The sequence below is a fragment of the Leptosomus discolor genome, chromosome 2, assembly GCF_034619465.1.
Source record: "Leptosomus discolor isolate bLepDis1 chromosome 2, bLepDis1.hap2, whole genome shotgun sequence".
NCBI classification, from domain to species: domain Eukaryota; kingdom Metazoa; phylum Chordata; class Aves; order Leptosomiformes; family Leptosomidae; genus Leptosomus; species Leptosomus discolor.
The window spans coordinates 86214480-86502837 of record NC_141392.1 but is presented as its reverse complement, the minus strand read 5'-3'; the positions used below and the strand labels follow the sequence as shown (position 1 = coordinate 86502837).

At 41.7% G+C, this 288358-nt stretch overlaps 6 protein-coding genes across 15 annotated transcripts in view; 3 read left to right on the top strand and 3 right to left on the bottom strand.

Annotated features, from left to right (window-relative positions):
* The window catches only part of RRAGD (Ras related GTP binding D), a 19865-nt gene extending 1182 nt beyond the window's left edge, over window positions 1-18683 (bottom strand). Inside the window, exons 1-6 of the mRNA XM_086461382.1 lie at window positions 18536-18683; window positions 11453-11748; window positions 10837-11036; window positions 9741-9855; window positions 3104-3246; window positions 981-1129 (exon numbers count right to left, since the gene is read on the bottom strand). Coding sequence (XP_086317508.1) covers window positions 981-1129; window positions 3104-3246; window positions 9741-9855; window positions 10837-11036; window positions 11453-11748; window positions 18536-18683 — 1051 coding nt within the window. The remainder of the gene's footprint in view (window positions 1-980; window positions 1130-3103; window positions 3247-9740; window positions 9856-10836; window positions 11037-11452; window positions 11749-18535) is intronic.
* A 79696-nt stretch (window positions 18684-98379) lies between these two features.
* Window positions 98380-133257, top strand: ANKRD6 (ankyrin repeat domain 6). 8 transcript variants are annotated; one of them, XM_086461378.1, is made up of 16 exons: window positions 98380-98520; window positions 101732-101799; window positions 108437-108536; window positions 116974-117072; window positions 117629-117727; window positions 121290-121388; window positions 122466-122564; window positions 124315-124413; window positions 124643-124720; window positions 125540-125644; window positions 125894-126034; window positions 126403-126579; window positions 128560-128712; window positions 129288-129401; window positions 131120-131462; window positions 132683-133257. In XM_086461378.1, the coding sequence occupies exons 1-16, from the start codon at window positions 98380-98382 to the stop codon at window positions 133255-133257; spliced, it is 2490 nt and encodes an 829-aa protein (XP_086317504.1). The 8 variants fall into 8 exon arrangements, with proteins under 8 accessions (XP_086317504.1, XP_009948838.1, XP_009948837.1 ...); XM_009950536.2 differs by lacking the exon at window positions 101732-101799 and having other exon boundaries at window positions 98380-98499; window positions 108438-108536; window positions 125897-126034; window positions 131120-131231; XM_009950535.2 differs by lacking the exon at window positions 101732-101799 and having other exon boundaries at window positions 98380-98499; window positions 108438-108536; window positions 125897-126034; window positions 131120-131238; window positions 132675-133257.
* Window positions 133258-136290: 3033 nt separating this feature from the next.
* Window positions 136291-138337, bottom strand: LYRM2 (LYR motif containing 2). Its single transcript, XM_086461377.1, has 3 exons — window positions 138275-138337; window positions 137624-137764; window positions 136291-136688 (listed from the first exon to the last, which is right to left on the bottom strand). The coding sequence occupies exons 1-3, from the start codon at window positions 138335-138337 to the stop codon at window positions 136608-136610; spliced, it is 285 nt and encodes a 94-aa protein (XP_086317503.1). The 3' UTR covers window positions 136291-136607.
* A 1691-nt stretch (window positions 138338-140028) lies between these two features.
* MDN1 (midasin AAA ATPase 1) lies at window positions 140029-241668 on the bottom strand. The gene is made up of 102 exons (XM_086460460.1): window positions 241570-241668; window positions 235083-235309; window positions 234236-234460; window positions 232377-232484; window positions 232105-232297; window positions 229965-230177; window positions 228534-228665; window positions 226939-227042; window positions 225163-225277; window positions 223436-223629; window positions 222329-222410; window positions 221514-221609; window positions 220414-220526; window positions 218579-218727; window positions 218416-218476; window positions 217663-217874; window positions 216077-216180; window positions 214915-215059; window positions 213421-213517; window positions 211659-211772; window positions 210866-211013; window positions 210584-210694; window positions 209596-209747; window positions 208949-209127; window positions 208394-208602; window positions 207167-207313; window positions 206270-206411; window positions 206007-206141; window positions 205792-205930; window positions 204679-204817; window positions 204453-204583; window positions 202813-202957; window positions 201479-201608; window positions 200714-200947; window positions 199777-199974; window positions 198139-198347; window positions 197486-197608; window positions 196263-196460; window positions 196064-196171; window positions 194740-194928; window positions 193521-193610; window positions 193150-193410; window positions 192730-193000; window positions 191836-191995; window positions 191417-191533; window positions 190045-190253; window positions 189327-189472; window positions 188242-188444; window positions 186910-187130; window positions 185755-185868; window positions 184844-184976; window positions 184069-184178; window positions 183247-183380; window positions 182375-182535; window positions 181929-182049; window positions 180613-180823; window positions 180239-180470; window positions 178958-179084; window positions 177900-178070; window positions 177539-177753; window positions 177059-177440; window positions 176748-176857; window positions 174945-175641; window positions 173780-173941; window positions 172684-172957; window positions 171998-172233; window positions 171233-171328; window positions 170895-170989; window positions 170047-170171; window positions 168805-168951; window positions 168384-168493; window positions 167840-167913; window positions 167457-167652; window positions 166177-166336; window positions 165861-166007; window positions 163595-163721; window positions 162618-162723; window positions 161399-161514; window positions 159665-160144; window positions 158873-159099; window positions 158367-158513; window positions 157974-158146; window positions 157450-157611; window positions 157178-157315; window positions 156814-156955; window positions 155693-155862; window positions 155316-155459; window positions 154473-154608; window positions 153558-153874; window positions 153162-153323; window positions 152681-152782; window positions 152284-152485; window positions 151505-151678; window positions 149825-149982; window positions 147915-148004; window positions 146883-146998; window positions 146064-146238; window positions 145355-145428; window positions 145147-145261; window positions 144139-144202; window positions 142411-142553; window positions 140029-140999 (listed from the first exon to the last, which is right to left on the bottom strand). The coding sequence occupies exons 1-102, from the start codon at window positions 241666-241668 to the stop codon at window positions 140811-140813; spliced, it is 16716 nt and encodes a 5571-aa protein (XP_086316586.1). The 3' UTR covers window positions 140029-140810.
* A 2371-nt stretch (window positions 241669-244039) lies between these two features.
* On the top strand, window positions 244040-265655 carry CASP8AP2 (caspase 8 associated protein 2). 2 transcript variants are annotated; one of them, XM_086461376.1, is made up of 9 exons: window positions 244040-244088; window positions 246047-246121; window positions 247982-248082; window positions 249273-249347; window positions 250593-250708; window positions 253250-255765; window positions 258295-261253; window positions 263078-263177; window positions 264658-265655. In XM_086461376.1, exons 1-9 carry the CDS (start codon window positions 244040-244042, stop codon window positions 264712-264714), a joined length of 6048 nt encoding a protein of 2015 aa, XP_086317502.1. In that variant the 3' UTR covers window positions 264715-265655. The 2 variants fall into 2 exon arrangements, with proteins under 2 accessions (XP_086317502.1, XP_009947881.2); XM_009949579.2 differs by having other exon boundaries at window positions 246041-246121.
* A 10103-nt stretch (window positions 265656-275758) lies between these two features.
* On the top strand, window positions 275759-283089 carry GJA10 (gap junction protein alpha 10). Of its 2 annotated transcripts, XM_086461374.1 has the most exons (3): window positions 275759-276278; window positions 276378-277162; window positions 283051-283089. In XM_086461374.1, exons 1-3 carry the CDS (start codon window positions 275759-275761, stop codon window positions 283087-283089), a joined length of 1344 nt encoding a protein of 447 aa, XP_086317500.1. The 2 variants fall into 2 exon arrangements, with proteins under 2 accessions (XP_086317500.1, XP_086317499.1); XM_086461373.1 differs by having other exon boundaries at window positions 275759-277162.
* Window positions 283090-288358: the final 5269 nt, after the last annotated feature.

Genomic DNA, 288358 nt, shown 5'->3' with positions numbered 1-288358 from the left:
GGGTACAGGCTACAGCACAAAGTGTCCCAAACTATGTAGACACAAGAACCTGACACAGTTGTGGACAATCCCTAATGGGTGTTTATTCACATCGTGTCTTTTCTGAAACAGTGTTGTTAGTGGGTACACTTCTTATGCTCACAGCAAAAAAAGGAGGTGACCACATCTAACATTCCTAGATAATAAAGGCAGTATGGTTATTAAAGAGAAATTCAACCAGTCGAAGTTCTATGAAATAAAAGAACTATGTAGCCTGTCAAGCAGTCCAGCAGACATGGTATGAGTACTGCATTTGCAAACACACCAACACTGACTGGTGAATTCGTATCACAAGCCCAGATGATGGCTCATTCTTCCACTTCTTAGTTCTGGTCTCAGGGCATTTCACTGAGACCAGTAACGCAGTGAACATCACACCAGTGAGCAGAGCGATCATGAACTAAGCTTTCAGTATTGACCTTGACCGGGGTCAGAGAGATAACCAAGAAATTTTATGTACTTTAACTGCAAAATGTGAAAGACACCTCGCTCCCAAATATGTAGCTTTTCAAAAGCCTCCTTTCAGAGATGAGAAAAGCAGGAACATATTTCTATCAGCCAGTTTCAATAATTTTGCCTTCGTTATGGCATGCAAGCTGTTGCAAATGTGTATGCTGGCGCCAACAGGTACAAATCAGCATTAGCCAAGCTAAACTGACACATTCTCCTGTTGCAGATGGAAGCTTTACTGTACTGGATGTAAACTTTCATATGGTTTCATATCAGAAAGTTGTCAAATACATTTATGACTTCATCTTATCTTAATGCCAGCACAAATACCTCATGCCTTTAAACATGTTATGTAAGCTCTATCAAGCTGTACTTACCTTTAATATTTGTGATACGGCTAGTGACTGTTATCAGCTAATGACAACCACAGTTATTCGTTAACTTGCTAATCTAAGGGAAAAGTAGTGCAATAGTAGAAAAGGGAAAAATACCTTTTCTCTCAAAGCTTTCTTCTCTGACAAAACAAACAAGAGCAAGGAATTTTGTCACCTCTTTTAAATAAAGGACAGTTGTATTGTTCAGTTTTATGATTGCCATTGATTCTTTGTCATAAGGAGTTCCAGTGCCATCATCTTTAAGCCTAAGGGACGATATTCAAACAAACAAACAAGAAAAGATAAGCCACCAGATGAGCTGACAAAAGTACTCCCACATTGATTCTTTCACCAGATAATCTCAAACTTTATGAAATTCTCATTTTAACCTTTCAGGGAAACTCTTCTTCAAACTACACACTACATAAACTAAAAATAAATAGAGTTTAAATAATTTATCCAATCACACACCGAATCTTAGATCTAGGGCTAGGAATCAGATTGATTGATTGCCAAGTACCTGAGCTGAAGCCTATTTTTTCCTCTATTAGTTGCCAACCACTTACCACAAGGTTTTCTGTTTTCTTTTAATCAATGCGCTACATTATGACTTTACCTAACACGTGTGAACCAGTAAGTCTGTACTGATAATTCCAGACCTAGTAACCTTGCTTGAACAATGGCAGCTGACTGATAGTTTAAGCCATCATGAGACTTTATGCATGAGATGTTGGCTTTTGCAACACCATATAATGAAAAGGGAAGCAGTGGCTGCCTCTCCCTGGCGGTGTTCAAGGCCAGGCTGGATGGGGCTTTGAGCAGCCTGGTCTGGTGGGAAGTGTCCCTGCCCATGGCAGGGGGGTTGGAACTAGATGGTATTTAAGGTACGTTCCAACCCAAACCATTCTATGATGATTCTATGATTTCTCTTTCACAGCTGAGGTGTCATGATGATCACTGTATCAGTTTTAGTTTCATACCTTGTAACTTAACCCTCATTCCTGAATGCGCACACAGATCTTGTTAAATGGGTAGTTATCACTGACCTCCCAGAACAATTAGTATCAATAATATATTAAGCAAGTTCCACAGTTGCTCCAGGAACAGAGGACAAGAAATGAATTGTAGTATCATGTCTTTAGTCTATAGCTAAAAACATGGTAAGCACATTTCTGGTGATAAATGCTAAATGGTTACACAAAGACAGTGGCAGAGTGACATTTTGTGAATAGAGAACCCCACAAGTGGTGTTGTACAGATAATAATTAAATGCATAGTCTTTGGAACTACACAGCAGCATCTTTCTGTGTACACAAAAAATACCACAGAATCAGCATCCTTTATGATATACCTCTGTAAAACACAAGTTGGGGTACAGTTACTGAAGTGAACAACTCCAAAATCTGACACGTACAGTAGAATATACAAACAAAAATTTTAGAAAAGTATTCAACAATTTCTTGTTCTTTTGAAATTCTGATGCTTGGTGCATATCTGCACCAGGATCCTTCCTCGTACCTTCTCCAAGAGTGCAAGAAGCCTACCAACGGGTAAGAATGCAAGGCTACCAAAAAGACCACCACAGTCTAAGCATGCTGCGGTTTAGCCTCCAAGTCTATGCATCTTAATGCACTAATTCTTAATGTGCCTCTGCCTTTCCCAGGAATAGCTGGCATTGCATTTGGCCAAGGGCCAAGTCATTTAAAACATAACTTGCAAGGAGATGTACACGCTGCCCCAGGAGACCTCCAGCTGCTAATGTATGAGAAGGGGAAACTGAAAAAACACACCAAGGTCATGTGGGGAAAAGAGGACTAACAGAGAACTAAAGAAAGAGTGAAGCAGCCCTCTGAGGCCAGTAGAGGCCACTAGCTATCAAAGTAAACAAAACTAAATATGGCCCCACTTTTTTCTAATGGGAGGTATCCTTCTGTTGAATTCGTTCGTGGGGAACAAAAAGGTGATGTTTCCTTTTATTTTAGGTTGGTTACTTCCCACTCCTTCCTCCACATAATATTACTAGCACAGAAACAGGAAGGTGTTCACAAAAGCGGTTGGGCAGGGAACAGTGCTGCTTGTTGGCAAGGGATCTGTACCTCAGAGGCCTGCTGTTTCCTCCTTCTCTCCTGTCCTCACAAATTACACATTCTCATTATTGTTTATACCCACTTCATTCTAATTTTGAGGCCATTCAGATTCTAGGTACACAGTTTTATAAAAAACATTAACAATTTACTTACCCATATATACAAGAAATGTCAATCACAACATCTATCATATCACAGCAGAGCTCATAAGTTTGCATATCCACCGGAGTACTGTCCGTTGCAATATAGATCTTACTGACTACATCAAATAAAAATGCTTTTTCAATCCCAGAATTCTATTTAAGAAAAGAAGAAAGAAAAATAAAATGGAAGCCACGTCTTCCAACTAATACCAAGCTTTTTTGTTCCCCTACTTGCCTGTTACGCAAAAAGCTAGGCTGAAGAAGGGGAAGTTAAACTGAAATCAAGCTCATTTTGAAAGAACTGTACATACAGCCCTGTTGTATTTGTAGCAAACCGTGATGATCACAGACCTTCCAACAGTTTTTTGCTTCTGAGCAGACATAACCCCAAGTTACACTCCCAAACTTCCCCTCTCTGGAAAACATCTGGAGAGATTACATTTATTTTCAGTGGAAGATGCGGGGGGGGGGGGGGGGGGGGGGGGGGCAAGTGGGGGGGGGTGGGCAATCTTCCAATATCAAGCTTTTGGATTTTTGATTGTAACAACAGACATAAAAAGAGAGCTGTAATTTAAAGTTATTCTAGCTGGACATGTAAGAAGGTAGAAACAAGGAAAAGAAAAAGCTGATAGACAAAGAAGGCGGTACTGTTCGGGAACTAATTTCTCAAGGAAACTGAGAGATTGTCTCACTGGGGTCTGTAGCTGTTTTATTATCTGGTTCCTTAGAATATCTTTTAGGATTGCAGGAGAAAGACCAGTATTTTCGTGGTGCTCTTTCAGTTTTCATGTAGCACTGGCAGTTAAAGCCATGTTTATAATGCTAAGGCTTGCTAATGTGATGACAGGTATGTTCCCGTCATCCTGCCAAGCCGATTAAGACTCTCTCCATAGTGGAGATGTATCGTATTCGCAGCTCTCAGAGGCCAGCTTGCTCATACTCTTTGTGTAGATAAGGTAAACTGCCATAAACCTCTGCTTCCTAGAATAAAAAATAAATTAAAAAAAATGTGTAATGCTTAACTGAAAACACTTGCTTTGCTTGCTGAAATCAAGGGATTGCACCTGGGCAGCTGTCCCAGTATGAACACAAATGGCAATTTCCCAGTATTGCTAACACTCAAGCTATAAAATATGATTCAGAATCCACCTGTACAGGAAGAGAAGCAACTTTCTCCCATCAAACAAAATTTTCTCCATATATGGGCTTCCCTTTTTAGTATGGTTTGGAACTGCTGCCACAGCAGTTTTGTAGCTACCAAAAAAACCCCACTGAAAACCTCTAACAAGTTTTGATAGCTTTGGCTTCCTTTGTAGTGACAGAACTTTGCCTTTTTTCTTCTTCTTTCTTTTCTTAGCCAACTATTTAACACATAGTTAAGAGACTGAAGTGACTCTCCCACTTTCCAAATTTCCTGAAATAGGTAGAAAAAATTCAACACTAGGTACACTATTGAACAATGACCAGCAATAGTTTGGACATTTTCTTATTAAAAGAGGTTTAATTCTTTCACCATCACACAGGCAGCTAAGGCTGGAAACACCCATCAATAATAACAACAGAATACAGAGGTGTATTTCTTGCATTTCATTATGGAAAAGATTCCTGTTGTGGTTTAACCCCAGCCAGCAACTAAACACCACGCAGCCACTTGCTCACTTCTCCCACCTCCCAGTGGGATTGGGAGGAGAATCAGAAAAAAAGGTAAAACTCATGGATTGAGATAAGAACACTTTAATAATGAAAATGAAACAAAATATTATAATTATAATAATAATAGTAATAACAACAACAATAACAGGAATGTAGAAAAAGAGAGAGAAATAAAGCCCGAGAAAAGACAAGTACAGTTGCTCCCACCCACTGGCGATGCCTGAGCAGCGGCTGGCCCCTCCCAGCCAGCTCCCCCCAGTTTATATACTGAGCATGGTGGTCTATGCTATGGAATATCCCTTTGGCCAGTTCGGGTCAGCTGTCCTGGCCATGTTCCCTCCCAGCTTCTTGTGCACCTGCTCGCTGGCAGAGCATGGGAAACTGAAAAATCCTTAACTTGGGGTAAGCGCTACTTAGCAACAACTAAAACATCGGTGTGTTACCCACATTATTCTCATACTAAATCCAAAACACGGCACAGTGCCAGCTACTAGGAAGAAAATTAACTCTATCCCAGCCAAAACTGGGACAAGTCTGTGACTGGCACATTTCAGTAATTCCTTAATTAAAAAAAAAAAAAAAAAAAAAAATCAAACCAAAGTACACGCTGTGGATACCTTAGGTACATGGGCTGCACACAATGTGCAAGAAAAGTCACAGAGAGCTGGCTTTGTTCAGCCTGAAGAAAAGAAGGCTAGTTGTTATATTCAAATACCTAACGTAAGGTTGCACAGAAGACAGAGCCAAACTCTTCTCAGAGCGAGAGTGTTGAAGGACAAGAGGCAAAAGACACAAGCTGGAATTCTGGCCTGATACAAGAAAAAAATAAATTAGCATGACAGCGGTGAAGCACTGGTAGTAGGCTGATCTGAGAGTTTGTAGAGCTCACATCCTTGGAGATACACAAAGCTGGACTGGACCCAGCCATGAGCAACCTGCTCTAACTGGCATGACTCTGAGCAGGAGCTGACCTCCAAAGGTCCCTTTCAGCCTACATGGCTCTGTAAGTCTACATTCTTTGAGCACTAAGAACAAAAATGTATATGTATTAATTTTAGTTATTTTGGCCACATGTGATAATTCTGTAATTTTAATTTTTTAAATAGTAATTCTGACAGCACCTCACATAAAACAGATGTTGTCAAATAAGATTAATCACAAGATTCACTTGTAAATAGCATATATATGTATACAGCCGTAATTCATTGCCAATACACATATTTGAAAATACAAGTCATTTTAGACAAAAGAAGCTGGAAATCAAGCCCTGTAATGTCATTCATGAACAGTCGATTATAAACTTTTGTGTTACATAAAGGGAGATATAGTGACAATTTCAGCTGTACAGGTAAGATGTACTTTAAATTATTAAGGTGCCAGTGACAATATAATAACATTTAACAATGAGAAGTGATTTTTCCATCTTAGAACTCCAGCTGCTGCAGCCTGCCTATATTTGCAGTGACAGTTTAAGAGGTTTTCATCTTGAAATGTTTGCCATACCAGCAGTTATGCCTGCTGGTATAGGAAGAACTTGGTGTCTTAACTTAAATCATGTTCTTCTTCAGTTGAGACTAATACATCATGGTAGGACCTGCTGAGAAACTGGCAGGTATTTGCTTCTGTCAAACTTTGTATGATGACAGAAACCTCTGTGGAAGGGTAGGATGGACTGCCAGGAGTAGTAACCACTAAATTGTACCCCTATGACTTCAAAGATTTCATTTGCCAGTAGTTTTAGTACAACTTCTAACTGAAAAAGCAAAGGATTTGCCAGAATGTTTGTGAAGAAATTGCTCCAGGAAAAACATACCAGTACAAACAATAATTACAAGTCATTAAAAAAAAAGAAAAAAAAAAATCAGGAAACAGTGGATAGAAGATACTGTTCAAAGAGACATTACGTCATTAATGCTCAGTCAGGGACAATGGCAATAAGAAATCAACTGTTTCTGTCACTAGGCCAGGAGGGTTCCTTACTAGAGAAACAAAGGCCAACTGAATGAAATGCTGCCATTGATGTCAACAAGACCAGGGTCAGAATAAGCACCAGTTGTCCCTGACACAGCCCTACAGTCTGGAAAGAAGATGCAACATGCGCTAGAAGCTCTATCAAGCACTCTGAATCGGTGTAAGAGCATTCCATGGCTAATCTGAGCCAAGTCATTGTGAAAAATCTGCAATGAATACATGAGATTTTATTTTGGAGAGGTGAAAAACGTGAGGTAGTTTAAATTCAAACCATGTTTCTCAACTATACTGGGTGTGCTAAAGCAGAGGGCAGTTTCTATTCTTTAAATGGAAAGGGCTCAGTAAAACTTGTAGTATTACTCCAATTCCTAGGTTAGGTAAATGGGCCTGTCTTTTTCTTTCTTGAAAGTATGAAGAGTAAGAGAGAATTTGGCCCTAAAAAGTAATTTTTAAAAGAACTTACAGGATACCTCCAGTCACTTAAGTTAGGAATGAATTTTAGACAGTTATTTAAACAGGTCTTGCTGCAAACAGCAGATACCGTGAATGAATCTGAATTTTAAATACTACATTTGAATTTACAGATTATGAAATTTAGATCATTAAATAAACAAAACTGTACTTAACTTTATTTTTAACATAGTAACTCATTGTTTGTTTTTAACACATACTTTTTAACATTTCTCAAAAAACCCCAACAACCTTAAAATGAAAAGCCACGTTCTTGTGTCATACAACTTGATTGCCTGGGGAGGCCACGGTAATTAAAAAACAGACATCCTTTTATATGAAGCTGATAAAAGTGTTAGTCAGGTAAGACTTACAAAGGTTTTGAATGCCAAACCAACTGTTATTTTATGCTTTACAAGCAGTTACATTAAAGAATGCAGAAGCAGTATCACACTGCTTATCACACCGATGGTTCCTCAAACGTACAAGCTAACACACTGTGGCACTATAAAGTTAGGCAAAAACCTGCTGTGAACTTCAGAGTGATCACAGATCTATTTTTGTAATCATCAGCTTTTCGTGTTGGAAGTCCTTATGGCATAAATGAAAGCACATCCTCATGAACACCTGCAAAACCCAAACTAGAACACCAATACACCCACACTTTCATACCCAACACGTTGGCTTCCTGAGGTAAGGCATGACCAAAATCCATGTCAAGATTTGTTGTAACCAAGTTGCTAAAATAAAGAGGCACCCGCTAACTAATTCTATGTTGGAGCATGATGTTTAGTCTTCCTGTGGTTGCAAATAGTCATTCTGAGTCTCTCCTGTCTACAGATAGAAGGTACTTGTAAAAGCAGACAGCAAGCATGCTGAGGACACTGTGATGCAGCTACACCTTGGTCTAGGTCATTAACAAACTGGATTTTGCTCTATTTGGAGCTAAGAAACAGCCTGAGACTCTTTCCCATACTGAATGGGGGAAACAGCATACCTCTCTTGCTTTTTTGGACTTCCCATTCATTTGAAAGACTCGTTCTTCCTTACAAATTACATCTGATATTCTAGATACTGTTGGAGCTGCCTTCTGGGTGTTCCAGGCACACATGCAGCTGTCATCAGCCATTCAAGAATCAGCTCGTGCTCGATTCATCTGGTGGTTTGGTACATATTCGTCACCAATTCCAAACAGTGAGGAGACCCCCTACAGAGATCCGACTCAATATGAGTGACTGGGGTGACTCTGGCACAAGAAGGACTATCATTCAGACAGCTTTCTCTTTAAGACTGTGTAGCATATTCAATATCCAATTGCTCCAGAACTGTTGACATCATTCCTTCATTACCTTTCTGTCCTAAGCAAAGTTTGAGACTGGATGATAACTGGTATATGCGGACCAGCCATTTTGGTAGAAATGGATCTTTGTAACAAACCATTCATTATGAAATAGCATAACTTGTTCAATAGTAAGAGAATAAGTTTTGGAAAGACCTTCCTCTAATCCTAGTTCTTCCATTCAGCAATGCATCCAGCTTTTCTCTCTCCATTTTCACACCTTACACTGAGAAACTGTGAAATCTAATTTTATCTTGCAGGCTGTTGAACGATATTAAATAATTTCATCACATCAAAATCACAAAAACGCACCACAAAATACCTTGCTGGGAAACTGAAGCTTGACAAATTAATGCTAGATGCAATGTGCAGAATTAGAATACTGTGAAAGAGGGTGCAATTTCAGGAGCCACTATGACCTGACTTAACGCCCAGCAAAACAGGGAGTTCCCCCTTTTTACCACCTACTCACTGTGTTCCCCTTTGCTCATGGCCACATGTTGCCATCTCTTATCTTGTGCCAAAACAAAAGCATGTTGGATGACTCCATGACCTGCTTTTAACTAAATTAAACAGTGCATTAGTGTGTGTCATAGTAACTCTATGAGGGAACAGGTGAGTGTCAGTACCAGTACAGAGGAGAGGAAGGGATCATACATACAGGAACAGTGGAGCAAGCAATTACCACCACAGTGATAACAAGCCACTAGATACACAAAGCTCCCTAACTGGCCTTCCAAGTAACTACGGAAGTGGTGGAAGTTGTGATGGACTCTACCTCTAAAAATTTCAAGACAAGAGAAGATTTTCTTAAGCGGGGTAAACATCAATACAAAGTAGAATTAATTTTAGGAAGCACTACAGACAGCTCTACATACGAGGTCAAGATTAGATGATGTTCCTTTAAGAATTTATTTACACAGCTTTTAAGTACTACTTAAACAAATGCATGCAGCACAGACCTTTGCAACATTGAGTGTACAAGCAGAGAAGTGATGACTGCTAACCCACTTTATGTGACTTGAGAAACAGTGTATCTCAGCAGCTCAGCAAAACTGTTTAATAGACGGGGAGGTGAGCCCAAGCTGCATGTGGGTGCATTTCAAGTAAGTGCTGATAATTTCTCTGAGAGTTCACATTGCTCATAATCTCTCAGAAGGCAGTGATCAGAGCATCTGAACATGCATGTTGGACATAGCCAGATCTACAGACAAAGTATATAACAAGTACTTACTGAAATAAAGATGTTAAGCAGGTTTTCCAGTGTTGGGAGCTGTGGAATCAGTTTCTGTACCACTTTGCTAAACGCTTCAAATATAGAATGATCATATATGCTTGTCAGATAAAAGCTGGAAAAAAACGTCACCACATTTTCCTTTTAGCCACATACTGTGAACATGATGTACCTTTCATAATATGAGTGAAATGAAATATTGTCAAACAGCAAGTGCCTACACTTATGCAATTATCCCTTGTGATCAAAAGTCACGTTATGACTGAAACAAGGGCTTCATCTCTACACACACACAAAAAAAATCCTAGACACTGCAAACTAGACCTTGATGTAGAACTTCATGATGCAACTCCCACCTTGGTATTCTTACAGAAATATTTTTCAAATTGCAGGAGAGGAATATTGCTGAGTATGTCTGTTGTGATCTACTTTTTGAAAGCTGTGGACCATTTATCAATGCAATGATGCAGTCAAGTAGTTAAGAGCCCTAAAGAGCTGGCATGTTCACGAAGCAGGTCTCTCTTTTTAACATATTTGTACTTGGCTTTAAGTGCTAAGGAAGCCATGACAACTTGATGTCCCCTAGTTCCCAGACTGCAGAAGTCCCACTATTTTTCATTATTTGCTATAATAATCTGCTTTATCAGCAGACATAAGGCAAAGATACAGCACCTGTCTTCCCAAACGGCTCCAAGCAGGCTGCAGCAGTGAGGACTAGTGATTGGGAGGGGACTGTGAGGCACAGAGGTTTCAAAGAAGGCAAAAGCGATGTAGGTGGCATATACACTCTACTGGCTGGAGCTCTACGGGTTGCTGCCACTGTCCAAGCAACTTATTTCAAGACAGCAGCTACAGCAAAACCTGGTAGGACTCTGGCGTATTTGTCATCTGTTTTTAAGCACATCTCCTCTCCATCTTTCCCTTCAAAACGGCAATCAGAAATAAGATACTTTGTTTGGCTCAGGTCAAATGCAATGTCTTTTCCTTCATATATCAAAAGCTTGTTGCCTGCTACTTCAAGAGAACAGAAAATGGTAATTTGTCAAATGAGCTGCTCTCCTCTTTAGGATTCTCTCTATAGAGCAGCTTTTCTCACCTGAGGTGAATCTTCTCCAATCCAGCATCTGCAAGGTCATCATTTGCCCTTTGGTGAATATCTCTTTGCGTTTCAATCTTGTGATCATCAGATAAACCATCCACTTTATGGATAAAGATTTCAAAGTTGATATCTGGATTCACTTTATAGGCTCTGGTCACAGTAAGATGCAGCCGAGCTAATGCTTCCATATAATCATCCTAGTGAAGGAAACAGAAAAGCTACAACTGTATGAAAGTTCTTAAAAATATATATATAATTTTATGATACTTACTTTTAGATAATGCTACAGTTCAACGACAGTTTAATTTTTTTATTTCTTGTAAGTAGAAGCCTGAGCCTACATCCAGCATGTGCATCAATCTCATGCTGTCAGCACTTAGGAATCTGAGCAAGAACCTTGAGATATTAAAGCAACTTAGTTAACTTTTGAACATACTGTAGACAGATTAAAAATAACCAAGCAGCTCTTCAAGTTTTAACGACTTTGTCATAATGTGTGTTTGTGATGTAAGTTAAGTCATTTATTTGCTTTGAAAAAAGTCTGTGCTTTCCAACCCATTTGTGTACTGCTGAAGAAGAAAAGAAAAAAGCAGCTTAAAGCCCCATTTTTTACCTGAGAATCAATAACAAATATCAGTGCTCCAGTGCCTCTGAAAATCATCTCATAGTCAAATGTAGGGTCAAAGAAGTCAATTTGCCCAGGAAAATCCCATATCTGAAAGTTGACAAAGGAGCTGTTGGAAACATCCTCTCTGCAGATTTTGTTTGTGCTCTCCAAGAAGAGAGTCTCATTCGGCGACATTTTGTGAAAGACAACTTTCTGAATGGAAGACTTCCCACTTCTTCTCAATCCCATGAGCAGTATTCTTGGCTTAACTTCAGTACTGAAGGGATCATTGAAATCCAAAACTGAATAAAATCACACAAGAAGAAAAGTAATATACTATGGCAATATAATTAGTAGCTGCTAGATAACATGCACTTGACATTTATTTTCAAGACATTTTTACTTGGATTTATGCATATGTTACCAATTTTTAAGTTTCAGGAGTGGTGCTACAGGCATTTTAAGTTGAAAGTTGCCCCTTAGGCTATACTATCAGAAAACCTACTTCTCACCTGTAAGACAGAGACTGCAGAAGGCTTGATCGTTCAGTTTGTATACTTGAAAAATGGTTTATCACACAGAGACATCCTAAAATATCTAATTTTACTGTAATTAACACTATCCCACGTACATTTGAACCCAACTTTAAGAGATTATCATCCAGTAAGAAATACCCTTGTCAACGGATAGTGACATCACACTGCTGGAAGAAAGGAGTAAGTTTGTGTTAGTTACACCTGTGTGATCTTCCTAAGGCTACACAAGAGCTTCCTTCCTCTATAGTAAATAAATAAACAGATAAATAAAATCACACATCCCAGGAGCTATAGGAAGAGGGCAACTCAGCAGGCACACAGTCCCTCTGTGTTGGGACTTACAACACAGGGCTGAGCCCATGAGAAGTCCTTTTCTAAGGTGGTTAGGGTTTCACCTGCCATTGAATAATTTGTCTTATGATTTGTAAAAATTTCTTGTCCAATAAATAAGATTACAGCGTAACTCCTGCCTATCTGCAAAACAGTGATTTCATTGTGTTACCTGTCACAGTTTGAAACTGGTACCACTAAACCAGAACATTTTCTAGTGCTGATGCACTTATAGTAGCATAAAGGTAGTTATGGAGTAAACTATACTGTTACTTCTGTAAGGACATGAATGTATAGCTATCCATACCTATAAGTACATCAACTGCCGTTTCAGGTATCTCTAATCAAAACAGCTACAACAGTCTAAATTGCTGCATTTAGTTGGCCTATAGCTTTGCAATGTCCTTCGGTGCTGAGCTGAAAACGATACTGCACATAGATGTAAAAAGCTTTCAAACAGCTCTGTGATACCCCGTCTGCAGCGTCAAACACAAGCCATGCAAAAAACCTGAGCTGTCAATGCTAAATCTGGAGAGTAAGCACACAGTGGTCAGGTTTAAAATACTGATCAGACAACAGGCTAAACACACTAGCTGTCAGGCAGACCTTCTCCCACCCACTGCAGTACAGACTATTCAACATCATTCAGAGCACAACATAATTGCATTTCTTTCTCTCTTTCTGCTGGGATAAATTTTGAATTGCAGGAAACCAGCACACATTTGTTCATATGCATCCTTCCTGTATATGCTCTGCATACTGTAAGTAATCGACTTTACTCCAAAAGTAGGAAAATCCAAACCAAGAAACCTCAGCAACACAATTTGAATCTGCCAATTTATTACGCAGCCTTATGGGCCAAAAAACATGGAAAGCTTGAAGGAATCCTTTGCCCAGGAGCATGTTTTACACCCAGGGGTGCTGGTCACATCCACCATCTTATGTTCCTCAAGCCTCACTCACAACTTTCAGAAACACAAGAGCAGCCTGCTGGGAGGGCACAGAACCTTGTTCACGTCTGTTTGTGCCTCCTGAGCTTCAGTCGCCCAGAACTAGGGCTTCTCAACTGAAGGTCTTGCAGTGTTAGCAAAAAACATCCCCTTGGCACCATCTACTGGCTTGCGAGTGGTTATGCCACTCAGCGTGGGCTGGTGTCACCACAGAGACCAACAGGAATTGCAAACCATCGGTGGGATCCTATCCATTTCAAATACATCTGAAAGGCCTGACAGGTAGTATCACTTACTGCGCTCGTGAAACACTGCCAGGCCGGAGCAGTGCGCAGATGAAACTCCTTCAAGCAGAACAGCAACAGGTAACTCCATAAGAATCTCATCCTCCTAACGCAGCAACGGCCAACTTCTGATGATCCACAGACAACAGATTTAGGAAGTAATAAACTGCAGTCAACACGCTGCTCTACTCTTCCTGTCAACGTGAACACTTGATAGTACCCTCCTGTTTCTTGCAGCCACAGGTGCCTACAATACTTCATGTCTATAGAAGAGTAATAAACCTCTGCTCTAGGAAAATGTAACAATATTTTATGTTTTGGGGGTACAGTCTTGTCAATAAAGCAAGCCAAAGGCACAGGATTTTCCTGTGCGATGTTTCCTCCACCCCATTCTCTTCTCTAACGCACAAATCTGCCACAGCTGCCAAATGCATAGTCACAATTTCGCTAATGTGCATACATCACGCAATCTGCATTTTGGCCATCAGAAGGGAAAATAATTTATTCAAAGTTTTACAAGAACTAGTTCGAATAAAATACTTTATAAAGGCATATAAACAACAGTCTTCTCATTGAAGCTTTATTGCACATTTCAAAAAATTATAAAACCTCCCATTTGCTCTGTACGCAACAGAACTTAGGAAGTGTAATTTGCTATGGATTTGCACTTTGTGTTCCCTTCCTCTTCCCACCACAGTAACACCAACTTCCCCTGTATGTCTTATGACATATCCTCCAAATAACAGATATGGCATCCTGTGGCTGATCTGGAAGCTCAACACATGCCTGTTGGCTAGACCGTACACACGTCTCCACCGGTGTGCCAGCTGCTGCCACAGAGAATGCACACATCTGCTTGCCCGTCCCTCTGGGGATGCTTTCATTTGTGTCCCTCCTCTCTTCTGAACGCCAGTTTTCATCCAACTCGTGGGACCTTAATCATCTTTGAGATGTCTTTTGTTCAAATTTGGTTGAAGGTGGACAGCAGTCTCCAAAGTTCTGACCAGTGATGAGACAACCGGAAGACAGGCTACCTATGTAACTCCCCTCTCTTTAAGAAATAGGCTAAAAACTCACATGTATCTAAAAAATATTTTAAATAACTTGGGGGTTTACATTGTTGTTGTATTAAATTATTCCAGGCTGTTAGATTTTTATGGACTGTAACACTCACTAGAAAGAAATTGCTTTATATTAAAGCCACACTAAAAAAAAAATACAGTTGCAAGTGCAGAGTTACTGATGAGAAGAATGAACACTAGCTCTTCTGCTAGTAAGGCTGTCATTTAGCTTTTGAAATCCTGCCAGTTCAAAGACAGGGAAATGTAAATGAGTATCATCTAAACCTGACTAGATAGCAAGGCTGCTGTAGCACTTTCCTCTGAGAGAGAGTTAAGAGATTACCTTATATGTAAAGGAATTGGACGATGCGCTGCCGGCCCACATTCCTTTGCAGAGTACATGACAACTCCTTCTTTAATTTGCCACAGAAATGCCAGTAGATGTATCACTGCAACTTCCCAGACTAGGTTACTGAGTGAGATCATAATACGCCTAAGAGAAACACTAAACTCTTCTCTATTCTGTAATGGGGAAGATAGTTTTCCCTACTGTGAGATGCCACATATTTCCTGCCTTATTCACTTTAGCAAAGAGTAAATGCTATAAAATGCCAGTTTCTAATGCATTATCAACAGTCCTTCATATTTCAACTTTTCTAAGCAGCCATAAAGAACAGAAGTCATGCTGGTTAGAGGCTGTATCTTTGAAGCATTCACAAATAAAACTTAACAAACCCCAAAGCACTTTCCCCACAGAGCAGCACTCAATTCCTTACAAAATTTCTGTAATTGCAGCTGTATGTCCTTGCTTATGGAGTGCAATTTGCGTGCACTGCAATGTGCAGAAGAGCCCAGCTCTGAGGAGTTAACTGAGAACTGCACGTAGCAGCGCTACCTTCCTCACTGGGACGCACAGTACACAATGATACTTTAAGATCTCGATCTCCTTCACCCTATTAAAGATACTCATTGATAACTAAAATAGTTTTTGAAGCCCATCCTGAATTCCACATCAATTGCAATTAATTGTCAAAGCAGGCGACTAGCAGTGCTTCACAGGCATATGTGACAGGGATGCCACACGGGAACGTGTATTTGTGGATCTCACCAGTTTTCAAACACCCAAATAAAGCACTGTAGTTCATCTGCTCAAGTGACATCAAGCCAAAAGAAATTATTTTGCTCATGTTACTGTCTGTAAGGTAACAACCCTCTGAGTCTAGCATTAAAATCATAGAATATGATTCCCATTTTAAACTAATACAGCTAATAATGATTTTTTTTTGCCCACTAGTGCCATTATGTTATTTTTAAGTTTTAACCTGTAAAGGAGAATTAACAGTCCCAAACTTTCCACTCATGTACCTTCAAGCCCATTGATCTCGTAGCATTTCCAGTGCTACTGTGGCTGTGATATCTGCAGCACTTTCGAGTGCTGTCAAGACAATAGCCTTACAAAACACTTACAATGAACATCTTCAACGCTATCAGATAGCCTGAGCCTAGAGAGTTAACAGGAAAAGCTTATATGCAATCAAGAAAGCCGTTCAGCTACTGTGGGTTCATAAACATTGCAGAAATGCCTGGTGGAAGGAAATTCTTGTGGCTAAAGAAAAGACTCAGAACCAGAAGACCTGGTTCCACTCTGCCACAAGTGCAGTACTCTGCAATGACATGTCTTAAAGCTACTGCCTTGGACACTCTGCAGAGGGTTTCCCCGCTTCTAAATGCTTTTTAATTGCATATATCAAAAATATGACTAGGCTTTATGTAAACTAAGCGCTTTAAGGTCTCTGAATATGACCCTATGTGTAAAGTAAAAAGATTAAGAGGAGGACAAGAGCCGTGGTTGCAGCATTCAGGCTGGAGACGAGAAACCAGTATGGGGTGAGAAATGACCAATGTGAAGTTTTGAAATCTCCTGTATGCCTACAAGCACAAATTATGTTTTTACTTTTAAGCCTGACTTCTCCCTTCACTTTCAACAGTGATGCATTGAAGCTGTTCTCCTCATATTGCCCTTTCCACTCCTTCTTTGTAGAAAAGTGGAGGCTGTGATGCTGAATCTTGGACTACTTACTGTACAGACAGATCCAGCAACACAGAGGACAAAAACTGGGAGAAGCAAGCCCCTCGCCCTGCAGCCCAGCGTTAAATACACAAAACACAGCCCCAAATCCCAACCCCCTCCATTACAGATGTTCTATGCCTCTCTCCAGAGACTTGAGAATGAAACAGAAAGCCAGGGAATCTGGACTGTTAAAACGGCCCTTTGTTTTACTCTTGTGTAAAAAAAGGTGTCTGCATGGACTGTCTTCTCCTGCTATTCAGGATGTAAAGGTTTGTTTCTGCCAAGTACAATATTCTGGTGTTACTATAAAGAAGCAATTGAAATTTTTTAGCAATCTAACAAAGTTCCTACGGAAAGATATCCAAATAGATTCCTCTGGAAAGAGAATATGTACTACTCTACAGAAAATCCTAAGTTAGCGTAGTACTAAAGAAACATGCTAAAATATCTTTACATCGAAATAAAGGCCATTCTTTAGCAGTTTCACCTAAGACTTTAATTAGTCTCAGCTACAGCTCTTACATGCTAGCATTCCCACAGCCTTTAACCATGAAGGCTTATACTCAAAGCACTGACCTTCCCCTGCTCCCCTAAACTGCAGTAGTCAATGCGATACCTCCCATGGCAGCCTGTAGGACTGGGTCTGTAAGAAGAAGGGTTCTGCATGCTAAGAATCAAAGTAGCCTTAAAACATGTGGCCTTTTATTATGCTGTTATAAAAAAGCAATTCTTTCTCACCCTGAGATACTGACAGTTTTCCAAGCTCCTTTGTGAAATACATCTCAGAAGAATGAATTCAGGCTCTGAATGAAAGCAACAGGCTCTGAGCTGGCATTGCCTCCTTTTACTGAATGAGGCTGCTTTTCCTGGTAAGCTTGTCCTTGCTAGCATCACCATCCACACTGACATGGATATGCAGAGCAACGCAGGTCCTCATATGCACAGGCACAGGGACAACAGACATTTAGCAGAGCCTGCCCCTGTGGGGACTGACACTCACAGCTGCAGAGCAGCCCTGGACACAAGAGCTGCGTGTTGCCGCTGCCTTTTATAGCCTGACACCCAACATACCCCACCTCCCCGCCTCCTTGGCACACCCAAGTCACATCACACATGACCACTAAGAACTCTCACCCCAGACATGGAAAATACTGAAAGGAGATTAGCCCCTCACCACTTTGTCCGCGCTCCTTTTGCCTCCTCCCTCTCTCCCAACCCTTCCTCCTACCTGTCAGCCCTTGCCCTGCTCCCGCCTCAGAGCTCCCTGCTCTCTCTGACCCCACGGTAGCGCCAAACGAGCACCCCGTCCCCTCCCACGGTCACCTGCGCAGCATCCCCGCTCAGACTGGCCTCTACCACCCCCCCCACCCCCCCCCCCCCAACGAGGCCTGCTCTCCCTCCAGCCGCCTCGCCTTCCCCCACACCTCTACCCCTGGCTCCCTTAGTACCCTACTCACCTTCGCCGTGCCCCAAATCCCTCCTCCTGACCCACATCCGCAGGCAGCCAGGCCCGACCCCCCCGGCAGCCAAACCTCACCTCCCCGGCGGTACCCCCGTTCCGCCCGCCACCCTCCCCGCCTCACCTCGGCCCCTGCCCCGCCTCACCCACTCTCCGCGCACACGGGGCCGGCCCCGTCCCGCACCTCGCTCCCCTCCGCCTCACCCCACACCGGCACGCCTTGCCGGCCGCTGCCCCACAGCCCCCTCCGAGGCCGGTGCCTGCCCCCCACCGCCCCCCGCCGCCGCCCGGCTCTCCAGGAGCTGCCACCGCCCCCCGCAGCCCCACGGCGGCCGCGACGCCGCTCCCTGCCGTCCCCCGGTGCCGATGCCGCTGCGGCCGCCGCGGGTGGCACTCACACGCCTCATCGCCGCCGCTCTCCGCGTCCCCGTCCGAGAAGGACTCGGCCCCGTCGGCATAGCCCGCCAAGCCCACGATCTCCTCCTCCTCTTCCTCCTCCTCGTCCCCCCCCTCCTCCTCCGGCAGCTTCCTCGGCACCTGGCTCATGCCGGCCGCGCTCCCGGCGGGGCTCCGAGGGCCCCTCTGCCTCCGGGCGGCCTCGGGGCGCGCCTCGCCGCGGGCGCGGGGGGCCCAGGTGCCGCGCTGGCGCCGTGCCCCGCCGCCGCCGCCGCCGCCGCTCCCGCCGCCGCCGCTCCCGCCGCCGCCGCTCCCCTCCCCCGCACGGCGCTGGCGGAGCGCGCGGCGCAGCCTGCCGGTGGGGCGCGGAGCGAGCGGGCGGGGTGGCGGCGTGACCCGCGTCACCTGACGCGGCCGGTCACGGGCCGGCGGGGCCTCCGCGCTCGCCCAGGCCCGGTCCCAAGCCCGGTCCCAGGCCTGGCCTCGCTGCTGGCACTCGGCGCCGGCAGGCAGAGCCGGGCGCGGCGATGCGCACAGGCGGGCTCCGGGGCCTGCTGGGTGCCGCCGCCTCCCACCCAGGCCCTGCCGTCCCGCCGCGCCTACGCGAGCCTGGAGCCACCCGTGGCACCGGTGCACACGCGAGACGCTGCCTCTGGCGTGCGGGGGGCCGGGGTGGGTGAGCGGAGTGGCGGTGGCGGCAGCCAGGTGTGCCAGTCCGCGGCATCAAACTTACAGGTAGCCCCTCCCGGGGGGCATCGGGGTCAGCCCAGCCTTGCAGCCTCACCCCACACGGAGCCCAAAAGTGGGCTCAAGGGGCCCTCCTGCACCACCCCCGCATACGCCTCTGCCTTCAGCATGTGGGAGACAGGGGGACTCTGCCCGCCTCTGCCTTCAGCATGTGGGAGACCGGGGGACTCTGCCCGCCGCTGCCCGGCTCGGAGATCTGCTGTGCCGGCTCGGGGCCCAAACGGTGCCGGTGGCACTGCCTGTGGACTGCCCAGTGCTCCTTCTGTGCCGACCATGTCGTCGTATGGCCAGGCCCAAAATGTTAACCCAGGCACTAATGGTGGGTGGTAACATTTGCAGTGTGGGTGAGAGAGGTTATTTTAGAAATAATACTCTGGATGAATAAAGAAGACTAAAGAAAGCCACAGTAGTAAAACCTCCTTGGAAGAGGAGGGGATTTTGAAGACCCTGACAGACTGAGGTGCACTCAGCTGCCTGCCATGGCTTCCTACAGCCCCGCACCGTGAAGACAGACCTTCTGTCCCTCAGCTGGGCCCCTTCTCAGGAGTTTCCAGTGCTGTTCTTGTCTTGTACCAGTCAGCGTGTGTTAGCCGTTGGCTGTCATCCCACGTTGCCCGCTGTGGTGACTGGCAGCTGAGTTCCCTATTCTCCAGCAGCTCATTCCCTCGGTTTCTGTTTCTCTCTTACTGCTGCTTCCTGCCCCGTTCCCCCTCCTTGCATTCAGTGTAACCATTGGATTTACATTCAGAGTCTCCACGTGTTTCCTGCAGCTGATTATTTTCCCACCTCTACGCTGCATGACAGTCTTCTCATCACCGAGTCTTCCAGGCTGCCCTAACCCACTTGAGATAATGGAGGCACACTTTTGTCCGGGGAGGGGGAGAATCCCCCTCTCATGTTCCACATCATGACGAATCTACCAATACACAAATTTATTGAAATGCCTTTCTTCATTCTCAACTTATCAACGTGCTTGAAAGTTTTGCTTGAACTATGTACTAAAACATTATGGGAAAGATTTCAAAGTCAAATCCCTGACAAGGAATTAGGACTTCAGCTTGCAGCAGAAATTTTTACCAGTCATGTTTTCAGCATTGTGTCTTGGGACAGCCCATGAATATGCTGAAAACTCCTGATGGTAAGAAGAGGAGAGTTTCCAGGTCTGTGATGAAGGACCGTCTGTCTCACTCACTGGCTGACCACAACTGCGCAGAAAGGGCTACTAGGTTTCAAGGCTGGCCACAGGAAGGGGGTCTTGCCCAGAAATCTGACTGTATTAGGTTGCTTTTCTACAAAGAGCTATGAAACATCACCAGTGAGAGAGAGAGAATAATTTGGAGATATTAAAGTACTAAATCAGAGTGTAGAAGCTCAGGAATGACAGGACTGGTTCCAGTGCAGCTCTTCCCACAACACTGATGTCGGTGACCTCCTGCTTGACCACAGCTTCGGGTTCAAAGCCATGCAGACTCTGAGCCCATCGCCAGGCAAGGTTTTGGAGTAGGGCTGAAGCACTTCTGCCAACCCCCTGGCAATATAATCTGTCATGGACTCTGCAGAAGCTTCAGGACTTGTTCCTCCTCTGTCCCTTTGCCACCAAGTTGTTCTCTGTCCCCTCTGCACCTGGCCTTTTTTTTTTTCCTTCTTCTTTATCGGGCCGTTTAAAGGCTGGTGCAGATGATGAAACAGCGCCTGGCCTTCAGTCAGAGGTAGTAAGGGCAGGCAGACAAGGGGTCGAGTCTTTTGAGTATGTGATGTGTACGATATTGGATGTGACTGGACTTTGTCCACAGGGAGCTGAAGTTTATAGACAAGACATACTTTCTGTTTCAGGCAACTGAGGGAATCCCTCATGAATTTCTCTTCCCAACAGAAAAGAAAAAAATAAATCCAAAAGAATACAAAATGGTTGTCCGGATTAAAAAAGGCTAATGATAATTAGGCACAGGGAACAGTCCCACTGACATCCACACCTTCAAGGGAGCCCACCTGCATCTGGGTTTGCAGGATCGTGACAACATCTCATCCTGCTTCTTTAAAGGGGGGAAACTCCCGTTAAATAGGCTGGCGGCAGATCAGTGCCAAGAAAGCCTTTTTCTCGCATGTGTTAACATCTTGTTTCTTGATCATAATGATCAAACGTAGCCAAAGTAGTCCTGCAAACATTTACGTATGTGGAACTTATTTAACATAGAGCTTAACTGTTACTGCCGCAAATACGTCCACGCATCAGAATATTACACAATATCAAGTAAATAAAATTCTCATGAAGTAGGCCTATCTTGAATATGGAAACAAGCAAAAAAAACTATAGCGTGAGGAATCGCAACATGTTTTTATGTATTTTAGCAATTACATTGTAATTTCAGTAACGACACCAGACTTCAGACTGGTACTGTAGTTTTGCAAAGCTACAAAGCTTTGCTGAGATCAGAGAGGTGTCAGAACACAAAATTCAGTCAGTAACTCTTTCCTGGGGAGCACCAGGGGATTTGATGTGAACCTATGGTGTGACTATTGCCACAGAACGGTGAGTCCTGTGGTAATGATTTAGTGAAGAGTGTGCACGTAGAATCATCTGGGAAAACATTCAAAAGAGTATTTTCATCACGTAATTAAGTAGTAGTGCCTGGGATACTCAACACTTAGTTCATTTAGGGCATCATCCTGAGGACGCCTTCGAGACAGAGGAACGGCCTTCGAAAGCGATGTGTTGTGGGATCAGGCATCATACGGAAAACAGTTGCTCGCTTTCAGTTTTCTCCTTCTGATCCCGCTTTTAACATTTTACTCAGCCTACTCACACAAACTCCTTGCTCCTGTACTGGTGTCTACAGATGGTCCCGCCTAACTCGCTTCCCTACCAGCGTGATGAATTACCGACGTACACATGTAATGGCCCACACATGCAGGTGACGTTGGTGAACCAAAGGTCCCTGGGACGTTGTAACAGCTCGAGGGGTGGCTGAGGCCGTGAGCCGGCACAGTGATCTTTGAAGTCAGCCCCCTCTGGCCTTCAGCCCAGACTTCAAAGCCCGCTGGAGGGAAAAGCACCTGGCCTCCCCAAAATTGGGTTTGTAGGACTTGTGCTCCCACGCAAACAACTATGTGCACCCGCAATCACGTTGCAAAGGCACTTCGGCTCAGGAGGGCACCCTGCCCTCCAGGAGCCGCGCTCCGGCCAGACCCCAGCGTTCCCGGCCAGCGGCGGGTAACTCACCCCGCTCGAGGCCAGGCTGGCGATGAAGACCTGGCTCCACGCTGGCATTAGCCCACCCCTGCCCGCCGTTGGCTCCGCTGCCCGCCCCGGTACCAGGCAGGGAGAAGCCGTGGCCCCACACCTCCACGCGCGGCCTTCCCCGTTTCCTCGGTGGGGAATGGCTGCCAAGGGGGCCCGGGGCGTGGGCCCGGCCGGGAGGCCTGTCCCGTCACGGCCCCTCGCCGAGGCGGAGGCGGCCCGGGATGGCGGGGCGCTGTTCGCCCGCCCGCCTCAGCCGCTGGGTGTCGCCCTCGCAGCGGACAAGGCGGCGGCGGCGGCGCCACCTCCGGGGCAGCCCAGCCCGGCGGCGGAGGGGCCGGTGAAACCGAAGGGGCTGTGCCCGACCGCGCGCCCGGCGGGGAGCGTGTGCCGCGGGGGCAGCGCAGGTGAGCGGGGCGCCGCCGGCACGCCTGGGCCCCCGGGCGCAGACCCGCGTCCGCCCGCCGGGGTTGCGTGTGGCTGCGGTGAGGCGGGGGGGCGCGTCGTGGCGGGCGGCGGCGGCGGGCCGGGGCTGGGGCCGGGGCGGGGGGCGGACAGGTGGTCGCGGGGGTGACGGGGCTGCAACTGGGTACGGGCCCTGCAAAATCCGTGCTCAGTGCACGAGTAATTCAAGTGTTTCCTCATTACGGTCCCGGAGGGGGGTCCGGGGAGGGAACCCCCCTTTCGTGCGCACACGAACTCTCCGGGCTGCCGCATGCATACAGGAGCCTGTATCTACGTCGGGGTTTAATTGCAGGTTTTGGAGGTGTAAACGAGGAGCCTCGGTGCCCTGCTTCTAACTTTGAAGGCTGTGTCTGATGAGAAATGGAAATCTGGCTCAAAGTCATCCTTCCTGTTGTTGACATCACCTGAAAACTCCACTGAAAATATTTCCACTAGTTTGCTGCGAACATCAGCTTCCCTTGAGGTCTCAACACCTTGTGAGTATGCACTGGCTGCTGGTAGAGCAATCTGACTTTAGCAATCCAGAGCTACAGTGTGTAAATGTTCTGTGGTGTTCATTTTATTGCGAGCATTAATAAAGGGCTTATCATGCCCTGGGGTGTTGTGTGCATTACACGTAGGCTGTAGACAGTGCTCTGTTTTTTTAAAAGGCATAAGCAATATTTTCATATTTTTTTATAATTATGTGTAAAGTGATTCTTTGGGTTTCTATTTGGTATTTCTGCAATACCTATGACTAAAAGGAGATGTCTGCTACTGAATACCTTTCATTCACAGGGAAAACAGAACGGTGGAAAGTGTCTTACTGGCATGTGGATCAGTGAATCTTGCCCTCATGTGTTGTTTAAATGAACTTAGAATGTCCTATCAATGTTAAAGGAGCAAGATATTGTGAAGATCAGTAAATCTGTCTGTGTTCAAAGATGGGAAAATGCAAAAAAGACTAAATTCTTATGCAGCATTAGTTGGGCATGGCCCACATCCTGTAGTAGGACTGTTTGAGTGTATGGCTTATTCTGAGGAGAATGTTATTGACTTAACTTGCTTGCTTTTGACGTGATATGTCCAGGTGTGCAGCTAGTTTTGTAACACTTTATTTTGGCAGGCTCTAGTTCCAAGTATTGTGTAATCTTCATTCTCTAGATACTTGGAAAACAAAGTGTTTCTGGAGATGTATGATTACATGTGAGATCTGCAGTTGGGTTGCAGACCATGAGACCTGGCGTAATGACACTAGTTCAGAACTTCATAATAATTTCTGAGCAGAAAATACTAGTTATGCTGCATCTACCAAAACTACAGTTGGCTGGCTACATAAAGTATTTGGTATCTGCCTCTAGATCTCAGTGAGATGTTGAGGTCTATACAAATCCTTGTTTAGATGCCTAGTATGTAGATGGTGTATGCCTGCTTGTGTCAGTGAGGACCTATTAGTCTGTGAGAGGGGATGGGAATTCTGTAACAGTAGTAATCTCGTTGCTTCTTTCCCTGTTGTTTGTTTGAAAATAAACTGTAACAAAATTCCAAAATGGCGTTGTGATAGTACTCGGGAAAATTTTTCACTTTGCCCTTTATCTTGATATTTACCCAAACAGTGCCATCAGCCTCATGTAGGAGACTGGCATTGGACACTAGAAATGAAATCATCAGTAAATGGTTGGTAAAAATAAAGTGATCAACCTCCTGATCATCCAGGTGCTTTTCTTCAAGCTTTTTTCAGAGCTTTTTTCTCTTTTGGGGAACAGAAACTGTGGGAAGCTGGCTCTACAAATGGGGCTCCAATGTTTGCTGATATAATGCAGTTGCAACACCAGGCTTAGCATCCTGCCCTGTCACAGGTGGTGTTCTCTGGAGTTTGGATTGTCAAACTTATGATGTTCTTGGACTTGATGAGATGAATGATATCTTAATAAATCAGGTGCTTGTAGGGTATGGTGATGAGCAATTGAGCCTTGAGTGGCATTTCTCCATCCATCTTCAGCTTCACCTGTGCATGACTTTGCCAGTGAGTCATTTTGTGATGTAAGGAAAAAAACCTTCCTGCCCTTACTTTCTAAATCTGTGTAATAGGACAAACAATATTTATCTGTTTGGATGGGTGGTATAACCATCAATGTTTGTACAGCACTTTTAGGTTCTTAAATTAATTAAACCATCTGACAACTATGTTTTATTTACTTATTCTCATTAGTTTCAGATTTGAAATTCCTCCTTTTCACTCAACAGTTAAGACTTTGGATGAACTTCCAGAGAACTCATAGTCATATCTTTTCTTAGAGATACATCAGTGCAACATGTCACTAGTGGAAGTATTTTATTTAAAACCACAAATGTGGTACCATATTTCACTGGCAAGATTGGCCTAGGGAGATATTTGTCAAAGATGTAAATGAATTGTAATTGCTTTGGGCAAATAAAAAATTGAAATAAGTCACTTTAGCTCCTTTTGTTTATTAAGGAATGAAATATAATGGTTGGACCTGATGATCTTAAAGGTCTTTTCTAACCAAAATGATTCTATGATTCTATGTGACTTCTTCAGAAATGATCCAACTGAAAATAGAAGGTGCAGAGCTGAACTTTGGAAAGACCTGAGTGCATAACAGTATAGCAAGGGGCTAATTTTCTTCCCTGCCTCCTGTCCAGCTATTTTGACCCCAAAAATCTCCAGAATAATTTATGAGTACAATAATAGCAAATATTCTTGCATACCATCTCTAGCTTGTGCACCCTTTAGGAAGAGCTTAGTTGCTTCTGGCTTGACCACTCCCTGTTAGCAGGTGCTGGTGAAGAATCATTTGTTACAGTATATTGATAGCAGATGTGAGAGAGAAAAGTGAAATCCTGAAATCCCCTGTGTCTTGCTCTGACCTTTTACTAGATTATGTATAATGGCTTCTTTCTAAACTTTTTCTTCTCCTCTTGTCTGTATTTTCTTTATCTCGTGCTGCCATTCAAAGGACTATTGGGCTTGTGAAGGCAGGTGTTCAAAAGTGAGGACGAGCCAGAATGAACGTGTGTGAATTCCTGTTCTTGTTTGTTGTGCGGCTTTCAAATGAATGTGTGTTGGGATGTTCTCCATGTATTGCTTCCCTGGAGGATGTGGTTTTACATGACACCACCGTGTTCTGTTCCGTGATGGTGCTAGTTTGCCCATAGAAGTGTTTTTCTTGTTTTCTGGAAAACCCTTGAGGTCCGATTGCAGACGTGGCAGGCAGTGAAGCAGGGAAGGATACTGTTGGTGTACGGTGGTTAGATACTAGGGCGAAGAATGCTATTGGGAAACAGTGATTAAATGAAGAAGTGTCAATTTAGGTCACGTTTTTGAGAAATGTGTGATAAATGAAGCATTGAGGCTGCACAGGACTTTGAGACTAAAAGAAATCTAGTGCATTACTAACCTGGTATATTGAAAGAGGAAGATGTCCTGTGAAAAAAGTCCTGTTGCAACAAATGAATCTGCGTTGGGTGGCCTAACCAATACAGTGGAACAGCTTGAATTCTTGTGTTATCTGGTTGTGGAGGGGTTGTCTTGGTAGCCTCAGTGATGTACTTCTGATGCAATATTGAGTGCATAGCTAGCTCGCGATGTGGTGTAGGACTGTAGATTGCTGGCCTGTTCTTGTACCATTTTACTTTTGATCCTTTGTCAGGGATCCTGCTGTGTGTGGCATGAAAATCAAAGTCCTTACAATCAACAGGAAGACTGTCTTTCTGCCCGCACTCATGTCTTCCTGCCTACTCCTTTGTGGCTCTCTCCTTCCTGCTCCCTAGACCCTCTGCTGGTCCTCCAAAGCCTAGGTGCATCTCAGCCAAGCCACAGCCGTGGGGGAAGCTGGCTGTGGCTGGGGATGGGATTTGGGCACACCTGTGGGAAGTGGTGGATGAAAGTATCTGGTGTGGATGCCAGGCAGAGGGTACTGGGGCTACGGGGTAGCTGGGATGTGATGTGCTGAGTGTGGACACCCTAGTGGGTTTGCCTGAATCCTGAAGAAAAATTTACTTGGCTGTATGCCAAAAAAAGCCTTTTTTTAAAAAAAAAAAAAATCTTCTGTTGAGATCAAATGCTTATTTGAAGTACTCTTCAAATCATGGAATCATACCTCCTTCAAGTCCTGGTTTAAAACAAGCTTCTTCTAACAGTCTATTCCTTACTTTCCTTTTCTCTCTCATGACTTGCCTTCTTCCTCACCTAAACACCATACGTTCTTCTGAGGCGAGCCACTGAGGATAAGTTTTTTGGGTGCATGTCCTGGCATGGTGTTGGAGGAAAGTATTTTCATTTGCATTCTGGAAAATGCATTTGGATTTGATGGAAGTGAATTCTGTTAGGGTACACGTCTTCATTGTGTCCGCGTTGCAGTGGGATCATTTTCTTTTCCAGTTTGAGATGCCAATTGCTTTAAGCCAGTCAGAATATTTTCTGTTGGTTTTAACAGCATCTGCAATGTGACATCTTAGCAAGACCTGTTGCTAGTCTATTTATATTGTGCTGATACACTTCTGAGTCAAAATTCCCTGAATTGTCTCAGATGGGTCAGTCACTGAGGAAAGTGCCAGCTTTATAAAATAAAAAAGCACCATGAAGGTATGGTAATCGTGTATCAGCTCACTATTTGAGTAACTTTTCGGTAGTGATCACAGTGAATCATTTTAGGTATGTTTTACTTTTCTGAAGAGCTTGATGTCTATATGTGTGCTACAGTTGCAGAAATTGCAACTGGCTCAGAATCTTGGACAGGGTGTGATCTTTTTGCCATGTCACTAATGTCACAAATAATTGCACTAATATCTGCAAGGCATAGCCATTGCTTAAGTCAGTTCATTAGTATATTGTAAAGCTTACATATGAGTAATTTTCCTTCATTTTCTTTCTGACCACTTTTGTGATTAGAATGTGTCTGGCTGAAGTCTTTTGAGAGGATTTAGGGATGGGGGGGGATGGGGGTTGTCTTTCTTCTGGCTGTGGAATTATCTGCCTGCCATCTGCAGTCTTTCATTGACATTATTGTTCTGGTTTAAATCCAGATTTTGAAAGTACAGCACTTTCTTACCATTTTGTCTTTTCCAGACTTTACAGCAGCTTCTGAATTCTTGCAAGTACCTTTTTTTTTTTTTTCATAGCTTTTCACAGTTTCTGTGTAAAATCAGGCCATGCTCTTTCCGCGTTTCCGCGTGCTCTTTTTTTTTTTTTTTTCCCCCTCTCAGTAGAAGTGGTATTGGTCTTAAATCTTTACATTCTTCCTCTTTTGTTATACTGTGATGTAAGTTCAGCCTTTGACTAGCCCCCAAGACCTGAAATTTGCATGTATGGAAGCACAAGAAGTTCAGATAGATTTCTGATGGCAACAAAACTGCTGAAGTATCTGTCTTCAATGGCAAGTTTTTTTCATTGAAGAATGCTGGATGATGGAGCTGTAGGCAGATGTCACAGCAGATGCTGACCAGCTTGTTTTTTCGTGTCAGAGTCTGAAGGTAGGTAGAATAAGAATAAATGCATATTATCATTTTTGTATACTCTCATACAGTGCCCTACAGTTAAATATGAGGCTCTGCCCAAAAAACTTGGTAGCATGGGAGAAACTCGGAGGCAACATGTAGCTGGAAATTGGTTTTCCTTATGCCCCTGTGTTACTCTGCCTGCAATATCCACTTCTTTCATGGGTTTAGATTCTCTTAGGCATGCTGAAATCCAGTCTCTGGGCTTGTCAGAGTTATGTCAGATGCCCCCCCCGAAAAGAGATTGTGGAGGATCATGTGTTCCAGCCCTTGAACAGGTACAAATTTGCTTCAGCACAGGAGATGGTACCCCAAATTTAACGTGTGATGATTTCTTCCAGAGGTGTGCTAGTTTCCTCCAGGAACAGCTGTTCAATATGGTTGAATGCCCTGCATTAGTGCAGCTGTGGTTTAAGTCTATCGATACGAATGGGAGACTCTAGTCTGGAGTAAGCTGAAACATGAATTTAAAGTACAGTATTTTATTAATGAACAATCAGCTACCAAGTTGGATTTTATTTTTTTTTTTTTTTCCACCATGAGATTACACTTAATCACTTCGGAGAAGCCCAGGTTTAAGAAATCCTGACCTGGCATGCGCTGGTTGAGGCTGTCATCCATTTCACTTTCTCTGATGTCTTGATGGGCAAGTGGAGATGCCTTTGCAGATGGATAGCTTAGTTACCAGTATGCCTGATAAAGCAGGACTGGATTTGGGGTGAATGAGGACAGCTCAGTCAAGAGAGGGTGTTGATGTTAGCTGTCTTAGTTGCTACGTGCCTCAAAGTAAGCAAGAGCAAATCTAATTTATTTAAATCCTTGTAACATAAGGAGTTTTCAGAAACTTACCGAGTAGCATAGATGCTTTTAACATAGGTTGGAAAAACAGGGTGCCTAACGTTAGCTACTTCTCTGTGTGACCATCTTCATGAATCACATTATTTCAGTCAACTTGAAAGCAGGGAGAGATGGACATCTCTCGCTGACTGGGACAGGACTGTCTGTCTGGGGAGATTTCTTTTGGTTCTTCCTGCACGGTGGGCAGTGACTGAGTAAGTCATGGGCCTGCGGGTATGATGAGCCTGGTTTGGAGGTGTAGGTGAATGCTTTCGTGGTCAGTCTGGTTAATTCTTACTTCCGTTACGTTGGCTGCATTTCATTTGCAGGGAAAGATGTCGTATAATCCCCTTAATGTCTTTTACTCTTTCAGTGTCAGTGACTCTCTCAAGCTAAGGAGGGAATGTGAGTGGGAAACAGGCTGAGAAAACCAGAGGAGAAAGGCTAGGAAAACCACAGCTTGAAGATTGCTTTATGAGAAGAAGAGCCATTTCTTCTCACTTGTTTTGAGCCTGAGATGGGCTAGTTTAATGTGATGTCTTCTAGTATTTCTCCTACCTGATTTTCCTTTACTTAATATGTTCTGCCTTTGATTGTCTTATGTTCTCCTTCCTTGAAACTTTTCTAGTTTTGCTAAACCTTTTCTGAGAAGAGGGGGCCAGACTTCCAACTTCCAGGATGCAGATGAATAAAAGTGTTTTGGGTTGTATTCTCTGCAGTAATAATTTTTAGCACTCTGCCTGCTTTTTAACTGTGCTGATGCTTTCATGAGAGCAATCCACTATAAATCCAAGATCTCATTCCTGAATCATCCAGAGCCTACCATTATGCATATGAAGTTGAGGTGGCTTTTCCTGCCATGAATATCAGTCTGTGTTTAAAGGGTATTGAATTCTTCCAGCCATTTTACTGGCTGGTTGTTTGGTGTCATTAAGTTGTTTGCTATCTCTTTGCAGTCAGCACTTACCTTTATCCTGAATAATTTAGTATTATCAATGAGTTCTGTCATTTAACTGTTGTAATCTTTCCCTGTCCCACTGTGATTCATTAGTGGGTATATTGAACACAATATATTCTTAATGCAGGTTGCCATGGGGCTGCAGGGTTAGTGTCGCTCCACTATGAAGACTGACTGCTTTTTCCTTGTACTGTTTATTTCCTGTCTAGCTAGTTCTCTATGCAGATGAGGACTTTTCACAGTATCTCATAGCTGCCTAGTTTTTATAAACTTTATTTATTTTTTAAGCAGCCTTCCTTCCTTTGAGGGCAATCTTTGGGATTTGGACATGAGTTACTGTGGCTTGAGGAATAACTTTACATCAGTGAAGCTGTGGTAACAGGTTATGTGCAACTCGCCACAAATGTGAAGTAGCTTTATTTAAACGTCATTCTTGCGTCCAAAAAAAATCATCATTCAGCTCTAACTAGTCCACATTACAATCACATCCCAGCTTGCTTCATAAAATTCTAAGTTTCAGTATTCTGTTTGGGATTTAGTTTTGGTCAAAGAGTGCCCTGGGTGAATTTGTTTGACAGGTCTCAAATAAACTGTTTAGAGTAACTCACTTCCGCTTGTCGTTCTTCCTACTTGTCAGACCAGGTTAACTATTTCTACATTTAGGCCTCCCTTGCTTATTCAGAAAGTATCCAGTCCTTTCTCAATGAGAATTTTACACTTTGTTTATGTGGAAGCAAGGTGGGACCCAACATAAAAAGTGAACGGTAGAATTAAGAGTGGTATGAATACTTGTACCAGGTAGCATGCCACACCAAGAAGTTGAAGCCGAATTCGTAGGTGTAAGCTTTGGTCCTTGGTAGAATTTCTTAACTGAAAAAAACCTGTTTTTAAAAATGATTCCCAGATTCACTGTGTGCCTACAGGAGTAACATAAGTTGAAAAAAACAAACCCTGATTTTTTTCTTCCTCTTCTCAGTTCCTCCTTATCCCTGTCCATCAACACATGTGCTTGAGAAGTTTAAAACCAAATTTCTGGCTTCCACACTCCATTATTCTTTCAGAGAGGCCTTTCATGTCTATAATTGTGCAGACATACAAATGAGGATGTTGTCGCTTCAGTTATTGGAATCATGTCGGGTTTTTCTTCTTTTTGTTTTTGATGCTCAAAGTGAAATACTTGGCCTGGAAGCTAGAAGCATATTTTAATAAAAATCTAGCATCCAGAATTTGGGTGCACGTATTTCCAGCTTTTTAGAATAGTTATATTTGAAATGTTGTATTAATGTGAATTTGCTTATGTATTGCATGTGGTTTTGTACACCCAGCAAGTGTCTGAATGTAATTACATGGGATGAGCTGGTTTTGGTAACACATAGGCAAACCAAGAAAACAGCTAGTGGTGCATTCAGTAGATCTGAGCACAGCACTTAAAAAACAAACAAACAACAACAACAAAAAACCCAGCACCCCCAAACATTTTAAAGATTTATTTATTCTCCTAATTTGAGTTAAGAATCTCTCCTTGACTAAGATGAAGCAACTGTTGAGCAGCTCATTAAGCTGTGGTGTAAAGCCAGTTTACCTGGGACCTGGTCTCAGTGTTTCCCGGAGATGGAACAAAGAGTGTCAGTGTAATGGAGATCTTGCCTGGTCTTTCGGTCCTCTTTAGCTCTCATGACACACGCAGTTACTCTGCCTTGGTGGAAAAAAACACTAAATGCAGTTTTCAAGTAAGCTAAGCCAGGGAGGGTTAGCAGAGTAGAGTGATGCTATGATGAAATTTCTCAGCACGCTATTAAATGTGTGCTACAATGTTTCACATTAAGATGATGGATTTTCCTATCATAGGAAGCTGTACACTGTCATCCTTCCCAAAATACTAAGATTTTGAAAAGCATTAACCATACAGGCAGTGTCTCAGTCTGATTTTTATTAATAAATTCACATTTTAAATTTGAACGTAGCAGGCAAGCATCTGTTGCGTGTCTGTGCTTTTTACTTGTAAAAAACAAACAAACCCTCACTTGATGAGTTTTCATGCTTTAGATTTTGAGTATGAGTATTCACTCTGCTAACAGAGAACTTTCTTGTGGTTTGTTTATCTTAAACTTGCTAGTTCTCCAAATATGCATGGTCTTTCAAGAAAAGACAGGATAGGGCAAATGTCTTTAATGCAAACGTTAGCAGGTTTACCAAGTACCATTAAAAAATCACTTCTCTTATGCTCTGTAAATGGGATTTTCATGCCTTGCTTAATTAAAGATCAAGAATAAAACTACACTAAATAGTTACTCTTCTTTTAACAAAATTCTCTTGGTTTATGCTTGAGTAATAGTATCACCCATAGAGAGGTAATTATCAATAACTTGTGTATAGTAAAATTATAACTAGTTTACAATTATAACTAGTTTACTGTATTAAATCTCAGAAGGCTAAACGTGAAAATCAAACCTTTCAGCTAGTCTTTGCATTATTAGATAGTTTAAAGATGGATGCCTATTATCCTGGGCTTTTTTTAAAATTAGGTTTTATACTGTATTTTGTAACAATAATGCTGGATCAAAACCTCATTTCCCTGCCTATGTGACTGATATAATTTGATTCAATGACTGTTTATGTGAATAAGGCTCAAGGAATGTGGCTTTGTATGAAAAACATCCTCCCAGAGGGAGTTGTAGTAGGCTTACACTTAATATAAAAAAAAAACAAAACAAAACAAAAAGGAAACGAACGTGTCTCCTTGTCTCATTGTATAATGATTTTCAGTGATGTTTCATATTCCATGAAATTAAATCTGTAGCCAAGATGATGTGATATCGGACAGCTTTTATAATTCAGCATGCAGTTCTGTGCTGTTGAAACAATAGGCTGAGTGTTTTAAGGTGCAGATAGCCTGACTAAAATAACATATGTTGCAAAAGAAGTTGCGGTGCATTTTCGATAGAGAACATCCAGCAGAGAGATACTTGTCAACTCTGCATGGTATGTTACAGTCATGGGAGTAGTTAACGAGATAAAGAAAATCTCAGCTTGCTTTCTGTTTACAAATCTGGCCTTTCTGGAAGGACTGGAAAACAAGAATACAAATATATTATATGCTTGCCTTCTGTTTCTTCCCCTCCCTTCTGCCTCCCTGTATTGAGCCAAAAATAAACGGAAGACTAACTGTAAGAAAACAGCATTAAAGTAAGTCCTCCTCTTCCTTAGTTTTCTCTTTCTGTTTTATACACTGTTGAGAGCTGATGGTTGTGTGGTAGTGCAGCTCCCGTGATAAGGTGTGATTCAGTCCTGTAGTGCCAACAGAGCAAAACTATGCTGTAACTCTTCCTTGATTGTGTTGCAGTAGCTGCAAGTCCAGGGATGGATCGGCATAGTTCAGGAGTGAAGTTTGATCTTGTCTGCACTGAAATGCCAACACGTGTTTTAGCCATATTAGGCCACTCTTGCGGTTTTAAGATAATGAAGATGTCCTCAACCTTTTCTCCATTTAATTTGCTCGTGCAAAATTCCTCTTCATCTTCTGCCGCTTCCAAAATCTTTTCTGTGTCATTCCTTGCCTTTGTCTTCTCCCCTCTTTTGTCCTAGATGTACTCTTGCATCCTTGATCTGAGAATCATCTAGTTTTCTTTGATCTGTTCTTCATCCCTTACAAATCTCCTGTGTTTGGCTATTTTGCTCCTGACAGTGGTTAATGAGTGCTGAGTCACCACTTTCAACCCAGATGAGCTATGAATAGAGCAAAAGGTAGTTTAACAAACCTTTAAAAATGAATTTGTGAGAGAGTGAAAAAGGATCCGTGCCCCTCTCACGTGCTCTTCCAGGTGCTCTTAAGCAGGTTGGTTGTTATGACATGTCTTTTTAAAAGCTCTGTGTTTGGGGTTTTCTTCCTCATCCTCTCTTCCAGGCTTTATCTGTCTCAGTTTGCAACCTTGTTTTTTCTGCTTTCACTTCAACTTTAGTAATGTTTGGGTCTTGGGGCGTATTTTTCCATCTCTGACTTCTTGCAACTCTGTCTACTCCAACATCAGCAGCTCATGGGCTTTTCTGGATGCTTTTCCAGCTTTGTTAAGCTTCCAGTCCTTAGCAGTGCAATGTTTATTTGAGAACACTGGTCTGCTGTGTTTTTTGGTAGGAGTGATGGTGAAAGAATATCTATTCCTATCTTATCAGACAGGAATTGCCGTCTCCTTGGGATTTTTGTTGTTTTGGTTTGGTTTTTTTCTGTATGTTGTAAAAGTGAAAATGATATCTCTCTGCAAAGAGTGCTCTGGAATATGAGAGGCACAGGGGTGCTAAGCTTCATGAGGGTAGGGAAGCAGAAGGCCAGGAGGAAAATCCTGCCTGATTCTGGGAACATGGTCAGGAGCATAATGTCCCTGTAGCATGATCCTGCCCTTCTGTGTTATTCCCTCATCACTTTGGGGGTTTTTGCTTCGTATTTCCATTCAGGACCTGGGCAACCTTTGTGGGCAAAGAATGTGAATATTCTCCATGTCTTAACACTACCTTGCACAAGCTGGCCTCTTGGTAAATTATGAAAGAGACTCAGATATGCTGTAATTTCAAAATATTGATTAACTGTAAAGCAGTTACACTGAACTGCCTGATAATTTTCAGTACTCGAAATAAGGCAAAAGCATATGTTTTTGTCTGTAGACAAATTAGAAACATAAGGAAACTGAAATGGATGCAACAAATAGCGTCATCCTCCACGGTTCCTACCAGTGGCTGACCAAGGAGGTGCTTGCACTAAGGGATCCTGACCTTACCAAGGTGCAGTAGCCTGGCCTGCGTAGTAAGGCTTTTCCAGATTTTCCTTTCTTCCAAGTTGTGGGAAACCTCAGGCATTAAGAGGCTGAGTCTCTTTAAACTCCCCTTCAGTTCCCAGAGAGATGGCTTCCAGTGCAGAGTTCCTGCAGGGCCTGCGAGCTTGTGGGAAAAGGTGGAGGAACAGGGAGCAGTGAGGGGGGAGTAGGGGCATTTGTGTTGTATTTGCATTCTTAACTCTCTGTATTTGACACAAGTACAAATACTTCTGGATGATGAACCTGTGACTTCTTGTGTGTAGCCATTAGAGCAGCATCTTCACTGGGAGCTGAGATTCTGTCCTGCAAGATGAACAGCTTTGAAGAGATGCAGTCTCTGTAGCGTAGACTCTTTATAATCACCTGAAATGGTGCTAATGGTGTTAGTTTTCATCTGTGTGAAGAACCTGCTGGTATGGGAAATTTTTATTTTAACTGGCTAGGTATCGCATTTCGATGCAGCAGATGGCATGTCTGACAAGTGCCCTTTGGTAAGAGTAAACATAGCAAGAATACACCCTAACCTATCAGTATTTTCTTAGGCTTTTTGTAAGATCAAAGCACCCTTGTGCAATGCTCGTTATAGTCATCTGATGCAAAATCCAAGGTTTTTTGATACCTACTTTCTTCTGTTGTTCCTATGCTTGTACAGCTGGCAAGATTCTCAAGAGATATATGGAAAGGCAATGTGATATTCAAGGGGAATTGTGTTAATCGAGCTGTAGCCTGCACCAAGAGAGGTTACATCAGATGAACTTCAGTTACGCGGCCTGAAAGTACTTTGTGTCAATGCATACCTTTTTAAAATTAATTAATTGAGGTCCTAGTTTGCAATATAAGTAGAACAGGCCAGGAACATATGATTTTGTTTATTTTGAGCTTGGTGTGGAGGCATTCCACGAGTCAAATGCTGAGCTGAAGGTAGCGGACTGTTGCTCTGCATAGCTTTACGCTGACAGAACAAGTGAGGAGGGACATTTTGGGAACTGGGCTGTTTGATGGGTTGGAACAAAAGAGCCCTGGGGTAGGGAACCGCAAGTTAGACTTTTTTTACCTGTCTGAGATTCCCACCACTGGGCTCCTGCATGATGTGGGAAGAGTCTTCTGCAGAACTTCCAGACAAGTATTATCAAGTATTAAAAGAAATCATAGAGGGTGCCCATGACCCACTTGAGAGCTCCTTCAGCTGCGTGTCTGCTATGGCATTAGGTAGGAGGATCAGGATTTCCAAAGTATTGCCTGTCATGACCTGTTTGGAGATTACTCACAAACATCACCTCTACAGATATTGCTGTGAAGGGCAGCTTGACCGTCCATCAGCCAGAAAAGATCAGAGGAAAACAGCTCTACTGCTAAGCATCAGCTGCTGTGTAGCATTACAGCTTCACAGGGAGAATACTTTTTACAGATACTGTTTCTTATGATAGTCTTCCTTCTGGAAGAACTTGGAGCATGTCTGTATCTGTGTGGCATCTCACTCTTCCTGTCCCTGACCATTTGTTGATAATGGTGAATGCATTAAGCACTGAAGTCTTGTGTCTCTGGGGAATCAAGTCACCAGTCCAGTCCCTCAAGTCCAGAACTTGTCAACCTTGTCAATCTTTTCCCATATTTTAATTACTTCAGACATCTGCCTTCCACCGACAACTCTGTAATTACCTAGGAGTAGAGTTAAGCTGTTCCTCTCTGTTGTTCGAAGCATCCAGTGGGAAAGGCTTCACAAAACCTTCAGACTGATAACAGGACATAAAGGACGCATATGTTCCCTCTCTGTAATTTGTAAGTCTCATCCATATGTTCTGTCAGACTTTTTGAAAGGATATGTTTCTTTTGGTCCATGACAACTACGCTGATGGGTGAGTTGCTACACCAAAGCAGGTTATTCACTGAAGACTTAGTAAGTGAACTGATTTTTCAGGCAGTACTTGCCAAGTTAATCTCTCTGTATAGGATAATTCCCATGGTGGAATTGGATCATTGCAGCTTTAGCTGTTTCAGTTTTAATTCTTATTCTTCTTTGCATTAACTGTATTATCTTTTCGTTTCAGTAACAAAACCTTTGGAATTACAAATCTAAATGTAAACCTATTGTACTCGTCGTGGTCATGGCACTCACTGTTAGGTCCTTTAGGCTGATGCAGTGAAAACCTCACGGACAAAATGAATCATGGAGTTTTAGACTAGTGCCTCTGTTCTCGATTACCTGTGTTTATTTTACATCTTGTAAAGTACCAACAAGAACATTGTGCAAGACAGACCTGAGCGTCACAGCATTGCATCCATGGATATGAATAGTTGATGAGGGAAATTAACTTTGATACACCTACTAGAATTATTGATTTAGTTGTGGTTGCTCCAGAGAAATTGCCTTACTTTGGGTTGAGTCAGATATCCTCAGATGTGCGTGGAGGAGAACATTGCTACTGTACCATTTCTTCTTCAATAGTTAAAACAGCTCAGGATGAATTGAGGGAGTGGAGTGATTCAGGCTACATGCACAGAACACTCTGATCTGGTCCTCATTTATCTGGTGGTTGTGTGTTTGTTTTGTATGAGAATAAATGCTTGAATACATCATAGAATCATTAGGTTGGAACAGACCTCTTAAGATCATCAAGTCCAGCCATTGACCTGGTACTACCATGCCTGCTAAACCATGTCTACAAGTGCTACATCAACATGGTTTTTTGAACACCACCAGGGATGGCGACTCTACCATTCCCTGGGCAGCCTTTTCCAATGTTTGACTACTGTTTGGTAAAGAAATTTTTCCTAATGTCCAATCTAAACCTTCCCTTTACAAATTTATGATTTCTAACATAGCTACCCAGTTTATTCATCTTGATATCCTTAACTAAAAATTTTAAATCTGTGTTGTGTAAGTCACTGAATATATTTTAGGTGGATCACAGAATCACAGAGTGGTTGGAGTTGGGAAGGACCTCTGGAGGTTAGCTGGTCCAGCCTCCTGCTCGGGCAGGGACACCTAGAGCCAGTTGCCCAGGTTAGTTTCTTTGCAGTGTTTTGTATTGGTGTTATATATCTAAATGTTTGAACATTCTCTATCTTAAAAGCAAAACATGCACCCATATCTTATGGCTCTATAGGGCTTAAGAAGGATATTTTAACCTCTTTTTGGTTGAGAAATCATTGCAAGTTTTGCAATAGACAGTGCTCCATTAGACAAAATCGTATGTCAATTTTGGTACTATACAGTCCATAAAAACTGCAGATAATGGGTACACAGATGGTTTGATTTAACAGACTGGTTCATAAGCATGACTGAGAAGGATGGAACTTGAAGCGGGGGGGTGGGGGAGAGATTTGTCTCAAGTAATTCTACAGGCACTGTATGTTTTTTGTGGTTTAGGATGTTACTTAATACTTGGTATCTGAAGTATTTGAATGTGAAGGAGTTGGAAAGGGCTGAAACCTTGGCGAACAGTTCCAGCTTTGCTGATCCCATGCAGAAGGTGTAACAAGAGGGGGCATGGCATGAGATGGGTCAGTGCAGCTGGAGGCCTTTTGCAGATAATTGTTCAAACCTCTGTCAGCAAGGTTATTCACCCGATGCTGGGACTGTCTTCAGAAATAAGTGTTTATTGCAGAAACTACACTTATTCCTGGACTCTCAGGTTGTAACATCTGAGTCAGCAAATGTCTCCTACTGATATATTCAGCCCAGTGCATTTTGGTGAAGCAAAAGTCTTGTACCAAACCCCTGCTGCTGTCATTGTTGTGCAGTCTGTCCCCGCACATGCATTTTCTCAAGTGTAACCCCCCTTCTCCCCCCAAAATCTGCAATTGTAAAGATCCTACTGGCATGTCAGCACATGTCTTCAGACAACCCGAGGGGCATTTTTAATGAGAATAGCTTTAGAATTCCTGGCTTACTTTTTTTCCCTTTGTAAATCATCACAGAAACAGTATCCTCCTGCCTATTAAAATGTTTACCTTCTACTTAATAGTGATATCAGTTTAACTTTTGCAGATGCAAATTGAATAACCAAAGTTTTACTTGTTTTCCCCTTAGAAATATAGACTCTTTTTCTGCTTAAATGCAATACAATTCCAGAGAGAGGGAAGTGGAAAGGTAAAGGACTAGAGGTCTTTGTTCTAAATCATGGAAGAAATAAACATCCAGGACTTCAGCACTGGACGTTTCCTGCAAAATTTTCCAATAACTCATCTGTGAGAAATAAAGCTGGAAATCTCTTAGCAGTTTGCTGTACTGTTCTAAGGAGGTTTTTGTAACTTGTACAAAGTGAGACAAACAAGGCAACAGGTGTTTGCTTTAGTTCCCATTCATCAACCCAGCTGTGTTAATGTATGCATTTATTTTTTTTCTTTTGTTTTTGAGCAAGGCTTATGTTACAGCCATAGAAATAAGGCAAGTACAATCATTCTGTGTTATTTGTAGTAACACATTAATAGTCATAATTCTTATTCATAATCATGTTTATGGGTATAGAAAACCACTCCAGCCCATGCTGAGGAGACCAATTACAACAGGTGCCCTCAGTCTTATCCGCATGTACGTTGCCTTTCAGAAAGTGCCAAACCTGCTCTCATTTATGCTTCACCCAGCCAGTAAACATCATTTCACACTGTTCAGTAACACCTCCCTCTCCTTCCCCGCCTCCAAAAAGAGAAAAAAGCTTGACTCCCAACATTCCTTTCATGTCTTACAAATATTTCTGCAAGTCCTTGGCGAGAAGCTGACTGTTCCTCACCACTGGCCAGTCTGCTTCTGCTGCCTTGTATGCCTGTTTCTTCCAGCATTTATTCCTGTAGTTCAAGTACCGGAGGAGGTGTGTACTGTGGTTTTAAACACCCTGAATACAAGTCCTGTGAAGCATTAGCATAGGCAATAGTATGAGAGAACGTAGACGCATGGGGTGCTGCTGGATATTTGGTTCTCCGTGGCCTTTATTTAAAAAGGAAATTCAACAGGAAAAACCATAGGAGTGCTGCGGTGTAAGCCTTAAAGACGTCGTTGTGTATGTATTACTCTGTGGGAGATATGCCTTGTGTGGTGCACAGGAGAAGCAGTGACTGGGCAGGGCTTGGGAGAGGTAAGAGTGTGCTTTTGTGTGGAAGCTGTGATCTGGAACCCGAGAGCAGGTTCGTACCAGCAGGTTCGTACCATGGGGAAACAACGGTTGACTAATTCTGGCAGTTCCTGCACTCTCTCTGATCTGCTTTTCAGCTTTAGTGTTGCATTAACTCCTTTGGGGCAAACATGTTCCTTAGGTTTCTTGTTGCACTCCCAAACTGACACGTTCATCGAAATCGGGATCGTTTTCTGTACATCCATTTTACTGTATTCTGTTCCATGAATTTACAGTGCAAATAAATCTGGAAAAAATGTGTTTCAGGATTTTTGTTTCCTCATTTTAATACTTATCACTGTAGTAGTATACCGAGGGGTTAGATCTCTGGAGAAATTTCTTTGCACTATGCTGATGATGGTCAATTCACATCAGTTTAAATCCAGGGAATGGAGTGATAACAACAAGATTTTTGTCCCTCATCTGATCCCAAGCCGAACTGCCTGTGAAAGTGCAGAGAAAATACTCTTTGAGAGGATGCTGGCACTCTGTTGCAAAGGTTGCCTAGATGCCAGGTCTAATACTGGATTAAGAAATTTCTTGCTCCTGTTGGTTCTGCAGGCTTTGTTTCAATCTCTTAATTGGTTTTTGTAAGCTTTGAATCAGAGCAAGCAAGAGCAGTATTATTCTCATAATGATGATGGTAAAACCTCCTGAAACTTCTGAAGCGAATTCCTGTGTATCCTCATCTTAGCAGGTCTGTTAGTAAATCAACATGCAGTCTATCTAGCAAGAAGGAAACTTTTCAAGTAGAACTTTTCCTAAGCAGATGAAAATACAGATCTGTAAGTCTCAGTCTCAAAATCTGGTTAATATAAAATCTCAAATGCCTTATAAGAGAACAGCTACAAGTCTGTTGATGTAAAATTGCAAGTATTGTTCTCTTGTTTAAATAGTTTGTCAATATTACCGGAGGTACTAAAGTAGAAAAAGTTCAAAGAAAACTCGGTGCGCACCAAGGAGACAGTCCTGCTGGTTTTGGCAGAAATTGTGTTTTGTAGGACAGGAGCAGGATTGATTTCAGATTCTTCATTTCTTTAGCCTTTGCTGCTTCCTGCTGAACTACTTTTTTTTTTTTTTCTTTTTCTTTTGTTTTTTTTTTTTTATTCAGTAGCCTGAAACACATTCCAGAAACGTCTGTGTTAGGGAGAAGAGTAAGAGTGTCAAGGCTGCTGAGTAAGAGACTTTTGAATTGGAGGGGAGAGGAGACGTTAAGGGTTGTCCTGCGACACTTCCTTCTAGCCTACCTGAATTACCAGAGGGATGAATTGCTTTGGCTGGGAGATTATGGGGGAAAATGCAGAGGAAGTTGATTCACTCTGTTAAATCTGAAGATGCAGCAATGGTATTACTTCACTTCTAAAACTACATAGTTTTGGGAAATTTAAATTTACATTGGAGGTTTGATTTTTTTTTGAACCATATCAATCCAGGCTGAGATGATAATGAAAACTTTTGGCTTTAAGATCACTATTTTTTAAGCAGACATTCAGGCCTTGTTGACTCCCAGTCCTTCGGAATAAATGTCTCTTGAAGTTGAGAGTTTTTTCAGTTCTGAACTATTTTGGAACAATGTTGCTGTATTGAGATGTGTTTTGTTCATACATCAACTTGGAGCTGCCTACAAGGTGAATTTGGATTGTGTGTATATTTTATCCAGGCTATGTCAGAATCCCAAACATGCAATTTTTCCTGCAGAACATACTATATTTTTTACATTTTTCCTGGTAATATCAGCTGGAGAAAACTGTGGCAGTTTCCAACTTAACTAGGTGACATGTAGTGTGTGGTCAGGGCTGCAGCAAGTGTGTCCCAGGAGTATACCTTGGTAAAATTATCCATCACGCCTCAGATGACAGTATCTGATTAATAATAGGTAATAATTAATATGTAAACATAGACGTGTGAGCTGTCACTTCAAGAAGGGGGCACTTGATGCAATGGAGGAACTCTTTGAAGCAGCCGCCTGTAGTTTGCCAGGTTTAGGAGTCATTGCTTGTGAAAACTTGCAGTTAGCAGAACTGAGTCTTACAAACTCGTCTTTAAACCTTAGTTCTTCATTAGGTATGACAGGGTATCGTACAAATGTCTTTGGAATGAATCCATTATTTGGAACTCCTGTGGTGGTTGTTAACTTAAACACCTCAAGAGAGAAGTGCCTTTTAATAGTTCAGTACTTTTTTCCCCTTCAATTATTGCAGGAGCTGCTATTGTGTCCATTTGCAGTGTTTCCTTTTCTCCAAGTTGCAGTGTGCAGCTCTTGTTGCAGCAAATGCTGCGGCATTCGTTCAGTGTTGCCACCAAAGCCGTCAGTCTCTAGCTGCAAGGGAGCTTCCCTGTCTCCACAGGTTGCTTCCAGCTTTTTGTGTTGGATGTTGGTGCGTTGGCTTGGCAGTCACTCTTGTCTCGGAGAGGTTTTTAGAAGATTCTAATTCTTCCTTTGTATAAAAATCTTCTGGACAAAATGTCTAACTCGGGAATTAGGCTGTTGCTTCCTTGCTGCATCCAAGTTCTGTGTTTGACTTCTTTATAATGTATGAGGGGTTTGGCTGGGAAGACTGTGCTGCCTCTTCATGCTGCTTGTCCTTCTAACAGTTGCAGCAGCCGGCATCCCTTCAGATCTCACGGGGAGACCTTGTAACGCCACGGCAAACATCAAAATCTTTTTGGTGCTGGGGGAACCTGCCCTGGCAGGGCACTTGGGGAGCATAGAAAGGTATGTGGCTAGATGGGACTCTGCCCTTCCCAAGCAAGAAAGGAGAGGAACTAGAAGTGGGTGCAAAAGGATTCAAAGGCAAAGCATCCTCTTTCCCCCATACCTGTGAGGATTGCACCCCGATAGCCCATGCCACCAGCTACACCTGATGCAGAGGTGCACTGATGCCTCTTCCCTCTTCCCTGCAGACCAAAGATGTCAGATGTACTTTTTGCCCTCCCTGATGGTTTTGTTGTGGCAGGACATTCCAGGAACATAGTTCCTCTGAAGAACTACACTTGCTTCTGCCCAAGAAAAGTTACAGCTGTATATTGTGCTTCTGCAGAATGGTGTGGAGGGGAGGAATTTTCTGCCCAATCTAAAAGTTTGGGAGTTGGGGCTTTTTTTTTTTAAGGATTGGGCTGTTGCCTGGTGTTATTGCTACATATCTCCAAGACCTAGTATCCAGGACTGAACATGTTTTGCAGGCTTCTCTGCTCTCTCATAGCTGCCCTCCTCTCTCTGAGCCCAGCTTGCCACTTCCTCATCCATTGAATGAAGACAGAGGGCTCTTTGTTGTATGATACTCAAAATGTAATATGATGGTGTTGCACTAGAGCTAGTGGAGTGGTCATTACCAGGTATTTGGCATTTTCTGTTTCGGGGAGCTCTGTAGCTGTAAGAATGGCTTAAGTCTCTCTCAGTTCCTATACAGGAAGGGAAGGCAGGTTGAAAATGCCTTATTCTATGGCACCATCTGTGCAGCCACAGGCCTTCACAGAAGCTGCAAGTGGATGTGGATGGTGTTGTGAGTTATGTCCCTCTTAACCTCCTGAGAAGGAATGAAGCCCACTGCTCAAAAAGAGGTGAATATGGAGCTGGGTCTCATGATACATGGAAACCTTGGAATTGGCGAACCAAATAAATGCGAATTCCCATACAGAATCTCCAAAAGATCCATTTTTAGACCACGTTTTTTCGTGAGAGGAGTATGGGCAGATCTGTTGTCACATAAAGGCATCAGGATTGTTTTGTCTCTGGCCCCTCGGGAAGGAAGAAGCTGAGGTTTTACTATAGGATGTGCTTTTAGCTTGCTGGTCAGATCACCTGATGTAGATATTCCTGCTGTTTTGGTTTCACCTTCTGTTTTGCTTCATGTGAGGCTGCACTGATTACGGTGTTGTCTTTTCTGGCGGGCACACAAATAAAGCAGGACTGATCCAATTGTTGTTTCATAACTGCATCTTGGAAGACACATCCATCATTTTGTGGACAAGTTCAATAGCCAGAACGTGTTTTCTTCATTTTTGAAAATGTGGCTCATGAAACGTGTTGTTCTTTGGAAGTGAGTTTTAATGCACAGTAAAAGTCTCTGACAAAGAGAACACATGTAGCCTACAGGGAAAAGTAGCTTAATTCTCCTGTCTTAGTTTCATTTTGGAGCTTCTCTCCCAACAATATGATTAAAATAAGACACTCCCAGTGGTTGTCTTGCACAGTTGAGGCATTAAGGCAATCAGGATTTGGAGGGCTTTCTCAAAATGAGTTAATAGCAGTAACAGCCTACCATTCTCTCAGAGAAAGTTATCTCCGGGGTTTTTTTCTTCTATCAAATTGTATATAGATACTTTAATAAAGGCTTACTGCAAATATTCCCTTGCTGAAGGAGAATTCAGCCATCGTTGGGTGTAATTATATTCCCATATGAAACCATCCTTTGGCCCATTAGTCTCTTGTATTTCTTCTGGCAAGTAAAATACATGCAACATAAGTCTTGGAACGGAATTCTTGCTACAGTCATTGTACAAATTAATGTATTTTAAAAGTGACAGTGTCTTTTCATATTCTACCAGTATATATGCTTATTAATATTTTCTAACTTCATTCATGCTGCATAATAGTTGAGTTTGGAAGGGACCTCTGGAGATCTGTGGAAGCTGCGCACTTTCGATACTAGAACAGCACTTTAAACACCTGAAGGGAACTAAATCCTCATACACCATGCTATTCTGATTGAAGATGAAACTACTTTTGGCTCGGAAGCTTTCAGATGTATTGCTGATCTACCAACAGTAGCACACCACTATTGATTTTGTCTCTAGTAATCATTTCAGAGTTGCCCTTACATCACTGCCATGTTTTTGTCCTTCACCCTTGACTGAGTTTTTGAGCAGTGAGCATCTGGTGAAGGTGATGACAGTGATGAATATGCAACCATTAAGAAAAAGGCAGCAAGGATGTTTGTGCCAAAAGGTTTACGTTGGGGATTCAGCTTCATAGGTGAAGCAGTGAGATCTTGTCAGGAGGTCAGTAGTTCCAAGAGTGATTGGACAGAGTCACCAGGGCATTGCAAGGTTTGGTCTCACATTATGAAGAGAGGTCATGCTGGTCAAAATTTCAAGCTAGTAAGTAGTCATGCCTTGATTTTTTTGTTTTTAAAAAGGGGTCAGCATCTCCTGCTGCTACAAAGCTAGCCTCCAAAAAGTGAGCCTTTGCTCCACCTTTTCTCTCAGTACTAGATGATGAGTTGGCAGTTGACTACCTTGATGATCCTACTCTTGCTTCTCTCTTCTCCATGGCAAACCTACAGCCTGTGTGTGCTTGAAACTGTGTGTAGGTCTCGGGTCTCTGCGAGCATTCCCTCCTCTCTTACCTTGGTTGCTTTGCTGTCTGTCAACTCACTAATGGTCGGATGTTTAAGGAGTGAGTCCTTGATGGATTTTAAGCGCTTAAGGCAGCCCCACCAAGGTATGGTTCAGGGTACAGTGTCAGACACCAGACCAATACCTTATTTCTAAGTAACAGCACAGTAACAAATATAGAGCAGTAGTACAGTTACCCAGGTTGAAATGTCAGCAAATCCAGTAATTCACCAATATTGGGCTGAGCTTAATATCCAGGTGCACAAAGACTTACATGACAATGTTGACCAGGCAGGCCAGCAGGAAGCCAGGCATGGCTCTTCTCCAGGTGAGGAGCGACTTGGATCAACGCAGGGGCTCAAGGAATGCCAAATTCCCTGATCAGACGGTTTTTCTTTACTGCTGAGCTGCCTGGACTTGTTAACTGATGACCATGTCCCACTTCTGCTCCCCCTCTGTGCAGGTTCTGTCCTTGGTGTGTGCAGGTGTGAAAATACTGTATAAGGCAATACTAGCCCCATGCTTATGCCTTTGTCAATGTGGCTTGTCAGTTGGGAACGGATTATTCTGATTTTGGAAGGTATGGATGGTTGGAGGCAGATGTTTCTCTGGTGTCAGAGACAGGTTCTGCTCCCAGGCAGTTGGCAGTTGTAATGGATGACCTTTGTCTTTACTGTTAATGGGAAAGAGATTTATTTTATGTAAGAGTACTCAATTTTCTTGCTTTCTGTTCTTACATTGGAAGGAAAACAAAATTTCATTTCCTAGTATTTTTAAGGAAAAAGTAAGTGGGATAGTGATGTGGGCCATTTAGTCAGTCATGGAGATTTGGGGAGAGTAGTAGGATGGCCAAGGGGTGCCAGCCACCTCTTAGATGCCCAGACTTTTCACAGAGATGCTTTTGGCTGTGCTTATATGTTTTATTTTATGAGTTTTTAATATTAGCATCCTGAAGGCTAGGGTGTAACTGTAAAACGCGTTTCAACTTCCTCAAGCTGGAAGGGGGTCAAGTTTAGGATTTCCGTTCTTCTTACTTGCCCCTTACAGGAAATGGTTGGTGTATTTGTGGCTTTCCAAAATGCACAAGAAGAGGGTGGCACTTACTCACAGGAGTTGTTGTTACTTCATTACTGATTTTACACCCTGTCCTGTGTATCTTTTTACCTACAGTCTACCATGAGCAGAGGAGAAATAGAGAAATACTTTGAATCCGTCAGACAAGTTAGAAGGGCTGTTCAGTCCCATGGTAATCATCGCTGTGGGCATGTGCAAACTGAAATAATAATTGTAATAGTCTGGTTTCTTTTACAGCCCCTCAAGGCAAGTGCTTGTTATTATTTGCCGTTAGATACAAATCAGAAGCAGTATGTGCATTAGGATTTGGGAACAATTGTGTTAGCCTTGTGTAAGGAGAAAAAAGAGCCCTGGTAAATTCCCTTGTTCTAAGGGAATTTGTTGCGATACTCCTTATCTGCAGCATAAAATGTCACAAGCTATTTTAAAAAGATACCTCTTGAAAGTAAATTGCTGGATATTGTATTTAGTCAGTGGATCAAAAAGGCATTACCCTCTTCTAAAACTTTTGCTCCAGTATCCTGCATAGTCATTCTGCTGGGCAGTGGAAGCGCAGGAGGAAGGAGGGTCACTGTGTGCTTTGAAACCTTTCTTCCAGTCCTGCATTAGCAGGCTCTTTTTTCTGGCCTGGGTAATGCCACGAGGGGCAGCTAACGGGTATGTTTACATGAGGATCATTTGGCCACAGTTTGTGCTGCAGCTGAATTAGATCAACCCAAATGTGTATGTAAAATTTTTCCCTGGTTAGATTGACCTTGGGAGTAAACCTGTTCCCTGGGGCTATGTCAGGTTTTATGTATGTGCTAGGTCAAAATATTAACTGTTAGTCAAAGTTGCTAGCTAGTTCACAGTTTGTTAAGAATAAAGCAGACAAGCTAACACTAAATGGACTGTCTAGAGCATGCTAATGTTGTTTCCTGCCATACACAGGGATGGGACCTCTTTCCTCTTACCAATGGCTTTGTATACAAGAAGCTTAACTTGTCTTTATAATGTTGCTTGTCAATAAAAACAGCTGTGATATGAAATATGAAAGCCCATCTTCCCTGGTGAAGAATAATGCTCTTTTACCCCATTACACAGAACACAACAGGAAAATATTTAACTGCAACCCATCTGCCTAACAGAAATGAGTAGGTCAGCTCTGAAACTCTAATAGATGTCATTTACTGACCCTTAATGGCTTTTCTCATCTCCTGAGCATGTCCCCTAGACAGTTTGGGAACTGCCAGTGCATTAAAGGACAGCATCAGACCTGAGATGCTGCGTGGTCCCAGGCAGTGCAGCCAGCTTTTGTGGATGAGGTGAGAGCAGTGCTCCAGTTTTTAGGACTCCTTTTACCCACACCACGGGGGTAACAGCAGCTTCTGGCACTGGATCCTGAGTACCTACAGCTCTGAGTTACTTCCAGCTTTGCCTCTTCCCTCCTGTTTGGAAGTGGTGGTACCATCTCTCTGTGGAAGAGATGGATCGGGAGGATTCTTTATGGAGGTTGCATCTGTTCTATAACTATTTCTCTACCCAAAGCAGCACAACTTTTTGGGAATGCTGTGCTCTGCTGTTATCATAGTGGGCTTTGATGTTCCAGAAAACATCCAAATGAGACCTTCCACCCTTTTCTGGCTTCCTCAAGATAGATGAATTGAGCTTTGGAGAGTAGTAATAAATACTAGTTTGAAGCACGGGCTTTATATTGCTTTTTAACTTTTATATTCCTTCCTCAATTTTTCAATTAAGGCAAATTAAAAATCAATCACATAACAGGGTATATGATAAGGTCATGCAAGTTAGCAATATTAAGTTCATTGTATATGGTGGGACCATAAAAACAAAATGAGAGGTTTTGGGGGGTCTTACAATACTAATTCATTAGTGCTGAGCAAAATAACAGAGTGAGATTTGGTAGGTGCAGTGGTATCCTGGGATGATCAACCATCGGCAGATCTGGATGTGGCATCTGTACACTGGGATCCCAGATAAACACACAGACCTGGAGACAGTTAGATCATCTGTATTACATCGCCATTTTTTGCCAGTGCAAAAAAACCCACCACCCAAATGGGGACAAAAATGTCATGTACACTTCCATGTTTGTGACCGTATCTGCAATGAGTATCCTGCGTTTGGTTTAATTCAGGTGGTCGGTTTGCTGGATTGACATTTGTGGCTGGTTTCAGCCTCTGGAGGCTGGGATATTGGTGCCACTGAGTATCTTTTTGAACAGATAAGCTGAATGTTACTTTTTTTTTTTTTTTTTTAAAATTTGAGGCAGGCAGTCATCTTCTTAATAATAATGATAATGTATTTTTGTGAAGTATCTTATGTCATTTTCTAAAATCAAAGCACTGGGGCCTAAATAGCTGAGCTTCATTAAGGAGACGAAGTGAATGAAGAGAGGCATCTGGCAGAAGAACGAAGGACAGTGTAAAAATAGAGGCGTGTGTTAGTTTGAGTAGCATTAGTCATTTCTGATATTACGTTGCCTATGAACCTCTGCTCCGTTCAAAGCAGAAGACTGATCCAACAAATTCAATTTTCAGGACATTCACACAGTGTTCCTTTCTTCTTGAAAATAAGCAGCTGAAACTTGGGGAGACTGGAGGTGCCTTTTGGCCAGTGGAAATCTTTGCCACAAGGACAATTTGATAATGTATCCTAAATAAATCTTCAAAAAGCAAATTGGCAATTTTTGTACTGCCCTTAATTTGTTTAATTCTTTTTTCAATATGCTGTTTTCTTAGAACATGTGTCCTGATTCATTGTGGTCGGTCAATATGAGGATCCTGGAGAATATAACTTAAATAATCACACCACTTACTTTTAAATATTTATTGGTATTGCCAGTACAAAGAGGGTAGCTTGCTTTGTACTGGGTTGCAGAGTTTTTGCCTTAGGCTGTAACATGGCTGACTAAAACCCTGTATTTCAGAAACATTAGTGATTTGTCACACTTTTAATCTTGAGTTAAAGAGTCAGTTTCAAACTTCTGTCTTAAACTCCTTGGTTCAGTTTTTTTGTTGTCTTCCTCTTTGTTTTGTCCTTTTCCTCCCTTGCACTTATGTTCTCCTACTCTTTATTTTCATTTTTTATGTTCCTTCTGAGAACCAAAGTTCACAGTAGTGCATTACTTTTTTGCAGTCCCACTGTATGTTATAGTAAATCTGGAATCAGCATCTCTATAGCTTGTAAACCAGAAGTGTAGAGAAATGAAATGACTCACTGAACAGCACAGAGAGCCGCTGTCAAAACTGTGACTGGAATATAGGTGGTCTGGTCGCATCACCAGCTACCTCTGTGGCTAACTGCTGCTTTATTTGTCTGTCTAACCTTTTCATCTTTTTGTTCTTATTGTTTTCCTAATTTGAGCTCTCTTCTGGTCTAGGTTGCTTCAGGCCTGGCCACTCTTGGAACTGCTTTGGTATATACATGTTCACCTGGCTCTCCATAATGCTTTCCATCATGGTAGTAACATGGGCAGGATACTGTTTCTTCTGATAGCATAAATATGCTCAATAGAAATATGGTGGGATATGTCTATAATACTTATTAAGAAAGACTACAGAACATATATCTGTTGTTACTCATGGAGAATAGAGGTGTCAGGATTATTTCTGATTTATATAGTTGTGTGCACCATTATATTTAGAGAATGATTGTTTCCTGAAGTACAGAAAGCATTTTTGGCAGTTTGTTGAAAATTCCCTTGTGTCACTGACTGTGCTGTACAAATAATGTGGTATAGTAAGCAGGGGGTTATGTTAAATGGGAAAGACACATTTTGCTTTAATAGTCAAAGTGCAAGAGCAATGCACTGTAATAAGTGATGCAGTTGACAGTATGCTAAAGGGATTTTTTAATATTTTAATATTTTAATAGTAATAAATACAATAATTCTGTATGCTGAATGCTTCTAATTGTGAAATGAAAGATGCACCAAAACTGGTTTTCTCATGTGAAGATGGTAGAAATTTCTTTCTGAAATGAAGAAGCTGTTTAGCTCTGTAGAAAGTGGTGAGACCTGTGCTGGTTTGGAGTAGACACAGAGGAGGTTCAGCGCTTGCCTCGGACTGTTTTTCTTCACTCCATTTCTAATGAGCAGCTGCAAATGCTTAGTTTTTCAGGCACATTTTCAAAGTAATTTGGTTAGCAAAAATGGGATGATGTAGAAGTTACTTCTCTCAGAGGAAATTCTGTGCTGAGGTTTACTGTAGTTTAATACTGTCTAGTGGTCACATGCAAAATGATTTAGGTGAAAATTACACGTATCGGTGTCCATACTTCGCTTTGTCCCTTGTTGAAGTGGAGAGATCTGGAAGAACATGAGAAACTTGGGTAAGTAGCCTAAGATTTATTTTTCAAGCTATGCTAAATTAATTAAAAATGTGTTACTTTATAACAGCATCACTTTATTTTTTGCTATTATTAGTTTAATTAAGTTGGGTTTAGATTGCAGTCTAAGTCACACTGGCCTATCTTATTCACACAATGAGCCACTGCATTTTTCTTCCTTGCCCTACTAAAATCCACAGTTCTGTAGCCACTACTACTATGTCCCAGCCTGAGAGGCATCTTTTATCCTTCAGCATGATATTCTTTATTTGCATTTAGGTTTTCATTCACTATGTCTAACAAGTGGTTTCCTCCAGTTCCTGCTGCTTAGTCAGTTTGTTCCTATTTTTGCTTTTGTGGAGTTGATTATTCCTATCTAAATGTGGATCTTTACACTTTATTGATTGCATCCTCTTTATTCCAGATCATTTCTGCAATTTGGAATGACTTTGAAATGTGGATCCTGTCTCTCTTTAAAGGACTTGAAACTTTACCCATTCCGATGTCAGGCACAGATTTCACCAGTGTTGTCTCTGTTCCTTTGGTCAAAAATGGGACTACTGAACAAAACTGGACCCAGAATAGACACATATGGGACCTTGTTAGAAATTGCTGGACAGTTTGATAAGGATACAGAGTTCTTGATTTTTCTAAGCCGCTTGTGCACCTGGCTTGCACCCACAGGTTGTACTTTCTCAGTTTGTGTATCAGTGTCAAAACTTCACTGAAGCCAAGATGCATACACTTTTTTTTTTTTTGCCTGCTGGCAGGTTACCATGTCAAAGGGGAACATTCAATGAGATGTATTTGTGATGGCTTTTGTGCTCTTTGGTGTTTGTTAGTTCATTGCCATTCCTGTATTCCCCTTGTGGGTGATTAGCGATTTGTTTCTGGGTGGTAAAGGCAGGATGGCAGTTTGTAATTATTTTAGTTTCTCTTTTTTCACTTTTTCAGTGACAGTCTTAACCTTCCTTTGTAGACTTGTGTCTTCCTTCTTCTCAGCAAGTTGCTAAACATGAGCCTAAACAGGTTTAGGGCCATTGGATGTGTTTTTTATATTAGATTATTTTCCAAAATGTCCTGACCTCCCTCAAATTTTCTCATGTGTGCTCTCTTTGATACAAGACAAGGCAGGAAAATGAGTGGCTGTACTGGCTGAGCTGGACCAAAAGCTTCTCTTCCACTTTGCCTCAGACAGTGTCCCAAGGGGGATGGCTAGGGAAGAGAAAGGGAAAGAAGAAAAGCCAGTATAAGAGTTATTCCTAAATAGGAGTCAGGTGTGGTTTTGTGTATTTGTTGTCCCTCGGCAGATTTCTTTTCTATATAATTGTCTGCTCTCCATTGACCCCATATGATCTTTCAGCATTTATAGTGTCCTTTGAGAAGGAGTTGGAGGGGTCTCGCTTTCCTCTTGCTTGCTCTTAAACTGGCTTCTCTCAGCTTCCTCTAATATTTTTCTTTTTTTTCTTATTTTTCTTTTTTCTTTTTTCCTTTTTTTTCTTTTTTTCCTTTTTTTCTTTTTTTCCTTTTTTCCTTTTTTCCTTTTTTTTCTTTTTTGCTTTTTTTTCCTTTTTTCCTTTTTTTTTTTCTTTTTTCCTTTTTTTTTTTTTTTTCCTGCTGCTTTTTTGCTGCTTTTTTGCTGCTTTTGTTAGAAAGGGCAATGAACAGTTCATCCGTGTGCCATCTACATTGTGCTGCCCCATGTCACCTCCCTGCAAAGTTTCTTCTGTTCTTTCTGAGGAGTTCTGGCTCATCTCAGCAATCCTTGTATGGGAGCTGGTGTCTTCTTTTTTGGATGGGGAGGCCAGAACCTCATGCAAGATTTGAGGTAGGAACTTTGGTTTATGGATCATGTGTGTATTCAATGGCATTTTGAGGACCTCTTGTATTTTTCTCCCTAGCAGCTTCTAATGCTTGGCCAAATCAGTTACCAAGGATTTGACCATGGCGGGTTATTGAGCCGATGTTTCACTAACCTTATTGTCCTAATCCCAAGATCCCTGAATGTCAGTGATCAGCTCATTGTCGCTTCATGTGTGATATCCAGCTCCTCATTCCTGTAAGAGAGGGCGCCTCTGTCACTCCATCAGAAGAGTGTTCACATACCACTTTGGCTTGGGGCCTGCTCAGTGGGTTGAACTAGCTCACTCATGGGGTCCAGCAAGAGGAGCATCATGAGTAGGTGGCCAAGTGCATGGCAAAGAGTAGAAGCACTCTCATTTCAGCAGGAGCATGCTGTTGAGACATCTTAGCTGTGTTAGTCACCTGCACACGTGGGACCTGCTTGCTGGGATTGGTTTTTACTCCACTTCAGATTTCATGAAAGCCTTACACACCTTCTCAACAAAGTCTGAAACGAGACTTTAAACCACCCTGGGCAGGGAGGGCCTTTCCCAGCATGCTGCCTCAGTGGGCTGCCTGCAGCCTGCCCTTGGTGCATTTTGCACAGTTTTCATGAACTCTTTGGGGCCTGGAGACTGAGAAAACACACTTGGCATTTGAAATTGATGGTTGTCTGGCTGAACACATTTGCACCTCAAGGACCACCGCTGGCCAATGAGGCATTTCATTATTAGACGTAACTCTTCTGTCCTCCAGACAAAGCTGGGGAGCCATCCTTCTGCCCTCTCTGTGCACTCCTCCCTCCCCATCTGCAGCTTCTCTTTGGGCACAGCCTCGCATCACACCAGTCCTCCTAGGACACAGGACCTTCGTACCCCGCTGCCACTCCTCCAAATTTATTCCTTTTTTTTTTTTTTTCTTTTTCTGTCTACTCCCAAGACCGTACTGAAGAAGAAAATATCACCCTTCAATTTCTAAATCTCTCTCTGTATATTGACATCTCAATGTATTTAGGTTTAAGGCAGTTGCTTGTATAGATGAGCAGCCCTTGAAAGAGGGAACAAGGAAAGAGGATCTCCAGCGGCAGATGCCTTGCAAACACTTCTTGTGAGGGCTTCAGTGCATGTCTGCGAGTAGTGTTGGTGATGCTGCGTTTTGCCTGTGCAAGGTAATGTAATACTGCTGCTTCTCCTCTATCCAGCAGCTGTAGCTGCAGCATGTATATTCGGGAGGGTGAAATATTATTTTCTTTCTTTGCTTTGGGAAGAACCAGTGAAAAACTTGGAACTAAGTTTTTTTTACTGTTCAAATTGTCATCTGTAATATGTTAGTTATAGACTTTCTCTGGATAGCATGGGATTGGATAACAGCCACCTAAGCTTGATTTCCTAAATTTCATAAATGAATGTTTGTGTTAATTTCTGAAAGTGAAACAGTTGTTTTGCTGCAATGTTGTTGTTGCTGAATATTTAATCAGACTATATTCACATAATAAATGTTTAGGTAGAACTTTCAGTTCAGTAGAACTTTCTTGTAATTTTTCCTGATACTACCCTATTGCTGCTGTAGCTGCAGATAGTGGAGTTTTTTATCATAAACTGTGGCATAACTTTGGAAGGGTATCTGGCCTAGAGAGTTGAGGCAAATATTTATCTATTGGATGAGAATTGAATCACTGCAACATTATTTTGGGGATAGAAAAACGACTGATAAAAGTTTTATCTAAAGTAGTTCAGAAGTATTGTTTATATTTTAAATGAAAACAGTAGGCTGCTTTTAGGGAACAATGATGAAAGGATGACAGATCCAGGTGGAACAGCGGAAGGAGAGAAATACAAGATGCAAGATACACGTTCAGTATAGCTGGGTGAACATACTAAAGTCACGGTTTTTTGAGCTGAGGAGCTGTAAATTTGTATGGGTCTTAGAGATTAGCTTGTGAGATGTAAATGTCAGCATTGCTTTTGTGTTGTTACAAAGCTGATGATTGGGAAGGTTAGGCTCTGCGAAGTGTTTGTCAGCTCTAGGAATCACACTGCTTTATTTGCTTGTAGCTCATCTGTGAAAGAAGGAAGGAAACTATTTTTTTATTTCAGTGATGCATGCAGTGAGGCTGAAAGGATCTGGTTTTTCTCTTGACTGCTTTGCTTTTCACCATAGCAGTGTTTCAAACACCAGTCTTCTCTGACGATTGGAGGTCTCCACAGAGGACCAGCATGGTTAGGATAGTAGTTTACTCAGCTCTAGGCTGCAAACTGGGGTGGTGCAGGAAATACTTGGCAATTGTACTAAAGTAATGCATCTTCCTGAACATAATCCAAACCCAAATAAAGTAACAAGAAGTACTTTTAATTTGCTTTGGCACTTTTGCAGTGATGCTTATTACTCTGACATGGCCTTTCCAGTCATTCATGAGAGCCATCCAAGTGAGCCAAGACCCAAATTTCTGATATAAGTAAAAAACAGGAGCTTTCCCTCTCCTCACCTAAATATGTGTTTTATTATTACAGAGGCACAGGGTAGGTTTTCTGTGGCAGGTCATCTTTAAGAGTCTTCCATGCAATTTTTATGCTAAACACTTCACTGACTTCAATAATATCATTACAGAGATAATTAATAACACAGAGAGACATTAAGAAGCTCAGGCAAGAAAGGAAAGACACAATTTCTTCTGGAGTTTGAAATGAGTTGGGAAGTAGATGAGGCAGGGAGGTGCACAAAGGCTCTTCCAGATGACACGAGCAGCACAGAGAAGAGTTTTGCAGCAGCAGTGCCACCATGATTTTGGATGGGCAGAGAGGAGGCCTGTGGTGCTTGAGCCAAGAGGCAGAAACATCCTCTAGGGAAGAGATGGGAGCAGGATCCCAGCATGAGGGACACAAGGCTGAGCTGCACCATAGAGCCAGGCAGCCCTGTGTTTTACGTGCCTGGTCTCTGTCCTGCGTGGGTGCCACCAGTCACGCAGGGAGCAGTGCCGGAACAAAACGTGGCCTCATCTGGGTTGCTTACAGATGAGGAACAAGTGCCTTGGCCCGTCAGATTGTTTAGTTTGTTTAAATTTGTTAATGCATAATAATGTGAGAATTTAGCAAGAAATCCCATTCCTTCCCACTTCCCTATGCACTGAGGCTGCTGCCTGTATTGTTTCCTTTCTTGTTTTCCCTCTTTCTCTTCTAATACTCATCAGACGTCTGGGATAATGGAGTTTTTCACTTCTACAGCAAGTGCAGCACCTGCTGTTGGTGAAAGCTTTTCTTTTTGAGTGAAAGCTTTAACTGTCACTTCTCCCAGACAGAGATTAAGGCCATGGTATTGCTGTCTGGGCTGGACATTTGATTAATACAGGGTCCTTTTATTGTCACCCTGCCTTTCTGCTCTTCTTCATTAGAAATCAGTGACTCTTCTCCAATTCATTCATGACATAGAGAAAAGAATCCCTAATGATACACATAGATACAGAAAATATATAGCATGCATTCAGCTAGTAAAATGAGCTATTTTCCCACATGGAGAGGGGATTAAGTAGGGGGTGCATTTGCCTCCTGCAGCTGCTAGCAGAAGCCTCTGACAGACAGCAGCACAATATATATGCACACGTGGATGTACGTACACATGCACGTAGAAGAACTGAGCACAGTTGCTGTTCATACATAGTGTTGGTTTGTGTTCGTGTTTTGGAGAAGTGACATGGTGGCCTGGAATTGGTTTTTTGCCCTCTGAAGGCCGGAAACGGTTTTGCTCCTGCGAGCTACTAAGTGTTTCCGTTAGCACTTAACGGCACCATGTCAGCACGGAGAATATTTATTTGCTGGGGTTTGTCCAGGGAGGAACTGCAAGGAGGGGTGCGTGGGTGTATTTTGGCCAGAGCATGGTGCCCTGGGGACATAATCCTTCCCGTAATGAATTGCACAATTTACTGAGTTAGGAATGGGTACGCTGATAGTTTGCTGTAACCCTTTTAGCACTTGTATCCAGGGTTTTCTCCACTTCTTAGTGATGCAGTCCTTCCAGACACAGATGGCATGAATATGTGCAGCAGTTCACCTGGGGTTAGGGTTTGACGACTGCAGTTCTGCTTTCCCTGCTGCCTCCCAGCTGAGCTGCCAGTGACCTCGCTGGGGCTGGCATTTGGGTCTTGCTGCAGTTGCCTTCAGCATGGATGGGCACACAAGCCCAAGAAGTGTGTTGCAAAGCCCAAGCCAACAAGCTGTCTCGGACACATGCTGATCCTTTGCAGGGGCAGCGTGGGTGGATTGCTAATGAAAAAAGAAGTGAGAGTAGCTCAGAGGACAGAGAGACATCTCAGGTCTGGCTGTTGCTGAAGGGGATTTGATGGGGAGCAGAAGCTTTCTTATGCGATGGCGAGATGATTATGTGCTGTATTGGTGGTAAGACAGTGTGGCCGGGGCTTGCCTTACCCCAGGGCAGAGGGGGCAGAGCTGCTGGAGCTTGGGGCTGCAGGGGTTTGGAGCTGGCTAGAGCCTGGCGGTAGGGTTATGTGCCAAAGGAGCTGGGAGCAGAGTTATCAGGTCCAGCATGGTAAGTGGTGTTACAGAAGAGAAGAAGGGAAAGCTCACCTTAGATGTTTATAAACCATAATGTAGAGTGTAAAAAGGAGTAAACCCATATATATATAAATATACACATGTGTTTGTTTCTGAGTAAATTCAACTTTAGGAAAGATTTGAATGTTATACCGAGGTGGCAGTGAACTGGGAAAAACTTCCTAGCTCTAGGCAGCACAGGAGGCAGCAGGAAGGAGGGAGCTGTCAACAAAGGAGCGGTAAGGCTGGCAGGAAAGAGACAGAGTTTTCCTTCCCAAATTATTAAATAAACTTAAATGTCTGTGGGTCAGAAAAGAAAACTAGTTGAAAGGAGGCATGTTATGGCTAGTACTTTAATGTATTTGAAATGAAGTAGCTCAAGTTTGGATCTTAGTGCCAGTTGGGGGAACCTGTCTTGATGTTCTTAGGATGTTCCATGGGGAAAATAAACCCTGGCTTCGTGTTGTGCCGAGTGATCATATTAAGGGACTTTGTGACCATGTAGCTGTACTTTGGAAGTACAGAAGTTTTTCTTCTTTGAGTCTGTCCCTGAGAAAAGTAAACCAAATTATTCTTAGGAAACATACAGAAGTGTTTTAGACTTACATGTACCACATGCATCTGTATAGATGTGAGGGACTTAACTGTTTAGTGTAAAGTGACTGGGAGATGGCTGCTGTTTAATGTCTGTTCTGAGTGTTGGCAAAGCGCTCTGCTTACTGTCTGTCACGGTTTGAGGCTGGGCTGGCCACTAACGAATGACAGACGCTCTCTACTAACCCCTCTCCCCTCCCAAAAGGGAAAAGGAGAGAGAACAAGGAAGAGAGAGACTTTACGGTTTGGAAAAGAAAACTAAAACAGCTTTAATGGAACAATAACAATAAAAGAAAAGATAATAATAAGAATAAGGAAAAAATGAAATATATACAGTATGTACAAATATATACAAAACCAATACCGAACCCAACTCCCCCCCACCCTGATGACAATACGTCACCACCACACCGCAGGGCTGGCACTGGGGCAGTCCCAGGCTGGACTCGGCAGCAGACAGGGACGGGATGCAGGAGCTGGACTCAGGCACTGGATTCAGGGATGCACGGATCAGTCCTCCTCAGATGTCGGCCATCGAAAAAGAGCGAAGGGGCGAGACCCTCGTGATCTCTCAGCTTTATACTGAATATGACGTCTATGGGATGGAATACTCTGTTGGTCAGGTTTGGGTCACCTGTCCAGTTCGCTCCTCCCTGTAGGTGCGACTCTTTTCACTCCTGGCACCCCAACATGGAGTACAAGATTTAGCAGTGACCTTGGTCGCTACAAGAACAACTATAAGCAAGGGCCTCTCTGCATACCATTCCTTGGTACGAACTGTAAACACCAGGCCTTATCACTGCTAGAAGCAGTCACTGTCTGGAAAAACATGCTGCTGTTTCAGAAAGTGCTGGTAGTTAGAGGAGACTTAACTGAAAAGTTAAAGCACTAAAACAGAATTAGTTCTGATTTAGCCCAAACCAGGACATTGTCATTCTGTATCTCCCTCGTGCTCAACCTTGATGGTCTTACACTTTTGTGAATCAAGGATCTGAAAGAAGTAAGGATCGGAAAAAAAAAAATACTCTGGTTCAAGATCAGTTCAGGTGAAATGAAGAATGTGGGTGGGGGCAAATGCGCTTGAAGAACAGGTGCTATGTGTGTGCTTTCTGAATGAAAGATGCTTGCCTGTCCACTGCATTGCCTCCAAAATGTAGTGGATTCACCCTAAATCACAAGGTGGCAGTGACCATAAGTGCCTTCTTTTATCTTTCAGTTGGTTTTACTTCTGTTTTTAATGTTTTAGCATTGTAAAGCTTTTAGCATCCGAGCAACCTCCCTGAGAAACTTATTCTACTGCTGTATGAATTGACCTGGTTAATAACTCAATTTCAGTATTTCTTTTTAATGCATTAAGGTTTGTGGGTACTTAAAACTGGCAGCTATCTTTGGCAGTGATGCTACAGGTCAAGAAACCAAAAGTCAGACCTCATAAAGAGAGTATTTCCACAAGCATCCGTTCACTTTCTTTATGGAGGTTACTTTTCCAGCACAGGATAAGCTTCATTCTTGCAGCTCTGGCAATTGAGCTGTGATATGCTCTTACTGATGCTGCTGCTGCAAGCAATCATTTAGAGGTTACTTTCCTGGATGAAATACATTTAGATGGCAGTGAAGGAGAGGACTGTGATTTATTTTTATTGGTTTTCCCAATCATATTTGCGTACTGCAGTATGTAATATGAGCAGCTACATATAATGGTGTTTTTTTTCTCCGTATGATATCATAAATCAAGAGAAATGTTGAAAAAATAGATTGCTTTTAGTGACGTTGCCTTTTCCTTTGAAGAACCCAGGAGGAGCTTAGATCTGGATGCTTCAAATGAACATATTATTCTATTTGTGTTGAATATAACAATACATTTCTGTGTTGGGCAATGTATTCGTGAGGCAAATACCACCTGAATATAGTAAACATTTATAATCAGCCTTCTTTGTTTTCGTTCTCATTCACTGCGCCATGTTAAAGAAATAGTTATAAAACTATTGATCAGAGGTTTTGATAAACATTTTTTTACAGTTGTCAGAATGATTAAGATAGGCTTGAGAAAAAAGCATGTAATAACATAGCTCTATACTAGCTATTACAGAGCAGCTGTATTTCTTTTCTCCTTACCAAAGAGGTTATAAATTAGAGTGTTTTACTGTGCAAATTCAGTCCTTTTTCTCATGTCTGGCTTCAGTTAAGTTGACAAGAACCTGAAAATAAATATGACAAAAATAGCTGTCATAATGCAAAATTCTGTATTAAGAGGGCATAGTGTGAAATGGGGGCACAGAGGTCCATTTGGAGAAACAGAACATAAACTTAGGCTGTAATCTGTGTATAATAAGCTCAAATGAAACCAGTTTAAATAGCATGAGAGCCTTGGAAGGAAGTTAGGTGGCAATTGAAGAACTTGACTTGTTCGCTTGCTAGCTCATGCACACATGCATGCACGTCTGCTTATTTTTCAGATGATTGTGCCAGCACAATAACAGTTCTTGTTTGCCACGACAACACTTTAGTGCTCTGAGACTGTGATGCTTGTTTCATCCTAGCATCTGGTGAGATTAAGTATTAGCGCTGCTGTTGAATGAACAGTTTGCGGATGTGAATGAGTATTTGGGGTTGTTTTTGTTTCCTCTGGTTTGTAGCCAACAAAGCCGTCGGGATGAACAAAGCCTTCTGGACTGCCTACTATATAGATTAATTTACAGCTGCCAGTTTATATTAGTTGTTCTATTTATTCTGCTTGGGTGATTTTTTGAGGAAAGGAGTATTTCTTAGTCAATTGTCTTGCAAAGAGAAAGGAATTCGAAGCAAACAAATTCCCGCTAATTAGGCAAGCTTTTGGCAGCTGAGTTGTTTGCTCCCTTTTCTTATGATTTTATGTTACACAAAAGGACAGAAGTTTGAAAACAGAATTTAAGTTGGGGTCTGAACTTGGTCTTTACCCTCCTGCACTCTGTGTTGATGATGCTGGGGCTTGGTGAATAGCAGCTACAACCAAATTTCTTGTCAGCTGCCTTAAAAGCCTGGCCCTACTGGAGGTTTTGACAAGTGGAGCGGTGTGTTGTCTCTTGCCTCTGCAGCTCTTAAAATGCCGTACGTTTATCAGGAACCTCTAATGCTCCTTGTTTTTGTGATGTTTCCCTATAATTCTCCTTCTCTCTGTTGCTGTTTGCGCAGAGTCTGGGCTCCATGTGCCAATTGCCTGACGCAGCCAGGGACTGCTGGCTCTTGCTGTTGGGGTTGTCCAAACCTGCGCGCAACCCCACACCCCCTGAGAGGTGACTCTGTGCATTAACTGGTTGTCAGTGACAGTGTGAAAGAAATGAGAGTTTGTCCAAGAGTTTTATGGATATGTCTGGATATCAATAATACAGACTGGCCGACATCTTTGCCTGTTTTCTAAAATAATTGCTTTGGAGGACTCAAGTAGTTCAGAAGGGGATTAGTTGGTTTACTTATGGCAGGATCCAGCACACCAGGAGATGCACCCTTCTTCCCCACCCCCAGCAAAGTCAGAGCTCTTCGTTGCCCAAATTAATGACCATGGGATCAAACTGGGCTAAATATAATCTTCTATGATTATGAACCTTTGCACAGAGGGTTCCTGCTCCCCCTAATCTCTTCTGAGTTGCAGGGCAGGGAATAATGCATTGTGGGCCTGTTTGGAAACTGTGGAAGGTAGTAAGACGTGAAACATCCCAGATGTTAAGAAGAGACCTTGCAGGGACAGAAGCGACTGCTCTCAGGACCCTGAAGGGTCAGGGGAGCCCGCTCTCTGCCAAGACATCCCCGATGAACTGTCAGCTCTGAGGCTACGCAGGGAAGTAAAGTCTCTTTGGATTTTGGAAGTAATTTCCCTCCTCCTCATTCTAAGAAATGGTCCCTTCTGTAATTCACTTGTAAACCTTAGTGGGTAGCAATTACAATATCTTGTGTATTTTGATGCAAGTGTCTGATGAGAGGTATAGCGTGCATAGATAGATACATAGGCATCTATCTATATATATATATATACATGCTTTTTTTAACTTTTTTTTTTTTCTTTCCAGCGAGAAGGTGGTTTTGCTCCATAGTAGGTGATTAGTAGAAGGCATGATGCCTGTGCTGTGATCTCTGCTTTCATCTGTCTTGGTTGGACTTTGGCTTTGGAGCTTGCAGGTGTGTAACTGTGGTGATGGTGCAGGTGTTTGCTGTGCGATGTGCAGATTCATTTGAGAAATACTTTCTGCTCCTGTTTTGGTCTTTATTTTTTTGAATAAATGATTCTTTTAATTGATTTGGGAGTATCCACGTAGTGAATGTTGTTCTTTTAACTGTTTCAGACCGGATGTTAGAAGTATGTGTGTGCTCCATTTAAATTTGAGTGTGTCAAAAGTTGCTTGATATGTACTATGTGAAAGGTTACAAAATCTTATTAGCTAATCTTGTGTTTCTAAGATCATGTGGCAAAATGGAGCTGGTACTGGGTTTCTTCAAAGGGTACTTTGACATACAGTGGGGGTACTTACAGTTAAAAACAAAAAAATCAACCCTCCTAAGCACACCAAAACCCAAAATAGTCAGTGAACTTTCAAAAAGAAAAAAGCTTTACATGTTGGTTGTTTTTTTTTTTTTTTTTCTGTCATAGCCAGTCTCTAAGGTGATCTTGGAATAATGAATAAAACTATTTAAAACCACTTTTCATCATTTTAATTGAAATGTCAATTCCATCTAAAACCAGCTCTGCACAATATTGAGAAGTAGTAATCATGTTGCATCAAAAATATACTCAACAATTTGCAGTTTTCTAATACTTTTCTTTGTACCGAATAGACATTTATGAAACAGAATTGTCAATTTTTACTATAAAGTTTATATTTTGTTGCAAATTGTTGTGCCTTTATCATCGCCAGGGATGCTGAGCTTTCACATTTATTAAATCACATGTAAAATCAGTTCTTTAAATTAAATTGGTTCTTCCCAATGCCTCACTTCTGTACCAGTTGAATCTGCTGCTCAAAAAACTTGTAAGAAATCCTGGATCTGGATGTAAAAGACCAGGGCATGTTGGGTTGTCTTCAGAAGGTGTAAAGCTGAGCAAAATATAGTTTTTTCTATTGCAGTTGTGGGGGGATTTATTCCTGGGGCTAACTGCCCAAGCTTTAATCCAGCCATGTGGCCAGTTAGGTGGCTGGTAGTGATTAAATGTTCAGAGTGATTTACTCTGCGGTTGGAATGGGTTTACAACTGTGTTACTTCACCTTGGTCGCATCTAGTTCCTCTACCATGGGCTAGAGCTGTAGACAAAGTGGGTAGCCGAGGGCCTGCTGCCTGCTGCACCTCTCCACTGTTATTGAGATGGTAAGGCAGATACAGCATAATATTTTCTTTCTTGTTTTTAGTGCAAACAAGATGACAAATCAAATGTTTTTTGCCTTAATTTGTAAAAATATATATGGACATTTAAATCCTCTTAGTGCCCTTTTTACCTGATATTAAATCACTGATTTTGGTTTATGGAGTCACTTCCAGAAATTCCCTGTGATTATATTTTGTCAAGGAAATTTTAGTTATTATTTGATAAATTATGCATTGTTTTATGTTACAGCTGAATAAAGAATCAAATTTCTTCATTAGCTACTCCAGGCCCATGCAGCAAGTGGAAAACCTTAGGGCCTGAGTAGATGGGAAAGAACTAGAGTAATTCTCAGTACCTTGCTTCTTTATTGCAAGTAGGTTTTTTTCTGTGCTCTATTTTTGTATGCATCTAAAGTCATTGTGCTTATTTTGATTGTTATCAGTAAATTGAAAAGTCTTACAAAGAACTGCAAAGCTCCTTAATTTCCTTCTTTCTCTTTCATTCTGCAAAAACATTTATCTATCACTATCTGTTACACTGTCTAAGTCAATAGAGGCTTGATCCTTGCCTGCATGCAAAAGGGGAATCGCCCTGCTGTGCAGATGAACAGAGTACAGGAATCAGTCAGTATCTCTGTTAAGCTTCCTTAAACACTTTTTAAGAGTAAAACCTTTGACAAATTTTGTGGTTGAAGACCCTCATGTCAAATGGTGGTGTGGGTTTCCTGATTTTTCTTTCATGTGCACAAATAACTTAACAAAAATAATGACTGCTGACTGTATTATAGAAATATATGTTCAGAGCATACATAATGTAGAAACCCACAAAATAACAAAATTACATACATTTTTTTCTTTTGAATGTTTTCTTTTCAACTTCTGACTCCCCCCCCCCCCCCGCCCCCTTACCTTCTGGTGTTTTTATTGGAGCTGATGATAATATTGTTTTAAAAAGCAAACCTTTTTACTCACTAAAACACATCATCACATGTATTCTTTTTAGCAAGATCTGATGGGCTGACCTCAAAATAATGTTCTTATTGGTTACTTGCAGGAGAACAAATAAAGCAGAAAATCTTTAAGATATTTTTGGTTTTGTTTTGCAGATATCCCAGTTGTAGCTATCCAGTTGTGTTACCTGATTTTGAACCTTTTTCCCTTTTTATTCCTGCCACAGATGGGAAGCAGGCAGTGCCCTGAGCAGGGATGCACTCACAAGCACAGCAATTGTACTTTCAGACAGACCTGCCTGCCTGTCTAGATGCATCTGTGCATCTGCTCTGAGCTGGATCTCTTATGGGAAGACTGGAAATGAGTCAGTAGTGGCAGTACAGTGGGAATCACCACTGAGGCTGCATCCCGTATTTGTGTCTCAATATCCAAAAGAGAAATGGCACTAATCTAGTTCCCTTACATACATATACGAAAAAAAAGTATGCATTTTAGTTTGTTAGGTGAGGAAAAATAATTCCTGTATTTTGCTAATGTATTTTAAACATGGTGATTTAGAATGAATGTGAGAAGAATAAGCAGGTCATTTTGTGAAGTCTTTCAGGTGTTACTGAAATGTCAGGCTATACAAATTTGGACACTTGACTCTTAAGCCAACCTGTCGACTTTGGACTCTCTTCTAGTGAATGGAGAGAGAGATGTTTCCTCCAGAGGGATGTTCAAAATCTCCAAATTAAATGCCTAGTCTAGTTTGTCTTCAGTCTCCATAAGCATGCTCTGCAGTCAGCAAAGAGGATGGGGCTGGAATACCTGTGGATATGCTTCCCCTGGTCCTTGTCTGTCCCATGGGGTGGTGGTTTGGATTCCAGTATGGTGGTGAGGGAAAGAGGTGGGGCACTGTCGGCATCAGATTCTTCAGTTGTGGGGACATAGTTTAGGGGGGAAATTTGACAACTTGTTCATTTGTTTGAAGTAATTCTTATACATGGTGTTCTCAAACTCCCCATATTTTAGAGAAAGCTGAATAAGTGACATTTCATAGGCTAGCCATTCTATTGTTATCTAAAAGAGCTCTTCTGTTTTCATGTGGAGGGCACCTCATTCCCACGGTCATACTGCTCCACAGCCCTTTGTTCATCTTTGCCTCTCTTTTTGCCCCTTTTGGATGGAGGGGCATAAATCTTTCTGAAACATCTATCTAAAATGTCAGGGTACTTAATGAAACAGTGACGCAGCTAGTTACGTTCATCATGAAGAATTTAAACAGAGAAGAATAAACTAAGTCAGCAAGTTCATAAATACAAAGGTATGTTTTCCTGCAAGAACCGTAACTGTTCTCTGGTGTCTGTGCATCGTAAACCATTACAGTATCTGATTTTAATGTGTGTGCCTTACAGTGACTGTGCAGTTAGCTGAATTAACGTTCCTTTCACAGCCATACCTTTGAATTGACTAACTTTTATGTGCTTAAACTTTCCCTTTAGTATTTCTCCCTTTTCTCATTTGATTTCCTTCTGAAAAGTGGTAAAGAAACTAGCAAATGAGAGAGAAAGAAGACACGATGGAGAAATGCCATAATTCAGTTGAACGCATATTTGAACTGAGAAGGACTGTTGTTTTTAAAATTCGTGTTTTGGAGCTGTAATTGGCTGGTAATCCTGTTTGCGTCAAAGAACATGCGTGGATTTTGAACAGCAGACATTCCACCTAGCAGAATGAATTCTTCAGTGTGCTGTGTTATAGATGGAGAAGATCCACGGATTAAATGTTCTGAGATCCAAAAAAGATCCTATATTCAGAGATCTAAAAAAATATCCTAAAGATTTAAATCCATTTGCAAATATGAACAATAACGAGCCTTACAGCTCTCTGGGTATCAGGAGCTGGAGTGAAATCCAAACCCTGTCAAAGTTAACAGCAAATTCCTTGTGACTTAATAGGGTCAAGAATCGTACTTATTTTCTACTTAACGTTTTGCATGTGTAAGATTAGATATACTCAAAGTGGCATAAGGAGTGCCTTTGCTGCTTAAAGATGCTAAATGATGGATAAATGAACAGTAGTTAAAAGGTGCTGGGAATCCTGTAGCTCGCAGATGGGAGCTCAGGGCTCTATTTACAGTTCAGAAGACAGTCTACAAACAGTTTCTAGCGCTTTCTGTAAGATGAAAATCTTGACATAATAAAGTACTTTCTTTAATGGATGGGCAGTTTGTTGTTATGTATGGGTTTCACACCGTCTAAGTAGAGGTGTGTGAAAATTAGAGGTGAGCTCCCTTTGTGGTTAGAGGAGGGGACCAGAAAGAACCTGGGACACTCATCCTGTGACTGCATTACAGCCATTTCTCTGTTGACTGTAAAAGGAAATTAAGCTAGTCTAAACCACATCTTTTATAAGGTTTAAGTTAGGCGAGGTGTGTCCAGCATGGTGACTAGTGCAAGGCTTTGAGAGGGACATGTATGTCCAGTCATTAACCTCCAGTTACTGAAAGAATTTGAGGGAATGACTAATGTATTGCCTGTAAATAGGGTAAAATAGGAATATAATGAGTGGGAGAAACAGGGAACTGCAAAGAATTGGCTGAAGTCTCCAGGGTTGTGTGTTTTCCCTTCCCCCTTGCTCCTGGGTGGATCAATAGAAAGGGAGAGCAGTTGTGTAATGGCTTTTTTGCCCATCACTGTGTGATGCTAGTTTGACACATGCAATTTACTTGGAAAAGCTTAAGTAGCCTTAATAACAGAAAGTCCCAGCAGAGCTGACACTAATGGTCTCCCCCATTGTCAGTCTCAACAGAGAGATTAAGAACTGAATGAACAAAGAGACCAAATTACCATCTCCCCCCTCTGGGTGTTGCCGCATGAAAACAGGTTATGAGCCATGACAGTGGGTCTTTGGGCAGACTCTGGAGGGGATTTTGCCTGTGCTGTCAGTTTAGTGCTATTACTGAGGGCTGCTGCAACGTCACCCAGTCCAACTTTTTTACACAAGTAGTCATCCAGTCATCTTGAAAGTAATTCGGTGAATCATGCCCTAATAATGCATATTATTGAATAATCTTCAGACACTAACCATCTGCTATACTGTGTTAAACCTAGCCCAGCTAGGTCTACCATTTTTTCTACCCAGTTTTGCATGAGCAAATCATCTGTTCTTGGCCAAAACTCTCAGTGAGGTGTAACAGTGCAGTTCTGCGGTGTGTGCACCCAGAGGCAGACATGTCCTCAGTGCATTGGGTCGAACTTGGAAAAATGTCTCAAAGAAAATAGAGCATCTGTTTCTGCTTTCATCTGGAGCTTGGAGACACTTAGTTAATAATATAAGCACTGTCTATGAATGGCCAAACACTTCCCTTTGAGTGCTATTCCTTGAATATATCATAAAGTAAAGTGCCAGCTCTTTTTTGCCTCCCTTCTATGGGACACATTTGTACAATCAGTCCAACGTTCAGTTAAAAAGAATTGCTGCTGCATGTGCTATATATTTTCTATTCAGTTTTTGTGGCCACTGTGTGGAAGGCTTTAATTCCAAGTCACTTCTCAGTAAGATTATTTGGCCTTTTTTTGGGACCGTTGCTCACTTTCTGATTCTATAGCATGGCAGACCAAAAATTTCTGACTATTAGCAAGTAAAACAAATGCGTTTCAAGAGGGGTTTAGGTGGGCTTTGCCAACACAGGAGTTGATCTATGGTGATGATTGTGAAAAGTAGACCCTCCACCTTGTTCAAATTCTTGTCTTACTGTGGCATATTAAAGTTTTGTTGTTGATCTCCAGCAATGCGAATTTGCTCCGTTATGTATCACAGTTACAGTGTTGGTTTTAATTGATTAGTGTACGCATCAAAAATGTAGGAAAAAGTGTTCTTTAATGAAGACTTGCATGAGTGATACAAAATACAGGAGGATGTAAATCATCTTTTCCCTCCTAAAGAAAATTAGAAATACCTTCTCCTAAATGGACTGCCATGCATTTGGGGAAATACCTCTGTGCTTCTTAAACCGTGTGCACTAAGCAAATCTGACAGTTTATAAGGATGTAGTAATTTATTATAAATATTTACTTAAGTATGGCCTGGATTGTTTTCAGAAGGCAAATGCAATGATCATGAGACTGAGACAATTTTATGTTATGCTTCCAGGAAACATGCCACTGTATCTGGCCGATATTGCCTTGTCTAACTTTCCAAGGAAGAAAAAGCAATGTAAATATAAGCAGAACTTTGATGAAGCAGCAGAGCGATTTGGTCACTTTGTAAAGGAGGAATTTTTTCTTTCTTTCCAAGAAAAGAACATATTAGGTTTTCTTCTCTGAACTAAACTTATTCTATTCAGGTTTTGGTAATCACAGATTTAAAAACTTTCCTAGCGTATCTCTTACTAATTCATAGACATACTCTAGTATTTAAAGCCGTGCACGTGGGAAAATTCTGGAGCATCTGAACGGTACATCTAATAGGGCAGTCTGACAGGTGATTCCTGCATCTTTTAGTTGTCATTATGTTGGATAAATCTTTGTGGAGTGAAATGTTCAGGTTTCCCAGATGGCCTTAACAGGGGAGGAACTTAAAATCTGAAATTTCTTAACAGCTTGTGGGCAAGGCCATGCACATATCAAAATAACATAATCTATACAATTGACACTTTGAGGGTATGTTTGCTTCTTTATTGCTTACCAAGCATCATTCCAGTGTTCATTTGAGGATATTTAAGTGTATGTATTTTGTTCTGATGTGTCTTTTATCTTGTTGTTGGAATAACACAAGAATCTGCTCCAACATCTCTGTGAGGTGCCCCAGGGCTGGTTTTGTGCTGACGCAGAGCCCAGCACCAGGCTGGTTTCCTGTGGTTCTGGTAGGCTGGTAGCCATGCAGTCCCTTCAGCTTAACAGCAGTCCCTCTCCACAGCTCCAGTGAGGTTTTTGCCAGCTTGGGCTTGTCTGTGGGGGGTTCCCTTTTTTTCTCTATCCAATTCTCCTGTGTAGGAACTCAGCAATTGCTTTGAAGACAAGACTGGCAAAAGATGCTTTTTTCATTGCTTGTGCTCTCTTCTGCCTTCTTACAAGTCTTCCGTTCTCCAGCAAAGGCAGAAGTTCTTTGCCTGCCCTCTTTTGCTAACCCCTCCACTTGTCCTGCTGATCATGTACCATCTCAAATCATTTCACTGCTTTTTCATTTTTTTATCCGCACTTACCTCTTGTTCCTCTGGTTTTGCTAGCAATGTAAGGTCATTTGAGTCTCTTCCAGCTTGGGGGGAAAAAAAAAGGCCACGCCATCACCAGTTACATTCGCACTTCTAGGTACCCTCTGCAACTCTCTCCTCCCTCTCATTGATCAACATGCTGTCAGTAGCTGTTGGTGGAGTGCCTCTCTCTAATGCACCCGTGCCTCCTTCAGTCCAGCTTTGCACATTTCATTCTGGGCAGCATCTTTACTGACCTCTTCCTCATCAGAGTCTACAATGTGCACTGCCTCCTCAGCCTCATTTGAGCTGTCAGCTGTCTGCAGTCCCTGATGTTGTTCTTGACATCCTGCCCATGCTTTTGTTCTTTGATCTTGTCCTCTTCCGGTTCTTCTGCCACCTCAGCGATTTGCTAGGAGGATCCTCCCCTGTCCAGCTTTTGGTAATTGTTCTCTATGGTTGTGCCCTTGGTCATTTGTCTTTGTTTTCTGTGCCTTGTGGATGAGATTACCTTGAGATAAACATCAGCTCAACTTCTGCCTCTATGCTGAAGACTTCTCTTTGTTGCTGTGCACTTGACTTAGCTTCTGTATGGAGTCCTGTGGACATGGGGATGTCAGCTGATATTTTTCTATTCCATAACCTCCAAATTTTCCCCTTTTCCAAACTGTCACCAGCAATTCAGTATTTCTGATCATTTGGACAACACTGTCATCCTTCTTGCCACTCAGATTCCTAATAAGAAAATCTTTAAATCAGGGTTCCTCTACGTGATTGTGATCACACTGTACCTAAAACTTGCCAAATTCTTCTGCATCCATCTCTTTTGTAGACTTCTGTACTGTTAAAACTGTGTCCAGTATTTATGTGTCATAATTTGTGCATCTGTTACTGTAGCATGCTTCAGTGATGTTGGTAATGTGAGTACCCTGCTGCTGCTCCGGCATACCCCTGCAGAGGTTGTTTCCTTAATCTTAGGGGTTTGACCAAAGCATCTTCCTCCTTATGACCATCTCCCTTTTCTCTACTGTGGTGAACATAAGGTGGTTGCCTCTTTCTGAACGGGAGCCTGTGGTGACTTTTCGTCTTTCATTCAGTGTTAAGAGCCCAACTGCATCCCTGGCTGATTCAGAATGTCACCTTCTGTTCCCTTCTTTGCCTGTTTTGACACAAACGCTCGTGCCCAGGGAGAACTACCTGAAAACATCCGTGGTGCTTTGTGGGAAGCCTCACTCAGTGCCTCCCCCTTGCCTTAGTGTGATGTCTGCCAAGAAAAATGGTAACTGAGATGCTGCTAGCGTGACTGGGCTCTTAAACTGTTCACAGCGTTGTGGCTGAATCCCTTCTGTATTGTGTGCCTGCCTGTTCAGTTGCTGCTGCTTGGTTTTTCTCTCTTCTGTGTTTGTGTAGCCGTTTCTGGGCAGTGGTGTAATGCCGTGCAACTGCTGCTCAGTGTGGTTATAGTAAAAGTTGGGCTGGCATGGTACTAACATCAGCCTCAACAGCTGTGTGCTGGGCTGCGGGAGTAGGCATAATTAAACCTTGATTTGATTTTTTTTTTTCCCTCTATTTTTATTTTTTTGCCTTCCAGATGCCCTCCTTGCAGTTTGCTGTTACTGGTTTTGGTGATTTCTGTATAAAATCTGAGGATGTGCATTTGTTTTTGGTGGTCTGTAAACCTGCTGTACGGACTGCAGTCATGCATTCCGTGAGACTTCTGTCCTTTCCTGTTTCCCTGACATAAATGAGCTTTTAAGTCTGTCACCTAATTTCACCTGGGAGCTATCTGTATTTGTTCACAGATACACCTGCTTGGTTGCTGTTGATTTGGAGATGATGTCAAAACAGAAAACAAGGGGAAAAGCAGTGGAGCAGTGGGAAAAGGGCAGAAAGGTGAAATGTTTCAGGGGAGGATTCTGGGTATACTGTGGGAAGGCACCTGAAGACAAGACTGAATCTGTCAATACTTGGGATCTTTTTCTTTCAGGCCAGTACAATTTTCCAAGATTGAATGGCAGCCTGATTGAGACTGGTTTTCACATGAAAATAAACGTTTTGAGAACAATTATGAAAAATAATAGAGATTACTGTGATGGTACCAGGAACAGTTTTTTCAACACAGACCTAAGACTCTGGGCCTAAGTTAAAATATTTTACATTGTTTCTTTCAAATATATCCTTCTTTCAATTTTTTTCTGCCACTTTTGTGCATTTTTGTTTGTTTTTCAAACTGCCTTCTGTCGGCAGTAGGTAGAGAATGGGTGTTTTGCCCTCTGGCAGCACGCAGTTTCCGACCATGTTTGCACTAATGGATCCAAATTCAATGCTCTTACACCAGTAGTTCCCAGCAATCACTTGTAGATGCATCGTAAAATAGTTGTACATTTCAGAAGTATTTTGCCATGTGTAAATGAAGTGATAAAAAAGGAAAATGTCTTGTTTGGTCTCCTAAACTGAACTGAAGCTCCATAAAAAGTGCTGATCTGAATCTCAACAATGGAGGGGAGACTGTGAGGGGCTCAGGGGCTTCAACACAAAGGAAGGAAGGAAAGCAAGCAGACGCTTGTATTAGTAAGCAGATGCAGTACAGATGACTGACAGGAGATGGGCTTTGAGATGGAGGCGTGAAAAGATGGAAGCAGAACAGAGAGACGAACATCATCCCAGAGAGACATAAAAACAGCAAGTGAGATCCTTTCCTGTTAAGGTTTTTTTTTTAAATGTTTTTAATTATTTTTTAAATCTTTGCTTTTGTTCTTAATACCTCAGTTTGTAGTCTGAGAGAAAAACAGCATATACTATCTCTGCCTCCTCAGATGTTCTATGAAATTTATGCTGAAAATGCCTCACATATAAAGATCAAACTGTTTATTCAAATGTAAAGGAAGTACCTTACAGTAAGAAAATGAGTCTTACCGTCATTGTCCAAAACTCTGCCACAGTGGAAGATGAAGTATGAATAAAAAGCAATTCAACTCATGAGCTCCCAATTGAAATTCATAAGCCTGGAAGAGAGAAGCTGAGTCTGATTTCTTCTCTGGGGAATTCTGTTTTCTGGCAGCCTGTAAGGATGGAAACCAGCAAGCAGTTATAAAATAAATTTCCAAAGATAAATAGTTCAAATAAGTGGATTTTGAAAGGAAAAGACTGTTAAAGAAAAATAAGTTTTCTGCCAGTGCCATTCTCTTGCATTGTGAAGTACTACAGAATTACTCTACCATCCTTCAGCCATTTCATTTATACTCATAAACAGCAGGGCTGGTTTGCTCAGACTTCCAGTTTTGGATTCTTAACAGCGGGTCAGCGGATTACAGTTTTACTAGACACTGAGGAAGCTGGAAACACTGGCCTGGTCAAACGGAAGGCTGCCTGAATGTCAAAGTCCTCACTTTTAATATGATCACTTGGTGTGAGAAGCAATGGTGCTGGAACCCCAGCATGTGAATAGTGTCTGTCCTTCAGCCATCTCTTCTGGCACAAGCATCTGGAAGGTAGAGATGGTTGCCCCCCACCTCATTTCATATGTTAAGCAACAAGCGCAGTATGGAAGCTTTTCACTTTTTCAACTAGAAAAAGTTAAAAAATAATTTAAAAAAGACACAGCAAGCAAAGCTACCTGGCCATTTGTGCCTTTTCAGTCTCATTGCAGTGTCTCAGAATCACATAGGTGTTGAAGCAAACCTGGGGCCTCCAGGTGATGCCCTGTTCCAGGCTCATCTCCACAATAACCTTCCTCCAGCTGGAGGTCAGTGGTAGAGGGGGAGTTGCCAAGACTTATCAACATGATGAAATGATTTACTGAGCAAGGGCCCCACCCATCACTACTGAGTTACTGATATTTTGCTCATCGTTGGGAAAGCTGTTAACAGTCCCTTCCAATACTTCTGCCACTGTTTCTTTCATAGATGTATCTAACAAAAAAGCGCATACATCCAAATTATTGGCAGTGACTTCAGGTCCAGAACTTCTCTGATCAAACTGCTGGAGTGCTTAAAGAAACAAGATAGCTGTCCATGTAGGAGTCAGGCTCAGAGATGATCTACAAAATAGTGTGTATTCTGTGTTTGTTAAACTATCCCATAGAAAACATTAAAATATTAATTGCCAACTACGTGTTTTAATTTTCTGTGTAACAGTGTAAGCTCCCAGTATGGATTTAAAATAAGTTGAAAAATGTTTGTAGCCACTTTTCTTGGACTTCAGAGGAGAAACTGAGTTTACAGTAAATTGCTTTTTGTACCTGGGAAAAGCGAGAGTGTTAGACCGGCTTTTAAAAGCAAGGTATTTGCTAGGTTTTCAGCCCTGGCGGGGCTGAGCAGGTGGATTTGTTCAGCATTTTGGCTTTGTTTACCATGCTGAGAAAATACTCATTTTTTCGGTTGTTAGTGGTCATTGGTAAATGCTGAAATAGAAATACAGAGTTATTTTAAGACTGCCCTGAGAGCTGATAATGCTGAGGGACTGTTATCCACAATTAAGAGCTCTCATTTTATTAGTATCACGGATTATTCACTTTTAATGCTTGCATCTGTTTCCAACACTTTGTTCAGTATTTATTACCAAAGAACTGAAGAGATAAATGTTTTATTCTAAAAATAGAGTTGAATTTATTTTAACACACAGCTATGCCCTGCAAACGATACAAAAGTACCGTCCTTTTTTATCTTGCAGAGCTGATGTCTTTCTGGCACAGTCATAATTTAGTGACAGAAACTAATTAATTCCCAAGTCTTTCTAACTAAGGCAAAATACTGTAGAAACTGTGCTGTGGTATTTATCTGTAGCGTATTTGTTAGTGAAGCTTCCATTGTGAGGAAAAGCTTTGTTCGCAGCAAAGGCACTGAAAAAAACAGGGACTGTAGTGGCAGAATAGAGGGAAGAATTTTGACCTTTGCATTGCAGGTGCATGTGCTATTGAAAAAAAATACTAGAAAAACTGTAATTTTATTTCTAAATTAAGCAGGTTTAAAATAGATTCACTGTGACCTATTTCACCTTCCAGACCCTTTTCTTTGAACCAAGTTTCAGATTCTAAGTAGTCTTTAACAAATAATGTGTAAATTAGCAGCATGTTGTGGTAATTTCATAAATTGCAGTCTGCATTCTAGATACTAATCACCAGATGAATAATTTGTGTAGATGTAGTTACTTCTGTTAGTATATAGTTTTCAAGGAGTATAGATAAGAGGTAACATACCCAAGTGTCCTGGTTTGAGCTAGAACAGAACCAATGCTCTGTCCAGTGATTTTACTTTTCTGCTAAGTCTCTTCTAAGTGACTGCACTGTCTGAAGTTAACGGCATATTTTTCCAGACAGTGTCTGCTTCTAGAAGTGATAGTGCTTGATGTTTATAGTTACTACCAAGGAATGGGATGCAGAAATGCTCTTGCTTATACTTGCTCCTGTAGAAACCAAGGTCACTGCTAAATCTTGTGTGCCTTGTTGAAATGCCACAAGTGAAAGGGTCATAAGTAGAATGGTTGCACCTGCAGGGAGGAGAAGACAGGACAGGTGTCCCAAACCTGATGAGCAAAGTATTCCATTCCGTATATGACCTATTCAGTATAAAGCTGAGGGATCACAAGGGTCAAGTGCTCTACTGTGTCCATTCTGCCTTAGAATCCCGATCTGTGTGTTCCTGAATCCAGTTCTCATCTGCCACTGAGTCCAGTCTGGGACCTTCCCAGTGCCTGTCCTGCAGCATCAGTGGCGACATGATCATAATTGGGGGAGTTCTATATTGGTTTTGTATATATTTTGTATATATTTCATTATTTTCTTATTAATATTATTATATTTTCTTTTTACTGTTATTGTTTCATTAAAGCTGTTTTAGGTTTTTTTCCAACCCATAAGTCTCTCTCCCTTATTCTCTGTCTTTTCCCCTTCTGGGAAGGAAGAAGTGTTAACAGAAAGTGTCTGATTCGTTTAGTGGCAAGCCCAGCCCTAACCTGTAACACTAAGTGAAATCACACTAGCTGTGTTCCTGCTGAACCTGGTGAGGTGAACAGAATGATACGGGTAATCAAAACTAAATTTAATTAGGCTTAATTAGGTTTACAGCACTGATTTTTCTAGTTTGTTTGTGGCTGTTTTTTGTTGGTTGTTTTTGTTTTTTTTTTTTTTTACAGAAGGAACCTGCTATTTTTCTAGTTCCCTAGTGCACTTGTAACAGCACATAACCTGTGCTACTTATACACCTTCTGAGACATTTTGGGAACCTGTTTTCATGGTACACCGTTTGTTCCAAAGTAGAAGTAGTGTGTAAGTTCATCCAAGAAGTAAACACAAAAAAAGGTAATGAATTGAACAGTAGTACCTTCTGGTGGTTGGTTTTCAGAGTTAAGGGTTACCAAATGGAGAAATCCACCTCATTTGAAATATCTGGGTGGTGGCAGAGAGAGCTATAATATAAATGCATTCTGACCACTTTTACCAAAATGGCTGTTCTCAGCTTACCTTTGCATGTGGAAAAAGCAGGGTGAAAAGGGCGAATTACGTGAATTCAGTAATAGCATGAGCCTGCGAGATCACAGTTACATTCTCTGTGGTGTAACTTTTCTTAATACAGCCATGCTGACCTTGCAAAATACCAAGGCTTAGCAGAATGGTCAAAAATCGTAGGAAATGAAAGTCAAAATAAATACTGCACATAGATACAGAATCTTGATTATATTTGGTACCTTTCAAAAATGAAAATGTACTTGAATTTAAGAGGCAGAGTACTTGTGTTTGTATTTTGCAATAATGTTTCCTTCTGCATGCATAAGTCATCACTAGGTTAAGGTGGCTTAATCTACAGTAGATTTGTGTGATGCTGGTTGGAAGGGACCTTTTGAGGTCATCTAATCCAGCCTCTTCCTTGAAGCAGACCTGTCACTGCAGCAGATCAGGTCTGCCCTGACACTGTCTAACCAGGTCTTGGATATTTCCAAGGATGGAGATTCCATCACATCTCTGCCACCTGTTCCAGCACTGCACTGCCTTCCTGGTAAGGTATTTCTTCCTAAAGTCTATTGTGAATCTTCCAAACTTCAACTTGCACCTGTTGTCCCTTGTTACATCACTTTCCACTACTGCAAAACATTTGGCTCTGTTACCTTCTCAATCTTATCCAAGTTACTGGTCAAGCAGTTGTAGGCTGCTGTTACGTCAACTGTGGACTCCTCTTTGCCAGATGTGCTCACTCAGCCTCTCCTTGCAGGTCATACTCTAGGTTCGTGATCATGTAGGTAGCCCTCTCCTGGATTCCTTCTGGTTTCTCAACCCCCTTCTTGAACTCATGGGGTGCAAAGTGGGGCACTGTGTCCCAGGTGTGGCCTCAGAAGTGATGGATAAATAGCTTCCCTTGATCTGCTGGTCTAATGTAGTGCAGTATGGAGTTTGCCTTATTCACAGTGAAAGCAGGCTGTTGGTTTATATTAAGCACAGGGACCAAGGTAATGCCTGGGTTTATTAGCAGGGCTGCTGCTCATCTAGTCAGTTCCCAGCCTGTACTGGTCCAGGGGCTATTCTGCCCTAGCGCAGAACTTCATTCTTCTCCTTGCAGATTTCCGTTGGCTCAGTCCTGATCAAGTTTGTCAAGCTTGATGTTCTAGCACGTCAGCCTTTCCCCCAATTTAGTGTCATTTGCAGATATGCCAAAGGTGCATTCAGTGCTATAATTGGGGTCATTGATATTGGACAGCAGCTCATTGATTAGTCAAGCATGGATGGGCTGGCTGTTCGTTCTTTACCTTGTCATCCTGCACATGCTGGGACATGCATTCCGTGAAGATGTACTCCACGTTGTTTCCAGGGACTGAGGTAACCTAGCTGGCCTGTATTTCCCGGAGTCCTCCTTCCCACCTATCGCATCTGAAGAGGAGGGTAATGTTAGCCTTTTCCAGTTATAAGTGCCTTATTTCATTTCACCATGATTTCCTGTGATGATAGAGAAATGATCAGCTAGCTCTTTCAGTGTGGGTGATTCCCATCCAGCCCCATGGATTTGAGTAATTCAGCTTCTGTAGGTAGTACTTGCCCTGTTGCTCCCCTGCGGTTTCTTCCTGCTGTCTTTGCCAAACTGCACTGGTATGCACAGGGGTCTGACAGCAGGCTTTGCCTATGAAGACCAAAGGGAAAAAGGGGCTGAATACCTCAGGCTGTCAATATATGTCCATAGGCCGAGTTACCTGTCAGTAGGTTGTCTTCTCCATTCATTACTGAACTGCAGGTTTGAAAGGAGCAGCAGTTTAGCAAGGCATATAAGCAGGCTCTCCCAGAGTAGAAATCACAGTTTTCTAAGCTGGTTACCAAAACTCAGACACCTGAGTTTGTAATTCAGGGACTTGAGATGTTAGATTTATATTTCCAACTTGGTAAGTAACAGCATCAGCTCCTGTTGTGCTAACATATGGAGCCCTAGAGACACGTGCTGTACTACAAAACTGCTGGAATAAATTAATATAAAGACACAATTCTTTGTACGTGATTTGTCAAAATGGCCTATATTTTGCTTTCCATTGCGTAGTCCAATGACAGCAAGTTAATCTACAGACACTTACAGTGTAGTAAGGGAACTGAAACATGATTCAAGTCTTGAAGTGTCGTATAAACAGCAGCTTAACAACCAACATTTGTATTAGTTGCAAGAACTTCTTACAAGCATGGCTAATTAGTAGTGACTTAAGTTATGCAGCAAAGGATAGACGAGGTCGAACTTAGGTCTTGTTAAGTTAATCTTTTGCAGTCCATGAATTGAGTTACAGCTTAGGTTCAGTGTTACTGCATTTTGTATTGTCAACAGCTTGTGTTTCAGTGAACCACACTGTAAAAGAAAAGAGAAGAAAGCCAGCGTGGGCTATTTTTGTTAAATTTTAGTCTGAACAGGATCAGTGTGGTGATTGAGTTGAAAGCTAAAATCAAACTCTCCCATTTTGTTTAGTTCGGCTGACCTTGGTTGTCCTCAGGCGTGCTGCCCATCTGCCCTGAGCCCTCAGGCAGCACAGCTCTGCGCACCCAGCAGCCTGTCTGGGGTAACAGGAGGCCACCCAAGAGCAAACATTTGGGTTTTGCCCTGTCAAGTCTTGTACGTTGGACGTGAAGCTCACAGCTCTTGCTTCCCTTCCTGAGACTCTTCCTGGAGAGGTCATGGTGCTGCACTATCTATAGGTAGAAATACCACTAGGCAAGGTCGTGCTTGGGAGCCTTATTGCCCACGTGCAGCCCAGGGCTCAGATGCCTCTTCAGGTGCTGTGGTGTCGGGGTGTCCCTGCCATGCAGCCTCTCTCACACCAAGTACTTTCTGGTGTCAAGACTTGATACGTCAAAGCATCAAAGTAGGAGAGACTGGGGTTGGCTTGCAGCACACGTCTGGGCCCAGCGAACCCATTTGCGGCTGCTTTAGTTGGGTTAGGGCTCTCCTGTGTATCAATACAACCAGCCCTGATGTTTGCATTAGGCCTTTAGGACATGAAGGTGGTTTCATGTCTAATTGTTTTGCAGTTATCTGACTTATAATCTCTGTCAGTAGCTGGTGTTTTCTGTACTTACTTGTGTGATTGCTGGTGTGTCAGATGTCACGTTCTGACTTGCTTCCAGAAATAAAAGTTGAAGAAGAAAGTTGAACAAGGAGTTTGAAGCATAGCGTCTAAACTACCTATTGATATTTTAAGGAGCTGCTGGCTCTTCACCTTACCAAAAAAAAAAAAGAAAAAGTCATACCTGAGTTTGTTACTGCTAATAAAGGTTCTTGATAGTCACAGAGGACTTTCTTATTTACTTATAAAAAAGTAAATTCCCAACATGCATCTTGAAGCATGTTTTTCCAAGCATCTTGGGAAAAAATTTTCATTTAGGAGAGGGATGCAAGAAAGGGCAAGAGAGATGTATAGCTATTTTATTCTATTTTAAGTAATACTGGTAAAGGTTTTTTTCCCTGATTTTTCCTTTAAAAAAAAGAGCATTTGTGATTTTCAGAGGAGGCTAGTGGCAGCAGTGGAATAGAGACAAGGGGCTTAATTTCAGCAAGCTTAAGGGAAGTGGTGTTAATATGCTATGGGAATGATAAGGATTTTAAGAAAGGAAGAATGGTTTCCAAACAAGGCAGTTTCAAGTTTTGCCTTTGATGCTGTGAAAAGCAGCTGAATTATGCGGAGAGCCTAATTAGTAGGAAAGAGGGACGGTAAGGTCTTCCAAGAGCATTTTCTAATTGAAGTCACTGAACTGGCATTTTGGCAATGATTTCTGCTTCAGAGATCAAGAGAGATTATTTATTCTTAGCAGTTTTCTGTCTGCAGCTCTCAAAAATTCAAGCAGGCCAAGTGACTTCCATCATTTGTGAACACCGTTGAACAAGCAGTGACATTGCACTGAGACCAGAGGGTTGATTTCTAGCCTGTGGAGCCAAGCACTCCCAGGAAGACTATTTGGTCTCCTCTCTAACTGTAAGGGGAGGAGATGACCGCTGCTCCAGTTTTGCTTACAAAAAGGTTCATTTGAAAAGGCATCCCTTTTTCAAAAAACAGAACAAAAAAAAGACAGCCGTACACAGATATTAACTTTTATAGAAGATGCATATGAGTTTACTGAAACACGTGCTCAGCATTGGGGCTGTATTCTCTTTTGCAGCCTTTTTCTCACCTGTATATGATGATGGTAAAACTTGGCTCTTGCACAAGTCTATCTCCTGGCACTGGCCTGAAGCACATACCTAGTGAAGCATGCAAGAAGCGGGCAAGTGCGGAGTAGTGCTTTGCTAGAATACTTCCCTTGTTTGCTAGCAGTTTTCATATGAATTATTTCTTGTCTTCACTGGGTATAAGAGGTGGGGCAGGGAAGCTTGTCATCGTGTATTTCTGTAGAGTGCCAGTGGGCTTCAGAAAAAGAAGGGAGTCACCTTTTTCCCCAGTGTGGTCATTGCTGTTTAAAGGCAATAATTGAGCACATTGTTTGCTTTTATGGATTGCTCTGTTTTTCCAGCAGCCAAGTGTCTGGCAGATCGTTTGCCTCTACTGCAGGGGTTTTAGGAGGAGAGTAAAAGTCCATTTCCCCCTTTTTAAAGTGGCAGCTGCTAGCTCTGCCTCTGTGCCCTGGGGAAGTTTTTGCAACTTGCATCTCTACAGACGTACAGAGCTGCCATTTTACCTTTGGAAAGGAAACCACCATAAGGCCCCATCCCCTCCACTCCTGCGTGCCTCAAGGGTTGAATTTATTACCCGAGGATAGTAGAGACCTGCTTCTTTTGGCAATGCGGGCCTGTAAGTCTCATCTACTTATGAATACTGCTAACATGATGGTCTCTCTGGAGTTTAGAGGTGATATGGGTTCTTCAGGAAGGATATAGTGGCAGTTATGGCAACAAATAAACCTGGAAAAGCAGCAAGAAAGGGGAGCTAATATTTGTGTAAAGAGAACAAGAGAGGGATCACAGGGTGAGAATGGAAACCTTAGTAAATGGGCCTACTAAGTTCCCATAGCCAGAGAAAAATCTACTTGCTTGTGTCCACCTAGGTGCCATGGCTGAAACAGGATACCTGGGCTGGGGTGACAGCGAGATGTGATGGGGAAGATACTAAAAAGAGACGCAGAACAGCCCTTTGCCAGATTGTATTGGTTTGTCATGTGATTTCTGGGAATATATGAAAGTTTCTGTCTCATTTTCCTTATTTGTATAATTGTGCAGCTGTCACTGCTTTGCATTTTCAGAGATTAGTTAGTGGGAACCAAACTGGAGAGACAGGGTTTGAACTTGGTTTGTTTATAGTGGGAAGCAGGTGTGAAAACCTCAGGAGGAAATGGCTGAGTTTGCCCAGGTGTATTCAGGTGGCCGAATGCTGCAGAAAGCAGCAGTGTTAAATTTCTGTGCTCCTCAGTCTGCTTTGGTGCTCCATTTATGATGTATTTTTCCTCATGCAGGAGCAGTGTACTGTACTGTGGTACAGAGACTCGCTGCTGCTATCAGCACTGGAAAAGACTGAAGCTGGCATCCCCATTGTCATCAGCCAGAGGTTGCCCTGCAAGACACATCTGTAAAATATTCATCAGAAAAAACTGAACGGTAGATCCTTAAGAGTGAGTAAAAAGCAAATCTGATTGTTAAAATTTTTTTTTGTCTAAAATGTAAAAAAGTAATGCCACACAGGAATACACTTGGAAATGCATTAAAGTTCCTGGGCAAATGGGGATTGAGAAGAGCTGGAGTTTTACCCGTGGCACCAGGTTACGGTATTTATGTCACACTGCTGTGTCCTTTGGAGTATGTAGCTCCTTGCCCCCTCTGCTGTCTGTGCGCACACCTGTTGAACTTCGTTTCTAAGGACTGGTGGCTTGAGGCTAGTGAAGAAAAGTGTCAGGCATCCTACTGAAATGGGATTTCGCCTAAGCAAGAGGCTAGCTTCTAGGGAGAATTGCTTTGCTAGGGAAAAGATCACCTGGGAGGGACCAGCTCTTGGGGCTGATAGGAAGGCTGCATAGTAAAATACCTGGACAGCTGTATCAGGAAAGGAGATGTCCTGTTTTGTGGGCCATGTTCACCCACTCAAGCAGGGGAGCTGTGCAGGAATGAAGAGGACAGCATCCTGACCTGTGTTCTCCGGGACACAGGTGGGTAACAACAGTTTCCAATGGCAGAGAGAGACACAGAACATCTTCAGGATGCTTGCTGTTTTCTCAGTGATTTTCAGTTGCCTTTTACTTTTGAATAGGGAATGACTGTGTTCAGAAACCCACTGCAAAGCACATTCTTAGGTGTTTTGTAGGTTGTAGCTCTAGACTTCAAGAGATGAACTTGTAGATGCAAAGGATTGCATCAGGGGGATACTCAGAGGGATGCTACAGAGTGTGAGGCAGCAGCTGGGGAGGTTGGAGGGAGGTGACTCCAAGTGCCTAGGCCTTGCCCAGGCGTTTGAACCCAGGTACCACTCCTGCTTTTCCACAGCTGAAAGAGGTCTGCCTGTGGAGCCCATCCCTTGAGACACATAGCCTGTGCTCTCCCCAGACCCAGCTGGGGGAAAATGCTTGAGATTCAGTGACCAGTTTTCCTCAGAGCAGTCTGGGGAGTTTCCTTTCGTGGAGGGCTTGACCAGCTGGGATATTTGTCTAAGGTATATACAGTATCAGTTACTAACTTTTTATGTATGGTACAGCAATGCTGTTTTCTGAACCTTGAGTTGAAAGCAAGCTGCATGTCTTCTGAGGCTATCTTAACAGCAAATATGTTAAAATGAAATAGGCCTGCTTGACATGTCAAGGCACCTACAATTCCGATATACATGAAAGAAGAAGAAAAAAAAAACCACAAACAAATAAAGCAATGGCAGACTGAGAAATATGTTGTTAGAAACACAGATTGCAATTACTTGTTTTATTTATTCTATTTTCTACCTAAAAAAGAATCCCAGCTAAGTGAATGCTTCGGCAGGATAAATGCTCAGGTATAGGGAAGCATTGTGTGATACTGGGTTTTCAGATAGGCAGAGCCTGTAGTGCTTTCTGTGGAAGACTGTGTTTTTGACAACTTACATGGATGTGTTTACAGTGTCTACCACTTCCCTGGTATGCAAACCAGGACTGTAGTGCTGGATGGAGAGGAAGATGAAAGACCAAAATCTGGAGATGTAATTCCTTAAAATCTTTAGCCTCTGGCGTTCTCAATGTGAAAAGCCTAAACACTTTGTAAGAATGCACTTAGTTCCTTAGAACGGAGTTCTGTATTTTGCATGCTTGTATGTTTGTGTGTCCATATGTAGGTTTGTATGTGTAAAATAGTACTTTAATCCTCTCAGCTACATGTAGAAAATGTACGTAAGCAGATAGTGAAGTGGATAAGTGTTTTATTTGAGTCAGAATGACTGAAGGATGTAATTCTGTAATATTCTTTTAGTGTTAAATTGCTGAGGGATATAGAAATGAGCTGCAGGTCTGTCACATATATATACATGCTTGTGCATGTATGTAAATGTATATAAATGTATATATTCAGAGATAAGAAATAACTTTCTCCAGTTAGCCTGCTTCACATGAGAGGGAGTTGCATCTGGGGCACTCTGACAGTTTTGGATAAAGTATGTGTTTGATGTCATATAACGTATTTATTCCTTGGTTGTATACAGCATGTTGCAGTAGTACATTGTGCAACTGCTGGAATAAGGTTTGTGATGATGATTGGGTTTTTCAAGAGAAAGTCAGAGACTATACCTCTAGAAAGCCCCGTCCTCTGCACAAGGAGGGGCTTTCTGTGAGCTAAGCTGTTTTATTGTTTCTGTGAAATAAGGCAGTCTTGATGCCAGAGGATGAGCTGGGCTTGTGGGATCATTGGCAGAAGCAGCTTAGGGCTTAGAAAATAAAAACTGAGAGTGTGGCGTGATTTCTTAAGTCCATGCAGCAGACAAGTCATTACTGAGATTTGCTGATACTTTCTGCACCAGTTGATTTTTGCATTTCTTTTCCAATCTGAGTGATTTAATTCTAAATAAATCACAGTGATTTACTGTTGACAGGAGATGTCATGGTGAAGTCAGGCATATAAGAGTCCTCTAGCAAATTGCAGAAAGCAGAGTGTTTCTCACAAATACTGTGGATAGGATCCATTTAATCTAACTGGATGTTTATAGTGCAGTATCCAAGATGATGCTTAATGAGGTAAGTAATTTTAGAATGTGATTCATCTGACAGTTGAAATGTGCTTTAGGATGACATGGATCGTGCCCTTTTGTTGACCATAAAGGGAGCCTAGCTGAGTAAGTGGTAGATGTCTGCACTGCCCGGTGAACCTTTTTCTTTACATCTGGTGTCACAGTGCTGTCCAGAGAGCCCCTAAGTTTTGGAGAGCCCTGAAAATTTGCATTCAGTCATCTGTGGTCAGAGCAGACAGAGCAGAGGTGGTGCCAAACACTTCCTCGCAATCAGTTTGTTTTTATTTTTGCTCTCATGAATCTGAGATTTGGCTTCAGTCATCAGTGCCTGTCTTGGGAGGAACATCATTTAATGTATTAGAAGTGATAGTTTTTGAACTATTACTGTGAATCGTAGCTCTATGGTAAAACTTGCACATGAACTCATGTCTTAAAAGTGTAGTCCATGCTGTACAACCTCTAAAATAAGAATTTATGAAAATACGGCTCTGTTTTTTGGATGGATGACAGGGGAATCCTGATATTTCTGGCTTTTAATCCTTTTGTGAAGATGTTTCAAATTTCACTGAAGTTGGAGTGAAACTGATTGTGCCCTAGATTTATTTGGAAAAACCTTCTTGTTTAGAAGAGGTGGGGGAAGGCATGGATGAGAGTGATCCAAGCGTGCAGCACACAGGGCTGAGCACAAACTGGCCACGTGGGTGATGGGTATGGTCTGGATATTGATTTTGGAGCTCTGTCCACGTGAAAAGCAGCAGAAGACAACAAAGAAGGTAGCAAGGAGACTGTAGACAAGAATGCCAGTAGTGCTGAGAAAAAGCATGAGTGTGCTCCAAGGGGGGTGGTGTGCTGCAGGAACGTGCTTACACTAGGGATGCTGTCCTGCTGTTTGAGTCCCATTGGTGAAAATAACCTGTCTTTCCTAATCTCATTCCAAGAGAAACCATTTAGGTTGCAAGTGTAATGAATTAATCTGTTTTCTGTGAAACTATTCTATGCATAGTGCTTACCCTGCTTTTTACAGACTTTCCTGTTCTCTGGGTGAAGAAATAGTTTCCTCTTCTTGTGGTGTAAACCTTCATCCAATGAGCATGTGTGCAATTTTAAACATGTGGTTCATGTCAATGGCTTCAGGTGACTACAGCTTAATAATTTTTCCAGTGAAGAGCCATGAAGAGGCTGGAGCATCTCTTTCATGAGAAAAGGCTGTTCAGCCCAGATGAGGGAAGGCTTGGGGGATCTCATCAATGTACAGAAATACCTGAAGGGAGGGTGCAAAGAGGATGGAGCCAGGCTCTTTTCAGTGGTGCCCAGTGACAGGACCAGAGGCAATGGGCATAAACTGAAACACAGAAGGTTCCCTCTTGAACATCAGGAAGCACCTTTTCACTGTGAGGGTGACTGAGCACTGGCACATGTTGCCCAGTGAGGTTGTGGAGTCTCCATCCTTGGAGATACTCAGAAGCCATTGCGCATGGTCCTGGGCAACCATCTCTAGGTGGCCCTGCTTGAGCAGGGGGGTTGGACCAGGTGATCTCCAGAGATCCTTGCCAACGTCAGCCAGTCTGTCATTCTGTGAGTTAAGTAGAACTGGCTGTTTGTCCCTCACAAACTGTTGCCAACCCTTCTTGGGTTGTACGGAGCTCCTGGCAAGGGTACTAAACATCTGCTCAATAGCAGGCCCCCAGAAAACACTGAAAATGTGGCTGTATGCTTGGGAAATATTACCCTGGTGACTCTTCTGGTTACGATGTTGGGTCAGATGGTGAAGTCAGTTAAAACTGCCTTTGATAGATCATATATGCAGTCAGGGCACCTGATTCATAAATTTGTAATGGCCCTACTTACACTAATTATTAGTGAAGCAGAGCAGATATGTTAGATCTGTTACATTTACTGAAACAGGAATAGCACAGTACTGACTGGCATCAGCGATTTACGTGAAGGATTAATTGTGCAGTTAGGCTGTTGTTTTAAAATGTGTTTCATCTCAGTGGTGAAAGTCTTCATCTGTGTAATACTGAAATTTTTGCTACAAGACAGACCTAGAGATTCAGAAGGTGGTTCACAGTGTGGTAGTCATGGTATTTTTAAAAGATACTGATAATTAATGCAGTTTTCTGGACCCATTCAAACCAGTAAGGTCAGCCTTCTCCAGTGCAGCACCTTCAGGATGAGAAATCAAGATATCTGTAGAAACCTTCTGAATTGATTTATGATCCTCTTTAAGGAAAATGTATTTAGCCCATGGTTAAGTTAGAGAGCTTGCTTCAGATGATAAATTGGGAGAGGGTGGTACCTGACACTGAGCAGTACCTGCCCAGGGATCCAGACTGGAGGCCTTGCATCTCAGGGGGTCACTGCAATATGGGGAGCATACCTCCTAGTTACGCTCTGCTGCCTTGCGAGCTATAGAGGTGGATGGGAAGCTGTGATTCGGGAAGGCGCAGATTAAAAGGAGCTGTGGAAGACGGTCAGTACATGCTTTACCTATGCAAGATGTGCCTTTGTAAGTCACAAGAGAGCATCCCTTGAGGTTATTTTAACAGGAAAAAATTAAAAATTGTTTGTATTACAAGTTCATTTTGTGAGGAGGAGGGAGTAGTGTGAAAGCTCAGTAGGCATTGCTCCTTTTCAGCTCCTTTCCAGCTCCTTTCCTCACTGTCCTCAGCTTCCATGATGGAGACCTCTGACCAAAGGCCAGTGTGTGAGTTAACAGGGAAGAAATATTAACTGTCAGTGTTAAGGAGGGTCTTTTTCCTTGTAAAGCCAGTGCAACTTCTGGTCTTGCCAGAGACTTTCCATTGAGATAATCCCTGCGCAGCTGTCTCCTATCACCCTTGCAAGCTGACGTGGAAACAAGGTCAGCCATGCCACCAGCATTAAAAGATCTTAGGGCTAATAGCACCATACAGTAAGGCAGGCAAAAAAAAAGAGAAATGTCTGCTGTGATGCATATAACCCTTTCCAAAATGCATTATTTATTTATTTATTTTTTTTAAAAGGGTTTTTTATTACCCAGACTTGTTTTTTGCAGGGATTTGGCTTAAGTTATCTAGATATCTTGGACTGGTTAAGCAGTTGTGGGGTGCTACTAATGAAAGTAATTACTTTAGACCTGAGAGGACTGCAATGTGTTGTAAAATAAAATGTAACACTCCTTTAACACAATAAAAAAGGGTTTCCTTTTTTTTTTTCTCTGTTGCTGCTTGAAGTGTTTGTGGGTTTTGGCAAGTTATTACTGCTTCTGTCCCTCCTGCTTGTTTAACTACACAGAAATGGATGTTAAAATAGGCCTGTTGGGCTCCTCACACTTCACTTAAATGTGTTTTTCTTGGTGCCCCCTGTTTCTGAAAAATAGAAGGAGCATTTAACCCTTAGTTCACATGAGGTGGTGGGACAGAAAGGACCTGTAATCTCAGCAGGAGGGTAGAGTGGGGAGGAGGTGCAGGAACTTCAGAAGGAGAAGAAATCCATGGGGATTTGGCTCCACTGGGTCCAGAATTAAGAGGATTAAACTCTGCTGAGGTGAATGCCTAGTACTACTCTTGCTTAGCTGTAAGAATGGATCTCTGCTTCCTACAAGGCAAGGAATGACTGATTAGGCTGCAGAAACAGGTCTGAGAATTTGGAGTGAGCTGGGAAGTGAATTTGATCTGTCTGATGCAGTTGCAAGGAAAGGCAAGCCTGGTTCTGGGATGTGGAAATGGAGCTGTGAAGGAGACCAGAGGGAATTACTAACTGGGGAGTTGTCGCAATCTGAAGGGTTCCCTGGCCTGTGGGAGTAAGGAGGTTGCAACTGTGGGTTTGCAGGATTCGTAATTTGCAAGGACACAGAGGCTTCATCCTCTAAGCTTCTCTGCTTTATTAAGTTTACCAAAAATAACACAAAATTCACCACTAGCAAGTATACCTGTGATCAATACAGTGAAAATATATATATGTATGTATCAAGCTATTACAAATTACTAGTAGCAATCAATAATAGCAGCAGCAAGTGTGTGTATATATATATAATATTACAGGATACTGTAAACTTACTGATAGTATAACAGCATATGTATATACTTATGATAGATTGCTTATATGCATATATATGTACGTTCATTGTATTACTGATACCAAGTGCAGCAAACCAGCCCCAGAAGGGGGACAACCCATCCCAGAAGTGGCAGGACAGACCGAACTGACCCCAGAAGTGGGCCCGGGGCGGGGTGAGACCAATAAAGTAACAGGCAGAGTCTCCCTTCAAAGTGATCCTTGTCATGCAGTTAGGAGTCAGCTGGGCATCCCCGGTGAGGGTCCAGGAACTTGTCTGGTAGATTTTGTAGAAAGTTCATGCAGGGATCCCAGCCTGCTTAGGAAAAGAAGAAGAATGTGCAGCATGGGAAGTTCTCAGAGGGAAAAGCTCTATTTTGGGTAAAAATTAAGTCCTTTCTATCTCACAGAGACATAAGACCGAGTAGGATACCACCCCTTCAAGTAGCCAATAAGTACTGTTAATTTCTGGTTTTCACCTGGGTCAGCTGATAGATGATGGTGATGATTTCTGTTCTTGTGAAGCCAGATGGCAGGTACCGTTTCTTACTTTCTCAGGATGTTTTCCCATTTTCCCAGACTATCTTTCACCTTTTCAGATGGTAAGTTGCTGTTGCCGCCCCTTGGTTTTGTGCTTATTGATGGTATTTCAGGATGCCTCTGGTTTCTAGGCACCCAGCTGCACTTCAAGGATGCCAGCTGTACTGCTCAAGGATGCTGCTGGTTCCCAGTGTGGCAGTTCCCAGGCTCACAGGCCAGCAGGCATTCTCTCTGTCAGTATTTCAACAGACATCTGCTTCTGCTCAGTATTTCTCCCCTTACAACCAGGCCACCTTTAGAGCTGCTCACATCAAGAGTTCTCTGCAAATACTCTGTGTGGTTTTGAGTACCAAGCCTCAAAAGAAATACAGCAGAGGATGAACAAGCAGAGAGCTGGAAAAAGTGATCTAGGCGGAAGGGGCAAAAAAACTTCTGTGTGTTTTATCTAGAATAGAAAGCAATGAAGGGAATGAAAGAAGGGAATGGGACGGGGATCCCCATCCATGGGCAGTGATCTTCCATGCTTCATTATATTTGTTAATATATAAGAAAAAGATTAGGGATCATTTTGATAAAGTGGCTTATTTTGTGGGGAAAAGAAGCAAGTGTAGTAGTTGTCTGGGGTACAAGCCTGACAGTGTTGACATTTCTGTTATTGCCCTGATTTCTGTACCGTTATATGCCTCCATGTGTAAGAAATGATGTGGAAGTCCACTGTATTTGCTGAGACTGCTGACAAATGTATCCTTTCATACATGTTGCAATTTTTTTTGTCATTTGTGAACATCTTTGCACTAGAATTTCGTAAACACGAGTAAAGATGTGCAACCAGGCAGTAATCAGAAAGTGCTCTGACAGAGGAGGGAAGAACAACACATGCATTTACCAGCTTCGGAATATTTTTCAGCTGACAAAAGAGCATTGGAGATGTTCTTCCTCTTCAAGAAAAACACGAATTCAGAGCTGTTTGAATTCTGTGAGTGTCGTGTAGGATCCTGCACAGCCGTGAAAAAGCAGCTTTGGTAGCGGCTGACCTAACCTGGTGCAGAACTGAATCTGTGGTCTGAAGAGAAAAGCTTTGTCCACTTCACCTAATGCTGTGTAACCTGAAACACTGGGCAGCCTGAGAAGTGTGCAGCACGCAGGCTTCGTCTGCAACATCTAAGAGTTGTTAATACCTTTGACCCAGACTCACAGATAGGATAGGATAGGATGAAGTCCCTAAACCCACACTTCTTCAGCAGGCTTTGTAGTCACTAAAGGCTGGGCTCTCTCTTTGCTAGGATCTCCTCAGAGATGCTTTTAAGTTGTTTCCCACTATTTGGAGGCCATTTTCAGGGCTCTTCCAAAGTCTTCTGAGGCCAGAGGAAGCCCTCTGGTAGGCTCAGCATGTTTGGGACCTTCCCTAAAGCGGTTCCCTGTGTGAATTAGGTACAGCTTGTTTTACCCTATTGATAATGGCTTTTCTTGGGTGTTACAGCCAGCTTCTTGACAGCGGTGCTGAGGGATCAGTGCATGGGTTTAGGAAGTAAGATTTATCATCCCAGCTGTGCTGACTGGCAGGGTGATACCATGCCCCATAAAGTGCAATGTGACCTCTACGTTCGCTTCCCTGCTGCGCTCGGTTTCTCTCGCTTGCCCATTTTCCAGGGTGTGCCAGGTCCCTGGATATTTGTGCTTCCTCTTGCTGTTGCAGTACCCTGTGATGGGATGCAACTGGAAAAATTACCTTCTCTCGATGGTAACAGTGTGCACCATAACCGGGGCGCACACAGCTCCACGGGTTATGGTGGACATATTCAGCATTTCCACCCATGATTGTCTGAATACATCTTTCTCCCACCCTGGACACTCCATCCCTAGGATTTAATCTACTGACTTTCAGCTTGAGCCTCGTTAAGCTTTTAATTGAGAGACCGCCTGCCAGACTTACAGTCATGCCAGATGCCTAGCAATATTGAGGAATATTGTGCTAATGCCACAACATCTCGAGCACTCACAGCGTCTCTGTGATTCAATGCTGAACTAGGGGGGCACTGGTCCAGCTATCTCACCGCATATCCCAGCGCTCTCCTAAGATGTCAGCTGTGATGGTACCGGAGGGACGGTGTCGTTGCTGCGGGCAGCTCTGAAGTTGTGTTTTTCTTGAAGAGGAGGAGCATCTCCAATGCTCTTTTGTCAACTGGAAAATATTTCAAAGCTGGTAAATGTGTGTTTTCTTCTTTACTCCTCTGCCAGTCAGAGCATTTTCTGATTACTGCCTGGCTGCACATCTTTACTCATGTTTATGAAGGATAGGATCTAGCTCAAATAGAAGTTTGTGGCTTGGTGCCAGCTGGCATTACGTTATTGTAATGGTGTTTTCTGGATTTGGAAAAAATCTATAAATGTAGGAATTAATTTTTTCTTGAAATTTTCTAACATGTCTTTTGCAATATTTACCTGAGTTGCCGTTATGTGCTGGCTGGGAGCCTGTGGGGTTGCTTGTGCTGGTAGGAAGGAGGGTTCAGAGCAAACATGAGAAGAGGAGACCTCTGCACCACCACACCAACATGGGGGCAGTGGGGTCCCCAAACTGAATGGCAGATACTGCCCGTGCTATGGGTAATTTGAAAAGTGATGTCTTTAAAACCATCTTTCTGGTATGAAGGTGGAGAAGGGAGGTTAAAAGACCTTTCCTGGCAGCGGAGGATGTACAGGAGGGAAGAACAGTGGAGGGGGAAAGGAAGTTCGTTGTGGAAAGGATTTTGGCTCCCAGTGAGGTTTTACAGTCAGCTCGGGTGGGTTCTGTGTGGCCTTTTAATTGATTGGCAGGTGGCTCCTGCACAGAAGATGATGGTGAAGGACAGTTCTCTCATCCAGAAGCCCCACTGTGCATGAGCGTAACGTAAAACACCACTCTCCCACGAGCGCAGCCGCGTGCCTGCTTCGTTCCCAAGGTTGGGCTCCAGCACGTCTGTTAAACAGCAGTGAGCTGGAAAGAGCTCCTAACTGGTTTTATGCAAATGGGAGCGAGACATCTCATGCATGTGTGTTTGCATGCAGGCACTGTCCCCTATCAAACAATAGATATTGTCTTGTTATGTAAACAGTGCTCAACTGACGAGGGCTTGCTGAGAGTTGAGCTCACTTGTACTGAATTTTTTTTTTACATGCATGCAGCAGAGAGAGCGGAGAGAGTAATAAAGTTGTGAAACTTCAATGAGATAAGCCAAATTAAAAAACCAAATCAAATTATTTGGCAAGTGGTAAGTATATAACCTTCATAATGAATAAGGGGGGTCAGGGCTACATGGCAAAGAGATAAGTAGCAGGAGAAGAAAAACAGTTGTCTTCATATGAGGAGGTTAGTGATATCTAACCGATCACTTGAAACTGCTTCTTTGATCTTCATCGTTGGTCTCCATGTGTCCGTGCCTCTCTCCAAAAGCGTTCTGCTCAGCAGGTGCAACTTTGGAGGTTGGTTTTGGTGGTAACAAGGCATCGCCCGAGAGCTGCTGGGCAGCTGAGGATTTACATTCAGTGAAGCTGACAGCGGAGGTCGGGTGACCGAGCTGCGCTCGACGAAGCAGTTGGGGAAGCTGCGGTTGCTGTCTCCCCGTGTTTGTCGCCATGTGGGGCTGGCTGTTGGTCTGGCTGCAGGCAGCTACCAGCTATGGAGGAGCAGTGACATCAGTCAGTCTGATCTGGTTGTGGTGGGAAATGTGATGAGCGGCTGTCATGCAAATGCTCCCTGGGAAGCTGCTAAATAGTAATTGTTGAAGTAATTAATAACAACAAGTGGGGGGAAAAAAAAAAAAAGGAAAAAGCCCAGAAAATGTTTTCAGATGTCCCAGACTGTGCTGATACTAGTAATAAATCGCACAACTGTCCGTATGAAAATGGAATCATTTTACTTGGTATGATAAAATATGCAATGAAAATAGGGGAAAAAGCAGAGACCAACATATAAGCTACCAGACTTTTATGTAGGTTTCCAGTTCAAAATGTTGATTGGTATAAAATCTAACTCCAAAAATAGTATTGAAGTTGTTGTAGAGTATGGATCAAAAGTATATTGCTTTTGACTTGGTGGGGCTTTGCTGTTTTCCAGATACAGCTGCTGCTGGTGTGGTTTTCATAACAAAACCTTTGACGGGGTTTTAACTTTTGGGGCAGGAAGGGGTTGAGAGGCAGAGTCCTCCCTTCAGCAAAATACATACATTTCTCCTGAGTAGTTTATGCTGGATCCATGATGGAACTGGAGGAAAATCACTGAAAGGAAAGCAGTGCCGCAGGTCTTGGAAAAACCCTCTTAAAGTCACTTGAGAGAAATGGCAGATATATCTGCATCCTGCAGTAAATGATAAAATGAGTTCAAGGAAACTCACTCTTTCTAATGCAATAATCCATTCTGCTGAAAAATGCTGTTATTCTAAAGTGAGCACAGTCTTTATCTTGTATTTTAATGATGGCTTCGCAAAGAGGCTGGACAAGAAAACATTTTATAGATTTTAATATACTGTTATGTACTAATGAGCAAAGAAACCCATTTTGCTTTGAGAGCTGAGCGAGAAAGAGATGGGCAGTGTTTAGACATAGGAAGTTTTCTTAGAAAGACTTTTTTATTATTATAAAATTGTAGCTATTTTGTACCCTCTGATAACAAAATGGTCTGACTCCGTATCTTAACACTGGGCCATTCTAAAATAATTTAAATAGTTTTATTCCATTATTTATGCCACATAAAATGGAGATACCAGGTGCTGAGAGTTTTTCTTGGACTATTCAGCATCATTTCTGGTGATAAACTAGAAAAGAGAATTTGGGGTCCCTTGCAGAAAAGTGGGCTTCCTTTTTCTTTTTTTTTTTTTTTCTCCTTTCATCGTGTACCTTGGTACACACGGAAGGTTTTTGTTAGCTATGTAAGCTAACAAAGCTGTGTATTCTTTTATTTAGATACTAATTTAACTTGATGGTTGCATTGAGAGTGACCTGTGCTCTTGCGTTGCATCTTTCCCATTTAGTGCAGGGGACTTTATAAATTTGATTAGCTCATAGCTCTTAAATCTTTCACAGTTTTCAGGTTTTTCCTCTTCCCTCAAAGAGGAAGCTGGTTGTTTTAAATCCTTTCTGTGAATTTAGGAGACTATTGCCTAGCCTTTCAGTATCTGTGATGCTTGATGTGTCCTGGACTTTCCTTTGGCTTTCAAAAAATCATCATTCCTGCACTTTTTTGTTACTGGCGTGTAGGCGATACTGCCACTGAAGCAGCCTGGCAGCAGTTTGGAGGGGAGGGAGCTGGGGAAGGGGAAAGTGTATAGAGTGTTTTTCACCCGCTCTGCCAGCTGCATGGGAGAGAGGCCGGAGCTGTGAGCTTTATAACCCTGCCACCGAGCAGCTGGCTGCCCACCCGCACCGCGCCGTGCTGTGCCGTCCTGCCACAACATCTCCTGGAGCATTCGTAGGGCGGCGTGACTCATTGAGCTGTGGGCATCATCCGTGGGGATGCAGCTGGACCGCAGCACCTGAGGATGGCGTCTCGCTGCTGCCGGCCGGCAATACTAATCCACAGTCAACCTGTCCTTTCCTACACCCCGCCGATGGGGTGAGCAGGTTATCGTCAGGGGTAAGCACGTTATCCTCGGAAGGGATTGCCTCACAGCAGAGCAACGGAACCTGTGGGCATCACACCTGGAGAGGAGCAATTGAACCTGTGGGCATCACTTCTTTGGAGAGGCTCGGGAAGCAGGTGTTGCTTTCCCAGCCTGCCCCAGGTAAGTAATCTGATCTTAAACAAAGAAACACAGAGACGGCTGTTTCTTGTTTAAAAATATGTTAAAGCAAAATCCTTTTTTTGTTGTTTTGAAGGCAGAAGGTTTGAATATTCCTGTGCTTTATGCTTCCCTCCGAGCTCCCGGATTTGGGGGGTGATAATGAGGGATTTAATTCTGGGCAGCAGGTGCTGGCAGCAGGGATGCGATGTAGCACCTGTAATCGTCTTGTCGGGTTCATTTTGCACCGTCTGGGTGTGAAAGGGGCAGTCGAGCTTTTAACTGTAGTCCTTGGGCATCTGGTACCTTCCTCCTCCTGCTGTGGGTGCAGACGTGTCCAAGGAAAGATGCTCTGTGTGTCTTGAGGCATGTAGAGAGTTAAAGCTGCTGGGGAGCGATGCCACTGCCTGTTGAGCTGCTGCGCTGGAAAAAGGTTCTGTTGGGAGGGGAATGAGAAGGTTGTTTCCCCCTCCCACTCCCGCTGTTCACCCATCGACTTTTCCTACCAGCTCAGGAGAAAAGGAAAGTTAGTCTTTCAGTTGTCTAGGATTCCTATCCTAATCAGACGCGCTTTTCTGAGTTGCAAATAATCCCAGCTGAGAAGATGTAAAGCAGCCGGCGTGGGGAATGTGACCTGTTGTGCGAGTGCCTGTCTGCAAAACGGCTGGGAGCAGGAGCCAGGCTTGTGATGTGACTGCCCTTCGGGAAAGGGGACCAACGACTGCTGGAGACTTGAACAACGTGGGAGACATCTGTAAAAGACCGATAATTGAATCAGCCCCACGCTCTGCTTTTATGTGTGATCCAAGCGATGGAAGAGGCAAGGAGGCAAACTACATGATAACAGCAGTGCCATTGCATTATATCGCTCCAACGTGGCAGGGCATGGCAGGCTGGGGAGGCTCATGATCTCCAGAGGGGATGTTCTGCAGTAACAGTAAGGCAGTGAGAGAGAAAAATCAAACCAGGAAGTACAATTTTCAGCAGTTATCTTGCGTAGGTACATACCTGTTAACCAGACTTTTCCCTGGCAGCGCTAAACTTTGCACTGTTGCAAGTCATTTGAGATGTTGGTGTATGTTTCTAGTGGTGTGGGTAAGACGTAACAAGCATCCACAGTCTCTGTGAATTTGCTCAGAAATGACAGCATGTCAGGAAAATGTTTGCATTGAGCTTTTTGCAGTGAATGTGAAAATCTCTGTGTCAATGATGTTACTGCTTTCTTTTGAATTTAAGGAGTAAGAAAACCAAACAGGGTCTGACCACAGATGTTTTAAGATGCACAGAGCTCACAGTGTATTGTGCGTGACTCCGTCCAAAGTAAAGGCAGACAAGTTAGGTGTGAGGATGGGGACAAACAAGTGATGGTACAGTTCATCTGGAAACCGCCACTGCTCAGGCAAGGGCTGGCACAGAAACAAACTACCCCGCTGTCTGAAAAGCTTACGGGGAGATATCCCTGTTGCAAGGCTTGCCCTGCACTGTGAGGCAGTCACGGAGGGAAGGAGTGGGAAGTGCTCCTGGGTTACGGAGGTGCTGCTTTGGGATGTGATGGGGGGGGTCAGGGATGTGTTGGGAGCAGGGAGGGGTGGGCTTTGGGATTTCAGCTTGCTTCGGTAGCACAAGTCACTGGAAAGAAAATATTTAGAGAGGTGAGATTGAAACTTGTGTTGCTTTTCACAGATCACGTTACTACATATAGGCCATCTGTATTTCTTGGCTTTTTTACATAGTTTGTACTATACTGTGCACATCACTGTGCTGGAGGAGCAGGGTGCGATGTGTACAGTGCTGGTGAGGGACACAAGGAGTTTTTCTTCTGTCTTCCATCTTTTTTGCGTTACCAGGATGTCCAAACTGTGTCTGTCACATTGAGGTTGTGGGTGAGATCGGTCCAGCAGGACAAGATACAGCACTGCTTCTCTATTGTCCCTTGCTGCTCTGCCTTGAGGCCCGGAAAGTTTTTGTCTTGTTTCTCTGAATAAACGTGCAGCTATTTCTATGTCGCTCCAAGTGTGTTCGCACTTAGAAAACAAGAGGAAGGTGAGGAAAAGCTAACCTGAATCCTTTCCTGGAAATAGTATTAGCTAATGTTTAGATTAAGAAATCAAGAGTCAATTACCTGGAGTATTTTCTGGCTTTGACGTAACTTTTCAGTTAGAGAAACCAGTAACTTTCCTGTGCTTTCAAGGGCTTTTTTCTAAAATGCATGTAATAACCTTAAGCATATTGTTCAGCTCAAAGGATGTTATAAGAATTAATGCTCATAAAGCATTTTAAGATTCTTTAATACAAATTATCATTGGAGTGCAAGTTAAATTCTGCTAGTACCATCTACTACCACAAATTAACCAAAATGGTTTTAATATACGTGATCAAAAATGTTTAGTGTAGATCAGTGATCCTGCAGGAACTTTGGATACCACTTTGGTGACATCGAGGATCACGATACCCTCTTAACTGTTGAATTTAACAGAGCTACAGCATCTTTTTGTTGCAGAGGTGTACTGGTGGATACGATCTTGTAATGTTGGAGTGATGCTCATTAAAAGGTCTTGCCCCCAGTGTTTAGAAGACAGGGAGGTGATGTGCCACAACCATCCATGCATTTTCTCCTTGTTGCTGGGAGTGTCTTCCTGATATGAGGATGGAAATAAAATCTTTTCTGCTGTTCTGTTGATGACCTCCCTGTTGAAGCTGTTAACAAAAATGTCAGTATTCTGAGTGGTGGGATTATGATGGGGAGGGTTATGTACTATCAGCTAAACTGAGACAAACAAATCAATTTAGGGGGGCAGCAAAGCCATTAAGCAGTAATAGCTTTTAGTTATTGCTGTTTTGAGACGGATTCAAAGGGATAACATAAGGGTGAAAAACACTGTATTCCACTATCAATCTCCAAGATCATCTAGTCCCTGCACCAATTACCCTTAGACTATGCAAAGCCTGTAATACTGATAGCTGATAAGGAGCAGTGCAGTGATATTTCAAGAGAGAAAGGAAGACAAATCATCTGTATACATACTGGCTCTCTTGAAGGTGTTTTCCCTATATTTAAACAATTAAATACCACAGTGTGAAAAGCACAAGTAAAACTGAAGTCCTCCCAAACCGGGCAGGTTCTGGAACCTACAGCTCAAAGTGATCTGCGGATACATTTTCTGGAATTATGTCAGAAACCTCTTTTCAGCTCCGATGGCTCGTTGGATGGGTCAGTGGAGCCTGGGAAGAAGAACATGCTCACAAGTTTGCATGACGACTGCTAAATCTGAATTGTTTCTATGGTCAGTGGGGCGTGATGTCAGCACTGCAGGGGGAACATCATTTCTTGCTGACAGCAAAGATGAGTGTTTCCCAGTTGCAGGTTGTGATCCCTCCCAAAGGTGTCCTTGGGATGGTTCACGGGAGTCTGTGAAGCATTTTATACTCGTGAGGGAACAGTCAGCTGCTTTTAATTGCTGACTGCACTCAGTCCTTCCAGGGCAGAGGTTTGTACATTATATCAGCAGCCAGTAACTATGACCTGTTCTTGTTCCCTTGGCCAACACAGGCTGAGCTACTGTTAGCACTGGAGGTAGTTAACCTGCCCTTGGCTAATTAAAGTCTGGAAAATCTGGGGGGAAGGAGAGAATGAAAGGGGGCCACACAAATACAGGTTAGGCCAAAAGAGAGTTAAGCTCTCAGAAAGTTTAAGGATTTTTGTCCCAACCCAGGGGAATGAGGGCACATAGAAAATGTGCTATTGTCTACATCCCTCTGCATTGCAACAGAAGTGCAATGTCTTCAGGAGGCTCCGAAGGGTTTGTTTTTTTTTTTTGTGACCCCCTCCCAAAGCGATGCGAAGACGAACGCTCGGGGAGGAGCTGCTGCAGTGCTTCCGTCTCTGAAACCTTGCTGACGGCAGTGTTGTTTTCTGATCCACAGGTCCGGAGGATGGCATAGCAATAACGTCACCATCCAGGGAGCTGGGGTCCTTCCTCGCCGGCCTGCATGCTGCTTGAACCGATGCCAAGCCTTTGTTTTTGGACCGAAGAAACCTGAAAACCTTTCTCTCCTAATTCATGAGCCAGCAGGATGTGGTCGCCGTGCTTTCAGAACGCCTGCTCGTAGCTGCCTACAAAGGCCAAGTGGAGAATGTGGTGCAGCTTATCAACAAGGGTGCCAAGGTAGCGGTTACCAAGGTAACAAGAGAAAAACGCTTTGCGAAATCCCTGGGAACTAACATAACTCCTAGACCATTGTCTGTGAAAACGCCCTCCTAGCTTTACCAATCTGAATGTGACTGAGGTCAGTGTTTAGATTTCCTTAAATGTTATACTTAATAGCTCATGTGAATTTACAGTATAGTGCATGTCTTGTATTTATCCACTTCCCAGTGGATGCAGCTGTGGTGAACGCTGAGTCCTTAGAAATGCAGCGTGCCGGCAGAGGGGCAGCGACATTTTTCAAAGCGTGCATTGACTTTTGAGCACTGTGTGAACTGATGAATGGAGCGATTCATCACTGTCGAGGGAAGGCGGTTCAGAGCGCCCATCTTTCTGGGTGAGGGGATGGGGCAAAGCCACCTGTTGCGGTAGGGTAGAGGTACGCAGAAAGCGTTTCTTGCCTCTGAAGTCTCCCGGTACAGCAGCCTCACTTTATACCTGGCACCTTCATTGATTCATGCTGTGTGGTCCCCAGTCAGTTCCAGACTTGGGGGTTGCAAACTGTGTTCCCTGTACCTTCGAGATAAGGTCAACGTTGAAGGATTTCTGCTTAGATGTTGTGAGTTAGGAATAGGTAATATCAGTTTGAACTCTCTTAACATGTCATAAATAATGCTAGCGTATAAAAGGTGAGATAGAATTGGTTGTTACAGAAAAGATTTGATCAGCAAAAACCTTTTAAAAGAATTAGTTAAATTAGGTCTTTAGAGCTGTAACATAAAATTTGGGACGTCCTGTTTTGATGAACTATTGTTCTGCATTGTATGTAGTTTTATTTGTATTTCCATATTGCTTTTGAACATTATATATGTATGGGAGCTAATATTTACAGATAGAAAGAAAACGTGAGTACGTTTGATAAGTAATCTGTTTTTTCCTCTTTTTATCTGTCAGTGACAGTTGTTTTCAATCCCTTTGGAGTGTTTGAGTTGTAGATAGTATTTATTTTGAAAGCTGGAGTGATCCAAGGACAACCAATGTTTGCAAGTTTTGTTTGCAAGGTTTTTTTTGCCAAAACTGAGCGGCCTCTTGCTGGTAGATACAAAGCACAGGTGTAATAAACATAAACGGTCCCATAAAGATGCCTGTTTGTTGTCCAAGCAGCTCTGTAGCTGATGAACAGCTGTTAAAGGTAGTCAGTAATAGATCAGGAAATACTGACTTACAGATGTCTGAATGGTAGCTTGGGGTTTTGTGGTTGGTTGGTTGTTTTTTTTTCTTTGAGATCATGAGCTGTGAGACTGCTGAGGGACCTGAAAATACGCAAATGATTGAGAGGATGCTCTGCTTTGTATAAATTTGTACATTAATGTAATTTCAAATCCAGCTTCTGTGCTGTTTGAACATAAAATGTGGTGTCATTTGTAATGGTTGCCAGAATAATCATGCCACTGATTTAACTGTTTCATGGAAGTAGTTACCATAATCCACAATTCAAAATTGACACTTTCTCATTGTTAAGGTTGCTTATTATGCAATCATCAGCGCCTTCTGTTAATTACAATAAGAAGCAAATAGTGTAGATCTGACTTTCAAACACACGAAAAGATTGATAAAATGCAGATTTGCTAGAGTTGCTAAAGTTTTTCTTTCCTATATGATATACACGGCTTCCTGCTTCGCGCGCTAGCTTTGTCGTTCAACCCTTGCACGGAAAATCAAAGCAAAGGTCATTTGGTGGCAAAACTGCGCCCAGGTGCAGAGTGTTGGTGTTTCGGTTGGGAAGCTGTGCTCGCTGGTGAGCTCTGAGGCCATCCTACTGTAGCTGACCTGGTACTACGGAGCTGTAGCTATTCTTTCCTAGAGGTTTTGGGTCACCCCCATGGAACTCGGGGGTGGTGGTGGCAAAAGCTGTCCCTCTTGTCATTCTGGATGCTCCCTGGCACATCAACAGACAGCACAGAGAAGGTACTTGGGTAGCCCAGCGACAAGCCCTGCTCAGAAGGGATGAAGTCAAATCGGCGAGACTGTGGAGGAGTGCGCAGAGGGAGAGGCTCTGAGGATCAACTGTGCGTGGGGTATTTTGGAGACGCACACACACAGAGTTATTCCTCCCATGCTGTGAGCCAGATAGAGGTGAGCTCAATGTGAACCAAGAGGCGTGAGACCAAGCTGCTGCCTTCATCAAAGCCCATCAGTTCAGGATCAGTTATATCCTATCCAGGTCTACACAGCATCCAGTTTGCATCTGGCTCTCACCCAGCCAGCTAGCTGCATAAGGAGAGCATGTGCATATTTGCCTATGAAAGGCTGTATAAACATACCCTGAAAGAGCTTGGCTTGCTAATCTGGTGACACACAAAGAGTGGAAGGAGAAAGCAGCATTTAAAGTCAAGAACAAGGTTGTCACAGGAGCAGCCATGTATAAAATAGCCTTAAGTATATTTAAACTGGAAATTTGAAGGGATTTTTTAGCCATCAGAGAGCCAGGTTCTTGTGCAGTCTTTTAATAAGCAGAACAGGCCCAAAATAAGAACTGCTTTCAGGATAGGGGTTGTTAATTTTCGGATGGAAATCGGATGGCGTGCTTGTTGTAGTGGAGAGCTGTTGATCAAGCTTTCAGGTAAATCGAAACCCAGAGCCCTGTCCTCTCCTCAAGATAAAACTCATTGCAAAATGAAACATAAAAATTCATTCACATGTGTGCCTTAGTTCTCTTTTACCTGTATGTTTTCTGCTTTTATTCATAGTTTTCAGTTTGTTCTGTCAAATTAATTTTAAATTCTAGGGATTTGCTTGAAAATAATTAAAAAAAAAGGGGTGTGTGTACTTGTCAGCAAAAATTCCTGCTGAATTCTGGCAGTTTTATTGGAAGACAACATGCAGAGACAAAGCTCTTTGGAGGGAGAGAAAGAGTTCCCACATTACTGTAGGCTTTAAATGTATTTCTGATATGCATCTGTAAGCACAGTCCAATTCTTGTGAAAAACACCATGCAGAGCCACAGCTTGAAGTGACCAGGATCTACAGCTAAATGCTAGAGAGTTCGTTATTTAAACAGGATTAATTGATCCTAGCTTAAGAAAAATGAAGGATATTTTCTGTAACAAACCAAGTACTATTAAATGCTGGATAGCTGGCAAGCTCGTTTGGTTCTGTTTTTATTGTGTATATGGAAGGTCATATGTGGTTAATTGCTCGTTCAATAAACAATTCAGCTTCAAAATAGTATTTTGTTTTTGTCACCTCTAAGTAGATGATTTAGAAGACGAACATCATGAAAGAAACAAAACTCAATGGAGAATCCCTGTGTCCAGGTGCTCACTTCAGCATTTCCTCAGGGATGCACTTGTTCCGTTCTGACGGCGTTACTAGCAAGGCACCTGCGCAGGTGAAGTCCGTAAGAAAGTGGGCACCTCCCCTGACTCCAGCGAGGGACACTGGGGCTCATTCCAGATTTGGAGCCTTTTAAAATGTGTAAGGAAGAGCTGATGGCCGCTAGGTCACACCGCTGTTGAGGATCTGATGTCAGGGAGCCCAGAGTGGGCGAGGGCTGGTGACACTGCGTTGCACGCGCATCGAGCGCTTGTCCTGGTGCTGGGATCTCTGCCACCAACCATGCAGGGTCGCGGACGAGAGAAGGTCTGGTGTTCAGCGGAGCTTTGTGGCTCTGCCCTTCTCAAAGGGCACCTTCTCGACCAGGGCACTCTGTTGCTGTGCTGCCTTGGCAGGACAAAGAGATAGTTTCCATTTTTATCCCTTTTTTTGTCTGACGTTCTTCACAGGCGTGAAATTTATAGCTGTTTTCTTTATGAAAAGGGCAAAAAGTACCCCAAACAACTGATCATACAAATTGGCTGATCCAACAAGCACATGCCTTTATAAAGTGTTTTGGTGAATATGCTGCAAAAGCTGGAAGATTGAGAACTGAGCCTGGTATAATTAAGTCTTTTCTTCCAAGCAAGAAAGCTGGTCCCTTCTTTCAGTTCTTTTGAAGGAGAGCTTGCTTTCAGGAATGTTATTGACAGCTGCATCTTTGACATGAAAGTGCTGGGACTTTTGCTGAGCTGCTCTGCCTTGCTGTCCTCCCAGGATGTTGTTTTCCTTTTCCTGGGTTATTTGTCTTTTGATTTCGTGAGTTAAGATAGGTTAGGGAGGGGGCTGTGCACCACGAGGCCTGGCCCAGGAGAAGTGGTGGTAGTGACATCTCAGATCAGATCTGCTCTTCTCTCGATCTTGTCCCCCGAACAGTGCCTGGAGGATGGAGAGAAGCAGGATTTCACCTCCCAGGCATCAACCTTCTGTGATTCTGTGAACTTCTGGTGTATCACAAGGATGCCTGGCTGAAACAAGGCACTTGTGGGGGGATGGCAGCCCTTAACATGGGCTTACTGCATGCCCGGAGGTGAAATTTCCAGGTCTGAATCTCTGCATTACAGCTCACCAAAAAGTGTTACGGAGTGTTGGGTTTCACTGGCGTATTGCAGCACAGGGTGTAGCATTCAATAGTGAGAATTAATAAGGCCAGAAAAAGCTGTGTATTAGCAAGCATGCACAGAGGAGTATGCTGCTCCTCTATTAAGAGAGAGAGATTGCCAGAGGAAGTTACAAAGGTAGTTCAGGCATTTTTAATGTAATTTGTATAGCACCGTGGGGTTTATGAATATTTTTTCTAAGGGAAGCAGAATATAGCTTTTCTGCAGAGTGTAGCATTAAGATCATAGATATAAAATTGAATTCTGTGGAGGATGCAAAAGCTAGTCCTCCTGTTTTGATTCAGTAGTTTCGTTTGTTTGATTTGATTTTTGAACTAGTCGTGTTACAAATCTGCCATATGGCAACACTTTCGTAATGCTGGTGTACTTGTAGTCTTGTCATCAGGTTTTCAACTTCAGAGCACGCTGAGTTCTTTTGAAAAAAATCTTTTTTTTTTTTTCTTCCTTTTTAAGTTAAGACAGAAACAACAATAGGAATACATTTTGATGCTTTCACATTTTTGTGCTCTTTCAGTTTGAAAAACTACTTGTGTCTGTTTTAATAAATAAAAACAAATGAAAGGGGACTAGCAAACATTTAGGGACTTGCTGAATGCCTGTTGAGGTCAATGAGAAACTTTCCGCTGACTTGAGCGAGCAGGTTATTCATGGAGAACAGTCTAACAAATCATCACAGTGAATGATGTGCCAAGACTTGGGTTTTGTTTTCAAGCTTTATAATAAAATGTGGATAGGCATGTTTTTGTGTAAGCGCAGAATAGATGAATAAATAACAGTCCTTGTGCAGCACAAGAGCAGGGTGAGATGCAGAACTGAATGTAGTTATGTAAAAGTATCTACAAATACATAAACACAAGGAAGGATTGGGCAGCTTGTGGTGCTGAGACCCCCCCCCATATGGATTTGATTGCAGTGTGCATAACAGCTGCTCTAAGAAAATTCTGCTTTTAAATGGTATTTATTGACAGCTGCCTGTCAATGTGTGGAGGCTAGAATACAGATTAAGTACAAACCAAACCACCACCCTTGCATTTTACTGCTGAAATTCACGTGGCTGTTTACTTGTGCTTGGCTGCAACCTGATACGCCCCATAGCTATAGCAGCGTGTCACGGTTGTTGGAAGCTGAAGCCTTAGTGCAGTAGGTCCCATTTATTTTGTCAATAAGGCCGTGACACGAGAGGACTTGTGTGATTTGTTGCCTGATGAAGCAATTATTTACATTTGAATAGAAGTCCAAATTGCATATTTTTTTGTGTGAATGACTTCTTTATTGGCTCATTAATCCCAAGTTGTAGCAGTCTCTCATTTATATTTCTGTAATAACCCCCAAACCAGCACGGTTCATATTTGGAAATGCTCACAAGCTTTTAAGTCAGTAATCTGCATGTTAAGCAGTCTCTGGGTTTAGTGTTGTCTCCTTGCAAAGAGCATCTAGGAGACACTCTTGTTCGTATATGTTTCCTTTCCCTCTAGGACCCATGCGTGTATTCAGATAAGCCCTCTCTTTGGTGCTGCAGTGGTGAGGGCAAAATGTCTTTATGGAGGAGACACGCAGAGGGAAATTAGTCTGTCTGCCTTCATCTCTCTTCCCCCTAGATATTTTGGTTAGGATGCATTGCTGTGAGAGAAAAACTCTGTGGGCTGTTGGTTTGACTTACAGACCTGAAGGGAAGAGCAGCTCTGACTGTTGCTGTTGGGGCTTCCTGCTGTGGCGTGGACCCATTGAACGTTTCTCTCCAAAGCTTGCTGTGCTCCAAGTTTGTCATCACAGCATTAGGGGCACTCAAATCACCCTCTGTCTCTGTCACAGTTCATTCTGGATTGGTGTGTGCATGCATATGTACATACGTACCTGTGCGTATATGTATATGTTTGTGTGGGGAGGTGGCTGGGAGTGTTTTTTTCAGTGTTTGCATTGCCCACACTGGAACACTGTCCAGCTGTACTGCCTATCTCTGCTCTCATTTTGATGTTACTGGGAAGAAAAAGAAAATCTGGCATTGCCAGTTGTTGCAGGATTATGATTAATTTTGAGGTGATCAGTGCTCTTCCAAAAGGCTGAGCCTCTAATCAGTGTAATGTGCTGGAATTGATCCTCCTTCCCACTCTCCCATCCATGGTAGGGTCATAGTTTTTAGCTGTAGTGTCCCTTTATAGTGGGAAGAGCTCAAGGACTGCCTGTATGCAATAGCTGTGGTCTCTGAAGGTGTCTCTGTAGGGGTCTCCAATAGGTGGGATGCCTCTAAACCTGTATTTTTGGGTAGAGAATCTCAAAATCCACAAACCATCTGGAATAAAAATAATCCTTTAGTCTTTCATTTCAATAACTTTTTTTTTTTTTTTTATTCCTTTTAAAAAGCAAACGCCTGAGTTTTAGGGACCTGGCTGGAGTTTTGAATGCCTGGGGATGATGATAGGGGAAATTCACAATTAATGTGAATCTCTGTTCGCTGGCTGCCAGGAACAGCCAGGCAACCCTTGCTCGCAGCTCTCCCTGGCCCTGCAGTGGCCTCTTCCAGCAGGTGTCCTCTTCTCCTCCAGCACCCATCTCCTGTGGCTCACCATGAGCACGGGGAGTCTGCCCAGCTATTGAGGACAGGGGATGGGTTGGTCCCAGTGGCAGGAGACCTTGGAGCTCCCTGGGGCAAGGGCAGCCTCCTGCGGCTAAGCCCATTCCCTAGGGCAGCTTGTATTTTAATATGCCATAAGGCACTGAATGGGCAGGTGAAAGTCGTGTGATCCAGATCTTCTGGGGTTTTGCAACATTTTCTTGTGCTTGTGCCCTGCCACTGGGCACGCTTTGTGTGGCGATTGCCTAGGAAGGTGTGGTGAGTGAGGAAAACATGGTCCTTGTATTGAAATAAACTCATACTTTGCTTTCATAGTTTAAATTTAGCACAGTACCTTTGGCTGCACCTCAGCATTTTTTCAGTGGTTAGAGATGGTTATCTTACCAGAAAGTTTCCCTGCTGGGACATATCCATGTAGCTGATACTGTTTTCCTTTTAAAGTACGTGAGCTGGCTTCAAGTCGGGTTTGTTTGGGATTTTTTTCTGCTCCGTGCACAGATTGCAATAAATTGTTTTTATGATATATTAGTGACCTGCCGGGAGGTGAGATGCCCAGATTAGGTGATTTACTTATTGCTATTAAATAATGTAGAAAGTCAGAACCCATAAACCTGAACGTGCTGGGGCACATATTCATAATCCAAACATATTGTTCATAGACAGGAATGATTTGTCAGTCTGGCTTATTTTTCTTTTTTTTTTTTCCTTTCTTTTTTTCCACACACACCCTGCTCCCCCCCCCCTCCCCGCCTCATGTTGCCTGGAGACTTTATGCCTCCTGCTGTTGAGTTACCTGGAATAGCGACGTAGCCCTGGCCATCCTCCAGGCTGGTGAAGAAGGAAGTGTGCTTGGTGCAGCTCGGAGCCCTTCGCCATAGGAGCAGGCATTTAGGGACCTGCAGCCAGGTCGAGCAGTAAGTGCCCAGGCAGCAAGCTGGATGGTGCCCAGGGGCAGTGGTGACAGCCGAAAGCAAGACCTTCCCACGGCTTCAGTGGGGCAAGAATGGAAGTTTCCCACATGGGAACGAGCTGCTGCCACTAACGGGAGACCACATTTGGGTTTTAAGAGACCCGCTTGTCAGAGTAGGTGAGGACTTTTCCCTTAGATCTGGCCCTTCAGATCAATAATGCTGGACAATTAATTGACGTCTAACGTTTTCAAAGCATGGCACAGCTAGTCAGTAATGCCATGAACAGTTTGTCCCCAGCTGTTCTGTGGATTTCAACACTGGGTTTCCTTTTGCTCTGAAGAGGCTGAATTCCCGAGGCTTCACCAGCTACTTGCGTATAGGATTTGCTGTGTGAAAACAAACCTATCTTGAGCTTGTTTTTTTTATTTGCTTGAAGTAGCTTTCCCACTGGAGAAGGTGCTTAAAACCTCAGAGTGATGATGGTTGCCCTCAGCTTACCTGAGGCCACTAGTAGTCAGACAGTTCTTGAGGTGTTTCCTCCTTCTGTAGGTGATACATTAGGGCCGATACATTTATCTTCCTTTAGAGGATAAATCATCGTGTGGAAAAATATGCAATAGCAGCAGTAATGAAGAAATAGAAACCGGTGAAGAATAATGTAACTCTTCTTTATCTCATAAAAAGCCTAGTGGAGAAAACAGGATTCTTTGTGAAGGTACTCTGGGATTTTAGCAATGGCTGTGCTCCTGTTTCCTTAATTACCATGAAATAAAATTTGCTGTGAACAGTTTTGGAGTGTTGCTGTTTAACAGTTCTTAAGGTGTTTCACTCGCTTTTCATGTTGATGTTTTGAGATTTTTATGTATATATGTATATATGTACACACACGCTTCCTAGAGCAAGAGTTAATTCTTGATTCTCCCTTATGAGTTTTCTTTTTCAGGTTGTGTGGGTTAAATGTTTAGGGAACCACTTGTAGCTCTCCTTTCTTGTCCAGACTGCCTCTTACAATCTCTTTGAGCCTCTTTTCACATTGATTCTTATGCCTCTTAGAAGAAGCAGCCTATGCCCTTTTTCCTGAAATGTTTCTTTTTAAAGTCTGTCAAAGGATAATCAAGTGGGGCTCAGCTACAAGTAACTATTGTTTTCCTCTTGTCATTTCACTTAGATTTTTGGAACACATTTGTTGGGAAGAGGCTTTTTTTTTTTTTTTTAAAATTGATTTTACTGTCAAATTTCAATCTTTGGGTTTTTTTTCTCCTAAAACCATGTATCATGTATCTGTCTCCCTAATTAAAGCTCTTCTGTCCTTCTGTTTATTAGGGAACCATCCTTGATTACACTATAGATTGAATTTCTCACGACTGTTTTATACTTTTACTTTCGTGTGGGTTAGAGCTTGGTAATGTTTAAAAGTAAGTATTATCTAAAGAAACCTGACAGATCTTTGGCAAAATGAAGTTGGCTCTCATACATGTGAAGTCACTTGGAGTGACTACAAGCCTTCCATTCCTTTTAAGGGGAGCGTCTGTCATACACAACAGTCCAGTAATTCTTACTTCCGTCGCAAAGATGGTACCCATTACGACAATGTGAATTAGCCTGCTATTGCAACTTTGTCGTACAGAGTGAAGTTGGAAGCAGCTGACAATTCTGCACTCCAGAGGGACAGAAACAAAAGGGTTATGAATTCTCTTTAGGCATGGACACAAAGCTGGATCTGAATTTGTAAGGAAGTATCCTTACGTGAATGTAATATGCCTTTTGTAAAATGACATTGGGATAAACTGAAATGTTGCAGAAGGAGGAGGGGGAGTTTTCAGAATACGCAAAATCAGGGTAAAGCCTTTGGTACACTAATATATGTCGGTGGCTGCTGTTGCAGGTTTCAGAGAGCAAGGTACGAACAGAAGAATGAGGAAAAGCAGATAAAATTCTGGTCAACTACCACACATAAAAATTAATTTTAAGGTATTCTTTTCTTCTCGTTCATAGCATGGCCGGACCCCCCTGCATCTTGCTGCCCACAAGGGTCATCTCCACGTTGTCCAGGTTTTGCTGAAAGCAGGTTGTGACCTGGATATTCAGGATGATGTAAGTAGACACAACCTTCTTGCTTGGAGTGGAGGGGAAAAGGTTTGCAAATAACAGTAGACCTTCACTTCTTTGAAGCAGGATTAAATTAAAACAAAATCTGTCTCCCTCTTCTAATTTGGAGATGTAACCTCTAATTTGGACATGCAAAACTGCATGGGAGACAGTGCTAAATGTGGTGGTTTTCAACAAATAGCTTGGTCCTCTTGCTCAAGCTGCAGAGCTTTATAAGAGCTCTGGTTGCGCCAGGCGGGTGTGAGTAGCAGTGAGAGTCGTTGTCTGCCCCTCGGTGTAGAAACGCCATAAGAGTTCGTTGTACTCTGTGGGAACCCACTGGGGACATCAGGTAGGGGACACAATCTGTTGTGATGTTTGCCTGAAGTGGGAGATGCTGTTTGTGTAGACACGTGCCGCAGCGTATAGAGTACTGAGCGGCTGCCTGGAGCCCTGTGCAGCGTCACAGGGAAACCGTCCTGTTGGCAGCCGCCCTTGATGTGGGGGTGGTCGCATCTGTGAGGCTGTCATGTGGTGAAGCATCAGCACAGCGAAACCAGCTTTGAATGTAGCAAATGGTGGTTTGTTTTCATTCAGTAAAATGTGTAAATTATCGGAATTTCTTGGTTTTCCGTAAGAATAGTTCTAAGCTTGGACCAGGTTTTAAGGCACATTGGAGTGACTGGTGACATGATTTGAGTTACCTCACTCTGATGAACAGAGGTGTAGGCTGAAATGTGCAACAGCAATTGAAGAACTATGACTTCTTCAGATTTGTTACTGACTTCTGATAGCACACTGGAACAAGTTTGAGGAAGGGCTGATTTTGTTCCCCCTTAATAAATAAGGTGAAGGTTCTTCAAAGGACCTAGAGGTCCAAAGGTGGTTAGTAGAGGCACCTGTATGACTATTAAAAAGACACTGGAAATGTCTAGGTGCCTTTTGAAAATCCCCTTAGGCATTTGTTTGCACCTAGAGAGTCTTAAATATCTACAGAAATGGAAAACTGGTTTGCTTCTCTGCATGAGTAGCTGCTTCCCTGTGAGACATGAGCAGTCTGTCTGACAAGCTTAGGCCTGGGGTACTGGTGCAGCCAGCTTTCTACTGGGAAACTTGTTTTTCTAGGACGAAACTTTGCTTCCTGCGCTCTTTATTCTTTCCCTGTGCCTATCTGTGAAATGGAGTAGATTTGCAAGTGTAATGGGAGTATCAGTTTATTCAGATGTATCCTGAGTATGTTTTTTAACTGCTCCCAGCAAAAATGATTCATCAGGTATTTAAGACAAAATTGCAGGTACTTTACAAGTACAGTCAGTTTTCCTGAGAAAAGCATGTTGCTGCTCTAAGAACGCAAGAGCTTCCACTGATTTGGTCAGATTTGGTTTCTGTGAAAATTGTTTTTTGAGTAAGTCTGGGTTATTTTTAATCCTCTAGTAATAAAATCTAAGCTGTTAGTATGTAAACATGATAGCCATAATGGAAAACTGGTAAATCAGTGGTTAGCATCATTTCAGCTTAGCAATAAGTCTTGCACTGTAGAAATATGCAGCTCGTAGAAGACCTATTTCACTTGCCTTGCAAGCTTCTCAGCTTTGTTCACAATGACTGGATACCACTTCTAAATGTGATCACTAGTCTGAGCAGGATGGATGCATACTTGATTCACAGATATTGTTTCTTTAAAATGTATTTTTATTTTAGCTCTGGATTTAGTACTAGTAATTTGATGGGAGTTGAGGAGAGCCTCAGGAGTTGCTGAGTCTCAGCGGGTATGTTTGGATTTGTCTCAGAGGAAGAGGAAGGCTAAAACTCCAAGTGGAGATTTTTGCTTGTGAAAGGTATTAACTAAAATATTTCTGCTTTCCTTTTACATAGGTCTTCAAAGAAGGTTCTCTATTTCTGGTTTCTCCTTTTTACACTTTATTTAATTTTTAATTTGTTTTTACACTTTATTTATGCCCCACAGAATATGTTCATATTCTCTTTTGGTTGCAATCTATTGATTATGCCTTCTGTCGCTTTTACTGTTTACTTACTTGGCAGTGAAGGCATCTTAGTTTCAAGTGTTGATTAACATCTGTACATTTCATTGCTGTTTTTCAGAAATACAGATTTAGGTTCAGAGATGAAATCGCTCATGAGAGTGGGGAGTATCATATTTAACTGGAAAGTAATCGCTTACTTGATTTTTGTCCGTGGCATTGTTGTGATGACACAAAAAAATCTGCAGGTTCTAAAAAGATTACCTGTATTTTATTTTTCTAAATAACAAGAGAAACCTAAACGCACTTTACTTTGGAGTTGACTCTCTTTAGCTAATGAATGAATGCAAGACTAGCTTTTCATCTGCCACAGGATAAGCAGAAACTTCAAAGTTGCTAAAAATTGTGGAGAGATTAAAACACTCACTTCATGTTCTACAGATACATTCTTTAAAACATGATAAGAACCGTGAGAATTAGTTGAAGAATGACCTCCAGTGGCCTGGAGTGGGATTATTATGAATTTCAACCGGTGGAGTCCAGCTCTGTAGAGTACGGCACCCCAGGAGCTAACTCTTTCCTTCTCCCTGCCAATACTGAAAAGTCTTACTGGGATCCCAATGCCATCTCTGAGTGGTCAATGAGTATCCATACAGCACGCACCTCAGAAATAGTCAAGGAGAAAGTTGTCCCGGTGAAGGAAATCAAGGACGAAAAAGATAAGAGAAACCAGAAGAGAAAGGCTAGGAAGGAACCTAGAAGATCAGAAAGAGAGAAGGAGGTTAGAAATCTTGTGCATCAACCCTGCCTTGAGCTTGATGTCTTCCACAGCTGCATGCTGCAAAACCTTGGCCTGGCAGTCTGGCATGACCGAGCTCTTCTGCGGTGCATGGCTGCATGGTGGGCTTTGCGCTGGGTGCTCTGCATCAGGTTCCCTGCCCTGTATGTGCTCTCTGAAAATCTAACTGGGAAAACAAGTTGGTTTAAAACAAAGGCCTGAGGCCCTGAAACTTCCCTTCTGGAAGCTCCAGTTTAAGAAGCAGAAAATTAATTTCAAATGGAACAATAATCCAGTGTTCATAATAATTTCTGGCTGAATGTAAATATGTGAAGTGGCTTATTCCTGTACTCCCATTTCAGTCTCATTTAAGCTGAATTTGTTTCGTTCATGATTATTTTTTAATGCCTTGATCACTTCTGCTGGTCATGCATCATCATTTATCGTTCAGAGTGAAGTTGTTCTTATCATGATGACAGCCTTTCTTTAGCAAAGGAGGAGTAGAGCAGCACAGTGACGTTGACAAACACTGGGGCACGTTCAGTTGCCTTTGTGTACAGCTGTTTCAGGATATCCATGAATGTTTGCTGCTTCGAGTATTTAACGCTTGGTTATATTTTAACTTTAAAATATCTTGAACTTTCTACTGTGAATTTAGTGGTTTGATTTCATAGTATAAGACTTTGCAAGTGCCATCCGGCACTTTGTATCAGGGATTGAAAGCATGAGCTTTTGCTGGTTATTTTGGTGCAGTTCTCCTGTAGCAAGAAGGTTTATTTGGTGATTTCTGCAAACATGGAAAGACAGTGAGGAGGCAAAGCGTGACACTGGAGAGGGACTTTAAAGGGGATTGTACAACTGATGGACTCTCTGGAGAACAGGAGTGTGCAGAAAAAAAATATGGTGGTTATAGTTTTTTAATCAGAGAAAGGGAAAAGTAACTTGTATTACAAACTAGTGTAAACTAAATCTTGTTAAATTTGGGCAGTAGAGTCTATAATAGACACTCCAATAACCCAGGACAGTTGGCAGAATTACTAATATCTACCTGAAACCCTTTTGTAAGTTGCTAGTGGTGTTTCCTTTCACTTGGAGTAAACTTCAGATGTAAAATAGATGCCTAGTTCCTAGCTGCCTGGTCCCAGTGGTTGCATCCTCTCCTTTAAGTTAGTCAGCAAATGAGGAAACTCGAGGAGGTAACTGCAAGTGCCAGGACACTGAGCAAGCACCACCAGTCTAGCCAGCACAAAAGTGCTAAAGGAAAGGGTAATGCCAAAATTCGTGGAGAAGGTCAAGATTTAGGTATCTGCTTTTCTTCAGGACCCCCAGCTTATAACCCTCTCCTGCAAGCAGGTGTTTAAGCTCTCTGTAAAGAGCATGGTTTCACCCCTTGGAAACGTACCTGCTGGTGCTGGGCCTTGCTGTGCAATAGCCCCGTCACATGTAGAGCTCTCACGATGTGCAGTCCTGCATCCTTTGCACGAGGGGGGTGCAGGCTCCTATCCCAGTCTCCCAGCATCTTCCTCTCTCTAGCCCAGTGAATATCGAGATTTTTCTTAAAAGTGGAGCACTTTCAACATAGCAGTGCTCTCATCGCAAGACAAGCTGAGCAAGTGCTGTAACCTCTGGGCTGCTGCAGAAGAGCCAGCAGCCACCTCCTTCGCTGGCCTCGTTTCAAAGGGTGGTGGGCGTACCAACTTGCGTGGAGCTTCTTCCAGCAAGCGTGTAACAAGGGTGCTCACAGGGTGAGAGAGAGGAGGGGAGATGGCTGCGTTAGGGTCTGCAGCAGGGTGGGGTGCGTGCTGCGTGTTGACCTCCGTGGTGCCACCACGACTGCAGTGCCCTGTGGCAGTGTGCGAGCTGAGATGTCCAGAGTGTTGGAGTGGAAACGCCTGAGTTTGCGTTGCTTTCAGAGCTAGGCAGCAGCCGAGGAAGGGGATTTGAGATGCACCAGTGTAGACTTAAGTGCCTTGCTTCTACCAAGCCTCACTTAAGCACATAAGTGTCTTTTTGGCTTTGGGCCTACATCTGCACTTAGGCAGACTGTTGTTTCTGTCAAGGTCACATCTGCGTGACACAGCACAGGAGTTATCTCTCTTCATTGCTGCTGATCTGCAGTCTGTTCCTAAGGCATAAATCACTTACAAATAGGATCATAAATTGTGCCCAACATAATAGTCTGGGCAGTTAATATGCATTTACCGATGTAATTGCTCTCTGAGCCTCTGGAACAGCCCCCTAATGCCTGAACTCTGATGAGTGCTTTCAGAGACAGTTATTTTAGCAATTAATAAAAAGATGCACGCATTGGTGATTACGCTGCCTGAAAATTCACACTGTGAAAAAAAAATATAGCTCATTTGTTTTCTCTGACTCCGTAAGAGGCAAGATAGGGGTTTGCTCCTCTGCAGATGGGGAGGCGAGACAGGTTAGAAATGCAGCGGTGCAGGCAGTGTTGTTTATGGGTGGGCTACGCCGTCTGTGGCTGGGTTGCAGAGCGAGTCACGCGCATAGGCCATTGCAGTCTGGTCGTTCAGCACCTTAAGCAGTTTAAGATTAACGTGTGCTGAGGTCCAAGGGAATGGTTGACTAGGTCCTGCCCTGCTGGCTGTGGGGCCTGGGGGCGGTAGGACCTTCACCAGGACATTGATTCCTGCCATCTTTTCACTGGGAGGTGCCTCAGACCAGGTGGCAGGGTTTGAGATATCCTTTGACATTCCCTGTTACATGGATGAGGTATTTATTTACCTGGTCATGGTGCTGGTTGGACCTTACTCTTAGATGCTTGGCTCTCCCCGTGTTTGCACAGGGAAGACGTTAGCACCAGAGCCCACACCTTGGGCAGGAGGCACCTGAGCCTGCCATCTGTGGAACTTCTGTCCCTTAACCTACTCAGGCTTCCATTTCAGAGACCAGAATATAGTATGGCACAAAGCCTGGGCATGGCTGAAGCTGTACCAGTGCCGCTCTGCAGCCCCAGTGAATGGCCCTCAGCACCCCCAAGGGAGACCTGCTCCTGTAGCAGTGAGGTGTGCTTCCTGCTTTCAAATATGTGTTTGTTTTTAAATTTAACTGAGATGCCATTAGAAGTATCACAGAATTCACACAATCACGGAACGTTAGGGGTTGGAAGGGACCTCAAAAGATCATCTAGTCCAACCCCCCTGCCAGAGCAGGACCACCCAGAGCAGGTCACACAGAAACGCGTCCATGCGGGTTTTGAATGTCTCCAGGGAAGGAGACTCCACAACCTCTCTGGGCAGCCTGTTCCAGTGCTCTGTCACCCTCACAGTGAAAAAGTTTTCCCTTATGTTAATGTGGAACCTATCATAGGTCATATCGACAAACCCCAAAAACCTGAATGGCCTTTGACCTCACTGCAATTACTGTGGTGGGGTTGGGCTAGTGACAAGAACAGCCTTGGTTTAAACTAGCCCAGTGAGAAGATCCTTAATTACAAACTCAATCCAATGCAATCCATTCCTGCCCCCAGTTTGGTCTTCTCCACAATCAATTTTCCAGACTGTAAAGAAGTAGGAACCAACCATTCATCGTTCAAGCTCTGTCCATCATAATGGCAGATGTCGTCTTGTTTTAGTCTTTATTATGATGCTGCTCGTGCAGCAATACCAATTTGCAGGGACAGGTTGATGGATTACTTTCCACTTCGTGGTAGTCAGATAAAATGACCTTTGCACTGTCCACATCACCCACTGCTGCCGCAGCAGTAGCTGTGCCAGTCATCAGTAACATGTATTACCAAAAAAGGATGTTAAGCTCTTCCCTGGCTTGTTTGCGAGCAGATTTCTGTGTAGTAATCATTACTGGAAACTACCTAACACTTGTGAGGTGGTATAATTTGTATGTTTTCCATAACATTTTGTTTATCTTTAAGTTTGGAACAAATACACAAGTTCAGAGAACTTGCAGTGCTGTCAGTTTTCCAAAACTGTTTTGTATTTTTCCAAAAGTCCTAGTTCCTGGAACTGTTACTGTCTTTGTTCAAAATCTCTTAAAATACATTTCCAGTCTTAGTAGGAACAAGAACGAAATTAAGAGTGTGTAGCCTCTAGAGACAAAACATAGATACCAAATTTTTTTAAAAAGCCTTCAACACAATTTTTAAAAGTCAGTTTCATGATTACAAGCCAATGTAGTGATTTACTGGTGGTGGGAGTTGGCATTGTACAGGTTACTGAAAGGTTGTGATTGGCAGTGCTCATTTTTCCCTTATGGATTAATAACTATGTTGGTGTCATTAACACAAAAGAACCCCACCAAGAGCAATTTTAATGTCAGGTGCTAATTGCCTTTGACAACAAATTATTCAAATTATCCAGTTATCTGAAGGCTTGTAGACTGTAGGACAGAAAATTCCTTCAGTTTTAGTATTTAATACAATGCAGGATTATCTGATAAAGATTTGTAGCAGTGAAATTTTGTATCTATTTAGGACTAGCTTCCTGCAAGCTTTTTTTCCTCAGGATACACTGCATATCTCTGCCCTGCGTGTGATTTTGGTGACCGTTACCTAGATAAGCAGCAGTAGATTGGATTCCCACTCTGTTTATTCATCCCCCAAAAAGGCTGTGTGCAGCTCTGAAGCTAGTCTTTGTGCCTGGCCTCAGGCTGTGCCTCAGTGTTGCAGGTTCAAAGCAACTTCAAAGGAAAGCCAAGAGCGGTTGTTGTGGCAGCAGTGGAGCTACTGAAGCTCATTTTCCCGTCAGTCAGTGTCTTACATCCATACATGCTGCTGTGTAAATCCTCCCATTCCCCCTCTTCTATGACATTCTCACCAACATGCATATAAAAATATGTAGATAACCCCCGATGGGCAGAGCCGGTAGTTTGTGTCTCCCTAATCTTCAGTTTCTGGAAGGCTTACAGAAAATTCATCTTGGACTTTCTAGCTCAGCAAATGAGGTCAACAGTTAGAAGGGAGATGATAGACAGGCAGTCAGACTAGATGACTGCATCAGCGTAATTTCTTTTGGAAACTTGGCTATAAAGGAAATGAACTGATGTAAGAAACTTGCTTGTTGCTGCTACGTGGCAGGTCAATGAGAAATGAAAGTTGTTTGGACCTCCAGATCACTCAGTTGCTTGAACGAAATAAGTGGATGGTCTTGCAGTTGTGGTCCTCATCATAAAATTGCCTCCACTCTTAGCACTAATTTGTAAATTCATCAGAGGTGCTGTAAAGACCGATCTCATCTCATGCTCCTTATCGTAAGCAGGGCTGATGGAGCAATTAGAACCAAAAGAGGAGAGCCTCATCCACTTAGTGTAAGTACTGGAGGATCATTATGATGAATTACGACAGCCTGTAATTCCCTTTAGTTCCCTACAGATACTGTTGATTATTAGACACGTAGTGCCAAATGCATTAGATTCACTGCCTTCTAATACTACCGTATTGTTGAACGCTTCAGCGCTGTGTATGGGATTGTGATGACTTGCAAACTTCTGTAAACAGTTGGTTTGTAGCGCTCTGATACTTTTAATAACTTCATTAATCTTGGAAACTTTTATAATAGTTGTTTACGGGGATGGTTGTCAAAGGCAGCTTGGATTTAAACAGTATGTGTGTTGAAGATGAAGCCCCTGTGTGAGTTGTATGCATTCGCATTGGGTCCAAGTGAGGTGGGAGTGGTACCGATGACAAATCTGCTTCTTTTTGCAGGGTGATCAGACAGCATTGCACCGGGCTGCTGTCGTAGGGAACACCGATGTTATAGCAACTCTGATTCAAGAGGGGTGTGCTTTGGACAGACAAGACAAGGTAACAGGCAAAAGCAAGCCCTGTGGGATGGCAGCCTTGCCAGCCAGCAATGTTAAGGTATCAGAGAGAAAGTTACGGTTTATATTCCTGAGTAAGTATCTGAGGCTTTGAAAGCAATTGGAATAGTTACATTGAAAAAAATACCATCTCTTTAGTGTAAATTACTGATTTAGTTGGGTTTTTTGTATCAGGCTGATAGTTTTTGATTTAAGAGTCTGTTCTCAGCTCATTAAGGGAGGAATTAAAGAAATGTCCAACCATAGTATGCCCTATGCAAAACACTGCACAGTTTCTCTTGATTATCTCAGAAACAGAATCCCTGGCTGTAAATTTAGTTTGGGAGCAAATATAACTAATTCCAAGTCCCAAACAAAGGAAATAACAATATTTTTACCTTATTCTAAAAATAAAATATAAAATAGCCTAGTAGGAAAGGAGAATGTTTTATTTTTGAAGTGAGCAGGTGGGTCATGCAGCTGCTATGTTCTGAATGTAAGGTTACTCTGTGTGTGGACACAGCACACTAACCTGCTCCTCTTGTGTCTGTGCTCTTCAGGACGGGAACACTGCTCTTCATGAAGCTTGTTGGCATGGATTCAGTCAGTCTGCCAAAGTGCTCGTTAAAGCGGGAGCCAACGTTCTTGCCAAGAACAAGGTGAGGCCCGTGCAGGAGGAGTTTTCAGTTCTGGTGTAAGGTGGCTGATTCTCAGCACTGGAGATTTCTGGCCATGGCACTTCTCAGCAGGCGGGGGACCAGCTCCTAGTGGGATTTTTTTCTTCTTTTTTTTTGCATTGATTACGCCTGGATGGTTCCTCCACAGGCATTAGGAAATTCATATTTCTACAGCTGACGCAGGAGGAACCCAATAGCGCATTGAATGATACATTTATTACAGCTGAGGAACACTGCAATTCCTGTGGAAATCTCCACGGTGCTCTAATTTATACCAAGCAGATTCATTGTGATTGGTGTCATTTAAAATGAAAATGAATTGTACTAATAGGAAAATGACATTCCAAATCCATTTTTTCTTTAAATTAAACAGCCAAAGCAATGTAAGCCACAGAGGGGAACAAATAGCGTATCTTTTGTTAGAAAGGTCTTCCTAATATTTTAGTGTAGGCTCTTGCCAAATCTTGTAATGTAACTAAATTATGTTCCTTTTGTATTTATAAAACCTTGAGAGCAGTTTAGAGGAAAGAATAACAAAACAAGGGGTTTTAGTTCTGCTCTAATTGTAACACGTGTGGGAGGCTTCTCTTTGATTCACTAATTCAAAAGTTAATGGAATATCCTCGGAAATGGCAGTAGCAGCCTATTGTGTGAGCTGAGTCAGGGTTTGGGCTGCTGTGCCCGTGGTCAGATCGCACGGTTGGCACCATGTCCTTCATTACACGCAAGAGGGCTTTGGGTTGGCTTTACGAGACCTCTGAGCACTCTTTGGTAAAAAAACTGACAACTAAAAGGGCCGTGTGAAGAAAGGGGAGAAAGGAGACAGCTGGACACAAAGTCTAAGATCTTGAGTGAAAAGGCACATTGCCTGGGCATGGTGTTTCCGTATGCACATGAGTATATATGCAGTACATATTCATATGTTTGTACAATTGTCATCACTTTGTGGTCTGTGATTACACCATCTTTGATATCATTTTAAGTGTATTCCTTCTTTAATATCATTCCAACTTCCACTTTTTATTTTCTGTAATTATTTTTGCTGTAACATTCACCTAGATTTGTATCAAAGGTACTCAGACAGCTTCCCATGCTTGACTTCATAGTCTTGTGAACCATTATACTCCTAACTCTGGATACGCTTGTCTGTGTATATACATATACTTCTGTACAAAGGTGTGGGCTTAAGATGCAAGTCTGGTTATCCTGCATGCTTGGATGCCTCGGGTTATTAGAAGATTTAGCTTACAATACAGCCTGTGTCAACTGGAGACAGCCTCTCTTGGAAGGCTTGTGCACAGAATAGCTCAGTGGGGTTGATGTCTGAAATATGACCAGCAGACTTTAATAACTGCATGAGCAGCTTCTGCGCTGGTCTTTGATGTCTTACCCGCACAATCCTCTCCCTTTGCATTTCACTGTTTGGGTGCTTTTGAATGGACACGATCTTTTCTCAGGAGCTGCTGAAAAATGCGGGAATTGTGCGTGCTTGCACACATGCACACGCCTTTACCCCTTTTGATTTCAAGAAAAATTAAGAGCTTAAATCTACTTAATCCCAAAATGGTTTCTCTGGTCTCTCAACTTTTTTCGTTACTGACGACAAGGCATAATCTTTATGACAGCTTTTCTGGCAGCCAGGGCTGAGTGCCATGTGCAGGGGAACCCTATGGGCTGTTGACATACACACGGGCATCGTGTGATTTTTGTCCGGATGGGACAGATACAGGCTGCTGGATTTGACAGACCCTGCTATGCAGCAGAACTCGTGAGGGATTTGACTCTATATTTCCTATAACTCCTGCTTAGTATCTCCTGGGACTGCCTGGGGGACGCTTGTACGGATGCACTTCTTGCACCGCAGGACCTTGCGCACAGTATGTACAAGAGCAGTGCAATTGAAGATGGCTTCTATATTAAGTGAAATGCAGAGGCCAGACAGGACACCTGGGATTTTAAAGGCGAGTCAGGCATTTGATTAATGGCAGAACACATGGGTAAAGCACCTCGGCAGCTGTATTCCTCCTGTGCAGCAGTCACCTTGGAGGTGCAGTTTATTTTCCGTCAAGTTGGCTTAATAAAAACTCTACCGCTGTGATAGATCATCCCATGAGATCAGGTGTAGCCTTCTTTTTAGATCCTACATCAGTCTGTGCATTTCAGTGAAGATTCAGTAGACCAGTGAAGACCCCCAGATCGGTACAAGTTGGACCCACTCTCCCTCTCACAGAAGCTGGTGAGAGATTTGTCACCCCGTGGGAGACGAGCCAGATAAGCCTGCTCTGTGAGCCCTGGCCCCAGGCACCAGCACCATGACTTCTCCCAGCACTGAGGTCCTTGTCCATCACCTACTGCACAGGACCTCTCTGCCTTCCCTCCAGGGCCAACCTTCCAAACAGCAAATGACAAAGACCTTGCAGAGGCTTTTCAGAGATAAACCCAGGAGGGAAAAAATTGACACTTAAATGCCACTTAGCTGAGAAAGAAAATGTTCCTGTGCACCGCAGCTTAGAGACTACATTCAGGCCTGAAATAGCCTGTAAGGTGGAACTGAAGACCTAAGACCATGTCTAAGAGTTGGCCTTTTGTAATTCAAACTCTGTAGCTTTGATCTGTGCCTTGAGAGCACAGGGACAAATTAAAGGACATAACCAAGGTGAACAGGCAGCCTAGTAAGTGTGGGAAACGTTTTTACCTGTGCTGATTTCATTTCTAGCTCCCAAGAGCCAAAAACCCCAAATGTTTTCAGGCCAACAAAAGCCAAATGCTGCCAGAAAAACTTGTCAGACCAATAAAATCCTTCACAATGTTAGAAAGACAATACACAAGCAAACTCTTCTTTGATTTCTGTCCATAAAAAAATGCATGTTTACTTCTTCCAGGAACTTTAGCATGTGATTCTCTGGGGTTTGGGGCAGCTTTTTGTTCCCTTGTTCTTATCTTGGCTGGAGACAGGTGTACTTTCTGAACATTGAAGCTTCCTGACAACCTAAAATCTGAATCCTGCCATGTGAGAGCACCTACAGACCCAGCCAGACTTGGAGCTGGTTTGTGTTAGAATTGTAAGGAGACAGAAATCGTTGTGACCCTCAAGTGCCAAACACCCTGTGGCAGTCGTGGCCAGCTTTGCCTGAGATCAGAGGTGTGGTACCATGGCAGCATGTTTCTTTGTGTGCGTGCGTGCATGGGGGAAACCCAAACCACAAGAATTATATTTCTTTAAATAAAACACTTGATAGTGCTGTTTGATATTAATGAACCAGACAGTTTCTAGAGTCTTCGCTTCCTGCAAACAGATTTGACCAATGCAGATATCATTAGACTGTCCAATTTCTGCCTTTACTATATCCCAGATAAACCATTTCCAGGATGAAGAGGGTATTTCAGTCTCCAGGTTCATTCAGCCCGTATCTTTGGGAAAATAACAGTTACAGTTTCCCACCCCTGGGTGGATCTTCTTGAGAAAGACGTGTGAGATTTTATTTTTTAGTGCTTATGTCCAGTTTTGAAATACGGCTTTTATATTTTCCTGTATTTCTCTAAGGCAGGTAACACACCTCTTCACCTGGCTTGCCAGAATAGCCATTCCCAGAGTACTCGTGTTTTGTTACTTGGAGGATCTCGAGCAGATCTCAAAAATAATGTGAGTTTTGAAAAGGACGTTTTTGTTTTTATGTGCCTTTGTTTTAGCTATATTGCTTTAACTTGTAGAAATACTCAGAAATGCTTTAAGCTGTGATTTATTTTTTTTTAAATTTTTTTAATAAATGCTTTTGAAAAAACCCACTAATGAACCATTATATGTATATACCATGTACAGAAATGTTTTTGATAGGACTGAGCGATGCACTACTCATACCCATCTCTTGAGTAGGGATGGAGGGAGCCAAAGGGGGTTTTGCTGTTGCACAGACCGAGGTAGCTGGTCCTTTGCTGCTTTTTGGGGTCCTGATGGCCTGACCCATACACTGTTGTGCAATTCTGCAAAAGGGCTGCTCTCAAAAAGATGGAAAACTTAAAGGGGTTTTATGTCAGAGCAGCAAAAGTCTTCAGACCTACGCCCACTGAGATGGATAATATATACTCTGTGTTGGTCTGTCAAATGAGGTAGATTCAAGGTGACTTCAGTTTCAGACAGCTTTCCTCCTATTTTATAATGATTCTGGCATAACAAACAAACCAAAAAAAATCTATAAAAGGAAGCCAGCTGGTGTTGACCCTGCTCAGTAACAAGGTGGGCAGAGGCACACAGAAATGGAAACCGTGGGGCTCTGCTCCCAGCTCGCAGTCCCAGCTGGGTGTGTGCTACCCCTCATGGGGACACTGCTCTGGCCCCCACTCATCACGGGTTTTTTCATGATGTGCAACACCAGGTTGAGTTCCCAAATGACATTTGTTTGTGGTTCAGAAGAACGGATTTAATGTAAAAATGTAAATCAGCTTTTGTAGTGCAGTAAACCAGCATTTTATAATTCCGGTATTCCCCGTCAGTGGTCAAAGAGTTCGTAGCCTCACCTTGCCTGACCCCAGCTCTTGCTAAACCTTCCCACCCATGATAGTAGATTTTGGACCGCAGAGAAGACAGCATTGCTGTTCAGGGAAGGTGTGTGGCATTTCCTGCTCTTTTCGGTTTAATAGGATTATTTCATCCCTGAACACCATGACAGGTGCAAGCTTTCTTACTGCGATTACACGCTCAGAGCTTTGTTTCTGTTTGCAGGCAGGAGATACCTGTCTGCATGTGGCTGCTCGTTATAATCACTTGCCCATCGTTAGGGTGCTGCTCAGTGCTTTCTGTTCTGTCCATGAAAAGAACCAGGTCAGTGCATGAACCTCATTGCGACTCTGTGCCCTTTGCATACAACTAGATGTTGGGAAGAGGGATTCCCACCCAAGTAATCCCGCTTCACTCTGTGTTTCACTGTACCACCAAATGCCTGAGCTTTTAAGAATAGCCTTAAAGTAATGGCATATCAGTGGTTTATTATTTTGCCATCGCATTTGCATCATTTCTCTAAAGCATTGCCTATTTATGAGGATCTGCAATCGTACGTTGGTGTAGAAAGGGGGTTTGGGACAGCGGTAGTAGCGTAGAGTTAGGAGTTGGCACTCCTGGGTCCTTACCAGTTCTGTGCAGAATGGGACTGGGCAAGAGACTCAGTCATTTCATGGGGACCCATTTTCTCCTCTGTAACCGGGATTTAATGATCCTATGGCCATTACAGAGAGATTGTGAAGCAGAACTCAGTAACATTCAGATGCTACAAAAGTGCGAATTCCTCTGGAATACTTTTCTTTGACGTATTTTGCAGTAGGGGGAAATGAAAAGGACATGGAAGTGAAGAAAAAGTGTGCTTTGAATTTAAAGTAATGAGCAGTCTAACCTAGGATTAGTCATCCATAGTTGTTTTATAGAGAAGAAATTGACTGTTGTGCATAGGCTAATTGGCTGGTAGAAGGGAAATGGATTTAGTACATTAAAATGTGTTAAGTTTGCTAAATAAACAGATTATGTGGTGCTTAACCACACCGTCTCATGTTCCTGGGAAACTTTCCATGTGTAGTTGAGGATCATAAAAATGTTTTCGATCTGTACATGTAATCTTGTTTCTTAGATATGAGATACTACAACAAACAAAATGGGTTTCAGCATATTAAATTTACTGTGCAGTTTTATTTGGAAATGAGTTGTTTAACTTGCAAAATGAGCTACTGAATATTAAGATTAACTGGTGTGAACCTGGGCTAGAGAGACACCCCTTTCCTTCATTCCCCAGCACTACCTGAAATTGTTCCATATTTGCACATACAATGATTTTATTTAGGAATACACCTCATCCAAGTTAGCAACAAGCAATAGATTTCCACTAGTCTCGAGGAGAACTAATTTTCTGAAGAAAAAATGCAAGGGAAAGGAGACAGGAGGGCATTATATACATGTCAGATCTCCCTTGAACAGCTGCTGGCCTTGTTACCAGTGCCTGAATCTGATCACAGCCGTCTTCACCTCACTGCACCGGGACAGGGGCAGGGCAGTGTGTTAGTGCTGGACCCAGATTGCCTCCTGGCTTCAGTCCAAAACACTGCTTTTCTTGTGGAATTTCATGAAGAGAACACCAGCCATCTTGCTGCTGGTACTTACCTGATTTCTTTTTTTTTTTTTTTTTTTGGAGCAATGTGATACATGACCACCTGTGCACCAAATAATCAAACCTGTAAAAAAAAAAAAAAAAAAAAAAAAAAAGATAAGATTGGGGTGGGAAAACCAGTTCTGCCCTCGGATGTTGTATCTGTTTGCTGGCCATAGAGCTGGGCTGTCTTGAGTGTTGCTTGGTTTAGTTAAACCAGGTCACCAGCGCCCCAGCTGCATTTCTTAAAACCTTGCCCCCTCCTGTCCCCTTCCTCCCAACTCTGCTTTTTTTACTGACCAGGCTTTATTTAAGTTTAGTTGTTGCATCAGTAAGTGTAGGTCTTACGACCTCTGAGCATCTTTTAGGAAGGTGTGATTTCTGCAGGGTGAGACCCAAGGACTTGTGTTACGTGGTTGTTTTCTGCTTTCTGACTTGCAGGCAGGGGATACTGCGCTCCATGTAGCTGCTGCTCTAAATCACAGGAAGGTGGTTAAGCTGTTGCTGGAGGCAGGGGCTGATGCATCCGTTGTCAACAATGTAAGCAGGACGTGGAGTTTCTTTGGTATTTTGTATTAATGCAGACTCCCTTCAACACCTTTCATAGTGTTAATAGAAAATATTTGGGTGTTGAATTAAATCTGGGTAAATGATCGCAGTTAGTCGTTTTACTCTTGTGCACAGAGCGTGTCCATCCCTTGGGTGGAGAAATTCCACATTTCCAGTAGCTTGTGTTTTGAAGGAAATGCCATTTTCTTTTTCCTCTCAGGCAGGTCAGACCCCTCTAGAGGTTGCCAGACAGCACAATAACCCTGAGGTTGCTCTCCTCCTCACTAAAGCATCACAGGTACGTTATAAATCTCTCCCCAGCGCACACATACACATAGAGCTAAGGCCGGTTAACCTTGAGAGGCCACATCCCCTGGTCCTTAATCTTCTGCTGTGAAAGGTGCCTACATTCTTCCGGCATTGTGTGCTCGCCTCAGCTCTGTTGATGTGGAGCCTTGCAGCCCCCAAGCCCAGCAAGGTGTGCGGATTAAGCCTCAGCGTTAAGCGCTGTCAGAAGTCCCGCTGTCCTGACTAGCAGAGCATGGAGCAGCCAGCGGCATTTGTTCCCTGCTGTGGCCCAGGGGTTAGAAAGCTGCCCTGTAACTGAAAGCTCCTGCATTGTGTCACTCTGCTGCCTGCCTCAGACATGTCCCGTCCCCAGGGTGGTTGCTCGCACTGCAGGATGCTTTCAAATGGGGACAAAATGTCCTGTTTATACCCTGCTGCTGTATGTGAAATGCTACAACACACTTCAGGCCAGAAGGCACGTGGGAGGGCTCCATATTCTGGTATGTGACCAGGCATGATCCCTGCCCAGCTCCTCCTTATCACCTCTGTGTGAGAAGGGCTGGGCTTGGCTTGGAAACCAGCCTGAGGACACAGGAGGCGGCGCTCACCCCCTCCAGGGACAGCAGTGTGCCCTGATAGAGTTAGCTCAGTGGTGGTGTGTTTTCACGGCTATGAACGCCCGCGTTGCTTGGCCCATCAGCATCCATCTGGCAGTGCACTCTCCTTTATCCAGTGACTTTTAGACAGAGGTGAAGGTCTGCTCGATTGCTTGGCTTCTGTGGTAGGAAAGAGTGTAACGTCACTGAGTAACAGCGTGGTCTGCCTTCAGGTCTCGCGCTTTAACCGTGGAAGAAGCCTGAGGAAGAAGAGAGAGAGGCTGAAGGAGGAAAGGCGAGCTCAGTCAGTACCACGGGATGAAGTGGTACAGAGCAAGGTACAGCTCAGCATTACCAGCTGCATCTGCTGCGAGGAGGGGAGTGTAAATAAAACCCATCAGGACTGAACCTGTTTGGAGCCATCACTTGTGTAGGACCACAGCAGCTCTCTGAGGCGGTCTGTCATGCTTTGCCACTGAAGAGTTGCCCGCTCCTGTGTGCAGAGCAGCTTAAAACTGGGAAATTGAAGAAAAGTCACCTTTTCCCCGTGTCTGCAACTGCTCTGAACTCCCTGTCTTTGCTTTGAGCAGGGCAGTGTCTCAGCTGCTGACGACACACCAAGCAGCGACCAGCCACCACAGAGGAAGAGCGACCTGAAGGATGAACCCCGGTCAACCTCACCAGATCCCAAAGGGAAGAAGAGCAAAAAGAAAAAGCCAAAGGAAAAGGTATCGGTCAGTAGATTTAAAACAGCAGAAAGAGAGGGGATAGTTGTTGGGCAACAGTACAGGTGGCCCTTCGTCGTGTCGCTGAGTCTGGGCAGCAGTCTTGCCACGCTTATGGGGCAGAGGTAGTCTTCAGAAGAACCGGTTTCTGGTGGGAAAATTCTGCTGTTGAGGGTCACATGAACCAGATTTGTGTGGAAATCTGGTTATTGAGCTGACAGACGCCAAGGGTGTGGCCAGCCACTGCAGCTGGATTGGTGTTTTAATCAGGTCTTTGCCGTAATTATCACAACGGGTTTGTCCCATTCGCACCAGGAACAGTTTCCCAGCGGGCTCATGAATAGGGAAAACGTGGTGTGTATTCTGTGCAGGTTTCGGCACTCTCGGACCCCATTTCCCCAGCTGATCAGCAGACGCTCCCTCGGCCCCAGCAAAACGTGCCTAAGCGCAGAAGTAAACATCACTGCTCCTCCCCACCCCCTCCCCACGAGGTCCGAGCCTACCAGCTCTACACGCTCTATCGAGGGAAGGACGGGAAGGTGATGCAGGTGAGCCGGCCGCTGCCCTCGTGGAGGGAGACGCAGTGTGAAATCACGACTGCGGATTTGTTTTCCTTGTTTGGGCTTCAGCTGCATTCCGGCCTGAAGTCGAAATGAGAAGCTGGTTTTCTGTGCGTTGAAGAAGACACAGTTAACTAGTTTTTGTCTACAAAGTATTTCGTTTTTGGAGATAAGGTGTGAACAGTGATTGAAAAGGACACTGGAACTTTTATGATACATTTTGAAATACTAAGATTTCCAACAGGAAATGCAAGGAGCTTTGCCAGTGAAAATAAACGAAAGCAGTGTGCAAACACTGATGCTTACTACCTAAACCAAGAGTGTGAGTACGCTCGATACGTTTTTGTTTCAGTTCTGTTTATTGCAACATGTCTTTGGGGATTCTAGGATTACTGGAGGCAGGAGCTCTACAGGAATTGGTTCACAAATAAATGTGGAGTTACAGCTCGCGCATTTATTCCCGTTTAGAGATTGATATTTTAGTCATTTTATCACACAAGTATTTACCAGCACACATTTATAAAAAAGCATGAAAACAGTCAGCAAATTACCCTGTAGCCATTGTAAACATCTACATTATTGTTTTCTTAATATTGCCCGCCCCCCGTACCTCTGGGAGGTCAGCCCTTTCATTCCCTTAGCTTTTCACATCTGTCCACCACCTCTCCTTGGTCCCTTGCTGTAGTTAAAAATTCAGCAGATTCTGAAGATCACGGAAGTCAGACTTCCAAAGGTTTTACTGGCCATATTCTCCAACATCTCACTGTGTAATACTTGGGAAATTTCCAGACAGGGGCGCTATGGGATTATCCTAACAGCAGACCTCAGGAAGGATGGAGGACCTTCCACATGTTAAAAGGAGCATCGCCCTGCCCCTAGGACCTGATGGTAGGAGGATGGGCCAGTAGGAAGGACTTGGGGAGCAGAAAGAAAGGTGCGGTGAGCAGACAGGATTTGTGTACAAATCTAATCTATTTGCAAAGATTAGCTTAATAGAGCTAGACTCCCTTAGAGTGCTTCCTGAAATACACGACACTCCTCTCTCCCCTTCTTTTTTGCTTGTCTGTCTTCTTTGATGCCCTCAGGCCCTGAATAGCAAACAGAGTTTCTTCAGCACATGCATTTCTGAGGCTTTCTCTATCACTCTGCAAACCACCCGCCTTCCACTGCCAAGGGAATAACCCTTGGTTTGTGAAACAGTGCTGTAGGGCCAAAGGAGGGAGGGGCTTGTCTGCAGGCAGATTCAGAGCAGCCGCTTTGGGCTCCTGACTCACACCCCACCCCCCGAAGGAGCCAGTTTCTGCCTGCGGGCTGCCGAGGAAGCTGATGAGGATTATCTGTCCTCGCCTAAGGGAGCCTTCTGCGACCGTCTCCCCGAGAGATTTAAATGTGGTCAGTGCAGCTCCGCTTGCAGAGGAGCCTTGGGATGGTGCCGCGCGAGTCGAAGGCAGGCAGCGGTGTGCCTAGCAGGCGAGGGTCAGCTGAACGCCAGCAGGGTGAAGGCAGGCAGCAGCAGCAGCGAGACCTTGCCATACAGTACACAAAAAGCTGCACATCATTGGCATTAGATGAAAAGCCAAACGCACACAAACCCACGCACATCCACAAAATCACGCTCTTTTGGTACAATTCGGAATTACAGCATCAAGACATGGGGCTGTGGTACCCCCTCATACGGCACACGGCGCCACGACACGTGTGATCTGAGCTCACTGCTGCTTGTAGCCCCAGCGACATCAACGCTGCTGTGTGTTAGGATGTGTCCATGTAAGTTAGATCAATCCTTTTCAAGTCTGTGCTTTTCCAACTAACAGCCTGTTTGCTGAGCTGCTGCGAGATGTTGTCAGGAGGGTGAGATACAGTACATGGTACAGAAGAGCCCAAGACTCACTCAAGGGGCTGTGATAATGTTCTAAGTGCGCCAAGAGGACAGTGCGATGTAGCAAGTAAATGTGTTCCTCCTTTCAGGCACCGATAAATGGATGTCGTTGTGAGCCCCTGATAAATAAACTGGAGAATCAGATGGAGGCAACGGTGGAAGAGATAAAAGCTGAGTTTGGGACAGTACAAGATAAGATGAATGTCAAGCTGGGCCAGATGGAAAGCAAAACTCAACATCAAGTAAGAATGTGACCCAGAGGTCTGCTTGCCCACATGACTATAAGAAACATATCCTAAGTTTAATGAATATTTTCATTGTCCCCATTTGTTTATTGCTTCTTGCGTTGTAAAAACGAACCTGAAATCTAATACTCAAGACCAGTGAACTGTGACATTCCACAGGGATCTAATGTTGGAAACTGGAGTATTGAGAAAAACACATTTAATGTGTTAAGTGGCTTCTGGTGCATCTTTAGAAAATAAATCCAAACTGCTTGAGGCCCTAAGAGGGAAAGGCAGAAGGCAGTCCTACAGCTGGTTGGTTCATCATTGTAAAAATTCCTCTTGCTGAATTCTGTTTGCACTGAGATTCAAGATCCTCTAAATTGTTTTTTATTTTTAATGTAATTGTTATTCATCAAGAATTTTGTGATTGAACCTTTTCGCAAGCTACGTCTAATGGTAGTTGGCAACATTCCTAGAAATGAAGACTGAAAGACAGACTGTACTTTGACTTACAAGGTTCACAGATGGGGGGTTTGTTTGGTTTTTAACATGATCATCTCAGCTAAACTGTGGTGTTTTTTTTTCCACAGCTCCGTGTTTTAGACAAGCTCATGGCTGAGCGGCTGTCCGCAGAGAGAACAGAGTGCCTTCACCGCCTGCAACAGCACACTGAGCTGGAAAAGAATGAGGGGGAGAAACGGCAGGTAGGGCTTGAAACAGCGGCTCCCTGTTAGCTCAGATGGATCAGCTCAAGAGTTTCGTTCCAGCAGGAAGAGAGAGTTATTGGAGATTTATCTGTTGAAACAGGCAAAAGAGCTTCACAGACCAAATTATTCCTATCTACCACCTTAATCTCTAAACCAAATTTATAAAGCTTTTGCATTAGAAATAGGGAATGTGAAATCCACTGTCACAATTTGACTTGGTGGGTCTGAAGTGTGCGACCTGTAACAAAGTACCTTTTTTCTAACATTGTGCTTTGCAAAAATCCCTACCGCTAAGTTTTTAACAGTGTTCCTTTCAGCTTTTGCTTCCCTGAAGGACGGCTACAGGAACGTCTGCAACAGTAACAAAGGCTACGATCTGTGTTGTTCCCTTCACTTCTCAGGGCTGTGTGCCCTGGGGACCTCTCCCTTCTTCTCTGTCTGATCTTTCCCCCCCCCCTCGTGTACTAAAAGGCTGCAGTTCTTCCCTCTGACTTTGGCAACAGTACACCATCGCCAAGCTGTGTACTACTGCCAACAGGCAAGTTCTTTCTGTGTGCTTGTTTAACCAGCATGACAAGAATAACTGTTCCTGTAGAGATCCAGCTTCTGCAAAAACTCACCATTAAAACATGCTAAGAAACCCGTGTTTCTCCACTCACACGGGTACATTTAAAATACAATTAACTTCCTCATTATTGGTATTTTGAGAAATACTCTCTGTGCTAGTCAAATGTCACCGCTTTTTGTAAGACTGTTCCAAATCCGTGTTAAAAGACTGGCAGCTGTGATAATCCTAGCATAAACTACTGATCAGGATATTTCAGTCTAACACCTGCAAAACACTCTTCTCTCAAAAGAAAAGTACTTCCCAAACTAAGGCAGCGTTAGTTTTTATTTCGTAGTAAGAGACCTCTAAGTATTATACTGGCTTCTGAATGTCTAGGCTTGTGCTCCATCTCCTTGTAATCTCCATTTAAGAAATGAGATCCTGGTGAATTGAAATTACCACTAAGCGATACCAGCTGTTCCTGTTCTCTTGGGTCTGACTGGAACTACTGGGCAAACTGAGCTGGGCTTTACTAAATGCGTGGGCTAAACGTCCGTGCGCATAGGAGGGCCTGACGTAAATTCACGATGTCATGTGAACAAGAGGGTAAAAGAGCTACTCATATTTGAAACGATGACTGGCAAATGCCTTTGCAGCTGACACTTATTAAGCACCTTTGAAAGCCGTTAGTAATTTATCATTTAGTGTGGGTCTCATCTTTATAACCGAATCAACAGAGGAGCCGAGGTTGGCAATGGTATGAAGCTGTGTCCCGGCAGTGTTGGATTTGAATTTCACTCTTAAAAAATGGCAGCTTTGACCACGCATGCTGTCCCTTGCACTCAGAAAGCACCATTGACTGTATGATTAAACAAATCATCTCTGATTAGAGGACTTAAGAGCTGCATTTGAAGTAACACATTCAAATCCAAGAGGTGGTAGCTCGGACGAAAAGAGGGTGCCTTCCATTACCTAATGCATAGTTGTTCATCTTTTCTGATTTGCAGTCCTTTAAATATTCCCAGTGACAGCATGCACATCTGTACAGGGAGTCTAAGCCCACAGCTACCTGGCTTGCTTCTCTTTGTCCCTGACACACATCCTCAGCAGCCCAGGAACGACAGGATCTAGTCATAGGATCATCTAATTCACAGTCTCTTTGTCATAGATTTCCTTGGTCGAGGAGCTGAAGACTTGGTGCATGTTGAAGATTCAGAATCTGGAGCTCAAGCTTTCTGGAGATTCCAGGTCATCAAGACCAAAATCAACTTTATCCACTTGTGAGTCTCTCACTGAGACCCTGGATACTGAGAACAACCCCCACAGTGCCAAGGACTGTAAAGCCAACCAGCCCGTGCTGCAGTCAGAGGGCTCCCACCAGCATTCCTATGTCACGCTTCCAAATAGCCTCTCGGAAGACGGGGGAAGGAGCAGAGTCCAGATGCCAGAACAGAGCTTTGGGCAACATTTTTGCATTCAACAAGATGGTGCGTCGGGCACAACCTTGTCAGGTACTTAGATGTCATATTCATACAAAGGCGAGCTAATTAACTGAGGGATGCTGGTATTAATACCACAGCTATTAATCCTGGCTGTGTGCTTTTCCCCATCCAAATGGCTAATGTTTTGGGATTAGAATACACTTCAAGGCAGCTGCTGGGAATATTTTAAGACACAGTTGGGTGGAATTCCACTGACTCTTCCTGATGCTTCCATGTCACTGTGTCTTTGAAGCCAAGTCCTTTGATGCTCTGAATAACTCTGTTTTCTGAAATTTCTCCAGCTTCCCAGTCAGAATGGCTCCCACCCCACTGTCTGTCAGGAAGGTGGGCAGATTATCCAAAGTCTAATGAAGAAAGTGTACTGTATTTAGTGCTTTTCAGGTGCGTGGAACCTATAATGGCAGGGTGCAGGGATGTGAACCTATAATGCTCATTTCCCTTGTTAATATTCAAACTGCAAGGATATGGAATAAACCTCTCTTTTTTTCTTTCCTTGAACCAATGTCTGTTTAATTATTAGTTCATTTGACAAGAATAGCTGAGAACATTAATCAGGGATCAAGACCACCAGAAGACAGAGTTCAAGCCACCTCTCTGTACTTGGCCAGGGAAGCTTTTGAGGAAAAAAAAAGACACAGGCAGAATGGCCAGGTCTCCATAGCCAAGGAGAGTGCTGTCAAAGCCCTGGGCTTCTGTAAAATACGTTGTACATGCCCCCCCAAACACTACATGAAGTGAACAGACAGGGACATGGATACCCCGTCAGACTAGAAAGGCAGAAGACCACTCAGGAGATCTTGTGGTAGCACAAGCGTGAGCTATACTGCATTGAACAGTTCAGACACATCAGAATGCGTTACCTTTGCAAAATTAGTGGAGCTTCAAGTTTTGTAGAAGCAGAGGGGGGTTCATAAATATCACCAGACATACTTTGGGAATCTAGCCTGATCTTCATTACGCGTCCTTCTGATGGAGTCCTTTGATTGTTGTCAGGCTGCAGTCCCACAGCTGCAATGCAGTGCCTCTGCCTGAGCCAGCTTTTCTCTTTTAATGACTCTTTATTGTATCACCTGACTGTGAAGATGCGATCAACTAACATAGGCCTCTGCCCTGTACACACAGCGTGGTACATGGGAAACTGCTTCGTTCATCAGCAACGAGGATTTCTAAATGCTAAAATAAATGCCCAGAGCTTTCCTGAACATACATGTATATATTTTATTCTGTAGGTCCAGAGCAACAGTTAATCGCTGGCGGACCAGGTTCTTCTTCTGCCCCTGCTCAAGATGTCAGGCCAAAGGACAAAGTTGTTAGCGCCAGCACGTTCCACAAGTACCAGCAGGAGCTGCCCTCCTCCGAGCTCGTGGGCTCCAAATTAAGACACGTTAAGGTTCAAGCTGCTTTGCAGCCCTTGGCTGAGCCTGCAAAGACTGAACCACAGAGCGGCTACTTCATCGACAAAGGAACTCAGACAAAGAAGTCCAGCAAAAGCGGGCAGTCAAGGCACAAAGCTCTGCACCCCGCCGGGGCACATCAGAGCCAGGAGCCGCAGCCCTCCGCCCTGCCTGCGGGACAGCCGCCTGCCCCTCCGCTCCGAGACACCTCCCAGGCCCTGGAGATAACACAGTACTTCTTTGAGGCCGTTTCCACGCAGATGGAGAAGTGGTATGAACGGAAGATAGAAGAAGCCCGGTGCCAAGCTAATCAGAAAGCACAGCAAGACAAAGCTGCGCTCAAGGAGCATATCAAAAGCTTAGAAGAGGAGCTCAGCAAATTAAGGACTAAGGTGCAGAAAGAGAGCTAGCATCTGCCAAGCAGGTAAAGACAAGCAACCGGACTCGTTTTGGAACGTGCTGCATGGGAATCTGGGATACTGAGATGATATATACTAGCAGTGCCTGTTATGTCTAAAGAAAAGGTTCTTTTTCAGGAGTAGAAATAACTTCGGGAACTCTAGAACCGAGGGGAATTCATGTGCAGACTGTGCCGATGACAATGAGATGCTGCAGATTAGATCCTTTCTTTATTACTTCCAAAAGTCTCTTAAATATTGCACTCTCCATTTCCAGGTGCTGCTTGAGAACAAACTGCATTAGAAACCAAAACTGCTTTCTGAAAAGGGAATTTCCTTATTTCCACATAGGTCATGTGTGGCTAGAGGGTTCCACTACATGTAGACACATGGTGATACCAATTCTGAAGTAAATCCAGGACGTCTGAGCGCTTTTGACAGAAATTCCTTAGTGATGAAGGGCTTTGATACTACTTTAGATACTCCCCACGGCCCCTCTCTAGTCAGTGGAGAGAAGCTACAGAACCAGCTCAAATCACAAGCCGAGGTAGGTGACAGATCACACAATCACAGAACGTTAGGGGTTGGAAGGGACCTCAAAAGATCATCTAGTCCAACCCCCCTGCCAGAGCAGGACCACCTAGAGCAGGTCACACAGGAACGTGTCCAGGCGGGTTTTGAATGTCTCCAGAGGAGGAGACTCCACAGCCTCTCTGGGCTGACAGATACGGGCTTCCAGCTGGGAGAGGCCAGGCTCCCACGGAACGAGATGCTAAAGTGAGTCATCCCATTAGGTACAGAGGCTTCAGTTGCCACTTTGCTTTTCTTTCAGTTTTACATTGTTAAAACAAATGCTAAATTAGATTTGTCTTTATTTTAACGGTGTCCTGGTTGCAAAGCTCCTTGTGGTCACGTGGTTGTTGGGGCTGTACTCCAGCAACCTGACTGAGAAGTTGTTTAGGGCACAGATGGCAGATATTTTACTGTAACCATGCTCTTACTTGTTAGGTGTTATTTTTATATAAATCTCTTTTCCTTCAAGCAGCAAATGGCTGAATTCTCTACTACTGAGGAACCTTGAAAAAGTCCTTTCTCTATGAAAGCTTGGTTCCCTGTACTCAAATGTTTCTTTTCTTGCAGTCAGGATTTTCTCCTTGTCAGACTGTCTTCCTTCGTTCCTCTGAAGGATTCCTGCAGGTGTTTTTTCCCTTGTACCTCTAAAAAAGAGAGGCTGGGCCCCAGTGAGTCTGCATGTCTTAGGACTGGTTTTACAAACAGTCCCACGAAATAGAATGCGACAACATTTTCACTTTTTATGGATGTGTTTTGTTATCAAATCTTACAATGACCAATGTTGTCCAGGCTGACAGACTCCAAATAAACTAGAAGCACTGTAACTCGTTGCATCTGGACCCCTTTAGGGTTTCCTCCTTACACCTCTGAGGACGCTCCATCACATTCTGTTAGAAAAGTTTACTGAAGAGATCATGACAGAACGATTGTTCAAAACCAATTCAAACACAGGATAGTACTGTTATGCCAAGGAGAAAGAGATGTTTTTCTGTACTGACGACCCCTAAACTCAATACGCAATACAGTATTGAAGACACCGTTGACTTAATTAGTAATTAATTAAGCTTTTGTCCTCTTAGCAGGTGTATAAAGCAAAGAAAATTGTATTATATAACCATATTTTTAAATTTCCTATTAATGCACTATCAAGAGAAGAAAAGCGTATCTGCAGTTACAGAAATCCTAGTTTTATTGCTCTCACTTCTCTAGTCTAATATAGACACTTTCGTATGTTTACGGTTTTGTTGAAGCTACTGTAGGAATGCAGCAGCATGCTATTTAAGTTTTGTATCATCTGGATAAAGTGAATGTTTTGCCAAGCAATTAAAAGTGTTGCTCAGAAGCCCGCGTTGCTCAGAAGTCTGTGGTGTAATGTTTTCTAGCCAGAGAAAACGCACACGGCTCCCCTCACTTGACTCAGAGGGGGGAGCAGAAAACTGGAGTCCAACTTCTAAGCTTTTGTGTTTGTGGCTGTAAAACATGGAAACTGAGGCTGCCGGCTGGGCCGAGGGGGGCTGCAGGGCCTGGCTGCCCCTTGTTAGCTGCTGCACGCACCCACCGTTTCGGAAGGGAGTGGCACAGGGCTGAGCTGTGCGGCTGATCACACGCACGCCCCGGAGCCTGCCCAAGTGCAAGGGAGAGGCGAAGGCTACGGCGTTACTGACCTGCCTCGCGTACAAACTGCGCTACCGGGGCAGCAATTTAAGACAGGAACTTGGCCGCAGAGTGCTGATTTTAGAGGCTTTCCCAAGCCAACAAGTGTACTGTAAAATAAAGGGAGGCATTTTCTGCTCGTTCCTTTCTCCTCCCCTCCGTAGTCCTCCCTCCTTCAAAACTACTGGAGCTGAAGGGCTTCTTTGCAAAATACCTGCATTATCTACCTGTCTCTGCAGCACACACTTGGAGCAGATTCACTTACCCCAGCGGACTATACTTGGACCCCAAAGGCTGCTGGCAGGCGATTTCATCTTGACAAGCCCACAGGGCAGTGGCGATCAGGGGCAGCAGTACCAGCCTGAACTCGTCGGCAGCCTCACTGGTTGCCTGAGCCACATCCTTTACTGCAAAGCTAAATAATCATCATAGGGAAGGATCCTACAATGACTTTCAGAAAAAGAATTAGGAAAAAAAAAAAAGGCATTCTTTCTTATTTAAGCTACAGCTTTTTGTAATTCTGCTTCATATGGACTTAAATACTTTCCTGTTAGCGTGGTAATAACCATTTCTGGGGCTAAAATCTCTCATTTTCATATATAAAGACCTCTGCTTTTTAGTTTTATTCGGCTATAACTGAAAATCAGCATCTACATACAAAACATTTTCTTAACATTTTATCATGTTTATTTGTTTTGGGCCCATTTATTTAGCCCAAATTTTAGTAAAAATCCTTGGCCCAGTACAGTAAGAGCTGTTACCACTATGGGTGTTGTTACCACTATGGGTGTTGCCACCACAGAAAACAGACGAAGCAGCTGACTTACTTATATTTATTTTCCATTTCCCTGGCGTAACACTGCTGGTGTGATTTTTGGTGCTTTCTGCTTTTCCCACAGCACATCATCAGTTCAGTTCTTTAAAGCCCTTTGTGTCTTGAGTGATTTCCACATGAGAAGATAACCAAACCAAGAAGAAGAAGGGGGGAAAAAACCAAACCAAAAACCCCACTGTGGGAGATTCCACGGTCAGACATTACCAGGTTTTCAGCAAGGGCTGCCGTTGTAACCGCATGCTGGAAAAACCACCCTGCTTGTTCACAGCAGATGAAAGTCCAGCTGTCAACAAAATTAAGATCAGGATTTTGCCAGCTTAAGTGTTCTTTGAAGTTCCTGAAGTTGCATGTTGCCTTGAGTAATCATCATCCTGATTGTATCCTGTAAAACAAAATGGACTCAACGGAACGGCCGTACACAGCACAGGTTTTACAGGAGCATTCAGGCTTTAACACACTAAAACACACACAGGTCTTACCAGCACAAGTGTGATCTGTTTCTGTGCGTGAAGTAACGGTATAGTCACCGAGATGGTTAAAAACCAGGTGAATAAATTAATTAATTTTCTTCAATTCTGTAATGATGTGTTTAGGGGCTGGTTATGGCTTTGCTTTAAAACTCGGTTTTGAACTGGATTCAGACTCCTAATAATGTTTTCTTTACGCCTCTGTGTCTATGGCCTTTGCAAGCGACACCTGCACAGGGCCAAGATGAAGACGGGTGTTTTACAGATCAAGTGGGTGTTTCTCTCAACGGTATTTTTATCAAAGAAATACTGTTATGCTTTGTCTGTGTGATGCAGCCACCAACTCCTTGAGCGCTAGCGAGAAAAAGGGACAAACTAGAAAACAGAGGACAGGGGACACGCAAGAAGTGTACAGGTTTCTGCGTGTCATACCCACAACCATCCAATTTGGTTGTGTTCAGCTTGCATATATGTGAAATTAAAGATGAAGAAAAAGAGGCTATAGAAAGCTTAACCGCTAGTAACTTTATGTTAGTTATTGTATTATTAAATATATTTTTTCTGATTTGTGGTTTGAGTAAGCAGGATTTGCTTGGTTTTCAGCTTCTTAATTCCAGATTATTATCTGGAAATCAGAGAAACATGACTATTGCCAACGGGGAGGATAATAACATTTAGAGAAGCTGAATTATTTCTTCAGCTTCAATGATCCTTAAAAGAAAAGACTAACAGGAGACTTCACACCAGTCTGGAAGTGACACCTACACACCAACCCAGGTGACAAAGAACAGGATGGCGCACTGATCGTGCTGAGGGCAGGCGGTCGGGGCTGCGGGTTCCTGACCCTCACCTCTTCTGTAGCATCCTTATTCCTCCTGAATTCCTCCCTGGCCCAGTCCTTCAAATACTGGCGATCGGCTTCAGCAGGGACCTCGCGAACTGCCCGCAGGATCTTCCTGTACAACTGAAGAACCTGCTGCCGCCTCAGGAACTGGCGGGGAGAGAGGGAGGTCAGCCTACCCGCTGTCCCGGGGCGCTCCGCTGCCACCTGGACCCTCCGCCGCTGCCTTCGCCTCGAGGGACGCTGAACCAAGCACAGAGCTCCCCCCTCGCCTTCGCTAAAAGACGCGGTGTTCCCCAAAGACCCCGGCCCCAGCCACGTACAAAGGCACACACCAGACGCGGAACACGCCATGGTGCCTAAGGCCAACCGTACGCACAGACTGCAGCGCGGCGAGGGCAAGCCCCAGCCCGCCCACCCGCCCGGCCACCCCGGCGGACCGCCCGCCCGCCTGCCTGCCGCCGCGGCCCACAGCTCAGCTCCCGCTGAGCCTGGGAGCTCCCAGGGCCGCTCCCCCCGCGCCCCGCTGCTGCCACCCGCCACCGAGGCCGGAGGGCCCTGCCTGGGGTCCGGCCAGGCTGCCGGGCGGCAGGCACAGCGCACCCCGCCACCCCCCGCGCCCGGCGGGCGAGCGGGGGCCCGGGGTTCGCCTGCCCGTACCTGCTTCAGGGTGAGCGCGCTGGGCGGTAGGCGACCGGCGGCCATGACACCGCCGGCGGCCATGACGCCCGGCTCCGCCCCTCCCGCCGCAGCCCCCCCGCCGCGGGCGTGGCCACCCGCCGCCATCTCCTGCGCCGGCGGCCCGGGGCTGCTGGCGGGCGCGGGGGAGGCGGCGGGGAGGGGCCCTGTCCGCAGCAGCCAGGACAGGGCGGGGGGAAGCCGCCCCTCGCACACGGGGAGGGTTGTTAGGGCCGGGCTCGCTCGGCCCCGGAGCCAAACCCAGAGCCCGACCCGTGGGCCCTGCTCACCGCGGCGGACCCCAGCCCTCCGACCGGCGCCCGTGGGCTGCGGGAAGCCTCAGGTACTTCATTGCACCAGAGTAACCAGCGTAGGGCTGAGGGTGTGCGTTCACGTTCCCCTCCTGCAAACAAGCTCCAGTACCAAACCGAGCCCCCAAGGAACAAACAATACGCTTGCAGTTCAGAGAAGGGGGGGGGGGGGGTAGGGGGGAAGGCCTGTGCTCTGAAGCCTGATACAGCTACAAGACTAATATATTTAACTATAGGATTAAATTAAAATAGGATCTAGCAGTCACCTGAGCAAGTCCAAAACACTGAGCGGCCTTCTGCATCTTTTTAAATAGTTGCAGCTCTGTCCAGGCACGTAACTTGTTGCCGACAGCGCAAGGGAGGGACAGTTTCTTTAGCGCTGATGGGGCTGGCCGTGAATGCCAAACCCAACTACAGACCTAGAGCTGGCCTGCAGAGGCAAAATAACAGTTAAGCAATGCCTTTCCTTTCTGTGCTACTCAGTGTTTGCTTGCACCAAACATAGTGCAAGCTCTTTTGTTAATTACAGACAGAGTAAAAGCTTGGTTTAAACTGCTGCAGTAAGCACTGGTGATAAAGTTGCATCTCAGGCTGTAATGACATCCCTGCAACAAACAATCAGTTGCATTGGAAGTGTATCCTTGCACTCTTAAAAGTTTTAGTTTCTAAAATATTTTCTCACAAGTTTCCTACTACAAATATTGAGTACAAATCTGAAACCGAAGCACTTTCTAGATAATTATGTAATAAACTAAAACCACCTAATTCCACAGTTAAATTTCCTAAAGCACACAAGAATTTGTATACATGTATGAGAGATCTAAAGAACCTTGGAAAGACAGTATTAGTACCTGCCCTTTAACTTCTGACAACATAGAGTTCCCCTGCTGAGTTTGCAGTTCTGAAATTTGCTTATCATTAATTAGCTGTGGCAAAGCTACACAAATACAAGAAACAACCTTGCTGGGCCATTTTCACACCTCTGGGTCTTGCCACTGCTGCATCTCAGAACAGCTACAGCAATACTTCAGGTAAGGTTTTTCGATCTAGAAGCCAAAGAGAAAAATCACATCTTTGGGAATGCACCCACGTTTCCAGCCATTTCCTGATCAACTCCTGCACCACACTTCAAATAAGACACCTTCATTTTTTGTATGCAAAGAAAATCTTCAGAGAGAGTTTAGACCAGGGCCCTTTAAACAAAGTTTTCCTTCAGATTTTCAGTGAGAGGACACCTAATCAAAACTTTGTGCTGGCATACTCTCATACAAGGAGGACAGGTGTTGAAGTTACATACATAAACCACAATATATTTTCATATGAAAATTCATATTTGTGCACTGCTAGAGAATGCACAGCATTTCCATGTGGCAAATTTGGTTAATTTATTCAAGCATGGATCAACTGAAAGAACAGACATCGTAATTACAAACAGTGGTACCTCTCTTTATTAGTACAGACAATATAATGCATAGCTTTTGCAATGAAAAATCATGTCCATGCTCTAAGACATCAGATTAATGAAACATCCTCAAGGTCTGCCTTGGACAAAGGGGCAAACTTCACAGTGTAAACTGATAATATAGGGATGCTCATATGGCATTATTCATAAAACTCCCTGTTGATACTGTCAGACAAAAATCAGCAATAATTAAATAGGATGTGTTTAACTGCAGAATAGTTTGAAGTATTCAAGTACTTATTTTTTTGGTTGTTTAAAGCCATCTGTTTCCCCTGCTCCCCCACTCCTTCCCAACGTGGCCCCTGCCACATGGGTGAAGTTAAGGAACGCTTTTCTGCAAGACACCTCATGTTTTTCTAATGCAGAAATGCCTTCCCAGAAGCAAGACTGATTTTTCTTATTGCAACAGACAGTGGCAGGAATAATTTTACCTCTGTGAACATTACAAATACATTTTTTTTTTTTTAAAAGTAATAAGTTATTACAAGAGAAGCTGAAGAAAGTTTTACGTTATTTGTGGGACTAGGCGATGAAAGAAGACAGTCTCACCATCGCATAATTCTCCCTTGACAAAGTTGGGAGAATGCACCTAAACGATTTAGTTCTTATGCAGTCTGACTGCCAGAGGGCAGCTCCTGCACATCAGTCCTAGTTAGAAAGGGACCGTATGAACTCTCCGGTGAAATGCTATTTCATGTATTTCAGCGGTTTAGCAGCAATCAGGTATTGACTTTGTCTACAAAGTCTACAAAGCGTCTGAGGCAGTCACCAGTTCAAACCACTGCCTGAGTGCATCACTGAGAGTTTCTGGAAGCGCGTTCACATCTCTAAGGATCATGTAGAATGGGAACGGGAACTCTTCCATGTAAGATCTGATTTCGGGCAGTTCTCCAGGTCCTTTGAATATAGGTACTTTAATGTCCAAAATGGAATCCTGTAAAAAAGAATTTGTGTTACTACTAAACTACACGCATCTTTTACATGTCTTTGGTATTATTTATCCTATTTTTCAAATACTTACAACTCCTCCTCTGTTAAATTAAAAATTAATACAGACTTCCAAGATTAAAAGCCACAATGGTAAATTCAATGGTGAATCAAATCAAAAGCTGAACACAAAGCAGTTAAATGCTTTTGCCCTTTTAGATAAAAGTGCTCTAATCAACAAATTACAGGCTAGAGGAGACTAAGCTGAAGCTTCTGCCACACCAAATTCTATAAATAAACCCTGTCTTTCCTTAGTATTTTAATGGTTTGAGTTTTCTGTTACCATTTCAGTTTTATACATTTGATGCCCTTCCGGCACACTGTCATCTGTAAGTTCTTTAGGGCTACTAGTTCAACTTGCGTTTGTGCAGTGATTTAATACAACAAGATTCTTTAGCAAATTTTATAATATTTCAACAAATACCACAAAGACAAAAATCAGATTAAACTCCACCTGTGCTTCTTGTAAAGTAACTTCTGAGCTGCTCAGTGTAGCAGCTCAGAAAATTAATAAAGCTTATTAAAAATGCATTTCACCACCCAGAATTTTTGCTTGACATTATAGCTAGGTTTCATCAGAACCTTATAATAATTTGTCAGGAAAAGAATTGTTAATCTTTCAACAATAAATATAGCAATGAGTTTTGTATGGCAAAATAAAGACACGGGAAGAAAACGTGAACTACAAAATTAGAGTCTTCACCACAGAATTCAAAATAAGGCTTAAGTTTGCTTACTTACTGCACTTACAGAGTCTCCCTGGAAGGCTCCTGGATATTTCAGCTTCCCAACCAAGGAAATCTAACAGTTTTCTTTCACAGTTGCCAAATACAGTACCCAGCCTTCCCAATTCAGGCACTAAGTAAGTCTCATATACTCCTTTCTGATGTTTAATCTCGTATCGGCTCCAGCAGCCATATCAAACGGAGACTGCTGTCAGAAAGGATCAATTTGAATCAAAATTGAGATGAATAAAGCATTTCTCAAGCTTTGAATTTGTCCACCTGCCAGCTACTTCTCTGGTGGCCAAAATCTACAACCATTACATTTGAAGACAGGAGCTCTTACTTAGACTTTCTATGGCACAGAAGCCAAAGTATTTTGTTTTTTTTTGTTGTTGTTGTTTTTTTTTGTTTGTTTTGTTTTGTTTTTTTTTTTTTAAATACAAAAGAGGGTAAGCATCACAGTAGGGAGAAATCATACAAGATCCGACAGACGTGAAAAACTGAAATTGGGCTAAGTATCTTTGACCTCTGTGACAGACAGGAAAGCTGTAAAGCACTACAAAAGACAAGAACAAGATTTGTATGTTTCTCATTCACTGCACTTGAATACTTCTCCCTTGTTCACTTACTTACCCGGGAATTGGGATTGTCCAACACTACGAAAATAACAAAGATATTGGCATTCTGAGCTGCTTGAACTGCTGCTGTCACTCGTTCCTTGCCTTCCAAGAAAAGGCCTCTTCCATCAGATACAATCAAAAGCAGCTGCGCTGTTTCTGAGCACAAAGAACAATTTAAATTCCAGTCAGAGTAATCCATTAAAAAGGCAAAGAGACTATTTTGTTGTTAGTCCTCTGGGTATAATGGAAAAACCCTCAGAGTATCCCTAACGAAATTAAGTCTTTATCAAACAGAATTCTGTGACTTAACATTAAGCTGCAGTTACAAATGGGTCAAGAAAGAGGTTTTTGAAGTTTTTTTCCACTCTGTGAAACCACTGAGAATAACTGGGGAAAAATACCCCAGTCCATCAGTACCATAATCAAGAATGAAAGGCACAGAAAATACCTAACGAACTTAGTCATGGCCTTGTCTTTCACGCCTGGTAAATGCCTAGGGGTTAAATACTGGCTGAATTAGAAGAGTCCAGCCACTAGGTCACTACCTCAGTAGAGCAGCAGCTGCTGCAATGGCACAGAGCCCAAATCTGTTCCCCCAGAAGCAGGTACTTAGGGGTGCGTCTGTATTAGCGTTTCACCTTGGAATAAGACGGTGCTTTTGGAACACGTTTCCCTGTTGTCCCCACTTTAATGGGCTTGGCTTCCATCAGATAGCAATCCTGGACTGCCCAAAATGGGTTATTTTTGGAGGAAACTAAACCAGAAGAGAGGTTCCAGAGGCACAGTCAAGGCAGTCCAGCCACTATAGGGCATTCAGCCCTTGGGAGCAGAGGAGCTAGTCTGAAGTAAACCTGAAACATACACAGCACAGATGCTGGGTTCCTCAGCACCGACTATATTCTGGAGACATGTCACTTGACCCAAGTTGTCCGCAGAGTCAGAGATACATCCCCCTAAAGGGACTTTCTAAGTTATGTATCTACCGTCTTTTAATTACAAATCGCAGTAATTACAGCCAGGAATGCAAGGCCCTCTCTCCTGTTCTCCCCGCAGCACAATGGCTAGGGAGGGATGCAGAACACTTCCTCCTTTTCTGCAGACAGGCCCCAAATGTGACAGGGCTCGGTCTTTTTACAAAAAACGGGCGATGTATGCTACTGCCTTTTCTCTTGCTAGCTCCCCGATTCTAGGGAGCTGACTGCTGCTGCATCCCAGCCAAGTTCAAGATGTCTGGATGCTGCTCCCCCTCAGAATATCCTGACAGCCTGGCCACCCTGTGGCGAGGCAGCTGTGGATTACATATCCCAGACTGTCCATTTCTTGGAGTACTTTAACAACAAGAACTTTTTGAAAATATGGGTGCCGCCACGACCAGCTTTTAACTAGCACAGAGCAGCCTTGCAGGCTAGCTATGGGTCAGCCGTGAGGTAACAGGCCTTCCAGCTTAAGCCTAGGACTTAAACACGATCTGGAAACACGCTGTACAGGGAGGCAGGGAAGGCGTGCCCTTCTCAAAAGCCTGCAACAACATTTCAGTGAATTATTGACAAATATGATGTAGGTGTCTTGGGCCTTGAGCTAAATTTCAACCAAACGTTCCTTTTGACAAAGCAAAACCCAAAGCCCTAACGCAAGTGACATCTTGGCACTGGAGTCTTTCTGGCAGGATATTGCTTCGGGACTGTAGTGAGCGTTCTGCTGCCACGGCAACAAGCACAGTAACACACAAAAAAAAGCTCACCCGGATTAATATTTTGAGACAACTGCTGTGCAGCAGCAAACATATTTGCCGATGATTCTAGAAACTGCAGAGGAAACAAATAAGATTAAGTTATCTCATCATAAAATAATAAGCTTAATAAAATTTTAAAGAACGCATTTCTGTGTTTTAAATGCCAAGATAGTTTAGTCTGACCACCTACACAGATACAGTCCTTGGCATTTTCCAGTATTAATTCCTGCTTCAAATTTAGTATTTTCGAATTAAAGAATCTTCAGGAAAGCCTTCAATCTGGATTTAAATTTTTTCCAATGCTAACAAACCCCAGTAAATTGTTCAAGTGACTAATGGCATCATTAAAAATATACATCCTATTTCTAGTTTGAACTTCTTTGGCTTCAACTTGCAACAGAAGTATCTAGTTACATATTCCCCGTTAAAATTAAGGACATCAGTCCTCTCAATTTTGGCATTTATGATTACTGCCAAGCTATCTGAGTCTCCTCCTTTCCACTTAATATTAATGGAAAATCTTATTCAAGTCTGGAAAGGTAATACTGCAAAAACCTTCATAAAAGGTGGTAACTTTGCAGTTGTCTAGAAATTTATTTTCTTCAGGAATCAAGTCAGGTCTGAGAAACTTACAGCCTGACAAACATGCAAAGCTCTTCCTCCTCCTCCTCCTCCAGTGAAATCCATGGCATGAAAACCCCCTGAAGTCCCACAAACTTTGATGGGATTTGGCATTGGGGTACCCAATAGCTTGTACCCAAAACACCGTTTAAGACCCAGCACAAACAGAGAAAGATGAATGCTTACAAGTGGCATACGTGAGAACTGAAAGTGAGAAAACACTCTTCCTGTTAGAAAACCGTCACCATTCTTTCTCTTTGTTACCTAACCAGCTATCATGCTCTCACATATAAACAACCAGTAAACATTACAAAGTGATCACGAAACCACAAAGCTGCTGGTGTCTTGTCTGGGAAAGATTTGCAAACCCATTGCCCTAGAGGTGTTTTTGTGTACCTGGGCTATTTTTGTTTTCTTCTGCTGAAATTTGCAAAGACGCAATATCCGTGTCCCTGACTGATCACTGAACTGTTCGTGGAATGGATGCAGCAGCTGAACAGTCTCTCCAAAGCTTTAGAAAAGAAGAAAGAATTACAGTGTGAAACTGGTACTTACATTCTGCTCTGAAGCCTTGAAGAACAGTCGACATTTCAAATAAACTCACCTACACACAGCAATTTGTCCCACTTCTAGAAGAGTCAGTGCATTTCCAATAACTGCCAGGGATTCATATGCAAGCTATTAAAAAAAAAGTTACATGACAAATAGGATATGCCAAGTTTTACACACAGCTCAGTATAATATTAAACATGAAGAATGTTCCTGGAATTATTTTTCATTGTCTAGTAAAACAGATGAAAAGACTTCCTATCTTTTTTCCTCTTATAGTTATGCAAGACAGGCCTTGCAATAAAGATATACTAGTTCTACTTCAGGGCTTCAGCTGATTGATTTAGGGATACCACTTCAGGCAGACTAATGAAATAAACACTGAAATAACTATTTAGAAGGAAACACTCACTTCCAATAAATAAAAACCCTACAAGTGAGCCAATTTAATCCTCTAATGAACTGCATAGCTAAGCAAGTTTTGGCCTTTTGTAGGCTACAAAAAGTAGTTTTCCAGTGGATATGTACACCTCTGTCAAACAAATTTAACATCTTCTTTCAGCTAACTTCACTGATCTTTTAGTGACAAATCTCTTCGGCATGAAGTGACAAGAGTGCAAGTGCGTGGACTGGAAAACCAGCTGCTCTAGAATCACCAGTCAGGCTTTCCAACAGCCACCAGCTCTGCATGAAACAAGTCAGCAGCTGACACGCTCCTCAATGACAGGTAGTTTCTTCAGACTTCTTCCAAGGTTTTATTTTACCTGTTTCGAGTGATTGTCTATCATACTAGAGGAATCATCAATAGCCAGGCAAATCTGGTACTGTCGTTTACTGGGCTTGGTCCTTCTCAACCAGATCTTATCTTTTCGGAACTGACTGGCAATATATGGAATCACTTTGCGCATGTTCAGTCTCTTCCCCGTTCTGTAGTCTCCTCTGAAAAAAGCCATAGTGACAGGGATTATCGGCAAGGATCTCATTCTGGAAATCCTGGCTTATGTAGCACACGCACCAAAATCGTAAAGTTTTGTAAAATATGACACCAAAATTAGTAGTTCTAATATTCATATTTAGGTATAGATCAAAAATAATCATGTTTTTAGTGCAAGATGCATATTCTATGTTTTTAAAAGATGTTCCTTAAGTCTAGGTGCCTAAAACTGAAGGCAGAGCTTGAATTTAGACCCTTCCAGTTTGAAACAAGTTATATTTCTTTTTTCTTTTTTTTTTTTTTAATCACTTAGTATTAAAACCAACATAAAACATTTTGACATTTAACATAATCTTTGACTCAACAGCACTTCATGCATTTAAGTTGGTTTGATCACCTCACAGAAGAGGTTGCACAGAACAACTAAAACCAGGAGGCACTATGCTCAGGATGAGTACCTACTACTATACCGCATTTGCGTTTCATAAAATAACCTAGTGTTTCTGCATAAAAGTGAAATTAATGCATTTGTGAACAGAAATAATTGCTATAAAGCAAGAACAACATAGAGCCACAGCTATACAGAGGTTAAAGCCCCCAAAACCCAGGAGTTTAAAGAAACCAGAAGCCTCAGAAAGACTCAACTTACTTCAATTTGGCTGCCTGAGTGGGTTCCAGTATGAGTCGTAGCTGTTCACAAAGCTGCTGTGATAGAGGAGCTGTCAGTACCAAATACCTCTGCCACAACTGTGCCGCCTCCTTCTCCTAAAACATTGTAAATCACAGAAAGAAATAGAAGTGAATTATGAAAACCCCAAAAGTTGGGAAGCACTGCCCGAAAAAACAAACCTCAGGGTACTAACGGGGAGGCAGTAGGCAGCAATGAGCTGAAACTGTGGGGGTGTCTCGTGGGCACACTATAAAGATGACAATCTGCATTCAACTTAGGATGCTCCTTGTCACTACGAAGCTGCAACATGCAATGATCATTTCTCTAGGAATACACAAAGCAACTCTGGCATTGCTGTTGATACAGGGAAATCTTGTAACAGCCCCCACCTGATAGTTGCTATTACAGCAAGGCAAGCTGTAAAGTCTGCCAGGTTCTCTATCGGCCATCAAAAATTAAATTTAATTAAAATTCAGCAAAATTGTTAAGCCTCCACACTGGCAATTTCATTCAGGAATTACTTCCAAATATGGTTTACAATTTATGACTAGGACAGTCAGAGCACGTATCATATTCTGGTCCTGCTGTGGGTTAGCTCAAACTCCACCACTGCAACTGAAGGAGACGGCTTCTGTGGATCGTAATTTTGTGAAAGTGGCATCCAGCACTGAACTGCAGGTGGCAACTCAAAGCGGAAGGAGCTTGGCAAGACTGAGAAAAACATTTCTAACTATGCAAGTTTTAGAAGTCATTAATCAATAAAGTACCTCTCTGCAAATAGCACACAGCACATTCAAAACAAGATCTGAAACATCATCCTGCTTTAACAATAATGTATTTTTTTTCCAGAGTAAGCTAAACATCAGAGCAAAACCAGCACCTAAATCATGCTATTTTGAATATTTATATTCCAGCCTGCTTGGCTTCCTCAAATGCTTCAGCAGTAAACCAAGATGAAATAATGCAATGAAGGATTCTTATGACAGTCTACTCTGAAAGAAGGTCACGAACCTCCTCTGGAGTTCCAGACTGCTGTGTCTGCCAAGCTTCCAATTGCCTTTCAAGTTCCTTTCTTAGCTCTTCCGGATCTCTAACGATGTGCTAGAAGTGTAGTTATGAGATTTATGAGACAGAAAAGTAAGTTCACACATCTGGTGATCCCCAAACTACAGCAAACTATAAAAAAGTAAAAATGCATTGTTCTTATTCTTTTAGACATAAAAATACCTAAAAAAATAAAACCTTAAATGAAGATTCTAAATCTCCATTTTTTTAATAGCTTCTGTGTACACGAAGGATAAATACCTGCATCTGTGACACAATCAACATAGAAACAAAGACAGGAACATCTCTGATACAGAGACTGAAAATAATCAAATACAGAACTTTAAGATAATTCAACGAAATTACCTTGACAAACACCAGATTTAATGACAGTATAATGGAGATCAAACTATTGAATACTACCTATCTGGTATCCTTCCCTTAATTATGTTTTTTGAAAAGCTTCATTCAAACCCCTTCAAGAACTGAATGACATCTTCCTCTTTACCTGCCAGCAAATACTATTTGATACGCCGTTTTGTTAAAGGACACCCAAGCTTTATGACACTTCTTCAGCTTTTACTGTGCTTTCAGTGACCACTTCTGTTCCTGACTTGTAAAACCACAGTTTAGCCAGACAGTAGTGTACGGTCTGCATAACCCCCAGCTTTACCGGATTAAGGAAAATGAGCCAACGAATGCAAACTCAACTGTACCAACAGCTTCTCACTCCTCAAGCAGCAGCAGCAGTCCCGCTGGCCACCTACTGCAGGTTTAAGAAAGGGAGGAGGCACGTACATGGAGGGGGCTTCTTCCCTGTCCTTTTGCTGAAAGCTGAGAACTTGCGCTTTTCCCCGACAACGTTTCTCCCTTCCTCCTTAACTGGTGCTGCAAGAGCTCCCCCTCCTGTTTCAGGTTTTGCATGTCAATTTAAAAAAAAAACCCAAACAACAAAACACCACAAAACCACCAACACAAAACCCACCACCACAGCAAGAAAAAGGCACCTAACTATTCTAAGAGGAGAACACTCTTGCATTCAGCATCCTTTTTCCAAACAGCTGCCACATTTGGCATTCAGACAGAAATATCAGGTATAGCTGGCACACAATCCTTCCCGTGTTGTGCGCAGAAACAGTAAAATATCACTCTCCCAAGTATGTACTTAGGGCACAACATAAGCACAAAAGGTCAACACTTCTAAAAAACCAGACACTGAAAATACTTTATCAACTGGTTATCCACCAGCAACTGCTTCTATGCTATAGCTTTTTATGATAGCACTGGGAAACTATCAGTGTTACATGAAGCTCTAGGATTTTCTTAGCTACAATAGTTTTTTTTAAACTAAGACATTCATAAAAGGCTCACAAAAGTTCTACAGTATTTGCAATCAGCTTTTTTGAGGAAGTAAGATGTTGTGATGAATTAACAGAGGTGAATTCTTTGTCCACAATTGTGTTTTAAGGTCACTGATGCCTAGCTCTCTCATCCCACTGAACCCTTTTTTTGTCTTCAGGCCACACACCCTTGCCCATTGCTTTTCCACGCTACCCAAGCATTTGATCAGCAGATTCATCTGAGCAAAACAGTTCTCGAGAGTCAGAAAAACAAAAGTTCATTTTAGAAAGAGGATGGGACCTTCCCACGTAAGGATGGGGACAGCTTGTAATTTTAAAGTAATCATTCAGCAGCGTACGCGACAGTGGGTTGTGTGTTACTTTTCATTCGTTTTCATTAAGAAAAAGCAAGCTACCGAGTTGTCTGAATGAAATTAATTCTAAACTTTTGCATTCACACAGTTTCATTAACACAGGTCAAATAAACCTGACTGTTTCTACTACTGTCGTTGTCAGAAGACACCCTGGGTATCATACCTGCGGAGTGTCCATCAAAAACTGATGGGCTGTATGTATGGTCGAGTCCTTGCTTCTCTCTGGCTTCTCTTCAGTCACCTTTGGTAGCTTTTCTGTTGTAGAGTCATTGACGTCCTTCGAGTCAAAAGTCTGGATCTCTGGCTCCACTTCACCTGGTCCTACCATCAAAAAACTCATTACTAACTTTGTGGATCACACATAATACAAGAACCAATATTGTATCTCGACTCTTTTACACAGCGTCTCACATGCTTTGCAGTACAGCCCCAGACGTTTTTTTGGTTTTTTTTTTGTTTGTTTGTTTGTTTTTTTTTAAGAGAAGTGGACAAATTTTAAGACAATCGATTCTAGGAATACGATGAATGTAAGACCTTGCAGCTCTCCGATAAATATGCACTTCTGTATGCAAACTGTTCTTCCCTCTTACAGTCTTCTCGCCAAATGAACAAAGTATTAGCAAACAGATCTTTAACACCTGAAAATTCCATTGGTGAAGTGAATTTTTTAAGCTTCATAACACCTCTCAGAGTGACAGGAGGTATAAAGCAACTTGAGAACATTCAGAAAATAATAATAAAAAAATAGTGGCAATCTTCTCTTATCTTTTACTCTATAGTTTTGTCACAGAACAGTTTCCTATAAATCAGAAATCAATTTACAAATAAAGGAATGGACCAAAGATTTTATTTTCTTATTGTTTCTACTATAATACACTGTTTAACAACTAATTTTTTTAAGAATTATTCTAAGAAAAAAGAGACTGTGACATTTTAGGAGATGTCTCAAAGATCCTAGTTTTTCAGAACATACTGTTAGAGAATCATGTGGAAAACCACACGGATTGATTACATGTATGCCTGTACCAAGAAGGCAGTGAGTCCAGCGAAAGATTGCAGTGAAGAGATTAAACCTGAAGGGAGTGGGAGGCAAGAGGGTGAATTCAGGCTGGTAAAACTCGTCTCCCCTCTCCAGCCAGCTCTTGTGTTGTTCGGCAAGAAAACCATTCAAAATTCCAAGCTGCAGTGTCATTTACTTAGATCCAAAATGAAATACTTCTGTTGCAATTGGCAAGAGATAGTTATTTATACCTGGGTTATTTGTTTGTGTGGCTGACAAGTTGGACCTACCACCTTCTCATCTACCACCCGCTCCCATCTCATCGCCATCTTCTGTTAGGCAGCTCAGTTTTGTCTCATTCCCACTTAAGGAAGAAAGCAGTGAGACAGTGACACTCCGGTGCTACCTCAACCAGATGTTGTTCAGACCAGCTCCCCAACTTCTTGGTGTTTTGGCAGAAGTTACACACAAAAAAAGTTGAGTTACATGGTGCTGATGCTGGTGACACTGGAATGCGGTGTTACATACCAATTAAGCGATTTGGCATTGTGTCTAAAAGCAGGAAAGTGTTTGCTTTTTACTTCTTCCAAGAAGTGGACAGAGATTAGAGACCATTAACTTGAAAGAAAACAGCAAAGCCCTCTGTCACTCAACCAATTTAGCAAAGGCTGATGCTACTTCCTAGGCAGGAGTAACAATACTGCTGCAGAAAAGTCAATTAAGAGTAGATGCTTTAGTCTTGTAAAACATATACACATCCATTACCTGCAAATATAAATATCTACACATACATTTAAAGATGCACATCAGTGTACATTTAGAATGCTTTCTAAGTTAATTTACCAGGAGTTTTAGTGTCAGTAGACTTCTTTTTTTCTGGCTTCAGCTCCTCTGTGTCTACTGCTCTGAGATCCTCATCGTTCTGCATTTCTGTTTCCATAGCTGCATCTTCAGAATCTCCCTCTTCCTTTTCTTCCAGAGGCATAATAGGTTTCTCTTGCTCCTTGCTAGCTACATCTGTACAAAGGCAATAATGCTTAAGGGGAAAGAGGAAGGAAAAGTAGAAAAGTTGCAAAAAACCGCTACATTAAGGCTACCACATATCAGTTTTAGTGAACTTCAGAACAGATCTGAGCTACTGTCTCAAACCTTAGTTTTATCTTTCACTGTGCTGTGCCATGTTGTGTTAACGAGCCCTGAAAACCTGATGAACAGAATAGTTAATTCAATAGAAAGGAATTTATTTAATTAAATTTAGATTAGAAGAGTATTTTTAAAGAGACATCAATTTGTTTGATACTGTGTTATCCTAAATAGTGTTATCCTGACAGCAAGTTTTGGCTTCAAAATAATTGAAGTAAGATCTGGAGAGAACAGATTTTAAATATGTTTATTAAACTAAAATCCATTTTTATGAGTCAACGTAGTATTTTCAAAAATGTTATAATGAGTTTGAATCTGACTGCCAAACAGTAGCATTGATTGTAGTGAAATGGTGCTACACCTTGAACCAATGCAAGGATTGTTAAACATAACTTTAAAAAACGTACCGGGAAAAGCTACAGTAATGGGGGATTTGATTCTGCAATGACAACTCCCTACACCCAGAAATACCACCGTACCATATGTCTGTGCATCATAGCATTCAGAGCCTTGTTTAATATGTTCAAATGCATCAGCCTCCTCCACGTTTTGTTTAGGCTGAGTTGTATTCTGCCTGGCTTCACTGCTGGATTCTATGGTTCTCAGTCGCTTGTGGATATGTTCGTTGTGATCTCCCATGGAGCGCTCATTGTCTGCCTGACCAGGTTTCCTCTTGAAACTCTGAAAAAGAGCAAATGAACACCGTGAACTTCAAGTGAGGTACAACCAAACACCAACTGGAACAAGAGTTCTAACAATGAGAAACTGAGTCCTGCCCATTTGCTGGTTAATATTAAGACATTCAAACTCAAAAAACCCAAGCAAAACAAAAACAACAACAACAAAACCAAAAACAATAGAAAAGAAGAGATGAACCTGGGTGTTTTTTCTACTTTGCTTCTGAGAAGCCATCCGGGCCATGCGTGTGGATTCATGGCCTTCTGACTGATTAGCACTTGAAGCTCCACTTCCATATTCCTGACGGAAAAAAAAAAAAAAAAAAAAAAAAAATCGCAACGGTAACTGCAAAGGGATTTAGCAACTGTTGTAGACAAATTTGAGAAGTTAAACTGCAATGCTGTGCTACCTTCTCTTGTGAATGACAAGTATTATTCTTGTGGAGAGCAGACAAGACTGTTCTGCAGCTCAACAATGAGCCTAAACTTACCACACAGTTTTCACTGCTCTGAAGGTATCTACATGGTCTTCAATTTTTTCCAGTGAACCTATAATTGGTGTTCTAAAAATTGAATCTTAGACACAGTTCTTAAAAATATGGTGGCAATTCCTTGATTGTAACTCGAAAACATATTCACAAGTTCAGCGCTTTTAACTAGGATATTTCCATGTAATTTACCTCTTTAGACTGGTCTCTTTCTGAAGCCTCTCCAGCCAGCTCAACAGCAGTGTCACTCTGCAGGTTGTCTTGCCCAGTCTGCCCTTGTGTTTCATGTTCCATTCTTTCCTCAGGCTCAGGGATCTGTTCATCCATTTCTGAATTATCTTTACCCTCTTCTTCCTGAAATACCATCAGTTTATTTTAACATTCTAAAAAACATCAGGAAACAGAAGGCCAAAGAGGTAACAGGAACACACCAGTTTAATACTAAGCACAGCTCTATTATCCGGATGAAGATTCTCACTAATATTACACCTACTCAATGTCAAATTTGTGTCAGAGCATCATAGAACACATCCACTTATGTCTTGTAAAAAAAAAAAAAAAAAAAAGCTTTTATTTATTACTCTCTACCTGAGGCTGAAGGCCTTGATCAGCAGCAGGGATCCCCTTATCTTCAGCAGATTCATTTTTTTCCTCATCAGGTGGTTGTGACTCTTCCTCCTCTTCTGCTTCATCCCCAGTGTTCCCTGCATTTTCTTCTTGATCATCAGCATCTTTGTCCCCTTCATCTTCCTTCTGCTCTTTATCTTCAGAAATGCCTTCTTCAGCTGGTTCTTCATCTTGATCATCTCCTTCTGTCTCACCAGCATCCTCATCATTCTGTTCTTCTGTCTTCTCTGCCTCACTTAAATCAACAGGTTTCTCATCCACTTCAAAAGCATTCTCTTCTTCTGGATGAAAAAAAAAAAATCAGAAAGGTATACAAAACTTTCAGTGAAGTACAGAGACAGTGAATATTACAGATTTTTGGAATAAAACTGCCCAGCCTATCAAAAAAATAATAAAGAAAATACTGAGAATTCTATACATGGAATCCGTGATTTTCTATAGCAGACAATTTCTTTAAGTCACAATTGGTTTGCAACTAACAATACAGCAGGATGAATTCCTATTATCTTCCTTTAAACTAATAATGCCTGTAAGTATCATAGGAAAAAAACAAAACCACAAAAGCAACTGGACAATGAAATAAGGAGCTTCGAGCATAAATTAGGGTATATCAGTGGGATAACACAAGAAAGCCTGCTCCACAGTGTGCGGGAAAGGGAGGCAAAGGAAAATGCTGCAATGTTGAGCTCTTATCTGGCCTGCATTTGGTATTCTGACATTTTGATACACAGAAGTGAATTTGCAGCTTCTTGTTGTACAGAATCCTACCACCACCTCTCTCCTTCCTATAGAGAAAGAGAGCTCATTATCTGACTGTTCCTCCCTATTTCTGTTTGGCTTTCATCTGGGAACCTGTAGAGAGATTTTCAGCTGCACCTTCATCCTCTTCCTCCTCGTCACTCTTCTCATCTTTCTCCAGGTTCAAATTATCCGGAAGGTCCAAAGGTTCAACTTCAGGCTGCTTTTCTTGCTGGCCGTGATAAGGATCTACTTCGTTCTCATCATACTCACGCTGTCAGCAAAAGAATTGGGGAAAAAACCCGACAGGTATGTAATAAGTGGGAGAGAAGGCAGAGATGAGAAACAAGATACTATTGAATTCTCTAGGACCCAGAAATACCAGATACAATATTACATTCTGATCAGTTAAAAATGAATTTCCAGCGGTACATATCCTCGTGTACAAATAGCAAAAAAGGATTTATTTCAGCAAACGCATTTACAGAAATTGTTACTTCTTCAAAACAGCATGTTTTGTGTTTAGAAGCCCGTTTTCCTGGCTGAAAGATTCTGAATAAATCTGCACTCTTGCAGATGGTAAATGCACTCTTGCATACTATGCAGAATCTTGAAGCATACTGCCTAAAGATTTTTGGGATGAGTCCCACTGACTTAAGATGTTTCTGTTGCTAAACACAACAGAACAAGAACTTTTAAGCTTTGTCCATCAAAACATCAGTTCAGTGTAAAGCCTGTTTTGGCAGCCATTACAAGTTCAGGTTAGTGCAAACGGAAATTCTTTCTGGGTTATGGATCAGGAAATATACACGTAACATAATGGATATAATATGGTTTCTTTATAGCTCTGAAATGAACTAACTTTTTTCAGTGCACTTCTCTATTAAATAAAGAGCTTTCCAAATTCTCAGAAACATATGATGTGAGCAACAGAATATGGTTTAACAGTAAGATACTCTACGTAGTCCAAATAATTTTTACCTCATCAATTTGTTCATGGATTTTCTCTTTGTTTCCACTGTTGTCCTCTTGTTGCTCTTTTTCCTCATCCTTGGGAGGCTGTTTTTTATTATCCTTGTTTTCTGTGCCCAAATTGTCATCTTTCGCAACAAGCTCTGAATCCTCCTATTAACCAACAAATTCAGAAGAAACTCAATGATGCTACTTGCTTCTCAAAGTCTGAGTGACAAGACATCATCTACTACAGAAAAAGCAACGACACCAAATAACTTAGAATATACTCAAATTATCCCTTTCCGAGACCAAGGGCTAGGCAAGTGAGGTCAGGGTCTAGGTCACATCAAGTTAACAGAGTTTAATTCCTCTGATATTCTTCTTCCCACCCCTGTTCTCTTTACCTCATCTACTCCTGGTCCAGTTTCTTCTGTTTTACTACTGGCATCTTCATCATCATCTTCATCTTCATCTCCCCAGAGCCTCTCATCCAGTTTATCATCAGCTTCAGCATTATCAAGATTTCCCATCTGCTTATCCAGCTCCTCCTCTTCATCTGAACTATTATCATTTTCTGTGTACAGTTCACAGCGTGTTTCAGTACAGAAGACAAAGCTAACTGTTTTGTGCAGTTCAGAAACAAGCAGCCATACTTGCACCTTAATTTTCATTACCCTATGCAGTTAATTGAAAGATGCAGAAAAAGACAGACACGCACTAACACTCAGAAGAGCAGGGTTCTAATTGTGTGGTTCAAAGGGTTCTCTTGGACATATGGACACCCACTCTCCCCCTCAAACAAGCCCCAGGTGCAAAACCCGTGTGTTCAAACTCTCTATTCCTTACCCTCCCCCTCCTCCATTTTTAAAATGTTTTGGCATTGCTGGGAAGGGAAAGGTCCGCTCCACTTCATCTGTTTGTCAGCTTAGGACTTTCCCTTCTTGTGCAGATGAACTTAATTGTTGACACTTTGTCAGACATTTGAAAGTAGATTAACATAACTGTAATTTGTAAGCCACATCAGTTTCAGATGTTCAAGCTGTTACCCTTTAAAGTGAAGAACTGCTTCCCTTTGGGTGAGTAGCAACTTGAATGAATCTACCAAATGTTGCTATTTTTTCCATTTTAAAACGGCAAAGTTAAATTCTTTTCACTGCTTACAAGTTAATAATAGCTTCGTTAGTCACATTTTGAAGTCAACTACAGCCACGTTCTCAAGCTGATCTTCAACAGCTCCACAAAGTCAGTGACTAATTTTAAAATGCATCTATAAGTCAGCTCACAACAGGAAGAAAGACTTGGCTCCCTTCATTCCAAACCCACCACAGTGACAGAAGACAGACAGTATTTTCTTTGTGCACTTCTTTGCATTTACGTTAATACTCTTTAGTATTCATATACAAACGGCACTACTCTGTCGTTAACACTGACTTTTTGGTATATGCTTCATTATACAAAAGTATCAACCATTATTGGACTGATCTACAATATTTCTTATAAGTTTGCCATAGTGGAAGGACCAAACCTTTTTTCTCCTGTTCTCCATCATGCATTTTTCCTTCAAAGTCTTCTGACATTTCAATTGCATTGTCTTCTCCTTCAATGTCTGGTTTAGAATCTTGATCCTCTTTCTCCTTCTCTTCACCCTTTTGAAAACTGTCTTCTATCTGAATTATTGGTAAAGCCAAAAATTACAATGGATCTTGCGTATATATTTTAAAGCTTAAAGTACTACAACAATATTTACTTACATGCAAAGATAAAAGGCAACCTAAATAGGAAACTGAAGGTAACTTCATGTTTCTTTTACCCGAGACATTTACAACATAGATTTCAAGGGTTCTTTTCAGTTTTACTTGAATTAAACAAGAATAACCCCAAACACTTGCCTGATCTTCACTTTCTATTTTGTCACTAACATCCTTTTTGCCTTCCCCATCTCCAATACCACCGTCTTCGTAATCATGAAACTGTGTTGCTCCCTCTCCAGCTTCATCTTCAAGTAATTCTTTTGGCAGACAGAACCCCTACAAAGGCAAACAGAAACTCAAAACTTTATGTAGTAGTAAGTACATCTTTCAGCTTAGTTTCTACTTAAGACTTCTGTATACATTAAATACATGCTTACCATATATATCCACTGTTATCTCTAATAACTTACCTTTTGGGCAAGCTCTGTGAAAATGCTAGTTAGAACAGAAAGCAATTTTCCAGTACTCCTGTGAGATGCCAGTGAAACAGTGAGGTAGAACAGGACGAGGTCCGAATACTTGCAGAGCATGGGCTTTAGACGCACCAGCAAATAGCAGGACTGGTTGAAGAACTGCAGTAAAAACCAAAGAACAGCTGTCAAACGTGATTGTGTACATACGAGATGCACCTCAGAAAGGGTGGTGATAGAGACTGAAAACAGATGCTCAAGTAGAAATATCAGTTTAAATACGATTTCTAAAGTTCCCAGAGCTTTTTCTAAATTTTCACAAAAAACAAAACCTTTCCTTCTTCCTAAAGGAACATCTGGCTTTCGCACTACAGAAGAATACCCATATTTGGCCATATTTTCACACATGCTTCTAGTTCTAAGGTACTGGACAACAAGAAGCAATGCACATTTAACCACCGAGTTCACAATTCCAAATCTTTCGAGATCTCTAAGCCATAAACACTTGAAAAGAACAATTTTACCTTATGTTTATCTGAAGTGTAATCTTCCCCATAAGATTTCAGGCTTTCCAGGAGTTCTGAAACTGCTAAAATTGCTTTCTGCACATGCAAAGAATCCAAATCAGCAGAGAGATCTTCATCCAAAAGCTTAGTTATATGTCCTGCTTTAATCACGTCAAACGAGGCTGCATCCTCTTTGTCTGAAATACATTAAAAAAATAAGGAAATCAAGTCAGACATTCTGAAAGTGTTATAGCAAGCAATCTAGAAATTTAATTTAATGTCTGTTTAAGCAGACAACTTCTATTAAAATGGCAATTTCCTTGTGTATTGGTACCTCTGCTAGACAAGGAATTTTTAAGTTTGCGTAGTTTAAACTCTCCTCCTCCCCCTTAAGTAAATTAACAAAATTACCATTTTCCTCTGGAGATTTTTCTTCCTCTTTTCCATCTTCCTGTTTTCTCTCAACCAAACACTGGATGGCATACAGAACAACACGGATAACAGTTTCCACTTTTGCCGAGAAGTGCTCCACAAACTCTTCATCTGACCGTTGATTTCCTTTTGAGCGATAACACAGGCAGTTTTACTTAGAAACACACTGAATTACAGGTTACTGTGTTTTCCCTATGCAAGGAGCACGATAATCACTACGCAATTTTTACGACACAGTTCTACTAAAAATCGTGCTAATCCTGATCTACAGCTATGGTGTAAGATCTGTCATCAACAGCAACTAAGCGGGGCGGGGGGGAACCCATTACCACACAACTTAAGTCTGGACTAAACTTTGCAAGTTTGAATTTCATGAAGTGTTTCTGGATATCCGAATCAACGTGGAGCCATCTTCTGCAATAACCAGCCTAACAAATTATATCTTTATCTAAATTACAAAACGGGCAGAGAAGAATTGTCCTTACCACTGCAATTTGACACGGAAGCAAGAAGCTGTGTTCTCCAGGTTATGAAGTCTGCAGATGTATTATTAACTTCTTCTTGTATATACTTTAGGCTCTTGATTAGGGCCATCTGATTTGCAGCTTGCCTGCCCTCCCCCTTTGGAAGAAATAAGGACTCTATGCCTCCTAACTGAGCCGATACTTCCAGCAAACAACTCATAGCTGATGTGCAGACTTCAAAATCTCTCCTGCAACAAGAAATGCCACAATACTGAAAGAAGAATGATCACTTCAATTTAAGATTAAACCTTTTCCTGGGGCAGGGATGAGGGGAAGGCAGCTGATCTCCATCTTGAACTTCTTAACCAAGAAGTCTGACAACAAGCAGACGTGCCACTTGTAGTCATTCTGAAGCAGACAGAAAATGAGAGGCATCTATACTATTGTTGTTGTTATCATTATTACTATTAAATAGGCTACAGAGCTCTTTTAAAATAAAATTTTCTTCATTAAATTTACATTTGAATTCACCTCATTAACTAAGGAGCTATGGGGATGACATCCCAGGAGACCAACGACAAACTGAGATGAACCATTTTTTTCTGACTTGTCAGGGGAGTGGGAGAAGACACATACGTTGGTTTAAAAAGCCAGGCACTGCATTTTGCAAGAAAAATGAACAAAACAAGCCTCAAAAGCACCAGAACACACTTTTCAAGAGATGCATAGGCAAACATTTTCAAGATGACTTCACACACCTTACATGAACATACAACATTCCGAGATTCAATTTTATGCATATGTAGAACTCACCAGGAATAAAACAAGGTCTCACATGACTGTTGTCTTATTTTGTCCACTTCAGCTTTCATTGCCTTCACATTTGCCAGCATTGCAGTCAACTGCGTAGCTACCTGCAGCCATAACTGATCCTTATTTCTCATCCTGCATCCAGGAGGCAGTTGCTCAATTGTCACTGGAGTCAGGTATTTTAGCTCTGAAGGAATTAGGTCCGGTATTCCCGTAAAAACATTTCCCATTTCAGGTCCTGAACTCTGAAAAATGTTTGTTTTGACATTTGTCCTGTCATCGTCACTGCACTTTGTTAACTCTTCTTTTGGGCAGCATTGCATAAACCAAGATAGCTCCTCGAGAACCATCACACACTGCATGGAAAGTTGCTGCAGTTTGTCAGTCCAGCCTTGAATACTGTCTTGAGGAGGAAATGCTACATTATATTCTCTGTCAGCAGTCAACCTCGAATCTATCTCTTGTATACAACTCAGGAGGTTCCTGGTTAAGAAGAAAGAAGGGAAAGTTACAATTGCTTCTTTTTGAAAACTCAGCCTTTAGACCAAGTTCATAAAAGCTCTAAATAATATGAACTCAGTGTAAGTCAAACTTTTTCTGGAAAAATTAAAATTATAGTTTTGTTTTGTTTTAAAAAAAAGAGGTTTTCTTAATTGTTGAATTCTTCTCTGCATTGCATATGTTTGAGTTGTCCTGAAAACAGGGCTTTACGAGATTTCTCAGCATCTACACTATGTTTTCAAACAATCCTTACACTCCTGGCCTGGTATTCAAATATTATTAATTTTCCTCCATTACAAATGCTAATTAGATTCTAACATATCTTCATTCTCTGAAGTGCTGTGTTATTACAGTTATGAGTCAGCTCATAACAAATGATTAATCTGATTCTCAATGAATGTCCCAACAATGCAGGTAAGTGTCTTAGAAGTTTTACTATTCCTGCAACTGTAAAATTGTGGTTTTGTGGTCTGGGCTTCTGTTTGTTTTGTTGGGGTGGTTTTTGTTTGTTTTTTCCAAGTTTCCCAGGGTTAACCTAAGTTTTGCACCACTAATCCCCAGCCTAGATTTCCTTCCCTGTACAAAGGCAATAGCTCCTTTCCCAACTTCTGGATTCCAATAGCGATGAGCACAGACAGAAGAACAGTGCAGTTTGCAGTGAAACTGATGAGCCAAGCAATGGAGTGAAAAAAATCCCATCAAGTGAGAAAGATTTGCTATACACTTTTCCTTTTACAGTTCTGACACAAGATCTAGATCTCCCACCTTTCCAGAATTTTTCTTTTTAAGCTGTTGAGGTTTCTTCATATTGGCTCAAAGTGCCATCCAGATCGTTTATTTGCTCCAGATAAAGCAAACAATTCGAACACAGCCAAAATTAACTTAGGCCAGTACCAAACGAGAGAGATTTAACAATCTGTAGATTAACTTCGTAATTAACTACAGTAATTATTTTATGGTCTTCATGTACGCCTAACTTGTTTTTCCCAAATTATTTTGATTCCAAAATACTGGCTGCAATGACAGGATGAACAATATCCAATAGCTTTTTTTTACCTGTCCCCCCCAGTCTCTTAAAAAATCTTTTCCATCTCAGCTTAATTGAGGAAAGGAGAGAAATGGGGAAGTAGGGGGAAGAATTTTATTTTCTTCTACCTTATTTTGCATTTTTCTTGAAGTGAATTGCTTACTGACAAACTCCTCAGCAACAGTTAGATTTTGGAAAACACAAAATACCTCAGTAAGATCCACTGTTCTGTCAACGCAGTAAGAGATTGTCTCTGTCTTACAAGCATCTGCATGAGGTGTGCAGTGAATCCTTTGCATCGTTCGATGCTACCTAGGCCAATATCCTAAAGAAAACAGATACAGAAAAAGCAGGAGGGAACAGTTAGATGAATAAACAGACAACATTCTCTGTGCCTCCACTTCATATCACTGGGCAGGCCAAAAGGTTATGGTTTAATTGAACAAGTCTTAAAATGCAGACACAATTTATAGTTATTACAGTCTCCCCATCTTTAATTTTTTGCATCTTCCACATACCCTGCCCACAAATTTGATTTTCAAGTAGCTTCTACAACATCAGTCATATTAAACTGCACTCCACTGCACAAAATTCTTATCAGGAATTCCGTCCCAATAGTAACGCTATCTTAAATAAATGACGACTAAGATCAAAAGAGATATCAACCTAAATGTTTATATTCATGACCATTGCTAAAACCACTTCCACAACTCATTTTACCAGATTTACTGACATTTACTTTCACTCCTCTCATTAGAAAGGATCCCATTTTAAAGCTTGAAATAAATGTTCATAACAGAGAAAAACTGATCTCAGCTATGTTCCACTATTTACGGTACTGCCAGCCGTGACATTTGCCAAAATCATGGCGTAAAACAAGGGGTGAATCACAGTGAGAAAAGCAGCGCCTGGACAAGATCCGTTTTTCCTGGAATACTGGAAAAGCGGTACTGATTCAGCAGAACTTATTTGTTCCTTCTACTGATTTTAGACCGATTTTCAAGCAAAGAAATGTATCAGCACTTTTTGTGTTAGACAAAGACTCCAGTTATGTCCAATTATGAACCTTGACTGTTTTTTTCATGAGCAACAACTAATCCTGGTTTTGTTTCCCTAACAAGCTTTGATTCAGCATTTTGGGAGTCTCCTTCTTGCACAAAAAGCAGCAATTTGGGATCTTTTGGGATGAAAGATACTGTACGTTTAACAGATTATTGATTTAGTTCACTAAAGTGATACTGTTCAGTCATAAACCAACAGGTTTTAAAACACTGCATTTAATGATTGGCCCCAAAATATCATATCTTTATCCCATTACAGAACACAACATGATCTCACATCACCTTTTTACTACTAGAGTATTTCAGTCCAAGACAGTAAAATAAAATTAACAGAAGTAGGATTTCTATTTTTGCTTCCATGTTTTACCTTGGCAGGCGCTAATAACGCTGTCTGAAGTCTACAGTGGCGTGCGAGAGACCGATAGAAGTACTTCTGGCATCCATCCCAGGCAGAAGAAATCTCTGTCAGCAACCTGACAGAGCACAAAAAAGTCTGATACTAGAAAGGTATGCAATTTCAGTACCTCAGCACACCGGAACCATGAGGTCAGCTCTTCGACCTAACAAATTTGCTTACAATTTGTTATTTTGCAAATGCATTGATCTCATGATTCTTCTTTTTCTCCACAAGTATTCTAGCCTTAGGAAAACATTTAATTTTTAAAATAAACCCTAAGGAAACCCTAAGCAAGAGCAGCAAAATCTCACTTAATTAGAGATATTTTTCTTTCATGCAGCTAAATCCAGCTTGATAAGGAAGCCTTTATTTTGGCCTTGATGAAAGATATTCTCAACTAAACCCTTACACCTGAGGCCAGTAACCAGCATGTCTCAATGACAAAAATCACTCACTGCTGGAAAAACAGATAAACATCTAAAAGAACATCTTTCCTCTAGGCAGGTTCTTCCAGAATTGCCCACTTTGAAGTCTACGTATTTTCTCCTGAAATACCCCATCAGTCAAAGAAGACTAAACAATTAACTAATCCCTGTAGATTACAACTCATCTGTAACAAAATCATTAGCAGTCTGCATTCTAATATGATGCTGCAAAGGGTCCCAGGCAGAGCTGGGAAGTGGAGGGTTAATTGAAATCTAATTCACAGTAACAATGAAACTGCGAGTATAGATGTCAAAAGGGCAAATAAAAAAACCAAGCCCAACACATCCCAGTTGTATGTGCCAGTACAGGATTTTCAAACTGAAAAGTAACAGGGGGTGAGCAAAAGGAGTATCTAAAAATCTTAAGTGACAGAAATTCCAGTCTAAACGCACATGCAGTAAATTCTGTATGTTACAGCTGCAATTCATACAATCTAAGGGTTAGAAATACTGTGTACATACGTGGCATCCAGTTCATGCGTACGGTTTACTACACCTAATGCACTACGCAAGTCCAGCGGACGTAGGTAGAGTATTTCATGATAGTCTTTTGAACGCGACCAAGAAAGACCTTTCCGGTATGACAAACCTGGAATGACATTTGAACACACATCCTTTTATGCCCTCATTCTTTTACATGAAAAATGCCACTCATACAGTTGGTATTAAGGTATAAAACCTTCTGATGTAGTTTTTTTTCCTGATCCTGCCTGATTTTGACAGGTCTTTGTACATATCGCAATTTTTGTAATGTAAGAACACACGTAGCTTAGCTCTCTTCAGCTGAACATAGCTGAGGAACACTATTGAACTAAGACAAACATAGACCTGCACGTATAAAGGTGGTTACTGGTGGTTGCCAATAGATAAAAAAAAAAGCCTTGAACCTGTAAGGCAGGCTATAGCTTGAGAAAGTTACAGCTATATGCTCTTAAAACTCAGTCTCAAGGCTGCTATTTCAGCTATTTTTAAAACTGGATTAAACATGCTCATTTCTCTCAAGCCAATTAAAACTCTCCTTTCAAAGTATCCTGAACAAAGCCTGTAATAAATACTCATTAATTATCTAGGTTACGCTGCCATTTTTCCAAATAAAATGGAGAATAAGTGTCAAGAGCAACAATTTCCACTCCTCCTGACCTTTAAGAAAGCTGAGTTAGGGATCATCAACTCATTTTTAAAACATGAGAAAGCTCATGAATGAGGAAGGTAAGGGTGCCACCTGAAATCAAAGCCAGAGCCCAGTAAAAAAAAAAAAAAAAAAAATCAAATCCCACGTGTAATTAAATCATCACAGTATGCCATTACCCCAGCACAAACTTCACAGGGCAGCAATGGCAGATATCCCTTCGGCACCAGTGGGTGCAAAAAATGCCCATCACAGGAAAAGTGCACATGCTGGAAACCTCCCACTTTGATTCATCCGTGTTTGCAGTCATCTAAATACCAAAGGACCTTAATCTCAGTACACACATCAACTCATTTAAGCAGCACGAACTACAAACACTCAAAACTACAACCGAAGCCCCCTCCTGCCTCCCAGAAAGCATTTAGGATGTTCCGGTTTTCAATTATTTTCCAAGTGCTGTGACACTTTGAGATAGTTTGTTATCAAAATGATGCCTTCTCGGAACTTCTTTCCGAGCTTCTTTCTGCAACCAATTGGTTGTAGAATTGGAATCAAAATTCCAACAAATTTCTGAACAGAATTTTATTTTATTTTGAGAGACAGAGGTAGTTAGGATCTCTGCAGGACAGAAGCTATGGCTTCCAAGAGAAGCATCAAAACACTAAACTCTCTTCAAAAAAAGAAGAAAAAAAATTGGTGAAGTTACATTAATCTCTATTTCTGGCTATGACTTGGCAGAGTGCTGTCAGACAGCTGTTTATTTAACAAGACTGCCTACTTTCTGAACCACTCTGTGACTAAGGACAGCTGGTGAATAATTTAACATAACACTGAAGGAAAAGGCAACAATTAACAGTTTGGGTAAGTTCTTTACCTTAAGACTAGGAAGGGGAACAATGGAGACTGGGCTGCTGAACAGGGTGCCTCCAATGATACCCATCAACAGAACATTCAGTCTCCATGGCTCAACCACACCTCTGCCAATCTGACCTCTGCTGGTCTGCCAATTAAGAGATGGGCTCTCATTCAAACGAGCTAACTAATTTCAGTTCTGGATCAGAGAATGGATACAAAATAATGAGCTTCCCTCGTTTCTAAAAACTGGGCAGTGACTCCTGACTGGAGATAAAGTAGATTTCTGCTTCAGAAAAGCTACCGTTGTTGGGTATTAGGAAAAATTTCTTTACTGAAAGAGCGCTCAAGCACTGGACCAGGCTGCCCAGGGAAGTGGTGGAGTCACCATCCCTGGAGGTGTTCAAAAAACGTGTTGACGGGGCACTTTGGGACACGGTTTAGTGGTCATGGTGGTGTTGGGTTGATGGTTGAACCTGATGATCTTAGACATCTTTTCTAACCTAATCATGCTATGATCTATCAAATGGAATGTAAGAAGAACAGAAGTTATTGGAAAGGGCCAACACATGAGGCCTCGTAGTCAACAGACAAAGAGAAAGAGAGGGACTGAAATGATTCTACGTATTAGTGGCTCAATGACTTCAAGAACGCAGTATTATAGTGGGTTTAGATGTATTGGCAAAAATGGTAAAATACTTAAGAACTTCTACTTTTAAACCAAGCACAATTTTATTTAAAGCTCACCTGTTTTAGCAAGGCTTTTAAAGAGATCTGACAAAGCCCGTTGCTTCTGCATCTGAATATGCTTTGCCTCAGATTTCTGCTTCTCCTTATCTGCTGTCTGATCAAATGTTAAATTTTGCAGTTCAACTACAGAAACAATGATACCACCTGTACAGAAGACAGCAGAGAAAGGTAAGGGACGTGAAAATTAAATGTACACAAAGCAGCCACGGGAAGATAGTCTGGGAAGGGGACTGCATATCTACACTTTCTCCCTATTTGTTCCATTTATGTTACAGAGGTCAATTATGGTATGGAAATCACAGCAATACTTAACCTGTGAACTCGTCAAGATTTTCCACCAGACTTAAGAATGAATTATTTTCTGTAACTGCTGTACACATTTTCTTCATTTTTTTAGTAAGCTTAGGCAGACGATACTGAAGAGATTCTGCATGAAACATAATGCCATCCTGACATTCTTCTGGGAGTGCCCCCTGAGAAAAAAAATGAAAAAGACCATCCAATTATACACACATAACTCAAAGCTGTCTTATTTGACCATTAAGAATAAATCACTGCAAAAACAAGGGCTAAATTCTGCATTCATCTGAAACCCCAAAACATGCCCAGGTGATCCTTTGAACGTTTCAGCACTGACATATTGAAAACAATACGAAACTGCAAGAAGGGAAACCAACAACGCTGTTAATTATGAGTAACAGACTTGCAAACAAACCACCAACCAACAAACCAAACCCACAACCAAACACATTAGATTTGCATCAGATTTCTGCCTCCTCCCTCCACCCTCCTGTCACAGGACAGAGCAAGATCAGCCACCTGCCTGGTCTGAAGAAACAGAATAAAGCCTTGGAAGCCAAGAGTAACTGAGCATTCCCCACTCAACCCCAAATTCTGATGAGTTACGATCATCTCCTTGCATCTTATTAATAACTAATGGATGTGAATAGGATTCTGTTTCAGGAAGAAAATTAGTTGACCACTTCCCTGAGCTGAACAACTTAGTTAGAGAGACATTAGACTGTGGTGCTGTGGAGTAGGATTTACCACCTATCAGCCAGTCCAAGGCAAACGTTCGCAGTACACAAGCTGTCAGCCAACAGCAAGTTTATGACGAAGTAGTGCATTTCCCCATCAGGATCCAAGCTCAAGGTAATTTTATATTTAATCAGAACTTTACGCACCAATCCTACAACTACATGATCATCTGTCTGGGTCCTTGTTTAGAAAAAAAAAAAAAAGATAATAATAATTTCAACTCCCAGTGCATGTTACTGCACTAGTGGAGAACTAAAATTGCTGCATACAATATGCAAGCAACTTGGAGATTTGCTACCAAGTTGCTACCAGCTCCATATTAGAGCACAGATATCATGCCAAATCAATACAGAACATGCTTGTCTTTCCGTGCTGCATTCCTACCCATCTGCAGTGTTTCATAACACTGAACACAAGTAAGACCAAAAAGTTGGCGATATATTCAACCGATTTGACACTTACATAAGATTTTTCTGCATAAATCAGTGAAAAGCAACATATAGATGAGAACAGAGAAAATATCCTTCCCACACTTAGAATAAAGAACACAGTCACCTTGGCAACATCTGTTCTAGCAGACAGAGTTTTTCTTAATGCGTTGTTTAGCCTCTGAACTTTGGTCTCTTTGTTCTCAGATTCTTCCTGCTTTTGCAAGCAGTCCAGCTGCTCTTCCTTACCAATTTCCACCAAGGCAGGACGACATGGCTCACCCAGCACAGCTTCAAACTTCTTCATGAATTTAAAGAGGGTCCTAATTACCAAAGGAAAGCAACACTGTCACTGAGTTTTATAGTCCTGGAAATCTCTCAGCTACTGGAAATAAATGCTTCCACTGTATTATGAGCAGAAGACACATTCTTGCATTCAAATTCAACATCAGAGAAATCATCTAAAAGGAAGATTCCAAATACGGAGCTTAACTGCAAGCTCCGAGTTACCTGCGTATTTTTTCAACTGATTGTTTTATAGCCCAGAAGCTGACATCGTTCCACTTCGAAATTTTCACAAATTCCTATCAGGAGGGGAAAAAAAAAAAAAAAAAAATAAAAATAATCAATGGGTTTACTTATACAAATGCAGTAAAGAACTTGCATATAAAAGACGATCTTCAAAGCTGATCAGCTACGATGATCTGTTGATCTCAAAATCCAAGACATTTCAGTAAGTGAGCAAATTATTGCATAGGCATCTTACTCTAGTAATATATGTGTTTACACTAAAACTGCTGCACAGCCAAATGCTGTGAAATCCAAAGGAGCTTCACTACCAGGCAGAAACCTCCACGGCTAAATAGGACTGACCAAACAGTAAAGACTTCAACCAACCCTCTCACCTCAAAAATAAATTCTTGCCAAAGACAATGTGAAGTATAGTAGGGATTTCAGGGGCCCACAGAGCTATTATACACAAATTCAAATAAATATCTGTTCCACTGTTCCTTTGATTAGATCAACATATTGTCTGAGCAAAGCTTCCTTTTACCTTAAGTTCCTTTTCTATAGGTTGACGAAGTTCAGTGATTCTGGCCTCAACACACTCTGAAAACTGCTTATAATAATTGTATAGATTCCACAGGATGCTGCACAGAACGTCTGGAAGGGACAGACAACAACAAGCTTCTTTTAAAACACAACATTCTTCAGTGTCAAGAGGAGAAATGCATCCCTTTTTTTTTTTGTTTTTGTTTTTGTTTTTTTTGGTTTTTTTTTTTGGTAATTGTGAAGCTTAGCAACACCAGAAGATGGGTTGAACGGACCAACCGTATTCTTCATGAAAATGGGAAAAACAGCAGCACAGGCTTGTGTTATATTTATGAGCTTAGTGATCTCTTTGGAAAGTCGTGAATACTTGGTGGTCAGGTTATTGCAAAGATGACTCAACACACATAATGCACACAACTTACCCTTTTCTGCTACTTGAGGCATCAGCAAGACATGACAGTGGAAAACCAGGAGTGCTTGAAGCCGTACATGAAACTCTCCCAGCGTGGATCCTTCCATGAAAGCTTGTAGGGTGCTGACCAGCGTTTTCAGATCCATTTGTTCAGTTTCTGAACATTGCACCAGAAATTTAGAAGGGAAGGGGGAGAAAACAAACAAAAACCCCTCTATATGAAAATGGCTGCTCTTTGTAAACGTCCAACTAAATATCAGGTCTCTATTAGGAAAGGAGCAGGAGGGAAGAATTCTAATTCAATAATAATTAAAACCAACAAACAACACACTGGAAGAAGGGAGATGGGACAAGAGGCAGCAGTAAGCTAGTGACCGAGGAGGCCAGCTACACGTCCAATTTCAGAGCACATCAAGTATTTAAAGAACACTTGCTATTTTCTATGAATGAATGGCTTTTTTGGTCATGATGAGCCATACTATGAATTAGTCACTGCCAGTTCCTCAAGTCCTCAAAATCATCAGGACAGAAATAGACGTTGGAAGAATCTGGCAGAGAATACAGTATCTTTAGAGCATTACCTATGGAAAAAGACATGCTGTCCACTTAGAGATGTAAAATAGCCCAAGGATATGAAGCTCATCAAGTAAGTGCATTAATTAGCTATGAGACTGGAAGAACCCTGCTTCATGCCAGAGGATGCTACTTTCATCTTTGCAATTTCATTAAATTTTGGGGAGGCAAGGGACTGAGAGCTATATTCTTTCCCCTATTTTACGTAATGTGAACAACTGCAGACGGATTTGCTAGGAACAGTACGTACCAAAACACACTCACTGTAAGAACTCTTTAGGCTTTACACAGAATGTCAAAAGCACTTCAGCTGGGATACGAATTATGCTTTGTGCAGTTAAAAAAAAAAAAAGAGGTGCCTTCTCCAGCTGCAGATGGAGGCCTCCTACCTCCCAGTCTGCTTGGAATGTTTGTATGTGCATGACATATAGTTACCGCAGTTCTGCTTTCTTTTAGGCATCTTTTCTTTACGTGACCTGCAATGGCAGCCCTGTGAGACATTCCAAGAAATAAATACCAAGCAAAGCTCACTCTATATGGAAGACCTTATACAGTCATGGAATTTATTGTAGGGCAAAGGGTATGAGAACGACACCTGAAAGTGCACTGTCAAACTCTGGCATTTAGGACCTTACATATGCATCCTTAGTAATTGCTGTATCACACATTCAGCGCTTACCTTCTGTGCTTGCCTCTGTCTGTTCTTGAACATACTTCTCAACCATCTGATAGATTGAGAACCAGTGCTTCGTGGATTTCTCCACATGCTGCTTCATAATATTGTCCAAACTTACTGACCAGCAACTGGAAACAATAAAGAAGGGAAGAGAAGAAAAAAATAAAGCAAAAATATTTGGGGTAGCTTGGGCCCCAAAACAACACAAACTTTATTCTCTGTTTCTATTAAACTAAAGAAAAATTTCACAGGATGGAATAATCTACACATACGCTTAATATACTCAGCTCTTGAAGATCAACTGCTTTGCCACTGTTATTAAACATGAGAGGAGAAATGCAGGAACCAGGGATGGTAAAACAAAACCAGACAGAGACAGGTTCAACAGTTTCTTTTCACAAAACTTGAGGTAGACTTGTGGGATTCCTGATCATGGCAAATCGTGGATGTAAAAATTTTACACGGTCGTAAGAGGAAGCTGGACAATAATTTTTACGGAAAATTTCATGAGGGTTGTTAAATAGACAAACCACTGCAGGCTCAGTGAACCCTACAATGATACCAGGAGAACACAGAGAAAATATTAGGATGAAGCACTGTAGTCATCTGTCCTGCTCCTAACTCCTCCTGAGGCATATACATAGGGTCACCATGGGAGGGACATGCTCATTCTGAGCCAGAACAGCTGCAACCTTGGGTTTTTTCCGCCCACATTGTTACTAGGACAGCTACACACGTACACACAGAAGCACCTTCCATGATTGAGTCCATTCTGCACAGGAATGTGTCTCTGTACAGAGACGGAAGCTTACAGTATCTAAGAAAAAGCAGTAGGGAAGGACAGCTCTTACTTCAACTCCAATCTACGCCACTGAATAATCAGTTGTGTGACCAAGTCAAGATGTCTTCTCAAGGACAAAGCTCGACTAGCATTTTCCTCCCAGTCCTGAAAATAAATTAAAAAAATAAAAAATTTCCCGTTTATACAATGCCAGAAATTAAGTCTTTCCATGGCAAGACTCATGCACTACTCTGGATTAAGTTCCTACTCCTTAAACTCACAGCATGGAGCAAGTTCACTTCCCCAAATCCCAGCAAGCAGACAGCTTTCAGGTGTTTTTATCAAGGTACCAATACAAGTAAGGAAACATAAGAGAAAATAAAAGTTTCCCCTTAGCTCTTTTCTTACCTGTGCCTTTGCAAGAAGAATTTCCAAGCCATTCAGGAACTTTGAGAGAGGACTAGAGAGTGGAAAACTCCTGATTCTGTCCATCACAACTAACAGCTGCAGAATAAAAGACAAATGTTCAACCTATAGTAACTGATCTTCAACAGCAGCAGTCACGAAGCTAAGCTACTTTGTATTAGCATAACCTTCCCCTGCAAGAGATGAGAATAAAATTTTAAACTGCTTCCTCATTTTAGTCTAAGATCACCAGTAGGACAGTGAAGGCCAGCGCATTTGGGTAAAGGAGCACAAATGACTTAATGCAAAGAGTTCAAATTGATTCCGAGTTTTTTGCATTACTCTGAGGAATACAACCTGAGGGCCACACAGGCCCAAACAGTGGGACCAAAGATAGCAATTTTAAAGCATGATGAAAGAAAGCATTTTGAGGAAAAAAAAAAAAACAAACCACAACAGGAGCCCAAACAGCACAAGACCTCAATAATCTTTGAGGTATGGCAGGCTGAGATTGCTTATAGCTGTAAGATCAGAGTAGGCAGTCAACACCACTTAACATTTCGTAACTAAAACAGGACAGCTAATAACAGCTAATACCTCTTAAGAAGAAACAGGCACAACTTCAAAACATCTGCATGAGTAATATCGACAACATCTAGGCAAGGGTATGCATGCATATGTCTACCCATATCTACACACATATTCACACATAAATGCAATTCTGAAATGCTCCAGTTTTCCCCCAAACAGCTGTTGAGGTGTTTTTACCTGCACAAGTACGGGATGCTCTGGCCATTCCTGCAGGAGCCCATTCACTTCTTTAGCAAAATTATCAAGTACAGGTTGGCACTGTCGGACTTGCTGAATATTAGGATGCTGGTAGAAGTCATACGGGCCGTCTTGCTGCAGCACAAGTTCTGAAGTTAATTCCTCAAAAAAGGTATTGTGAAGAAGAGTGCTAACTAAGAGTTGGCTTCCCAAAAGACTATCATTCATTTCGGCACCTAAGAAGCAAAAAAAGGAAGACATCATACATGCTATTAATTCTTTTTTTCAGTTGAACAGATGAAGGTTTTTTTTTCCCCCCAATTCTTTTACGAACTTAATTGCATGTTTTCCTTCTGGGAAATGTCTACAAGTGCATCATCTTCCACAGGATCATGCAGATCCAAGTGATCAAAATTTTACTCAGTAGAGTATTCAATTTATTCTTAAGCTGTCTTGGTCATATATATTAACAAATAGAATTTAAAAAAAGAATCCGTAAAAGAATAAAAATCAAAGCATTCCACCAAGACAATCCTGAACATGGGGCAAATTCTTTGGAAAAAGAAAATTTGGTTTTGTGGATTTTTCCCATTATACGTCCGATTCACGACCTGCTATAAAATTAATTTGAAACAAATCATTACAAAGCTAAACCTGCACATCTAAAATATTGCTAGTAATCTTACCAATTAAAGGATAGAATCGCGACACGAGGCATGCGCCAGTCTGATAGCAAGAAATAAATGTACTAAAATAATGTTTGGCTTGATAAGAAGGCAGACTCTGTTGATACCACAGGGATCGAGCAAAGTTTAAGCACAGCTGTTGATGAACCATCATTACTGTCTGCATAGAGCTCTGGGACAAAAGGGCTCTATCAACTTCCAGTTGGTCTTCCAGTGGATCTTCGGTTTCCATTTTTTCTTCCAGGCTTGGCTGAGCTGTGATATCTTCAAAGTCCTGCAAGTCACATGATAATTCAAAGCCAATTTTAATCTCTTCCTTTAATGCCTCCCCTCCCCGTCTCCCTTTTTGCACTTTTTGGCATTGCAACAACATGCTAGTGATTTGGAGCTGGCACTGCATAGGTACGCTGCCCGCCTCACAGCTCAGGTGTCAGTCCGGAACAGAACACTTAAGAGCATAACCACAGCAGGCAAGAGTGCAGTACAGCGATCCCTGAGCTGCTGCTGCCAACTCAAACTCTTTCAGAAAAAGCAGCAGCAGTCGCATCTGCTGATAAACCACCCCAAAGCTGTCTGGTTGCTTGATGACCTGAACTGTTACATCCCATCACCACAATGACACGCTTGTCTCACGGATTTCTGTACTGCATAGCATTGCTCAGTGGAGACACTTCAAAAGCCGTCCAGTAATGCAGGCCAGTTAAATTTGAGAAAACCTCACAGCTTTATTTAATCAAGGAAATCAGCCTTCTTCACAGGTAATAAAACCTCAGATGACCTTCCTTGCTAAATGAATCAAATTCCAGAATGTTACAACAAATAACTAATTACATTGTCATTCAGCTACATAACCTGGGATTATTCACCCAAACACAGTATGGTTCAAGTGGGAAAGTAATTGCAAAAACCTTTCTATAACCAGAAGGTAACAAACTAAGAGCACAGTACTCAGTACCTATCAAAGTCCACCCCACATTTTTCTTTTAGCTGAAGGAAAAACTGTTTCGTTCCTCATCTCGTTTTACTTATAGTACGTATTTTCAGGAGCTACTTCAGACATAATTTTTGTGTTTCTTTACAGAGTTACAGCTGTTACCTTATCATGAAGAGGAAATCTCCTCCTAAATTCTTTTTCCTCCTCTTCTTCCTCACTCCGTCCTTTCCCATGACTTTTACTTCTGTATCTGTATAGACTGCGTTCCATTGCCTCCTGCTCTTGGGCACGGCGTTCCTGTTCGTCCCATTCATTTATAATTGCCTAGGGACACACAAAGCAGCATGCTTTTACACAAGTTAATGTTTAAAATCACCTTGTATTTCATCAAAGGGGCAGCATCTATCATCTTCGCCTTTTTCTGCCTCTACACCTACAACAGTATAAATCAAAGCCATCTAACTTGAAGGAAATTTGTGAATTGATCTCTCAACAAGCCAATGAGGAAAAAGCACAAAACCCAGTATGCAACAGAGTGCTTGGCCAAGGTTCTAATCTCCTTTCTTAACCATTTTACTTAAAAAAAAAATTTACAAAGTTTGGGGTTTTTGTGTGGTTTTGGGTTTTGTCAGGGTTTTTTTTTATAAAATCTTTGGTAACCAGGACAGGCTATGATTTTAATGCAAACAAGTTAATCCAGTATTTTAGATTATGTTAAAGTCATCTTTTTTCAATTAATTGGAAAAAAAAGAAAATTTTAAGAACATTATACTGACAATTATCAAGGTATAATCATAGAATGGCTTTAGTTGGAAGGGACCTCCAGAGATCACCCAGTTCCATCTCCCCTGCCATGGGCAGGGACACTTTCCACCAGACCAGGCTGCTCAAAGCCCCATCCAACCTGGCCTTGAACACTGCCAGGGAGGGGGCAGCCACAGCTGCTCTGGGCAACCTGTGCCAGTGCCTCACCACCCTCATAGTGAAGAACTTCCTCCTAATATCTAATCTAAATCTTCCCTCTTTCAGTTTAAAACCATTGGTCTTGTCCTATATCCCTACAAGCCTTGGTAAAAAGTCTCTTTCTGTCCTTGTTATGAGCCCTCTTTATATATGAAAAGCCCCAATAAAACCTCCCCAGAGCCTTCTCTTCTCACGGCTGAACAACCCCAACTGTGTCAGCCTTTCTTCACAGGAGGGGTGTTCCAGCCCCTTGACAGTTTTTGTGGCTCTCCTCTAGACCCACTTTAACAGATCCATGTCCTTCTGGTACGGAGGACAAGGTAGTTCAGTGCAAGAATCCTGGCCACTGGCATTCAGATCTTACCTGACACAGATGTCTAAAAAGCTGCAGAGATTTCTGGTCCATCTCTCCTCTGGATAGCACGTGGCATTGAAGATGCAACAAAGCATTCACTAGGAGCTGTTCCAGAGTTGGACAAGGCTGCTCTGCTCCCTCAGATTCTCCTTCAGAGTGCTTCAGCGAAAACTTTTTAAGTCCATGAAGAACCTCAACTGAATTCACCGAGCATAAAATTTCTGCACGAGCAAAGTAAGTGGGGAAGGCATGGCCAACAGAAGGGAACGTCAGCAAAGAAGTGAGGAGGTTGGTGAAATCAGCTGGACGCACAAAACTTTTGAGCACTGCATAAACTTCAGCAGCCACTAACCGCATGCCATGTTGCAACTGTAAGATGGCAGCTTGCAGTGGAACGATGGCGTCAGGGAATACGGCGTACTCCTCTGCCAGGTGTTTTCTAAACTGATGGTGTGATTGTTGCCAAGACGCTTCCTCATTTAACAGGTTTTGTATTGCCTGGAGTGATTTAGGTCTTTGCCCACGGAGAAACTGTAGAAGGCGGGCTAAAAGATCCTGGACTGAGGAAACCCGTGCTATGCTGTTGATGTACTGGTGAGCCTCCTGGTATAAGCAATCATATGGTGGAGCTGGAGGCCTGAAGGCCTTTTTTCTGGAAAGGCTGCTTATCTGCTCCTTCAACCTTTGCATTCTTTCATGCAACAGTCTGTTAAGAAATAACATCGACCAGTTTAGACACATAAACATATTTCATATAAACATGTTTATATATAAACATAACATATATTAAAAAGATTTATCAGAAATATTCTGCTAGTTTGTGTGAAACGGCAAATAAGGAAAAAACAAGTGACACTCATATAGCATGCAAATGTACTTCTCTTCCTCCCACACCACTTCAAACAAACTTCAATTACTTTTTTGCTTGCTACCTGACAGCTCTGTGAGCATTAAGGAAGAAGCAGTATTACTGGCATCAATTGGTAAAACTTAGCCATTCAGAACTTGCTTTCAATGACTATCATTCTCTTTAAGCAATAGCATAGAACTATCAGATCCTCTACGTGTAGAATAATGAAATCAAAAGCTTCCCTTAGCAGTGGAAAAACATGAATAACACCCAGTTTTTATCTCCATGTACAAGGAACACCTGGAAACCTGCACAAAGGAGAAATCTCTGTTCTCTTAAAATTTCTTCCTCAAGTTCCTCAGATTAAAAAAGAAAACAAACAATGCAGCAACAAAACAATAGCTACAATTCCTGCATGTCAACAGTGTCCTCTATGTGCTAAGATTATTTAATTCATCTGCAGCACCACAGGTAAAGGCTGTTGCTAAATTACACCACTAGAGATTTCTACCCAGTACAATCAGTTCAGGAACTCTGCAAAATAGCACTGGCATCTGTCGAGGCCCTGAAGAGTTATAGTGATTAGGTACACAGTCCACTTCATTTCAATTTGTTAATAAGATTGTCACATTTTAATGAAGCTACCATCATTTAGAACAGCAGCTTTATTTTCACTTCTGGGCATAGCTTCAATTTTATCAAGATATGAAGGCAACTGCTTTAATTGTTGTATTTACAGCAGTACAAAGTGTGTACAGCCAATTCCTTAGTCACTGAAAGTAAACAGAAAAGCTTCTGTATTTTGCTTTACCACCTCAGTATGCAAATTGATACTTTAAAATCAGCAACACTTATTTCTACAGAATGCAAAAATTGTAAAGCTGTGGAGAAAAGCTTTGGAGCCCAAGCATCCAATCTAAATTCCAATCTAAAAGAGACGAGTTAATCGTCTGAGATGTTACCTGAGATGGGGATGAATATAATTGCTGACTGCTTCATCTTCAATACTTTTTCCTGTATGCAGCTGGGATGAGAAATCATTTGTTTTCCATTCACACTCCAGCTGGTATAACTAAAAAGGAAAGAATACACCATTCTCTGAGGTTCTGGTTTTGGTAACCAAGTACGTACATTATACTCTTGGGCATTAAAAGAAATTCTAACTGTATAGTTTAAAAATCATGACCAAAGATTTGCCTAACACCCAAGCCAAACTCCTTTGCATTGATTTTATACACTACAGAGGTGAAAGCCAACTCAGCTCCACACTCACCTCTTCTTTTGAGTACTTGAGCTTGTATTCTCTTTTAACAGCTGGATCAAATCTGGTCTGTGGAAGCCACACCTGGATCTGCACCAAACCAATATTCACCCAGAGGCTTCCTCGCCAAGCTGTCTCTGGTAACTCCTTAAACCCTTCCCCAAAGAACTGCTGCAAGCAAGTGAGCAGGAGAAACAGGAATTCTTTAGGAAGTAACTCCTGATCAGTGATGCTCCTAAGTATCTTGAGAAGGTACTCATATGCAACAGGATCCTTGATGTAGAGCTTCTCACAGCACTCCAAAAATTCCTCCTGAAGATCCACTGGAACCAGATGTACCAGAGCTGAGAGTTGTCTGCTTAGCATTATTCCTTGTAGTCTAGCATCTGTGTGTCTGGAGGCAAAGGAATGAGAAAAGTTTACACATGGTAAGCAAGCTTCTGTAACACGCCCGACTTAAATAACGTAGATGCGGAAGAGAGGTCTTAATACCTAAAATCTGCTATTGAAGAGACAGCCAGGTTGGTCCACAGAGCTGTGCTGACTTCGTGAAGCTGCTGTGCCCTCTCCATCCATTCTCCCAGTGTCACGTGGGATGATGACAGAACAGGAAGCCCATTCACATCCCACTGGCTTGTCTTGCTGCTGCTAGTTAGAATTTCAAAGAAGCACTTTGAGAAAACGGCTCTGGTCAAAATACCTGGGCCCTAAATTAAGAGATTAAGAGTTAGATTTTCAGATGCAACTTGCACTGACTATGCTAGAACTTACAGTATTATTTTTAGAAAGCTGTTGAATTATTTAATAAAAGAGTATTCAGTCTAGTTGTTTGATTAGGTCAGAAGAGACAAACCTTCATAGAAGGGTTCATATAGGATTTAGAAAAGTTCTTTTCCTCTGTTGCAGGTAGTGGCCTCCAAGTCAACCAGTAGTCTGGGTCCATGGTGAAAGTACCACTCCAAAAGGATGACAATGCAGCATTAACTAGTTGAGATGACAGAATAGACATTTCTTCAGGGGCCATCTAAGGAGAGAAAAAAACCCAGAGCTGAGAATAATTTACAGGGAACAAAAGAGAATCAAGCACATACGCACACACAAGTAAAAGTATGATACCATTTTTCAGTATCAAGATCCTTTTCAAATTTACACAGTGTTTGTTTGCATCTCTTCTCAACAAAAAGAGCGCACTTCCTAAGGTCTGCACGGCCTCCTGTCTGTGAAATAGGCAGTGTGTCTACAGAGCCAGTTTTCAGAATACAGCCTCTAGTCTACGACTGTGTAACCTTTTGTTACAACACACGAGGTGGCATTATCTGACAGCATGAAACAGATAAAGCTATCCAACATTCTGCTCTGAAGCATTTAAAGTGAACTTGCTGGTTTACCGAGCTTTGTGGGAACACAACCACCACCGTATCACAGCTAAATATTAACAGATCAGAATTTTTCTGACATATTAAATGCTCTACAGAAAATGCATCAAACTGTCTCAGTCTATTTGGTTTGCAACACAACTCAGAAGAAAAATTTAGAGTCACAGGAACAGAGGCAAGTATTTTCCAGCAAAAAATTACTCTGAATACATAAATACAACAGGCACCTGCCATTCAGTCAATTTCCTGTTTTCCATTAGGTCACAGATGGATGAAGGGAACAATAGTAGCAAACTAGATCATACAGAACTATGATATTTAAGACTTTGTCATGTTTTATTTCTATTTTAACATTGTACTTTAATTATGCTTTTTGCAGGCTCATAGTTCATAATCTTTCTTACTAAAAGAAGGAACAGTTATTGCCAGGCACAGGCAGAAAAACCGTGTATCAAAAATCTTAGAGAGATACACCTATTTTGAAGAGTCTTTTGAAAACTTCTGCAAGACTAATTAAACTAAAAGTTGTTCTTACTTCATTAAGGTGTAACAAGTGCCACAGTCCAGATAGCTGGTGAGAAGCAGCTGGTGTCATCTTCAGAGAAAAAGCTATAAGCTGAACTAGATCTGAACATATGCTTAGTTCTTGACTGCAGTTCTCCCTGTAGCAGGTAGAAGAAATGCAACCTAAGTAATGCTTAAGCAGGGCACATGAAACAAATAATTTGGATAGTAAAATGAATGGATAACGTCAGGCAAAGTCACAGTAACAAAGACTCCTTGAAAGGTCAAACTGGCAGCATTTTAAACACTGGAGAAGAACAAGCACTCAAATAATACTCAAAACACCTGCATCCTTCAAAGCTGGCAAAATCTACCTACAACAAAAGGCGGAAGCGGCAGCATCTTCTGTAGCTATAACCTACATGTTCAGCAAAAGGTACAAAACATTTGGAGACAAACTGTCTTCCAGCTTTACATTCTCGTGACAATCAGAACTTTGCTGAATTCTAGGAGTCTCACTACACAAAAAATTGCTTTCACTGAAATCTGTAAATGAAGAGCTCTCTTAAGGAATGGTAAACAATAAAAAAATAAATACACTTGGCCCCTTAAAAAAAAAATCACTTCCTAAACTAATAATGTTAATTTAAACTACAAGTATATGTGCGTGGTTTACACAAAAGGAGGCAAGCATGCTAGTGTACTTTCTCCATCACTAGGTCTAACTCAGTCTTTCTACAGTAGCCCCCAACATGGTGATAAACATCTCCATGTTAATTCCTAACATGAAGGACTCTTATTTCATTAAAAGGCAAATACTGTGTATTTCCAGAAGGAAAATACTACCTATCATTTACCACATAAAAGGTTTTAGTTCTCCTCCACCTCTAATCCATTCTACCACTAATAAAGCAATTTCTGGAGTCTAATGTGCTTATTCCAAGGGGCTTGGACATCAGCATTCCTATATTTGCATCAATAATAAGTTAGAAAAGAAGAAAACTACTTCCTCAGTGTAACACTAAACTACTTCCTTTGCTGATACTTTTTATAGCTGCCCAAGGGCAATTCTGTGTGCATATGCATTTATATATACATATATGCATTTATATATTTACATATAAATATAGGTAAGCAAATTTGCGTACCACGTACATATATATGCATACACACAGAGCCACATTTATTAATATACATGTACACACACACAGATCCACGTACAAATGTGAAGTACCAAAGTTACAGCTTTTAGCTAGGGATTCTGAATCCCATGAAAGGAACGCAGGATTTCTTTCTCCAACAGTCTTCTTACCTTCTTGCACAAGCCTTGGCCACATAATCTGCTGTCAGTTTGTACTGCCAGAGCATGCCTATGTATTCCATTGCAGGCCACAGCTGAACCCGACTGCACAGCTGGTTTAACAAGGCAGGGTCTACCTGGTTGGAGATGGTATCTTCAGTAAACCTTTCTTCTGAATGACCATATATAACTCCTTCTGCTCTCAGTTGTGAATGTACAGCTTTCAAAAAATTCTTTAGTTGATCTGTTTGACAGAGTGTAAGAGGCACATCAATGCATGGACTCCATTTCTTGCCAGTGAACATTTCACATCCTTTCCATTTGTATACAGAAAGAATGGAGAGGGCAGAAATCATCCAGTTAGGCTCTTCAACAGTGTTACCTACCCAGACTAACATCTTCTAAATGATTTGCTCTAATTATCAGGCCATCAGCTTGCAGCAACGCTTTCTTCATCTTCCATCCAGTGGCAGCAATTTTCAGACAGCACATTTTTTCCTGCCATCTACTTTCTCCAAAGGCCAATCTTAGTTCCGAGATATTAAGTGGTTTGCTGAGAACTTTTAACTGAGAAAAACATTCCATGCCCAGTTTATCCTGGAAACACAAAAAGCATGTTTGAACAAGTGGCAATGTTTCAGCAGCGCTAACAAAACAACAAACAAGATCTCTGACTGCAGTCAGAACTAAGATTTCAAATTCACATGCACCCACTGAAGTACAAGCATACGTAAACCAACCTGCAACAACATCTTAACAATTCTTTTGCAGCCCTACTCAATACAGCAGGAAGACAGAAATTTAAATAGTTGGCCACAATTCCTCCTTGTCAAGTTGGTTTTTTATCCGTTATGAAGAAATTACATAGATCATGCAGACAAACAATACCTCAACATGGCAATTTACCTAAACTAAGGGCAATAAATCCACAAACTAACAAAAAACGCCAGAAGCTACTGTCACTTAAAAGAAATTGGCATTTTACACCTGTAATTTAAATACATTTGGATGCCTAGAAAAACCTCCTAAAATTCTCAGTGAGCACTGAATGTTCTTTAAAGTCTCACAAAGTAACTACCCGCATTTTTAAACAGCTAAGTATCTTTGAGAGATAAGGTCATAAAAACCCAGGTCTAATTACTAATCATCAATTACTAAGCACCAATTTGTGCCCTGCTTTCAAAAAGCAACTTATATTCTTCACAAAAATCTTACTGTAAGATTTTTTTATTGAATGACATCAGTTGGTGGAATAACTTAAAAAAAACCCAACTTGTCAGTTAAGGGGCCTTGTCTTGGTAAGTAATAAGGCAGACTCATCCCATGCTGTACAGAAGGGAGTACACAGCCTAATATACACAGATGTATGTTCACTAAATAAGCAAGTGTCATACTGATATTCACATTTCCAGAATAGAACGATGAGTAATATTTTTATGTTTGTTCATCACTCCATATTAAGCAACCGCTATCTATACAAAGGACAATTAATAGTAGAAATGCTCTCTGGATAACTGACACATTTCACAAAAAAGTGTACATTAACATACGCTGATACTGCTTTTTTAGTCAATCTTAAAAGTCCAAAAGGAACGTATTTTTGCTGGCCTAGAAAGCAAGTGCTACAAATCTTTATGATTATTCTAAAGCATATTTGGACATCACTGGAAATACAAAGTTTTTGCAAACAGAGTACCAATACCTTAAAAGGAAGAGGTCTTCCTAGAGACTTCTGTAATATCTTCATATTGGCAGAAATACCAGCAGGATTGGCCAAGCAGCTCTGAATTTGCTGTGAAACAGATTGAATTTCCTTGGAAACCCTTGGAGATTAAAAAAAAAAGCCCACACAGTTATCTCAGAATTTGAGAAAAAAAGGTAAAAGGACACACAAGAGTTTCGGGAAAGTCCCTTCTCTTAACCTTCCACTAAAGGGGCAACCTAACTTTAATTTTTACCCATTATGTACTTTATCGATGATCGTTTGGGCAAGAAGCAGCCCAACGCTAAGAAACCTGAGTTTTAAAAACGCATCACTAATGGAACACAACCTGGATACTAACAGCGAACAATGTTAATTACCTAGAATACTAACAAAAGGGTAATTTATACAACCATTTAACAGAAACACAAATCAAAGCCACTCACTTGTGCTGGTCTGATCCAATAAGCATCTGAGGAATTCTGTCGATTAGATGTTTCATAACCCAGTGCCAGTGCAGAGACAGAAGTGACAACCCTGGTGAATCCACTGTCAGAGTGTCAGAGACTGCCCAGAACCGGTCACGCCACAGCAAGCAGTATAAAATCTAACAAAAAGCCAAAAAAGTTTATTTTCTCATTGCTCAGCCCTGCATGTTACAGAACGCTTCGTACTTCAAAAGCAAGATAAAATGCAAAAACATCGTCACTTCCATTAATTCCAGAATCAGGCAACGCTTTTATCCTTAGTGGCACACAACTACCGCTCAACTATGTGCTTTCTAAAAATACTGCAGGGCTCTGCTGGCATGGCAGGTGGAAACACACAAGTCAAACCCAAGTAATCCCTGCACCAAGTCTACAACTTCATTGTCAGATTTCAGCAAAACTATCTTCATGGTCTGAAAAGGGAGAGGGAGAAGCGCATCACCCCTGTGACATGCCTGTCAGCTGTCCAGGTGCAGGTATCTTTATCTGAGACGGATGTGGATGCTCCCTTTATCCTCAGTGGAGAGAAACAGGCACTTCTATGGCACAATGGATACCTAGGTCCCATGTCTGTACATTTAGGTAAGGTAGTTCCCACCCTGAGTATTTGCAGGCTGAAAACCAACATTCCACACAGAAGAAATAAGACGACAGAGCACAAATACAGCCACTGCAACAAACGTGATAATTTGCCTGGTCTCGGGCATAATTCTGAATGCCAACAGACACACTGGGGTTTATTACATGGTCCCTGAAACTAAAAAATAGCGTTCTGCACATTGTCTAATTTCACATAACTTCCATAACTGTATTACGAAAAGTCTACTTACATCATGCATGTCATCATCACTTAAGGCCACCTGAGTAGACTTCACCCAGTGAAATGCAAACGCATCCCAGAGTTCAAAGAAAGCAGCAAGGTTGACCACGACTGCATGAGGAAGGCAGTTGTAACTTCCTGGATCTGAGGTTTGGGGAAGAAGGGAAGAAAGGGAGAGACTCAATATTCCAGCCATATAACATGACAAGTAAGGGTCTATTTCTGATCACTGGATCCTCTCTGTGGCTAGGCGAAAAAAAAAAATAAAAAAAAAAAAATCTAAGAATCAAAGGAACAAAAAGTATTCCTTCGCTATTTGCACAGTTCTCTATTACCTCTATGCATTTAATATAAAAAAAAAAATCCAGAATGAAGGAAACATTGATCTTTTGCTTCTATGCAACATACTAACTTCATCACTAAGTGTTCCCTCTTTGTTTTAGGGGAAAACATCCTAATTACATAAAACAATAGGAGGAGGTTTAGAACAAAACCACAACTGAAGAACTTGACTATCCTCACTAGCTAATGACAAAATGCAATTCTAATTTCTCTCCACCATCTTCCTAAAGTTTAGATAATTAAGAGAGAAATGACATGCACTTGCTAGCTAGTAGAGGCTGGACATAAATGCTGTAGCATACGGTACATCTAATTTTAGAAGAATGTGTTACGTATCATGTTAGTACTCATCTGACTGCTTTACATTCACACGAACTTCCTTCACACATTCAGGACACACCATGTTTAAAGTAAACAATTCATAATGCTGCAAATTAACCGTATTTCAAATTGACCATAGAACCAAAAGTAACAGTGAAAATCAACCCACCTTTACGGAAATCTAGAGACATTCTTAAGATGCTATTTCTTGGCTTCTTGCTGGTAATCAAATTCTTCTCAGTGTAGCTTCTTTTTTCTCGGTCAAGAAACAATACTGCCCTGAATTAAAAATAAAGTTGTTAGAAATTCAGTACCATTTTAAAGCCTCTGCCTTATAAGAATGGTGAACTACAAAGTGACACTTGGTATTTCACTGTATTATGAAACAAGAATCAAGTGTAGCATAACTAATTGCTTGAATATGGTTTCTGCAGAAGCAAGCTTCATAAAAAAGATCCCTGACTTCAGCAATCATCAGGAAGGACACAGTAGCGAGCTACTAAGCAGATGCAACACCACCACTTGTAGGATATGCGAGCAGCTGCTTCTTTATCCTGTAACTGTGAAATCTGTGTACATTTTGTTCTTACTAGGAAGGCAGTCCACATCCGAAAGCAGGGCAATTATTTGAGTTTTAAGTCAGAGATTTCACACTGCTGCTTCTGCCTGTTTTATGCTTTACCCCACAGTTCTGGTTTGTCCTTGAAGTACTCCAGCCTACATGGAATGCTGGGACCTCTGCTCCCTATATTAAGTGATTGGTTTTAGACTGCACATACAGAAAACGGAAGCAAAGAATTTAAGTACCTGTAGGAAACCTCTGCTTAGCATTTTAGATCACATCTCTCAAAACCTAAAAAACACACTTGGCAGATACCACAAGTATTTATACATCACTGATTACAGTCATCAGGCAATTTTCACCACCTTTTTTGGTAACCCACCGATTTGCTACAGACTTCAAAAGGATTAGAAGCTGATCTGTGTGTTCCATTTCTGTATCGAAGTTCATAGAATTTCTAATGATATCCAAAAACTGCATATTCCATCTTGGGTCCAGAGGCATCACATGTTCATCTGGGAAGGCAGACAAGACAGGACAGCAGTGGAAACATTATTCAGTGAAAGACTTTCCTTGATCTCCCTGCCTATCCAAGAAAGAAAAACGCCTGAGAGGAAGGCAGAGTCTTAAGCTCCCTCACTCCAGATATCCAAACAGAAAAGCATTAAGTTGACTGCAGGTTCTCCAAAACAGAACAGTGAAGGTAAATTAACCAGTGGTCAGAGTACCCAAAAAGTCAGCCTAGAAACTCAGGTCCAACTCCCTTTTCCTTCACAGTCCAGGCGGGACACCTAGGGCCATCCATAAGGGGTCCAGTGTCACTGTAGCAGCTTTCATGCACCTACAAGCTTGGAGAGGAAACCACAGGCCAGACAACTGGGGGAAAATCATAGGCCTCAACACAGGTTTCAGATGGGCCAACACAATAAACGATGTGAAAAACCAAGATCCCTGAAACATCCAGTCAGAGTGATGCATAATATATCTACTGCCTTTCTCAGAACACCACTTAAGTCTGAGCTGTAGGAACACACCTGGGTCACAGATACACAGTCAGGATCTGTAGTCATAGCACTCATACCTAAATTGCGCAGGACGAATGCATTTAATTGACACATTTGCAGTTCTAGACAGCAAGAACGGCTTTGTTGTTATTTCTTTCACAACAAAAGCAACATATAGTTAGAATGTAGCCTTTGTTCTGTTACCCACTTTTCCCAAGAAGCGCTGCAGCGTGTTCAGAGAACAAATGAAGGAAGCGCCAATGTCTTACACTAATTTTTTCGGAAGTACCTGTCATAGTTGGCTGTAGCAACTTGATCATGTTACTGATTCCAGATGAGAGGGGACTGGCATAGAAACTACCAAGGGCTACAGCACCTGCTTCCAGCTGAATCCGCACTGGATCTGTAAGTGGAGAAGACAGAACGTAGGTGGAAGAGACAGAGCGTTTAGTACAAATAAAAAAAACACAAACAAAAAAACCTTCAACTGAGCCAGCACCAGCAGCCTGAACCTCATCTGTGCATGAATTCTGGACATGCTTGGTTGCTCTCATTTTGTATTAACTCCAAGAGGTCTTAAAAGCAGTCAGAATGTCATGGCCAAAGAGGTAAATCCAGTAAAGATTTACTGGATTTAAGTTAAAGTGGTGATACTTCATATATGCTATTAAAAATAGGGTTTGTGAAAATCCATGAGTTTATACCCTCAAATCTTCCTCTCAGTACATCCATTTTTGATTATTTTTTCCCCAATTTAAAAAAAAAACCAACACCACACAATAGAGCATACCTGTAATTAAAGTAACTTTCTAGGTATTTTCTAGTTCATACACACACCTGCCTGGAAAGGCAGCAAGATCAAGGGGGAGCAATCTCGTTCACATAGGGACAATACAGTCTGAGATTTCACACCATACAAGGAAGCTCAGTGTGTGAATTACTTGGACTAATGCCTGTCTAAATTCTCCACAAGTTCAAAGTGATTAATACAATTAAGCAAAGAATACCTCATCTCAGCTGCCATCTTGAATGTTCAGGCAACACAGCTTCAGGAAATTCCAGTTCTCCGGTTTCCTGGCTTTCTAATCATTTGTATTTTGACACCAAAGACATTTTACTGCTTTTACTATCACTATCAAAAAACAATAGTGAAGAAAAAGGCATATTTGCTTACACATAGAGGTGCCAAAAAATAACTAGTAGTTATGCGCATGTTTGAATAATAAAAGACAATGTTTAGCTCAAAGTCTCCTGTTGTCCCTAATATGCACAACCTGTTTCTGTTTCTCGCTGGAGCCTCAATGCCCTTGATTTAGTGTGGACAGTTGAGAACTTTCATATCAGATCATTTGAATGGTCTAGACGTTTTCATAGAAGACTTAATATTTCTGAAAACATAATAAATCAGCCTTTAGCTGAAAGAGGAAGTTAAATTATTACATACCAAGCACCTGTGGCAGATTTTTGGCTATGGAGTTAAGCCATTTAACTCTCAATGTCCAATCTTGATTAGTTGCCTTTTCTATGAACAATTTCACTGAAGCCTGGAGAACCTCCATTTCATCCATCCAGTTTGCATCTGTCTCAACAGCACTGAACTTGAGACTCTCAGGATTAGTGGACTGCATAATTTTTTGAAGATCTTGCAGAGTCAGTGGTAGTGTCCTGAAACACAAAGAAGTGAAGTCCAGCAATCAAGGGCTTGAACTGCCAGTTCCAGGAAATAATCTATTTTCCAAGTCAAGCTACTCAGCATGCAACCATCTTCAAGCAAGAAGGTAGCAATGCAATAATCTCTCCTCTTCCCTTTATTTAGCTTTAAAGCCAGTTTCCAACTTCAAGTCAGTTTGGGGTGTCTACTATTAGGAAATCTGTTGCCAAAAATGTATGCAGTGCCAGAAGTGACTATGCACAGCATTTCACTGAGAAATTATAATGCATTTGTGCACCAGAATTATAAGTGAGGGTAAGTTAAAAGAGACAAAGATAGGAGAGAAGTGTCACTGGTTAAAAAAAAAAAAAAAAAAAAAAGAGAAAGAGAACGTGGCTAAGGTTTTACAGTTTCAACATTATATCTTAGTACTAACTTCTACAGATTGTTCTTTCACTGGAAGCAAACCACAGGACCTGTCCACAGTAGGTCACTAAGCAAAGCAGGCAATCAGGAAGATTCTGTATCAGTGTTGTGAAAATAACAGTTATGTTGCACAAGAAATCATTAAAAGAGTTCTTGCATATGGCCCCTGCACATGAGACTTCTTTCAGACAGCTGTGTTTGAAGGAGGAAATTTGGTTTTTCACCTGAAGCTACTGGACCTAAAATAACTGATGAAGAATTGTTCACATAAAAGCATGAAATATAGAGGATCATTAGTATATTTAAAACCAGTTAAACACTCATTTTTTTAAAGCTCAGAAGGAAATTCAAGGAAGAGGTTTTTGAGGATTTTATTATCTTGTAAATCTAGTGTTCGCATTTCCATTTTCTGCTAAATGCCTACTCCTAACTCAACACAAAATGGGTCAAGTGTACTTAGTGAAGACTGAATAGAGTCAACTATTTTGGACCGAAGAACAAACAGTAAACAGTTAAACTTGTATTTGTAGCAGTTGCACGGAAAGGTAACAGGAGCCTCAGTTACAGAGTGCGATGACCACAGTCTCTACCCACACAATCTGCTCAAGACAAAGTTTTGCAGTGGACAATGACATGCCATTAGTGCAGACATAGCTTGTTTCTTACTCATTTATTAGACAAAAAACGTTTCCTGCCTACCTGCTGTTTTTAAGGTTTAGTCTATTCAGACAATACATCAGGACCTGTGCATCACTCCGGACTGTCGAAAGAAGAGAGTCTTCAGCTGCAAACAGACCTGTAGGTAGGGAATCTGGCCACAATCCCATTGCTAGCAAGGAGTCACCCCAAGTTTCATGGGAGGCCAGAGATGAAGCATGCTTCGTAACCAATTCTAAGACAAGCTACAACAAACAACCAAAAAGCAGTTTAGAATCATATTCAAACATGTATGCAAGTATACCACCTCAGAGAACTCTTTAATCACATGTATTTATTATGAAATCATTATAAACCAAGTGTTCTACAAACACTATATAACCTATGTGTTAGAAGTACCAAAACATTCCAACCGTAACTGAAGTAACGTATTATACAGTTTAAAATAGGAAGTGAGTACTGCCATCTCCAGATGACAGCGTTTCAGGCTATAGATTCATCAAGGATTAATATCCCGAAGTCTCAGCTGAAGCTGTTAAAAAAACAAGTGAGCCTCAGAGCCCAACTAGAATATTCTTTGGCTCCTTATGGTGCAAAAGAGTGAGCCACTATTTACAAAATGTCCAAACCCCCGTATTTATCCCCCAGGGAATATCTCAGCAAGCACATCCCAGATTGACAGTCTTCATGCAACTCTCACTCATCTGACCTCTGTCTCCAGTAGCATGCCACCAGGCTGAAAAAATAAGTCACGAAAGCACAGGTGACAGCTGAAATACACCGTACTTCACCTTTCAATACAAAATAAACAGCTTCTGGAGCTTCAACTGATCTGTTAAGAGTAAGGTACACGCAGAACTGCACTGCTTACACTGGAGCCAAGAAAGGCTCAGCATTTAAGAGATACAGAAAACATCCCAATGCCACTTAACCCCTCCTCTTCATCACATGACAGATGCCTGAGAGGACGTTTAAAATTGTTTGGTTCACCTCTCCAAGGGCACCATCTTCATCAACCCCTTGCTCAGACACTTCGGAAACACAGGATCTCAAACACTAGCCTCATGAAATGGTATTTTTACGCATCTAGATGATGTAAGAAAAGCTTTCAAATACAGGACTTTTACCTTTTGGTTAATCTGCAGTTGTTGTGAGCGGCCATAAACTTCCCAACAGGCTCTGTAAAAAGACTTTGCTAATCCAAGGCCTCTTTGTATCTGCTGCACAATCAACGCAGCAGCCTGGAGCAAAGGTGACAAAGATGACACAGAACCTGAAAGATACACAGCATTTAGGATGACAGCAGTGTTTAGTAATTGTTATCCCTTTAACCCTCTGAGGACAAACACCACTTCAGACCCTAAGGAAGATTCAAAAGAAATGAATCCTATTGGGTTCTGGAAATTGAATGGGTTCTTCCAAGGTTAATAAGAAAATCTGACAGGACTGTAAATACAGGCAACCAGCTCGAAATGAAACATCAAGCAGCTGAGATGAATGAAACTCAGTGTCACCTTGCTCCAAAGAACAACCTGAGTAGCACTTGTGCAAACCTATTTCACTGATTTTCACCTAGAATACGTTGCCTTCTCTATAGCAATAGCAAACTGACACCTGCCACCATCTGATGCCTCCTTACAGAGCATTCCAGTTAACATCTTTTTATGATTTAGGCCTCTTCCTGAGAATGCAAAAACAACCCAAACCAGCCTGATTATACTTTTATGCCTTTACTTATAACAGGACATAACACAATAAAATAGCCAAGCTTTAATATTAAAGAGTTAATCCAAATATATGTAATGAGCCCAAGTTATTAATAAACACCAAATAGACTTTTTTTACCTGCTATTGCCGCCTTGGTTTCTGAATGCACAGCCATGAGTGCATCACAGATGCTATCTCCCACTAAACCCAAACCATGCAGGAGTAACTTCAAATCCAGACTGTCCAATACATTTCCATCGTTCTCTCCAGGAATATAAATTTCAATCCCACGATTCCGCATGGCTCTGGATATTTCCCCATGAACTGGATCCATGGAAAGGAAAAGCCTGTTGGATATTAGAACAGAAGAGTTCAGTTGGAAGGGACCTACACTGATCATCTAGTCCAAGTACCTCACATTCTTAAGATGTAACTTCAGGCTTTAAAACTATCACTCTGGAACCAGTAAATCTGCTCTTCCACAAAGTAATTTCATCTTCATAAAAATGGGGACACTGATATCCAGAAAGCCAGAGACATCTACTGAATTTAAATGAGAAACTTGTATGAATAATTATACTTTGAAATTAGCCACAGATATATTGCATGTTTGTTAACTCAGTTATATCTGAGCTATGTCTATTTTATCACTTGCCTACTTACAAAAAAAAAGTTAAACTACGCCTCTGAGCTATTTAAAAAAGTCTTAGCAACAGCTTCAGATAAATCTGTGCTATTTAAAAACCAAAGTACCCAACACCCAAGTAGCTAATACTATCAGTATACATCTCTTAAAAGCAAGGAGGAAAAATTCTGAGACACAATGCAGTGAAAACAGGTTTCTGAAAAGTCAAAGATCTTGTTTCCAATTCAGAGGAAGCAGAGCATATCAGTCCCAATATTCTTTTCACAAATTTATAAAAGGTAGGAACTATAGAGAACACTCTGTATGTTCTCCTCCCATCTCCCCAAGAGCCTACTTCAGGTCTGAGACAATACGGACTGTCTGTTTGGTTTGGTTTGTTTGGGGTTTTTTCAGTTCTATCACTGCTGGAAATTCAAATTTATGGATGGGATGAAAAAAGCTGGGAAGAAAACTATTATGTTGATATACCAGCTTTCATTACCAACATATCTGAATAGTTCACCATCTTCAACACATGTATCCTCAACTCCGTTACAGTAAGACAGAGAGAAGCGCTGAAATCCCAAATTAGAAATGGAGAATCAAGGCAGAGGTATACTGCTATGAATTTTCCAGTGTTAGTGGAATAATAGCCTGTGCTGCAACAGGGATATAAAGCCAAGCCTCTAAAGCTCTCTATCATATGCTCATCACAGTGCAGTTTTCTTCCTTGCCACACAGACAGCATTGCTACGGTACATGGCAAACTGAACAGCATTCAAGATACCAAGAGACTGGCTCACTGCTGACATTTTTTTTCTAAACCTGCTATTTGGTATGAAAAAAAAAAAACAAAGGGAAAAAAAAGGTAGAAATGTAAAGCACCTGAAGTTTGGATGAGGAGCTATTGTAGGAATTGTGCCATCTATCACACCTCTCTCACTCATGGTAAGAACGCCTCCTGGTTCGAGTAAAGCATTCAAGCGGTCCAGCACAGAAGGGCTATATTCAAAAGAAGTTAATACGGTCATAAAAAGGCAACAATTTGATCCCTTTCTGATCTGAAATCAAAGTGGTACCAGTCTTAAGCAAAAAGCCAAACAGCCAATTACATTATAAAGTAACAGGAAAACTATCAACTGCTAAGCTAAGAAGGATGACATTCTTCCAGAAAAAGGAAGTTACTGCTCCCCTGTATTGTTATCAAATGCAAAATGTTCAGCTGTGAACACACAGTAAGAGGAAAGTCAGTTAGGGAGGTCAAGGGATTTACTCAGTGAAGCAAGGCCAGTAAGATCTCTTACTTGCAGAAGTTAACATTGTCCATCAACAGCCAGTCTCCAGACTGCAGGGCCTGAACCAACATCCCATCCACCCACTCAAAAGTGCCGTGGCTGTTACGGTCAGCAGCCTGGGCCTGCTGCAGCTTGAAATGCCGGAACTCTTCTACCAGGTGAGCAAACTCTGAAAGGAAGTATATCTTACATCAAGACTTACACTACTGAGGTAGCTTCCTGTTCTACTCAAGAAAAATAAGTTACTGCATTAATACACATATATGACTCCTCCTTTTTAGGGGAATATAAAACAGCAGACACTCCAAGTAGCCTCCCATATGCAAAATCCACAAGGACAGAGGAGGTTTGCAAGAACAGAGAAATATAAACTAGACAGACATGTTCTCCTAAACAGACACTTTTCTCCATCCCTTCACCCCATCAGATGAAGTTTGACAGATATTAATGTTATATTTTAGTCAATGATTTAAAAAAAAACCCAAACAAACCCACAAAAAAACTCCAACCCATACGTTATTCAACTGACATTTGAAAAGCTCAACTGATCAATGCTTCAGAGAACAAATGCAAGATCAGAATATCCAAATTCCCTTTCTTAGGAATATAAGATAAGAACTGTATTGCATCATATGTTGAGTAGCTCTGTACAGGAGAATTTCAGTGTGGACTACTGATTGCTACCAAGTGTGACTACACAAAAAAATAAACCTGAAGAACCATCACCAATGTCATGTTTTCAGAAGCTAGGCAGTAGTACAAGTATGAAGTAGTACAAAGCAACATACAAAAACCTACAAAAAACACCCATGTTTTCTCAAGCTTTCACTGCAGATTTGTATTTTTCTCTTATTTTCTTCAGAGGAACATATAGTTTTACTTCAAATCATCCACCATACATACCTGCCTTTGAGTAAGAATTTATTTTGTTGTTTAGTCGCTGGGAAAGCACAAGTATTCCCTCCAGTTTGCTCACTAATTCAGCTGTAACACTTCTACCTCCTTCACCCAGAGATTTGGGTTTGTAATTCAGGATGAAATTGCTCCAAGCACGCAGCACAAGTTCAGCATCATCTGCACAAACTTCTGCCAGGAGAAGACTGTCCCTTACTAGTGTGCTCACAGCATTCTCCACTTTTTCCAACAGGTGCTGCCACGGCCTATTGATGTCAACCTGAAAACACGCCGTTACGGAGTTAGTTCATCCAGAAGACTGTGGTGCCCAAGTCTCCATTTGGTGCTTAAACACCAAGATCACAGTGGACTGCCCACTGTTAGGTAAGGAAGGAGAAATATTGCCAAATAATAAATAACAGTATTTACCTGTTCAAATCCACCCAGGAGTTCAGTTGTATCCATTGCACTGTTCATCGCCATGATTTTTAGCCGATGGCCAGTCAGATAGGCCAGCAGCTCAACAAGACTGGTTTTGCCAACAGCTGCTGGGCCCACCAGGATCACCATCCAGCTCATGTGCACACATTTCATTATGGACTCGAGGGACTGCAGTGAATGATGCAGAAGTGACAGATTTCTGCCAGGACGAGGAATATAGTTGCCACGAGAAAGAACTGAGTAACCGATCTGGAAGGGATGAGAGACACGTGGGTGAGTACTCAAAGAGGCAAATGGGAGCTCAGCTGTGGAAGTTGCTTCCTCCTCTCCACTCACAAAACCTCTTGACACCAGCTTACCTGAACATTATACGGAGTGATGTGAAACTCTCTGGTTCCTGTATACACATAAGCCTCCTGGCCAAAAATGTCTCTAAATACGGATATGACCTACAACAGTTGAAAGAAGAAAAAAAGAGACTTATCAGTCTGAAGTTAACCATTGTTCTAAAGATTTACTTCTAAAGTAGCCTTCCCTCTCAGCTCCACAGCCGTGTGATAGTAACCAACACAGCTTAATCATGTGTCATTTCATTCAAAGTGCAGCAAGCAATCACAGTGAGTGTGAGCTGTCCACAGCAACCCCTTCACTAAGCATTGTTTCCTGTGACTTGAAATACTGTAAGTAATGTTTGTCTTTAACAGTATACTGAGAAAGAAGTCACTCCATAAACAAGCTCTTTGATAACACACAAAAATATAACATTACTACAGGAAGTAACCCTGAGAGAAACCCATGAGAAAAATATCCAGTCACATACAGTCAGCAACTTCAGTCCTACAGTCTGATTGACTTTTAGTTTAATGTCATCTAAATGTTGTGAAATTAAACAAAAACAAAGGATTTCTAGGCAAGAGAGGACAAATAGGTGGCAAAAGTGGAACAACAACTGCACTGAGTGTGTTTTAGTAGAGGAGCCTTAAGCAGTGAGTTTAACAGCCTGAGGGGAGAAATTTGACAAGCAGATGAAAGAAGTGGCAGATAAATAAGAATTAACAAAAGAAATCCAAGCCAGAACAATTTATAAATGCTGGCAGGGAAGGGCAGAATTACAGGACATTATTTTTACTTACTGTACTGACACAAATGCTTTTTAACCACAACTTTAAGAATCTCTCCATATCTCAGTGCCATTTCTCTTCTCTGCTCCCTGTCTTCTCTTTCCTCACAAGTAAGCATGTAGCCCACACCACTTCTATGACATTATTATTTAACACAGAGTCACAGAAGAATAAGTTGTGTTTTGCTGTTTAAGTCCTTTGTTATTCTACTTGCTTTCATTTACACCAGCTTTGTCTTTTATATTAGTTTATATTAGTATATCAATTAAATTGATATTTTAAATGATGTGGGGAGCACGTACGTATGTTAAGCCTAAAAACCTCAAACAAATCTATTTTTCTTTTATAAGAGGTCATGTCAATGAATGAATTGCAAGGCACCCTCAAAGTAACACTTGGATTTCTGGAAATACTTCCTGACAATTTGAAAAGCAAGGAAGGAAAACACATGGCTCACCTTCTCTTTATCTTCCTTGGTTCTCATTCTTTCTCCATATACCAAAAATACATGCTGGCCTGGATCATAACATCCTGGCGACTGGTCAACAAGCATAAGCTGGCACCAGCGGAAAAGATCACGTAAGTTGAACTCCCAGGGGCCTCCTCTCTGTCCCCACGTTTTTTCAGCCATTACTTCTTTGTCAATCTGGAAAAAGTAGCAATTAAAAAAAAAAAAAAATTTATTCCACCCACGTGCTGGATTTCAAATGCTTTTTTCAAAACTCAACTGAACTTCTGCCTTCAGCACTGCTTACAAGACAGAGGACACTATTAGAAAGAGCAAGCTACATTCACTTTTCTGAAGATGTCAGGAACTAAAGCTTGATTTAGTTTGTCTCTCCTCTGCTAACTCTCTAACACTCAGCTCAATCTTCTTTTTACTCTTGCACTCTATAAACAAGCATTCAGCAAGATGCTGTCACAAAAGATTTTATGTAAGGCCACAGAATACTTTCTCTTAATATTACTACACTTTTTTTGTTTCACGACATGAAGATTAAACACAATTTCAGAAGCATGACTATAAATAAAATTCTTACTGTGAATTTTATATCCTCCACTGTGAGCAAAATAGCAGCCACAAAATTGCTAGTAAGTTGATGCCTTGCAGTTAATGCTTGTTGAAAACCTTTCACACTAGCAAAATTTTAGAATCAAGCATCTCTGAATCCTTTGCCACAGACAAACCCTATCAGGAAAGATTTTCCTTTTATTGGTGTCTCAGTGTTCCAGAAGAATGATACATATCCTTACAAGCTTCTGCTTCTGTAAAGGTCAGATGCTGCTTTCACTAACATCCCATAATAAAGAGCAGATTAAAAATTCAGACCAGAAACAGAAATACACATTTCGGTTCTTGTTAAGATACAGCTCATTTTGTTTATGCTTCAAGAATAATCCATATGTGTGGAAAACCATTATTTTCTCAACTCACTTCACGAAGCTACCAAACTATAAATTTTTCCACCTTCTGTAGAACAAAGCCTTTTATATACATTTATTTTGCCTTCTGTGAAAAATAATGCCTCTTCAGTTATCAACCACGTATCTGATTGTAGTGGTACAAGTGGGTTTTAGTGGTGTTCTTTACTTTCTTCTGCATATACTTCCATTCTTTTTTACCCACACGCTTCTCTATAAAAATGCCTGGAATTATAATATAAGACTCAAATTTTTAAATCTGACTGCATTCTGCCTACTTTTATTTATTTATTTATATAAATATATATTTATATATATATATTTATATATATATAAAATAAATTAAAATATGCACTTACCTTGTTATTGAAAGCAACCATTTTAGCAATAATACTTTTATCAATAGCAGGAAACAGCGTATTCCCAATGAACTCCATATCTTCTGCTGACAGTGGATCAACATACACCTGTAGAATCCAGAGTATGCCGAGTGTTGATATAGTCAGAAAACCACAAGACAGGATCATGACATAGTTTAAATCAAACAAATAAGCTTGCCTGTGTAAATCTATTAAGAAAGGACTTGGGCAGACCCTTTCTTCCACCTCCTTGTCTGTACGGATTCTGGCATCCAAAAATCTTAGTTGTCTTATGTTGTACATGAAAATTCATTCCCAATTCTGGAACATAAATCTCTGCTCTGTGGTCAAAGCATGCATTTAGCCCCTCTAATACAGACTGAGAAGCCAGATTCAACTGAGGAAAGAAATAAGGATACAATATTAATGTTCCACAAAACACTTTTGCAAAATCTCTAGTTTAACAGTCTGGGATACACAGAAGGTAAAACTCAATTTCTTTCCTCTTCTAGCACTGTCATATGTTATTACTCCCAGCTAGACTGTTATACTGAAGCAACTAACACACACTTCTCCTTATGTGCACTTGCTATTTCTACTTTTTTTTACCACGGTAACAAAACAATTCTCCACTGTAAAATCTGCACGTTCAAGATGTTTCTTCTGAACTTACGTTCATACATTTGTAACATTCAGAGTGTTTTATTTGCTTGTTTTTTTAAATGAAGGCAGTCTGGGTTATATAAATATAATGGCTGTTTAAAGTGGAATTCTTCACAATAGGGGGAAAAAAAGCTACACAAACAGCTAAAGAATTTCAGATTTTGCATTCTGCAATAATTAGACTGCACACTGCCAAGAAGTGAGCTCTGTGTATGCACATGCTTGAAAGCAGTTGCTACACGGTACATAAACAAACTTGGGGTGGCAGGATAGCTTATACTGGCAAAACGAAACTCTTCCGCATCTCAATTAAATCAGTACCTAACACAGTGTATTAGTCCTAGCAAAATGCCTTCTGTTTCAGTGAAATTAAGTCCATATAACAGCACATCCACCAAAAATTCTGTTGATGCTCTTCCCCAAAAACTTTCAAGTGTAAATCAAACCTATCCTTGGTTTTCTGCAGTAATTTCGACTGGGATTCAATCCTTGTTCTCTTGTCTAAAAGAGGTCTAGTCAAAGCCAGTGTTTTACACTCCCTCCACAGAGGGCCAATGGGCAGAGGGACTTAGTAGAGGAAGATTAATCTTCTCCTAAACAGAACGATCACTTTCAATGTGGCACTACATACACATAACTAAAAGTAAGAAAAATTTCTTTCAGTCATCACCACTTGAAGGTATTTATCCTACATGCCAAATCATCACCTTTGCTCTTCCAGAGCATTCCATTTTATTTGTGCCCCAAACTTGAGTTTACCTCATCTAATACAATCCAGTGTCCAGCCTTTAATGCCGCTAGTAGTGGTCCATCACGCCAGGCAAATTCTCCTCCCTTCCCACCTTCAACAGGCAAGTCTGTCCCAAACAAGTCTGTCACATCCTTTGGGAGTAGAGAAGGCAGGGTGGGGGCAGGATTACAAAACTCCACAACAGTTCATTAACAGACTTTGTTAACTTTACTTCACATTTTCTCCCTCCTCTTTTAATACCTACATTTTAGCTCTATTAAAAAAAAAAATTCAGTAATGGCAAGATGCTAAAAGCTTTTTCCATTATTGGATTCCAGTGACCAGCTACTATATTTAACACCAAAAATTACATTGGAACAGAAAAACTAAAAGAGCCTTAAAGCTGTTTTCAAGTAACTTTGCAGAAGCCAAGAAAAACACAGTAGACAAAGACGCGTATGTCTTTACTCAAAAAGAACAGAACATTCTGGGAATTGGCATTTGCTTACAGAAGCTCACTGCCCTTTCTGGTTCCCCCTTCCCAGTCAGTTTTATCCTAAGACCCAGAAGGAAAAACTGACATTTCAGACTCAGCGCCAAAGCTCAAAAGAACTATGCTTTTTAAGATAAACAAAACCTCCCCCCTGCCATAAACACTAAGTTACAAAGATAATCATTCTACCGTTTGCTCAGATAGGTTGATTCGAACCAGACAGTTTCCAGATGCTTTTGCCAGGGCAGCAACTAGACTGGTCTTGCCCACTCCCGGTGACCCCTCCAACAAAATAGGTTTGTTAAGCTGAAGGGCTCTTAACAGTCTTTGTGCATTCACCGCTGTCGTCCCGGCATTTAGAGCATAATCTGTAATGCTGTTCCTTTGGAGAACAGGGCCTAAAACAAAGGAAAGGTAAACCAGAAGACAATTAAACCAGAATGTTTATGCTGGGGCTGCTGACAATGTGAACAAGATCATTCTCTCTGTTAACTGCTGATCTCATTGCAGCAAGTAATGTAGATCAAGCTTGCATCCCTTTATCAGAGATCAGGCACGTATACTTTCTGTTGGACCCACAGCTGTTTCTCAGCCCATCTCCACATATTTTTGTTGAATTTCACAAAAAGCATACGAATATACATGAAACTTCGACACTTCCTGGTTTATGATGAAAACTACAGATCTATCACTAAAATAAAAAAATCATAAATCTGTCCTTGTGCTTCTGAAACTCAAAAGCAGCTTTTGAAAATTTGTCACTAAAGGATACAATTCAGTCATGTTCTAGAACAACATAGTAATCTGTTCCATACGCTGCCAAGTCTGTGAAGGAAGAGTACTTTAATTAAAGTACGCTGCTAGGCACGTATTTCTTTACTGTTATTATGATATGCAGCGAGGAGAGAGTACAGAGTTTGTCTGCTGAATTCCAGCCAGCATAGCTCATTGAGACATCACTCCCCAAATTCTGTAATACAGCATTGTTCAGGGAGGTATACAAGACATTAATCACCAATTTATCTTACACATGTTGATACCTGTTTAGTATGAAAGAGATCCTTCCTTGTGTGATCTAATTAGCAGAGGGAAACTAATCGATTGACAAAAAGCCACTACCTTGTATAATTTTATGCATGACTAACACAATCTGTGAATATCAAAGCGTTCAAAGAGGAATGATTAACACAGCATTAGGAACGCAGTTCCATGTATCAAAAACCAGCTGAACTAGAAAGCTCATAGTCATCACTTTTTAGACCTGTCACTGTACTTTAAGGGTAGAAAGCAGTATTTTGATAGTTCCATTTGCCTTAATTAGTCACATGAAGAACTGAAATGAAGGGACTAAATAATTTTGCAAAAACTGCAGTGAATCTTTGAGAGGCTAAAGCAAGGCAGGGCATCTGCCTGCATTCTGTTTAGCGTTGTACCCTGGACGCCTACTTCCCATCCTTTACACAAGGGTCAGGACGAGCTGTAGCTTTAGTTAGCAGAAGTTAGTAGACGTTCTAACCATGCAAAGCGACAGACCGCAACTCAAAATTAAAGAAGCTTTGTTAGAACAAAAAAGGTCTACTAAAATTAGGCATTAGTCAGTAATTTTAAGAAGTCAAAGAAAGCAACTAGCAGATGTGTCTTAATACATGTGACTGAGTTGCAATCAAAACACTTGGAGGCAGAAAAGGCATTTTTCTAAAGCTTGAGAAGAAACGATAAATTGTTCTGTAACAGCTCAGGTATCCTACCTAGATTTAGTGAATAACAGAGCTATTGGTAATAAAAACCACAAAACAAACATCCACCCACTCCCACAAGGTCTCTTGCCTCTTGGAATAAAAAAGGGGTGGATTCCCATAAAGTTGTCCATCCACACAAACTCCTTCTCCTTTGTTCTGTCATAAATCTTTAGTTCATTCTTCTGATAATCAGTCAGATCAAGGAATCGACTCATTTTCTCACACAAGAACGTCAGGCATTTTTCACGAGCTAATAAAGCCGTATCAGCTGAGCAGGAAGTTGTACCTGTAATTAGAAAAGTTAAGCGTGCTTCGCAAACATAACTAGGCACGTTCACCTTATGACTAAGAAACTCAAGTCCTTCACAGATGCCACTTTTATGCAGTATTCTGTTTCAGGTTTGTATTTCATGTTAGTGCTTTTGCTTGCCAGTGCTTCCAGTGCTATTTACCATCTGTAAGCAACAGAATTACAGACACCTTATTTCCAAGCCCCTTTCTTCTACCATCACTATCATCCTGACTCCTTGCCATACCCCCGCCCAGTTCTTTCCCTGCATTTCTTGTGGCTTTTCTTTCCCCACTCCCATATCTCCTATTTATCAACTGGGCCAGTGGCCAAACATGCAAAGATGCATCCCGAGCTATGCATATGATACAGGTTAGCACACAGATGCTAACATGTGGGGTGGGAGAGAGAGAAAAATACGTGATCATGTAATTAAGTACCATACCAGCTCAGAAGACTCAATAAAAACCACTGGCTTTCTTAATTTGGGTGTTAGCTGCCTTAATATTATTAGTACTAACTCTAATTTACTGAAGCGTGCTGTATTATTCAAACTCTTGCTACTGAAACACAAAAAAGGCATATGAAGCACAGGATTTCGTTAAATGGAAGTGAAAACATCTCCCAGAAGAGTTCCATGCTACCCCAAAGCATTTTGTTTGCATTCTACTCAAAAATATTAATACAAATACCTAGCTTCATATTTTCTGCTACCAAATGAGCACTGAAAACTTACCTGATCCGATTCCATCAATGTATACCAAACACGCAGCATGGATAAAAGACATCATTGGAGAAATGTAAAGAAGGCTATATTCCTTGGCAGAATTTGTCTCTTCATCCTCTACCATGACGTTCATAAAACTAACCCATGACAAGACATCTCGCACACTGAGAATACACTGACGACCAAACTCTTGGTTGGTCAGCCATTCAACAAAGTCCATCATGAGCTCTGCTATGCCTGCGCCTGAAAAGAGAGTAACAAAATCAAGGGACTTATCAAATGATTTTATTGGTCACATCTACTACACTGTTGCATAAAAAGCATCACTGAAGTAGATACAGGTGTAATGCATAAGCAACATGGGTGAGTCCTCTATATCCTAACAGCCAGGGTAACTGAAGAGTAAGTCCATGCCTGTGCTGTCGTTACAGATCCTTTTAAATTCAAGTAACAAGACAGAATCCAGTGAAGCTGCTGCCAGAAAACAAAGTGGCAGTTCTTTCAACACCTTCCATTGAAACTAAGATTGGGCACTGAAGGGCTGGGGATAATTCAATTACCTGGATGGTGAAGTAAATACAGCCTTGATCTTACTTCTGGCTAGGCATAACACACACAATGAGGGAAGAACCAAGTCCAAAACATTTTACAACCATCCTCAGAGAGATGTATTTACAAGAAAGGGACACAGTGGTGTCAATTCTGAGGAAAGTTTAGCAGCCTCCAAACTCATTTTTTTTTTAGCAATGTTTGAATACACAAGGAAATACGCACCTTGATGATTTATTCCACCCAGAGACAATCCTGGATGAAGATTGTGTTTCACAATCTGTATCAAATCATCACGGCCATTGCTTTGTGGACACCATATTTCTGTAAATCTGTTGCGCAATGCAGGAGAAAGCTGCAACCAAGCAGGATGACACAGCAATTCATGTTACATTACATCACATTACTTAAGGTCACAGTTAACTGACAGCCTTGTAGCCACAGTGCTTGCAAACAATAAATAAAGTGACCAAGTTAGACCTTTCCTTCTAATTTTGACAGGGCCACTTTATAACAAAATCTTTGAGAGAATGAGGATTTTAAGATTTCTAGGAGCGGCATCAATGCAGGAAATGGCTGATAAAGGAAGTTCAAAAGAATATGAGAAGAAACAGAGCTGGTTTGCAAACACCAAAGCTCCATTTCATTCTAGGACATCATGTATCAAACAATGGATATGTAATCTCCCTTTGCTTACAGAAGCAAACTATCACATGGAAATTTGCCTTCAATTACAGCTCTTTTCTGTAATTCCTCTCTTCCTCTGGCTGCATTAGCCAAGAAAAAAATCACTAGCGCAAATGCAACGCAGAAATAAATCCCCTTTAAACACATGGCTTTACAATGAGTTGTTCCGTACTGCACAAACCACTTTAAATGGAGTACCCACCTTATTTTGGGTAAAAGAGTTTATAGTTTTGTTTTGTTGTTTGTTTTGTTGGTTTTTTTTTTTTTTTTTTTTTTTTTTTTTTTTTTTAAGTCCTATCTCCCATCTACTTAAACGTTTTGTTTGGTTGTTCAGTTTGGGGTTTTTTTTTGGTTTTGTTTTGGTTTTTTAACCTGTCTTAAGTGGCTTAAAGTAAAACTTTAGAAACAGATTTTATTTATTTTTCCGTTAATAAGAAAGGTCTTCTGGAACGTGATGTTCATATTCTCCGACAATGACAAGATGACTGTCACTTTCTCAAGAGTATTAGGGAAAACAGTCTATTATGCAACTTAACACTATTCCAGAGTCATGTTAGAGCTGGATTTTTGCTTCATGAGCCACATTTCCTGTACTTGAAGTATTCCACATATCAAGCCTACCTAGAGTATTTAGAGGCCTGAAGTTTTCTTTGACATCCTGCTGAGTATTGACTTACGTTGTCAAAATGACAGCACACAGGATGGAAGACAGACACATCCTAATCCTCCTTTAGAGCGATGAAATAGATGCCTACTAGGAAGCACTGGATGCCAGAAGTGGCATGATGCTTTTTCACACTGCACCTCCAATCACTACACCGTCAATAGGACCAGAAGATGCATGCTGTACTTCCAGCTGCTTTGACATTTACCTCTTTTTTCCCAAAGTCGCCTCCTGGGTTCATGGTTGCAAGGATACGAAATTTCTTTCCTGCAACTAATAGTTCTACCTCGTTCTCCTCATCATCTTGACCACCTTTTTCAGCAAGTACCAATGTCTTTTCAGCTTCAAGAACGCTACAGAGAAGTTAAAAAAATTTATTTTAAATTTCGTTTCACACTTCAAAAGGTCAACTAAAAATGAAAATCACATGAATTGGCCTGATTAAACTTTCATTGCCCCAGAATTTGTATTAAAAATTTCAAATCTGTTCACCCTCCCCAGCTGAGAACATTTCTGATTTTGTTCAGAAGGAGACTCTTCCCAACCTTGTTGATAAGGTTCAGTCAACTAATCTGTCAAAAAACTTACAAAATAAAGTATGTATCTCGCAGCAATCTTTACAAAAGCAACGGCAAAATTTGTATTCGGAGGAGCTAGATAAAGAAATCTGTACAAAGAACCAGTCTTCAAGCTGACAGACTATACATCTGAGAAGCACTCTACTAGGCTTTTGTGATTTTGGGGGACTGTTTGTTTTATTAGCTGTACTTCACCACGCACTAAAAGGTGTAAAAGTTTCACCTGTTACCTGTTTAGAAAGACACTCCTTAGTATCACTGTCAAAACCGACAGAGGTTAACTGAACTTTATGAAAAACGAACCTCAATGACACAGTGAAAAACTCATAACAGAGAGGGTTTGAATATGGTAGAAACAAACAGCTGCTAGTCACCTCACTGTAATGGAAAAGACTAAAATGAGGGATACTGCTGCAAGCAGATAACAAAATGAAATTTATATTTTACTATGTATTTACACAAAAGAGGTCTATTTATTTCCATAACTAGATTTTGTTTCTGGGATTTGATAAGATGCATCATTTTCAAGAGCTCACTGACAGACTGAAAATGTTAATATTGCAGACGGTAAACTGGAGATTTTACTTTTAGTTTTATTTTCCAACATGATTCACGCTGTAAACTGTCTTCAGATACTGTTTAAACTAGGGTTTATGTTAATTTCTTTATCCAGGGACATGAGCTATTGAATAAAGCAAATCCTTTCATCATCTTATTTTTGTCCATGAAAAAAAATACAATTTGAGTGCAGATCAGTCTGTAGCAGCACTATAAAGCCAAATGGAAAGTAATGGCACCAAGCAAAGCATTCAAACCCAACATAATTAGTGTACCAACACATGTCAAGAAAACACATACATATCTGCTTTCCAAATGAAGTACCTTTTATTTTTCCAGGTGAGTTAAGAAATCAAGACTTAGGCAAGACAAGGCTGTTTCAAATTGTCTTACTGTACTATCTTTCCCCCTAGCTGTAATTAAAATTTCGAACAGCAAAAATTGCCTAAGTATTACTGTGACTAAAACTAGCAACTCTGTCAGATGGGTGACAACTAGAAAAACAAAGCAAACTGGCACAGAAGTTGAAATACGAACAAGGCCACAGTTATTTCGGTCATTCTCCCTTTCGACAAGAACTATACAATTAAGAGAGAAGCTCACCCAGGCCAGGAAACAAATGTGCCTAAACGAAGCTAGATTTACCCTGCTCGTGTTTGCATAACGAATAGACACACTGGGGATACTTAATGCTAACACACCGAAGACATACCTGTTAAGTCGCTCTAGTACAGAATCATCAGCTAAAGAAATCTCATCAAGGAGAAAAAACCCTTCCTCTTTCATCGCTAAAACAAGAGGTCCATCACACCACTCAAAGAGCCTAGAACCATCAGATTCCTCCTAAGAAATGGAAAAGGAAGTGCAAAGTCATTAATAATTGCTACTTTTTGCTTCCACGGTCACCCTATCCATACTATTATTGATGCAAGACAAACCTGGTCTTTTGACCTCTGTCTGACTGGTCGTAGGCCTCCCAGGAAGTCTGAAGTCTCCATATGCAAGTGGCAATTCACAGAGTATAGCTTCTGATTTGTTAAGGCTGCAAAGATCTGACAAATGGTAGTTTTACCACACCTGCAACGAAGTAATTTAATTGAAAGGGAAGAATAAAAAAAAACCCCAATCAGCTGACTCTGGACAGGATTCATACTTTCATCGACAAGAGATGAGGCAAAGACCCAGCGCGCAAATTTTCCTCTGCTCCTTTCCTTGAATGAAATGTATTCAAAGTGAAGCCACTTTTAGCACAACAGCTGTTGCTGACTTGCACAAGATGCCTTTAATTAAATTTAAATCAATATCTGCATTGATCAATTTCTGCAGGTTCAAAGTCAAATTTATTTCAGCCTGCCTCTACAGGTACTCAACGAGCCTAACATTTCATTAAACTGGAGGTGCTACATGTCTAGACCAAGCCTAAGTCTAAAGGAATAAACTGCCAAGTATCTAGATAATTTTCACCTAAATACTTTTATTTCCTAAATAATTTTACTTCTCCCTTTTCTTGCATTTTTCTTCCCTTCTCTCCTACAAAAATTTACTCTCCAAATTTATAATCAGCACAAGAAGCAAACAGCATCTACTTCCACGACCTCCTTCACAGCATTTTACAGCATATGAGGCAGTGGCAAGGGGGAGAAGTAGTAGCAAGGCTATATTCAAGATCTTAAAACATGTAAAGTGAATGTGCTCTCAAACAGAAAAATGTCACAATTCCCCAAAAGCAGCCTCTCCAGTGAGGCACAGTGAGATTCTACAGGGCACCTCGTGAAAGGTGGGGACAAAAGTCAGCTCATTTCGATTTTACTACTTTCTATATAGTTTCTATATGCAGCTACACTTAATGCAGATAATCACACTAAAGACTTGTGCTGAAAGAGATGCAATTGCTTCCCCTCAAAAGGGAAAAACAACAGTTGCAAGTCCGCCATGACAGAGGCTCAAACATCCCAGATCAAAGAAGCACTGAAGCCCACACAATTATTTTGCATCTGACTCAGTGGCTGGTGCAGCACTACAAAGAACTGCATCACAAAAAGCAAGGTTACCCAGTGTCTCCCACCAGCAGAACTGGTTCACCAAACTCCAGGGCTCGTCCCACCAAAATGGCAAGTCTCCTCATCCCTTGAGTCCAGACAATATGATTAAAATCTCTGTTCATCACCGACATCCACGTGGAGGATTTAGCTGCACAACACAAAGCAATCCATCAGCTGTAGTCGCATCTAGAGAACTACCAGTGTGGTCCTTCTAGGAAACTCACCCAATAGCTTTTTGACACTTTCCCCTGAGAAGAGAGACTCAGGATACAGTTTTTTCTTGAAGTGTTTTTCAAGGACACTCTGAATAACTGCCACCTCCTCCTGTTTCCTGACTCTGCCTGCCAGAAGCATAAAACCTATCAAAAAGAGGATGAGAGAAAGCAATTATTACCTGGTTAATCAGCAACAAAAAATTGATACTAAAGAACTAGAGTTAGAAAGCAATTCTACAGACACTTTAAAAACCCGAGGTAGCAGGGCTCACCGTCATTTGCCAAGTGCTGAAGCCAGTCATACTCCTTCTCCAGCTGTTCTGCCAATCTGTACCTTTCAGCCCAACGAAACAGATCCCGCAGGGTAATGAACCCGTGCTTCCCAGCAAACACCGTCGAACCTCTGCGGTAAGACTGTCAGAAGAACAAAACACAAGCTGTTTTTTCACGAACCTGTTCAAACACTTAAAGCAAAGCTAATCAGAGCTCCTTGATGTGACACTTCTTCAAACAAACTGTATGAAAAAAAAAAAAGTCTAGTACAGTCAAAACTCCCGAACTGAAATTACCTTTAAGCAGGTATTTGATAGGTACCAGGAACAAAATAACATAGATAATAACAAATACAAATACTAAGAAAATACGTACCTGGAATAAAACAAAATCCAAGCAAAAGATTAGGTTCTACACCAAAACATACATTAGCACTTTGAAATGTGCTCTGGTTTGTGCTGCTGCAATTGCTTTTAAATACAAGATAGTTTTAGCTACATACTAAGCGTTAAATGCTTGTTATACACCAGGAGTGTCAGAACACATCCAAAATTATTGCTTAAAAATACCACCGAACTTAGCATGCCCCAAGGACAGCTACAAATCCAATACTGTACTTCGGATCCAGAGCGAGAGATTATTCTACACATTAAATCCCAAGGCCTGTGGTTATTAATTTTTTTGCTGCTAGCTTTATCTCAAATCTGACATTATCTTCCCTATTCTTTATCTTAACCACTAAACTAAGTACTTTGGTGGGTTCCCTTCCACCAATTATGGTTTAGGTTTTTAAGTATCTGCCAGTTAGCAACAACTCCCACCTCAAAGGAATTTCTATTACTTTGTGCTGAAATACGTTTGCATATCTTCTACAAAAAGAAGAAAGACTTTCATACTTGCAGATCTAACATGACTTTGACGAGCTTGCTGCAGTAAGAAGGTGGCAAACTGCACCGCTTGTGCAGGATGGTTTCCAGTTCAGCACTTGGCAGTTCATCAAAATGCAGTTCCACAAAACGATTTCTGAAGGCTCTGGACAAAACCTAAAATATGAGAACATACAATTTGCTTCAACTTTTTCCTTTGATACTCCTCATGTTATATATCTTCCCCTACACATCCAAAGGAAATATGGATAGTGTCATAGCATCAAATTAGCACATACACCTAAACATTGAAAGAAAGTCTGGATGAGAACAAGAGCTTTAAAACGTGGTGTGCTTTAACTGCGGGAGGCAGCTAAGCACCAAATAGCCACTTGGCTCACTCCTCCTACAATGGAATGGGGGAGAAAACCGAAAGGGTAAAAGTGAAAAAACTTGTGGGTTGAGATAAAGACAGCTTCACAGGTAAAAACATGTGCACAAGCAAAGCGACATCAGGAATTCATTCAACACTTCCCATCAGCAAGCAGGCGTTCAGCCATTTCCAGGAAAATCAGGGCTTTGTCATGTGCAACAGTTATTTGAGGAAACAAACACTGAGTATCCCCCTCTTCCTCCTTCTCCCCCCAGTTTTAGCTGCTGAGTACAACATCATATGGTATGGGATACCCCTTTGGTCAGCTGTCCTGGCTGTGACCCCTCCCAACTTCTTGTGCACCCCCAGCCTACTTGCTAGCGGGGCAGTATGAGAAGCAGAAAAGGCCTTCAGTCTGCGCAAGCACTGCACAGCAGTAACTAAGACACCTATGTGTTATCAACACTGTTTTGGTCCCAAATCCAAAACATAGTACCATGCCAGTCACTATGAAGAAAATTAACTATTCGAGCCAAAACCAGTACAAACTGGACATCAACAGCCTAAGTCAAATCTCTTCTGCAGTGCTCTTGAGCAAGAAATGCTGAGTCAAATATAATACAAATGAACTCCAGTTCAGTAAAGCACTTAAATATCAGCTACTCAAAATGAATTTGAAATTTGGTATCTGCAAAAGAAGCAACTAACCTAAACAAACCCAGCTGTACTAAAAGCTAGCCTACAGCCACCTCAACTCTCTACCTCTTGAGAGTTTCACGTTAATTCTGTGCTACTCATCAGAAAGTTTCCACATCGCACTTCTACGTACGAGATACATTCATTCCCTCCAGTCGTAGTTACTCAAAGGAAGAGATTATACAGACCTTTCTGCCACCATAGAGTCCTGGAGGATTCTGTGTAGCAAACAGCATGAAGCGAGGGTGAGCTTTAACAACTTCCTGGGTCTCAGTAACGAAAAGCTCCCTGTTATCATCCAACAAACGGTTGAGAGCCTCCAGAACATCAGTGGGAGCCAAATTCAACTCATCTAGAACAATCCAGTAACCCTTTCTCATTGCATCTATGAGAATGCCTTGGAGGGAACAGAAAAAGTCCTAGTTAAAGACCTAACAAACTAAATCTAACAGAAGCAGGCATTCAGATACTTTTAGCAACCGGTTTTCACTCAGAGACAGAAGCAACAGTATTGTTTAAGTTGTTGAATTATCTTCATGTCCAATAGGACAAGTATGATGAGGCAAACACAAACTCTTAAGAATTCACTGAAATTCACAGAACTGATTATTGTTAATATGCTACTACTAACTTTACGACAGGTCATCCCTCTGTTGTAATAAACCGGACAAGTTAAGCAGAAAAGAAGAAAAAAGCAGTGAAGTGAGACAGGAATTTGTAGTTAATATAATATGCCCACCCACCTTCCTTAAATACCAACTTCCCAGAGGCATCCGATGTGTAACAGCCAATATATTCCTGGATGTCAGTATGCTCATGATTGTTAATCCTCACACAATGATTCCCAGTAGCAGCAGCCAACCAGCGAATTAAACTGGTTTTACCAACAGAGGTCTCTCCCTGGATCAGTACTGGATGAGTCCTAAAAGGGATAACCGAAATAGTGGTTTAGAAGCGTGAGCCACATCGTTCTCATATACAACACATCAACACTATTTGAAATTTTCACAGATCTACATCACCAAACTGTATTATAAAAATATTACCACTTAACTCACTTGGAGTATCCAAGATCATACACTTACAGGGGAATGTAAGTAACTTTACTCCTGAGTGCTAACTGCTACCCATGAAGATTTACATGGCAGTGTGAAATAAGCAGGTTATTCTAACTGCAAATTTCTAGATTACCATTTAAATAAAACTAGGTATGGCAGTAAGTGGTTTAAGGAGACAAGAAATACACATGTAATGAAAGTTAACCGTAAAGCAGAAGGAAAATGGATGTTGCTCGTAATAAACAATAAAGGCCAGACAGGCACCAACACTCCAGGCCCAGATAAACATCTTTAACTTAGTTTTTTTAATGGAAAAGTTGCAACAGACTTACCCTGCAGACACAACTCTGGCAATGTCTTTCAGATTAAGCTTAACTGAAGGGGTTAGCACATAAGTCTCATCTACAGTAGGTTCTTTATCCCCAGCTGAAATCCAGTATCCTTCTATAAGTACAAATCTCCCTCCTTGGGGTTTTGGTATTTGCTAAGGAGACATGACAGAAATAACAGATTATACAAATGAGTTTCAATTTGCTAATGAAGGCAACTACTGTTACACCACTGTAACATATTCTCCAAGAAGTCATTTTAAATTAATCCCAGAGCACTCCTGCAATAAGCATTGTCCCCTTGTCACACGGAATGCAGATTACAGGAAAAGCCTGACCAGATTATTTCAAGGTCATGAAGCAGGAATCTTTGCCACTGACATGAAGATAAAACTGTCTCAAGAGTCCCATCACTGAATTTTGAAGTACACTTCCAAGCAGGAAATTGGCTTTTATCTTATGTATTCATACATATTTTCTAACATGAAGAGTTTTATTCTGAAACAAATACCTAGCGCCTACAACTGTGTTCTCTATCCCACCTGCCCAGTCCCCCATTGAAAACTCACGCTGGCCTCCCAGCACAGTGAGATTCTTCCCTTCCCATTAGAGACAAAGCACAGATGTTTGCTTCATATCCATATGTTCTGCATTTAGAGTCTAAAAATAAAAAGTCTGTGAAAGCTCCTCAAAAATCTGTGAAAGCTTTACAGTTGGAGTCACTGTATTAAGCTGCCCACACCCCACAATGCTGTAATTATTCAGACTTACATATTTTTTCAAATTAACAAATAACTAGCTAGCATATGGACATTTCGGGCAGAAGCAAAAAAAATTACGAAGGAGTAGCACTAAAATTTTTTTTCTAGTTCTTTATAACACGAAAAACAGGACTGCGAGAAGGAAATGTAGAGGAAAAAGGCAGAGAAGACAACTCAAAATAAATTCTACTCCGAATACTAAACAGCTCTGTATAGGCTTAGTTACCTACCTGCTTGAGAAGGCTTTTGATGTTGCCAGAGACTATATGCTGGCAAATTAGCTTTTGAACTACTGGGTGAGAAACTCTGTCAAGCTGTGTCAGGAAACTCAAACAGAAGCCCTAAGAAGAAGAATTATTTTCAGTGATAAAACGAAAAATCATTAGGAAAAAAAAAAAATACAGATTTAAGAATAATTTCTGTTCAATACTGCACTTAGAGAGGACTGTCCTTTACCCAAACAGTCTTTGTAGTGAATACACAATAAAACAAACCCCAGCATGGGTAATCACCTCATACAGCGAGCGCGGTATGCTGCTACATGGATTAGATGATGCAAATCTCAATGCCCTGCAAAGTGTTCGGAGACTATAGTGAGGTCTGTGGCCAGTTCCATCCACCAGCTTTGTTTCTGCTTCCTTTCTCACAGATAAATAAAAGCTGCAAAAATAAAAAGTTACATAGTTCTGTTACTGATCAGACCACTGCCTAAGGAATTAAACCCAAAGTAGGAACACTTCAGTTTATCTCCAACTGTCATTTTTTCTAAAAGCTCCAGGTTAGGAAAGCTATGCCAAACTCTGCCATCTGTATAGTCAGTGAAGCAAAGCAATAGAATATTTTAGAACCATATTTTTGAGTGTGCTTGATATACAGAGAATGACTATAAACTCTAAGTATTCTAAACATGTAACAGTTCTTCAGGTTAACGCACTGAGATAGCACACCTTAAACTAGGGGAAAGTAACTTGATAAAGACACAAGACTTCATTGGTACAAGCTGCAGAAGCAAACCATTTTAGTCTCTCAGATAGGAAAGAGGACTGCAACAAGAATGCTTTTTAAGTGGTGCCACCAAGAAAGCAATTCCAAATAAGAAAAAGTAAATCTCCTCCTCACAAGTACACAAACCTTCAGAATGAAGAGGAGGGATGTCTACACTCTCCCGCTTCCTAAGGTTATGTAAACTGCTGCTTAGGCAGCGTTATCGTGTTTCCTAAAGCAGCTGAACCACAGACTACGGTTACATACTTTCTTTCTGTGACTTATTCCATCAAGGATTTAAAGAGATTACAACCAACTTACTTCACAATTCCTTGTACTGTATTTTTGTTCACGTTCAAGCTTCTTAGATAATCCATGATAAGAACTTGCAAGTCTCCTTCATTTCTCAATTCTTCTACATAAAGTTCAGTAAACCTATAAGAATCAAATCAATCCATAACACTTAGACATCTGACCATATTAGAAAAAAAAAAAAAACATGTTATATACAATTGTCATGGTATATAAAAGTTAAAATTCTGTAAGCAGCAGAATATTGACTTGTCAAACTATCTATAGACTCAAGAACCAGAGTAATGAAAAAAAAAAAGGTAATACTAATACTTTCAAGTAATTAATCTTAAACTATTTTAACTTAGTAGACTGAAAATGAACTATGGGACTGTATTTTTTAAAATTACAATGCTAAACAATTTGCAATAGATATCCAAACGTTACAGCCTGGACACTGGAGCACTGACAGCAGGAGCACTTTTTGAAGTGGACTCTCTAATTATCTCTATTTCAAAAAGTGGACTCTATGAGATATCACCCATTCTAATCGTGTTATGACTAGCATATCCAGGACTACCATATCCAGGTTGTTTTCTACTTTTACAAGTATTCAGCTCAGCAACGATAAAATGAGAAAACTTGACAACAAGCAAAGGAAAATTAGCAGCAAAACATGTACTCAGTGAAGTTCTGAGTATTTTTACATATGTCAGAGTGTTTCATGTTTAGTACATTACACTGGCAGCTCTAGTTAATGAACATATTTTCTAACTGTTAGTTAGTCCAGTATATCTGCATCTGGTGTTGAATATGAGTCTTCAGCCCTTCCATACCATGCATTATAACTGCAAACAATAGCTCAGGACACACCGCAGCAAACCCAAAACAACCGAGCAATACCATTAACTTCAGAGGGGTGGATATTTTCCACAAATGCAAACATAAATCCATTTTTATGTAACAAGCCATACTGAAGCTGAAGTCTTCTTTCTTCTATATTACACTCACTTTCTTTCCTTTCACTACTAAACCAGAAGAGTTCATAGCAATAAAAACTCACTTTGCCATAAATAATTGCAAGTGACTAGTCACGTGTAGTTAGGGCATCTCTACAGCCTTGCACAGCGTTTATGAGTCTGGTAAGGGACTACAGGTGTGACTTCTGGCACTCATGAGGGAAACTGCACCAAATACAAGGAGATTTTTGCATTCAGGAACAGGTAGTACTGAAGAATGGATTTGTCACAACTCCAAATTTTCTAGCCACAGCTTAAATGCTTGAAGATAACACATCAAATATTTCGCATATCACACATCTGCTCCACCATGCAAACTGCCTTCCTTCTGAGTGAACAAGGCTGGATATACAGATTTTCGCAAGGATCACCAACACTTCCAAGTTATCAAGAGGAAGGCTGCTCAACAGACATAAAGCACTTGTCTTTGTTACCCCCATCAGGAGAATAAACTGCTGCAGTAGCATGCCCAGGCACTGACAGCTTAACTGTAAAGAATGATCATTCCCCTGCTCCCAGTGACAACACTCTCCGCTACTGCTAGACCAGTTGCTCATGCTCAGCAACTTTACAGAAGTATTTTTCCTGATGCTACTTCATGAAAAACCTTCACCATGATGTGGTAACCACCTTTCACAGGAAGTTAATTTGAGTTCAGACTTACAGCTTCAGGCTTCAAGTAAGGCATTCTTCACTGGCTCAACTCACGAAGCTAGTTAAACTCTGAAAAAGACAGTGACTAAGTATTTTGTTACAGAATCAATATTTCCTACCTGTTTCTTATTCCTGGAGGAAGATTTCTCTTTCCAACGTCTGTAGCTGGATTCATGCATGCAAACAAGCGAAAATCAGGGTGACGGACAAGAGGCTCTAAAAGAAAACAGAAATAAACGACATAAGGTTAGTGCTAAACACAGGATATTTATTATGTTAAATGAGGTGTATTTCACCTAAGCCAGTTTTCTATTATTGCACTGCTACTTTTTCTTAAAATGCCAGGGTGAGAAGTTTTCAAAGAATAAGCCCGTGTCATGTATCAGAAGCATCTCTGCATCTTCACAACAGCCAAAGGCAAGTGAAACCCCAACCTTTGTGTGTAGCAGGATGTTTTAACAACATAAAAATACTTCAAAAATTATATAAGCCCTAAACTTGGAACTCATTTTGTCTCTTTCAGAACAATGGCCAGTGCTTCCCTCAGCTAGGAAGAAAACCCAGCCTAGGAAGCTCACATAACATTTCTCTCTATCTATAGTTTCAAAAAACAATACCTAGCAATTGCATTTTTTACCTTTACATCTGTACTGGGTCTGGCTGGGAGGGAGCTAACTTTCCTCACAGCAGCCCCTGTGGTGCTGTTGAGAACACAGCAATGGTTTGGCTATTGCTGAATTGGGCTGGCACAGCATCAGGGCTTTCTCTTTTCCCCCATTCTGCCCATCCTTCCCCAGCAACCAGGCTGGGAGTGAGCAAAAAGCTGGGAGAGAACACAGTTGGGACAGCTGACCCAAACTGGCCAAAGCAATATTCTCTACCATAGAACACCATGCTCAGCAGTAAGAATGGGCGCAGAGAAAGAAGGGGGGTCTTGATTTTTGTCTTCCAAGGTGGCTGTCACTTAGAGACTGGCTAGACTTTGGTTTGCTTGGGGGAGCTGGTTAGTGACTGCCTTCGTATCACTTGTTTCATAGAAGTCTTCTGGCTTTTGCTGTTCCTATTCTCTCCCCTGACCCTGCTGAGGGGTGGTGGGGTGGGAGGAGTGAGTGAGCAGCTCTGCGGGTGCTTAGCTGCTGGCTGGGGTCGACCCACAAGGATTCAGAAAAAGCAAAGACGTCATACACGTATTTCTAGCTGAAGAATATATTTTCAGGATGAATGAAAGATAACTACTAGAGTAGCAACTGTACCTCACGTCCCATGCCCTTATCCATCAAGTTACCTCAACTTTCTGTTAAAAAAAAAAAAGTTACACTCCTTGTATAGTCTTTAGAGACAGCAATGTTTACTGAGGGCACTACAGAGGTCTGGCTCCTTGCAGACTCCAAAGAGGCAAAAGCTACAATTTTTGCATGCTGAAATCTCCCAAGCCACAGTGAATTAAAACTCCCACTTCTTCCATAAAAGTACAAAGTCTAGAAAGAACACATACTCTTCTGCACACATTCATTTTAATGTTAAATGTTCTCAACTTATTTTGAGCCATATAGGATAGGGAATTCAACTAACTGGATGGCAGGATATAGCATAAGCAAGCACAGAAATAATACCTGTGTCTCCTCTGTCTAGTAACACCAGTGACCCAGACGATCCTTCCAATAAACCACTCAGGCACTCTAAAGTCTCTGCTGTAGCCAAGTTAATCTCATCCAATAAAATCCACTCTCCTTTTTTCACTGCTTGTGCCAGAGTACCCTAAAAATAAGACCAATTTGTTAATCATGTCACCAGCAATGGTGTATCAACTGAAGCATCCATACACTGGAAATACTTGTTGGGCAGTCTATGTTGACTAGACAAATGGCAAGTACAGACCTTTTACAGCAGTAGCAGTTTTATTGCTCTCCCTCAATAACTGCAATTATTTTGCAAGTCACAGAAGTCAGACAGTTACCACCATTATCAGTTATCATTTAGACTGGCTCAGATATAACAGAATTAAGCTCTCTTATTTGCATAATGCTGCCTGTCAGTGATATCCATCCCAGTGGTGCATAAGCTTCACTGACACCACTATGAGACTAAAGACAGTTAATCTAAAAGAAATCCACAGACACAAGCAATACTAAGTTTTTCGGGGAACTGTATCTTATTAATTAAAACTATACCAAAACTTCTCCAACTATTCAGTCGTTTTTTAGGAAGAGGACTGGTCAACATTTTATTCACTTTATGTAAAACTTGGGAGCATATATTCAGACTAATAGGGTGAGACAAGGAACAAACCTGCATAAACCATCATAGTTTCCCCTAATCACACTTAATGTCATTAGAACATTATATGATGGGTTTGAAACTTTAAAAAAAAAAAAAATCACTTAGAGATTAGCAGCACAGATTCTTAATAGTAAATCCTTCACAGGAATCCCCAGGCAGAGACATATTCCACTGGAGATTGGTCAAGACGTTTTTTCTAGTCTCATACACTTGAAAAGATGATCCGACATACTGCTGATATTCTTTTATCACACCAGTCCCAATTGCTATTATACAGCACTGAATTACTGTCTTACCACGAAACATTCTCCCACTGCCCATCTAACCACTGCCTCCTTGAAGCAGCATACTGTATTCCACACAGTTATCATGGACCAAGTTTTACGTCACAGCAAGATTCTTGCCAGGGAATTATTTATATAATACTGATTACAAAGTCTTTTAAATGCTTCTCCTTATTGTTCCTAGCATCAAAATGCAAATATCTCTAAATACCTCAACAAATGCAAAGAGAAGAGCATTTTCTGTCATTTTCATCTGCTGATGCGCATGATTCAGTTTAAGACCAAATGCCTCCCACTTTTCCTTCAGCGGTGAGCCTGCCAGAAAAACAAATTTAAGCTTGTACCATCAGAACAATACCACAAAAAATGTTTAACACTATTTTAATCAAGCTGTTTCAAGCACAGAGATACAAGAGTAAGCTTGGCCAAGCAATGAAAACATTCAAATTCTACAAGTGACACCTCATTAATGAAAGAAATAAAAATAAAATAAATAAAAAATAATAAAAAAATTAAATTTTGCTCTTTGGGGTTTTTTTGTTTATTTAGCTGAATACTATTGACATATGGGTACAGACCATTTGCTATTCATTCCAGCGCGTCCTAGCTTAGGAACAAATACTTATGTTGCACTTGATTCCAGCATGACTGTTACCACTCTCCACTTCCCAGAGACAGAGACATCTCAGAAAAATAAATCCAAATTTACAAACCTTATGACAGAACAGATTAACAATGAACACTTCAGCATCAGGAAAAACACTGTTGCTTAGCAGTTATGACATTATTTACTGTTGCACTTTTTTCAGTTATTTGTTTAAAGTCACAGCCTGAGGTATATGTGGAACCATAACGACCAAAGCTGCTAGCTTTGCAAATCACAGATTCCAGCTTGTCTACTTTAGGACTGTCAATACTTGCAACAAGTGATCTTTCAAACCTCATTATTATTATTTTTTTCCATTTGTGGGCATTTCTTTTAATATCTGCATATTTAGAAGAACCAGTTAAAAGAACAGGGGAGACATAGCTCACAATTAAGTTTACTTGGCCCATACTGAATCAAAGCTGCAACTTCACTTGCTCAGCAGGTCTAGAACCAGAAACCACTTCATCCAAGGCAAGTATCAATACTGCCTCTGTCCCAAATGGGTTGTGAAGTACAAAACAAGAAAAACTTACTTAGAGCCAAAACCACAATGAAACAAAGTAAAGCACTAGGCAAGTCAGCATCATGGACAGTGAAAGCAAATCATCAGCAAGCTCTTAAAGTCATTACTACCCAAAGAGAGCTATCACTTTGGGTTTGGTTTTGTTCTTGTTTTATTTTGCTTTGGTTTTGAAACAGGGTATATTTGTGAGACCTAACGGCATTCCAGGACTGAAAGAAAGCATGAATGCATTCACATGGAAGACTGACACAGAAACAACGAGGACTGTTCACTGACACAGCAAACAACTAAGTGCTATGGGGAGATCAGATGTCAAGGGCGCCATAGGTCAGAGACGTCAACCTTCACGCTGTCAGACATAGCTAACAGCAGTGATGAGTTAGAAAAAGAAAAAAAAACCCAGAAAACAAATCACAAAAGCAACCACTCTTCTAACAGTATTTTGAAGTTGGTCTTGTAGACAGAGATTGCGTTTTTCAAAACAGAAGAAAGGATGTAAGAAACGAGGATAAAAGAAAGAAAACCACAAACAAACCCAAACTGAACAAAGAATTCACCAGTATTTATCTACTCTCTGCAATGGTTCACCGCTAATGATGTGTGTTTTATCAGTCTGAATTCTCACCGGATGCATTTTCTTTTGCTTCCTTGTTAACAGCAGATTTATGAATATGCTGCATTAGTTTTAGCAGATCATGCCAACGCTTCTGCCTGTAGCAGGTCTGAATGTGTCCCAAGAACGTTTGATTTTTCTTCCTAGAGAATGTCTGAGAGAAGAGCTCCTCAAAAGACTCTCGCAGAGGTAGCCAGATCAGCTTGTTATCCACAGGCTTGTAACTGAAGAGAAGCAAAAGAGTAATTACTTATTTGTGACACAGGAACAGGAACTAGCATCTGCAAGCGAAAGAAAGTGTTACTGAAAGAACAATACTGTGCATGAAGCCATCCTGATGTCTGAAGTGTTTTATTCAACTAATGAGCGAAGTACAATTGCCTATATGTAAATGCACCTTATGAGGTGATTTTGTAAACGCAGGACCACCTTGATAAGTAAAATAATTTTACTACTATGAACCAGTATGTCCAGTGAATATTACATCATATTTATACTGGACATTTTTAAAGAGACATTGGGTTGTGCTTTTAAATGACTTCATCACATACAGATGTGCACACAATTCAGTGAAACTGCCATTGTCCTTCAGCAAGGACAACAAGGTATCTGCATGCAAACATGTTTAAGGCTTTTATGCTACTATGAAACAGGTGGCTGTCTAAAAACAATTCTTTGACAACGCAACTCCACTTGCACTAGAAGCTTATTTTGATACTGCCAATTTGTTATGCAGAACAGACGGGACAGTAGTCAGTGACTCACCCCCCTAACAGATCTGCCGTGTCACTTTGTTGGTTCATGTTGATAACCCTCAAACGGTGTCCTTGAAACAGAAATAGAAAGCACCATCAATTTGTGGTGTTTTTCTTTGTTGTTTTTTAAATCATAGGTTCACATAAGTTAAGAGTCTCCACATTTTATTTACCTGTAATATGAGCAAGGTACTGAACAGTTGAGGTTTTGCCAGTTCCTGTTTCACCAACCAAAAGCACAGGCTCTCCTTTGACAACACAAACTGCAAGCTGTTCAATCAGTACTGCAGATGGCCGCGTGGCAGCAAAGGTTTGTTTTGCCCTGAAAAAAGCAAAGCAAGCAACTCAAACCCAAGATTTATCAAGAAGCTCATTTCTATTTTACTTTCATTGGTTTTTTAGAGGAGTGGTTGAATTTAGGACCTTTTTTTTTCCTAATTAAAAAAAATAGGTTTGGAAAAGCAAGATACCCTTATAAGATACCTACTTTTCTCAAGATACAACCTAGAAATTCAGGGTTTCCAAAGAACTTCCTGGTACTGGAGTTCGTGCCACACACTACAAAAATCTCCCTTTAAAAAGAGATATTCATCAAAATCACAGAATCACAGAACGTTAGGGGTTGGAAGGGGCATAGAAAGATCATCTGGCCCAACCCCCCTGCCAGAGCAGGACCACCCAGAGTAGGTCACACAGGAACACGTCCAGGCGGGTTTTGAATGTCTCCAGAGAAGGAGACTCCACAACCCCTCCGAGCAGCCTGTTCCAGTGCTCTGCCACCCTCATAGTGAAAAAGTTTTTCCTTATGTTAATGTGGAACCTCCTGTGCTTCAGCTTGCACCCGTTGCCCCTTGTCCTGTCACTGGCCATCACCGAGAAGAGCCCGGATCCATCCTCCTGACACTCGCCCTTTACGTATTTATAAACATTGATGAGGTCACCCCTCAGTCTCCTCTTCTCCAAGCTAAAGAGACCCAGCTCCCTCAGCCTTTCATCATAAGGGAGATGTTCCACCCCCTTCATCATCTTTGTGGCTCCGTGCTGGACTCTTTCAAGCAGTTCCCTGTCCTTCCTGAACTGAGGGGCCCAGAACTGGACACATTATTCCAGATGGGTCTCACCAGGGCAGAGTAGAGGGGGGAGAAGAACCTCTCTCGACCTACTGACCACAGCCCTTCTAATACATCCCAGGGTGCCACTGGCCTTCTTGGCCATGAGGGCACCTTGTTGGCTCATGGTCATCCTGCTGTCCACCAGGACGCCCAGGTCCCTTTCCCCTGTGCTACTCTCTAACAGCTCAGCCCCCAACCCATACTGGTCCATGGGGTTGTTCTTTCCCAGATGCAAGACTCTACACTTGCCCTTGTTGTAGTACATTAAACTTCTCCCCGCCCAGCTCTCCAGCCTGTCCAGGTCTCTCTGAATGGCAGCACAGCCTTCTGGTGTGTCACTCTCTCCCTCCAGTTTTGTGTCATCAGCAAACTTGCTGAGGGTGCACTCTGTCCCCTCGTCCAGGTCATTGATGACTATATTGAATAGTACTGGTTCCAGTACTGACCCCTGAAGGACTCCATTAGATACAGGTCTCCAACTAGACCCTGTCCCATTGACCACAACTCTCTGACTTCTCTCCTTCAACCAATTCACAATCCACCTCACTACCCGATCATCCATACCACACTTCCTCAGTTTAGCTGCGAGGATGCTGTGGGAGACTGTGTCAAATGCTTTACTGAAAATCCTATTATAACAACTGTGAATCCACACTGCTTTGAAGAAACTCTAGTTCAATAGAAGCTGAAAAACGCTTTGGCTGCCAGAAATACAATGCAGACAGCCTTAAGGATACACAAGGCAAAACTCAGATCACAAGAGAAGGAACTCAGCACATTCCTTCCATCAGAGTGAGAACAACCAATTTGCATTCTTCTTTAATCCAGTGACTTCCAATCTATTCTATTCCACCACAAAATATTTCGATTCACATGGAAACCACAAGATATTCTACCTTTGTACAGTGAGAGCCTGGGTTTGTTTCTTCATGAGACGCACTCTTCCAACAGAGACTTCTTCTTCCCGTGTTAGAATTTCCGGTTTATAGAGTTCACAAAAGAACTCGACCTGCAAAGAAAGCATCAACATTTCCAATACTAATGCTGCCTACAAAATCACACTAAGGACACCCATGCTATGCTACCAGTATTACTTTGCAGCAAGCTCATTTTTCATGGTAAGATTTTCTCTTCTGCATTTTATGCCGCTATATTTCTACTTCGTCTATTTCCATGGCAGTTCAACTACATAAACCCGAACCTGGGAACAGCTATCTTAACTAACAATAAACAAACAACTGCCCTCAAAAAACCCTTGGTGAATACCTCTGTGTAAACAAGGATATTTTGCCACTGGCAGAGGATAATACATTCCTGTACTGAAGTAATACAAAGGAAGAAGAACAAACAGAAAAACCCACAGAAGTTTCAGGGGTCCATCTGTCCACCCAGCTGGCAAGTTTTTTCATCTTAAAGTAACATAGGAGTGAATTTTCTTTGCAATCAAACTTCTATGGTCAGAAATAGCTGACAAAGTAACAATTTAGTTTAACTTAGCAAGTTCTATCACACACTATTAATATATAGAGAGTTACTAAGGTCTAGAGGGGTACTTCATTTTGAAGTCAATCAGTACAGAACAAGTAGTGAGGAAGATCATGTTTCTCTCTGATCCCTTTGTTTAAGCGATTGAAGTTCCCTGTAACCACCACAGAAAAAACACCTTCTTTACTACTCTGTGCATCTAGCAAGTATCATGTGCTTAAGCAACTGTGCCATTCCAGCTGTGCGATCGTTCTTTTGCATGATGACACCATTTGCAATCTGCTCTGAAACAGGTTTACTGAAACTTTCAGAGAAAAAAAATGCAGCTGAGAATAAAACAGGGGAAAAGCATGGATCCCAGGATAGTACAGAGCAAAAGAACCTGTTTGAGACAGAGAGATGGGCATAAATTTTAACAAAAATAGCAGAACACATTTAAATTAATCACTAGAAAAATTGCAAGTTATAGAATATTACCAATAAACATCATGTTAATTGTAGCTCAACATACCTTTTTCTTGGAAATGTTTAGTTTACTTCCAATAACTTTTGCCATTTTCTGTCTGCTCCCTTGGTTTGACAGCATAGCTGTGAAACAGTCCAACGCCTGTCAAGGGGAAAATAAACCAACTTCTTCAATACAAATTTTGAGTGATATGATCTGACAAGCACCATCTGAATTTACATGAGCCCGAATCCAATCCAGTCATGGTAAATAAAATTATTTCACTGTCCACATATCGAGTTAAACAATGGAGTTCAAAAGGATGTAAAATAAGAACTTCTAAACTCTGTAATGTAGTGGGTTTCTGCTGAAAGTAAAAACTTTTCAATGCCCACCCAGTTACAGAAGCTAATTTTAGATGAATGGACCAAAACGCACAAAGATGTAACACTCTAAGATCTCACACCTTAGAACTACCTCTGACTGAAGAACACCTGAAAAATTCCAAACCTGGAACGTAAACTGATGTATAGGCAAGTAGGGAAGAAGCCTCATATTACAAAAAAAAAAAAAAAAAAAAAGGAAAGATCTTAAAACTTTTCCTCAGTCATATGCAATCCCAGCTCATACCAGTTAAAACGATGTTGCAGCATGCTGTTTGTATGACAGTAGTAAGACTGGATTGGCACACAGCAAACAACCTCCCTAGTAGTAAGGAAAGCCTCTGATAGATGGACCACAAACATTCCAACTACTGTCCAACTGCTTCAGATAAAACCAAATGTAAATTCCCATCTCACATTCCCAAATGGAGTATTTCAAGATTTGTGAGACAATGCTAGAATTTGGTTAAGCAATTTCTGGATCAAGTCTTACCGCACCTCCTGAAAAATATTCACTGCTGTGGTTGAAGAACTACTGTCAAAGTTGTAAGCAATCCTGCTGCACCAGTTCAGCAAGTCTCTAAAGAGAAAAACGAAAGATTTAGAATCACAGAATCATTTGGTACGATCAAGCCAAAAAACACAGAACCTTCTTTCACATTCAGCTTAGGTCATTACAGCATCTTCTGGCAACTGCACGTTCAGCTGTTGTGCAAGTTGTACACAGGAAGACATATATAAAGACCAATGGTTTTCTTTCGGATACATTGCTCAGAAATAAGCGATACATACTCCATTAAACCATAAAGTAATTATGAAATTGAAAAAACTAAAAGCAGTAAGCTTTTCAACCAGAAAGGTATAAAACCCCTTATTTTTTCAAGATAATGATTCCTTAACAACAAAAATCTTCAGAAAGGCAAGAAAAGGAAACGCCTAATTCTAGAAAAACAAAATTAGTGGCATTCTTATGCTTCACAAAAATATTAGGCACTGCACACACCTAGTATTTACTGACTAATTCACAAATCACTAATTCCACACAAGCAGAATTGACATTTGGTATGAGAGGAAGAAATAATTGAACATCAAGCTGCATTTCACCACAAAAATTCTGAAATTAATAGTACACTGCAGATCTGGCCGTTTTCAGCCATCTGAAAGTCAGCATGCCATGTCTAATTATCTAGATAAGCAAACAGATACAATTGCTGAAAATGTTATCTACTAGCTATTATGAGAATATTATATAGTACATTTCAGTTCTTAACTCGAACTGATATTTTGTGTTAAAATGAATTGAAAAGCAATCCATATGGCTTGCTACCAACCCAGCACCACGTATGAAAAAACCTACACTTTTTCCTCAAAAAAAAAAAAAGCAAATAGGAAGGACTAAATTCAGATTGAGATTTTTAATAGATCTATTAATCAGTATTTTAAAATGAAAAATTGATTTTCCCCGTTTTTATGATATTTCAGTTTAATTATTCAAACTTTTATCACTATTTTCAAAGAATTAAGAAAAATAACAAAGATAAACCCTTCCATCTCTGCAGCTAGCTGACCAAATTTCCTTCTAATAAACATATAAGGAAAGACAACCTTAGAGAGAGTTCTCGTCCTTCCAGGTTTGGTTTCTTATTTTCTGATCTTGATTCTGATGAATCTTCTGGTATGTGCCTGGAGCCAGAAGCACTGCTTTCTGATGCCTGATACTTGTCTCCCGTAAGATGAATGTAAATGTCTAGCAAGTGATCAGTTACAAGAGCAAGGTTGGGGTATCTCCTTTGAAGAACCTGAAAAAAAATATAAAACAACCAACCAAACAAAAAAATCGTTAGCATCGGCAGGAAACCACCAGCCCCCCAAATTTTAATAGGATACACTTCAATAGATACTGAAGCTAGCAAGCTGCATAAAACTGCTCTTTTGAAATCTCTCATTTGAAGAAAATAAAACTTATTGTGACTTGTATGATATCAATTTGGATGCCAAAAGTGAATTTTGCCAACTCAACTCTACTCCAATTCTTTTAATACATTTGCACAAATACCAACAGGAAGACCGAAAGGTACATTCAACCCTACCTAAACTCAAATCATGATCATGCAGCTTTACAACTGACAACAAAAGTGCTTACCTCCTGTCCGTTTCATGAATGAATTTTTTTTGAGCATTCAAATTGTCTATTCACTGTGCTGACAGAGGCACATTAAGGGGCTAATTTTTCTTCTGTTATCTCCTTTCAGCTCAGTTCTCCCCACTAAGTCTTGCCAACAAAAGTTATTGCTTCCCAAAATAAGCTTTTCACAGATACAGGCCAGGAACACTGGTCCTACCCTGCCAGACTGATTTTAAGATTTTAACCAGAAGCACATGAGTCTATTTTCAAGACAATCAAGTAGGTGTTTTCTACCACCATCTCTTCTACTACTATAGAATCTCCCACTGTGTTTGATTTATATTTTTTGTGACTTGTGCTAAAAAGTTACAAAAAAGAACAGAAAGAACCTAGTGGTAAGTTTAGCACTGAAGCCTCCTTTTTTCTTAAGGTTTTAACAGCGAAGCTTTAGTTCAATATCAGTCCTTTCTGGAGGTCATCTTTTGACATCAGTTTGGCCAGATGGCTTTAAGGTCACCCACAACTCTGCTGGCTGCTGAACTAGTGAATGAATCCTACTGAAAAATTATCATCTTCATTCTAGAAAATTCAGAACTTTCTCCCCAACTCTTCTGCTAGATACAGCTCACCGCTCACTCTCTTTTCCCTCAGGCAAGGTTCTTTCAAAATCAGATCCTATTCTGAGCTCTGTATCACAAGGAGAATCTCTAGAGAACTCTATTTTCATTTAGGCCCTGGGTTCCTTTAATTTTTTGAAGGACTAACACAAAGCAAACACTCCCTAGAGATGCTAACGAAAGATGTTAATAGAAACAGTTACTTGTAACTGATAACTAACCAACTACCTTTTCATCTCAAAGCTTAGAAGTCAGAATTAGAGTAAACTCAATTTTCTTTTTTGACTTTTTCTCTCTGTTTTTAAATCTCTGTGGGCTACAAAATGGCAAAGTAATTTGATTCTTAGATCCATTCAAAGCAGAACTGTGTTTGCCAAGGCAAGTTACAGGAATCTTTCCCAATTCACTTCAAATTTTCCTGACAAACTCCCCCATTTACTTCAAAATCGGCAGGATAAATCTGAAATGATACAGGTCTATTGTGGAACTTGGGAGATAAAAATAAGGATTAAATTTGTTACTGAAAAACATTTATTGCCCTTAATCAAAACAATTATTCGCATGCCACAATAGAGCAAAATACACTATACCTCCTTGAGTTCTCCTTTGCTCATGTTATCCAGATGTATTTTGGTCCAGTATTTGTCCAAAAGAGCAGCGTGGCCGCTTTGCTGCCTGTACCAACCTCCGCCACAACTGAATATCCTAAATCAAAACAACATGAAGAAACAGAGCGTACTGTGTCTTGCTGAAGAATTCAGTATTTTCAGTGCATTCCTACGCAAAGAACACCTCACATACTGCTGCTACAGCATAATGTGCATGCACAGAACACACGCTGTTGGTCACTGGACTATCACATACCCTGCTTTGCCTATCTCTGCTTTTCAAATTATCTGTTCTTTTACCACAGTGGTTTTTTGCCCCTGTTGTGTAAAATCTCCTTAGATACTTGCAGAAGGGCGACTGACAATAAATTAAGTCTATCCGAAGCAACATACAGTGTCCTTTGAGAAGCCTGACAGAATTGGCCTGGGAAATAGCTTCCACAGATCCTAAAGGATCTGTCCTCTATTGCAGAGATGCAGAAAAAGCACCTCCAGTCCCTGTTCCCTCCACAGTCTTAACCGATTATTTTTCCTCATTCTTCAGGCTCACAATCCTTTCAATCATGTATTTTGTTCCATGGGTTTTTGTTTGTTTTGTGGTGTTAGTTTTTTTACCGTAAAAATAACTATGCAGCCATGTGTTATAACCACTGTGGAAGTAGCCTTGCACATGCAAAGCATTAGATACTGGGTTTATGGATTATTTTTTTGTTTCTGTGGTGGTTTTTTTGTTTGTTTTTGGTTAGTTTGTTGTGATTTTTTTTAAAAATAATATTCCACCGCTGGAAACTCCTACAGACTTATTGAATCTGCTCTAACTAGCCCAATGGAAACTATAATTTGCTGCTATACAAACTGTTGACCAAATATACAGAAGAAGAAAATCTTCAGAGGTGAGGCAATCAAAAGAGAGTTGAATCCAAAAGACTCAATTCCAGAAAAAATAGGTCAGATAAATCAAAGAAAAGAACAAATTTATGGAAGAAAGACAAAAGCAGGAAAATTTTTTAAAGGCTTTGAAGTAAACTGCAAAACATTTGAAAACCATGTAACCATTTCCCTTCTAGATGTCCTAACCTTTAATCTTGATGTAATATTATGTCTTAATACACAAGAAGACATTTTGACATCTGATCCATGAGCCATTATTACAGTGAAACCATCAGGGAGAGCACCTTAAAGCTTCTTCTGGTTAGAAAACATCACAAATGCCTATACTTAAACTTTCTCTTATTATAGATGCAGGGTTCAGTTAAAATTATTCAAGAAACTTAAAAAAATATCTTCCAGGGCACACATGTATACAACTACTCAGAGGTGGAATAAAAAAATCAAAACCCACAAAACTAATCGTTCAGTAGCCAGACTACCAACTACCCCAAGATCAGCAAAACTAAGAAATAGTTTACACAGGTACTGTTAAAACCAGCAAGTCGAGACACCTTGTGAATATCAATCACAAACCTTCCTCACGCAGCAATTGCTGAGAGTGGTACTTTGTTCTGGAGAGGGGTTGGTTCTGTAGGGTTCCCCCCAGCAAGTTTCATTCCTTCAGCCTTGTTGAAGTGACCTTTCTGTACAAAGACTGGATTCATCCAGTAGTAATATAAGCCTGCTCTAAAGTGATCACAACTTTTATGGCTTCTGTTGCTTGTTAACTGGAAATTCCTAAAATACTCCTGCCCAAGTACCTTGCACTTTCTGTTTGACTTAAAAATAGCATATCCATGCTCTTAACATTTAACTTTAGAAGCCCACCTCCTGGTTGCAAAAAACTGGAATCCTGACGCTACTTTTAAACAGTCACCACGACCAGGAATCAGCAACTCTCCTTTTTCCAAAAGGGGAATCAGCACGGAGATCTGGGGAAGAGAAGAAAATTTATAAAATAACCTTTTTCGTGAAACTGTAACAGACAGCACGCCCATCCACACTCCTTTCACACTTGACATGCTAAACCGCTTCCACTGAGCACCACTACGTTGTCAGCAACTGCCATTCCTGCAGATTGCACTTCCAAGTGATGCTAACAGGAATTGCAGAGTCCCTGGTAATTTTAATCAGCAGTGGAAGTCCCAGGTGTAAAGTTTATCTTCTGTCTTCTGTAACCAGATTTCATGATAACAAAATGGAAATGTCAGTCTTTACACTGCAAGTCCAAATCAAAACAATTTATTTTGAATTGCAAATTAATTACACTTACATGTCAGAAGCGTTATTTTCTTTATCTAACTGAACAAAGACGACCTGCATCTCAAAGATTCTCAAACATCAACATTTTGCAATGTATACCCTGCTACCCCCAGGACAATTTGGTATCTGTTTAAAGAATCTATCCTTCCATGCAGAAGGACAGTAATAATGGTGGAAGGAAAAAAGGGAAGCAAGACCACAACGATCACACAGCACAGAGGGAGGCAAGCATCGAGACTTTGATATGGAGAAACGAGACAGGATGCCTGCAGGGAGGACCTGAATAAAGGAAGAGATGAATGCAGGATACTACTCAGGGCATGCTTATGATGAGTGCAATGAGCTGAGTCCACTGAAGCAAATAAGTGCATGACCCTCTGGCAGTGAAAAACTGTAGTATATACAAGCAGTATTTCTTGGCTTTCTTATAAATTCCCTGTATTTCAGAAGCCTAGAAGCCAATAAACAAGCTGTCAGGTTATTTAGTCACACAAAGGATGCTTTGCAGAACAGATAAGAAAGAGAGCAACTATCTGCAGAATTTCCAGCAGGCCTATACCACAAGACATCTCTCTGGCATCATGCTGGCAGAAGACATGCCTTCAGCAGCCATTACTTCAAAAGGGAATGATGACAACTAACTAGTTGTTCTGGAGCTGAAAACAGGAGATCTGTTAAAACCTATACTGCTTAATGTAACAACACATGTTTAATATCCAAGCCAGAGGTAAGAAATGTGGAGGGAAAAAAAAAGAAAAAAGAAAAAAATCAGAACACAGACACACCCCAAACCACTAAAAAAAAAATCTTATTAACAGCACCACTCCAATCCAGCGGCGATATTCTGTGGTGTTTGGGGCCACATTTGTTTTCAAATATTAAAACATGATTTAAAAGACACATAGCTCGTTATCAGTGTCAATTCAAACCTTCAGAGTGAAATTTGGTATCCGTGGCAGTGTCATGACAACTCAAACGACGACAAAAACTAATAAAGCATCTAACACACAAACAAAGACAGACAGGGTAATTCTTCCTAACCCCCTTTAAAGGGGTAGTATTTTCATCACGCTGCTGCAGAACTCATAGTGGTTAGGCTCCAAAAATTGCTAGTATGAGCCTTAAGACCAGTACCTTACAGCAAACATGAACCCACATACCACATCCAGAGGAGCATAATCAATATCCTCCAGAAGGATCCAATGACCTTTGGTAACAGCTTGTGTCAAGGTTCCAGGTTGCCATACAAACTCCCCCGGTACATCTGTACAACGATACATACCAAGCAGCGTCTGTGATGGAAACAATCAGTAAATTAGAGACCTCTTCACTACATCCCTCAAAAACTCAGGGTAAAAACTTACAAGAATGACCAAAGTTGGTAAGTAAGTAACACTTGCTTAGCCTGCACATTACTAAACAATCCATCTGATAATCTGTGCCCAGCATTACACTTTTTTTAACTAAGAAAAAAAGTTTCACCCCTCCACATCTATAATAATCTAACTAAAAGACAGTAATTAAAATAAACCAGGTAATTGGAAGTGAATTTACAGAGCTGTCCCACCATAATTAACAAACAATCAACAGTGTAACATACAAAACTGTCCAGGGTTGCACTGACCTTTATTCTACATTTTTCAAAAGTCTGTGACTAAGCTAGTAAGAGAAATCGTAAAGCAAGTTATTCAAAGACACAAAACCAGTCAAGTGTTGCTTCTGTGTAAAGTTGTAGCTTCCACATTTAAGCATTCCTTAAATAACTAAGTGTATGGTTTCACTAGTACATATTTTGTACCTTGAACTTTATCACTTTTTCTTAATACGTCAGTCTTACTCATGTATATGAAAAGACACTTTTGTGGAGAACAGTTGTGAGATGGTGAAATCAGCTATTCTAGGCAAGTAAACAAGGTGCTTATGCATGCTAATAAAAACCTTCAGCTAGCACTTCTGGTAGACGCAAACCACCTTGGAAAACTAAATACAAATTGAGCCAAACAACACAAATCAATTCAAGCTCAAAAGTTATACAAGCAAAACCAGAAGAATGTGAAATTATCTTCACCTCTGGTTTTACCTATATAGGTAGAGCTAGATCACGACTACGTAAGTGCAAGTGTCCTCAACATCACAGGATCTTACTTCATCTCACCCTTACCACAGAAAAATGGGATTCAATTAAACTGACACTAGCTCACTTAAACTGAAATAAGTGTCCATGCAGTCTTTGTCATTTTAGAATCTTTTTCTTTTTCCAATACAAATCAAAATAGTTTTGGTTTGGTTTGGCTTTTTACACACAAAAAACCCAATAGGGCTCTTCCAAATAGAAAAATCCTGATAAAACTTAATTTGAATGTAACAGATACAGCACAGTTATGCACAGAACTGAAAACCTACTGAAGCTTAACTGCGATTTTTCTTCACATTTATTTATTCTCATCAATAGTAAGACTAACACTACAGAGTTTGGGGCTGTGGGGTCTTTGGGTAAAAAGTTAAGCACTACCTTATTAGAAAATTACGTCCATGCTTTAAGTAAAAAATGATGTCTGATCATTCAGCCATAAAATAACTTCATCAGTTACCTTACTATCCGTTTGATCCCCAAGCTGGACTTTCAAAATATGAGGAGGCTTTGTTCTTCCCGTAACAGCTGCTAAATATTCAATTAAAGAAGTTTTGCCACATCCTATTGGTCCTTCTAATAAAGCAGGACTCTGATACGCTACAGCAATAGCAAGGTTTTGAAGATTTGTGAAGGCAGATTCAACCAAAACAAAACGGCTGGTGATATTTTCCTGTTCAAACATAAAATTTGAGTTACTACACTGAAATGGTTACTTTTTTTACAGGTTGCAAAACACAGAACAATTAGGACTGTGAGTCTGACAATTAGAAAATTTCGGCCTGCAGATCTGTCAACACATATCAAATAAAATAAAGGATTCTAAAGCTGTATTTAATGACAGATAGTAAAGATAGATTTCATCAAAAACCTATTATAGGTGAAACACTTAATAAAGTGTATGTACAATTTGTTCCCAAAGAGAGTTCACACTAAGTTATCAGCGCAGGCATAGTAACTATTCAATCATAACACATGTCAATCAAATACAATTTGCAATATAAGTGAAATTAAGTCATCAGAATGGATCCAAATCACAGGACAAATCAAACAGCAGTTAGATTCAGATGACTCAAGCATGAATATTAACTGTTGTATTTACTTCTTTCTGCTCAAGCCAAAGTATAACATCATTAAACTCAGTGCATGAAAAAAAGAGGTAAATTCAGTAACATTTTTATTTTATTCAAAATGCAATTAGTGCAGTTTATTGAATGGTAATTGATCAATGCTACAGATAATCTCCAAATATTTTGACTCTCCTACAGTCACTTATATATCAGTATATGGCACAAAAATTAGTGCTTTCCTGCCAAAAGGCACAGGGAAAAGAAATCCGAGTACATACTGCACTGAAACAAGTGTCTTGTATTTAAGTCTGATCTTCTCTTCAGATACAGTTTCAGGCACTTCTCTGGTAACAATGCCAGTTTTTAAGAGTGCCTCCTTTCCCTCACAGTTTGCTCCTACCTCTTCATCAGACCTCCTCACCTGAAACTGGAACCTCCCCAGCACAACTGGAACTACACTGCATACCAGACTAGTGAAATACCCGTGGCTATTAAAAAAATAAAAGCATGCCTTTTGGGGAAGTTCTCCCTCACAGACATGAGTATCCTTTCAGCAACCCCATTTATAGCCTAGCCTAGCTTCAGTTGCAGCAGCAATGACACTGGCATGATAGTAAGAATCTCCTTAAACAGCTCTGAAGTTTCCTGTGCTGCAATGTATTTCAAACCACATCCTTGAATCCTATAAAAAAGCTAGAATACAGCAAATTCAACTACAGAAGTCAGGGGAGGTGGTAATTTGGGAAGAAATTCCTCTTTCCTTGCTTCTGCTACCCCAGAAATTCTGGACATCAGTAGTCTTCATTCATTTATTTGCCCTTCATTTGTAGATCAGTGTGATAAAATTAAACAGAAATACTCATCTAAGAGCTAAAACTGTACCTAAATAAGAAAAACAGTCAAGAATACTGGCTGCAGCTACAAAAAAAGAACATGAACAGTTCAAGATGAACAGCATCTCAAGAGAAAAAAGGTTAAATACTGTTTGCTCAAAAATGTATTTGCCTTTGATGGACTTCCTAAAACTGCATTACACTTCACTCAAGTGGAGAAAATAAGTCCTTTCTCACTTTCCCCTTTTTCTGCCTTCTAGAAGAGTAAGTAGCAGCCTTATTTTCTCTTTCTTTAAGAAGAGCTAAGAACATATTTGGAGAAAGGCTGTTTATAAGATGTCTGTATAGCACAAAAAACTACTTCATGCAGGTAAAAGCAACTGTGCCAGATCCTGGCTTTACTCAGCTATCACCCCAACTTAGACTGGAGATATTGTGAAAGGCTGAATATTCTTCTGTAGTATGTTTGTAAGAACCACTACATGAAGATAAAATGAATAGCACCGTTAGGCCCTTATTGCTTCATTCCACTGCAGAGCTTCTTTGCAACACTAGCTTACAGCACACATCAAGAAATCTAAAGATATACACATTGCCTGTAGCATCTCGGTACCTTTTAAGCAGGAAATAAAGTTAGGTCACTGCATTTAGGAATTCTTACTAAAAAAAGGTACAGACTTAACCCTGGGTTACATACCTGCTCTTCAGAAACAAGCTGCAGTCTAGGCAGCACAATACCACATACAGCCACTACATTTGCAGAGAGGTCGCCCGATACAATATGTCCTTGCGTATATTGCAGTTCTTTTTCATTTTGCCAAAATGAGGAGTCCGGATTGGCCAAAACAAGGGCTTGTTCCACATTCTGCAGCTGAGATTCTTCTAGTAGCCTGTGAAATCCATGTTTATTAACTCAACTGAAAGCCATCAACAAACACAAATGCTTTTCAAGATTTTAAAAGTTCTTACTTCAGCCTGAAATGTATTAGCTCCTCAGGATTAAATATCTTCTTCAGGAAAGATAATTTATGCTCATCATTCATGCACGTAACCAGAGCAAGACAGTTTGAAGTATACCTAAAAATTTTATTTAGAACAAAACATGTCAAAACATAGTCTTCACAAATGTAGTTTGACAACTGTCAGTTACAAACCAAAATATCCAGTTTGGAAAAACATGCAGAAACCTTCCTTCATATAAATTATTTCAGTGCTATGCTCAACATTCTTTAAGATTAGAAAAATATCTCAGAACCGAGAAAAGAAATTCTGTCATGGCATACTTTATCATTTGTACACCAACTAGCTAACCTTTCTCTGAAGGCCTAAATGATCAAAAGAAAATAGTAAAGGAGAGCACTTTCCCAAATAAATAAAGGTTAACATATAGACCCACAGAATGGTTTGGGTTGGAAGAGACTTCAAAGATCACTCAGCTGCAACCCCCCTGCAATGGGCAGGGACACCTTCCACTAGACCAGGTTACTCAAAGCCCCATCCAGCCTGGCCTTGAACGCTTCCAGGGATGAGGTTTTTGCCACCTCTCTGGGCAACCTGTGCCTCACCATCCTCACAGTAAAGAATTTTTTCCTAGTACATAATCTAAATCTACCCTCTTCCAGTTTGAAACCATTACCCCTCATCCTATCACTACACTCCCTGATCAAGAGACCCTCCCCACCTTTCCTGTAGGCCCCCTTTAGGTACTGGAAGGCCGCTGTAAGGTCTCCCTGAAGCCTTCTCTTCTCCAGGCTGAACCACCCCAACTCTCTCAGCCTGTCCTCATAGGGGAGGTGCTCCAGCCCCCTGATCATCTTTGTGGCCCTCCTCTGGACCTGCTCCAACAGGTCCAGTGTCAATGCAGCACTCCAGGTGGGGTCTCACCAGAGCAGAGCAGAGGGGCAGAATCACCCCCCTCAACCTGCTGGCCACACTTCTCTTGGTGCAGCCTAGGATGCAATTGGCCTTCTGGGCTGCGAGCGCACACTGCTGGATCATCTTCAGGTTTTTTATCCACCAGCACCCCCATGTCCTTTTCCACAGGGCTGCTCTCGATCCACTCATCACCCAGCCTGTATTTGTGCTTGGGATTGCCCCAGCCCAGGTGCAGGACCTTGCACTTGGCCTTGTTGAACTTCACGAGGATTGCACGGGCCCACCCCTCCAGCCTGTCAAGGTCCCTCTGGTGGCATCCCTTCCCTCAAGCATGTCAACTGCAGCACGCAGCTTGGTGTCATCGGCAAACTTGCTGAGGGCGCGCTTAATCCCACCATCCATGTCACCAACAAAGATGTTAAACAGCGTCATATGAGACAATGAAAATTAGGTTTTCTTTGCCCCATTTTTTCTTCTACTTCTACTATATCCCTTTCAAAATTCCTTTCTATTTCGTGCTATTTCTAAAATAACCCTAACACAATGACCTCAAGACTCAGTGCCAAAAGAAGTGAAAAACTCCCAAGTCCTGACTTCATTACTACATGAAGCTGTCTCGAAACAAAAGGACGTTTAATACAAATCACAAAACACTTTTCATTTATTATACCACTGTTTTTACCTTCCAAGAACAAAGTTGTCAATGAGCTTGGCAGGGGGGAAAGAAAAAAGTTGCTAGAAGAAGACTGGAAGATTAGCTAGCCTAAATTTCACTCTGTGACAGATCACTACAGCTTTCAAAAGATCTGGTAAGAAGCACAGGTACAGACACGATCGGTACAGATTTTTCCGGTATTATTTGAAGATTCTTTTCTACTTACACGTGGACTTTGTTAAATACAATTCAAGAAGATACATCTTTTCAGTGGAGATCTGGGGGGGGGTTAACTTACCAACGGACTAAGGTGTCATGACTCCTTAGGAGTGGAATACACACACTCCAGTCCCATAATTCCCGGAAAACTGATTGCTCCTTTTGTAAAAATCTATAGGCTGCCTCCATGAGGTCCCGTAACTTCATTCGCCTGCGCCCATATCGGACTGTGTTTGCATCTGAACTCTCCAGGAAAAGCCTCTGGAAAACTGGTGATGCGTTCTTAAAATATCTTAAAGCAAATCTTTATAAGAAAGAGAGAGATAGAGAAAGAAATGGAACACAGACATCTAAGAGGAAAGGAAAACAGCCACTAATAAAAATGTCAGGACAGAGGTCCTGAGACAGTAACTGATGATATAATGAGAACTAAGGCCTATATTTAACTTTGTCCACACTTGGGAAAGACAACCCCTTCAGCAATCATCTGACAATAGATACTTTACCTTATTAGAAATCATTACTTAATTATCGAGGGGAAACAGTACTGCCTTTGGCAAAATCTCTTCGATTGCTCCTCTTTACTGAAAAAGTGATACTGATTCCTACTTACGTAACTGTGTATTCTGCTGGCCTACAGGTCTAATCTTAAACGCAGATTCTTGGCTGTGAGCAATTTTCATGCCAGCTGTTTTGCTTTTCTTTAGTAATTAAGATGAATATCACGTTAGATCTCACAACACAATTTATTTTAAATAAGCTGTGTTTAAGGCTCGTGTTTTCTAAATAATTTTTTCGATTCAAAACACATTTGTTATTGTGGGAGACAATCCAAACTGTAACACCACCTCTCACCACCAGTGAACATTGACAAGTATATACCCCCGAAGTTCAAACGCTGCACAAAGAGACGTTACATTACTCACGGCAAAACATCAGGGTGGTCAGCAACCAGCTTGCTCATTGCTACACACAGCCTTTCATGACGATCATGGTTGATTTGGCCACCAGCTTTAATGGCTTCCGCATTTCTTTCCAACAAATCCAACAAGATGGGCCGAACTTGTCGGCCAATCAATACAGTACATTCTTTATCCAGTAATAACTGCGCTAAAGTATCAAGGATGCATTGCCGATCCTGCTGAGTCCAAATCTAGAGGAACGGAAAAGTAAGAGCAGGTTAAATGGGAAATGATTTTGACTTTTAATTTCAGACCACTGCAGGATTCACAGTGAATTTTACAGGAACAAATCTTTCAGAAAACAGAAAGCAGTCTAAAATTCCCAGTGGAAGTACTTACTTGACACAGCTCTCCATATTTAAAAAAAATGGGAAACAGAATAAGTGACATGCAGAATGACACACTAAATAGGAATTACAAAAAAGACTCCAATCCTAAATTATATTTTACAGTTGAAAGATAAAACAAATAACTTTTTATAATTTTAAAGAAAAAAAAAACGAGAAAATGTTGTAACTAACACATTGTTATAAGAATTCCCACTGATCAACAGCTCAGTCTCATGAGGGCCACGAAACATTTAAGAGAGTTCTCAGAAAAAAGTTTGAGTTGCATCATGTTCACTATCTCTTTTCAAAGCATTCAATCAATCATGATCACAGCCTTATTTCCATATTTCTGGTAACAGTTATAGTGAGCAATGCTCTTAAAAAGCAGCACGTATCTGCAGCTTTGAAGTTCAGATTTTTAATTTCTTACTTTCTCTAAAAAAATGGTCCTTTAGTGCAAAACATTAGGCTTTAGAACAGATGGAAAATATATTCACATCTCCTAGCCAAAAGAAAAAAAAAAAAAAAAAAAAAATTCACAAAAACCCCAGACCCCACCGCTCTCCTTCATGTCCCCTCCAACCTTCCTAACTTTGTTACTGAATAACAACCACCCATTTCTTGTGTCTTACGCTTAAATTTCTCTGGTCTTTGAACTCACGTTATTATCCAAGCATCTCCCAGCTTCCATGATGTTTAGCATATAACGCAGTATAAATAATTTTGGTTTGTGAAGATTCAGGATTATGAATTTGCACTGTAGTGGTTCTGCTCTTAACTCTGATGCTCCACTCTCCCCTCCCTTGCTGAGTGAACCCTTATCCTATCAAGACAACTTTATCTTTCTTGGCAGATAGTCATAAATACAGCTAGGCAAGGCAGCTTTCTGCACAAAACAAGCACTTACTAAACTCCTGCAGAAATATTCTGTGACTCAGGTAAACTTATGTTTTAGCAACACACGCAGCCAATTTCTGCTTCTCCTAGACTTTTGTTACTCAAGTAAAACCTGCTCCCGGGCCTGCAGATGGGATGGTTTCATTGTTACAAGACAAAAAGACTGCAGAGGTCCTACGTGTTGCCTTTGAAAGGGTGACCTCCTAAGGTCACACCACTGTTGACATAGTTCTAGAATACATGTATACTTGTTCAAGTTCCTTGGGTCTCCTTCTGAATTTTAAGAGACATTAATTCCCAACAGCAAGGAAGAAATCAGGGAAACTGCAGTAGATACACTACAAACAGCAAACCTACCACTTCATTTGCAAGCAGTTTCTTACACGCTTTGTGTTTACTTTGAGGGAACACGATATAAATTTATCTTCCTCTCACCTATCAGAGCAGCATCAAAACCAATTTCAAAAATGGATCAGAAGGTCTGAATTCATCTCGGAGCGAGCAAGACACTGCTCATTACAGGGGGATCAGATGTTGAGTGGCAAAATGATTGATAAGCTGTTCAAAGGCAGCATGGCTCAAAAGAATTGGAGACAAACTCCACTGTAAAGAATAAAAAGTACCTTCAGATTCCAAATCAGTTACACCTCTGGCTACCAAAACAAGACACAAAAGGGTGCTTAATTTATTAGCCAGAGCTTTTAATATCAAATAAAAGGAACAGTTAACAACAAAATAGTAAATAAATCATGTGACTGACTCAGTAAAACTCTGTAGTTACATGACTACTGTACAACAAATCCATTCCATTAGCAATTTTGTGAGAGCAAGTACTTTTTTAAATCATCGTGAGTAGCACCCTTAGGACATATAAAACTGTTCAAAAATCACAGTGGCAACATCCTCATTCTACAAGGAGACCATCCGTTTGATTTCACAGCCTTTCAGCGTCTAAATTAAAAATTTTATGGAAAAGACGACTACTGTCAGAGGGGTTTTTTAACTAAAGGTGGCTTTGTGAAATACCCGACTTTCCCAATCAGTAGCAAAGGACAGCTGATCTGAAAGTGTTTAATCCTAGTGTTCAAATCTGGGGTAGTAAATCTGTGCCTGTGGTTCCAAACACCTGCTTTAAGAAAGCATCACAAAAGGCCGTCCTTCAAAATACAGAATATATACAGACATTGTATGTTACTAATGAAAGAGACATTGAACAGAAGCACAGCTAGGAGTGAGGCCTGGAGTCAAACACGATCCCAGTCAGTCCTCTAGCAGCATGCTGCACACCTCCTTCCCAACCTGCACAGTCCATTTACCCAGTACTCACATGGGACAGAAATCTTTGTTAAGAACTGGCTTAATGCAAACCCCCAGGTTACTAAGAGAAGGTATCACAGCAAGGAACAATCTGGGCTCACAGGAAAGTCCCATTTCTGATCGCAGCTCACAGGTGTTTCCACAGAACATTACATCACATGGAGATTTAACAATGGGATAAAGAGTGGGAGGGCACAAGGGTCTCGCATAGGAAATCCTCCTTTCCCTCAGGAACACGTGTTCTCAGCTCCGCTCCCTCACACAACAGCTCTACGGCTGTTGTGACCGTGCAACAATCAATTTGGCAAGACGATCCAAATTAATCCTTCTTCCAAAGTGTTCCAGTGCGTGGGAAAGTTGAACGGATTTTCCACATCAGCACGCTCACTAGGTTGAGGGTAAGAGAAGCAACAGAAAGGTGTGGCTTGGCCTCAGGAATAGGCAAAAAGAAAACAGAGCAGGAGCACTCTTTTTGGCAGCTGTCCAGTTCAGTAAGATAGAGAAAACATGAGCCTGCTCCTCTTATAGGCCACACACTTCAAGAAAAAAAAATTTAAAAGGCACAAGGCTATGCAGTCTCACAAGGAGAACAAGATAGCTCCAACTACCTGCAGAACAAGCTAAAAATTCCTACACCTCCTCCAGCACATCGTATTTGATAGAGTAGGACAGACCGCTCCTTCAAGGACTGCAAGAACGTTCTCTTTGACTTTGTATGAGTGTATTTATTAACATACAGTCTCCCAAAAATCACAGCTCTTCAAAAACTAGAAGGAGATGAGAAAACACTCCAGGATGGAAGCAAAAGCGCGACATACGTTCCCTTATTTATAATGCTACATGATGTAAAGCCTAATTAATCTTTCAAATAAAAAGCTGAAGTCATATTTTAGGGGGGGGGCGGGGAAATGTCTGCCTTAGTTGCCAGGACATCAGGACATTTTTCTGACAGCCAATGAGTAGCTGGATGAATTTGGGACAGCTAGGTCACCTCTTTCTTCCTACATTTATTTTAAAAAAAGGAATAAAGGCACTTCTCAACATCAAATGCTAAGACTGAAGGGCTATAAATAAGACCTTGGAGTTATTATTAAAACAATTTTCACTGCTACACGGAAAAATGAAAGGCGAAATGAAGGATGGCAAGCTAAAACACCAACAGAGGAGAACAGGAGCTCCAGAATGGCATGCTCGAGATCTCCAGTTCACTTAAGATGATTCCATAGACTAAATAAAGCCAATATCCAAAAAGGTCAGGTTTTTTGATTTACATCTTTCCATGTATGTACAGGGGCAGATGTGAAGGGCAGACACGAATAAGGATATTTTTGCACTGATATTCCATTCCTATTAGCATTGTAACCCTCACATTAATGAACTTCTCTATTGAAATTACATCATCACAGGGAGCCAAAATACATGCATTTGCACAAAATCTGCATTCGGAATTCTATGCAGGAAGACCTTCCGATTCAAACAGACCTTTGATAATACACAGAAGCAAAAGCACATTCCAGCAGTTTGTGGAGCCCTGCTGCTTATACAGTTTGCTTAAATTATCCACAAAATAGAAAGGCAGGAAACAAAGCCTCTTTTCTAGAGCTTTTCATCCAATTTTCCTCATAAAGAACACACAAATTTGTTGCACCTTTGCAGAGTTAACGGTACACAAATACTCTACAGAGAAGGCGTTATTTCTGTTATATACTGAAGTACAGGGAACGAGATCTTCCATCACCACATAAATGGTGCCTCACTACAAATCTTACTCAGCAGTTGGGGGCAAGTCCCATTCCACTACGGACTGCTGAAGAAAAAAGTCACCGGAAGGATGCCGTGAAGCTGCAGAGCAAAGGGAGATGCAGATTTCCAGAACACATGCTTCCCAAGTTACGTACAATGCAACTGGTAGGAAATCACGTACAATCAGTGGAGCCAGCGGCTGTTTAGTGGCAAGATAAGCCTAACATACTCCCAGATCTGCAGCTTCCAAGCTTGAATAGCAATCAGTTTTGAAAGCAAAGTGTCATTGTTCATCAATGTGCTGTTCCAGACTCTCTGTATACAATCACTCTTTAATAATTTCCACCTAGCAAGACTTTTCGTCCTGGTTTTGTCCGGGATAGAGTCAATTTTCTTCCTAGTAGCTGGCACTACGCCGTGTTTTGGATTTACTGTGAGAATAGTGTGGATAACACACCGATGTTTTAGTTGTTGCTAAGTAGCACTTACCCCAAGTTAAGGATTTTTCAGTTTCCCATGCTCTGCCAGCGAGCAGGTGCACAAGAAGCTGGGAGGGAACATGGCCAGGACAGCTGACCCGAACTGGCCAAAGGGATATTCCATAGCATAGACCGCCACGCTCAGTATATAAACTGGGGGGAGCTGGCTGGGAGGGGCCAGCTGCTGCTCAGGCATCGTCAGTGGGTGGGAGCAACGGCAGTGTGCATCACTTGGCTTTTCTTGGGCTTTATTTCTCTCTCTGTTACATTCCTTTTCATTACTATTATTGGATTCGCTTTAGTTAAAGTGTTCTTATCTCAACCCATGAGTTTCACCTTTTTTTTCCCTGATTCTCCTCTGCATCCCACTGGGAGGGGAAAGGAGTGAGCGACTGGCTGTGTGGTGCTTAGTTCTAGATGGGGTTAAACCATGACACTTTTAAACCTGAAGTATATCTCAAAAGAATCGCCAGAAGGGAAAGGGCACAGTCTCTTTCCCAGTCTCAGATCTCAGTGACTCACTTCTGGTTCACTGCTCCATCTGTCTCTAGATCACATACCCACAATCACCCCCAGCTCTATTTCTCAGCTGTTTCTTCCTCTTGAATAGCAGCTCTTCATCGCTGCTTCCCACCAATTAGTATCAACTCTCCAACACAGCAATATATATCCATGTCAATTTTACTTTGATCCTATGATGTGTAGCGACAGAAGAAAAAGCCATCTGTCTACCAACAGAGAACCTTGACTACCAGCATGAAAGCCTTCCCCAGCCATAACTGAATCTAATTCAGACTGAAAGCCAATATTCTGAAAAACATGATGATTTAGACTTTTCATCTTCAAACAACTGGGACATTTCCTACCTACACACTCAAACAGAAACGTGGATTTTGACGCCCAAAGTGTGTTCAAAACTTAGGAGCTTCAAAAGCTCTATCATGAAAAGTATTAATAAAATAACATCTGATGTGCTGACACCCTGTTATTAAGTGTCTCCAAGTATTTCAGAGACAGAAATGAGCTGGGCCTCGACTCTCCTAGAAGGCAGGTGTGCTTTTCACAGTTCAGGCAGCCAAAGCATCAAACCAGTGAAAACAGGAACGTCTTTCCAGCACCACTATGATTAGAAAAAGGAAGCAAACCCTACAGAATCCAGTGCTCTGCCTTTTCACCCCACACGCTGTTTTTACGACAACTAAAGAAAACATGCAAATAGCATCAGGGCAACGTGCTGCAGCTAAGGGACTAGATGCTGTCTCAGTGCTTGCTAACAACATGCCATCTCCCGCCATCGTGCTTTCAGAGTCACCTGAAGGGACGTGGAAGGCACTTAAGATTTTAACTGCGGGTCCAAATCCCTCCTCAAGGAAGCGCAATAGGAGGGTACCAAGGGGCAGGAGAGGACGTACTTCGCAGGACTCCACTCGCACAGCCCTGAAAGGGGCGGGGAAGGGAAGGAACCGCCGCACACCGAAAGAGACCGACCGAGCGAGCGGAGCGGCTCCCGAGGACGAGGGGGCGGGAGGGGCGGCGCGGGCAGCAGACAAAGCTGCCGGGAGGAGATGGCGGCGCGGGGCTCGGGGGGGGTGTGAAGCAGCGCGGTGCCTCCCCTCCCCTCCCTGGCGGCCCCTGCGAGACCCACCCGGAGGGCGGGCGCCGCCGAGCCCCTCGCCGCCCGCTTACCTGCTTCGCCAGGAACCTGCTCAGCTCCGCGCTGCTCTTCTCGTTCCTCCGCGCCACCAGCTGCAGCGGCTCCGCCAGGCGGACGCGCAGCTCCGCCATCCTCCTGCCCCGCGGCGGGGCGGGGAGCGCCGGCAGCACCGACCGCGCGGCACGTGGGGCGCGGGGCAGACGCGCAGCACCAGCTTCCGCTTCGCCGGCGCCGTCACCCGCCCGCGACGTCGCGGGCAAAGGAAAGGGCGGGCTCTGCCCGCCCCTTACATGACGGCGCCCGCGCTAAACTACAGCTCCCGGCATGCAGCGCGCCGCGCCTGCGCACGGCCGCCAGGCGCCTGGTGCATGCCGGGAGTTGTAGTCCCCCAGGAGCCGCCCTGCCGCGGAGCACTCTACTGGCCGCGGGCGGCCGTCTGGGAGCGGAGCGAGTCTCCCCCGGTTTCTGACGGCGCTGGCCTGTGCGGGGCCGCGTTTGCTGCGTCCCCGTCTTGCCCTGCTCGCCGCAGAGCTGACCGCGGCTGCAGGACGCGCGAGCCACGGCGCTTGCCCCGAGGCCTTTCCAGTGCAGGTGGCGGCACCAGCCGGAGACCCGGCCGAGGGCGAGCGCGGGCGGTGACCGAACCGGTGGTGCAGGCTCGGGAGGAAGGCGTCCGGCGTTACGTTGGCATTCCCACGTCACCCTCCCCAACGCCCCTCGCCGGCCGCAGCCAGCTCAAGGAGCCCCGCCGCCGACCGAAGGCGCTCCCGATGTTTCCGGAGGGGTTTGACGGCGGGCTCGCCCACGGCAGGAGCTGGACTTAAGCCTCGGGCCTCCCGGGAGAGCCCTCGGAGCTGCCTCGGAGCTACCCAACTCGCCCCAGGTGAGCGAGCGCGTCGCTCCTGCGGCCGTGCCCTTCCGCACCGCCGCCTGCCACGGCCGCTCCTCTCCCCTTTCCTCCCGCCTCAGCCTTTACAGGAGGGCCCGGCGGCCGCCGCACCGGGCTGCGTGACCAGCACGGCCACCTCCCCGCCGGAGCCCCCCGCCCCCGCCCGGAGCTACGGGGGCAGCGCCGCTTCCCGCGCTCGGGGCCGAGCGGCTGAGGCAGGGGCTGGGCCAGGCCAGGGGGCGCGCGGCCCGGGAGGGGCGGGGCGATGGCGGGGGGGCGGGGCGCGGGCTCCTCGCGCTCCTCGCTTTGGCGCCAACTGCTTCAGGCCGGGGGGCGGGTTTTGCCGACGTCGCGGCTGGGGACGTGCCGTGCGTCTGCGGCTATTGGCTGCCGCGGCCGGGAGCCCCGCCCCCTCGGCGCCCGGCCTGCGGGACCAGCGGCGGCGGGGAGCTGAGGGGTGTCGCGGGCCGGGGGCGTCGGGCCGCGGCGCGGCGGCTGACCGGTGAGTGAGGGCCGTGGGCCGTGTCGGCCCGCCGAGCGGGGCCTTCCTTCTCCCTCCCCTTCCCTCCCTTCCCCTTCTCCTCCGGCCCGGCGGGTGTCGCTCCCCTCCCCCACCGCCCCTGCGCGGATCCCGCCGCCCGGTTCGGCCCGGCCTTGCCCGCGCCGGGCTCCCCCGGCGCCCTGCCGGCCCCTCCTCCCGGGCGCAAGCCTGCCCGCCCCGGTCCGTCGGCGGTTGCGGCGTGCCCCCCGTGCGGCGGGGACTGGGGTGCCGCGATCGGCAGCTCTCCCGCCCTGACCCCCGAGAGGTTCTGGGCCCTTCCGCCGTCACGGGAATTGGGGCGGCTGGGAGCCCCTTGCCGCCCGTGCAGGGAGGGCGAGGCCTGGGGAGTGGGTAAGGGCCGCTGCCCATGGGTTGGCAGGCGGCTGCTGGGCACCAGGCGCTGCCTCTGCTCGCCCAGGCACCCGAGCTGTTCCCTGTGCTCTTTTTCTCCACGCAGCGGGTGCCTTGGTGTTGTAGGCTGCTGCTCTCCCTCCAGAGGTGCTTGTGTATCAGTGCCACAAGCGTGTGTGCTTGTGAAGTCATTCTGCGATACCTGCTGTGGTGGGTATTGTACCTCCTGCGGCCGAGCATCGCTGTATGCCTTGGCTGGCAAAATGTTGCTTGCCTGGTGGTTGTCAGATGGGAAACTTGCTCTTAAATGGTCAGCAGAAGAGAAATCAGAATTATCGGATAAGATTATTTTAACTGGTTCAGATATACATTCATGTGACCTGTTTGTGGAATGCAATGCTTGTTTTCATACCAAAATTTCTTTATAGGATCTTTATTTGATACATATGAATAAAAGATACAGCTGAAGATCTTCAGAATGCTTATTTACAGGACAGATGATTTCTTACTTTTCTTGTTACAGCTCTACATTTGTTACCTTGATGTAACAGTTTTCTCATTCTAGTGTTAGATTTTGTTGAAGAGCAAGGGCCACAGGAAGCTCAGGTGTAATTGACTTATTTCTTCTGTTTTACGATGTTGTTCTGAAATTGTCAGTTAATGTGTTGTCTTTCCTTTGGTATTGTACTCATAGATGGGGAAGCCATAGAGAGTTTGTATCATGGCCACAGATGAGGATGGACTGGGACTGTTTGATATTCGCTATGGTGGTAAGATGTGTTAGATTGCTTTCTGTTTTGCAGTGAAATAACACTAGCAGTCTTAAGAAAATGAATAGGTCCCAAAATAACTTAGAAAACGAAATGGAAACAATTTAAGTTGGGATAAATACTGATGAGCTTCAACTGTAATTAAATGGCATGGCACAATATTATGGTAAGCCATATCATAGAGTCATAGAATCATGAAGATTGGAAAAGACCTCTAAGAGCATCAAGTCCAACCATCAGCCCAACACCACCATGCCCACTAAACCATGTCCCGAAGTTCCACATCTACGTATATTCTGAACGCTTCCAGGGACGGTAAATCCACCACTTCCCTGGGCAGCCTGTTTCCATGCCTGACTACTCTTCCAGTAAAGAAATTTTTCCTAATGTCCAATCTAAACCTCCCGTGGCACAACTTGAGGCCATTTCCCCTTGTCCTATCACTACTTAACTTGGGAGAAGAGACCGACACCCACCTCACTACAACCTGCTCTCAGGTAGTTGTAGAGAGCGATAAGGTCTCCCCTCAGCTTCCTCTTCTCCAGGCTGAACAACCCCAGCTCCCTCAGCCGCTCCTCACCAGACCTGCTCTCCAGGCCCTTCACCAGCTTCATTGTCCTTCTCTGGACACGCTCCAGCACCTCAATGTCCTTCTTGCAGTGAGGGGCCCAAAACTGCACACAGCATTTGAGGTGCGGCCTCACCAGTGCCGAGTACAGGGGCACGATCCCCTCCCTGCTCCTGCTGGCCACACTATTTCTGATACAGGCCAGGATGCTGTTGGCCTTCTTGGCCACCTGGGCACACTGCTGGCTCATGTTCAGCCGGCTCTCGACCAGCACCCCCAGGTCCTTTTCTGCCGGGCAGCTCTCCAGCCACTCATCCCCAAACCTGTAGCGCTGCATGGGGTTGTTGTGACTCAAGTGCAGGACCCGGCACTTGGCCTGATTAAACCTCATATCCAATCAGTAATAAATCAATAAAACTAATATCATGGTAGTAAGTTTGGATTTTAGGTCATAACTGTGTACTTTGGATTTCTGTTATGTTTTGATGGGGTACCTGGAACTGGTTTCTCCGCTGTGTTTTATGGTGTACAATTTAACCTTCGCTGTGTCTTAATGAAGGGTGTATTTGGACAGTTAGGAGGGTTGTTCCTTAGTTTGCTATTTGTAAGAGCAAATGCACTATCATCTGCTGTGGTACCAGCAATCAAGGTACTCTTGACTTTATTTCCAGCTCCACAGTTGATTGATCTGACTCATATTTGTGAGATTGCCAACCTCAGAAGTGCTGTGGATATTGATATTTTTCTTTATAGTAATAATATTTGTCGCAGAACTGGAGAGATTCACATAGAGGAGACACAAGTGATAAGAGGCATTGGAAAAAGGCATGAAAAGAGACTGAGGAGATTTAGATTAAAATACTTTTACAGAACCAGTTAGTGTGTGAGTAGATTTTACAATATTAAAGCAAATTCCTTGAATTATGATACAGACTGTTACAATACTTTGTTTGGCTAGAAATGTTTCTTGTAACAGTAGTGGTTTCATCATACTAATTCTTTTATTTTTGTTTCCGAGTTGTGTAACTTTTGTATTCAGTGCATGCTAGAAAACGGTTTCAAATTCAGATCAAGTTGGCTTAGTTTGTAATTTTAAAATTTGTACTTCAAGTCATGTAATTTGCTTCATGGACAGTTCTTGTAGTGTTTAGAAATTGATCTTACAAGACTGTGTTTGCGCCCTGGTGACTAAAGATCTTTTCTGCCCAGTAGCAGTAGCTTGCTGGGTAAGATTCCTCTGTCTTTTACTAGTCTGTGCTACTACTTTTCACTGCTGGACTAGGATCACAGGTACACTTACTTTATGGAAAAGTTAGAGGTTGGAGTTTACTCAATGTTTACTTCGGCTTTTTTTTTTCTTGTTTTTTTTTTTTTTCCCCTCTAGCTGAAGCTTCCCCCTTCAAGGAAGGCGATGAGAGCTCAGTGGATATTTACGATGGCTTGGATAATGGTCTGACAGCTCCTGGTAGGTTGATTGTATCTTGCTGCTTGGCTTGGAGCATTGTAGAGTCTCTGTGCTGCTTAGACTGGTTTCAAGTAAAACAACAGTTAGCTTTAAGTTCACCTTTAGCTGGTATAACATACGCTTCAGTGAGCTACTTGTTTAAATTCAAGACCTATATGTTACAGTCTGTATAAATACAGCAGAGAATTCTTAAATCTATTAGCTGAATGAGTATAAGAAAGTTTTCATGTGCTTCTGGCTATTTTAAGAGACTTGGGCATATAAAGGGGTGCAGAGAAACCATAGCTGTTCTATCCGTGGCTTGATATAGGACATTTTACCTTGGAAAAAACACCTCTAATTTGTGTTTTTTAAATAGATTCAGGATCAGAACCACCAGTCACTGATCAATAAATCCCCAGTGACAGCTCCAAAACATACTCTCTGTGTGATACAGTACATATGTTAGATCCATTTAACCTTTTGTTACTTTCTCAATAATTTCATATGCTAATGTAAATCAATTTCCTCTTTTAACTTCTTTGAAGGTAAGAAAGAAATGGGCCCAGCACGTATTCTTTTTCAGGAGTGTTAGTGTACTGTTTAATGAAATGCTGTTAAATGTTATTTAAACAAGTGTTCCTCTACTGACCTTAGCACTGTAAGGCCGTTGAATTTTTATGGAAGGACTATACTACATCCTACAGACATAAAGCAACTATACATCCTTTTCTCTCTTTCCATTTTGTATTTATTACAGCGTGTAAGAGTATTCTCTAAGTCTATATTTCACATACTGAGATGCATTGTTTAGTAAACATAAAAGATGCAAGGAGGAATTACTTAGCGCAGTGCAAACATTTTATATAGACTAGTTCTGAGAGATCTTTTTTTTTAAAATTCACAAAGAGGGTTGGTGAGATTTTTGCTCTATACAGATAAGATGTTATTTGCGTGTTGCCTTGCATTGTGTTAATAACACCCTTTGTGTTATGGTATTGTCCAAGGGATCGAAGCGCAGCTTTGATAGCTAACTTCATTTGTTTGCCTGCAGATGAATCTGTATTTCAGAGGTGTCATAAGTCAGGTCCTGTCAGTAATGCGTATTTGGTGAACAGAGCGTACAAGCTGATTTGAGGAAAAAGCACCATTATCTAAATACCTGGAGTGTTTGGGTGTTGAGTTGGGTTTTGTTTTGTTTCTTTTCCTTTCATTTCTTTGGAACTAAAGCTAGGGAGTTCACGTTTGTGAGGGAATATAAAGCAGCAAAGAACATTCGTTCAACACAAGCAGTATGGTATTCAACCCCATACCAACTCTACAGTAACTCCGTTTGGTTCTGGTCAGCTAATGCATGTTCATGAATGTGTGGGTCATTGGCATCTGAATATTCTTTTTCTCAATACATTTTTTTTTTCAACAGCAGGTGTTTCCAAGGTGAAGTGTGGCCAAAAGCTGACTGAACTGTAGGACACAAATATTTATTCTAGCTTTCTGCTATCTGTTGGCTCTGGGATTGCAGAACCTCAGGTCACTGCTGAGGTGCAGCCTTCTGGCTTTGTAAATTAGGTAGATTTACTGTGAGTTAGCTCTCCTTTGACTTAACACAACTTATTAGCTGGTCATAAAATGCACCCATCTTTGTTGTTAGGTGTCCTATATATCTCTTCATTTTTCTAGCACAATGTTTTCAGTTGGACTTTGATTTTCATTGTTATCTTTTATGTTGCTGTAAATTGGATCAAGTATTTCCAATAAAACTAATATAAATGTTGAAATTCAGACTAGGAATTTCTCCGGATAAGCTCATGTCTTTTCCTCAGTGACACAAATGCAACCTGGCTATAAAAATACCTTTTTCTTTATGATTTTCTGTTACAGACAATTCTGCTCCAAATTCTACACCAGCTGGAAACAGCTTAAATTTATTTGATGAGATATTAATTGAAGAAGGGACTGCAAAGGAAGCATCCTACAACGAGGTGTGTATTAATGTGACAAAAAGAATTCTGGTGTTTTGGAGGTTTTTTGTTCCAAATTTTCTGTCTAAAGTGCAAAAAGTGTTGTCAGTGTCCTCACATTATTGTAAAAACAGGGAAACTGCTTTTAAATAAGTGAAAACAAGAGTGTGCTAATGAATTGTTATGTCAATGAGTTTATCAGAGTAAGTGAATCTCTTGCTCTGTGACATGGTCTGTTCTCATTTAATGTCCTTTGCACGCGGTTCATCTATCGGCTACATTATAGGAAAATGTACTGTAATTTCCTCCTATCTGTTCAGACACCTGATGCAAAGCTAGTCTTGACATTTCTCTCAACAAATTCTACCAGACTAAAGCAGATAAGTCATGGATTAATCTCAAGTATCACTAAATTTTGTCCTTGAGACTGAAGACAGCCACACAGTAGATAACTGCTTCTAGCACATCAGCAGAACACTTACTCATGTAGCATCACCTATCCTGCTCCGTAAGACACAACTTAACTCACTTCAGCTTTGGAGTGAAAGGGGCAGACATCCACAGATATGATGCACTGTAGAAGAATCAGGAGCAAAACCTCCAGGGCTCTACTAAGTGATGAAAATGTCACTTTGAAGGTTTGAAAGCAGTTGACTGTTAAGTATGACGATAGGGAAGTTGTCTGTTCTTCTGTGAAAGTTTTGTCGCCATCTACTTTTAAAGAAGGGCTCATGCTAAATGTATTTTATTTAATTTTGTGGTCTCAACAGGAGCATGTCCTTTGCAGTCTATTTTTGCAGTTCAGGTTTGTTTGTAGTAACTTCTTGTTGTGTTTTGCCTTATCTGTTTTGTATTATGTAAAATCTGACAAATGGGTCCCCCTCTGTAGGGCGCTGAGAACTCCTGCTCCTCGGTAGTGGTGTCTTTAATTTCACAATGATATGGCTTCCTGTTACTCTCTAGACTATCACTGTTTGGCAAGCACACATAGATTTCCTCTAATCTGAGTGTTTGTGATGTTTTACAGGCTTGTGTAACTGTTGGAGCATATTGAAGCTTTTTGTTTCAATATGGCTTTAATATGTTACTTTTGGAAAAAAATGGAGCTTTGTAATATACATTGCTGTGTTGAGTAACCATAAATCCAGAGGAGTAACTTTTCTGTGTAATTAAATCCACTTCTGTGCTGTGAATTCTTCTCTCTTTGACAGTTGCAGGCAGAATATGGAAAATGTCAGCAGCAAATTAAGGAGTTGATGAAGAAATTTAAGGAAATACAGGCACAGGTACTGTAGTTCAAAAGGCAACATTGTCAAGATTTATGTAAAGCAAACTGAATATTGCTTTGAGAGAGAGTTAAATTTCGTATGCTTCCCAGAATTGATTCATTGCGTGGATGGTTTGTAAAGCACCTCTGTAGGGGCTAGGAGATTGTTCTGCTTAGGATAGTTGCTAGGACAGCCTACTGACAAAATCGATAGGTAAATTCGCTTGTTTCATGATGTTGCATGCAGTAAGACTTCAGTTGCTTAAAAGCTCTCTTCTGTTTCCTTAATTAGAAAATGAGCATGTCACTTGAAGAGTTATCAGAAAGGTATCCAGTTCTCTTGTTTTTTTTAAAAAATAGGTCCTTAGTGCACTAGGGAAAGGGTTGCAAAGGTACCTGAGCTGCCATTGGAACTGGAAGAGGCTGTTTGTGTTGCTTTGAGCATGGTGACATTTTGATAAGGCTGAACTGCTCCTCAACTTGAGCTAGTATCCCTGTGCTCTGCCGTTCTGTATAGTTAGATTATCTTGGGCAATTCTGCAACGTGCTCTACTGTGTATTACAGGCAAGTCCCGAAGGTTCTATGCTTTGCAGTGGTACGCAGCTTCTGCCCTGTGACTCTTCTGTATTGTTTTCTGCAAAAGTTGTCTGCCTTTCTGAGCAGGCTTTGCTAAGGACAGTTATTAAGAGAAGAAACTGTCTCTACATTTGATAGATACGGTTCTAGAATGTCCTATCTAGAAATGTTAGAATGATAGAACACCCAAAGTTGGTTTTGATACCTCGAAAGAAATATAATTACCCTCTTTCTCTGAAAGTGCTTAAAAGCTACATCTCTTATTTGACACAGTGACCAGGAAAGCAATACACTGAGTAAAAGAATGAAGCAAAGGGGTGGATTATAATTTCTTAGCCATATGGTTTACTTTGTTTATGGCATATTTCAGTTTTAATAGATTGTATGCTTAAAATGTCTTAAATAATTAGCAGGAACACAAACAGGAGCATAAACATGAGTGATGTTAAAAAAAAAAAAAAAAAAAGCACTGCTTTGGATCTCAATAATTCTGACTTCTCCAAAAAAGTTTCTATATGTTCTACCATCAGTTTGCATATGATGGGACTTGGTGTGTTTTTCATTACATGGTTGGATACCCGAGCTAATTCTCGTTTTTTCTTTCTCTCTTTCTCTCTCTCTCTCTCTCTCTCTCTCTCTCTCTCTCTCTCTCTCTCTTGCTCTCCCTTTTGTATATATTTCAAATAGAATGTCATTCTACAGAATGAAAACCAAGCTCTCAAAAAGAATATTTCAGCACTTATCAAAACAGCAAGAGTGGAAATTAACCGTAAGGATGAAGAAATCAGTAATCTCCATCAAAGGTATAACTAGACAGTGGAACTGAAAACATGCTTTTTGTCTGACCATGTTTATATACTTGTAAGAAACTTCTGTGTGTATTTTAAGTAAAACTAATGAAGAAAATCATGACTTAGTAAGTAACTGTATGTGTAGTTTAGTACTGGTACAGTTGGAGTCTAGGTACCGTCTTTGCTTGATGAGGTGTTTGGTTTCTAATTAAGAAAACAAGGAGGAATCCAAAGGGTGACCATTTGCCTGAATTCCCTTTCTGTTTGTTTTGTCTAATCACCTGTTCCTGGTGGGTTTTCTGACCATCTTGCATGATTCAAAGCAGATACTATCTTACACAGTTCAGCTTCAGAAGTAGTCTGCTTTGTGGTCTCAGACATGAATTCCTTGGAAGTTTTCAGACAACAAATGAAAACAAATAAAGAGACTATGTAATGTTTTCATAGCAAGATATGAAAGCCATGTCTCCAATGGTGGGGGATAGCAGCTAGAGAATTCTTGGTAATTTCTGTGTGCTGCTAATCTTACTGAAAGGAGTTAAAAATGTTAAAGTATGGATGGGAGAGTAGCTGAGTGTAAGGTTTCTGAACCACTTGAAACCAGAGCAGGGGTCCAAGATTTAGAACCCTGAACTTATCACAAGGTCACCTGCTCGTCACTTGTGTCACGTCAGCCACATTACTGCTGGTTTGTTTGTGTTTCAATTTGACCATATGGTATTTTCTTGCACCAAAAGGTGTCATCAAGAAGGTTCATTTGACGTTACTGTGCTAGAGGCTATATGTATATTAACTGTGATTTCCCCCCCCCCCCCCCCCCCCCTAAATACAGCAAATTAGCAGATATGATCTGGTGGAGGTTTTAACATGTGTAATTCTTTCAATTGATGGGCTTTGACACGATAGCTGTCACTTTCACATCTTTGAGTGTAGTGTTCTGGGTTTTTAATTGTTTGAAAAATATTTTCTTGTTTTGAGTATTTGACCTCATTAAAGAGTTTATGATACCTGTTGCAATAGTATTTGATCTAGGTGTTTTGGAGGCATTCATCATGGAAAACTGTGAGTAAAGTGGCACTTTGAGGTCTTAGAAGCACGCTTTGTTTGCTGCGTGGTCTATAATAGATTAGCTCATCTTAAGCAAACTACCTATCTGTAAAGACTATTTCAAAGATAGTATCTTTGAGGGGAATTGTTAGTGCATATCTCACCAAAAAAAAAAAAATCTAAACAAACCAAAGCAACCCCACTTGGATACAATTACGTTCATCACACGTGTATGCAGATTTAATGGCCAGCCTAAAGCATGGCAAAAACTTGTCAGTATAGTTTAAAATTAGACAGAAATACAGGAAAAGGTTTGGGATTACAACAGCTGCAGCGTTTAGTTCAACATTCAGTTCACATCACAATGTCACATTTTTTGAGTAGAGCCAATTGTATAAGCTGATCATTACATACTTAAGTTTACTGTATCGGCCCATAGGAAGTGTTCAGTTTTATAAACCAAAACCAACCCCATTTTGATGTGGAGAGAAATACAGAGTTATTTTACATTTGAACTGATTCCTTACAACTGGATGCTGAATCAACATAGAATTTCAGACCAAAACCAAATGTGTGTGTGTAGCTACTACTTCATCCTTGACTCTCTAAGGAGCCATATGGTTGGTGGTTTGCTGCCATCATTTGTTGGTGTGACTTTTACATCTGTTTCCTTCTGCATGGATTAGACACATACATTCTTTTTAGACAGAGGAGAGTATTTATGAAGGTTGCTGTTATCTTTAATCATGTCATTTTATTGAAATGTTTTATTTAATATGGTGGAAAAGCGTGTTTCTTATTTGTGGTTTGTTTTGTTGTTTTTTTTTCTGGTGAGGTAACTTTGATGAGTTCTATCAATAATGAGTAAGAGTTCAGGCCAAACAGGCTACATGCGCCCTTTTCAATTTTTAATTTTTTTTTCTTTTTATGGTGATGACCTTACAGCAGTAGCATGTGGCCTTGATGAGACTTGATTATTGTAATTTAATACTCATTTGCTGTAGCTTGCAGCAAGTTCCAAACATGGTAGCTGCTTTCCTTATCGGGTAGAGGAAGCATGGTCACATTATAGCTATTCTTTTGGTTGCCAGTTTACCAAATAGTAAACTATCAAATTGCGCTTTTTTTATTTTTATTTTTATTTTTTTTTAAATTACTAATGCATTAAAGAAATTTTTTTTTTCCTAGGGGAAAAAATCTTTTTATTGCTGGACAATGAAATACTAATTTCAGTCACTGAAATTGGTAATTAGACCCAATACAGTATTTTTTCCACAGATCTTGCTTTTTCTTTAGATGAATTTCATTTGGAAAATGTGTATAAAAATGATACTCTTTTGCTATGTGCTAATGGAAATTATTAAACTCCTCTATTTTTTTATCCCACCTTGAAGCTAAACGAAAGCATGAAAAATTTTGAGAGATATGTGGATTCATTGCAATTTGCCTTTAGTTGTGTTTAAATACATTTTAAAATAATGTAACTCTCTTTCTTTTCATAAACAGGCTATCGGAATTTCCCAGTCACCGAAGTAGTTTCACCAGAACATACCTTCCAGGATCAGCTAGTGGAAAGTGCTCCGAGTTGTGTAAAACGAAAGATTCCAAATTCAGACCTTCTGATGTAGGTGACAGTATAAAGATGGAGCATAGAATGAAAAATGACTGTTCAAAAGATACATACCACAGTTACTCATCTCATAATACGGACAATGGGAGGTCTAGCTCTGAAAAAAGGAACACTCCATATTTACTGAGATACCCTCCCGAAGAGCTCTGCAGCGATGGTACTCATACATGCCTACCAAACTATGACCATAGTTCCAACAAGGATAACAGAAAGGAAAGAAAAGAAACTAAAAGTAATGAACAGTACAGTAGGGGAAATGTCAACAAATACAAGAGAGAAGTACATCAGAACACCGGAAACAGTGGTGACAGCGAAGAGGGGAATTCAGATCCTCAGCAAAAGCTGAAAACCCTTTCAGAGAAGGCTAGTAAAAGTGAGTTGCAACAAAAAAGTCAGAGCGTAAAACTCAAATGTAGTTCAAGTGTAGAAAGAAGAGTAGAAAGGGGTGTTTCTTCCTGGGAGAAACAAACTACTAGTAAAGACAGGTTTCAAACAAGAGGTGAATTGTATGCTGATGAGAGATCACAAAATATATTAAAAAAAGACATTAAAACACACGATAAAGATGAAAAAAGTGCTGGCCAAAAAAATAAACCAAATGAAAAGCTGCAAGAGCAACCAAGGAGGTCTGGTAGAGGGAGCAGTCCATACTCAAAGAATGAACATTCAAAGAGTCTTCATGAATCACGTAAATGTCGTATGGAAGAGTCTAGAAAAGGAAAAGACATTGACTGCAAGAGGGACAGGGGAACAAATGATCATACCTCTCGAGAAGGAAGGACTTCACCTTCTATTTCCAACAGCAGGGAGCATAAATACGTGCGCTTGAAGGAAAATAGTAGTAGATATGAATGGGAAACAGCACATTCCAAATCAGAAAGACACAGAACTGAAGAAAAAAGGAAAAGAGAAAGAGAGAATCAGGATGAAAATAGACATTTTAGAAATGAAAGAAAAGTTGCAAAAGAGATTTGTCACCAATCTGCAAAAGAATCCAAGAAAGGTACGGATGTTACAAAAAGTGAGAGAAACAGGTCCTATAAGCTGGAAGAAACATCTAGAGTAGCAGATAGCTTAAAAGACCATAAAGTTCCCCAAACTAAGGATGATCACAGTGGGACAAAAGGCAAAGACTTAAAACTTAGTTTTATGGAAAAGCTAAATTTAACTCTTTCTCCTGCTAAGAAACAATGTCTCTCTCCAACGGGTGGACTTAAAACACCTTCCCAAAAGGCCACTGATGAGGGAAGTACAGAGCTCACACTGCAGGCGGAACTGTTAGATGCTGCCCTCCCCGTTCACCATGGTCCCACAGAGCAAGCTAATTCAACACTACAAGTTCTGGACAGTGCAGCTCAAAGCAATGTGGAACCAACCCTGCCCGTTTCTGTCAATTCTGAAAATGAAGCCTTGAAAGCAGCAGATCCAGCACAGTCTGAAGCATTGCCAGCAGTGGCAGCTGATGAACTGAACCCAGAAACCTTACCAGAAGCAGAAGTGGGTCAGGTATGGCCCCAAGCCTTGCCAGGAGAAGCAGAGGTACTGGTTCCTGCTGAGTTGCAGGCTGAAATGTTGTCAGAAGCAGCAGAGGCTTGTGGTCTGGTTGAATCGGAAGCCTTGACAACAGCAGCGGCAGTGACAGATCTGAATCACCCTGAATCTTTGCCCCTGGAGGTGGCAGGGAGTGTGTCAGAGTGTGAAAACTTGTCTGTGACAGCGGGTGTGATGCAGGATGATAATGTACCAGTAGCGGAAGTGGCACAATCTGAAACTGCCAGTGAAAGTATGGGAGCCCTTCCAGAGTCAGCAACAGAGAAGAAAGAGGAAGATAAAATATGGCTAGCCGCTGACATAGAAAGCTCAGCAGATAAACATGGCTCTCAAAACCTTGTCTTAGATGGCTCAGAAGCCAAAAGTTCTGGTAACCTGGAGTCCCATAATGTTGCAGATGATATTAGCGAAACAAAACCAGACTCTTTAATGGAAGTAGTGAAGGACGATGATCACTCGGCTGCAGAAAGCATCCAGTGTCCCATTGAGGAAAAAGATATCTGCAGAATTAACATGAGTACATCTCAGTCGCTTGACAGAACTATGTTAACTGATAAGGATGAACCATTAGTTGACCAGAATCCTTGTGATCTGGAGCCAGACCTAACCGAAGTCAGTACTGCAGCATCTTCTCTTAGTGGTGAGATGTATCCTAGAACTAAAGAGCGAGAAGCTAACCCAGTTTCTGTTGATGATGACAGCTCAATACTGAGCATTGATCTCAATCACTTGAGGTATATTCCAAAGGCAATCAGCCCACTGAACAGTCCAATGCGCCCCTTGGCTAAAGCACTTAAGATGGAAAGTCCCTGCAAAGGTCTTGTGAAGAGTTATAACAAAGGTACTTGTATACGTATATTCTAATTTCTTTTCTACGTAAAGGCTTAGAAGGTCCATTCATGGAAAGCAGAAATTCCTTCTTTTAACTGCTTTCTCAAAAATATAAATTGTTTCTTCTTAAGCTGGGTAAGTCTCACTAGTCCTTTTTGTTTGTAGTGGAACCATTTAGCAGTGCAGCCAAGATTGTAACCAATTGAAATTTAGTGCTATAAAAATTGGAGTTTGTTGCTACTGACAGATGAGTGATTGAAATAAGGCTTACCTACTAACTTCTAAAAAAAATACATGTAGGTTTCTTAATTGTGGCGAGTTCTGAGTAGATCTCATGAGTTTTTTTCTCTGAAATTGTAGATGCAAAAGTTACTTACGGTCATATTCTTTCAAGTATTTATTTATGAGAAAGCTGGAGAGGGTACCTGAGATGTAATTTCTGGGAATGTCAGCTAAGAGAAGGCTGTGCTCTCCATCTGAATTAATTTCAGTGTGAATTTTTATATATAATTGTGAGTCAGGCAGTGGGGAAAAAAGTGGAACAGATAGAACATGAGGATTTATCATTAATGAAGTAAGAGCTAACTCCTAAATAAGATGTCAGGAAGATTAAAATATGATGACAGCACTCACAGGAAGAGAAAATAGGTGACCCAAAGCTTAAGTCTTTTACTTGTATGAATTTAACTCTTTCTGTAATGTCCTGCTGCAACTAATAAAAAGTTTTCTTGGAAGTTCAGATTTCCTGCTAGAAGAAGAATGGTAGAGTGGCACTTAAATATTTTTTCTTATATTTCAGAGCGTAATCCTTACGTCTCTTTGCAAACCTTAATGTGGTTTACTCTGGAATTCTGTCTCTTGTGCTCAAGACAGCTACTGTCTTAAGTGTGAATTCCTTTAGCAATTTATAGTTCATTCCTACAGTAGTTTATATTCTTTGAAATATCGGGGGGGCATGAGAGTTTTGGGATCAGAGTAGATGAACATCAAATAAAAGTGTTTTTCTAATTTTGCAGTGTTTCTCTGAGTTACTTATTAGAGTAATCCAACCTGTCCAGAACTTTCTACTAAACTCCAAAGCAGTAATTTTCAGCTCTGAAGTTAGGTGCCTAGTTGTCTTTGTTTTCTGACTAATGATATGCCTGTCAAATATTCTGCATCTGTTAAATTGTCAGGAGGCTATGGTTTCTCTTGGCCTCGAGATTCAATACTCGCCTTTCTGCAGGACAGGGGTACATATATTAATGCAATATTTTGACCACTTTCATTTTATACTTTGGTTTGTCAAAATATTGAGGTGATTAGTTTGAGAAGGTATTGATCCTTGTAAAGCTAAAATGGAGGCAGTGATGGAATATGGTTTTGCTCCTGTATAATCTGTATAAAGTAGACATTTTCAAATGGTGCTTTAAAGTGTTAATCACAAGTTTGGTTTTTTTATGAAGATCAATTTAGATATGATTTTTTATGAGATTAAATGTTTGTTACAGGTCATTAAGCAGTCTAATCTGTGTGCGATTGAATGTAAGAGTGTTTTATTAACTAGAGTGCCCACCAGCCTAAAATTAAGTGCAAATCTCACTAATCAATATATATGCACTTCAGTGGAATTTTTGTTCAATGGAAATGAGCCTGCCTGTAACATGCTGCTTTGTAGCTTACTGTAATTGCTTATTTTTCTTAACAAAATAGCATTTGGTTTGAATTTTAAATAATGAATAAATACATATTTAATGATATATCAAAAATATAAAACATTTAATAAGCTTATATGCGAGGCAGAGTAAGGTGTACTACGTTTGGCAGAGCTTTAGCCTTTCCTCATGCATATCTCACTCCTCTTTCCTGTCATTCAGGAGCCTGAACTGGAGGCTTTCTCCCAAAATTTCTAAGAAAAATGGTTTTTGTGCTGTTGTGCTTAATTTTACAGTGCTGGTAACCTTAAATGCATCAAAAACTGAAATAGGAGTTTTATCACATGTGCAGTGCCTAGTACTCTTTTTTTTTTGTTTGTTTAGTAAGTCAGTTTGTTGGAGGACTCAAAGAACCTTTTTACCAGCCCTGGAAAAGATAGTTGAATGCGAATGTTAACAGGTCGTTTGTTCTTCTCGTTTCGCTTTCATTGTGAAACTGTTAAAAGAAAAGCCATCTATTGTATGTAAATATTAGTCTGTAATGCCATTAAAGTTAAAATTTCGCTTGTGCAGTGTTCAGAAAACTTGTTGAAGTAAATGGAAAGAAGTTCAAAACTCATGGAAACAGCTAGATTTTTCAATGGATGTATTTGTGAAAGGGGTTGTGCATTTTTGGTGAAATGTTGAGGTTGTATTTGCCCTTTGAAGCTCAGAAAAAGCCCTTAAACTAGCAGCTGCTGAAGCAAACCACCCAAACTTGTTATAGCTCAGACTTCATGAGTTGTCATTGGCAGTTTCAAACAAACAGTTCTGAATGGTCACTTTATAGAATGTTCCAGGTTTTTCTGACAATGTCTGTTTATAATTGCATTCTTTCTAGTGATTAGCAAACTGTTTTCTTACAGATACAGTTCCTGAGAGCACAGTTGTCGTTTGTCCCTCAAAGAATTTGTCAAAGGAGGTAAACAAAGAAAATCAAAAGCCCGTTAGCATGTCTGATGAGCACTTGGAGATGGAGTCCCAGCTGAGTAATTCTTCAGATGAAATAGAAGAAGGAGAAATCATAAGTAGTGATGAAGATGAAGAAAAATCTAAACCAGAAAGAGGCTCTGAAAATACAAAAAAGTCAAGACCGAAAGCTGCTTCTGAGACACGAAATTTGACCAGCAGTCCGCAGAATCAAAAGACCAAAACTGTGCGTTGCAATGAAGATAATGGAAAATTTGTTTCTGTGAAAGTAAGTACAAAGAAGAACAGAGAGAAGCATAAAAATCAGACTTTCAGATCTTCGAAGGATATGAAGAAAAATAAAACTGTGAGCATTGCTTGTCTTGAAAAAATAGTTCATGTTATTGTTGAACCTTCAAGTGTACAAGAAATCATGCAGATGCTAAGAGCTATACGAAAACAGATGAGGAAAAATTATATGAAGTTCAAGGTACACTTCCCAGTTCAGCATTTTCACAGAATTATAGAATCTGGTATCATAAATTTTACATCATTAATAAAATACTTGAACTTTTCCAAGATGTCTACTTTAGATGAGACATTAAAATTGAGTGTTTGTGATATTATAGAGTCCAAACTTAAGCAAGTTAAAAAGAATGCGATAGTGGACCGTCTTTTTGAACAACAAGTATCAGACATGAAAAAACAGTTATGGAAGTTTGTAGATGAACAGCTTGATTACTTATTTGAAAAGATCAGGAGAATGATAATAAAACTATGTGATGTGGGAAATGTGGGGAATGAGAGTGAAGAAGGGAAGTTTGAAAGAGCAGGAAAGCAAAAACACAAGATCAGTCATAAAAATGATGTGCAAAGATCTAGAAAAAAGTCCCTGAAAGCCGGACCTCAGAAGCCTGAAGAATATATCCTTTCAAAGCAAGTTGTGGATTATCAACGACCCAAGTGTCACCATGAGAAAAATAAAACAGATGCACCAAAAACTGCCTTTACGAAGTGTCTCAACTCCATTGATAACACGAGGAATTCCCAAACCAAAGTGCACCTCTCTAAAGACAATTATTTGCAAGGTACTCTCACTCCATTGAAGGGTGTAAAATATGAAAAGGAAGGATTCCAGGTATCCAGAGATGCTAACAAGTCTGATCTTAGTTATGAACTTCTCACAGAACAACAAGCGTCCAGTCTTACGTTTAATCTCGTAAGTGACGCTCAAATGGGTGAAATTTTCAAAAGCTTATTGCAAGGTTCTGATCTCTTGGAAAAAAGCGGTGGCAATATCGACAGAAATGAGTGGGAATTCAGGACTCCAGAGAAACAGTTTTTAGACAGTCATAAATGCAGAGGTAATGCTGCTGGACTGGTGCAAGAGATTGCTCCAAAGGAAGCTTGCGTGGAATCTCGACCGGTAGAGGATAACTGGCCTATTGTTTCACCCGTAAGAGCTCCCTCTTTAGCATCTAGGCTTCAGATGTCTGTTGATCCAAATGTACTAGATGAAAGCTGTATGTTTGAGGTTCCTACAGACGCAGCTTCATGCAAAGAAGATGAATGCAATTTACAAAAGAATAAATCATTTGTTTCTTCTATCCTCCTTGAAGATTTGGCTGTTTCCTTAACTATTCCGTCGCCTTTGAAATCAGATGCTCACCTCAGCTTCCTAAAACCTGAGAATAATTCTAGCTCGACTCCCGAGGGTGTTCTCAGCGCACATTACAGCGAGGATGCACTTCTTGAGGAGGAGGATGCCACCGAACAAGACATTCATTTGGCTTTAGAATCTGATAACTCAAGCAGCAAATCAAGTTGTTCTTCATCGTGGACAAGTCGGCCTGTTGCTCCTGGTTTTCAGTGTCGCCCCAGCCTGCCAATGCAAGCAGTAATCATGGAGAAATCCAATGATCATTTTATTGTAAAGATTAGGCGTGCGGTGCCATCTACCTCACCAGCATCTGATCAGGTGGCTTCAGTGAAGGAGGCACGGGCATCCTCCACCAAGATTGAAAAAGAAGAAATGAGAAGTGGGGGAAAAGAAAGAGGCAGTCAGAGTGCCACAGCAGTCCCTCTGCAAGAAACTGTCAAACCGGATCTGGTCAAGACGGATCAGTTGCCCCATGTCAGCACTGGACAAGAACAAAAGCCTGCCTTACCTCAGCCTCTAAAGGAGTCACATAATAGTACGGGAAAGGAAGAAACTACTGAGTTGCTTGGACCCTGTAGAAAATCTTCAAACACAGAGAGCCATGACACTGAAAGGCCAGATGAAGGCTCTGAGCAATCTCGGGCACACACATTGAAAGTATCTGAAAACATAAATGAAGTGAGTGTTAGATCTCAAGCTCCTTTTCCTGCTGGGTGCAGCGTACAGTCATACGTAGACTTAACTGATGATATTGTTAGTGAAACTTCATTTCATGTGGTGGAAGTCACTGCAGGTAACAGGACTCGGGAAACTTGTACAGGCAACTCAGAAATTGGTGATAAAAAGGAAGAACCGGGAGAGTGCTCTGATGCGTTTATAGACTTAACAGAAGAGCTTTCCAATGAGACTGTAGCAGGTGAATGTAATCTTGAAACAAAATCCACTTCAAATACTGATGTAGGATGCCAGATAAGTATAGATGATAAAACTAGTAGAAAAAGGAAAAAGGAGGCTGCCAGAGAGAGTTCCAACTCAAAAAGGCAACGAAAAGAAACTGAATCAGCAGGTGAAGGGAGCGATGCAGGTGATGTGAAGTCTGAAGAGGTAAATTCAACACCCAAACGATGTTCCAGTAAGAAGAATGAGTTGCAGCAGAATAAAGACTCTTCTCCTTTGGCTTCATCTGCATCATCACCTAGTCTGTATGCCAAAAACATCATTAAAAAGAAGGGAGAAGTAGTAGTTTCCTGGACGAGGTAATTTCTGATTTGATCTGTTTGATTGCTTTAGGTTTTTTTAAACTATGTGATATGCTGAAAAGTGGGAAGAAAACAGTATTTAGCTGATGCCCAAAGTTGTTCGGTAGCTCTGCATCGTTCTGTAAATAGTGAAGTGGGAGCCTCCTTCTATCTCTGCAGGATGGCTTTGTGAGATTGATGTCTTCTCTTAGAGTACCACTGAAAGGTGCCAGAGTCTATTTTATCCTTTTTCTGTAACAGTTGTCCAGGGGAAAACGAATCTAAGAGATTAACTGATTTAATGTAATCCTGTTAGCAGCCTTTGGAAAGAGAACAATTTTTAGTAATTTATTAGGTAGGTTAAACCAGGTTTGCCTTAACAAAGGTGCCTTCCATATGTCATAACTAATTCCATCACTCACCCAGATCTCCCAAACCAAGAGTACATTTTGCTTTTGTTTTTAAAGCTTACATGCTAAAGTAACAAGACCTACTATATTGCACTGTCTGTAATTTTTGTTTCCTTTGCCCATTTCCTTTCCTGTCCAAAAATTCCATCCAGGCTTGGTAGGGGATGGAGGTCTTTGATGTTCTTACAAGGCCTGGAAGCATCAATGACTGGGTAAAGGAGAGCAGCTAAAGATTTCCCCCACCAAGAGAAGGCCTGAGAGCAAACAGTTTTCTGTTTTGGGGTCTGTGCTGCTCAATCTGCAGAAATGTACTAGCCAACCATTCAGCCCATATATTCCAGTTAGTAGGATGTGGGTGACAAATGAGATGACTGTAGGTGTCAAAGATATGTGCAGTCGTTGTGGTGTATTCTTGTCCTAAGAAACTGTAGTTAGCAGGTTTTGCTGTTCTTGCTACAACTCGATACAATCAACATTTTATATAAAGAGGGTCCTAAAATTTTCAGGACAGACTTTTCTGAACTGTAATTCAGAGATAAGTAAGTTTCTAGGTAGCATTTTAAGGGAAAATCAACTCTTTTGTGGAAAAAAGACTATGAAAGCTAATATGATTTTTAATGTGCAAACCAGTAAGAGATTATTACAGTTTTCCTTATGTATATGACTGGGTTTTCTGTGTCACAGTCACAGTCTCTGTCCATCTTTGAACTATGCCTAAAAAAAAAAAAAAAGTAGTTTGTTTAAATAACTAGTCATTACATTTTCTTTGAAATGGAGGAGATTAAATATAAATTATTGGAATATAGCAGGTCTCAACCAAAGGTACAGAGTAGCTACTGTGTAATGCCTGTGTCTATATACACTTTACATATACCTAAATTCATTAATGAGACAAGCAGCAAATCAGTGACACACTTAAGAACAGACTTTTACTCTCATATGAATAGCAGATGTGCTCCGAGTGTGCTTGTTATATTAAGCCACCTACAGAGTAGTCAAACACATCTCTGCTTAATCTCTGTACATCAGTGGGCCTTTGGTTAAGGGTGCTGCCTAGCCATGCCAGCTGAGGCAAGTCCACCTAGAACTGCTGGCCCCTGTTGAATTTATGAGTTCTTTTCAATTCAAGTTTAAATGTCTGCTTTAGAAGCTTAAAACTCCTTTCGATGACTTTGGTTTGGGGCTAGCTCTATTGTAATAATCCTGCCCTTCCTGATAGCGTAGCATGGTTTCCACTGCCACTTGTTTGTACTGAGTGTTGTGCTGTGCTGGTAGAGGGGAGGATCCTCCATAAGTTCATTGCTGCTGTTTGAACTCATGTTCCATAGTTTGAAAATACTCAGAATTTTGTATATACCTGTATGTATTTTTTTTGTTTGTGTGCATGTACAAATATATGTATTAATATTTTTAAAATGCATTTTTGCTATAGAAATGATGACCGAGAAATTTTACTGGAATGTCAGAGAAAAGGACCATCAAGCAAAACCTTTGTTTCCTTAGCCACTAGGCTGAACAAAAGCCCAAATCAGGTAGGAGCTACCATTCTTATATTTGATAACAACCATAGAATCATAGAATCGTTAGGTTGGAACAGATCACTAAGATCATCAGGTCCAAGCATCTACCTAATACCACCATGCCTGCTAAACCATGTCCTGAAGCGCTACATCAACACGTTTTTTGAACACCTCCAGGGATGGTGACTCCACCACTTCCCTGGGCAGCCTGGTCCAATGCTACATTTATGACTGCAGTTGGACAAAACCCTTTGGAGACCTTCTGCTAATTTGGAGTTGGAGGGTTCTTGAAAAAATAATCTTAGATTCTCACGGTTGTTACTGTTTAAAAATACACATTATAGCAATGTTATGGTCCAGGGATTCTTCAGTACCTGTTTGATCGGTACCTTGAAACTGCGGTGTCCAGCCATAAGCCAGGGACAACAGGATTGTTTCTATTGTTAAATCAGCACTTAGATAAAGAAAGGCAATCTGGAGGGGCCCAAAGCCTTTGCACACATCTAATGAAATAGAAAGGGATTAAAACTAGAGTTGGAAAAAAATACCAGGATTTTGCAGAAAGGACATTTTTCATGAAAATGTTTCCTTTTTTCTTTTCCTTTTTAATTAAACTTCGAAAGACACAGATGTCAAATTTATGTAGAATATTTACAAATGTTTGCATATAACTTTGTACTTGTCTTGAATTGCTATCTTAATCTCTATCCTGCAGATCTAAAAAGGGAGAAACACCCGTTTGACTAGGTTAGGAAATCCTGCGTGCTTGGGATTTGGCTTTTAGGTCGTTGTGTTGTGTGCTTACAGAGCCTTTGCGGGGTTTGGAAGCTGTTGGGGGGTGGATGGTTGGATAACCAGTGTTACCTGTGCATTTATGCCACTCTTCCCAGTTAGCTATTTGGTGGATATTTCCTACCGCTATATGCATATTGCAGTTGAATGAGGTCGCTATCTAAGCTGTAGCTGTGCTCCACAAAAAGATGTTTGACTCTCATCTACAGACCAGTTTTGTAAAATCCCTAGTAGGCAGATTACTCCGTGATGAGCCATAAATACCTGAAGCAACTGTTGTACAAGAGGGTAGAAAATAACCAATAAACTTTTTTTGTGGAGTACAAAATAAGCTTTTGTCCTTACATTTGAATCTTACTCACAGTTATACCTGGCAAAATTCAAATCTAATTGACTTTGAAGCCTTTGGTTTTTTTCCTCCTTGTTGTAAGGAAACATCTTAAATCAGTAGTTGGCTCTAGCTCTCTGATTAACCTGGAGGCTGTTTCAGATGTCAAAGGTATAGGACGACTTCCTATATCCAATTAACCTGTTAATGGTGCTCCTAAAATTCTCCCGCTAAAATTTATTGGAAGTAAATAAAAAACAAAATAATGATCCTTTTAAAAAACCTCATGCTGTCAGATCAGTCTGTCTTGGTAAGTGTGGAAATCTGGGGCCTTAATGATATGTCTTTTTTTTTTTTTCTGTCCTCCATTAGGTTTCAGAAAGGTTCAAGCAGTTAATGAAGCTGTTCAAGAAATCCAAGTGCAAGTAAACTACCACCAAGTTGATTCATGGTTACAGGTTACCAGCGATGATGGACTACAGCCACTGCACTCATTGGATGGGACTAGTGGAAAGTAGTCAAGTCAGGATAACTAAGTTTAGTAAATCTGATGCACTGTTAATTGTTTGCTTCCATGTCTGTCTTTCCTCTGAAGTGCTTTATCAGAATAACACAGAGGGAACCTTACAAACGAACAGGCTAGGAAAGAATGGGCAGGGTACAAATGGAGCAGCCTCGTTTCAAGGGGGTGGCATCTGCTGTTGGTTAAATGTGTTGTATAAGCAGAGACAAGGGCGCGCAGTCAAGTGAAAATGGTGGCTCTTGCTTAACTTGTCAAAGTGCTGCGTATGGTGATGTCGACCTATGGTTTTACAAAGACTGCTTTCGGATCCAGCTGGTAGGTAACCCTGGAAAATGACAGGTACATCATTTTGGTTACCTCGAATACCTGTATTTTAAGAAGTTAGCCCTTTTTCTTCTTCAGTCAGGCTGGGCAATGGTAGCAGTGATTCCAAAAGCTGCTTGTCTACTAATTGGGTTCTGGTGGTAAGGAACAGGTGGTTCTTGCTGCTTTGTCAGTTACTTGTAGTGGGTTTAAGGAGAGAACCTGGCACTGCCTGTGGGGTTTGTCTTCAACTTTTTAAGCACATTATCTAAGCCGTTTCTTAATGGCTTCAGTGTTCAACAGAGATGAATGCATTTCTCTTTGTGGGTGCCCATCTGTTGTCATGGACAATGGAGAAAATCTAAGCCAATTGTCTAGTCGAGACCCCTAACTTTCTGATTTTTTAAGTGAAATGAAATGAGTCCCAGCCTCTGTGAGAGAGTGCAGCCAGTTATTAATGCAGTGGCCGGTTTTTCTGTTTATTTTAAATTCTGAAATGCTGTAATGAGTTTTCATTTACAAACAACCATCTTGTAGTTAAAAACATTTTGCAGTTCTGATGATATTTAAAAAGACTTAGTATTGAATTCTGAATAGTTGGGGATTTTTTTCCATGAAAAATGCATTGGAATTTTTTTCAATTTTTTTTTTTTTTCTTCAGAAAAAGCTAATATTTTTCTTCTCCAAATTACATCTGGGAAAGGTACTTAATTTAGGTCTTCAACATGATGAGCATTCTCTTTTGTTAAAAAAAATTGACAAGTGACTTTTCTTTTTAAAATTAATTTAGAAACAGCCCTTTACAGTTTTATAAAATATGACTTTGTACTTACTAACCAAGAGAAAAACTTTTCTATAAAAACAAGCAGTTTCAAAAGCTTGTCAGTTTGGCATGTTTTGACAGCTATTGCATCTATCTTTACAAATTGTTTAGTGCATTGGAAATTCATTATGTTCTGTTTTGAAGAACTCTTATAACTCCTTCAAGTTTTACTAGTACATACTAAAAGTGTGTATGTGTATATATGTGTACACACACATCTCGTATATATTGCTGCTTTATCCCAAATTTCTAGAAAGCATTTTTTTTTCTTCCCGCTAAGAAACATTTCTGGAAGTTGCACAGGTTTTTGTATTGTGAATTCACTGATGTTTGAGGTTTTATTCTTTATTGACGATCGGAATTGCTGTAGTCTTTATTCACTCAGAACACCTGCTGAGTTTACTTAGGCTTCATTTAAGAGCCCCACCTAAGTGCATTGCCTTTCAGCTTGGATTGAATTGACTTTTGTTCAGAATCCAATGACTGTTTCTTCAGTTTCAGCATAATGGATTGTTGCTCCCTCTCCAGCTAATGGGGCAGACTTCTCCTTCTAATAAACCATCAGATAATTTGTCAGTGATGTTGCCACTGACACCTTCGGAGTATTGTAGATGTGATCTATGGAACGGATTGTCAGGCTGCCAAACAGTGCATCGTCCTCGTTTGAGGCAGTGCTCTGGAAACTGTTACAAGGAGTGACTCAAGTAGGTGATGATGTCGGTTCTGGCAGTCTTCCATCTTACGTGCTTGCTTCTAAAACATTTGCTTTTTGATGATCAACTGTCATCTTCCATGCTACACTAGCAGTGCCTAGTGATTTCGGTGGGGGTTTGGCGTACCTACCCACGCTTGCTCTTAAGAAACACTTGTGACAATTGTTTACTTACTGGAAATTTATATCTAAAACTGAGTCTGCTCTCAGAATAGTCAGTTTGCAGAGCAGCGTTCATGTTTGTGGAAAAATGAGACTTGATCCTGAGTATTCTTTTAACCATACCCTTAGCGATCGAAACGTGCACAGTACTGCAGGCACTGAGGGAAGTCACTTCTCTCCACTTAAATGCTTCCTCTCTGTCTCAAAGAAACAGGCAGTATTTTATTACAAAGTTGTTTATTCCTTGTCTGTGTTTGTTTACTTTCTTATCTGTACAGATGATGGGGGGGCAGGGCTTGACTTTTGTTTCTGACTTGGATTCCTTTTTTGTAAATTATGAAACTTTTTTTAACGTTCTGTCTCTTGTAAGTATGTGTACAGGTTCCTACACGGTCATGTAAAATATCTGATGCGTGTATATATATAAATATATGTACAAAAATAGAGCTTTGTTTAGCCAAAGATGATTTTTTTAACTATATAAAACTCCAGGTTTATTTTGTATAAACTAAATAGTTTGCTTACTGTAAGAGTAATGCAAAAAATAAAACTGTAAAATTCACACACGTGTTCTTGTTGAACAAAGGTTGGCTTGGAGTGGTTTTATACCATTGTTTGTAATTTATTTCTCCAACAAGAATTTTGATACATATATGCAAAATGTACTGTATGTAAATCTACAGTCTTATTTGTGAAACCTCAGGTAAATGAAAACATTTTCTAGGACTGTTGACTAATGGCTTGACGACTACACATGCTGTGAAGCAGCATTAAAATGGACTTCTGCTAGTTTGTATAAATGAGTAGCTCTGTTGATGTTCTGGCCAATAAACATGGAATTAATCAGCTGCTGCTCTGATGCAATTACTGCTCCCGACACACTCTGCTTGTTTCTTAGTGGGCATGACTGGACCAGAAATTGGACAATTTCACAAACTACAGAAAACCCTTAAATCAGTTATGAATTACAACCTGCAGCTTTCCTCTTTTTCTAGAAACATTGGCTTAGCATTGAGTGGAATATCACGAAGGAGAAAGACCTTTTTGCATTCAAGGCTTTTCAGTGGAGGAGTGTAGCTGGCAGCCCTTTGAGAGTCTTACTCCAACTTGCTATGAGGAATAGGTCTGCTTCTAGCCAACACACTATTTTTACAGGATTCATTTAAAAAACTCTTAATGGACATGAGTATGGGAAAATTTTTGAAAGTGGAAATTCAAAGAGTAGGATTTATGGAGATGTGCATAATAGTGAAATCCTAGAGCATCGGGTATTGAATTTTGAAGGATTATCTCTAAGGCAGAGTCTATTGCCAGCTGACTGTCTACATACAATAGCTGACTGGACTAAAGGCATTTTTCTTAGGTGTCAATTCAGCAACCCATAGCATTTCCATTAAGTCTTTCCTCTAATTGTCTTCACTCTCAAACCAGCTGCAGAAAAATCTTTGGCAATTTGCCTTCATGAAGGGAGGCAGCAGTAACAAAGCATGCCAAGAAACAGGCTTAAGGATTTCTTGGAAGAATCTATGAAATCTATCAAGAGGTGTTTCAGGAGCAAAATTGGCTTTGATAGGAAAAATGGATAAATTTTCAGTGGTAGCTGGCACATCCGCTTCCGTCAGAGTTTGAAAGTACTGTGCTCTTTGAGTCACAAGAGATAATATGAGGAATAAAATAAATAAATACTTTAACAGAAAGGAATCGTAGAATCATTAGGTTGGAAGAGACCTCTAAGATCATCAAGTCCAACCATCAGCCCAACACCATGCCCACTAAACCATGTCCTGAAGTGCCACATCTACCACATTTTTTAAACGCTTCCAGGGACGGTGACTCCATCACTTCCCTGGGCAAACTGTTCCAATGTTTGACCACTCTTTCGTTAAAGAAATTTTTCCTAATGTCCAATCTAAACCTCCCCTGGTGCAACTTGAGGCCATTTCCCCTTGTTCTATCACTTGTTACTTGGTGAGGTGACCGCCACCTCACTACAACCTCCTTTCGGATAGCTCTATAGAGAGCAATAAGGTCTCTCCTCAGCCTCCTCCATGCTAAACAACCCCAGTTCCCTCACCCGCTCCTCACAAGACCTGTTCTCCAGACCCTTCACCAGCTTCGTTGCCCTTCTCTGGACACGCCTCAGCACCTCAATGTCCTTCTTGCAGTGAGGGGCCCAAAACTGCACACAGCATTTGAGGTGCGGCCTCACCAGTGCCGAGTACAGGGGCACGATCCCCTCCCTGCTCCTGCTGGCCACACTATTTCTGATACAGGCCAGGATGCTGTTGGCCTTCTTGGCCACCTGGGCACACTGCTGGCTCATGTTCAGGCTGTTGACCAGCACCGCCGGGTCCTTTTCTGCTGGGCAGCTTTCCAGCCGCTCCTCCCCAAGCCTGTAGCGCTGCATGGAGACCCAAGTGCAGGACCTGGCACGTGGCCTTGTTAAACCTCATACAGTTAACCTCAGCCCATTGATCCGGCCTGTCCAGATCCCTCTGCAGAGCCTTCCTACCCTTGAGCAGATCAACATTCCCACCCAATTTAGTGTCATCTGCAAACTTACTGAGGGAGCACTTGATCCCCTCATCCAGATCATTGATAAAGATACTAAAAAGGAAGTTGCACAGTTGTTGTTAAAGAGGCCCATGGTTTGAATCTGCCAACTGGAACATGTCCTTATTATTAAATTAATTAATGTGGTCTTTGATAATTAACCAGTCCGAAGCTGTGCAGCTATCCTTGACACAGTTTAGACAGCAGCGCGGAGCAGAGGCAGGTCTCAGTAGGCAGTTTGGATGTGGGCAGCCAAGTGTATAGCTGTGCCAGTGCCGAGGGCTGCAAAGACATCGCTGGCCTGTTGTATTCCATATTGTAAAGGTAAGGTAACTTTCATCTTCCTGTGAAAGGGTTACACTTGCCCCAGAAGGAACAAAGCTGGTACCAGTAATGTTTGTCCATAGTAAAATGGAAACTGCAAGTTCAAGTGAGGTGGCTTTTTTAATGAACAAAGGGGTATCTAGCCAGTCAGGTTGCACTGTACATGGACTGGTTTTGGCTAAAGGTGGTAAAATTCTGCAGTCTCATCCTGGCGTTTCAGTATGCCTATGCCAGAATTGCTTCTGCCATGGCCTGTCGTCCAGCTCACTGTTCCACATGTGTTGGCTTCAGAGTCTTATGAAGGATTCAGTGAGACAGCAGGGAGCATGTGCTCTTTGAAGTGGTTTTGACCCTGTGATGTTTGCTGTTTCGAATGTCAGAACAGTAATACATCGGTATAAGGACATGCTGCTGTCTGTGTTTATAAGATTACAGTTAGTTCCCACATACATCATTTTCAAATCTGTGAATCCCTGACAATAATATCAAAAGCTGCAATGCCATAAAAAGTGTACTTGGACCTAATGTTTTGAGAACTTGTTTTGTAGTAGCTGCCACTTATGATTTAGGTGCTGTCACGGGCAGGACAGAGTAAACACCCCATACTGGATTTGGATATTGGGGTTTACTGTAAGATCAGAGCTTTTACCCTACTTTCTTGTCTCCAACTCCCTCCCCAGCACTAAGTTCCCTGGGACTCTGCTTTCCAGCAGGGAGGTCGCTTCCAGTCCAGGAAGGTCAGGCATGAAGTTGTGCTGGTTCCCACTGTGCTGCTGCTCACAGTTATCCATTTCAGGCATCAGTGGCCAAGCTCCCGTCCCTCCAATCTCCAGGACATACCCCACCACACCCACACACACGCACGCTGTAAGCTGCTTTAACCTATGGCATACTTGTAGTGAGGAAGTGTCCTCAGTCACCACAGACTGCAAATGCAAAGGACTCCACTGCACTCCTGTTCTTTGTCCCGATTCCTCCCACTATCCCCCCCCCCCCCCCCCCCCGCCATGCCCTGACCCTGCTTCCCTTCCATGTACAATTAACTGTACGGTCTATTAACGAGCTTGCATCAGCAGTCCTTTAACAACACTAATTATTCTGCTGCCAAAGCAGAAACATGGCAAATTGTCCCTAAGCAGCCTACTGACACCTCCCCTGTCCCCCGAGAAAACCAAAACCCTAAACCAGTTTACCCTGAGGGCAGGGTGAGGCAGGCAGCCTGTGGTTCTGGTGCTGTGACCTGCTGAGGGGAGAAGAGGTGGGACAGAAATGTGCTGGGCCAAGAACAAGCTGCTTCTACAGTAAAGGACAGAGTGCATTCTCGAACAGGATGAATAAATCGCAGGTGCTGCAGCTCTCGCCCAGTTCTCAAGTTTTCACAGTCAGCAGAGCTGAAGAGGGTGCTCCTGAGAAACACCCGGAGCTGTGGAAGCTGCTGGAGATGTTGGGTCAACACCACCTTCTGGTGAGGCAGCACAGGGCACCCAGGTCTGAGCTGAAGCTCCGAGACAACTGAAGCTGCAAGGTAAAGCCTTAGGGACTTTGTGACTGAATTTGGAAAGAAGAGGCATGAAGATAAAATGCCAATGACAGCTACAGGAGAATATACGAGCGCGAGAGCACAGCGATGAGAAAGGCCTGTGGAGGTCTGGGCAGTTTGGGTAAATATTGACACGTCTCTCTGGAGCAGAAAACGTAGCTCTACTGCCCCTAAAGCATTTGTAATGACTGCATGAAGTATACATCTGCTGCGTTAGGCTGAGGCTAGAGGAAAGATACTGTAGCCACCTCATCTGCTTCAGGACAAGGCTCTGAAGACGTATTTAAACAGGACTTTCAGGGAGTACAGCTTGTGTGAGAAAGAAGGATGCACTGGTACATAAATCTGAGCTAATCCCAAAGAAAAGGTGGGGCTAGTGTCTTTTGAGAACTGGCCACTTGTTAGTGGGAATACCTTTAGGGAAAAGATGCTGAAGTGGAAACCAGTCACGCACCTTGTAGAATGGAAGAAAAGAGCCAGAAGTTCTGGAGCAAAAAAAGAAAAAAAATGGATATTTGTGATTTCCATACAATTTAGGCCTGGGCAGGACTTCACAGCAGAAGCTCTTAGTATCAGAACCTCAGCCCTGATGGCCCTGATTTCCCACAAAATCCCATTTTGGCAACTCACCTTCCTTTTTTAGACCTCATCTCTCACAGATACCAATTCTGAACGAGCTTGGGAGTGGCTCTTAAACCCAGCTGAAGAAGGGTTACCTTGCCCAAAGCCTATGTTGCTAATTGAAGACTTGAGTCTCGGTCCTGTGGCCTCCATTTTCAAAGATTCAGTCTAACGCATCCTAAATTAACTCACCAGGCAACAGAGTATGAAATCGGACATGACCGATCGATCCTTGAGCATTGATTCAAAGCGAAACTAATGGAATGTAAAGAAAATGTAAGAATCTATCGCATTGTAGAGGCTGCCTATTTAGCCATTTTACAAAATAAAATTTCATTTGGGAACTGGGTGGAGGCATAATGTTTGAAGAACCAACTAAAACAAGGCATAGGGACATTGCAAACTGCTGCTGTACAGATTGAGCCTCGAGGGAATGGCTTTGTTAGATGCCACTGACTAAAATAATTGCATGATAATTTTGGCTAGAGGCACCATCCTATCATCTGGTGATTTTTAAACTGTGAACGGATAGTTTAGACTGAGTGATCTTGGCATCCAGCTACAAAGAACCGAGAAGTCTGCTCAGCGTACCACGTCTATGCTTTGGCTCCTGGGGAAAAAAAAAAAAAAAAAAAAAGATGTCCTAGCACTGTCGAAGGAAGGTCTCTGAGCTGTAGCAATCAGCAGCGCTGCGTGCTCCTTCTGCAATGCTCTAAGATAAACTAACCAGGGGCTTTCTCCTAAGGTAAGCAGCAGAAAATTATTCCTCCTAGAGCAGTATGGAGCAGGCAGGTCCCTGTTAGACTCGAAGTAATGCAAATTAAACCCAGGAGTATTTGCATCTTAGCATTTAACTTTTTTTAAAAAGAATTGTAAGATTTAGCTCTGCTTTTTCAAATCACAGCTGATGAAAACCTGGCATAAATTTAATAGAGAAGTGATTTGAGTAGTGGCAAATGATCAAATGAACTTTAAAATAAAGAAGTAACAAAAACAAGAAATAAAGAAACTTCCTCAAAGTTAAATGTTGCATTTCCATCTGCTTCTGATTACAAGCATGATTTTTTATTGTTTGAAATAACCATGTAAAAATATTTAGACGGACACAAAGGTAGTTGGCTGGTATAATGAGAAATGTCTCAGGTATGTACTATCTGTACTAAAAATTGTGTATTTCTAATATACTAGGCTAGTGTACTAGAATATTAGAATTTCTAGTCTAGGCTGGAAATAATAGTATCATTGATGTTTGAGATTACTCTCTTACAGTCAACTGAAATTACTCTGTCACACAGAACTCAAATAAGACCAGGGAAGGGAAAGATGAAAAAATTGGAACCACATTGCTATGACAAGGTTGTAAAGTAATTTGGGCTGATTTCTTAGAAACTCTGGCCTTCGTGGCTCTAGACTAACTTCTTTACTTTATACACAACGTTCACCATGTCAATATACTGTGGTTCTACCAGTGCAGATTTGAGGTAAAGTGTCTTGGCATAGTAAGCTCACTTGCTTACATAATAAGCTCACTACAGAGTGAATTAGACCGCTCCTACTACTACTGTCCCCTGTGAGACAGAGTTGTTTAAATACTGGTAGAAACAACTTAAGAAAGAAACACACCTGTAGAGTCAGAGTGATATGTTTATGTTCCTCTTCTTGTCCTCTCTTACCCCGAATGGTTGCATTCACTTTCTGTTCCAAATGGGCAACGGTAATTCCAACAGCTGGAGGAATGCTGGCGTGTCATCTTTGGGATTGAAACATGCCTCTTTTCCCTTTTGTTCCTGCATTTGCATTTTAACATCTCACTTGGGGTGTTTTTTTTTCTGCAGAGTCTATTAGTTTCGGTGCGGAATCGGCCATTTTCAAGGCAGCAAATATATCCAAAGCTCCTTGGCTTAACTGTTGTGTTGCTGTCATTCAGTCACCTTTCAGGGCAAGTGGCACAGAGCAATCAGCAAGTGTCACCCCCTTGTACTTGGCCTCTTGAGTTCGCTCGGTTTGGGAGCTTGCTCTGTGTAAACCTCTACTTCTTGCTTTACTGAAGGTGAGATATTCTGTGAGAGCGCTTCCGAGCTTGGAAAAACAGATTCAGCATCATTAGCTTGAGGTGTAACATTTTCCAGTAAACATCTCCACATACGAAGATCTTTAGACCTCCCAACCTATGACATTGAAACAACTTGATATCTGCTCTGAATAAAATCTGTATGGAGTCAGAAGAAAGATCTGACATTGTTCTTTAAAGATAAGGAAAATGGGCTGTGATAATCCTTGCTGACTTTGTTTTCCTATATCTTATTTCAATGATACACATGGGAAGGAAGGAGTGGGGAAAGAAGATATTCCAGGTGCATCACAGCAACTAAGAAATTGCTTGACTGGCTAGGTTTCCTCAACCAGTTCCCTGTGCCAAAACGGAAGTACATTGTGTACATTCAAATTTGCGAAAAAAACCCTCGAAACACAGAAATGTAATAATAGTCTGTAGGATGCCTATGGAGAGAATGACTGCACTGTTGGTTAAAACTGAAAATCTTTACCTGAAGTGTGGATACACACAACCTCCAAGCAGAATCGTAGTACATGGGGTCATATCATAAACCATAACCAAGCTATACTGATAATGGTGAGATCACCCATCTGTGCTATCAATTAAAACTGTGTAAGATTTTGGTTACAGCAACCAGCCACTCTAAAATAAAAAACAACATAGAAATTGCACTTTACTAAAGGTTGTTGGCTTAGCGGAATTTACGAAGTTTTGAAAATACAGTAGCATAAAAAATTTAAGCGTGAACTCTAAGGTAGATATGATCCCAATTGCTTTCAATATTTTATTACAATGTTAGCAGAAAGAATTCCAGAGACACAACACCGACTGTGCAGTGTGTTCACAAATAAACAGACAAATACCTTACGTTTCAACTCCCCACATTACCTGAAGCTCCTGAATAGTTTCCAGAGAAGCGGCTTGGAAATCAAGTACCTGGCAGCAGAACATAGCACAATTTGCTGGTGAATCAAAGAGCTTCTGGGCAAGAGGTAGTTAAAAAGATGATCTCACGCTCACAGCTAAAAACCTCCATGTCATTCCATTATGTAATCCCTGTTTTGTTTATCTCGTATGTTGAAATTTATAATTAAGACAAAGTCTTGGTGACTCAGTACAACTTTAAATGCATAAAATTAAAGATTTTAATCCTAGAAGCACTCTTAATTTGTTAACATTATCCTAGAACTGAGACCATTTACACAGGTACAGCTATGGGTAAATTAGCTATGTAATTGTAGTTTTAGGACTCCAAGGGAGAAACATGTGGATTGTTACCCTGGTAGATGTGAAAATTTTGGATGGATGGCACTAATAATGCTACTACCTTGGGGTACAAATGAAACATTTTTCTGTCACAGTTACAGGATACTTCTCAAAACTTATCAAACAAACAAAAGCCATGATCCTTATATGTTGTTCTCGTTGTTTTTCACCCAAAACAGTGGGAAGGCCACAGGCTGTGGAATGGAGTGGGTATAGAATTCAACTATAGACGGCAAAGGATTTGCAAAGTGGAAAAAAAAAATTGTCGTCTTTCCTAGCAGGAAGAAAATAGTGTAAAACTGTAGGCAGTTAAGAAGTACTGTGGCTGAAATCAGTCTCTCTTAAGCTTAAAATATTCTCACATTTTATTATTAACCAACAATCATAAAGTCTGCCTTCATTTAAAGACCGCTCAAGTAGAAAATAATGATGAACTTCTAAGAGCTCTCCTGCTTTCAGAAGAATGTATATGAAAGATCACTATTTAAAAAAAAAAAAAAAAAAAAAAAAAAGCCCATTTCCAAAAGAAATCCACTACTGTACGAAAATGACATACATTTTTTTTGTATTTCAGATACGAATTTCTGACCATGGGGGACTGGAACCTGTTGGGCAGCATCCTTGAAGAAGTGCACATCCACTCCACCATAGTCGGCAAAATCTGGCTGACGATCCTGTTCATATTCCGGATGCTGGTGCTGGGAGTGGCTGCCGAAGATGTCTGGGACGACGAGCAGTCCGAGTTCATCTGCAACACAGAGCAACCCGGCTGCAGCAACATCTGTTATGACAAAGCCTTCCCCATCTCTTTGATCAGATACTGGGTACTGCAGATCGTGTTTGTGTCTTCTCCGTCGCTCGTTTACATGGGCCACGCGCTCTACAGGTTAAGGGCTCTCGAGAAAGAGCGGCAGAAGAGGAAAGCCCGCCTGCGGGCTCAGCTGGAGGATCTGGAGCCCTTGCCTGAGGAGCACAGGAGGGTGGAGAGGGAACTGCGTAAGCTGGAGGAGCAGAAGAAAGTGAACAAGGCACCCCTGAGAGGGTCCCTGCTGCGCACCTATGTCCTGCATATCCTGACCCGCTCGGTGGTCGAAGTGGGCTTTATGATAGGTCAGTATCTTTTATACGGGTTTCACATGCCCCCCCTGTACAAATGCACTCGGCCCCCTTGCCCTAACACGGTGGATTGTTTTGTGTCCCGACCCACAGAGAAGACCATCTTCATGGTTTTCATGAACAGCATCGCCGCCGTCTCCCTCTTCCTCAACATCCTCGAAATCGCCCACCTGGGCCTCAAGAAGATCCAAAAGAGCCTCTACGGGCGGCCGCGGCGGCCGGCGAGCCCCGCCGAGGAGGAGACGGGCCTCTGCAGCTCCAAGAAGAGCTCCGCGGTGCCGCCGGCCTGCCCGCCCGGCGACGCCTCCCCGCCGCCCCCCGCCGCCGTGCCCCTGCCGCCGCCGCCGCCGCCGCCGCCGCCGCCGCCCCACGCGCCCGCCACCGCCCCGCCGGGCCGCCAGCACCGCGGCGAGCTCCGCGGCACCCCGCCGCCCCGCCGCCGGCACAGCGCGGCCCAGCACCACGGTCAGCGCCCGCCGCCGCCGCCGCCCTCCTCCAGCAGCGAGGAGGCGCCGCGGGCGGCGGCGGGCGGCGGCGCGGGGACTGGGGCGGGGGCGGCCCGGCGGGCGCCCCGCAAGCACAGCCGGGTCAGCATCTGCCGCGACCTCGATGAGGAGCGCGGAGACTCCCCGGACAGCGGGCACTGCCCGGGCACTCGCAAGTCCAGCTTCCTCTCCCGCGTCCTCACCGGGAGCCGGGCGGGCAGCGACAGCGAGAGCACCGCCTCCCGCGGCGGCCCCGGCCCAGGGACCGGCCCCGGCCCCGGCCCCGGCTCCGGCTCCGGCTCGGGCTCCGGCGCGGAGGGGCGCCGGCGGGAGGAGGGCAGCCCGCCCCGCAGCCCGCCGCCGGCCGCCGCCGGGGGACGCCGCGTGTCGATGGCAAGTAGCGCCCGGGGCGGCCGGGGGAGGGGGCGGCGGGGTCCTGTTCTTTGGCCGCGCGCTCTCGGCTTGCTCACAGCCGGTGTCGCTAAGATTGTTGATAAGATAGCGCTTGCATTCAAGAGCCGACGAGGGTTTCTTTAAAGTAGTTTGGATTCTGAGTGCCCCACGTGACTGGAGTTGTCATCTGAGAGCAAAAAACCCCCTTCACAAATCTTTGCAGGACCGACCCCTGAAAATGCCCGTTTATAGGGTAGGTAATAAACAGATGATTACTTCACACAATACTCAAAGTTATAGATTCTGCTCAATTTTTTTTCTCACTCTTCCTAAAAATAAATACTTTTCCTAAGTACAAAACCAAGAAAAACCTTCAAACCATGTGTGGTAAGAAGCAGAAGGCACTCATTGCTCATCAAAAAACCGTGAGTTCCAGTTTTCATGGAGCTACGGTCCCTACAATATATGAATATTCAGCATAAGCCATATTAAACTCTCACTTAGATGCCATTCAATCACTTTCCACTTTTCCGTTTCTAATAAAAAAGAGGGCCTCGAGTCCAACCTGTCGATCTGCTGGTGTTTGATACTCAAACGAGAAGGCTCTTTAAAAACACGAAGTGTGAAAAGGTATTAAGCCAGACAGAATTTCAGTGGCACCCTATTGAGCATTCACAGAAGTTGCCTGGCAGCTTTTAGTGTTTAACAACAACGTTGTCTTCCAGGGGTGATCTTGCAGGGAAATATAGTCATTTTGCAAAGCAATGTCATTACTCTTGAAAGAAACACTCTTCTGGTGTGTTGCCTTTGGGGTTCATCATGCGTGGGACTGGTACTAGCATTTCAAAATGTGACTCACGTAGGTATGCTACCTGTCGCTTCCTGCTTACAGCACATGATATTGTAAGGTAAAGGTGCTTTTTTATACAATCAAGTCAAGATTTTGGCAAAAGCGCTTTACTGCTGGCATCGCTATGGCATTTTATATCAATTTCAATACACAAATATGCTGATACACCATAAAAATGCTGACTCTGGTGTTAAAGCTTGCTTGCCTTCTGGTCTGTATTTCCCAACTCCTATATTCACTATTTAATTTGGATTGTCAAAGACACTCAGCATTGATTTGGTTCATTTTAATTTGACTTCCAGGAGACAATAATCATGTCTTAATGTTTAGACAAAAGGAAAATATGTATTAGATTTATCTGTGTGACAGGAGCATTCAAAAATGAGTGATCCTATCAAAAAAAAAGTACTTTAAAGGAGTTGTATTAAAAAAATTCCAACTGAAGCACACAAAAAAGTATTATCTACTGCCATGCCTGTATAACAGTGACTTACAACAGTAATTCAGAGAAAGGACAGGCACTTTTTAACATAACAGTGAATCCACATGCACAAACATTTTCTAAAAAGCCAAAATACAGTCTATTTTAACCTGGATCTTACTAGTCTAGGCTGCACAGCCAAATGGAGCAAAACCATAGTGGAATTGATACTGTTCTTCAATTTTCTTTGATAACTTTCCTAAACTATCACCTTTAGTTCCATGCTGGTTCGAATGTTTTCTTTTTCCTTTCTTCTGTACCATTCTGCCAGAATTTGTCTGTAGCATTTTTTGCATTAGCTCAGTGAGGGAGGAGTATCAACTTAACATTGAAAATATCACTTTCTCTACCTCAACAACCATTCTAGCAACCTCCAATCACATTCCCACGCTCTGTGTGGAGATAGCAGGACAACAGCAGCTGCCCACAACCACTGTAGCTTTCTTAGCTGAAAGAAGATCTCAAAACTACACAGAATCAATCTATCTGATACTGCAAGAGCCTGCCTACAAGTCAACTGCATCCTGTGAGTCATGGCACTGAAAGCACTGAACAGAGCTAATAGTACAGTTGCGGCTGCTTGACTTTTAGCCAGTGATGAGATTTTTTTGAGAAATACTATCAATGCCATTTCCACACCAAACTTGGGTCTCTAACAGATAAATAATTGTGATTAGGGACAGTGAAATGTTGTAAAAGTTGTCTCTCATAATGTATTGCACCCTCTTGATCAAACCATGAAGACTAGGTGGTGGATAGTAGTTGGCCAGGTCATGATCAAGTGATTTTTCTTTTTCCAAGGAAGTACAAAACTGCATCCCTCAAAGAGAACAGGAAATTCTTCTTAGGACTTCCTCTTTGGAGGAAAGGTTACTTTGGACCCTTAAGAGAGAATGTATTCAGTCCTTCACTGAAAATCCTCATAAAACAGCTCAATAAGATATTGAATACCAAATGCGTGTTTGGCATGAGGACTCCTCAACTTCTCAGACTTCCGTTCAAAGCAGACCAACTATACATAAAAAAGAAGAAATGCCTTTCCCACTGGTAGGATTCGGACAGATCAACCATTTTTTGGCCACAATATGGACTAACAAACCCATTTAAAACTTCCGCATCTGGAACTGGAGGAGGTGAAGAGCCATTTCTTCATTTCATGTCCAACTGTGGCATAAAACCTTGAAAAAAATATTTGTGCTCCAGCTGTTTAGTTCTACACCCAAATCACTCACTCTTCAGTTTGTTGGTCATCGCGTTGTCCAGAGTTATCCATTGTTTAGACTGGGACGCAAAAATGAGAGAGGCAGAAATCTTGAAAAACTTATTAGGCTAAGGGCTTCTCAAGAGACTGATCCATCAGGAAAAAATATCTTTTCCTTCAGCCACTGCTGGTCAAACTGGGTCTGTCAGGTTCTGAGGACCACCAGAACTGGACCTTCATTGCATCAGAAAAAGCACATGGCAAAGCAGAGGAGAAGAGAGTCACTGCATGGCACAAGGGTAATGTCCAGCTGATTTCAGGCCACTTAAACACAATGACAAGAGTATCAGCGACTGTATGGGTGAGCTAATCTCAACTCACTGTATGGGTGAGCTAATCTCAACTCAATGGAGACTTGGGATAAATAACGCTACAAAACTCTACGTGGACCTTGGTACTGAGGAACGCAGTCAGCCTGCTTTGAAGTGACAGCAAACAATTTGTTTGCTGATCATTGTCTCCAAGCTAGTAATTTCCAAGGCTCACTTAGAGGATATATCTTAGAGAATATATGGCATCTTATCTTCTAAGAGATATTGTGGGTACACACATAGTTCTGCCTGTGGTTTTGCATTTTTGCCACGTTTTAACTTTTATTTAAGGGGAGATACAGCTATGGAGCAAAGGGCCACCTCCTGCATGGTCCTAGGCTGCCAGCCTCCCTTAGGCAAGCAGGCCTTCAATGGCTGCTTTTCACACACAACTCAGTGAAAAGAGCTGCATTCAATTTAGTGTAACTGCAATCACAGTGGCAACTGGGAGCTGGATTCACAAAGGTATGTAGGAGTCATGCTGCTGTCAATAGGATTCTGCACATGAATGTCATTATGAGAAAAAAAAACCCACAAAAACCCATAATTTGCACCAGTCAGGCCCTTGACTGGTGCATGATACATTTTTAACTCTTGAAAATAGGCAGGGCCAGGAATGACAGCCTATAATAGGCATCTAGTGCTCGGAGTGTTGCGCTAAGCAGTGTTGTCTCACTGCCTTGTGTGTGCAAGACTGAGCGGGATCATCGAATAACTCTCTTTTTCTGTCTGGTGGGATGAAAACAAGAGATTTGAGCAGTCCAACAACTGAACAATTAGAGATGGAGAGAGCTTTACTTCCGAAGTCACCCTTTGCCAGAATCAAGCAGTCTTCCTCCGTGGCCCTTTTCTACAAACCAAAGGAACGATTGCAGAACGTCAGAAAGCTCAGCTGAGCATGGCCACAGCCTGGCATTGCAACTTTAGAGTGCCACAGTGCCATAGTGCCATCACAATTCAACAGCTGAATGCAAACATTTCTACAACAGCTGGAGGCCGTGTGATATTTCATTGCTAGCTGTGTTTGAAGGCTTTTGCTAGCTGTGTCTCTCCCTGCCTTTCTAAAGCAGAGGACTTCGGTTACGTGCTACCTTAGCATGTCCAGCATCAGTTCTTTCTGGCCTATATGTAATGGTTTTCTAAAGAATCATAAAGTGTGCTCTAAAACCCATGGATTTTGATTTGGTTGACTGGGATTGGGAGTATCTACACTAGATTGGCAGCTCTTCTCACAAAGGCGCCGTCTTTCAGGTGACTAGGAACTAGGTTATCACATTTGCACTGCAAGCCTAAGCCTGCATCGAGAGGACTACTGTGCTAGCCCTCTTGCTGGAGTACCCAAGGATATATCAAGAAGATGGAGAGGCTTGACATTATCTAATGGTCGTGTTTCATCACTGAGCCAGGATAAGCTCCTAGAATCACAAAACAAAACTGGAAGTCATCAGAAGATTTACAATATTCTTAGCAATATTTTAGCTGAACCGCTGTCCTGGGGAACCAAAATTATTAGATCAAGACTTTCAGAAAGAATTAGGCATTTTAGACACTCAACTTCAGATTTTTTTTTTTTTCCCAAGAAGTGCTGTGTTTTCCCCACCCTCATGTCCATTGCTCATTCTTTAGCCCACCCCCTCCTCCAGAGAGCCCTGTGCTTTCAGAGGGTCATTTTTCTAAGTCTGTGTTTTTGGCTACAATGCAATCAATGTATCTTCAAAAGCAAGGCCCCCTCCTCATGGTGAATGAGGTGGATAAAGCTAATAATGAAGCAGCTGGTAAAGCTGATACTCTCATCTCACAGAATCGGACTCAGATAGGGCTGCTGATCTTATTAATTTGCAGAAAAGAAAGTCTCTGAGGCTAAAATCTTGTCTCTGCCAAAGTTGGTGAAATGTTACAATTCACTGGGTCTGGTTTCCCTCACTGCGTTGCTTTCTTATTCCTCTGTGCTGTTCAATTCTTTTTCTACTTCTCAATTCTCTGTTCAGCTTTGAGCCCTTTACCCAGTGGGAAAATAGTCCGTAGTGAGCAGGATATGAAAGAGAGAGCTGCTATTCAGCCTGAATGCTTGCAGCCTTCTCCAGAACAAGGCATGTTTACTCACACTTTCAACAACGCTTGAGGAATAAATATCGACTCATTTAGCTAGCTGCTCACCTGCTCTTCCTCCTGGGTCTGGGAACAGTTTGATAAGAGTGAATGTCCATTGAAATAACAAACCTGATAACCGCGGAGGAGTTATTTAGACAGCTGAACTCCACCAGGAAAATCTACAGGTAGGGTAAGGGATTGGTAAATGCAGTGTTCCTCTAGGATGTTTGTATTCACATTTACACCTGCTGGTAACTACTGCTGGTTTTGTACAGTTTTTCTATGAAAACACCTCTTTTAAAAAAAAACCAAAAAAATTAAATTCCACAGTAGTTGTATTTTATCCTGCCCTGGAGCACTCAGGAGAAGCTCATGGTGACGACAGCCAGTGTACCAATTATCCTGCAAAAGCTACTTGCTCACCCAAAGGTAACCATTCACCAGTTGCACAAACACAGATAAACTTTGGGGGTCAGCAGCAGCTGACAACTAATGAACCCCTCTGAGGATTTGTGCAACAACAATAGGATAAGCTGGATTTTACAAAGTGTAACTCACTTAATTGAGTCCATCTTTGTATGGTTTTAAAGCAATCAAAAATATACAACACCCCTCAACATGTAAAACAAGGACTCTAGGATGGGTCCCACTGATTTCAAGCAAGTTACCTCAGGGATTAATGTGTTTATTTTTTGTTTAAAAGCAAGGTGTTCCCCCTCTCCCCACCCTCCCCTTAGCATTGAACAAAGCCCTACAAGGTAAGTATATTTGTCAGCTAAACATCAGATTCCTACCTTCCCGACTATGTATGTGTTTGGGTTAGTTACTATGATAACATTTCTTTTTCTCCTTTAAGCCAAATCAGCTTCATGCTTTCTTTCTCTTGTCTTTCAGAGCATGCTCCTAGAACTATCTTCTATCATGAAAAAGTAATGACGTTCTGAGGAGAAGAAATAAACTAAGGGATTGAGCACAAACTGCCTTCAGCAGAGAGACAAAAAGCAGATTATCTGTTGCTATGTTCCCCTCTCCCGCTGCTATAATGCTAAATTCACACACTTTATTCCTCAATTTTATGCCAATGGAGTACATACCATACTCTGATTGCTGGTGTTGACGGGTGGCTCGCTACCCGACTCAAGATTTTTCTCACGTAGACTGAGACGGATCTGGTCAGTGTGTGCTGCCACTGCAGAAACAGCCTTGCGTCTCTGGGAGAATGTTTTGGGACGTTAAAACTTGTTGTGCATGCTAGTAGTGTTCCTATCAGAAACCAGCCTGATCCACAGACTTTCGAGGTAGTGGAAGACCCAAGGCACCTACAAGAAAGGGTTAGTTTGATTTGAAAGTAATCTGGAAGGCTCTGTGGCCTCCATCTCCCCAGGCTTCAGCAGGCAATGAATAAAAGATGGAAGAAACACTCAAGGAATCTGAAGGGACAGAGAATATGAGACAGAAAAACAGCTGAAGAATATGCTGCTGCTCGTCTGCCTGTGCTAATGCAGTCCTCAAGCTCTGATAGAGACTTCCCATGCTAATGTAGCCTCCTCGTAGCTAATACTTGTGGCTTCAAAACTGAAACTAAGTAAAATTGGGCAATTTATTTTAAGTGCAAAACATCTGTGCTTTTCTTCAGTTCGTTGTTCAAGAAGATCTGCAAGGTATCACCTCAGGGTCATGAAAATCTCTTTCCCTTCACTGTCTCATTAGTTCATATAGAGGAACTGAAAGACAAGCAAAGCCCCAAAGAGCTCATTTTCAGTTTGCTAGGACAGACTAGCTCTGGAAGGTTGAATTTCTGGGTTGTATGCAGCCCAAGAAAGCAGTCCTTCCACTTGTGTATCTGGAAAATAAAGCACATTCCTCTGACTGTCCCTGACCCTGTTTCTGGCTACCTGCTTTTGGCTGCTTTTATGTGTCAAGCTTGTTATACCTTGCCTTTGCTATCACCCCAATGGCAAGCGATGCCTGGGACAAGCTTGTTTGCTATGCCAGTTTCCCAGCATGAAAACCCTCTATGACTCTAAGGCAAGGCTAGCAGAAAGCTGGACAGCAGGAAAAAAAGGTCAAAGCATAGAGATTGCTTGAGATTACAGTGGTTTTGTTCCAGTGACATGACTTACATTCATAACCTGCCTCACTACAAATTGATTGACAGTTCTCCTGCGCATTTGTTTAGTATTTTAAGGCAAAAAAGGGAAATACTTAAGATGGTGGCCATTAAGTACCAGCAAGAACTGATTAGGGATGGAGACACAGCTTTGCTAAAGTACATTTGCTACTGCCAGGCTATACGTAGACGCGGTGGATGTTACATCTTCTGACAGATTTGAGGGGGTGGGAAGCTTTCTTCATATATACTCAACAGGAAGATTCAGAAAACTGTGGAACTTTGGAAAGTAACGTTTGATTTTTTTTCCCATGAGAATTTTAAGATTGAACAATTGCAGGCAACTTTTGCTGCTGCAGATGGAGGAGGACACATCCCTAAGGATGGTGGCCCAGGGCACAGAATCTAGCTTCCTATCTCATGATAAAAGAGCCTGGGGACCTCCCTCTAGCAGCTTTCCCTTCTCCCCGCTTCCCACAGCAGCTCCCCAGCAAGTGTGCGGAGCAGGGTAGCACAACTGGTCATGCCGCTCCCCTGTTCCCAGGTGTGCTCCTGCCAAGCTGTTGAGCAGGCTCTCAGGTTGCAGTTGCATCCAACCCAAGGACAGAAGTGGCTGCCATGCGTTTGGGAGTCCCAGAGAGAAAATGCCCCTTGTTAGACCCCATGCCCTGCTTGTGGTAACAGCACCTAAGGCTGTCATAGTTTCTTCTTTTCTTTCTGGATCTTCTGCAGTACAAGTGGTGCTAATGGTCCATGGCACACGTTCCTCCTTCAGAGAGGAACACTACCGTATTTGGGTGACACACAGAGATTTTTTCAGCTGTGTTTTGCTTCTACAGAAACCTCTCTCAATTTCTCTCAGGTATAGGGGAAACAAACCCCAACCTCTCCCCTTGCTTCCCAACATATGCACTGGCACTTTAGAAGACCAAACCAAAAACTTAGCAGAATTGCCTTAAGCCAAGCACTAGGGGAATGAGTATAGATACAACTTATTTGGTCTTCCAAAATAACTTATTTCATCTCTGCAATTAAATACCCTTGGCTGTTCCCGCAGCAGACCAAAGATAACAGGATTCCTGGATCAAAGACAAGTACTGTATTAGCAATGGGACCACGTGAGTGGAGGTCTCTCCAGCCCAGAGATTCACCAGGCAGTATCAACCACACCCAACCTACCCTCCTGAATGTCACCTATGACCCACATGTTAACCAAGCACCGCAACATCAATTTCAGAGTCAAGATGAGTCGCTTTACAATACATAATGATATGTCTTTATTTCATCAACAGAAATGGTGTCTAGACAAAATTCAGTTAACACTAGCAATTCAAATGAATGAAAAGGGTCGGGTGGTTTTTTTTTTTTCATTTTTGTTTTTTGCACAATACTGTATTTACAATGAGTAAATGACGTTTTAAATTCATTAGTTCATAGCAATGCTTTCTTCCAAAAAGGTAAAAATTCTTAGTAACAGAGAGTAAGCATCAACAGCCACCTCATTTATTTATACAATAAAAATCACAAGAAACCACAGTCACCTAGAAAAAAAATAAAGACAAGCTTAAGAACTAGTACAATAAAATGATGCATTGAATTAAGTTACATTAATCGCATAGAATTTGTGTAAAAAGTATGTAGAAAAAACACCTGATGTAACCTGTTACAGTCATTGACCAGTTATGAGAGGTACAGAGGGTTATACAGGTAGATATGTGTGAAAACTGTCCATACTGTTTGACCTGGGGAGGAAGAGAAGAGGGGTTGCACCCCCTTGCATACACTGATAAAACCCTGTTTTGAATATGGCCTCTGAAGTTTGTAAGGCATATATAAGAGGTGCACTTGTAACCAACTGGTTCTGGAACAAACTCTTAGGGCATCCCCACCCTTGAAATCAAAGGTGATGCTTGGAACTACGAGTAAACAACCACGCATCGAATACCACCAAAGTGTTTAGTATCATTCCTGCCGGCCTGAGGGATCCAGATAGCTTCGGGCGGAGCAAACGTAGTAGCGAGAACAGGACTGAAAGCATGCACGTTTCTCTCGGGTACATCACAAATGGAGGGCAACACCGGCCTGGGCGGCGAACCCAGCCAGAACCCCCAGCGGGGGGTATCTGCTCCTTCCTCTGCCCCTGTCCCGGAGGGTGGGCTCCTCCGCTTGCAGGGAGAGCCCAGCTGGCGACTGCAGCCCCTGCTCGGCTCCCCTCGAAACGGAGGGGTTGTTTGGGTTCGTAGCCTGGGACCGTCTCTGCTTCTAAGCAATCAATGAAATCAAACACTGCCAGTTGCCATTTCTATTTTAGGATGCTCGTTTCTTTCTGCATGCCCTTAACGAGCCAAAAGGGACAACAGTGGCACTGCATGAACCACGCAGTGACTTTCACCTACGGAAAGGGCTCTGCCCACAGTCACTAGAATTTGTACAAGAACAGCAGTCATCTAACTGGCTTTTTAGCAGTTGTTCAGTTGGGGTAATGACCTTATAAAAAGATATTTTTAGTATTCCTTCCTGCCAAAAAAAGATTTTACTTGCAAAAATGGCAACATTATCTGTGTAATACCTTAAAATGCATATCAATATTTGACTTCGATATAAATAATACCTATCTTGGTGGAGTGTAGCAAAATACTGTACACTTAGTCTTTGCAAGTAATGCCATTAAAATTTTGAGAGTAAAGGGAATAATTATTCTACAGACCACCAACAATAGATCTTTTAAATATACACACAGTATTTGAACATATGCATATACACATATATTGTATTCTACAGCATCAGATCTGATGCCTGAGTCATGAAATACTCCGGGGAGTATTATAAATATACAGATATGTATTATAAACAGGAAAATACACAAACACACACTGACTAGAATTATAGATGTATGCATACATACATACACATATTATATATACGGATGTAAAATTAACTTGGACTGTGTTGGCAGAGACAAAACTGAGACGAAGTCAAAATCTGTTGAGAAAATTTCTAGCAGGAAAGAGAGCATAAGTTCTTTATGTTAATAGTTTTAGTTTCACCTCACTTCTGACAAAAATAAACCTCTCCATACTTAGCAGATCCCCTCCTTATGCAAGGCCATCAGCTCCGCTGCTCATACTGAGCTAAACCTTCTCTAGGCAGCCCTAAAATAGAGACTTTTTAAGATGCTGCAGCCATGGGCTACACCACTCACCCGGAGGCACCTCCGAACGCATCTCAGATCAGAAAAAAAAGGTGAAAGCAGCGCTCCTCGTTGCAACGGTAAGAGGACATGGAGTGGAGCAAAGTGTGAGCTTGTGGAAACCTGGCAAACGTTCACTTTGTCTCACTGCAAAATTCACTACAGGTCTTCCGTGCTGCAAACCCACCCCTCTATCTCCCTTCACCGCCATAGCAGTGGATTACAAGATGCGAGTGAGGATGTGGTGTTGACTCTGGAAATGCAACGCTTCACCGTGCTTTCTCCTAGTGGATCAGATTTCATTTTATTACAGGATTATAGTGACTCCAGCATGCAGATTTGTATTATTTATTAGGCAATCATAAAGTTACATATTAAAAAAATCTAGCTATATATCTAGGCATTTTAACTTCTATTTAAGCGCTCTTTACAATACAGACTTGACGAAGTGTTGGACTCCAGATTAACGACCACGCTATCAGCATTAATCACTTCTCTGGCAGCAGTTAATCTATTTAGCAAAGTTACGTATCTAGTTCCCACTCTCCTTTTTAAAGAGAAGTAGCAGTTAGCATACTAATCACTGTGGCTTGCCTTTGCAGCACATTTTACTTCCTTGGGAAAAAAAAAAATACAAGGATTAGATCCAAAAATATAGTGCATCTTAAAAGCAGCATATACCCTTAGAAAGACATTTAATAAATTACTTGTACAATATATAAAATAATAGTTTTATACTGCAGCATCAAACTCTGACGCCTGAGTCATCACGTTAGGAAGTCTGTGATATAAATACTCGGATCTCCTGATAACACAGCCAACATTTTTGCTTTTGTTTTGCTTGTTTTCTGTTTTGTTTTCTTTCTCTCTTTTTTTTTTTATTATTATTTTTTCCTTTTTTT

Coding starts and splice junctions, on each gene's coding strand:
- ANKRD6 (XM_086461378.1), top strand. CDS start 98,380: ATGAGCCAGCAGGATGTGGTCGCCGTGCTTTCAGAACGCCTGCTCGTA. Junction 101,800..108,436: donor GGTGCTCACTTCAGCATTTC/CTCAGGGATGCA, acceptor TTCTCGTTCATA/GCATGGCCGGACCCCCCTGC. Junction 108,537..116,973: donor ACCTGGATATTCAGGATGAT/GTAAGTAGACAC, acceptor TTCTTTTTGCAG/GGTGATCAGACAGCATTGCA.
- GJA10 (XM_086461373.1), top strand. CDS start 275,759: ATGGGGGACTGGAACCTGTTGGGCAGCATCCTTGAAGAAGTGCACATC. Junction 277,163..283,050: donor GGGGACGCCGCGTGTCGATG/GCAAGTAGCGCC, acceptor CTTGTCTTTCAG/AGCATGCTCCTAGAACTATC.
- LYRM2 (XM_086461377.1), bottom strand. CDS start 138,337: ATGGCCGCCGGCGGTGTCATGGCCGCCGGTCGCCTACCGCCCAGCGCG. Junction 137,765..138,274: donor GCGCGCTCACCCTGAAGCAG/GTACGGGCAGGC, acceptor TCTCCCCGCCAG/TTCCTGAGGCGGCAGCAGGT. Junction 136,689..137,623: donor ATAAGGATGCTACAGAAGAG/GTGAGGGTCAGG, acceptor TTTGTTTTACAG/GATACAATCAGGATGATGAT.
- CASP8AP2 (XM_009949579.2), top strand. CDS start 244,040: ATGGCCACAGATGAGGATGGACTGGGACTGTTTGATATTCGCTATGGT. Junction 249,348..250,592: donor TTAAGGAAATACAGGCACAG/GTACTGTAGTTC, acceptor TATTTCAAATAG/AATGTCATTCTACAGAATGA. Junction 263,178..264,657: donor TGAACAAAAGCCCAAATCAG/GTAGGAGCTACC, acceptor GTCCTCCATTAG/GTTTCAGAAAGGTTCAAGCA.
- MDN1 (XM_086460460.1), bottom strand. CDS start 241,668: ATGGCGGAGCTGCGCGTCCGCCTGGCGGAGCCGCTGCAGCTGGTGGCG. Junction 209,748..210,583: donor TCAAAAGCCTTCTCAAGCAG/GTAGGTAACTAA, acceptor ATGTCTCCTTAG/CAAATACCAAAACCCCAAGG. Junction 176,858..177,058: donor TCAAGTACTCAAAAGAAGAG/GTGAGTGTGGAG, acceptor TTTCCTTTTTAG/TTATACCAGCTGGAGTGTGA.